Source organism: Pan troglodytes, chromosome X (genome assembly GCF_028858775.2).
Source record: "Pan troglodytes isolate AG18354 chromosome X, NHGRI_mPanTro3-v2.0_pri, whole genome shotgun sequence".
Lineage (NCBI taxonomy): Eukaryota > Metazoa > Chordata > Mammalia > Primates > Hominidae > Pan > Pan troglodytes.
This window is the reverse complement of record NC_072421.2, coordinates 49,962,982-50,251,339: the sequence shown is the minus strand read 5'-3', so window position 1 is coordinate 50,251,339 and position 288,358 is coordinate 49,962,982. Positions and strand designations below refer to the sequence as shown.

General features: G+C 40.2%; 2 protein-coding genes and 9 non-coding genes across 13 annotated transcripts; 1 reads left to right on the top strand and 10 right to left on the bottom strand.

The window, feature by feature from the left end:
- Positions 1–73,681: 73,681 nt before the first annotated feature.
- CLCN5 (chloride voltage-gated channel 5) lies at positions 73,682–235,695 on the bottom strand. Of its 3 annotated transcripts, none has more exons than XM_016943447.3 (15): positions 235,445–235,695; positions 234,755–234,830; positions 232,921–233,064; positions 124,319–124,465; positions 102,838–102,989; positions 100,281–100,380; positions 96,881–97,068; positions 92,185–92,307; positions 91,051–91,257; positions 86,847–86,927; positions 86,037–86,579; positions 84,023–84,209; positions 82,402–82,800; positions 82,030–82,246; positions 73,682–80,787 (listed from the first exon to the last, which is right to left on the bottom strand). In XM_016943447.3, exons 3-15 carry the CDS (start codon positions 232,934–232,936, stop codon positions 80,697–80,699), a joined length of 2,451 nt encoding a protein of 816 aa, XP_016798936.1. In that variant the 5' UTR covers positions 232,937–233,064; positions 234,755–234,830; positions 235,445–235,695; the 3' UTR covers positions 73,682–80,696. The 3 variants fall into 3 exon arrangements, with proteins under 3 accessions (XP_016798936.1, XP_016798935.1, XP_016798938.1); XM_016943446.4 differs by having other exon boundaries at positions 234,496–234,830; positions 235,445–235,688; XM_016943449.4 differs by lacking the exons at positions 124,319–124,465; positions 232,921–233,064; positions 234,755–234,830; positions 235,445–235,695 and adding an exon at positions 105,109–105,544.
- On the bottom strand, positions 145,790–145,874 carry MIR502 (microRNA mir-502). Its single transcript, NR_035829.1, has one exon. It is a non-coding gene; the product is annotated as a microRNA mir-502 (primary transcript).
- MIR660 (microRNA mir-660) lies at positions 147,136–147,231 on the bottom strand. Its single transcript, NR_035975.1, has one exon. It is a non-coding gene; the product is annotated as a microRNA mir-660 (primary transcript).
- Positions 149,717–149,795, bottom strand: MIR500-2 (microRNA mir-500-2). The gene has a single exon (NR_036021.1). It is a non-coding gene; the product is annotated as a microRNA mir-500-2 (primary transcript).
- Positions 150,669–150,751, bottom strand: MIR501 (microRNA mir-501). Its single transcript, NR_035828.1, has one exon. It is a non-coding gene; the product is annotated as a microRNA mir-501 (primary transcript).
- Positions 151,448–151,511, bottom strand: MIR362 (microRNA mir-362). Its single transcript, NR_035767.1, has one exon. It is a non-coding gene; the product is annotated as a microRNA mir-362 (primary transcript).
- On the bottom strand, positions 151,962–152,044 carry MIR500-1 (microRNA mir-500-1). The gene has a single exon (NR_035827.1). It is a non-coding gene; the product is annotated as a microRNA mir-500-1 (primary transcript).
- Positions 156,904–156,989, bottom strand: MIR188 (microRNA mir-188). The gene is given in 1 exon segment (NR_031989.1): positions 156,904–156,989. It is a non-coding gene; the product is annotated as a microRNA mir-188 (primary transcript).
- On the bottom strand, positions 157,254–157,343 carry MIR532 (microRNA mir-532). The gene has a single exon (NR_035873.1). It is a non-coding gene; the product is annotated as a microRNA mir-532 (primary transcript).
- LOC112207149 (U6 spliceosomal RNA) lies at positions 212,787–212,893 on the top strand. Its single transcript, XR_002941617.1, has one exon. It is a non-coding gene; the product is annotated as a U6 spliceosomal RNA (small nuclear RNA).
- Positions 235,696–276,153: 40,458 nt separating the features above from the next.
- On the bottom strand, positions 276,154–278,439 carry USP27X (ubiquitin specific peptidase 27 X-linked). Its single transcript, XM_016947576.4, has one exon. It carries the CDS (start codon positions 278,184–278,186, stop codon positions 276,870–276,872), a length of 1,317 nt encoding a protein of 438 aa, XP_016803065.2. The 5' UTR covers positions 278,187–278,439; the 3' UTR covers positions 276,154–276,869.
- Between the last annotated feature and the right edge of the window lie 9,919 nt (positions 278,440–288,358).

Below are 288,358 nucleotides of genomic sequence, written 5' to 3'. Positions count from 1 at the left end.
TGTTTTAAAAATTAGCCAGGCATGGTGGTACGCAGCTGTGGTCCCAGCTATTCAGGAGGCTGAGGTGGGAGGATCGCTTGAGCCTAGGAGGTCAAGGCTGCAGTGAGCCATGATCCTGCCACTGCACTCTAGTGTGGGAGACAGAGTGAGTCCTGTCTCAAAATAATAATAATAATAATTGGTGGTGGGGAGTAGAATTTATTGAAGATGGAGAGACTGAAGGAAGGGTCATACTTTCTCCTCTCTCTCTTACTGTTTCTCTCCTGAGCTATATGCTCTGGCCGCCCCAAGCTCCAAATTCTTCTCTCTCTCTCTCATCAGAATTGCCCCTGACCCCCGCCTTTAGTTTTACAGCCTCTGGAGAGTCTTTTTCTTTTCTCTAGATAATTATGCTAAAACGAACACAGCCTCATTTGCTTCTTTCCCCTGTCCCATTTTCCCTACCCCCACCAGAGGCAAATATTATTATGCATTTGGGATGTAACGATTTGATTCAAGATTGTGGGCTTCCTGAGGAAAAGGACTCAACTCTTTCACCCTCCACATCCCACAGCCCAAGCACAGGGCTCAGTCAGTATTTGACGAATGATTGGAAGAGTGGACTTTCTGTTTTCCCTTGCATACTCTTAGTTGGTTCCCCTCTCACAGGGGCAGGGGAAGGTGAGCTCATTCCTGCGAGGGACACAAGAGCAGTGCCTGCCCATGAGGTACTTATGATTAATTGAGGAGAGAAGAGAAATGCACAAGGCAGTGTATTCTAAGGGCCACATGAAGGGACCAAGTACTGTTGGAGTTCAGAGGAAAGACTGGGATAGGCCCATGAGGCCTCAGAGCTGAGGTGGGATCTAAGTTGGGTGTTAAAGGAAGGGAAGATCTTAATTCATCATCAGGTAAATAAGGAGAGTATTAGAGGACAAAAGCAACTCAAGCAAATATGCGGAGGAAGGAATAGAAATACTTCCTTGGACACAATGGTGTCTGGTAGGTTTCTCTCTGATATATCATCATCTACAATTAACTGCTGATCTATGCCTGGGGTCCCCAAGGCAGCCTGTTATTCAAAAGTAGCTCCTCTAATCACCACTTGGGGATTCTACAGGCTAGCTCACAGGTCGCTAGTTTCATAAGTAGCCCTAAATTGTATTCTGGATCTGTTGTATGAGTCCAGTGGATGTGTACTGAGGTATATGATGGGCTGCTGCACAGGCAGTGCCTATCCAGGAGTGTTTGTAGCAGTATGACTTGATATTTTATTTAACAAACAATTATATATTTATCTATAATATAAAAATACAAACACATGGCATTTACTAGTGCTAGGCATTGTTTTAAGTACTGTATTATATTAACTCATTAACAAATATCAATCTTGGCCAAGCATAGTGGCTCACGCCTGTAATCCCAGTACTTTCAGAGGCTGAGGTGGGAGGATCACTTGAGGCCAGGAGTTTGAGACCAGCCTGGGCAACATAGTGAGCCCTCTTCTCTGCAGAAAATACAAAAATTAGACAGGTGTGGTGGCGCACACCTGTATGTCCAGCTACTTGGGAGGCTGAGGTGGTTGGATCACTTGAGGCCAAGACTTTCAGACCAACCTGGGTAATATTGTGAGACTTCATCTCTACAACAAATAAAACAAATTAGCCAGGCATGGTGGCGGCTTCCTGTGGTCCCAGTTACTCAGGAAGCTGAAGTGGGAGGATTGCTTGAGCCCAGGTGTTCCAGGCTACAGTGAGCTGTGGTCACGCCATTGTACTCCAGCCTGGATGACAAAGCAAGACCTTGCCTCAAAAACAAAAAATTAAAATTAAAAAAAAATCAGGCTGCTCCAAGTGCAGTGGTGTTTACAGCTAATGACCACAACCAGTGATAGATTTCTTTGTTGCTTCTGTACTCCCACTGCTTCACTTGACTAGCCAAAAAAACAAAAAAAATTGAACCTTGTATTGGGCCATGAGGTAGTTGCTATTATTATCCTCATTTTAGAGATGGGTAAACTGAGGCATGGGGGGTTAAGTTACTTACTCGTGGTCACACAGGTAGCAAGCGGTAGAGCGGTATAACAGTCAATTCTTAACTGTTATACCATAGTGCCTGTCTCTACAAATACCTTTGATGAATGGTTGTATTAAGGTCTTTAAATCCTGTTAAAGGAATCTTGAGACTATTCCTTTTCTTTTCTGTCTTCCTTCTTCTTCTTTTTTTCATCAACTTACTGACCAGTGTTTGTTTCTTTAAATAAACTTCTTGTTTTGAAATAATTTTAGATTTACATAGAAGTTGCAAAGACAGTACTGAGTATTCACGTATACCCATCACCCAGTTTCTGCTTTCTTAACCTGTTACATAACCATGGTCCTTTCGTCAAAATTTAGAGATCAGCATTTGTGGATTACTTTAACTAACTACAGACTTTATTCATATTTTACTTGTTTTGCCACTAATGTCCTTTTTCTGCTTGAGAATTCAATCCAGGATACCACATTTCATTTAGTCACTGTCTTCTTACTCTCCTCTGGTCTGTTAGTTTGTCAGTTTTTCCTTGGTACTCACGACCTTCACAGTTTTTAAACATATTGGCCAGGTATTTTGGGGAACGTCCCTCAAATTTGGTTTGTCCGATGTTTTCCTCATAATTAGACCAGTGTTATGGGTTTGAGGGCAGAATACCACAGAGGTGAAATGCCCTTCTCATCGAATCATGTCAGTGGGTACATAATATCCACATGACTTATCACTAGTAAGTTAACCTTGATCACCTGGCCAAGGTAGTGTTTGTAGGGTTTCTCTACCATAAAGTTACTATGTTTCCATTTCTATATATATTTCTACTTTATGGATGCATTAGTTTGAAGTGAGTTATTAAGTCCAGCCCACACTCAAGCAGAAGGGTATCAAGCTCCACCTCTTGGAGGAAGGGATTATCTACATATATTATTTGGAATCATTCTATAAGGAAAATTTGCCCTTTCTCCCCCATTTATTTATTTGTTCAAGCATTTATTTATATCATCATGGACTCATGTATTTCATACTTTGGGTTATAATCCAATACTATGTTATTTCTTCCTTTTTGTCCTTTCTGCACTTTTGAAAGGTTATCGACTTGCAAATCCACAATTCCTTATTTGTGGGTTTGTTTAAAGCAGAAACTATCTGAATTACCTTCTGGTAGACAGTTTGGGGAGGATGTGCATGCATGCACCCACTTTACAGATAAGGAAGTTGAAATTGGTAATGTTAAATGAGTCAAGCATGCTTATACAGGATGTGATGGAATCTTATACAGGAATCGTCTCTCCAAAAATCTCAATAAGTAGACTTCCATCGTCCTCCTTCACACCTCTGGTGACATGAAGCTGATTAGCTCACAAGGCAGCTTTTTTGCTGTAGGGTCTGCTCAATTCCTAGTGGAACTGTGGGCATCCAGGTAGTAGGATTGGGAGAGGGAAAGGGAGATGGTGGCCTTGGGGGAGCAGACTGTGATGGAGCAGCTGACAAGAAAAGGGATTTGACTAAAGAGGAAGCAGCAACTGAATCTAGAGAGGTACAACTGAAAACTGGTGTGTTTCCCAGGATTTCAGGGAACCAGTTCTCTGCCAGGCTGACAAAATGCATGCAGAGAGAGGACCTGTAGTGACCACCCCCCACCACAGCCCACGCCCATCTAGCTGTCCACTGTTCCCCTCAGCAGACAACTTTCAGTTATTTTATTACTCTGTTGGCCCACCCCCTCTATATCCATTCTTAGATATAAAATATATTCACCAATGTAACAAATATTTCTTAAGCACCCACTATATATGCTGTTGCCATGGGTGAGTTGGAAGGACTGTGTGTGTGTGTGTGTGTGTGTGTGTGTTTAGGAAGTGTGTAGGAGGTGACAAAAGACTTTCTGTTGCTCATATACACTTGGAATAAATTTTTAAGTATTTCCCCATCATTTTATACTTGATTTTTAAATTAAGTATAGCTTTATTGAGACATGATTCACACAGCATATAATTTGCTCATTAAAAGTGTACAGTTCAGTGGTTTTGGCGTATTCACATATGTGCATAACAATTGCCACAGTCAATTTTAGAACATTTTCATTACCTCAAAAAGAAACCATTTAGCTATCATTTCCCTACCCATCCACCCCCTTCCCCAAGCCCTAAGTAATCACTAATCTACTCTCTGTCTCTATACATATCCCTATTCTAGGCTTTCATATGAATAGAATCATATAGTGTGTGGTCTTTTGTGACTGGCTTTTTTCACTTAGTATGTGTTCAAGGTTCATCCATTTGAGAGTGTATGTATCAGTGCTTTATTCCTTTGATAGCTGGATAATATTCCATTGTATGGGTATATCACATTTTGTTTATCCATTCTTCTGTTGATGAACGTTTGGTTCATTTCCACCTTTTCACTCTTGTGACTAATGCTGCTATATATATTCATGAACAAATGTCTGCACAGGCTTATGTTTTCAATATTCTTGGGTATATATCTAGGAGTAGAATTGCTGAGTCATACAGTAACCGTATATTTAATTTTGGGGGAACCACCAGACTGTTTTCTAAAGAAGCTGGACCATTTTGTGTTTCCATCAACAGGTTATGAGGGCTTCCATTTCTCCACATCTTCACCGATACTTGTTATCTGCCTCGATTCTAGCCATCCCAGGCGGTATGCAGTGGTACGTCTTTGTGATTTTGATTTGCAGCATCCTTGATGACTCATGATGTCTGAGCATGTTTTCATGTGCTTATTCACCATTCTTGCATCTCATTTGGAGAACTGTCCGTTCAGATTCTTTGCCTGTTTTTGAATTGGGTTATTTGTTATTTTATTATTGAGTTGTAAGAGCCCCTTGTGTATTCTAGGCACAAGTCCCTTATTCTTTTTTCCATCACTTGGCTGAGATCCATGTCTGGTGGTAAACCTTACAAAACCTACCTTGCTTTCAAGATGATAGTGTAGAGAGGAAACAGCCTCAAACACAGAGAGCAGGAGATGTGGGGAAAGGATTTTTAAGAAGTCTGGCAGCCCATTAAGGGGTTCCCAGGCCAAGGGGAGGCTATATCTAACTAGCTGGCTAGCAATGCTACTGTACGTAGTTAAAAATCATTTGACCTGCCGGGCGCGGTCGCTCACGCCTGTAATCCCAGCACTTTGGGAGGCTGAGGCGGGCAGATCATGAGGTCAGGAAATCGAGACCATCCTGACCAACATGGTGAAACCCCGTCTCTACTAAAAATACAGAAATTAGCTGGGCGTGGTGGCACGTGCCTGTAGTCCCAGCTACTCAGGAGGCTGAGGCAGGAGAATCACTTGAACCAGGCAGTCAGAGATTGCAGTGAGCGTAGATCACCCCACTGCACTCCAGCCTGATGACAGAGCGAGACTCCATCTAAAAAAAAAAAATCATTTAGCCATGTCCAGACTTTATTAAGTGGTGCTCTGTATGAGGAAAACCTCACTCTTAATAGTGCTCAGTAGTCTCAGCTCCTCATCTTGGAACAATCGTGCCAATGCCCTCCCTCCTCCACCCTCCAGATTTATCTTCTCCTAGACTAATTTTCCATGCCAACTTCCGTGTGGGTAGAAGAGTGTGTAAGCCAAGAGAGAGGATAAACACTCTGCTAAACCAGGGTTCGATTTGAGGGTTTCGAGGAGGGCCCCGGAACTCCATTCATTCTCTCACCCCTCACTCCTACCCCCACCCCAATCCTCAGCTCAGGCCAAGCTGTCAGTGGTATTACGGGTCCCACAGCAAAGACTTATCTGCCTGCGGGCTGGATACTGGCAAGGGCCAGGAAGAGGCAGCTAGGGGGCCTTCTGGGGGAGGGAGAGCTAAGTCGAGCAACTCCTCAGGGTTCACCACTTCAACCAAAGCTATTTGGGTGCTGCAGGTCACCTGCACCACCTGCCTCTTTGTCTGTTTCAGTGCCCATTTCCTGCTGAGGAGAGCTGGAACCCTGGAGGATGGACCCCTGGTGCTTCAGGGAGGGTCTGGCACTGACAGGGGTTAATCTTCTCATTCTTGTGGGTCTCATTAGCCCCAGCCATAACCTCACTTCCTCCACACTTTTCTCCAGAAGGATCTGGGTTTCTGAGTTTCCCTCCTTATGGCCCAAATGCAAATTCAGGCAGGCCAGGGTCTCAAAATGGGCTAAAGTGTAACCTAGTGGATGGCTTGTGGTGGGAATGGGACTACGGTTGTTTGTTTGGCCCAGAAAGGACCAGTGCAGCAAAGTGTGGCCTCTGGGCAGTCTGTATGCTTCCACCCTGCAGGTGGGGACATCACATACTGCCACATCCTGGGATTAAACTCTGTACATATGGGCAAGAGCTGAGGATGCATTCAGCATCCCAGAGAACAAACACTTCAGCCAGACCACCTGGGTTCACATAGCAACTCCATCACTTACTAGTTGTTCGACTGTAGGAAGGTTACTTCAACTCTCTGTCTCAACTTTGATTTCCAAGGAGTAAAAATCTCTCACTCCACTTCTGACTTGTTGAATAAAAATCTAGTGATTCCCAAAGCAGAAGAAATATTATTTGAGGAGGAAGAGATCAAGAGCAAAGGAGAGTGGCCCCATCCCTATATTCCCAAACATTTCTGAGCCCTTACCATTCTCATAGGGAAGTAGGAATCTGCCTTTGACTAGTGTAGAAATGGGTTCCCTGTAAATGGGGACAATATTTCCCAATTCATAAGACTATTGAGAAGGTTAAAATGTGTTAATATATATAAAGTGGTACGTGTCAACTGGTATTTTCATTGTGGATGGAAAGGAGGGCAAAGGTCTTGGCATTCGAAGGCCTGGTCCTGGCAATGGTTGAGTCCCATACAGCCGACAGGCATTGAGCATCTGGTGTGTGGATACTTCATAAACTAGCAGGGAATCCTCTCAACATCTTGGTGAGGTCTGCATCATCGCCCCATTTTGCAGATCTACCTCTTAGCAAAGCAGGCAGAAAGGTAGGGCAGCGGTAAGTGGGGAGTGTTGGAAGGAAAAGCTCAGCCTCCTGCCTTCCCTGCTAGTGCCCTTTCCACTTCACAGTCTGCCACAGAGGGCTGAGGGAAGAACAATACTTGGGCAGGAGGGCATCCAAGGTATTCATTTTCACCTTTCTATGGAGTCAAAGTACAACATCGAGGAGGGAAGCACTGGCAGCAAGGAAGGGCTTCCTGGTTAGATGCGCAGCTGTGTTTTTGGCTCCTGGTTCTAAAGGGTTGTGAATTTCCTCCGAAGTTGGAGTGTATTTCCTTCCCATAGACAGAATCCAGGAAACGAAGCTACTCTCTTGTTAGCTAACCTGAGTCCTCTGCAGGAAGAAACTAGAACCTTGTTAATCACCTACTCCAGCTCCCTTGTCCCTACTGCCCCTTGCAGGCAAACCTACACAAACTTATGGCCCTTTATACGATGAGAACTTTGATTTCCAAGGAGTAAAAATCTCTCGCCGCACTCCAGACTTGTTGTATAAAAAATTCTAGTGATCCTCAAAGCAGAAGAAATATTATTTGAGGAGAAAGAGATAAACAGCAAGGGGTAGTGGCCCCATCCCTATATTCCCAAACATTTCTGAGCCCTTACCACTGTCAGAGGGAAGTAGGAATCTGCCTTTGACTAGTACAGGAATGGGGCCCACAAAAGTTCAGAGATAGCTCAAATGGGGAATAGCGGAACTCAAGGCTACATGTATTGATTCCCAGATTCTGGTTTTTCCCTCACAATTAGGACATTCCCTAGAGAGAGGAATAGACATGCCTCCTGAGATGACAAGCCAGACAAATTTCAATGTGCATTTCACCCTTCACTATCACACCCTAAACCAAAGCTAAATTAAGCCTATTTATGCCTAGTATTCCATTATTGGAACGCTAAGCATGGGGAGTTATTTATATCAATGTCATCGCCAAGGTCCGATTGCAAAAATTCAAAAAATTGTAACCTAAGGCATAAATGGGTTAAGACTATATATTAATATTATAGTGGGAGTAGTTAGTGGTGGTTGTGGTGTGGTTTGGATGACCAACTTTTTACAAAGCAAACTAGAACACAGTCACATCAGACAAAAGAAAACCATAATGATATAATACGTAATAAATAATTATACATGTGTTATAACCTTAACATAAAAATATTAAAATAGGTGTTTATTTAGAATTATACATTATTTATTATTTTCTTTTCTGTGTATCAATTCTGTTATTTAAATGAAACACTAGTAGGACTAGTTAACAGTGGCAATTAGTAGTAATTAATAGTAAGACTAATTAAACCAATAATATGGGGAACAAAAATATACCAATGTTTTTATAATGTTTCTGTCCGATACGGCTACTTAACTCTTTTTTTAGCTTCTTACTAGATATTTAAATTTTGTAGCCTATAATATTCTGTATTCTTCAGGTACTTAAATATAAGACTTATTAAAAAGGAAAATATAAATGCAAGAGGACTAATTGAACAGATATTGCCTATATTTGATGTTTCAAAATAGTAATGACATGTTTCTTTTGGTCCATGATATAGTAGGATATATTTATTCTTTCTGGTTTTTTTCTGATAATAATTAATTCAGAACTGCCTGTGACCATTAGGACATTAAAAAAAATTTTTTTCTTTCATATAGTAGTAAAATTTCATACAATCAAATATAAAAGTCATTTTGACCTGCAGTTCTGCACTGATTTTTGGTGTTTGCCAGGCTGCATAGCCTTTCAACAACAACAACAAAAATGTGAGCATTGAATACTTAGAATTTTACTTACTAGCAGCAGCAGGTTTTTAGATTTATAGAAATGTCCCACCACTTTCTGTCTACAGGATTGTTTTGGTAGGTCAGCTGTTTGTCAGTCGGGCCTGTTACATCTATAAATACATCATATACATGAGGCTATCCATGTTTTAATATGCTTACCATTTTTAAATGCTCTCGTGGTGTTATGATATATATTGGTTTTTGTCCACGGTTCCTGGCTCGTAACTCCCATAGCCCTTGTTACAGTCTTTTGTGAAAATGTTGGGTGTGTTAGGCTTCAGTAACAGGCCTCTGACCTCCTGTCCTCTTTTTACTCTAATGTTCCCCCACCTTTCTGACTGTGGGTCTTAAGACCTCCCATGAGAACGTCCTACCCTACACCTTGGGAGAAGAAATGCTAATGTCATGAAGTTTCCATAAAAACCCAAGAGTGAGAGGTGACAGCGTGCTGGCAGTCCTCAGAGCCCTCGCTTGCTCTCGGCACCTCCTCTGCCTGGGCTCCCACTTTGGCAGCATTTGAGGAGCCCTTCAGCCCACCACTGCACTGTGGGAGCCCCTTTCTGGGCTGGCCAAGGCTGGAGCCCACCCCTCAGCTTGCAGGGAGGTGTGGAGGGAGAGGTGCGAGCGGGAACCGGCGCTGCGTGCGGCGCTTGCTGGCCAGCTGGAGTTCCGGGTGGGCGTGGGCTTGGCGGCCTGGCCCTCGGAGCAGCCGGCCAGCTGCAATGAGGCAATGCAGCCGGCCGGGCAATGAGGGACTTAGCACCCGGGCCAGCGGCTGCGGAGGGTGTACTGGGTCCCCCAGCAGTGCCGGCCCACCCGCGCTGTGCTCGATTTCTCGCCGGGCCTTAGCTGCCTTCCCGCGAGGCAGGGCTCAGGACCTGCAGCCCGCCATGCCTGAGCCTCCCACCCACTCTGTCGGTTCCTGTGCAGCCCGAGCCTCCCCAACGAGCACTGCCCCCCTGCTCCACGGCACCCAGTCCCATTGACCACCCAAGGGCTGAGGAGTGCACGCACGGCACCGGGACTGGCAGGCAGCTCCACCTGCAGCCCCGGTGCAGGATCCACTGGGTGAAGCCAGCTGGGCTCCTGAGTCTGGTGGGGCCTTGGAGGACCTTTATGTCTAGCTCAGGGATTGTAAATACACCAATTGGCACTCTGTATCTAGCTCAAGGTTTGTAAACACACCAATCAGCACCCTGTGTTTAGCTCAAGGTTTGTGAGTGCACCAATCGACACTCTGTATCTAGCTACTCTGGTGGGGCCTTGGAGAACCTTTATGTCTAGCTCAGGGATTGTAAATACACCAATCGGCACTCTGTATCTAGCTCAAGGTTTGTAAACATACCAATCAACAACCTGTGTTTAGCTCAAGGTTTGTGAATGCACCAATCAACACTCTGTATCTAGCTGCTCTGGTGGGGCCTTGGAGAACCTGTGTGTCCAAACTCTGTATCTAACTAATCTGATGGGGACGTGGAGAACCTTTGTATCTAGCTCCGGGATTGTAAACGCACCAATCAGCGCCCTGTCAAAACAGGCCACTCAGCTCTACCAATCAGCAGGATGTGGGTGGGGCCAGATAAGAGAATAAAAGCAGGCTGCCGGAGCCAGCAGTGGCAACCCGCTGGGGTCCCCTTCCACACTGTAGAGGCTTTGTTCTTTTGCTCTTTGCAGTAAATCTTGCTGCTGCTCACTCTTTGGGTCCACACTGCTTTTATGAGCTGTAACACTCACCGCAAAAGTCTGCAGCTTCACTCCTGAAGCCAGCGAGACCACGAGCCCACCGGGAAGAACGAACAACTCCAGATGTGCTGCCTTAAGAGCTGTAACACTCACCGCGAAGGTCTGCAGCTTCACTCCTGAGCCAGCGAGACCACAAACCCACCAGAAGGAAGAAACTCCGAACGCATCCGAACATCAGAAGGAACAAACTCTAGACGTGCCACCTTAAGAGCTGTAACACTCACCGCGAGGGTCCACGGCTTCATTCTTGAAGTCAGTCAGACCAAGAACCCACCAATTCCGGACACAAGAGGACGGTGTTCAGTGAGCTTCCAGAGGGCTGAACACATGGAGGTTCCTGGAGGGTGGCATGTCTAGGGAGGGGAGGGAAGCTCCACACCCTTTCTTCCATAGCTCACCCTGTACTCTCTTCATCTGTATCCTTTGCAATATCTTTTATAATAAACCGGTAAATGTGTTTCCCTAAGTTTTATGAGCCACTCCAGCAAATTAATCAAATGAAAGAGGGGATCATGGGAACCCCAACTTGAAGCCGGTAGGTAGGCCAGAAGTTCCGGAGGCCCAGACTTGCAACTGGTGTGGGGAGGGCAGTCTTGGGGACTGATCCCCCAACCTGTAGGATCTGACACTATCTTCTTGGAGAATCAGAGGATACCCAGCTGGTGTCCACTGTTGGTGTGTGGGGAAACCTCCCTCTACATTTGGTCACAGAAGTTTTCTGTGTTGTTGATTTTGGTGGTGGTGAGAGTAGAGGAAGAACACAGTTTGTGGAGAGTTTTTCCTTACGTAACTCCCAATAAATAGATGTTACCACAAGCTAAACTTCTCTTTCAAAGGGAAAATGGTCCCAAGGGGCAGAAGTAATTTGAACTTTTTGATTGCTATAGGAATCCAGTTGGATTCCAAATAAGTTACAGTTTTATTAGAGAAATTGATGAAGTCTTATTTCATGTTGTTGCCTTTTCCTGGTAACTTTTTTTGTTGTTGTTCTGAAGCAGTCTTACGATGTCTGCATGAATGAGTCATTTTTTGCCATGTGGTTTTTTGTTGAGATCTACTCATAACATGGAACAGCTCAGCTGTAATGAGTCCATTCTTTCCGAGGCTCCATATGACCTCTTCAATGGTCTTCAAACAGTTTTAGAGGAACAGCTGATAAATTTCTGTTTTATTGTCATCCTTTTCTCCATTTTTATTCTCAATGTATTTCCAAATTACAGAAGGACATTCTTCTCATACCGCACTTTGAAATTATGGTTTTATGGCAGGCTGACATTTTAACATTTTTTTTCCTATGGCTGGCAACAATGATAGATATTGTAGGCACCTGTTAAGGAGGCTATCTCCTCCCATTTCTATAAAGTAAAAAAAAACTCACTACATACTTCTGCATATTTTGAAGAAATTAAAAAGTCATCAAAAACTTTCATTATAAAACCTTTAATTTTATAGATAAGCAGAATGTATCTGTGTTTAGCAGGATTGTGTACAAGGTGTGCATGACATTTAGCAGGTAAGGTCTTTTCATTTATTTCAATAAAAAGTTTATAGACTGAATGGAATTCCACACAATTGACATTTATGCTGTCTGCTAAACATACAGATAAATGAGAAAAGTCTCGTTTGTATTTTTTCATATTTTCTGTGGTTTTATTAATATCTTCATTGAAATCAAGAAGATAATATGAAACTTCACTTTTTTTTTGAGATAGGGTCTCACCCTGTCACCCAGGCTGGGGGTGCAGTGGAGTATTCTCGGCTCACTGCAGCTTCTACCTTCCAGGCTCAATTGATCCTTCCCCTTTCACCTCTGTAGCTGGGACTACAGGCATGCGCCACCACGCCTGGTTAATTTTTCTATTTTTTGTTGAGACAGTGTCTCACTGTGTTGGGTAGGCTGATCTCGAACTCGAACTCTCGGTCTCGAACTCCTGGGCTCAAGCAATTTTCCCACCTGTTATCTGCATTCTTACAAAACATGGTGTTATGGTTGAATTGTGTCCCCCAAAAAGTCATATCTGAAACCTTAGCCCCAAATATCTCAGAATGTGACAGTATTCAGAAATAGGGCCTTTAAAGAGGTGATTACGTTAAAATGTGGCTATTAGGGTGGGCCCTAATTTAATCTGTCCAGTGTCCTTATACAAAGAGGAAATTTCCACACACAGAGACACAAGGGATTCACAAGCACAAAGGAAAGACCTGTGAGGACACAGAAGGAAGGTTGCCATCTGCAAGCCAAGGAGAGAAGCCTCAGAAAAAAACAAACCTGCTGGCACCTTGATCTTGGATTGTCAGCTTCCAGAACTGTGAGAAAATACATTTCTGTTGTTTAAGCCACCTAGTCTGTGGTATTCTGTTATGGTATTCCTAGCAAACTAATGCACATGGTCACAATATTCATGATGTGAAAGGTTAAACAACCTTGATACAAATTACAACAGTTGATCCACAGGCAAATACAAAGGCGAGCTTGTTAATGCTCACAATTTCAATGCACTTAAGTTGCATGCTAAAGTGGCATCAGTCACCGTGATGCAACAATGGATGATCATTATTGTGAGCTGCAAATCATGGTTGTCAATATCAGCAGTTGGGGAAAAAAATGGCCACAGCAACTACAGAAGGCAGAGAATCTATGCCATATCCATTTCACATTACAAACTGCTGTTTTCACTCCCTATTTGGGCGGGGGGGCGGGTCACCATATGGGTTTTGTGCTTTTCCCCCAATCTTCTGTACCCATCACAGAAAATTGAGACTTTTCACATCCCAGGGAGGAGTTTCCTTGGGATTTGAGCCTTTCTGTGCTAAAAGTGGAACAGTCCAAGGCAAACCAAGACACCTGGCCGTCTGCAGTGGTGCTCCTGGGATGCTGCAGACAATGTTCTATTTCTTGCCTGGGTGATGGTTACATAGTGTTTACTTTATAACAACTTTTAGTTGTACATTTATACTTTATGCAATTTTGTGTATGTGTATTGTTTTTCAGAATATGGATACTTTTTAAACATTTTTTAAAAATCTTTTGTAGAAATGGGGTCTCACCATGTTGCCCAGGCTCAAGTAACTCCTGGGCTCAAGTGATCCTCCTGCCTCAGTCTCCCAAAGGGCTGGAATTACAGACATGAGCCACCACACCTGGCCAGAATACGTATACTTTAGAAAAAGTTATGCCCACCTCTTCCTACCCCATATGTAATTCAGAATAAAATGATACTGCACCATAAAATAGATGGAACAAAATTTAACCAACTTCTTATTTTCTCTTGTTTTATATATAATGTATAGTTGATTTACATTTTTGTTTTACCCCAGCTTTGCTAATGCCCTAGGCATCTGACTATTTAGGCAACCCAGTACTGCCCTAGGTAAATGACACATTGAGTTACCAGATGCAACATTGGCAGTCCTTCTGGTGCCAGGCCCATGTGTCCTCTTCTTTTTTATGACGCTTCCAGGTAGAGTTAGTGGTTCCTTGCCACTGAACTGTGACCTAGTGCTGAACACAATGAATTGGAATTAGATGTTTATTGTGTGTCTCCCAACATCAGACAACTTTTTGTGAGAAAAATTGTACCTTGTTCCTTTCTGCACCATCAGCACTTTGTGGTTGGGACTTGGTAAACATTTGTTGAATGAATGATGGGCTTTTATTGGGGCTATCTATCAAAGTCATCACTCCCTCACGACTTCCTTCTTACAACTGCATTTTAAGCCTGGTTATGTTGGCTAAATCCTGAGAAAATAAATTTCTGTTGTTTAAGCCACCTAGTCTGTGGTATTCTGTTACGGTAGCCCAACAGAATGGGTCCAACTGACACCATTTGTTTTCTGAGCAGACCTGTTATCCTAGAATGTAGAGCTGGTACAAAATTCATTTCTTTAGGATGTATTTATTGACTGTCCACTGCACGCCCTGACCTATCCCTGGAGTACAAAGAGGCAAAAATCTAAATTGAAAGCATAATCAAATGCTGAATTTCTGGCAGGGAAAATTGGTCTAGGCGAGTTATTTACTAAACTGTCTGCATTTGATTGTTCCTGATAATTGTTGTTTGGCATCATCTTTTCTAGTTAAACATAGCTGAAATTTGAGAGTCTGGACAATGCCTGGGAACATTCGCATTCCAGAGGCATCTTACTGGGTCCTCTTACCGCCATAATTCTCTTTGCTGGTAATAATAATGGATGACCTTCCACAGAAAAGCCTGTTACACCATTGAAGGTAGAGGTTGAGGGAAAAGTACAAGCAAAAGCAGGGTGACACTAGAACTGTACAGAGGCTATTCTTGGGTCACCAGACCAGCTTAGGACTTGTATAGACAGGACATTTTTAAAAATCCTAGTTTTAAGTGGTGAGGATAGAGATAATTGCAAATGTCTAGAAACAAGTATGCTTTTATTTAGCTCTGGTTTATTTTTGCTACATAGACTGGCTCTTGGCCAAGCAGTGAGTCACGCCTGTAATCCCAGCACTTTGGGAGGCCAAGGCAGGAGGATTGCTCCAAGACCAGCCTGGGAAACACAGTGAAACCCTATCTCTACAAAAAATACAAAAATAGCCAGGTGTCGTGGTGCATGCCTGTAGTCCCAGCTGCTTGAGAGGCTGAGGCAAGAGGATCAATTGAGCCTGGCAGGTCGAGGCTGCAGTGAGCTGTGATCACACCACTGCACTCCAACCTGGGCAACAGAGTGAGACCCTGTCTTTAAAAAGAGAAAAAATTTAGACTGGCTCCCACAGCCCTGAGTGTAGTGTCAAAGGCTCAAAGAATCCTGTATGATCTGGGTTTATTTTCAAAGAGCAGAATCTTTTCTAGCTAATGTCAGCAGAAAGTAATTTATAGTATTTAACTGGCTTACAGAATCGTGGGTAGGGATGAAGAAAAAGGATCTAGGTAGAGCTTCCAGGAGTGCTTCCAAATCCATACCACAGAACTGAACTACCTTAGGTAGCTGCTACTCCTGCTATGATCAGGAAGCTGGAAAGCCACCATCAATAGCAGCTGATTCCCAGACTGCACAATCTTTGCTATGATCTGCACCAGTAAATGTTTGGCCTTGAGTATTGTTTCTCTCTGCTTAACTCACATCCAAATTCAAGTCTTGAGCTAGTTCTGATTAGTAGAACTTAAGTCACATCCAGAATCCCAGCTGCAAGGAATTGTGAGAAATAGAGTTTTCAGCTTTCCAGACTCTGAAATACAGGAAGGCATGCAATAAGGGGATTGGAAAGGGTATTGAGTGAGTCAGTTCATAGGATCTGTCACAGGCCTTGATAACTGAGATTGGTGAAGGATTATTGTGTCAGTCAACATACTTCCAATTGCAAGTAACAGAAAAACTCAAACTGGTTTAAAGAAAATAGGAACTTGAATGGCTCATGTGACTGACAAGACCAGAGGCAGGGCTGACTTCAGACAAGGCTTGGTATGTCAGTGTTTCCTTAGTGTTGGCCCCATTCTCAGGCAGGTTATTCCCTCGTGGTCCTAAAATAGTTGTTAGCAGATCCCAAGTACATGTTTCCTTCTTCATGGCCAGAAGAGAGAGTCTGTGTCCCACCCAGCATTTCCAATAAAAGTGCTAAAATTGGACCAGTTTATGTCATACGTCCACTCCTGAATCAATCACTGTGGCCAAGTGACTTTTAGTTGCTGAATGACTTAGGCCAGGGCTGAGATCATATTCCTGAACTTATCACTGTGGCCAGAAGGGGTGTTTGGAGGAAGCGAGAAGAATGGGTTCGTTATTTTAAATATTGTTCCTACATGTAATGCATAAATGCATTATTTTCTTTTCCTGTGGAATTTGCTCTTTATTTTGGGACCAGGGAAGGACCATACACAGCCCTCCAGCCCAGGGGGAGGGGGTACCGAGATGCGGGTGGAAGTCCCCACCTGAATCCTGCCCAGACCCTGATGGCCAGGTGGGGAATCCGTGTTTCCCCGGTAGGAAGTGGATATGCAAATCAGGTGGGTGCGGTTAGCAGATCCCCAAGGAGACCTCAGGGGTCCTCACCACATGTCTGCACCCTCCCACCACTGTCTGGTGACCACGTTGAGGTAGTGGCACAGGGAAGCATAATAGTGGCTCAGCTCCTCCAGGGACTCGTCTTCGCCAGGAGCCTCGGGTTTGATGGGGTAGGTGTCGACCAGCGCCCCCAGGCAGACCAGCAGAGCCAGAAGTGCTATGGCCACAGCAGGCCACGGCCTGCACACTGACACCATAGGGATAGCTAGTGAAGCAGATGAGCAGGAGGTGGAAGGCGAGGGAACCCCCAAGGGCTGGACTGCCACAGGTCGACCTGAAGCCTCCTCTGCATAAATACATTCTTATAAAATGTAATACTTCCTGCGAAGTTGCCCTTCGGAGTGGCTCAAATGTACATACTCCCCATCAGTGTGTGAGAGTATCCTTTACCCTTGCCAATACTTGATATTAGCAAATGTATTGAAAATCTAGTTATTTTGATTTGACTTTCACTGATTAGTACTGAGATTCAACAACTTTTCATATTCCTTGTGATCATTTTTATTTTCTATTTTATGAATTTTCTATTCATATCTTTTGTTCATTTTTCGATTAGGATGTGTACAGGCTAAAGTAACTCCATCTTGGATGCCAATCTGCCATGCTGACTTTTGATTAGCCCCAGTTCCAGGAATGCCTCTGAGATTTCCAGTTTATCTATTATTCCTTGTGTATGAAAGAGCACATCCTTACCAAAAATCCTGCCTTTAGAGCAAATCAACCTTGATAAATTCATACTTACTGTCAATCCTGCCCTTAGACCAAACTCCAACCGATTCCCTCTGAAGCACATGTACCCTTCCCTACGGTATATAATCCCTGGGTCTGGGGAGTAATGGCACAAAGATCTACCTGTCTTCTGGCCACCCAAGACCACGCTTCTGTCACTATATTCCCCAATAAAATCACCCTGTGATGACGAGCTGGACTTGTCTGCCTCCTTTGGTTTCTCAGCTCCTTCTGCATTTGGGGATTGCTTTGCATATACAGCTCTTTCAAAAAAGAGGTTATTGGTCTTTTCCTTATTGATTTTTAGATGTTCTTTTTAGCATAGTAAAACATTTAATATGGACAGTGAAACATTTTCAACCTTTTACAAACTCTAAAACTAAAGACAAGTTCTAAAACTGAATACATATAGAATTCTTTGCTAAGTCAGGTATGCCATGTGCATGCACACACAAATATTTCATATAGGCTCACATTTTTGATTTTCTGAAAGACTTCCTTACAGCGAGGTCCAGAGATCATGGGTAAACTAAATTCATACAAGTGATTTCTATTATTGCATAGAAATATTTGAAAAATAAAAACAAAACATGAGTTGCTACAATTGGCATTACTTATACCATATTCCAAAATATGCTTTATATTTCATGTTAATTTGCCCCAATTTTAAAAACTTAACAGCCATTCACTGTCCATACTGCACAACCTCATTGGAGCCTTCCTTTCTACTGGCCCACAAGGTTTTCTTCCCTCATGTCCCATAGGAAAAAAGGAAAACAAAACAACAACAAAAAGCAGGGCAAATTATTTCTTTCTATCTATCCCTACCCCACACTAACTGGCTTCCTCAAGGGCTAGTCATATGGGTGTTCCTACTAGTGCTATATCTGTTCTATAAATGCTACCCCCAATGTAAATGTGAAACTGTCTTTGCAAAAATGATAACAGTAGGAAAAGTATGACTGTGACAGAGATCGGACTTTGACTCCATCCTGCTTCTAAACAAGCTGCCCTTGTTCAGTCCTGGGCATAGGCTGAACTAACTGTGGGAGAAACTTAGTTTACAGTTTAACTTTGAAACAAGGATGATAACAGTACTTTGCTGAAACAAACCTCCTTTGCTGGTGACAAGACTGGTATTATAGGACTAATAAATTAGCCACAAGATTTTCAACTTCTCCAATTACTCCTGTAGACAACACCACTATTGTAGAACCTAAGATTGGCCTTTTGAGATGTCTTTTCAGGTTTTTGCATTTCTGACTGCAGATGGCTCCACCCTGAACCACCAACTGGTCCTGTGGCCACACCCAGCAATAGACTTAGTGTGCACTTGAGAACCATTTTCCACATCTTCATGATTACATCCACAACCAATCAGCAGCACTTATTCCCAAGCCATTCCTCCTTCCCACAAACTACCCTTGAAAAACCCTAGTCCCCAGATTTTCAGAGACTGATTTGAGTAACATATCTCTGGTCTCCTGTTTAACAAGTTCTGTATAAATTAAGTTCTTTCTCTATTGCAATTCCCCCTCTTGATAAATTGGCTCTATCTGGGCAGTGGGCAAGGATAACCCGTTAGGAGGTTACAAATTCTGTGAGAGATACAATGGTTTTCCTGTAAGGGATCCACATTCAAAGACAAGGGGAGTGGCCTCTGACATTGTGATAGAATTGTAAATATATATTGGTTCTTTATCCTTGGTTCTTGGCACAGAGTTTCTAAAACCCTTGGAATTTCCTGAGTGATTTGGAGTGAGAAGAGCATCTTTTTTTTTTTTATTCACAATAAGCTCATTTCAGCCATACCTGAGTTTATGCTAGTGAGGTGACTCTTGGGAGGATGGGGGCTGGATGCCACAGGAACCAGTCATATGATCAGAGGGTGGGAACTTTCAGCCCCATCCCCAACCTCTGGGGAGGGAAGAGGGAATGGGGATTGACTTAATTGCCAGTGGCCAATGATTTAATTAATCATGACTACATGGTAATGAAGCCTCCATAAAAACTTTAAACAATGAGGTTCAGACAGGTTCTGAATTGATGAACACATCCACGTGCCAGAAGAGTGGTGGACTCTAACTGCATGGAGACAGAAGCTTCTGCACTAAGCATCCTTCTGGACCTTGTCCTCTGTACCTCTTCATCTGGCTACTATCTGTATCCTTTGTAATATCCTAGGATAAACTGATAAATGTAAGTAAATGCTTCCCTGAATTTTGTGAGCCATTCTAGCAAATTATCAAACATGAGGAGTGGCTTGTGGAAACCCCTGATTTATAGGTCAAAAGTACAGGTGACAACCTGGAACTTGTAACTGGCACCTAATGTGAGGGCAGTCTTGTGGGATTGAGTCCTTAACCTGTGGAGTCTGAGCTCACAGGGGATAATTAGTGTCAGAAATGAATTGTAGGATACCCAGTTGGTGTGCGGAAAGTTGAAGAATTGGTTGGTGTGGGGAAAATTCCCACATATTCAGCATCAGAAGTGTTGTGAGTAAAAGAAAAATTTTTTCTTTTACATGAGTGGACGCAATTGGCATCATTTATATCGTTTTCCAAAAATTGTTTTATATTTTATGTTAATTTGCATCAATTTTAAAAACTTAACCATTCATCCTTTGTACCACACGACCTCAATGGAGCCTTCCTTTTGAGGCTTCACGGCATTTTCCCCTCATGTTCCATGGTAGAAAAGAAAACCAAAACAAAACATGCTGCTCGTTTCACCATCTATTCCTCAAAGGACAAAAGAATGCAGGATTTTTGTCAAACTGAAATCCTACACTAATAAGAAATTTAGTGAAAGGAAGAGTTTCCCAGACTCAACTTAATTGAATCCATAGTACCAAAGTTCATTTTCTCTTCTCAAATTAATATCCAACTCTGATCTGGGCACTCATTCCCAAAGGATTTATGATCTAAATTCTTGTAGCATTGTGTCAGGAAGAGAGCGAAAGGAAACAGTGACCGAACTAGAAACAAAACTGAGGCAAGCAGTGATCAACTTTGAAGTTAGATATCAGGACTTACATACTCAAATGCCTAACTGCAGCCATGTGGGTCACCTAAATAAATGAAGCTTATAGGGTGGAGCTGGCTTGTGCTGAACTACAGGGCTCAGGCCCTGTCTCAACAAGGCAGGGACTTTTCACCTCCAGCCAGTTCTTCCTAGGTGGTAATATGGGCCAATGATGCCATGTCTGCCAGTTTTTCAAGGGAAGCCATGAATTTCGACATGCATGTGAAATCCTCTGATATTTAGATATAGGCTGTTATTTTTTATTTAATTTTTTTGGTTTTTTGTATGAGCTGGTTCTCACTATATTGCCCATGCTGGTCTTGAACTCCTAAGCTCATGCAATCCTCCCACCTTGGCCTCCCAAGACAGCTAATTTTTAAAAAATGTTTTAACATACTTTGCAGGCTAAACAAAAAATGTCTACTAGGCCTTTGTGGTACATGAACAGCCAATTTCTGAATGGTGGTATAGAGCAGAGTAGTTCAGGGTATGAATTAACTACAAGAAAGACCAGAGTTCAAGGCTGTATTGTTTTCTATTGCTGCATAACAAATGACCACAAACTTAGCAGGTCAAAACAACACCCATTCCTGTGTCCATCTGTTCTTTTTGTTCAATTCCAGATATACCTAATGCTAAATGACGAGTTAATGGGTGCAGCACACCAACATGGCACATGTATACATATGTAACTAACCTGCATGTTGTGCACATGTACCCTAAAACTTAAAGTATGATAATAATAATTTTTTAAAAAACACCCATTTATTATCTCACAGTTTCTGTGGCCAAGACTCTGGGTATAGGTTAGCTGAGTATCTCAGTCAGATCAGGTTGCTATAACAAATTACCATAGATTTGAGGCCTTAAACAACAGAAATTTCCTGCTTACAGTTCTGGAGGCTGGGAAGCCTGACCACAGGGTGCCAGCATGGTCAGCTTCTGGGGAGGACCCTCTTCCAGGTTACAGACTTGCTGCCTTCTCAGTATATTCTCACATGGCAGAAAGAAGGTAAGAGAGTTTTCTGGGGTTTCTTTTATAAGGGCACAAATCCCATTCATGAAGGCTCTACCCTCATGACCAATTACCTTCCAACAATCCCACCTTCTTATACCATCACATTGGGATTAGGGTTTCAACATATGAATTTCCAGGGGGACACAAACACAACATCCAGTCCATCAACCTGGGTCTCTGCTCAGGGTCTCACCAGGCTGAAGTCAAAGCATTGGCTGGAGCTGTGATCTCAGCTGAGGCTTGAAATCTTCTTCCGTGCTCACCAGTTGTTGGCACAATTTACTTCCTGGCAGTTGTAGGACTGATAGCCCTGTTTTCTTACTAGCTGTCTACCAGGGACTGCCCTCAGCTCTTAGAGGCCATCCCCAACAGGGGCTCTAGCCATGTGGCTCCCTCCATAGGCCCTCTCACAAATGGTAGCTTACTTCTTCAACACGAGACACTCTTTTTTAAGGACTCACCTGACTGGGCCAGGCCTGCCCAGGATGATCTTCCCTTTTATTAGCCCAAAGTCAATTGATTAGAAATCTTAATTATAGTGGCAGAATTCCTTCACCTTTGCCATACAGAGTAACCTAATTATGGGAGTAACTTCCCATCATGTTCACAGGTTCTGCCTACAGTCAAGAGGAGGAAACTCTACAAGAAGTGTATACCAGGAACAGGAATATTGGGGACCATCTTAGGATTCTGAGAACCACAGAGGCCTAGCTCTGACATTTGATTTCATTAATTTATGGAATTATTGCTATGGATGCATTTACATCTGCAGTTTTGCTATTCCTCCCAAGTAGCTGGGGTTATAGATGCCCACCACTATGCCCAGCTAATTTTTGTATTTTTAGTAAAGATGGGGTTTTGCCATATTGGCCAGGCTGGTCTCAAACTCCTGACCTCAGGTGATCCACCCACCTCGGCCTCCCAAAGTGCTAGGATTACAGGCGTGAGCCACCATGCCCGCCCAAGTTGCATACTCTTTAACGATCTATCTTTGAGTTCACTGATTCTTTCTCCTGCCATCTCAAATCTATTCATGAGCCCCTCTGGTGAAATTTCATTCCAAATATTATACTTTTCAACACTAGCTCGTTATATATATAATTAAGCACAACTTCCAATTAATCATAGGCTGATCATTAAGCTATGCTGACTCAGTGGCAACTCCTAGAAACCTTGGCTTCAATTTAAAAATGTTTAAATTTCTAGGGTTCAAATACGTTTAAAATAGTAGAAACTATGTTTAAAGAATTAAAGTATTATGACATATATATATAGACTCTGCAAAATGAGTCCAAGTAAGCCACTATATTAGTCAGGGTTCTCTAGAGGGACAGAACTAATATATATGTAATATTGTACAGATTATTATATATGGGGGGGAGTTTATTATTAATTTACACAATCACAAGTTCCCACAATAGGCTCTCTGCAAGCTTGAGGAGCAAGGAGAGGCAGTCTGAGCCTCAAAACTGAAGAAATTGGAATCTGATGTTCAAGGGCAGGAAGCATCCAGCACAGGAGAAAGATGTAGGCTGGGAGGCTAGGCCAGTCTCGCCTTTCACATTTTTCGACCTGCTTTATATTCACTGGCAGCTGATTAGAGTGTGCCCACCAGATTAAGGGTGGGTCTGCCTTCCCCAGCCCACTGACTCAAATGTTTATCTCCTTTGGCAACACCCTCACAGACACGCCCAGGATCAATACTTTGCTTTCTTCAATCCAATCAAGTTGCCACTCAGTATTCACCATCATAGCCACTAAAAGGACAAACAGAAATGATAACAACCACTGGGGACAGAAATCAGAATCTAGAGTTTGTACAATATATTATCTAAAATATCCCATTTTCAACAAAAATATGAGATTTACAAAGAAATAGGAGAGTGCTAACTATACACTATGTCATCATACTTTTCTTTAATTCTTTAATATTGTTTTTGGGTAGGATAATATTTTCCATGCTCCTCACTCAGCCATTCTGAAAATCCCCACAATGTTTATTAAGAAGTAGAAATTTTATATATATAAAAAGCATAATTATACAGTATAAAGAAGTAGAAATTTTATGTATAAAATATAATTATGTATATAAATTATAAAACAGTAGACATTTTATATACAAAATTTCTTCTTTTTAATTTCTTCACTTTATAATTTCTTTACAATTATATATAATTTCTATAATTTCTTAAGAAATTATAAAGAAGTAGAAATTTCATATCTAAATAAATTACGTATATATTTATATATTTATATAATAATATATATAAAATTTCTATTTCTTTATAATTTCTACTTCTTTTTTTTTATACTTTAAGTTCTAGGGTACATGTGCACAACGTGCGGGTTTGTTACATATGTATACATGTGCCGTGTTGATGTGCTGCACCCATTAACTCGTCATTTACATTAGGTATATCTCCTAATGCTATCCCTCCCCCCTCCCCCCACCCCACAACAGGCCCCTGTGTGTGATGTTCCCCTTCCTGTGTCCAAGTGTTTTCATTGTTCAATTATATAACAATATATATAAAATTTATATTTCCTTATAATTTCTACTTCTTTATTGATATTCTCTATTTGATGAAACATTGTCATCATACTTTAATTCTTTAAAAGTAGTTTCTACTAGTTTTTAAAACATATTTTAAAAAGCTGCTTTGAAATCTGTCTCCTAAGTCAACATCTGGGTCCTCCCAAGAAAGATTCTATTACTGCTTTTTCCCTGTGTACAGTTAGCACTTTACTATTTCTTTCATTTTTTTTTTTGAGATAGAGTCTGGCTCTTCTCACCCAGACTGGAGTGCAATGGCGCGATCTCGGCTCACTGCAACCTCTGCCTCCTGGGTTCAAGCGATTCTCCTGCCTCAGCCTCCTTAGTAGCTGGGACTACAGCTACTACACCCGCCACCACACTCAGCTAATGTCTGTATTTTTAGTAGAGAGGGGGTTTCACCATGTTGGCCAGGCTGGTCTCAAACTCCTGACCCCGGGTGATCCGCCCACCTCAGCCTCCCAAAGTGCTGGGATTACAGGCGTGAGCCACCGCGCCTGGCTGCACTTTCCTATTTCTTTGTAAATCTCACATTTGGTTGAAAATTGGATATTTTAGATAATATATTGTACAAACTCTGGATTCTGATTTCTGTCCCCAGTGGTTATCATTTCTGTTTGTTCATTTAGTGGCTTGCTTAGACTCATTTTGTAGAGGCTATCTTGTCTGCAGTATGTAGCTACTGATGTCCGCTCATTTTTTTAAAAAAAATTGTATTCTTAAGCCTGGCTTTCTAGAGGTTACCACCGAGTCAGCATAGCTTAATGGTCAGCCTAGGATTAGTCAGAAGTTGTGCTTAAGCGTTTTTAGCTGCTAGGACTTCCACCATTTGCCGATTACTTCGTGTGTGGTTTGGTAAACGTGTTCAAAGTTCAGGCGGTTTACAAAACTGCCCAAGCTTTTGTTTTCTTTGTGTGCAAGACCTCATGTTCAGCATGGAATCAGTAGATGCTAGAGCCCTCTCTGTCTCCCCTGAGCAAGTGTGCTATGCTACCTTGTGCAAGCACACAGATTTACAGACCACCAGGGATATGTGAAAGCCCGCTATGCCTGTCTTGTTCCCCAGATCTCCTTGTTAAATTTCTGAATAGTCTGCTAGTCTGTTGCTTTCCCCAACCTGTAGAGAAACCTCAGATCAGCTGTGATGTTTGCCAGACTCCCACTGTTCTAATCAAGACTTCATGGTTTTTCTTAAATAACTGCTTCTCAATTTGTTGTATGCATTTGGTAACATTTCTAATGTTGTGCTTGATCATGTTCCCTGGTTTTACTGTTGTTTTTTGGAGGGAAAATATTTTCCAAGCTCCTTACTAAGCCATTCTGAAAATCCCCACAATTATTTATGAATTGTTGATCAAGATTCTGTCTTCATGAACACAGATATTGAAATTTTCAAGTAGCCCCCAAAAATAGAGGCATTGCTATCTAAAATCATAAGGCAATATGAGAAATCTCTGTACCTTCCACTCAATTTTGCTGTGAACCTAAAACTGCTCTAAAAATTAAAGTCTGCTAAAAAAAATAAGATAAAGGTTGTTTCTTCATTTCTTAAAAGCACAAAACAAAAAAAAATCTGTCAAAATCATTCTTTAATATTCAACTTATAAAAGACAAATATTAGGAGGCCAGGCACGGTGGCTCACGCCTGTAATTGCAGCAGTTTGGGAGGCCAAGGTAGGCGGTTGCTTGTGCACAGGAGTTCAAGACCAGCTGGGGCAACATGGCAAAACCCCATCTCTACAAAAAAATGCAAAAATTCACTGGGTGTGGTGGCGCGTGCCTGTAGTCCCAGCTACCTGGGAGGCTGAGGTGGGAGGATCTCTCGAGCACAGGAGGCAGAGGTTGCAGTGAGCCAAGATCGTGCCACTGCACTCCAGCCAGGTCAACAGAGTGAAACCCTGTCTCAAAAAACAAAAGCAAAAGCAAAAACAAAAACAAATTAGGTAATCTGATGGTTCTTGGCCACTGTGAGATACCTTTGTTTTCATGTTTTTGTCTTATAGATGCCTTTTGTTGTTGTTGTTTGTTTTTTGTTTTTTTGAGACAGAGTTTTTGCTCTGTTGCCCAGGCTGGAGTACAATGGCACGATCTCAGCTCATTGCAACCTCTGCCTCCAGGGTTCAAGCGATTCCCCTGCCTCAGCCTCCCGAGTAGCTGGGATTACGCGTGCCTGCCACCACAACTGGCTAATTTTTTGTATTTTTAGTAGAGACAAGGTTTCACCATGTCGGCCAGGTGGGTCTCAAACTCTTGACCTCAGTTGATCCACCTGCCTTGGCCTCCCAAAGTGCTAGGATTACAGGCATGAGCCACCGTGCCTAGCTGTCTTGATTTTTTGATGCAGTCAAAATTATTTAGCACTCCACCCTGGGCAACAGAGTGAAACCCTGTCTCAAAAAACAAAAACAAAAACAAACATTAGGTAATTTGAAGGTTCTTGGCCACCATGAGATACTTTTGTTTTCATGTTTTTGTCTTATAGATGCCTTGTTTTTTGGATGCAGTCAATATTATTTATCTGTATCTGTATGTTTTATGCTTACCCTACCTCATGGCTTACAGCCCTCTCCTGTATTTTCTTTTTTACTTATACAATTTCATATTATATGTTCAGGCCTTTAATCTATCTAAAATTTACTTTTATGAAAATTGTGAGATGAAGATCTAACTTTACTTTTCCTAAACGGATAACCAGTTTTCCTAATATCATTTATTGAATACTTCATCCTTTTTCCTTTGTCGAAAACTGGACTCCTGTACATATTTGGATCTATTTCGGACTCCATTCTGATCCACTTATTTATTTGTAAAGCTTGTTCCATTATCACATCATTTTAATTACTAAACTTTTTTTTTTTTTTTTTTTTGAGATAGAGTTTCACTCTTGTTGCCCAAGCTGGAGTGCAATGGCACGGTCTCGGCTCACTGCAACCTCTGCCTCCCGGGTTCAAGCAACTCTCCTGCCTCAGCCTCCCGAGTAGCTGAGATTACAGGTGCATGCCACAACGCCTGGCTAATTTTTTTTTTTTTTTTTTTTGTATTTTTAGTAGAGACGGGATTTCACCATGTTGGTCAGGCTGGTGTTGAACTCCTGACCTCAGGTGATCCGCCCACCTCAGCCTCCCAAAGTGCTGGATTACAGGGGTGAGCCACCATGCCCAGCCTCATTCTAATTACTGCCCTTCTATTCTAGGTTTTGAAATCTGGTAGGGTGAGTTTCCTCCCACTGTTCTTTTCTCAAAATCATCTCAGCTATTTTTGAATATTTTCTCTTCCAGGTGGTTTTTAGAATTACTCTGTTGGGTTCTATTTTAAAAAATCATTAGAATTTTTACTGGGATGAAATTTACAGATTTTTAAGGTAGTTGACATTTTTACAAAAGTGAGTTAAATTACCGTGTTGAATTATAACACGGCTTTCACTTCATTCAGATACTATTTTTATGACCTTCAGTAAAGTTTTATATTTTTCTGCATCTAGATTTTGTACATTTACTGCTAGGTTCTTTCCCTAAGCATTTTAGAGTTCTGGAAGTTATTGTGACTGAGATTTTCATCTATTACATTTTTCTGGTATATTATTGCTGATGTATAATATAAAAACATTTCTTTGTATGTTGCTCTTGTATTTTGCCACTTTGTTGAATTATATTTATTGGTTCTAATGGCTTCTACGTTAATTGCCTTGAATTTTTAACGTGAATAATGATATTTTTAACAAATAATGACGATTTCATATTTTTCTTTTTAATATTGATATCTCTTTGGCCAAAGGTAATTTACTCATTCATTTGATATTTATTGGGTAGCTGCTGTGTGCCAGGCATTGTTCTACACTCTGGGGATACAAAACAGACAAGCTTTCCACCCTCTAGAGCTTATATTCTATTCAGGAGAAACTGACAATCTAGGAAAAGTATAAAAAGATAAAAAGGTCAATCACCTTTGGCAAAATATTCCAAAACTTAGTGGCTTAAAATAGCAACAAGGATTTATTATTGGCTGGGAACCATGGTTCACGTCTATAATCCCAACACTTTGGGAGGTGGAGGCAGGAGGATTGCTTGAGACCAGGAGTTCAAGAGCAGCCTGGGCAACAAAGACAGACTTCATCTCTAAAAAAAAAAAAAAAGAAAAAAAAAAACCCACGAAACTAACCTGTGCGTGGTGGCGCACACCAACTGAGGTGGGAGGATCACTTAAGCCCGGGAGTTTGAGACTGCAAGAAGCAGTGATCATGCCACTGCCCTCGAGCCCAGGCAACAGAGCGATACCCTGTCATAAAAAATATATATATATATATTTATTATCATACACAATTTATGCTGGCCAGAAATCTGGGGAAAGCTTAACTAGGTGATTCTGGCTCTGTTTCTTATGAGATTACAGTCAAGATGTCAATGGCATTTGCCATCCTCTGAAGGCATGTCTGGAGCTGAAGGATATATTGCCAAGGTAGCTCCCTCATATAGCTGGCAAATTGGTGCTGTACATTGGCAGGAGGCCTCAGTTCCTCATAACATGGACCTCTCCACAGGGTTGCTTAAGCGTCCCCATCACATAGCAGCAGACTTTCCGCAGAAAGAGTAGTCCGAGAGGGAAATACAGAAGCCATAATGTCTTTTATGATCTAGCCTTAGAAGTCACACTCCATCACTTCCACAATATACTATTGGTTACACAGGTCAATCCTATGCAGTGTGGAATGGGGCTACACAATAGTATGAATACCAGGAGGGAGGAATTATTGGGGGCCATCCTGGAGGCTAGTGACATGGTTTGGATTTGTGTCCCCACCCAAATCTCATATTGAATTGTAATCCCCAGTGTTGAAGGAGGGGCCTGGTGGGAGGTGACTGGATCATGAGGGTGGATTTCCTCCTTGCTGTTCTTGTGATAGTGAGTTCTCATTAGATCTGGTTGTTTAAAAGTGTGTAGCACCTCCCCCTTCACTCTCTCTTCCTCTGTCTCATGTAAGATGTGCCTGCTTCTCCTTCACTTTCTATGATTGTATGTTTCCTGAGGCCTCCCTAGCCGTGCTTCCTGAACAACCTGCAGAACTGTGAGTCAACTAAATCTCTTTTCTTTATAAGTTACCCAGTCTGAGGTGCTTCTTTATAGCAATGTGAGAACAAACTAATACAACTGGCTACCACAAACTATCCATACATTTTTAGGGAAACGTAAGCCATAAAATAGAGAGTGTCAGCAGTGAAATGCAGAGAAATAGAGGCCAGGACATAGCCTCATGAAGAAGAAGGGAGGATTGTAAAGGAAGGAAACTCTAAGATAGTGATCCTTAAACACTATCCAACTTTTGATGGATAGTGATCCACCAAACTCAATGTGTTTTTATAGCAAATAATTTGTAACACCCTTTTGTTACCTTGAAGTGAAATTTGTGGATAAATAACCTACCTATCCATATAATTTGAAAAGATGAATGCTTGAGGGACAGTGAGGAGGCCAGTGTGGCTGGAGGGAAGTGAATGAGGGAAAGAACAGTAATGGAAAAAACAAGGCTAACAATGGGGATCAGCAGGTGGGAGAGCACCAGATCAGTGAGGGTCACCAGATCAGTGAGGGTCACCAGATCAGTGAGGATCTTGGAATCCAGAGTTAGCACTTCAGCTTTTCTAATAAATGAAACAGGAAGCCATCAGAGGGTTCTGAGTAGAGGAGTGATGTTACTTGTCAACTTATGTGACATATGCTTTAAAAGGAACATTCTGGCTGCTCTATGGAGAGACACACTAAAAGGAGTCAAGAGTGGAACAAGGAGTGCAGCTGGCAGGCTCTTGCAGTCATCCAGTTAAAGGTGATTCATGGTGGCTTGCAGCAGAGCAATGGCCATGGGCATGGTCAAAGTGGGTTGAGTCTGGATAAATATTTTGAAGGTAGAACATTAGGACTCGCTGACAGACCAGATACAGAGTGTGAAGGAGAGAGCAAGCACTTACAAATATATGGCCTGTTCTATAAGTTCACAAAATCCCAGATCTCTGTCCCTTTAGATGCCCTGACAGCACTATGCATGTGACATATTTTAGTGGTAGGATTAAGGCAACCATCATGCAGTAGCCTCTGAACACTGGACTGCTTGGGAAACTTAAGCTAAGAGAAATCTGTCCAGTAGGCTGGTTAAATCCTTGTAGTCTATGCATATACATGTGTAGTGCCCATATAATATTTCTAGCCAATCCACATGTCTTGAACATCATCAGTTGAACATCATTCATTTCACCAAGGAAAAATCACTTGCGATTTTCCTTATGCTATTTCATAGCCTCTGGTGTCAATTGGAAATATCTTAAGTATTTGTGGCAGCCCACTGAAGTATGGGCTTCTTCAAAGAAACAACACATGGAGTGTGTATTCCTAATTAAGATCTTTTGGATGTTAACCAGATATCTGGTTAGTATTAACATCCTAGAAGCCTTGGATAACAAGGCTTAGCTATAACAAGGATATAAATATAAGTAGTTAGTGTATATATAATATATATTCTGTATAATATTATATCCTATTATCTATAATAGATTATAGATATTCTATAATATATTATGTAATTAATATATAATCAATATATTGTAATATTTATGTATTATATATTATAAATAATATAATAAGCTATCATATTATACTAGACTATATTAATATAATATAATATGTTATAATATTTATATATAATATAATTTTCTATAATTATATATCACATATAATACATTATAATATCATATTATATTTATATATTACATTATATATTATATAATATATATTACCTTAATATATTAAATACTATATAATATAATCTTATTATGTAATATAAAGGTATGTTTATATATACATATAAGACAGAACATGTGTGTGTGTGTGTGTGTGTGTGTGTGTGTGTGCATCCCATTAAATTCTCTTTCTTGAAGTATTTAAAAGCAGGCTTCTGTAAAATTTAACTCCATTTGGCCTCACCTCTAAGGTACGGAAGCTCTCCATTTCTATGGACCTTGATGCTGTCACAAGTTGGGCTCTGAGAACTTACATTCTTGTTGGGAGGGTATGGGCCCGTTAACTGAACAAGGCTGCAATCCCTTCCCACTTTGTGTTAGTCTAAGGTCCAAGAGTTCTCAGAAAAAAATCCCAGTGATGTTTTTCTGCACCACTATCCCACCTCTGCTCCATGCCCATCTCCATCAGGGCTTGTTTTTCCACTTCCTTTGCAAGAGCCAGGATGAACTCTGCAATGCATCCAAGGGGCAGCTGGCTGCCATTCCTCACTGCTCTCTGCTCACCTCCCTCTGGTGCCCTGCAGCTCTGCCTCTGGGCGGGAGGGAATGTGAAGGATGGGATGGATTTGCTTAGGTAAAGAGGAGAAAGAGCAATTTAAACTGGGGAAGAGCATGATCGAAGGCACAGAAGTGGAACCGTGAATGGGCCGGGAGAGGAAACAATCCCACAGGATTGGAGCTGAAAGCCCCAACAGAGAAGTGGGAGATAAGGCTGAAACAGAGGGGACGGCCATGTCATGGAGGGACCTGAAAGCTTAGCTAAGGTATTCGGCCTTCCTTTCAGTAATAATAGTAGTAATCTGCTTGTTGAATGTCTCCGGTGTGCCAATCTCCGTCCTGGGCCCTTTTCCTGCACTTTCTCATGTAATCTCCATATTAAGGTAGAGATTATTTTCCCAGTTTTACATTTTAAGGAAACTGAGGCCCAGAGAAGTTAAAATTCCTTGCTCAAGGTTACCTAGCTAGTGAGTGGTACAGCCCAGACTTGAACCTAGGCTGTCTGGTTCTTGTCATAATTTAAACGAGTCACTCTCCTGGTTAAGAACCTTTGAGACTTTGGAAAGCTGAGGCAAAAACTTGAATTGAATCTGAAGGTTCAGTGGGATGCTAGGTTGATGATCTCCCTCATCCTTAACAGCCACCTGCTTCTCTTCCTTCCCCTCCAGAAACTCTGGTCCATCCTGAGGAGCTACCCCAGTCCTAGCATTATTTCTGCATAACTGGGAGCCCTGAGACCTGCTGTCTCACCTGCACAACCTCACCTACCGGGGAGAGGCATTTCTGCCCAGCCAGGGTGGCAAGTACTATGTGTATTCCTAGGTCCACTTTACTTCAGTAGCAGGGATGAGGACAAGGAGCCCTTCCTGATGGACCAGCAGCTGATACAAGGCATCAATCACCGCACTGATTACCTCCATCCCATTCTACCTCTCAAGGGTATGGCCACAAAGCATTTGTCACTCAAGATTGGCCTACATGCTATAGTACAGTCGGACATCTTTGAGCTCAGGACTAGGGGGAGTTCTTTGTGTCTTTCTCATCTCCCTCTTTAGAGTTCCCGCACAGGACACTCAATCATTTGGGGGCTTTCCATCTGGCCATGTGATCAAGCTCATGGCCTGGAGGCGGGGAGTAGCCAGACTGGATCACACACCCTTCCTGCACTGTGAGCCCCCAGCATGAGAACTAAAAGATGTCCAGATGCTCAGATGCCAGCATCCAGGCCCACCAACTGGGGCTGGCCTGTGGATCCCCTTCTCAAGACCTCTCCCTCAGGAATCCAATCTATGAGGTCCTGAAAGCCCAGCATTGTCTGGTCTGCCTATGTAGAGCTTCAAGTCCAGAGGGAACAAGGCTGAGGAGAGAGATGAGGATGAAGAGAGGCAGGAGGCCTGTCCCAGAGGAAGACAGCAGTTCTCACCTGCATCCCCACTCCCAGGGCAGCAGAGCACAGCTGGGAGCTGACAGCTACATTCTCTGGGAGTGGCCTATAAGATTGAGACCTCACTGGGTACCTCCTGTTGGCCCATGTCATGACAAGCCTACGTACCCTGTCCTTTTCTCCAGGGTACGAAGGGCATGGAAGTGGCAAAGTGAAGGGCAAGATAGCTATTTCATAGCAGGCAGTAGCACATAGATTCTGTAGAACAGGTAGATGCTGTTTGCTGAGGGAAGAGGACAAGTAGGTTCTTGCTGGCTCTCAGCTTGAGACTTGTGCAGCCCCTTGTGCACAAGATACAAACTTGTGCAACAGTTTGTATCTGTTACTCTTGATTATTTATATTAAATCAATATGTAAGGCTACTGAAAAGACTTTTGTTGGCGGTGGTCTTATTTGTTTGTTTGTTTTTTTGAGACAAGGTCTGGCTCTGTTGCCCCGACTGGAGTGCAGTGGCAGGATCTTGGCTCACTACAACCTATGCCTCCTGGGCTCAAGCCATCCTTCCACCTCAGCCTCTCAAGTAGCTGGGATTAGAGGTGCACACCACCATGTCCGGCTAATTTTTGTATTTTTTGTACAGACTGGGTTTTCCATGTTGCCCAGGCTGGTCTCGAACTTGTGAGCTCAAACGATCTGCCCGCCTTGGCCTCCAAAGTACTGGGATTACAGGCGTGAGCCACTGCACCCTGCCTAAAAAGACTGTTTGTCATTCCTTGACTCCTTCTTCTTACTTCACTATTTCCTAGTAAAATTGACACTGGCCTCCAGATTGTAAGCATTCCCATTGCCTTCATTGCTTCTGTAATTCTCTTCAGACCCCAGGTATCAACTTGCTACAAAGGCCCAGTCTTTTGCCTTGGTTTTTCCACTCAATACTTGAGCAACATGCTGGAACTGGGACCCTCTTGCAACTTTACTCCGGTCCCTGAGTTGATCCCCGATCCTCTGCCTGGCTCTCACCAAATTCTTCCCAAGTGGGGAGAATCCTGCTGCCATTTTTCCAGGGCTCTCCCGTGAGTGGGCCAATTATTAAAAACCCCAAGTCTAGCACCTACTTACCTTAGAAAGGAGATGGAATGAGGTCAGGCGCTGTGGCTCACACCTGTAATCCCAGCACTTTGGGAGGCTGAGGCGGGTGGATCATGAGGTCAGGAGATCGAGACCATCCTGGCCAACATGGTGAAACTCCATCTGTACTAAAAATACAAAAATTAGCCAGGTGTGATGGTGCGTGCCTGTTATCCCAGCTACTCAAGAGGCTGAAGCAGCAGAATTGCTTGAACCAGGGAGCTGGAGGTTGCCGTGAGCCAAGGTCGCGCCACAGCACTCCAGCCTGGTGACAGAGCGAGACTCCGCCTCAAAAAAAAAAAAAAAAAAAGAAAGGAGATGGAATGAATATCAGGGTAGTTGTTTAATGGGATTTCCATGCAAGAAAACCATGATAAGAGGCATCTGAGAGAAGAAGACTGAAAAGATGGTTCATGACTTGGGCACAAAGTCTTAAGGCCATATTCCAGTGATAGAAAGTCCCTCTGACATTTGTCATGGAGGTGAGGATTAAGTTCCTTGAGATTTTACGTAAAGTAACTGACAGTCGCAGGTGCCTAACAAATGCTAGCTTCCTTCTTCCTATCTTCCCTATGCCTTCAGGTCAGGTCCACTATTTCCACCATCTATCCTAGCTTCAGCCTTGCTCTGCACAGTAGGACACTGTGTCTCAAAATGCCCAACCAGCTTGTAGCCTAATAACTCTTTTTTTTTTTTTTTTTTTTGGAGAGGGAGTCTTGCTCTATTGCACAGGCTAGAGGCTAGAGTGCAGTGGTGCGATCTCAGCTCACTGCAACCTCTGCCTCCCAGGTTCAAGCAATTCTCCTGCCTCAGCCTCCAGAGTAGCTGGGACTACAGGCATAAAACCACACTCGGCTAATTTTTATGGTTTTAGTAGAGACAGGGTTTTGCCATGTTGGCCAGGCTGGTCTCAAACTCCTGACTTCAAGTGATCTGCCTGCCTCAACCTCCCAAAGTTGTGGGATTACAGGCATGAGCCACCTCGCCCAGTCTGCAGTCTGGTAACTCTTGACCCAGTCCTACCCATTCAAAAAGTTCAGTGGTTAGCATCCTCAGCCCTCTTTGGCTTAGCTAAATTCAAAGAATCTGAACCTAATTATCATTATATTCTCTATCCCTATATGCTTTCAGTTTTGCAAAATATTTTCCCATCCATCATTTCATCACTTTTTCCTAGGAATGCTGTGAAATACCAGCTGAGGCTTTTCCCTGCTTGAGTGTAGTCTAAGAGGTATAGTGACTAGTCTACACTGTAGTTGTGCTGACAGGCAGTAGCAGGTAGATTCTTTCTGATAGTTTCAAATGTCCCAACTTAAGACCTTTCTTGAGTTTCATGTTTATGTGAGGGTTTGAATATTGATTTTTAATGAGATATCTTGTGTTACATTCTGATTGTTTAAAGCAGTACATGCTCATTGTAGGACATTTGCATACAGAACAGTATAAGGAAGAAAAATTTTTAAATCCCCCAGCATCCACCATTTGGACACAAGTATTGTTTCTTTCCAGACTTTTCCAGTAGCATGAGTAATAGTTACTGTAATAAGTAGTGATATTTAGTGAGTACTTACTATATGCAGCACTATACTAAGGGTTTTGCATTTATTATCTCATTTTAATCTTTACAAAAACCCTATGAGGTACATACATAGTATTATTATCCTTGCTAAAACTGATGAATTAGGCCAGGTTCGGTGGCTCACGCCTGTAATCCCAGCATTTTGGGAGGCTAAGGTGGGAGGATTGCTCGATCTCAGGAGTTCGAGACCAGCCTGGGTTACATGGTGAAACCCTGTCTCTACAAAAAAAAAAAAAAAAATAGCATGCCTTGGTGGCACACAGTTGTAGTCCCAGCTACTTGAGGAACTGAGGTGGGAAGATAGCTTGAGCCCAGGAAGTCGATGCTGCAGTGAAACAGGATCTTAACACTGCATTCCAGCCTGGGTGAAAAAGTGAGACCCTGTCTCAAAAAAAAAAACAACTGATGAATTGAGGCACAGAGAGTTTAAGTTACTTGACCTAAGTTACCACAACTATTGACACTAGAGTCGGAATGCAGGAGATCTGCCCCAGGAGCCCTGCTCCTACCCTATGCTATGTGGCCATGTGTGTCAGACAGATACTACCTAGTTCTTCTTGCAATAAGGTAAGAAGGTCATGCAAAAAAGAGACTTGAAAGTATTCATTTACCCTTCTTTGCTACACCCATTCCTTTTCACCAGAGCCGCAGGGTCTCAGACATGTTCCCCTTCTAGAGAATAGGCTAGAAGCCATGAATTGCCCTGAAGCATGCAAGCATGCAATGGGAGGAGGACAGAGGAAGGAAATTAGGGGCTGCATGAGAAGGCCTGCAAGTTGAAGGAAACTGATAGCAGACAGAGTAAACCACAAGTAGCCCATATCTTCCTAGAGGTCACAGTCTGGAACAGACACTTTTGGCAAGCATTCTTCTTTCTCTCTTTTTTTTCTTTTTTTTGAGAGAGAGTCTCGCTCGGTCGCCCAGGCTGGAGTGTAGTGCCACAATCTTGGTTCACTGCAATCTTCGCCTCCTGGGTTCAAGTGAGCACGTTTGGCTAATTTTTGTATTTTTAGTAGAGATGAGGTTTCACCATGTTGGCGAGGCTGGTTTCAAACTCCTGACCTCAAGTGATCTGCCCACCTCAGCCTCCCAAAGTGCTGGGATTACAGGTGTGAGCCACCATGCCTGGCCAATTTTATTCTTCTATCTTCTTGCTAATAGCAGCCCAACATTGATCAAGTGTTTGACAGAGATCTCTTGATCTCAGGAGGTGAGTCAGCACTAGATGAGCCATAATCAGTTTACAACAGTTACAGCAGTGCTCTTCCCCCTCACCAGTGATTGGTCTCAGTTCTGGCCAGTGAAGTATAAAAGGAGGTCAGCTACGGAACTTCTGGGAAAGGTTTATGTCCCCACCTGGTGACCCAGTTGACTCCTAGAAGACTTTCCTATATATCTCATTAGGGACACGAGGCTCAAAGTCAGCAGAGAACATAAAATCCTTGCAACTGTGTGAGACAGACTATAAACACTACTGAACCTGAGGTAAAGCCTCAAAGGGTGGGAGGAGTTAAATGGCCAGATTATGGAGAGGGAGAAGGATTCCAAAATGATGCTAAATGGAACAAGCATACTGAGCTTAGCCAGGGTATGAGGTACTATGATCAATCCAACTTGGATCATGTGTCCACCACTCAGAGCCCAAAGAATAAAAACTATTACCAGAAAAAAAGAACAGGTAGCAGGCAGGCAGGAAAAATAGATGGCCATTATTGGGATCCTCCACTATTTCTGTCGTCATGCCTTCTCATACATTATCTGCTTTGGGGGGGTCTGCCAAGCCCCTAATCCCCCTTCTCTAAGAACCAGATCTCTCCCAGCCACCAGCCACAGGGGTGGGTTCCTGGCAGCTGTGTCGCAACCCTGACTCCTGGGTGGAACTGATTGAACCACACAGCATCCCTGATCTAAACTGGGACAAGCAGATTCTACCCTGAAAATTTAGAATTGGATTCAGAGATGCCAGTCAGCCACTTTTGGTCACTTAAACCCAAGACTTATAAATCCAATTGCTGTGGAGAAGCTATATTTAGTCAAGGTCATGGAAAAGCAGAGAAATCAGGATCATGAAGAGACTGGAGTGGATATGGATAGACAAAAGAACACACAGACTGAGAGGGACAGAACTGCCTTGATTCCTGGTGAGTTTCCAGTTCATGGCTTTAGTCCCTCCTGACACATGGCTACACTTACTGACCTTGTGTTCCATGAAACTCCTTATATCCTATAATAAGCCTTCCTATTAACTAAGCTAGCTCAAGTAGGTTTCTGTTGCTAGCAACCAGAAGAGCCTTGATTGAAGATACTATATTGTTTGGTCCTCAGATCAAATGAAATCAAAGTAGTCATCATCCTCATTGTACAGATGAAGAAACTGAGGACCCCCAGAAGTCAGCCATACAACAGAATATGGTTTCCAATGAGGTATGCCTCATGGAGGCTGTGCAACATTGGGCAACTTCCAGAACGTCATCGGACCTATGTCTGAAAATGCCTGTGAGTAATCTTTACATTGCTTAAGCACCTGAAATTAAAAACCCATGTAAAATCTCAGGAATATGCTATTCAGGTTTTTGTCTGATGGAAAACCTCCCATAACAAGAGTTTGACGCCATTGGATCCTACTCTGTGTACCCAGGGCCACCTATGCTTCTCTATTATAGCACTTCTAACATTGTATAGAAATTGCCTGTTTACTTGTCTGTTTCACCCCCCAGAGAGTGATTTCTGGAGATCATTGTGTAGCTGTTCCTGGCACAAATCAGGTGCTCAAGAAATTTATGTTGAATGAATAAAAGAACAAATATCAGCTTTTGTTTGGTTTCCTTCCTGACTACATCCTGTCTGAATATTGCACATGACACAGTTGGACACTTGGGAAACAATGCTTGTTGGTAGAAAGAGCATCGAAGGGACACATGGCTTCCAGGGTCAGCTCTGTCACAAATGAGAGAGCTGTATGACATTAGGAAAGTCAGTCCCCATCTGAGAAACCAGGGGGTTGGATTTTATGGTCTCTGGAGTGGAAATTTATCATTTTGTGACATCCTTGAGCCCTCTTCCTTTGTCTGAGCCCTCTGCTACTTTATGAGCTCACAATTTCCCAAAGCAGGAACCAGACATCTGCATTCCTGCTTCCCTTGCCAACAGGTTACAAGCATATGACTTAGAGCCTACTGAACCCAATAGAGATTTGGAAGAGAATTCAATTTGGAAGAGCATGCCATGAAAGAGGCACTGCTCAGAGTCCACTGTGGAGGATGTGGAGGAGAGACAGCCAGCTTTCACAGGCAGTGGTGCTAAATTGTGTTGCAGTGATACATCAGGCCTGCATTAGTGTTGAAGCTACACCAAGCCTACCTACAGAGAGCAATAGTGCCTCTCCCAGAGGAGCTCAACTGGGCTATTGTTTTTGGAGACAAAATTTATTTGGTTCTGTGGACAATTCAAATTTTCTGAGTTACTTAATGTACTTAAATTCTTATTTTTCTACTAAAACTAGCTAGAGTGAGTTCTATTGTTTGTTTGTCACCAAGAACCCTGACCAATAGAGTCTTTGAGACTCCTACTAGCACTAAGATTTTTTCCTAGGCCCTCTCTCTTCAGAAATGACCCTACAAGGCCGGGCATGGTGGCTCACATCTGTAATCCCAGCACTTTGGGAGGCTGAGGCAAGAGGATTGCTTGAGCCCAGGAGTTTGAGACCAGCCTGGGCAACATAGCAAGACCCCATCTCTACATAAATAAATAAATTAATTAATTAATTAATTAATAACCCTACAAGTCCCCAGTGTTTGGCCCAAGAGGTAGAGACAGTTGTACTAGTTAGGGAAACTGTAAGCAGTTCTGTATAACTAGACTGGAAACTTCTAGAGGGCAGTGGTAAGGCCAATGAGTAGGCAGGCATCAGATCAGAAAAACCTTAGTAAGCCTTGGTGCTTAAGGATTTTGGAGTTTATTTTTCAGAACAGCAGTTTTCAAACGTTTTGTCTTTAGGACCCTTTCACAGTAAATGCCTAAAAATTATTGAGGACCCCCAGAAGCTTTTGTTTATATGGGCTGTATCTAGTGATTTTTACTACATTAGAAATTAAACTGAAAAAATTTTTAAGTATTTACTTATTCATTTTAAAATAACAACAATGGGCCAGGCATGGTGGCTCACACCTGTAATCCCAGCACTTTGGGAGGCCGAGGCGGGTAGATCACTTGAGGTTAGGAGTTCGAGACCAGCCTGGCCAACATGGTAAAATCCCGTCTGTACTAAAAATACAAAAATTAGCTGGGTGTGGTGGCATGCCTCTGTAATCCCAGCTACTTGGGAGGCTGAGACAGGAGAATTGCTTGAACCCAGGAGGCGGAGGTTGCAGTGAGCCTAGATTGTGCCACTGCACTCCAGCCTGGGCAACAGAGTGAGACACTATCTCAAAAATAAAATAACAACAATAAACTATATATTAGCTATATTTTAGCATGAATAGCATTTTGTGAAAAATAACAATATTTTCTGTTTTCCAAAACTGAAAAGTAAGTGAGAAAAGTGGTATTGTTTTACATATTTCCAGATCTCTTTAATAGATGACAGTTGGATTCCTATATCTGCTTCTAAATTCAGGCCAGGTATGGCGGCTTATGCCTGTAATCTCAGCACTTTTGGAGGCTGAGACTGAGACGGGTGGATCACTTGAGTTCAGGAGTTCAACACCAGCCTGGCCCAACATGTTGAAACCCTGTCTCTACTAAAAATACAAAAATTAGCTGGGTTTGGTGGCACATGCCTGTAATCCAAGCTACTGGGAAAACTGAAGCAGGAAAATCGCTTGAATCTGGGAGGCGGAGGTTGCAGTGAGCCGAGATTGTGCCACTGCACTCCAGCCTAGGCAATAGAGCAAGACTCCATCTCAAAAAAAAAAAAAAAAGAGAGAAAGGAAAATAAATAAATAAATTCAATCTGTTGCATTATGTTGTTTTCGTTAAAGTATATGAAAAAGAATCTGGCTTCACACAGATAGGTGGTTAGAAAAAGGAGGACCTTGTGGACCTGCTTAATGAATCTCAAGGACTCTTGGACCCTATTTTGGGAACCCTTGGTTCAGAGTTATAGGAATTCAATAAAAGCTTCTAAAAGAGAGTGGCAAGAGTGGATTTGTTTTAGGAAAGTGATTCTGGCCGCAGGGTTGCCGGGACAGCACACATTGTATTCTATGTGAATGGTACCCCCTAGTAAGATCATAGCCTTGACGTAAGAGAATTAGAGGGAAGTCAAGAAGGACAATTAAGAGGTCATTGTGTTAGTCCAGGAAGGAGATGATCTTGCCTTGTTTGGCTGTGGATATAGAGAGTAGGGGACAGAAGTTGAATTCAGATCCCTCTGACTTCAATACCCATGCTCTTCTCTCAATACCAGTGACCTCCAAGCACAATCAGTTAAACAATATTGAGAAACAAATTGAGAATATCTCAATTTGAAATTCTAAAATAAGATAAAAATGAAATAAATATTATTTTTAGAGGTCTTAACTATCATGATAGCTTCTTACTGTCAGTAACTGATAATCTTGAGTTACAAAATCCAAGCACTTAGGGCAAGATTTCTTTCTAATGATCATGAGTGTATATCCAGATTTCAAAACATCTTAGAAGTGCTGAATGTATGCCAAGATTTCATAATGACAAAAAAAAAAAAGGCTGAATGTTGGGGTCAATGTCTTGTCAGATCTCAGTAGATTATCAATGCCCTTAACTTGTACTGTGACTGATAAAGTTCTCTTAGTAGGAGTTTAAGTGCCAGCTCTTTGACCTGATTGGTTGTTTTGGGTTTTCTTTGTTTTCTTTTGTCTTGCATGAGTTTACATTATTATCATTATTGTTATTATTATTATTATTATTATTATTATTATTATTTTGAGATAGAATTTCACTCTTCTTGCCCAGACTGGAGTGCAATGGCACGATCTCGGCTCACCAAAACTTCCACCTCCTGGGTTCCAGCGATTCTCCTGCCTCAGCCTCCCAAGTAGCTGGAATTATGGGCATGCGCCATCACGCCAGGCTAATTTTTGTATTTTTAGTAGAGATGCGGTTTCTCCATGTTGGTCAGGCTGGTCATGAACTCCCGACCTCAGGTGATTCGCCTGTCTTGGCCTCCCAAAGTGCTGGGATTACAGGTGTGAGCCACCACGCCCGGCCACATTATTTTATCTTTAATCCATAGTTTCTTTGCAGGTCTCTTCTGAAGCAATTTGTCCATTTTGTGAGCATTAGTTTTAAAAAACCAAAGTAAATAAATAAATCCATAATTCCACTTACCTGAGCTCATGTGAATAGAAAAATGTTCCCAAAAAATCAGAGAGAGTATGGCACTCTTAATCCCTACCCCCGTTGGAACTCCCACTCTTTTCTGAAGATACCTCACCTATAGTACATAACAGGTCACCATCCTGCATAAGGGCTGAGTAAAAGTGCTACTATCAATCCTTATATTAAATATTAATAATGTATAGTTTCTTTTTTATTTTTTTACTATATTTTAAGTTTTAGGGTACATGTGCACAACGTGCAGGTTAGTTACATATGTATACATGTGCCATGTTGGTGTGCTGCACCCATTAACTCATCACTTAACATTAGGTATATCTCCTAATGCTATCCCTCCCCCCTCCCCCCACCCCACGACAGGCCCCAGTGTGTGATGTTCCCCTTCCTGTGTCCATGTGTTCTCATTGTTCAATTCCCACCTATGAGTGAGAACATGCAGTGTTTGGTTTTTTGTCCTTGTGATAGTTTGCTGAGAATGATGGTTTCCAGCTTCATCCATGTCCCTACAAAGGACATGAACTCATCCTTTTTTATGGCTGCATAATATTCCATCGTGTATATGTGCCACATTTTCTTAATCCAGTCTATCATTATTGGACATTTGGGTTGGTTCCAAGTCTTTGCTATTGTGAATAGTGCCGCAATAAACATATGTATGCATGTGTCTTTATAGCAGCATGATTTATAATCCTTTGGGTATATACCCAGTAATGGGATGGCTGGGTCAAATGGTATTTCTAGTTCTAGATCCCTGAGGAATCGCCACACTGACTTCCACAATGGTTGAACTAGTTTCCAGTCCCACCAACAGTGTAAAAGTGTTCCTATTTCTCCACATCCTCTCCAGCACCTGTTGTTTCCTGACTTTTTAATGATCGCCATTCTAACTGGATAGTTTCTTGTACTTTATTATTTATTTCTTATTCTTTATAGATTCAAGTTAAAACTGAATATTAAACAAATTCTAATATTTACTCACTACAATTCAATGAATTGCCTTGAACTCCTCAATTTGGAACCCTCTGTTATGTGCTATTGTAAACTAAAAGTAACATCCTAAGCCCCTCAACTGACTGAACAGACCTCCTCTTGGCCAAGGGAGCCCCAGAGAAAAACAAAAACTGAGTTCCTGGCCATGATAGGATGGGAGGTCAGACTTGCCGCATTACACCCCCTCCCTTTTATGGTTTAGACACAACAGCTGACCAGCATTAATGTTAAAATAGAGATCATAAGACTGACAGGACAGGCTCTTTGTGACAATAAGATACCAAATTATAAACAGGACCTAAGGCCATGCCAGGCAAGGGTGAAGTCATGTACTCCTCACACTTAAAGAATAAACTCTGTTCTCACTGCTGCAAGGTTTTTCTTTTTCTCTAGCAACTAAACAAGCACTGGCTTCAAATTAAGCAATATTAAAACAATTGCAGCTAATCCACCACCAGACACTGACTGACCCCTTCTTCCACAAACCATAATTACAGCTTATTGAACAACAGACTGATTTCAGTAACTTTCTCCTGATAAGAGACCATTAGCCATAGACTGGTTCTGGCTGGTTTACAGAGGCTGCACACTTGAGCACCTCCATGTCCCTGGTTCACCTTTTCAAGTATGGGGCCTAATTATAATACATTTAAATGTTAAGTCTCCACTCCAAAGTGACCATGGATTATATGTTATATACATGGTTTGTTCAATACACATGCATCAGGACCACCTTCATGAATATTCATAGCTCTTCATGTAACCTGCTAAATATGTATACTTGGCCAACTTGTTCACCTTAAATTCCTGTACAAACCCTTCTCCTTTGAGGTGCCTGCCTCTGGTCTTTTCCACAGGCTATGTTTCCCAGCCTGTGTAATGACCACTTTGCAGGCTGTAATCCCTTATAAAAAATAGTCTCCTTTTCTGGCCAGGCGCAGTGGCTCACGCCTGTAATCCCAGTACTTTGGGAGGCCTAGGCAGGTAGATCATTTGAGGCCAGGAGTTCGAGACCAGCCTGGGCAAAATAGCGAAACCCCATCTACAAAAAATACATATATACAAAAAGTAGTCGGGTGTGGTGGCACATACCTGCAGCCCCATCCACTTGGGAGGCTGAGGCACAAGAATCACTTGAGCCCAGGTGGTGGAGGTTGCAGTGAGCTGAGATCACACCATTGCACTCCAGCCTGGGCAACAGAGGGAAACTCTATCAAAAGGGAAGAAAGAAAAGAAAAGAAAAAAAGAAAGAGAGAGAAAGAAAGAAAGAGAAAGGGAAAAAAAGAGAAAGAAAGAAAGAAAAAAGAAAGAAAGAAAGAAAGAGAAGAAGGAAGGGAGGGAGGGAAGAAAGAAAGAAAGGGAAAGAAAAGAAAAGAAAAGAAAAGAAAGAAAAGAAAAGAAAAGAAATGGATCTATCGTGCCTAGAATTAGCATTAGCTCTGATGCTTATTTGTTCTACTACAAGTGCCTCTCTCACCAGAGATTTTGTTTTTCAGACCTACAGGTATTCTCCCCCACTGACACTGATACTGAATTCAGAAATTAACAATCTTTTCAGAGGTACCTGCTTATCTTTGAGAACCAAAAGCAGCAAAAGTCAATGTGGGATTCCGAATAAAACACATACGTACTTGTTCTGTGCTTATCATTTGCTCTAGGCATTTTCACACACATTAGCTTTAATCACACACCTTTAATCTTTGCAACAGGTCTGTGCGGTAGATGTTCATAGCACATACAGAGTACAACACAGTTCTCCTAGCACAATGCCTGGCACAGGTGAGTTCTCAACAAATATTTGTTGACTTAATCTTTCATTCAAATGTAAAGTTACCCTGCATGAGTAAGAATTGGAAGAATCAAACAAAATGCATGAGATCAGTAATCTGCAGAAATAAACTCTTTCTCAGAAAGTGGTACAATGTTAGTTAGTAGCTTCTACAATGGAAAGATCCAAAATAATGGTGGCTTCAATAAGATGGGAGTTTATTTTTCCCACACATAAAGGTCTAAGCCATTACGGTGGCTCTACTCTTTAAAATTGTCAGGGATCCAACCTGCTTCTGTCTTCTTGCTCCATCCACTCTCTGACATTACTCTCATCTTCATGGTCAGATTGGCTCACCACTTACCTTCATTCTAGTCAATGAGAAGGGTGAAAGCTGACATGTATAAATTGTGGGAAGAAACACCCTTAGAGTGGAGATGGCTGCATCAGGATTGTAGAACTTGATAATAATCTCAGATCTTGTTACACAGCTCCCTTTGTTTACTACTGTGGAACAGAAGCAGCATTTGAGATTTCCGAAGTAATCTTTCTTTTTGAGGAGAGAATACACTGAACATTCAATCCGTATGTTCCACTGACTTCGCAGGTGTGTTCCCCAATATTGCACCTTGCTCTGTTGGGCAGTCTGTTGGGATTTTACCCAGTGCAAGTCAGGCTCCCAGATCTCTTTTCTCATTCATTCATCCATTCATTCAACCAATATTTAATAAGCATCACCTATGGGCCAGGTGTTGTAGCAGTCACTGGACCACTCTGGGATTGAATGAGAGCATTGAATTCTTAACCCACCTAGCTGAAGATGGAGCTCAGCTTTTAGTGATCACTGAAAGCATGGAATTTTTTGGGATTTGGTGCAGAAAGAAAGATCCATCAAGCTGGTGGCATTGACTAATTGTCACATCCACAAAGCACAGCACTTAATCCACTTCTAGTGGAATCCTTGTGAAGGGTTCTAAGCATCACCTTCTTCATACCTCCCGAAATCTGAAAGGTTTTAATACCTTCCTCATGTTATGTTTAAATAAATAAATCTGTGGCTCATCCTGTAGTCCCAGCACTTTGGGAGGCTGAATGGCCAGGATCACTTTAGCCTAGGAGTTCAAGGCGGCAGTGAGCCATGATTGCAGCACTGCACTCCAGCCTGGGTGACAGAGCAAGACCCTGTCTCAAATAAATAAATACATTTGTGAAAGCCATTTAAAAATGATACACAGTTGCATCCCAGATAACTTAAGGTGGCACTTTATAGTATCAATTTTAGGAGATTTATTTGATGCATGTAATACAACTGGTAACTGCAAAATCTATTTTGTCTGTGTAAGTGAAAAATACAAGTAGTTATCTGGTTAACTCTATGAAACTCTATGCACATATTTAGTGTATAATCTATCTTCATTACATCTGGCAAGATATTCTGCCTTAGCACTCAATTATATTCTTTTCCTCTCCTTTTCTATTTGCTATGCTTTAATTCTAAGGACCATATGAGAGTGGAATATATTACCTTTTTGAAATGACAAAAATCTGTGTAGGCAAATTATTTCCTTAAATTGATGACCAAATGTTTTTTATTAAATATCATTTATAATCTTGTCACAGTCCACTTAGCAAAGTTTGGTTGGATTTTAGTAAGGATTATCTTCCAGAGTAGACCTATGTTTCCTCTCACCCTTGGATAGGTGAGGAGTAACCATATTGGTACAGAATTTCATGCACATGAGATGTGCCAAACAGTGAGATAATTTAAGATTTTGTAAACAAATGCACAAACATACTCCTGGTTAGATCAAGACAGCCTCTAGGATCCAGTTTCTTTTACTAATTTACTGATTAGTAAATTTTACCAATCTTTTGTTACACGGGAGGAAGTCCTGACTTCGCCACTTATTAAGAGCAAAAATTGCCTACTTACCACAGGCAAGTAACTTAACTATACTTTGCCTCAATTTCCTTATCTGTAAAATGGGGATAATAGTAGTGTCTCTTGTTAAAAATAAATGAGATAATGCATGTAAAGTGCTTTGCACAGTACATGATAATGAGTAAGTACTTAATAGATATTAGTTATTATTATTATTGAGTTTTCAGCAAAGGGAATCTAGTTGATTGCCAGATTCGAAACAGTGTGGAGCTGTTGGTCATATATAATAGGACGAGGCAGACTATCCCTATAGACCACTGGGAATGACAACTAAATTAACAAATGATTTTAGCACTCTAAGGAAAGGATGTGTCAACAGAAGATGAGGGGCCAGCATAGAAAAATGAGGGTTCCAAAAGATAAAATAGATTGGGTGTTTATCCAGTACTATCCTAGGGAAAAGAGATGCTGGATATAGGACATAAATGTTTCAATCAGTGTGCTGGTTTCTCAAGAGCCTGAGTGACAGAGCCTCTCCAAATGACTCCTTTTCTCTTGTTTTGACTCCACATTCACCAAGCAAACTTCTGATTTTACTTCCCAAGTAGCTTGATTCTAGTTTGGGGAATGGCCCTGGCTAGGGCCACAAACACTGTGGTAACTACAAGTGGATCTTCACAACTGTGGAGTAATAAGTGGGTATTCAGGTTTAAATAACCTGTCTAGTGTTAACAGAAGCCATCACCAAAAGTATAAGAATCTGTGAATGTACTGAAAATATATTTGGGGGTGGAGGAGTGATGAGAGATAAAAGACAAGACCCTTGGTTGATAACAAAATTGGGGTGCTGCCCTTGGGTGTCCCAGATTAAGTGACCATCCTCCCCCTTGAAAAACAATAAGATGATCTGTACTAGGAAATGTCTGCCTCTTAAGCACCTGAATAATGAGGGCTACCTATGAACAACACTGTATTCTGATTCATTTCAGGTCAACAAATATTTTCTGAGTGCCTACTCTATGCCAGGCTGGATACTTAAACACTAGGAATACAAAATTCTTGAAGGGTGACCAAGAATTTCCCAGGCAATAAAGGGCTGTAAAGGTGTTCCAGGCAAAGGAACAACATAGGCAAAAGCATGGAAGCATGAAACATCATGCAGGGTGCTAGGGAATTACAAGCATTCTAGTACCTGCACTTATAGGGTCCATTCAGTTACTCACACATTGGGAGCCAGTGTGGTGCAGCAAAAGGAGTATAAAATGCACCTGCATCAATGAATGATGTTGGCAAGAACCTGCCCCTTTTGTGAGCCCGTTTTCCTTATAAGTGAAATGAAGTTGAAAATCCCTCCCTTAAAGGATTGCTGTGGGTGTGCACTAGAGGTAATGTATGCCCAACACGTGCCACATAGGGGGCACTCAATAAATATCAATGATACTGGTTTTTTAAACTTGTCCTGACTTTTTTATATTTGAGCTTTACTTTTTTATTGTAAATAAGGAACAAATCTACTTTACAAGCACTTAAAGGGCAGTTTTGGCCACTCTATTAATCATTATTATTATTTTTTATTATTAGAGACGAGGTCTCCCTATGTTGCCCAAGCTGGTCTCAAACTCCTGGGCTCAAGCGATCCGCCCACCTCAGCCTCCCAAAGTGTTGGGATTACACCATGCCCGGTCAGCCACTCTAAATTAAATATAAAGGCACTGATGAAGGAGATCTTTGAGTTATAATGGGATAGTTCTGAAAGTGGTTGCTCAGTTCTGAAGAGGTCTCTTAGATACAGTAAGTCCCACTATAATGGGACATATACAGTCCTCAAAATCATAATGCTATGCAGATTTGTGCAATACAAACCACAGGGCTTATGGGGGAAAATAGGGTTAGGGGTACAGCGCTCAAAGCCTTCATCCATGATATGCACGAAAAGATAAGAACCTAATAAAAATGGTAGCCCAGTTTCACATAGGTTAAATACTTGAGAAATAAGGAAGTATTGCTAGTAGCCTCGAAAGTTTGCTTGTGGAAGCAGTTGTTGAAGGGGTGCAGTTTGTGAGCTGTGAAATGGAAAAAGAAAAAAGGTCATCTGAAATGAGAAGGAAAGTTGTAATACCAGGTGTAGGTGTTATCTTCCCTCCCTCCCCTGTACAGTATCTTTGTATAGTTTTTGGTTTTGAACTGTTTTGTTTTTGTTTGTTTTAACTTATTGCTCTAGGGATCACAGTATATACGTAACTTGTTACATCCTCCTAGTATTGATATTTTACCTCTTCAAGTGAAATATACGTCCATATAGGTTCTTTTCTGCTCCTACTTTATCATTCACTTATCCTAAATATTTCCTTTTCCTACATTGTGAACCACATCAGACAACCTAATTTTGCTTTCAATAATCTAACATAGTCTTTAAAGCTCAAGAGGAGATGGCTAGTCTATGGTATTTACATGTATTTTTGCCCGTTCTGTTTATCTTTCTTCATTCTCAATGTTTCAAGCTTTCTTTCATTGTCATATCCTTTCTATATGAAGGACTTCTTTTGGTCATTCTTTTAAGGCAGTTCTGCTGGTGAAAAATTCTGCTGATTTTCCTTTATCTGAGAATGTCTTTATTTCACTTTCATTCCTGAAGAAAACTTTTGATAGATAAAGAATTTTAGGCAGCTGGAGGCCATCATCCTAAGCAAATCAACGCAGGAACAGAAAACCAAATACTGCAGGTTCTCACTTATAAGTGGGAGCCAAACATTGGGTACTTATGGATGTAAAAATGGAAACAATAGACACTGGGGACTACTAGACAGGGGCAAGGGTAGAAAAACGACCTATTGAGTACTGTGCTCACTACCTGGGTGACAGGATCATTCATACCCCAAACCTCAGCATCATGCAATATACCCTTGTTACAAACCTGCACGTTTTACCCCCTGAACCTAAAAGTTGAAATTTTTTTAAAAAAAGAATTCTGGGTTGACAGTTCTTTGCTTACAGCACTTGAAAAGTTTCGCGCCACATCCTTCTGGTTTCCATGATTTCTGATAAGAACTCCACTGTCATTCGAATCTGTGTTCTTGTGTAGGGCTGTTTTTCAAGATTTCTTTTGTCTTTAATTTTCATAAGTTTTAGTATGATGTGTCTGGAATTGATTTGAGTTCAACCTGTTTGATTTTCTCTTGGCTTCTTGAATCTTCTCTTCTTCTTGAATCTTCTTTACAATTTTGCCAAAATTGTAAAAATTTCAGCCATCATTCTTTGAATATTTTTGAGCCCGATTTTTAGCTTTTCCTTTGGGACTCCAATGATGTGAACGTTAAATCTTTTATTATTGTTCCACAGTTCTCTAGGCTCTGTTCATTTTTTAAAAAATCTGTCTTCTGTCTGTTAGTTTAACTGGATGATTTCAATTGATCTAGGATATTGACTCTTGCCTTTATTGTCGCCATTCTGCTATTCAGTCATTACAGTGAGTTTTAAATATTTTGGTTATCGTATTTTTCAGTTCCAATATTTCCATTTTGTTCTTTATATCTCATGTTTCTTTGCTTGAGACTTTCTATTTTGTCATTTGTTTTAAGACTATTTGCTGGCTGGACACAGTGGCTCATGCCTGTAGTCCTGGCACTTTGGGAGACTGAGGCAGGTGGATCACTTGAGGTCAGGAGTTCCAGACCAGCCTGGGCAGCATGGTGAAACCTCGTCTCTACAAAAAATACAAAAATTGGCCAGGTGTGGTGGTGTGTGCCTGAAGTCCCAGCTACTTGGGAGGCTGAGATGGGAGGATCGCTCAAGCCCAGGAGGTGGAGGTTGCAGTGAGCCCTGATGGTACCACTGCACTCCAGCCTGGGTGACAGAGCAAGACCCTGTGTCACAAAAAAGATACTATTTTCTGTCTACAAAAAAAGTCATTCCAAATCTAATCATAGGAGTAGGTTAGAAATAAATATATGGAAAAAGATTCACCAATCAAAAGAAAGCTGGCATTGCTATATATACTAAATGTCAGATAACATAGACTTCATAATGGACAAGTCCCTTGAAAAACACAAACTACCAAAACTCACCTGAGACAAAACAGATAATCTTAATAGTTCTATAACTATTAAAGAAATGGAATCAGTAATTTTTAAATCTTCAGAAAAAGAAAGATTCAGGCCCAGATGGTTTTTCCAGAGACTCCAACCAATCATTTACAGAAGAAGTGCATTAATTCTCTACATTCTCTCCAAGGGGAAGAGTTCTTATTCATGACATCAAAAGCACAATCCATAAAGAAAAAATGAATCAAATAAACATTTTTAAAATTAAAAACTTTTGCTCTGTGAAGAATCTTAAGTGGATGACAAACAAACCATCGACTAGGAGAAAATATTTGCAAATCCCAGATCTGACAAATAATTCATAATTACAGAATATATAAAGAACTCTTTAAATTAAACAAGAAAACAAAGGATGCAATTAGAAGATTGGCAGAAGGCTTGAACAGACATCTCACCAAACAAGATGATAAGGTTCGAAAAACACATGAAAAGATGTTCAGCATTACTAGTCATTAGTGAAATGCAAATTAAAACTACAATGAGATATAACTACATACTTAGAATGGCTAATATGAAATATACTGACAATACTAAGTGCTGACCAGGATATGGAGTAACTGGAATTCTCATACATTTCCATTGGAAATGAAAAACGAGAACGCTACTGTAGAAAACAGTCTGATGATTTCTTACCATATGACCCAGCAATTATGCTCCTAGAAAAATTTATCCTAGAGAAATGCAAACTTGTATTCAGACACAAAAAAACTTGCACACAAATACTCATAGCAGCTTTATGTGTAATAGCCAAAAAACTAGAAACAATGCAATGTCCTTCAGCAGGTGGATGGTTAAACAAACTGTACATCCATACAATGAATTACAACACGGCAATAAAAAGGACCAAACTGTTGATGCAGGCAACAACTTGGGTGAATCTCCAGAGAATTACGCTGAGTGAAAGAACGATAATCTGAAAAGATTACATACTCTGTGATTCATTCATACAACATTCTCAAAATGACAGAATTAAAGAGATGGAGAACATCTAAAAATAGATAGAGAAGGAGCGGGAGTACGTGTATAAACAGCACAGGGAGTTCCTTTGTGGTGACAAAACACTTCTGTGTCTTGATTGTGATGGGAGCTAGAGCCATCTGTACATGTCGTAAAATGTAATGCAGTTATACACAAAGACATATAAAAATGAATGCATGCAAAAAATGTAAAATCTGAGTAAGGGCTGTGGTACATAATTGTATTGAGTCACTTCATTTCCTAGTTTTGAAATGCACTTTAATTTCATAAGATATCACCCTTGGGGCCAGGTGTGGTGGCTCATGCCTATAATCCCAGCACTTTGGGAGGCCAGCGAAGGGGGATCTCTTGAGCCCAGGAGTTCAAGATCAGCCTAGGCATCGTGGCAAAACCCTGTCCCTATAAAAAAATTTAAAAAAATTATCTAGATATGGTGGCACATGCCTCCGGTCTCAACTACTAGGGAGGCTGAGGTGGGAGGATCGCTTGAGCCTGGGAGGTTGAGATTGCAGTGAGCTGTGATTGTGCCACTGCACTCCAGCCTGGGTGACAGAGCAAGACCCTGTCTCAAAAAGTATATATATCCCCACTGGGGAAACTGGGTAAGGGGGCACAGCTCTATGCTAATTCTGCAATTTCTCATGAGTCTATAATAATTAAGAAATAAAAAGTTATCTTATTGTGGTTTTTGATTTACATTTTTCTGATGATTAGTGATGCTGAGCGTCTTTCCATATACCTATTGGCCATTTGTATTTCATCTTTGGGAAAATGTCCATTCAGATCCTTTGCCCACTTTTTGTTTGTTTGTTAGCTTTGTATTTCCTATTGAGTTGTATGTGTTCCTTATATATTTTGGATATTAACCCCTTATTGGATATATGGCTTACAAATATTTTCTCCTGTACTGTAGGTTGTCTTTTATTTTGTTGATTTTTTTCTTTGCCATGCAGAAGCTTTTTAGTTTGATGTAATCCCACTTGTTTATTTTTACTTTTGTTGCCTGTGCTTTTGGTGTCAAATCCAAAAAGTCATTGCCAAGACCAATGTTAAGGAGCTTTTTCCGTAAGTTTTCTTCTAAGAGTTTTACAGTTTCAGGTCTTATAATTAAGTATCTAATCAATTTTGAGTTGATTTTTGTGTATGGTCTAAGATCCAATTTCATTTTTATTGCATGTGGATATCCAGTTTTCCCAACATCATTTATTAAAGAGACTATCCTTTCCCCATTGTGTATTCTTGGTGCCTTTGTCTAAAATTAGCTAACTATATATATGTGGGTTTATTTCTGGGCTCTTTGTTCTATTCCCTTGGTCTATGTGTCTGTTTTTATGCCAGTACCATGCTGTTTTGATTACTATAGCACTGTAATATCATTTGAAATCAAGAAGTGTGATGCTTCCCGCTTTGTTCTTGCTCAAGACTGCTTTAGCTATTCAGGATCTTTGTGGTTTCATACAAATTTTAGAATTGTTTTTCCTATTTCTGTGAAAAATTCCATTAAATTTTTGATAGGGATTGCAATGAGATATCACCTGACACCTCTTCAGACGGCTATTATCAAAACAAAACAAAACAAAAGGTAAGTGTTAGCAACGATAGAGTACAGAGAACCTTTGTACACTGTTAGTGGGAATGTAAATTAGTACAATCTTTATGGAAAACAGTATGGAAGTTCCTCAAAAAATTAAAAATAGAATTACTGTGTGATCCAGCAACCCCACTTCTGGGTATATATCCAAAGGAAGTGAAATCAGTATGTCAAAGTGGTAGCTGCACTCCCATGCAGCATTATCCGTAACAGCCAACATATGGAAACAACCTAAGTGTCCATTAACAGATGAGTGGATAAAGATAACGTGGTGTGTATATATACACAAGAGTATTATTCAGCCTTAAAAAAGAAGGAAATCCTGCCATTTGAGGCAACATATATGAACTCTGAGGACATTATGCTAAGTGAAATAAGCCAGACACAGAAAGACAAATGCTGTTATGATCTCATTCATATGTGGAATCTAAAAAAAAGTCAAACTCATAGTAACAGAGAGTAGAATGATGATTACCAGGGATTTGAAAGTGGTTGAAGGTGGAGAGACTGGTCAAAGGGTGCAAGATTAATATGTACTAGAGACTTAATTAATGTACAGCATGTTGACTATACTTAATAATAATGTACTGTATATTTGAAAGTTACAAAGAGAGTAGATCTCAAGTGTTCTCACCACACAAAAAGAAAAGGTAACTCTGTGAGGTGATGGATATATCAATTAGCTTGATTGTAGTAATCATTTCACAATGTATACATATATCAAAACGTCATGTTTTACACTCTAAACATATACAATTTTTATTTGTCATTCATTCCTCAGTAAAGCAGGAAAAAAATGTTAAAAAAAAGAGAAGAAATCTACAGCTGGCTAGTTAAAGCTATCTCCTAGTGTTCTAATACTCACTTGGCCCTTGTTTCCCAAAGAGTATTAGCCCAAGGGTGGCGTTCAAGGGCATTAACCTTCCACCAGTGTCTCAGTGTCCCTAGAGAACCTTTGATCTTGAGGCACTACCAGACTGAAGAAATTGAATATTGAATATTTGGGCAGGTTCTTCCCCCTAAGATAAGGGTTCTTAACATTTAGTCCATAAACCAGGCTTTTCAAGTCTGTCGATGACTCATTTGATGTTTTAGAACGGTGTTTTGGTGTTTATTTAAAAGTTATTCAGGCACATGATAAAATATTTGCAAAGTACGGGAAGTTAAAATTTAAAATTAAAAGCTCCCTGGTCCCAGAACTCTAGTCCTTCTACTCAAATATAATGTTACTTTTGACAGTTTTTGTGTATTCTTCCAGGAAAAAAAAAAAAAAGACACAAATGGTAGTATGTTATATTCAGTTTTTTGCAGTTACACTTAACAGTGCATCATTGAGATCATTCTACTTCAGCACTACACTCTGCCTCTTGCTTTTAAATAGTCCTTAATGTTCTTAATATTAATGGATGAACTGTGTTTTATTTAACCAAACATTTTATTTTTTTTTGAGACAGGGTGTTGCTCTGTTACCCAGGCTGGAGTGCAGTGGCACAATCATGGCTCACTGCAGCCTCGATCTCTCAGGCTCAAGTGATCCTCCTACCTCAGCCTCTCAAGTAGCTAGGACTATAGGCATGCACCATGATGCTGGACTAATTTTTAAAAATATTTTGTAAAGACAGGGTCCCACCATGTTGGCCAGGCTGGTCTCAGACTCCTGGGCTCAAGCGATCCTCCCACCTCAGCCTCCCAAAGTGCTGGGATTACAGGCATGAGCCACCAAGCCTGGCTTAACCAAACTTTAATGATGGACATTTAGTTTTTGCCATTATGAAAAAATTCTGCAGTAAACATCCTCACATGCTTACATCATGACATGCTTTTGAGCATATATCCATACAGTAAATTCCTAGCAGTAGTATTGTTGAGTCAAAGATAAATACATGGTAAGTTCTGATGCACACTGCAAAATTGTCCCCAAAGAACCTATACCAAGATGAGCTTCTTCCAACAGTAGAGGATAGCATCTATTCCTCCTCATGCTTTGTCAAACACAAGCATTACTCAACTTTTTTGTTTTTTACCATTCTGGTAGGTAACAAATGGCATCTCCTTGCTTATTGCTGGAGATAACTAGCTTTGCATGATTATGATTCTTCTGTAGCTCCTCTCTAATCTTTCCTATTTGTTGTCTTTTATTTTAAAAGAAATAATTGTATTGCTTTTTCTTACACAAGTAATAAATAACATTCATTGTAAAAAGAAAAGTGATATCGAAGTATAAAAAGTCAAAAAGGGAAAGCCCTTTATCTCCCCAACCCTACAGTCTCACTTCCCTCCTTAGAGCTGCAGAGACACTGCTGTGTGCCCGAGTGTCACTCTGCTAGAAACACAAGCACCAGGCACTCATTCTGCTTCCTCTGAGTCATGATTGGGATGCTTGTGACAGGGGCATGGCTAAGGTTCAGCTTTTACAATATCCAGGAAGGAAGGGTTTGCCGAGCAAATCAGCAGTAATAAAGACTGCAAAGACCTATTTACAGTAGCAAAGACATGGAATCAACCTAGGTGCCCATCAACAGTGGAATGGATAAAGGAAGTCTGGTACCTACACACCATGGAATACTTTGCAGCCATAAAAAAATGAAATCATGTCCTTTGCAGCAACATGGATGCAGCCGGAGGCCATAAGCCTAAGCAAATTAACGCAGGAACAGGAAACCAAATATTGCATGTTCTCACTTGTAAGTGGGAGCTAAACATTGGGTACACATGGACATAAAGATGGCAACAATAGACACTGAAGACTGTTAGAGGTAGGAGAGAGGGAGGGGGTAAGGGTTGAAACTATCTATTGGGTACTATGTTCACTACCTGGGTGATGGGATCATTGTGCCCCAAACCTCAGCATCATGCAATATACCCATGTAACAAACCTGCACATGTAACCTTTAAATCTAAAATAGTAATTGAAGAAAAAGACTGCAAAGAAAATGACTAAGCAATTTATATGAACAAAATGGCTTAAAAGTCCTTCAAAAGCTTTAAAGGTACCATTTCCCTACAATCAACATGCAAACTATAAATAATGTGTTTATGAAATCAGAATCCAGAAACACTTCAAAGAATCAAAGCTTAGTTAATGTATTTCCTATATGCTTTGAAAGTAGTAAGATGGTATTTAAATAGGGAGAAGGAGAAGGAATCAGTAATAAAAGACAAGGGCAGAGTCCACATATCTAGAAACATACTGGGATAAATTATTTGAGCCTTAGTTTCCTCACATCAATGGGAATAATTATAAGATATCTAGCTTATAGGGCTACTGTAATAAATACTTATCTATGCAAGTGCTTAACACAGAGCTAGGCATGGAATAAGTACTCAATAAATAGTAGTTACTCTTAGCTATTGTTAAAACTCTTTCCTGGAAGAGAGAAGGTACTGTGGGTGGGAAGCTCAGAATGAATCAAAGTGTCAATTGTGAATTGTAACGGCCCAATGAGTTTATTTTGCCTGCTGCCCAGATACAGCGGATTTATCAAGACAGGAGAATTGCAATAGAGAAAGAGTTTAATTCACACAGAGCTGACTGAATGGGAGACTAGAGTTTTATTATTACTCAAATCAAAAATTTGGAGACTAGGGTTTTTCAAGGACAAAGGCAGGGGGCTACAGAGTGGGGAGTGCTGCTTGGTCAGGTCAAAGATGAAATCACAGGGAGTTGAAGTTGTCCTCTTGCACTGAGTTGTTTCCTGAGTGGGGCCACAGGACCAGTTGCCAAATCCAGGTGGAGCGGTCAGCTGTCAGAAATGCAAAAACCTGAAAAGACATCTCAAAAGGCCAATCTTAGATTCTACAATAGTGATGTAATCTGCAAGAGTAATTGGGGAAGTTGCAAATATTGTGGCTAATTTGTTAGTCCTACAAAGGTAGTCTGGTCCCCAGGCAAGAAAGAGGTTTGTTTCAGGGAGGGGTTGTTATTGTCTTTGTTTCAAAATTAAACTATAAATTAGGCAAGACACAGTGGCTCATGCCTGTAATACCAGCACTTTGGGAGGCTGGCGGGTGGATCACTTGAGGTCAAGAGTTCCAGACCAGCCTGGCCAACATGGTGAAACTAATAATAAATAAATCTCGACTAATAATAAATAAATCTCTATAATAAATAAATCTCTACTAAAAATACAAAAATTAGCCAGGCGTGATGGCACATGCCTGTAATCCCAGCTACTTGGGAGGCTGGGGCATGAGAATTGCTTGAACCCAGGAGGCGGAGGTTGCAGTGAGCCAAGATTACACCACTAAACTCCAGCCCGGGCAAGATGGAGTCAGTTAGGTCAGATCTCTGTCACTGTCATCATTTTCTCACTTACAATTTCTGCAAGGGTAGCTTCAGAATGAGGATGGTGTACTTAGAAGGACAACAGTAAGATGGGACTAGAAGTGGAAGATTCATTCACGCAGTAAATGGCGAATGCAATGATTGTGGAAAGATACTAAAGCAGTGTGGGAAATGGAGATGTTTTAGGCAAAAATTAATGTGAACATTGGGCAGAACAGTGTAGGGTGGGGAAATTGTTGGGGTAGGGGGCAGTAGGAGGCTGTTGCGGTACAGGAGAGAGCTAGAGGCTATACTAACAAAGGAGGAACCAGATCACAAAAACGTTATGAATTAACAGTCCCCAGGCCTTGATGCCTGTCTGTATGAAGTAGGAGAACAGAAGGAAGTAGAAAAACCTGTATTTGTTTGTTGAATGGATAGAGTTGGTCGGAGGGGCTGGTTTTACTCTTACTCTAGGTGGAGGTCTGAGACTGTGTTACCCGTGGAGGGTGTCCAGGTTCTTGTTGTTTTGAACAAAGAATTGGACAAAATGCACAAACAAAGCAAGGAAAGAATGAAGCAACAAAAGCAGAGATTTACTGAAAACAAAAGTACACTACACAGGGTGGGAATGGCCCGAGCATAGGGCCATTACAGACTTTTCTGGGATTTAAATACTCTCTAGAGGTTTCCCATTGGTTGCTTGATATACACCCTATGTAAATGAAGTAGTGGCCCATGATCAGTCTGATTGGTTGTGGAAAGCAACTATCAGAGGCTGAAATGAAGTTACAAAGTTACACACCTATGCAAACGTCTGATTGGTTGCAGAAAGCAACCAATCAGAGATATTTTCAATTTTCCATCTGCCAGGCAGAATACTCGGAGAGGGGGATAGGGTGGGGCGGTGCGTGGAGTAGGGGGAGGTTGCAAAAGGAGTAGCCTCGCATCCTTTTGTTACTTAGGTGCGGAAAGTTGGGGTTTTCCTTTTGATTTAGTTCTAGGAAGTCAGCATTAATTGGCCTTAGGTTCCCTGCTTCCAGGCCCTATTCTCCTGCCTCAACTGGAAGTCTGTCCCCTACACATTGAGTATGTGTGGGGTGACTGCAGAAGATTCCAATTAGTAAGGCTTGACTAGAGGTAAACCAACAAGGCCAAGGTCTCTGGATCTCCTTTTCAGAACTCCTGGAATCAAAACAGTTCCAATTCAGAATGGCTGACATGGCTGTTACATGAGACGTCCCATTAAACTCTCTTTTGTTATGAAGTAATCACAGATGCTAATTTGGGAACACTCACTACCTCCCAGTAAACCACAAATAAAATTCTAAGGTCCCCCAACCATCTGAATGGACTTTCTCCTCAGCCAGGGCGCTCTTTTAAAATTTAACCTGAGAGACTGGTTCAGGCCATGACAGAAAGTGAGGGGGTTGGACATGCCTTATTATACCTCTCCAGCGTTAACATCAACAGGGACCTTTAAGTCTGATAAGAAGCATTTACAATCTATTCTCTCTGAAGCAGGCCATCTGGAGACTTCATTTACATGATTAAACTTTGGTCTCCACAACTTCTTATCTTAACTCTGACATTCCTTTCTATTGATCCCAGGTCTTTAGATAAACTCAGCCAATTGTCAACCAGAAAATTTTTAAGTCTACCTAGAAGCCCACCTCCCCCACCCCAGCTTTGAGTTGTCCCGCCTTTCTGGACCAAACCAATGTATTTCTTAAATGTATTCGATTGAAGTCTCATGTCTCCCTAAAATGTGTAAAACCAAACTGCACCCTAGCCACCTTGGGCACATGTTCTCTGGATCTCCTGAGGTCTGCGTCATGGGCCATGGTCACTCATATTTGTCTCAGAATAAATCTTTTCAAATATTTTACAGAGTTTGACTCTTTTCATCAACATTGTTTTTTTTTTTTTTTTTTTTTTTTTTTTTTTACCTAAAGAGTCAGACAATTTTTTTTTTAACCTACAGATTCAGCACTGTTCTAAATCCTCAGTCCCATGCCTATTGGAACGGGAGCTTGCTACATCAAGAAGGCTGCTTCAAGGGCCTGACTCCAATATGGCTACTATTCCAACCTATGGCCTCTGGCTCAGACTAGTTACAGTTCAGAGAGCTAGACCCTTGCTGCCCAGAGTGTGGTCCAAGGACCAGCAGCACTGGCATTACCTGGGAGCTCATTAGAACTGCAGAATCTTAGGCTCTACCCTAGACCCACTGAATCAGAATCTGCATTTTAACAAATCCCCACATTAAAGTCTAGAAATACCAACCTAGAGCATGGTTTTGAATTAGTTTTTAATTTTTTTCTTTTTTTTTTTTAGTGAGGAAGAAAAACAACTTTAAATGTAAATGTAAAATGATGGTATGATGAGTCCCAGTTTCAGAAATTAGAAAAATAGTAAATCATAGAATTGAGGAAACATGGTAGTTATATATTCAATAAATCAATTCAATAAATCTATTACTTTTAGGCTGGGCATGGTGGCTCACACCTGTAATCACTGCACTTTGGGAGCCATGGCAGGAGGATCACTTGTGTCTGTAAGTTTGAGACCACCCTGTCTCTACAAAAAATAAAATAAAAAATTAGCCAGGTGTGGTGGTACAGGTGCATGCCCATGGTCCCAGCTACTTGGGAGGCTGAGATGGGAGGATCACTTGAGCCTGGGAGGTTGAGGCCACCGCGCGCCATGATCACGCCACTGCACTCAAGCCTGGGTGACACGACGACACCCTGTCTCAAAAAAAAAAAAAAAATTCTATTACTTTTGTAACACAGGTAGTGATGATGATGATAGTTACCATTAACATTGATTGAGCACTTAACTTTGTCTCAGGTACTATACTAATTGCTTTCCAGATATTATTTCATGCAACCTTCAGAAATATCTATAGCCTAACAACAAGCCTATAAAGCAGGTACTATTATCATCCCCATTTAATAGGTGAGGAAACTGAGGCATGGATGCTTAATTGACTTGCCCAAGTTCACAAAGCTATTAAGTATTGGAGCCATGTTGTCAGTGCAGTATATCTGACTTCAGAGGCCACAGGCTATAATCACTATGTTGTATGGCCAGCTGAGATCTCACTGATCTTCAGAGAGTTTGGTAAAATCAGATCAAACACCCTCTTTACATGCCCTTACAATTCCTGCCCCACTCCCCTATCATTGGTGTTTTAAAGTGCCCTCACCCTCAGGTCCCTTCATGTAGCTCAGGCTTAAAATACACCCTCCACCACTTGAAGCTCCAATTGCATTATTTCTTTGAGATGTTCTATATATTTTCTGTCATTCTTAATGTGAAAAGCAGGCTGTCTCTTAAAAGCTATTCTGTTTTTTAAAAAGTAATTCTTTCAAAGAATATTTAATGAGATGGAAAACACAATGGAATGTTAATGTAACCATTCCTCAAGAAGTTTAGAGCACTACAGTCCCACTTTTGTGTAACCCACGCATATTTTTGCTGAAGTTGAAATCACAGCTAGGGTATAATTTGGTGCCTCACTTTTGGCATTTCTCATTGGATCATTATTAATCTCAGACGTTTGTCATCATCCCAGAGTCCATTTGCATTCCCTTGCTCCTTCCACGCACATCATATAGCCTATGGTTTGGGTTCTATTGCTGTGCTTTAGTAAAGGAGAACTTGACTCTGTGATTTGTGGCAGTCACAGGTTCTAGTTCACTTCTTCTACCTGCTCCCCAGAGCCATCATTTCCTCTTACCTTCCTGAGGGAGTTTGCAGGTGAAAACAGAGTTGCTGAGAAAGTCACATGGCCTGGGGAACGTCTACAAGGACAGAGCTCCTTTGGGCTTAGAGCCAGGCCCTGAAACAGGCTGGAGCTGGTTCAAAATAGGCTGGAGATCAGGAAGTCAAAAGCCTAGGGGAGAAATCATTCTGAAGGAAAAGACATCTGTGGAAAGCAATTCGCTCCAAGAAATGTTAAATGAGAGGAAAAAAGAATATAAGGCACTATGGTTCAGCATTATTCCAATTCTATTTATGTGTGTATATACACTGTCATATATAGAAAAATAATAAAAATAAATTTACCCAAATATGAACCATGGTATCTCTGAGTGAAGGAACTGCAGGTAATTTTACTTTCTGCGTTATGATTTTGAAACCTTTTAGAACTTTTCTTTAAAAATTTCTAATTTTTTCTTACAATAAACCTACTTTTTATTTTTTTTGAGATAGGGTCTCACTTTGTTGCCCAGGCTGGAGTGCTGTGGCGTGATCATGGCTCCCTGCAGCCTTGACCTCCCAGGCTCAAGTGATCCTCCTGCCTCAGCCTCCTGAGTAGCTGGGACTACCAGTGTGCACCACCACACTCGGCTAATTTTTTTTATTTTTAGTAGAGACAAAGTCTCACTGTGTTACCCAGGCTGGTCTCAAACTCCTGAGCTCAAACAGTCCTTCCACTTTGGTCTCCCAAAGAGAGGCAGAAGAACAGGGCCTGGAGGTAAGGAACCTATGGACTTCCTAGAACTAAATTAAATGGAAACACTTTACCTATGACAGGAAATATCCTCTTCATTTACACAGGGCGTACACCAAGTAACCAATGGAAACCTCTAAAGGGTATCTAAACCCCAGAAAATTCTGTACCGGGGCTCTTGAGTCTCTATGCTCAGACCCGCCCCCACCCTATGGAATGTACTTTCATTTTCGATAAATCTCTGCTTTTGTTGCTTCATTTTTTCCTTGCTTTGTTTGTGCGTTTTTTCCAATTCTTTGCTCAAGACGCCAAGAACATGGACACCCTCCGCCCGTAAAAAAAAGTGCTGGAATTATAGGCATGAGCCACCATGCCTGGCCCAATATGTTTATTTTATAATCAGAGAAAAATGAACACAATTGTTTTTAAATTCAGGTTCTTTCCACGTGTCCCAATGTTACCTGTTGAGCAGCTGCAAACTGAGAAGAGTGGGTTTTGATCTGTAGATTATAATGGCTTCACCCAACAAAGATTTCTTAGCCTGTTCATGCTGCCAAAACCAAATATCATAGGCTAGGTGACCTAAATCACTGGAATTTATTTTCTTAGAGTCCTGGAGGCTTGAAGTCTGAGACCAAGGTGCCAGCAAAGTTTATTTCTGATGAGGGCTCTCTTCTTGGCTTACAGATGGCTATCTTCTCACTATAGAAACCACCTTTGCAAAAATTATAACAGTAAGAAAATTATGACGGTGAAAGAGATCCGATCTAACCAACTCCATCTTACCTCTAACCTCCAAACTGCCCTTGGTTATTCCTAGGCATGGGCCAATCTAACTTTGGAAGAAATTTATAGTTTAAATGATAACAGCCCTTCCCACAAACCAAACCACTTTTGTAAAACAAATGAAAGACAACCAGATTTCTGGAGGTCACAAGATTTGCAACTTCCTCAATTACTCCTGTAATTAACATTACTATTGTGGAACCTAAAACTGGCCTTTTGAAATGTCTCTTCAGGCTTTTGCATTTCTGATAACTGGATGGCCCCACCCTGACCCTCAACCAGGCCTGTGGCCCTCACCCAGAAGCAGACTCTACACACAAGGACCATTTTTCACACCCCTGCCCTCCAAACTGCCTTTGAAAAACCGTAGCCTCCAAATTTTTGAGGAGGCTTATTTGAGTAATAATAAAACTCTGGTCTTCCATTTAGCTGGCTCTACTTGTATTAAATGCTTTCTCTATTGTAATTCCCCTGTCTTGATAAATTGACTCTATCTTCTATCTGAGTAGCAGGCAAGAAGAACCCACTGGGCAGTTGCACCACGTCCTCATGTGGCCTTTCTCAGTGCCTCCATGGGGGTGGGGAGGGGGAGGGAGAGAGAGAGAGAGAGAGAACACAAGAGTGAGGAGTGAGCATGTACTCTGATGTCTCTTCTTATAGGAACACTAATCCTATTACATCAATGACCCCATCCTATGATCCCATTTAACCTTAATTCTTTCTTTACTCCAAATACAGCCACACTGGAGGTTAGGGCTTCGTCATATAAATTTTGGTGAGGCACAAACATTCAGCTCATGACAGAAGGAAAGGGAAGGGATATGCATACTGTAAACCAAAAAGTTTACACCGGAGACAAGTCTCAATCAACTTAGAAGTTTATTTTGCCAAAGTTAAGGACATATCCATGACACACCCTCAGGAGATCCTGACAACATGTGCTCAAGGTGGTAGGGCTACAACTTGGTTCTATATATTTATGGAGACATAAGACATCAATCAATACATGTAAGATGTACATTGGTTCAGTCCAGAAAGGTAGGACAACTGGAAGCAGGAGCTTCCAGGTAATAGGTGAATTCAAAGATTTTCTGATTGGTAATTGGTTATAATCTAAAGACCTGGAATCAATAGAAAGGAATGTCTAGGTTATGATAGGGGGTTGAAGAGATCAAGGTTTTGTCTTGCAGATGAAGCTTCCAGGTAGCAGGCTTCAGAGAGAATAGATTGTAAATGTTTCTTATCAGACTTAAAGAGTCTGTTCTATCAGACTTAAGGTCTCTGTGTTGATGTTAGTGCTGGTCAGCTGTGCCTGAATTCCAAAAGGAAGGAGGGAATAATAAGGCATATCCAACTTCCCCTTCCCATCATGGCCTGAAGTAGTTTTTCAGGTTAATTTTGGAATGCCCTTGGCTGAGAGAAGGGGTCCATTCAAATGGTTGGGGGGGCTTAGAATTTTATTTTTGGTTTACAGTACCTATTATATTTCAGGCAGCTTCACACATAATCTCATGAAATTCTCACAGCCATCTCATAAGATAGGTGTTACTGTTTCCCATTGTGTATGTTGTAATAGCAATAGTAAAATTTATTAAGCACGTACCATGTGGCAGGCACAGGGCTATGGGGGATCCTTGTTAAGTAGTGGAAAAACACTTACTGAAACTGTTGCCTGCGATTATGTGGAAAGTAGAGTGTAGGTGATGAATGTGGTTATTTAGTTAACAAGATTTCCAAGCAAAGTGTTGAAGCTGTGGGCTGGTTTTTTCTTGATGCTTATAGTAAAATGTGAGAGGAGAGACATAAATTGAGGGAAGCACTTTTAAACCCAAAAGAAATCAGTACTTGATTCTTAGTCTCTCCAGATGGCAAAAGATGCTAAAATTAAGAAATGGCTTCCAAGCACTGCTAGGAAAGCATGGCATAGAGAAAAAGCCAACAGCAACTGGACAATCTGTTGTTAAAATCTCAGAAAGATCAAAGGATCAGAGTGGTATTCAGTCACACAAAGGGCCCTTTCAAGAGATTAAAGGTGTGGCTCCAAGAACCTCTCTAACAATAGGGCCTCTTAGGAAACATAAGAGTTGTGTACCTAAGCCATCACAGAAGGAGTCCAAGGTAAAGAAGGGCTTATCTCAAACAGATCTGTGGGTATGTCTTTTTCTAATGGAGCAAACTCCAGTTAAATCCACTGAAGATTCGAAAGTTTTGGAGGAAGTTATTTAAGCAGAAACACTGTTAGCTTGGATGGAGACAGACAGCATACAAAATTAAAGATAGCTGCTGGACCCCTAAAATTCTACTGGCAGGGAGCAGTCTGATAAACTACTTAGCTGCACACATGTGCTACCTTTCGTGGAAAAGGAAGGACAATTCAGAAGGCAGAACCAAGAGACCAAACAGGACTTAAGAACTAATGAAGGAACATCCAACATTTGCCCAGCTGGATTTCAGAATTGTCATGGACCAGTGCATGCCTCCCATTTCCCCCCTCCTTTTCAAATGGAAATGTCTATAGCAGTTATCTTAAGCCTTCCCAACATTTTATGTTGGTTTTATGGGAGGTAGATTACATGTCTCTTTCATTTTACAGATCAACAAATTGAGAAGAATTTTGCCTAAAACATTGCATCTTCACCTGGACCTGATTTAGATCATGAGATTCTAGACTTTAAGCAGATGCTACAATGGGATGAGATTTTGAGGAATATTGAGAAAGAAATGAATGTATTTTGCGTGTGAGAGAGACATGAATCATTGGAAGTCAAGGAGTAGACTGTGGCAGAAAGACTCTAACATGGCCTGTGTGATTTCTGCCTCCTGGAATTCATGTTCTTGTGTAATCCTCCTCCCCTTGAGTGTGGGCAAGATGCTGTGATTATGTTACATAATCTTGCAAGGTGTCTCTTGTTAGGAGACTCACTTCCTTGCTTCATCTTCCTTTGATGAAGCAAGTGGTCATGTTGGGGAGGTTCACTATGACAAGCATGTTGGTAAATTTTTTTTTTTAGTTTCCCACATTACACTGATGTAATGATGGTTAATTTTATGTCAATGTGGCTATGTTTTGGTACCCAGATATTTGATCAAAGTTTATTCTGGATGTTTCTGTGAGGGTGGTTTTAGATGAGACTAACATTTAAATCAATGTGCTTTGAGTAAAGCAGATTTCTTAATGAGGGTGGACTTCCTCCAAACAGTTGAAAGCCTGAATAGAACAAAATCCTGACTTCCCCAGAGCAAGAGTGAATTCTGCCAGTTCATGGCCTTTGAACTTGAACTGCAACACCAGTTCTTCTCTGGGTCTTCAGCCTGCCAGACCACCATGAAGATTTTGAACTTGCCAACTTCCATAATTACATGAGCCAATTCCTTAAAATAAATCTCTCAATATACACATGCATATGCATACACACATACACACACACACACACACACACACACACACACACACACACATCCTAGGGGTTCTTTTTCTCTGGAAAACTCCGACTAATACAGCAAGAAACTGAGTGGCAACAGGTCAACAGCAAGCTAGGAACTGAGGCCTTTGGTCTGATAGCCCACAAGGAATTTAATGCCACCAACAATCGTATGAGCTTAGAAGTGGATTCTTGCCCAGTTGAGCCTCTGATGAGAGACCGGCCCTGACCAACACCTTGACTGCAGCCTTGTGGAGGACCCAGCTAAGCCATGCCAAGACTCCTGACCCACAGAAACTGTGAAGTAATAATTATGTGTTGTTTAAAGCTGCTAAGTTTCTGGTAATAGTGTTACCCAGTAACAAATAACTAATACAAGAAGATATGGAAACTTGAGGATTCCTGTCTATAAACTGAGTTTGATTGGCCTTTACTTTTTCTTTCAAGGGCTCTCCTAGGTTCCAGCAAGTCAGCCCTGTGTAATGCTTCCTTTGCAGAAATATCCTGTGGCAATATTTGAAACATTGTGGTATTGTAGAAAACAACTCAGGAGTCATACAGCTCTGGACTTGAATGCCATCTCACCGCTTACTATCTGTGTGACCCAGAGCAAGTCACTTCACCTACCCACTGGCATACACTTCCCTTTCTTTATCTAACATAAACGGGTTTAATAACAGTATCTACTTCTCAAGGTTGTTGTGGGGGATTAAGCAAAACCATGGAAGTGAAGCATGAAGTCTAGTGCTTGAAACAGAGCACCCAACACACAGAACTTTTAAGAATAACTTGCAGAGGATTCCTAAGCCTGTAAAACTCCAAGGACAAACATTGTTCTCTCTGCCTGCGCCAGATCCAGGGCCACTTGGTCATCTGGGGCAACGGCTGGTAGTGGTATGATAAAAGTCTGGTTGCCATAGTCACCATTTTCTCAAGCTAGAGAAAGCCTAGAATCGCCAGGCCCAGTAAATATTTGCTGGAGGCATACAGGGAAAACAAATCAACAAAAACTTCACTAGACTGCAAGTACTGTGAAGACAAGGCCCGTGTCTGTGTTGCTATTTGCTGCTATATTCCCAGCACTCAGCACAGTGCCTAGAACATAATATACGTTCAATAAATAGCTGCTGAATAAGTGAACAAATGAATGAATGAATGGCTACCTCATATATGGAGCATGAAGAGAAGTACACTGGATGTTTATTTCCAACAAGGGGCACCTCCACCTGAATGGCTCCTCAGAGATCCTTGATAAGAGAGCACTGCAGTAAGCGGGGGGCTCCCCTCAGGCCAAATTATTTCTACTGCTGTCCTGGAGAACTGCTAATTTCCCCCAAAGAGAGGCAGACAGCTGTGAGAAGAGGGGCTTTGGTTATCTCACTAGAGTGAAGTAGAAAGGGAAATTCCCTTTTTTGAGAACCTACTGGGTACCAACCAGGCACTGCTAAGCTTTTCACACACATTACGTGTCTTATTTATTTCTTACCACAGTTCTGTGGGTTAGGTATTAGTATCTCCATTTGGCAGAAGAGATAATTGAGAGACAGAGAGGTTGGGTGCTTTGCCCAGACCACACAGCAAGTAAGTGGCAGAGCTAGGATATGAACTTAGGTCTGTCAGACTCCAAAGCCCATGCTCTTTCTACTACACCAGTATTGGAACCTAGCAGGAGCCACAGCCTTTTAGGAAGTCAAAGGGCAGGAAGCCTATCTTATTAGACTTTGTGCGTCAATTTCTATCACAGTAGCTGTTCAAATAGCAGAGACTCAATAAATGTTTAATGAATGAGCCCATCAGTGAAGAATTCTTCCCATTCACTCAATACATATTTATAATGTTTATAGTGTGTCTGGTAAGTCTAAGTAGAATCTGGGGATACAAGGGTGAAAAAAACCTATGGAACTAGCAGGGTGTGGTGGCTCACTCCTACAGTCCAGTCCCAGCTACTTGGAGGTTGAGGTGGGAGGATCGCTTGAGCCCAGGAGTTGGAGGCTGCAGTGAGCTATGACACCACTGTACTCCAGCTTGGTGACAGAGTAAGACCCCATTTCTAAAACAAACAAACAAACAAAAAGCCTATGGAACTTACATTGTAATTGGGGGAAGATATACTATAAACAAACAAGAAAATATCAGATAATGATGACTTCTCCAAAGAAAAAAATGAGCATGATGCAATTAAAAATGGCTGGGGGGTCAGGGAAGTCCTCTGTAAGAAAAGACATTTAAATTGATGGACAAGAAGGAGCCAGTCATGTGAAGGTCTGGGGGAAGTACATTTGAGAAAGCTAAAACATACAGTGCAAAGATCCTGGGGTGGAATACATTTGGTGTGTGTGTGTAACTGAAAAAAAAAAAAGATACTGTGCTGGGGGCAAGTGAGAGAAGAGGGTGAGTGGTAAGAGAGGAGGCGTGTTAGTTTGCTGGGGCTGCTATAACAAAGTACCATAAACTGGGGGCTTCAACAAGAGAAATGTACTGTCTCACAGTTCTGGAGGCTACAAGTCCAAGATCAAGGTGTCAGCAGAGTCGGTTCCTTCTGGGGGGCTAGGAGGGAGAATCTGTCTCACGCCTCTCCCCCAGCATCTGGTGGATTTTTGGTGATCTTTGCTGTTCTTTGGCTTGTAGAAGCATCACCCCATCTCTGCCTTCATCTTCACATGATGTTCTCCGTGCATCCAAATTTCCCCTTCTTATCAGGACAACAGTCATATTGAATTAGGGGCCCACCCTATGCCAGTATGACCTCATTCTAACTTAATTACATCTGCAACAACCTTGTTTCCAAATAAGGTCACATTTAGAGATAATGAGGACTTCAACATGAATTTTTGGAGGACACACTTCAACACGTCAAGTTAGCAAGCCATACCACATGAAGGACGTGGAAAACCTGAGAGACCAGGGGAAGGGGTTGGATTTGCCTTGGATATAATGGGAAGTCACCAAAAGGTTTCAAATCCAGCAAGTGACATGATCTGATTAATGTTTTAAAAGGATAATTCTGGCTGCTGTGTTAGATTATGAGAGAAAACAGCCCCCGATGCCAGCATGAGTCATATGGCCCCCCTGCTAGGGATGGAAATTCTCGTCATAACATCCACTTACCGGACCTGAGGCTTTAGTTTTCATTGTTCATCATTAGTTCATAGGAAAAACAAATTTAGCTTCCAATTGATGAGATGAACACATCCTTATAATCACATATAAAAATATTATTTTCTTTCCTGGATCTTTCCTTCTAAAAAAATAATAAAAGTAATACAAGCTCTTGGTAAAACTCCAAATAATACTAAGGGAGGCAAATTAATAAATACAGGACTCCACACACTGCTCCTCAACCCCCACCCATTTCCACTTCTCAATTTCTTCACATTCACATTTTAAAAGAAATCTCTTTGGAGATCCCCTTCCTAGAATTGTTTCTAATCATCTATATGTCTCTATACAGATTCTTACCCACAGTAAATTTTTAACACCAGGCCAACTGCCCAACTTCACCAGGCAAGCTTCTGTTACCTTCTTCCCATAAATTGGCCTGAAAATGTTCAGGATGAACAGGAGCACTGAGCCACAAAATTAGTAGTAGATCATTGGGCTTGGGGTCAAAGACATTGAGTTCCAGTTTCTGTTACATCACTTCCTGCCTCTGAGTTACTGAGCAAATCACAACCAAGTCTTGGGTTCTTCATATTTTGCCTATATCACAGGGTTGTAGTAAAGTTCAAGGATGTTTGTGTAATAAAGCACTTCTGGTATATTATTGCTAATGAAGACAACCCTCATTTCCACATACACACAGTCATATCTGTTGGTATCCACTTATAGACAAGGGAGTTTTTATTTTGTAACTAGAACTAGCAAGAGGCATCATGCTTGAGGACAACGTGAGGGCGGATGGGGTACGAGGAACTTTGTCAGGCTGGGTGATCTCTGGGGCAAGGGTTTTCTGAGTGTCTTTGCAGGCTCAGATGTGGCCAAATGGGAGTTGGAACAGGGAGGAATAAAGTGAGTGTGTCCCTCTTGAAAACCATAAATGACAAGACTGGTTTGAGTGTACCTGGGATGCCCTGATTTAGTGACATATTCAGAGTCTCAAAGGGAAAAATAGTCAGGAAACATTGTGGTGGGAGAGGTTCCAAGATTCTGTTAATATAAAGGAGAGGCTGCCAAGCCCGCAAACATTGGACTTGAAGGGGTAAAAATATCTTATCACTAGAAAAGACTGCTGGCCATCACTTTGGGAGACCAAGTCAGGTGGAGCTCTCGAGCTCAGAAGTCTGAGACCAGCCTGGGCAACATGGTGAAACCCCATCTCTACAAAAAATACAAAACTTAGCTGGGTGTGGTGGGGCATGCCTGTAGTGCCAGCTACTCAGGAGGCTGAGGTGGGAGGATTGCTTGAGCCCAGGAGGTTGAGGTTTCAGCAAGCTATGATCAGCCACTGCATTCCAGCCTGGGCAACAGAGCAAGACCCTGTCTCAACAACAAAAAGACTGCTGGTTTATGCCATTCAAAATGGACTATTTTGGATTGTCATGCAGGGAATGGATCTGTTTTTTCCTTTTATTGTATCCCTAGTACTTAGTATAGTACATGGCACCGAGTAGGAGCTCATTAAATATTGGTTGAATGAAGTGACTATTCCTCATACATTAGCTCTTTTAGCTCACAGGACCAAATGAATAACAATGATGTTCATATAGCCAATTTGTAAAGCCCAGTGAGTACCTACTTTCAATTTATCATCTTGATGGTCCAATGAGGCAGGTTTTATCATCATTCTTAATTTGCAGATGAGGTTACTGAGGTCCAGAAAGGTCAAGTCATGTGCCTAAAATCACTTGGTGAAGAAGTAAAAGAGCCTGAAATAAGCATGCCCTCCATCACTCACACAGGGTTGTACTTCAATGGTGATGATCAGGTTGTGACTTGTAATGTAAGAGCCAGAACCCCCTGTGGCCGGGTAAGTGTAGTGTGCCCAGAAGGTGGTATACAACCAGGTAAGAGACATATCTCCAGGCAGGAAACAGGAACTAAGCAGTCCAGCTTTGCACCACCAGCCAGTGTTCAGCAAGCACTGTATTCTCTGAGGTCCTGCTCTGTGCTAGGCACTACACTTGATGCTTGGGATACAATAGTGAACAAGCAGAAGGACAAGGAGTTCTCTCAGGTGGTGGCAGGTGTTAAGATGGTGCCCACACACAGGAGGCTGATATGACTTTAGGGTGAGATGAAGCCTGGAATGCTCTTCCAGGGTTTTCCAAATACTAGCTCAAGGTCTGGAGCCAAACTGTCCAGGAATCTCTTTTTTAATACCCAGATGATTCTGATGTACAGCTAGGTTTGGGAGCCACCAATATGGGTGAGCTAGGCTGATTTCATGGTACATCACGATGGCTCTCTCCCATTTTTCCCAAACTTTTAGATGAAAAGTTCTACTTTCAGCTCAGCTGGGCTCTGGAGGCACACTTGAGCCAGAATATTAAAAAGGGGATGATCTCCACCACACCCCTAGGCCAGTGAGGTAACTAGGAAAACTGCCTCCAAGGCAAGGAGAATCTTGTGGAACACAAAGCCATACTGTGAGATGCAGAAGCCCCTTTTCAAGAGGAGACTGTTCATCCAAGGCCAAACATAGAGATCCTGAGTTTTGTTTCATCAAGGAAGGTAGCTGGTCACAGTGGTTCATGCCTGTAATCCCAGCACTTTGGGAGGCTGAGGTGGGAGGATCGCTTGAGCCCAGGACTTTATAGATCAACCTGGGCAACACAGTGAGACTCTGTCTTCAAAAAAAATAATAAAAGAAAGGTAGCCAATTCCTCAAGGTAGTAAACCTTGAGTCCAGGTCCTCTGGCATCAAATCCTATGCTTATTCCCTCTTCTCTACCTTCTCTTCTATCTGCAACCTCTGGAATGAAGATGCTCAAATGGTCGATTTAGAGACACTAGCAGTGGGCAACATATAGGTATAGAAAATCCTCAACCTGGCAGCTTGAGGAGGCCCCAGTGAACATCTTACCCTGAATGTTGCTCTCTTCTCAGAGCTCTATTTTTGTTTTTGATATATGAATTTTTTACTTGAGGTTGTTTGAGCATTTCTCTTATCCCACAACCCAGTGGCAGTTGAGAGTGCTTATTATGAGGGAGGAAAGAGAGTCCAGGGGAGGGGCCTTGGGAGCTCAAGGGGAGGGCAGAGCCTGAGATGCTAGGAAAAGAGCTTGGGAGGCCTGGAGCTAGACTCCAAAGGACAGGAGCTGAAGATCCCTGAGGAACAGAACCACCGCACTTCTTGGTTGCCCTGGGAGAGTCCTAGTTTATGCCTGTTGTCCCTCCCGCTGTCAAAAGTGCCCCAGTCATACAGCAAATGATATGGCCACCCCTACTGAGGGAGGAATTAGAGCCCTTCTTTCCTCAATGTTTTCACCTGGGACATTGCTTAGAAAAAGAAACTACAACTTTCAGCTACCAGGACAGTAAGCTCCTTACAGGCAGGGACTGCCTTGTGATTGATTTCTTTAAAAACAATAAGAAAAGCATAAAGTGTATTATATACATTAAGAGAATGTCTGATAAAGGAAGAAATACTCATGTGATTGAATTTTGCATTCCCAGCACCGAGCTACATGTATGAATTAATGCTTCCTGCCCTGCCTACCCCTCACAGTTCCCCTCCGGCCAGACCTCAGCCACATCAGTATTTTAATGATTGCACTGACATCTGGTGGTTATTTCCAGCTTTTTCTCTGGGCTGCTCCTGTAAGAGATGATGGATAGGTCTGTACTTCATACTCCATCAAAGCACCTTTTATCTGAGCTCTACAGTGACTAGACATGACACTCTGATTCACAGCAAGTTGTTGATAGCTGGTAACAGATGTAATGCTATTTCTTAAAAGGTATAGAGATTAGAGGCAGGAATGACGGTAGTGTGGAAGGGGTACGGTAAAATGATAAATAACATCAATAACTGAAATCTTGTGGGATTTTAGGCTTATGAGGGAGTCATTTTCACACAGAGGTGTCCTTCCTGAAATGATACCAACTAGGCCAAAAGCATTAAAGTTCTCAGTAGCAACAAGAAATCAAGTCAACACCAGTGCAGGTGTGATCAAATGTCAACTAGGGAAATTCTTAAAGTAAAACTTGGACACATGGTACACTGTCTTCCTAGTACTGCCTGGCTAACAGAGAGCAGGAGTGAGTGGGGGAGTGAGACACAGGAAAAATAGAGTGAGAAAGTAGGAAAGCTGTACTTCAAAGTGTAGCTTTCCGTGTTCCAGCAAGGCATGAAAATGTCCACAGATACAGCAACCTCCCCATACCTCACCCCACTTTAATCTACAGGGTAACTTCAGAGGATTTCGTACAGAAGACATTTTAATCCCAATACACCATAAAGAGGGTACTAAGAATCCTAGTATTCATGGGAGGACCGTTTTGATTACCCATCCTCCTCCTTGTACAAAGTAGCTGTAGGCAAGAGGCCTGTCAAAGCCCACGACCTTACATCATTAAGAGCTCAAAGAGAGAGAAAAATACAGCTCCCAGCCAATTCTCACATCATCAGAAAAGTATCACCAATGTATGAGACAGGAACATTTAAGTAGCCATAATGAATGAGGTATCCAGGTATCTGGAACATCTCCAAAAACGCAAGCTGCCTCTCATTTGCCTCCTTATGGTAAAGAGTATTACTGAGTCTGTAAATGTGAAAATAACTATTTAATAAATCTTTTTAAGCAGTGGGCCTGCCAGTAGGGATTTGCAGTTGTGTTTTGTGCTACCCTCCCCTGAGCCTTCCACTCTGCCCCTGTGGTTTTCTGATCAGAAATCAATAGCTACCAAGTTTAGGGTCTTTAGAAACACACCAGACACCAGGGTGGATAAGGCTGTGCTTTATTACATGCATAATTACAAATCTGTGCTAAGTGAAAATGTATAAAGCAATGGCGACCTGGGTTTAAGCCACACAGAGAAAGGGCTGGACAATCCATTAACCCTTCTGCCAATGTCCATTCCATTGCCTTTAACATGATTGTTTCCATTTCTTACAATTTGCATAGCACTTACTTGTCAACTTGCTTTGAATTCATTGTCTCAGTTTATCCTCACAACAACCCTGTGAGGTAGGTAGGGCAATTAACACTATCCCCATTTTGCAGATGGGAACACTGAGGCACAGAGTGGTTAAGATCTCGAGGCTAGTTAGTAGAAGCATAGGGAATAGAAATCAGGTCTCCTAACTCCCCAGTCCACATCTTCCTTTTTAGACTATGTTGTTCCGCATGACTAGGGAGTAGAATAAAGCGAGCAGTGAGCCATAGCTCTGGTTCAGGCTATGCCTAGGAACAGGCGAGAATAAAGCTAAGAAAGCATGGCTAAGGGCTAGCAACACTCAGATAAACAACTGCTCTGGACAGCTCAGCACCAAACTTCCTGCGGAAACTTGGGCTCTATTAGCTTTGGTTGAAGCTACTTTCTGGATGCCTAGTTACTGCTGATGTCTAGACATTAGCTTCAGCTGAACTTTCACCAACTCTCAGGCATTAAAATGTCGAGTCAGACAGGTTTTCTTTGGCTACTGCAGTTGGAGCCAGCCCTACAAAGAGCTTACTACAGAGAAATTCAAATAGTGGCCCATGGGCCGGAACCCAGCCCCTCTGATCTTCCTGGCCTCATTGGCTCACTCAACAGGTGGTAGTTTTCCCATAGCCAGAAATGAATGGGCAGAGGTAAGAACAGGAGGCTGGCCTTGGTCAAATGAAGAAGAGTCACCCACATGACATCACTGTCCCCCTTAGCTGACGTGAGCAAGGTACTGACTGGGCCACCTCCTTTCTGGCCTATACCTGGTTAGCAGCATAGCTTCAAAAGACAGTTTAAGAGAACAAAATATTAAACACATCATTTTAAAATCCTGAATGGAATAAATTCTTAATCATCACAAAGTCCCAAAGGACCAAATATATAATAAAAAGTAAATACATACTTATAAAAAAAAGCTGAGTGCTAAAAAGCCAGGACAATGGGAGAGAAAGGAAGAAGAGGGGACAAAGTGAAATGGAGGAAGGAAAAGGAACACACTGGAAGGACCATGTATTTTGAGGTACCCTTAATGTGACAGTGAGGCTGAACATTCCCCTCTCAGGCCACACCCTCTTCTCGATTTTGCCAGATGGCATTTCACTCACCAAATCTTAGACTGCCCCTGAATTCCAACAGATTTGTACTAGTAAGTAATATAGTTTAGCAGTAAATACTTCATATGTCTGCCTTGAGATGCTAAAGCCCTCATCACCCCCGACAAGTATCAATGGCTTTGGCCCTCACAGAGGAGGAAAGCCCTGTTGGTCCCATCAACTCAGACGTATCTTCCAGTTTCTGTTCTCAGAACAATCCTCTCCCTCCCACAAAGTCCACATTCAAAACAACATGCCTATAATAAAAGAAAGAGAAATCTGAATTCAGCGCATGGTGAGGGGAGAGAAAGACAATGAGACAGACAGCAAGGTGGGACGAGGCAGAGAGAGGAGAGGCAGAGATCTTTTTTTTTTTTAAACTCTCATATTTTTATATTATCACATGCTGTTTTTCTTCAAAAGGCCAAACTTTAGGCAAAGCATTCATTCAATAAGTGTGCACACAGAGGCTGAAGGCCCTTTGGCAGGAACTAAGAGGTAGGAATTTATGACTGTAAGACTGGGCTGGGTGACCCGATAGGTCCCATCCAAGAAATGCAAACTCCACACGTCATATACTTTCTTTCTTGGGTGATTTGGCAAAATTAGACTACACCATGGAAAAACCAATTTTGTTCCCTACATCTATTCAAACCTTTACCCAGATCCAGATGTTTAGAAATGAGAATGTGGCCAGCAAACGTTTGGGGAGTAACTTAAAGTTGCTAACACCCATTGTTCTCAGAAATTCTCTCCTTGGAGCAAGCAACTGAAATATGAAACAGAGCAGAGTCAGCGATCACCCCAGGACAACTACACTGATTGAACTTCAAATTGACACAGCTCCTGAGCTCTGATCTGAGGAACTCTTACTTTTTTTTCCATATATAAGGATGTACGAGGAGGCAAAAATATAAATTTAAAAAAATTTGCTATCAAAATTCAAGACAATCTATCTAAACCTTATAGTTTAGGAAATGGCAACAGATGCCACATTTCTTCATGAGCAGATGTCTTGGGTCGGCCCTATCCATAAAACCAGACTGCCCTTGAGCCAAACACTGCTTTGAACCACTCATTTGCTTAGAAAGCCTGGCCTTTGAAGCATTGCTTGACTTTTTCTCCCCTTGAGGCACACGATCAAGCAGTTTATAAATGCCAGAACATATGTTGTAGGGGTGTGGGATGGCTTTCCTTCCACCATCTTACACCATTCAAATATTTTCTTACCAGGGCTTTTTCTATGGCCATAACTTTTAGTTTCTTCTCCAAAGGGAACCCAGGCAATCCCAGAGGTGGCTAAAAAAATCAAGGTTTGGCTGGGTGCGGTGGCTCACACCTATAATCCCAGCACTTTGGGAGGCCGAGATGGGTGGATCACGAGGTCAAGAGATCGAGACCATCCTGGCCAACATGGTGAAACCCCGTCTCTACTAAAAATACAAAAGTTAGCTGGGCATGGTGGTGTGCGCCTGTAGTCCCACCTACTTGGGAGACTGAGGCAGGGGAATTGCTTGGACCCGGGAGGCAGGAGGCAGAGGTTACAGTGAGCCGAGATTGTGCCACTGCACTCCCGCCTGGTGATAGAGCAAGATGACTCCTCAAAAAAAAAAAAAAAAAAACACACAAGGTTTTAGGACACTTAAGTTCAGACCACATATTTAGACATCAATTCTTTTTTTTTAAAAAGGACTCAATATTCTACCTCCCACTTACTTTCTAAATTCCTAATTTTTCTCAGGGTTTTTAAGAGCTCAATGTTCTATGCACCACCCAAAAGATGTTTTCCTGCTTCCTCTGAACTGATGGGTGGCTTGCATTTGGCTCTGATCCAGTGCAGGGGACCCAGTTCCTCACAAGACAGTGTGGTCAGTCATCAGTAAGTACTTTGGCAATATAAAATATGCTGGCTGTTTCAGGTTCTCACCATTGTCTTTGCTATCATTATTAAAAACTCAAGTTCAAAGATTGCACTGTTCATTATTTAAAAACAAAACAAAACAAAACAAGAGATAGTGTGGGATAACAAGTGCATCTTCCTACTTATCACCTAACAAAATAAACGAAAATCAAGACTGAACCACAACAGGTGATTGAACTACTTAAAACATATAGCAGTGGTTAATTTCTATAATGGACTCTATTGCACACTAAGTTTTTGAAAACATATTTGCCCCCCTCACATCTGAATGCGTTCATAAGATCTTGGTTGTGAATTACTTCACGGCCTTAGATCTCACTAAACCCTGGTTACTTCATCATGTTCAAACAGAATTGAAGATCTGCTAAGAAATGTATAGTATGCTCTGCTCTTCCTGTAAAGGGTTTAGATTCAGCCTCTGGTGTCAAAACAATTCAACTGCTTTTCAGTTCAATCACAAATTAATCGTTTGCTTCACCAGCTGGCAAATTCAAAGTATCATCAATGTCAGCTTATCTACCAGAGGATATCTGTTCTGTGGATCTTACCACCTCTACTCCACAGCTGGGCTGAGCCAGGATGCTGTGGCCAGAGAAAGAGGAGAGCATTGGAATATGTTTCTAACCAAACATCCACGTAGAAATGATCTTTAAAGTTGCCATTATTTTGTATTATCAGTCCCCTGCTTTTTCCCTCCAATATAACGAATCATGCATTAACTGTTTCAGGTTCTTTAAATTCTTTATATTGAAGATTTGAAGATACAAAATATAGCAGTTTCACTTTTACAAATCTATAGACTCTCGTTCCTTTTATGGCTGGATGGCTACCAGCTACTCTTACTTGGAAAATCCTAACTCCGTTGAAACACTAATTGGCATTCTTTTGTAAACCCTTCCCTTGTGTTAGGCAATTTTCTCATTTAATACCAAAATAGTCTCATCTCGACTCATTAATTTTTAAATCACAAACCATCTAGTCTTTTGCCATTGAGGTATGTGGCCATTTGATGCTACTGACAGTCCTCCCTATACTGGCTGTATTTGTTGCTTAAGCATGTCCAACTGTTAAAGTGGCAATGGCAGAAAGAACATTTTCCTTCTCCTCAAGACAAGAAACTTCAAATGTCAAGGTGCTGAGCTAGCAGTTGAGAGCTCTAGCTGCAATTAGCCAACCTTTGAGCCAAACCATAGGATTGGACATATAGTGGATACCATATACCATAGCTACTTCTAGCATACAAGCTACAAGGATTCCTGAGAAGCTGAGGTTAATGAATGAGATTGATCAGGAGTGAGGTATCAAAGGGATATTGTCATTCTCTGGAGGGCCAATCGGTGCTTAGCATCTACAAAGTATACCTTGGCACAGTGTTATCTGATTTCTCTAATTTATTCTCTGAAGTAGCACCTTAACACTGGCTCATCTGTCTAAAATCAAGAACAAAGCCTAGAAGAAACACAAAAGCAAACTTGAGACACCCTCCTTATCGCTACTGCACTATGAAATATGACCAAACCTTTCATTGTCATTAAATACCAGAAATAGTAACATTTTCTGTTTTGCAAACTTTAGTGGGGAAGGACAACTAATAAGACAGGTATTGGACCAGAAATGTACAGATAAGAACTTTGATTTCTACACAATATACAGGGTAGTCAGCCAAATAGTCTCATATGAAGGAATCAGTGGCATGGAAAGGACAAAATATGTGGTTACTGAGCCATTACTATGATACAACATACCCCAGAAAGATTTTTTTCTTTTTCATTAAAATGCTAGAGTGATCTATTCACAAGGAGAAACTCTAGCGACTGCCTTGATTATTTTAAAGATAAAAATAAAATAACCCTTGGCTACCCAGTTCTGAGCAAAAAAAAGAATTTCAGATTTTGGAAAGACAAGAACTATGGGTAAAAACGTCCTAGAATCAGGGATCAGCAACTCCTAAAATGAGGTACACTGAAGTGTTTGGGGGTAGAGGGTTGGTGGGAATATGCAGAATGACCGCTGATTCTGGGCTGGAAGGATGATGAGAAGTGCTAGGAACAGAGCTATAAAATGATCCAGGCTGAACTCTTACCCCGGCAGTGAGATCTCACTGCCGTAGGCATCCAGTGTGGAAATGGAGGCACAGCAGCAGCAACTGGGCCACATGGCAAAGAAAATGGCTGTGTGTCACCTCTGGTCCATGTGTTGTGAGACTGCTGAGCCTTGGTTTACAATTTAACTAGCCCTGGGAGTTATTTTTTTTTGTAGTAGGAATGATTAACCAGGAGCAGCGCTCAATCCCAAACAGAGGATTTGGTACTAAGGAGTAAGAAGTGGAACAGAATGGAGGGGGAGTAATTGCACACAGGTAAAACTACAGAAAATGAAATAGTGGTTGGAATGATGATGGTGGCTCTGTAATTCCACCAAGTGTCCCCAGAGTGTGATTTTTTTTTAACTGCAATAAAGGTGGTATGAAATTGAGACAGGCACCTTTTCAATTGGATACAAGCACCTTTGGTGTCACCAGGCCTTGTCCATACCCCTGTGTCTTAGGATGGCTCTGCATTTTATTTAGAATTCTAAGGACTCTTGAGGGAGTCACAGCTGCCTATCCTGTTCCAACACCTTGAATATATTTGGAAGCATCCCAAGCCTAATTCATGATCATGGGGACAATACACTGGCCTGTTACACATACTTATCGCTGGGAGGTACAATGAGTGTCCAGTTATTTTAGTACTGGTGGTCTTTACAAAGGAATGCATGAGGATGCATATGCAGTTCTGAGTCTTCCCTGGTTTACCAGTATGCAGTCTAGACTTGGTTCCCTTTGCTGTTTTTACATATTCCAGAAGCCTAAAGCACCATCATTCATGGAGGTGGCATCTGGGTAAGAGAATTAGTTAGGACCTCACAAACATGTGAAACTCCTAGTCATTGACTTTGCTTAGAAGTTTACTAATTATTCATTTCAAGGAAGCTGGAAGAAATCATTCCTTGCTACTAACAAATTCACGGCAAAGTCCTTGTCTACCAGTTAACAAATGCCACCTGGAAAATTACCGTTTTTGCAGACAAGGAGAAAGCTCTATAACTTATCTTTGTGCACTTCAAAAGAGTACCAGCAACAAGCAAGCTATAAAAGTCAATCTCTCTAAATTCATTTAGAAGAGATTAACCAAAGCAGCATTGTCTTATAATCAGAAATTAAAATTAACATAAACATACACACATAACAAACTAATAATGCTAAATATTGTAACAGGAACAAGGATAACATTTGAACTGAATCTTCACAGTCTAGAAAATACCATTACTCTTTTCCTTCTGGCTTTCCTTTCTCTGGTTTGAAAAGCAAAGCCCCTTAGTTTACACTTCGTCTTCCAGTAACAACAGTTAGATCCCAAAAGAGTGACTTTTTCGTCGGTTTCCTACAGGTTATAGGTCAGGACGGTGGGAATTTCTCTTGCATAGTTTTCAGTGATTGCATATTGGCTAACTACTTTTTAAGTTAAAAAAATCTTTTAAAAAACAAATATAATTAAACCATAGCAATCTTATTTATTCTTTCATGATATCTTCCTAATGTAACATCACGGAAGCCTAACTATAATTTCTCCTAAAGAGAAAATTAATTTCCAGAGATTATGTAGTGCAACTGGTTAACTTGTAGGAAAGAGACAACACACTAATGTGACTTCACCATCCAAATATGGAAAATGTGTTTTGGGTACCCAGTTAATAAAACATATCCATGGTCTGTAATGTCCTTCCCGCTTTACATCCAGAACTCTATGATTCTAGTTGAAGAGAATGGAATCAGGATCTTGGTTCGCCATCTGTGCTATATGCTTTAACACATCCTTTTTGGTAATGATTCCAAGCAATCGCCTAAAAGACAAACACAATACAAAAAAACAAAAATAAATCTGTAGTTAAAATAGCATTCCCAAAGGTGATACTTGTCCTCCTCAGTCCTTTTCAACTTTGTCTTTGATCACTAGCTGCCCTTTCAGTATGAGATCACAGGAGTAGGACATGTGCCCCAGGCAAATAGGATGATGTGTGGATTCCTAAATGTATGCAAGTGTTTCTACCTCTAGGTCTCAGACTCTGCGATTTCCTCTGGTTTAAATACTCTTCGCTACATACCTGAATCTTATCTACTGCAGCCCAGTTCAAACGCCCCTATTCCAGAGCACCTTCCCTGATTCTATGAGCCAGCAGGAACTCTGCCCTCCTCACAGCAACAGCATGCACATTCTTTGCAGGCCTCCTCAGTGGCACTTGTCCTCTTTGCTATTGTACTATAACCACTGCTAGGTTCTTGCCTTCCTTAAAACACTGTCTGCTCCTTGAGGGCACAGAAGGGTCTTATTCATTTTTGTGTCTCCCTGGAATCCAGTGGAGTACCTTCTTACATGGAGCAGGGATTCAGTAGATGTTGAATGAACCAGTTAGGGAACTCCCCTTACTGATTTAAATCCTGCAAGGCATCTGTTACACCATTTAGAAATTTCAGATGTGAAATTCTTATATAATTGCTGGATTAACATAGCATGTTTGGGAAAAAAATCCACCCCTCTCCTCAACCTCCTTTCTTTTCCAATAAAAATAGAAGGGTTCCCTTTACTGGATAAGAACTATACCAGGAAGGAAAGAGCCATGGGCTTGGGAGTCAGAAGACTTGTGTTTAAAGCCTTTCTCTACTATTTATTAGCTGGGGAACTTTGTATAAATCTCACCTCACTGAAACTTGGTTTTCTCATCCTCAAGTAATAATAAGGAGATTGTAGGGAACAAACACCCAGCAAATGCACTATTACCTGATGCTACTGTAATTTCAGTGCTGCCTATGCACAAAACACAGGTGTTTCCTTTGTCAGGGAGGAACTGGGTTATTTATAATACGCAACCAGCAGTTCACATCTCTCAAACACATGTTCTTTCCCAAACTCCCTTTACATTAATTATGATTTAAAAAAACCTATCCACTTTCATCTCAGAGCTTCAAGAAGTCCTAAAAGTGCTGCTAATGTTCATTTAAACTGGGTTCTACTTCTTTCTACTTCTTTCTCTCTCTGCATTCTCTTTCTCCCACAATCCAATTTGACTTCACTCAAGACTTCTTACCCGTTGTGTGTAACCAGGCACTGCCGCAGTCCCAGCTTTCGGAAAATATCCACTACGATCTCCATGGGTGTAAGGTCAGTCACAGTGAAGGGGCTGAGATCGAGGATGTTCCGAAGCTTTAGAGTGGGTGGAGTGTACGGTGGCAATGGAGGAGAATGCTCCGTGAAATAAATGATGGAAGTGCTAACAACCCCATCCTGTTTCTTTCGAGCATTTTCTATTCAAACAGAAGGAAAAAACAAATTGAAGACGGACGTGCTAGCTCTATCCTTCTGGCTCCTAACCAGTCCCCCCTTCCCTGTCTTCCCCCATTTCATGCATATTTATTGAGTTCCACAGTGGATTCCACTATCCCCTTTCTGAAATCCTTACCAATTGAAATAATGAGATCTCTTCGAAGGACAAAGCCCACAAGTCTTTGGGACTCCCGGGATACCACCACTGGGAAGCCACTGTAAGTGGTTTCACTGATTATGGTCTCTACATCTTCCACAGTCATACTGTCCTGAGTAAGGACAGTCAACAAAGGATCATTTCTCCGGGGTTTCATCACATCCATTGCCAGGGTCTTATGAGCAAACTCTTCTTTGGCTTCAAGAAAGGGGTATCCATTGAGACGGATGTGGGCATCATAGATGCCCTCCCGCCCAAGAGCATCTGCCACCCACTTGCTTGTCATGGCTGCAGCCATCAGAGGCACGATGTATTCTAAGCCACCAGTCAGTTCAAACATTATGACAACAAGAGAAACAGTCATCCGAGTCACCCCACCTGCAAAGAAATAGACACAGTCTACTCAGGTAGGCAAAATACAGGATTCTTACAATTATGGGCGTTTCCAGGAAAAGCTGACCTACCAAAAACAATGAGGTCTCACCTACAACTGTGCAGACCCCAGAGATTGCAAGAAAGCAAGGTCACAATGGAGACGATTCAGAGTTCTCAAAATAACATCTACAAGAAGCCTTCTGTTTTTCTTTTTTCTCTCTCTTTCTTTTTTTGAGACGGGTTTTGTGCTCTGTCACCCAGGCTAGAGTGCACTGGCATTATCACTACTAGCTGCAACTGCCATCTTCCAGGCTTAAGTGATCCTCCCACCTCAACCTCCTGAGTAGCTGAGACTACAGGCATGTGCCACCACACCTAACTAACTTTTTATTTTTTGTCGAATTGGGGTTTCACTATGTTGCCCAGGCTGGTCTCAAACTCCTAACCTCAAGTGATCCTCCCACCTCTGCCTCCTAAGTAGCTAGGATTACAGGTGTGAGCTACCATGTCCAGTCCAAGATGCCTTCTTGTTTCTTTGTTCTTTCATTTTTCTGTTGCTTCTTTTCCCTAATTAGAAAATACATGCCATTGTGGAAAATCCAGAAAATATAAAAGAAAGTCATTATCTATTAGCTGACTGCCAATAAATAAGCAGAGTAAAAATTCTGAATGACTTTTTCAAGTTTTTTTCTATGCAAAAACATATGTTTTTAAATGAGTGAACTCACATTATATGTTTAATTTTCTGCCATGTTTCCCCCTCTACTTTATGTTGGGAACATTCTGCATATTATTACAAATTTATATAACATCATATTTTAAGATGTTAAACATATTAACATCACATTTAAAGGCTGCATTGTATAACATCATATGGATGTACCATAATTCATTTAACCAGTCCCTCAAGTGCAAATTTAGGTTGATTCTAATTTTTTGCTCTTATACTATGATACATATTCTTGTGCAGATATCTTTGTCTAAATTTCTGATTATTTCCCCAGTATGAGAGAGTAGAATTCCTTTTCTTATTATGATTTTTATTTTTAATTTTTTTAGTTTCCTCATCGGTATACCAGATGCTTTCTTAATGTGCTTGGAAAATGGCAAACCTAACTGGAAAGGGATGGGCATTTAAATTCTCCTACAGTCAACTGTGTTTAATAAACTCTTCTGTTGTATGTCACCTGGGTAGCAACTTGAAATTAATGCAAACACTACTCACCTAAGCAGGCTGCAGCCCCAACCATTGCATAAAGGCCGGGGGTGATGCAATCAGCTCCCTGACTACACCAGCTATTGAAGACGGTCCATTCCTGGTGGTAATAAGCCAGCTGTTCCATTCCTACTCCTAGAAGTCGACCTGCTATAGCACCAACAGCCATGCTAGGGATAAAGAGGCCAGAAGGGATCTGCAAAGAGAAAGCAATAGATGGTTAGTGAGAAATGATGTGATTGCTTGGCACATGGTAAGGGCTGGAGGACTGACCCTCTGCAAAGCAAACAGGCCGATGACAATTTAACTATGCACTATGCTAGCAAGTGGCTGTAAAGATTTGTGTAACACTACAGGGACTAGAGGTTCTCTGGGACGTGCAGGCAAGGACGACTGCAAAGAAGCTTACCCTGATTCGGGGTCCATCAGGCAAGAGCCTGAACTCTCCAGACCAACACAGAACTGGAGGCAGAAATTGGGCCTTTCCCAAAGAAAAAGGAAAATAGATGGAGTTTCTCATATATGCAGACATTTCCACCAATTTTGAATTCTTATCAACAATGACTACCCTTTATTGAGTACCTACCATGTTCTATGCTGGACGCTCTACATGCAAGATTCATGGGTTCTTTATAACCCCAGGAGGCAGGCATTATTATTCCCAAATGCCAAAGAACCTAAGGTTCAGAGAGGTTAAGTAACCCACCCAAGGTCAAGATTTAGTAAAGACTGGTGCTGGGATTTAAATGGAATGCTCATAACCATGCTCATATATTGAATCTTAGCCCATTGCTCACACAAAAAGGATATAGCACATGAGGTTTCAGTCTATTTTGTAACAGTATCAAGAAAGATTAAACAATTAAAAAATTGTAATGAGATCATGACTATGGTTACAAGATTAACCAAAAAAGGAAAGCTCATCTATCTCCCCACTCTTTTTCTTGACTCCTAGGATACTATAGTAAATTCTTAATATTCTGTACTGAGAGAGGGAAATGATGATAAGGATAACCAAAACAGCAGATTCTTTTAAAATAGCCTGTGTTTGATTTTGGAATGCATTTGAATCTGGTGTTCTGATGGTTTACAAATTCCCTTTAAGTGAAAGAATGCAGGCATGAGGTGAAAATTAACTCAAGAAGCGCTGCAAAATTTCTCAGGGTCTCCATCCCTTCCCTGTATTGAGGGGATGGATGGCGTCATCTTAGAGATTACAATAATGCCTAAACTGAGTTGCTATCTCTTCTGGCTTGAATCTCCATTTCTCTAGAGAATAGAGGAAAATAACTTGGTAGTTAGGGTGCTAAAGAAAAGAAAGAAACAAACAAAAACCTAGAAAGGAGGAGGAAAATACCTTAACAAATTTTCTTTTCTGGCTTCTTCTGAAACGTGGAAATGGTAACAGGTACCTAAAGTAAAACGTGCCAGCCTGATGTCCACTTTTGATAGCTTAAATATTAACTAAGGATCACCTGTGAAGTGGATCCCACTTCTTGACAACTGAACATTGATACCACTGTAAAAAACTATATTTAGCTATATATTGGGTTGAACCACAGGAAATTGCCATTTTAGCAGTCAAAATGGTCGAATCCCAGCAACTTCTTTGGTTCAATCAATATTGTGCTTTATTGGTAAACTCTAAAGCCACCCTATAAGGAGTAACACTGTGCTGGTCAGATATCATTTTAATATGAAATGTACTGGAATAAATACTTCACCATCGTTTTTGAGGGGCAAAATATGTTTTCCACAGAAAAGGAGCAAACATTCTTCCTAAAATTTCATCACTGAGGCTGGCATTTGGACAACTCAAGGCTTGGACAATTTGAGATAGAGGTACAAGTGTCTAGCAAATTATGAGAACGTGTGGGGTAAAAGAGGCTTTGGGGGTGGGGGAATAATGTGAGGGGGATTTGAAAGCACCATATGAGCTATCAGGATTGTATGATACCTGGGCTCTGCCCTCCAAAACCCACAGCTACGCATGCAGCCACTGAGTCCCAAAAGAATTCCTCACCTTCATGCCAAAGGTGAATATAGTAATGACAATTTTCAGTATGAGTGTTAAAGCCAGCTGCCACATTGCACTGTAGACTCCCACGCCAGCCGGTCTGTCAGGCAGTTCACCCCCCTTGCTTGTGTTGAAACGGTTCTCATAATCACAGAGCTTGGAGGAGTCCAGAAGGCCACAGTCATTAAACAGCTCAGAAATGAGCTCACTTGTGCTCATCCGAGTGTATTCATTGGGGAAAGCCAGGATGGCAGTGATGGCTGTCACGACGAGTACCTCTATAACAGGATACTTGCCCAACTGGGTGGTCTTTCGCTTCCGACACCAGGCAATGTTTGTGCGGATAAACAGTGCTCCCCACAGACCACCAAATATGCCCAGCAGAATGAATGGCACGAGCTCAAAGAGATGCCATGGGGTGTGAAACTCCACATAAAATAGTACCAGGCGGCTGTTCCCAAATGGATTGATGGAGCGTAGAGTGAATGCTGCCACCAAGGCAGCAAAGAATGAACGCCACAATGTTTTGAGGGGAAAATAGTAGCTGACCTAGAAGAAAGAAGGTGAGAAAGCAAACTCAGTCAATACGCAGAAACTATTTCAGGTGAAATGTTGTGCTGCAGGCATGAGAGTCAACTAATGGATGAAAACTGCTGACTGGATTTCTAGTCACATGGTAAAGCACCAAGTTGGGGAGAGCACTCAGGGACTGGGATATACACAGATATTGTACATTATGTACAAAATTATTGCGCTGCAATGTACAAAATTCCTGACACAAAAGCATGTACATGCTGTACAATGAAAAGTTGTTACCTCTTCAAGGCTGAATAATACTCCACCTATAGGTGCTCCAAAGGCTACAGATACACCAGCTGCTGCTGCAGCCGACAAGACCTACAATCCAAAACTCAGAATTAGTGACAGAATAATGCTGCTTTCCTCAATCACTCAATCACATTTTTAGAAGAAATGTTAGTAGTTACTGAACATTTAAAAATACCTCTAGATGTTCCATATCATCAAAAACAAAATTCAAACACTGTATGCTGAATTTTGAATACACATGCATAGTTCACATGCTTGACCAGGTAAGAGGACCTTTCCTTTGTAATTCATTTAGCCATGTGTTTTATTCTAAATTATGCACCGCCTCCACCCCCCCGCATCTCCCATACTCCCAATTCAGTAACTGCATTTGAATTTCTAGGCCTATTTGTTCACCATCTAAATGATGTACTTACAGTGATGTATTTATTTATATGGAACTTTGCAAAGGAATGCTTTTTAAATGAGATGTTCAAGAAGGCTCTAATGACATAAAACTGAAGTCACAATTGGTTCACAGTTATTCAGCAGCTGCAAGTATTCATGCAATAGGTATTTAGAGTCTCTCGTACCCTGTGTCCTACTCCATGCCCAATAACCTATGGACACAGAAATAGGGAGGTGACTAGATTTTTAAGGGAAGACTTAAGATATGGCAAGGAAAGGGACTAGGAGAGAGTGGGAGAGGAAGAAGGAGCCAAAGGGAAAAAGTGATAAAGAGAGAAAGAATAGTGATACTTAGAGACCTCCACCTCTGTGTAGGTGTGTGTGTACATGTAAAATGTACATGACAAACACTAATAATGGCAAACAAACCAAAATTAATAGATGGACCAAGTCCTTTCATTGGATTCTGGTTGCTATGGAGAGAGATGATTTGAAGAAGTAAAGAAATATTTTAGAGAAAGTTGAACAAAATTACGAGTTTTGAAGAATAAAAAGGTCCTTGGCAAAATAAGCATATAGGATTATCTGGAAGAGTAGGATGGCTCAGGAAAATGATGGGGAGGAAAGAATGGAATCTCTGGCGCTAGCTGGAAGGGCTTTGAAATTCCTAGCTACAATGGCTTTCATTTAAGAAAGATGAGGACAGCCAACATGCAACTTGAGAAAGGGGATTTCAGTGACTATGTTTAGGATGAATCAAGAGACAGAAAGAATCGGGGTGGCTAGTTTGCTTTAATTTTATATTGTAGAGTGGAGTCTGTCTACACCCTTCTTTCTCAAGTCTGTTTTACTCTCAACCATCTGCCCACTTTGACAAGGCCATAAGACAAAAAAGGTTGCCGCTGATGATGAAAGCAACAGGAAAAAATAACTGGAAAGTCTAAATAAGTGGTAGAAAGTAAATTTAAGATTCAAATACTAGCCGGTTGTGGTGGCTCATGCCTGTAATCCCAGCACTTTGGGAGGCTGAGGCAGGAGGATCACTTGAGCCCAGGAATTCAACACTGGCCTGGGCAACATGGCAAAACCCAGTCTCTACAAAAAAATTCACAAAATCAGCTGGGTATAATGGCATGTGCCTGTAGTCTTAGCTACTGGAGAGTCTGAGGTGGGAGAATTGCTCAAGCCCAGGTGATGGAGGTTGCAGTGAACTGAGATCACACTACTGCATTCTAGCCTGGCCAAAAGACTGAGACCCTGTCTCCAAAAAAAAAAACAAAAAAAAAACAATTCAAATACTGTCACGCACCACGTAACAACGTTTCAGTCAATGATGGACCACATACAACATGGTGGCCCCATAAAATTATATTATATTTTTACTGTGCTTTTTCTATGTTTAGATGCACAAATATTTACCATTGTGTTACAATTGCTCACAGTATTCAGTATAGTCGCATGCTGTACATGTTTGTAGCCTAGGAGCCATAGGCTATATCATAAAGCCTAGGTGTGTAGTAGGCTAGACCATCTAAGTTTGTGTAACTTCAATCTATAATGCTTGCACAGTGACGAAATCTCCTAACAATGCATTTTTCATAACATATCCCTGTCATTGAGACATGACTGTATTCATATGAGTCTAGCTGGAGAAATATATGGCATCTGTACAGAGAAACAGCCAAATCAAATTCCCCTCTTATTTTATTACAAACTATTTGAACAAAAATGCCAATTTTTAGAATGAAAGTCCCCAGCAATCTGTAGTTTCAAATTCACCTTCATCCATGCAAAACCAGCAACAGTCACCACTTCACTCTTAACCATTATAATATTTTTTTAAAAAAATTTCAAACACAGAAAAGGTGAAAGAATAGCACAAAGAAGTCCTATATATCTTCATGTAGCTTCTGTAATTGCTACCATTACTGCATTTGTTTTATGATTCTATTTTTTTCTGAAGAATTGGAATTTCACTCAGAAAAGTCAGTTGCACATATAAGGCTCATGTACCCTGAAATGCTTCAGTGCATGTAGGATATAAATGCTTTTATGTCCTAAAAGCAAAGACAGTCTCTTCCATAATCACAGTTCAATGATCAAAATAGGAAATTTACACTAATAACTGTTATTTGATCTATAAATCTCATTCAAATTTCATAACTGTTCTAATAAAGCCCTTCTAGAAAAAAAATGTTTTCTCAACTCTTCCCTTCTGTTGAATGTCATTCCCATTTAACAACCTCACCAATTTAACACTACCTTTAAGTCCCTCTACTGCATGACAGGTAGTTAAACAATCTACTCATATTTCCCCATCTTCTCTCCTGCTAGCTTTCCTCTCCTTTCTAACAGTGCCAGGACCTTTCTCCCTTGAACCAACAAAATTTATTCTATATTTGAAATCTCAATATCTTTGAGTTTCCTTCTGGGTCTTGTGGTTAATTTTTTTTTTTTTTTTGGTTTTCATAAGAAATCATTAGGTTCCTGTTTTGTGAAAAATCCTTTTAAGTGAAATGACCTTAGTCTTGACCCATTCCATATGTGACTTCTTTGTAATTCAAAGAAAATAAAGCAAGAGCCATTATTCTCTTAGGCCCTTAATTATAGCAAGAAAAAAGTAAACCAATGACTTGGAACTTTTTTTAAAAAAAGTCCTTCCTCCTCAAAACAGCATACATTAACAACTGCATAAACATGACAGCCACTACAGAGGTGCCATGGCGGGACTAATTTAGCTGGGCTGAAACAAAAGGTAGAGAGAGGTCCAATACAGAGAGAAACTAATTCAAGTATAGTGTTAGATAGAAATAGAAAGTGAAAAAACCGACATCTGAAACATACACTGCACTTATATGTACTATTCCATAGCAATAAACAACTTCTTTTAAAATCTATTCTTTCTGTAACTTATTTTGTAAGAGAAGCAATATATACTTGAATAGAATTACATACAATAAAAAGTTAAAATCCTTACTTCTCCTTCACTACCCCTCACTCTCCCACTCACCATAGATAAACATTTTTAACAGTTTGGCGTGAGCCAGGCATCGTGTCTCATGCCTGTAATCCCAGCACTTTGGGAGACTGAGGGAGGAGGATTGCTTGAGCGCAGGAGTTCGAGACTAGCCTGGGCAACATAGTGAAACCCCGTCTCTACAAAAAATACAAAAATTAGCTGGGTTTGGTGGTGCGTGCCTGTAGTTTCAGCTACTTGGGAGGCTGAGGTGGGAGGATCATCTGAGCCAGGGAGGTCGAGGCTGCAGTGAGCCGTCATCATGCCACTGCACTGCAGTCTAGGTGACAGAGTGAGACCCTGTCTCAAAAAAAAAAAAAGTAAAACCAGTTTGGGGTAAAACCACTTTCCAGACATTTTCTATCAATAAGTGCATGTACACTTTTTAAAAATATGAATTATATTATATACATTACTCAGAAACTGGCTTTTAAAATCTAATGGTGTTTCATAGCCAGAATTCCAAGTCAATATATAAAAGGTTATCTCATTTAATGGTTGCAAAGTATTCTACAGTATGAACAGAATAGTATTTATTAGATCAGTTCCCTATTGATGGACATTTTTGTTGCTTCAGTTTTTTACTATGTTGACAGACGCTGCACTATCCTTATACACCTTTGTGCACACACATGCTAGGATATCTGTAGGATAAATTCCTACAAGTGGAATTGCTAGGTCAAAGGGTGTTTGCATTAACATTGGTAGAACTCTCAAATTCTCACCCCCTAAGATTGTATCATTTATGCTCACAACCAAAAAGAGACTATTAAGGCCATTCATTATTACCTCTCTGCGCTTGGCTTCATTCTTCCTGTATTTGTTGAAGCAGTGGCACAGGATGTTCCCACAGCAGCAAGCCACGTGCACTAGAGGGCCCTCTTTGCCCAGGCTCAAGCCAGACGACACTGCCAGCACCAAGGTGATGGTTTTGATAACCAGAGTCCACTTACCCAAATAGCCCCTAATAATGAAACCACTCAAGATAGTTTTTATCTGCAGGTTAAACACAGAAAGATTGAATATAGACTAAGGAAGTCAACAAGGCTAAGAAGCAAAAATCTGGACCTCATTATAGAAACTGCACCTTTTGAATAAGTGACATATAAATGCTTGACCTACAGTGATCCCTGTTTGGAAGGGAGCCCAGGAGCCCAAGAAAGCAAGAACTGTTCTTTAAGCTTTCATGTTCCCCCTCTTTTTAGGGGGAGGGGAGTGATAGCTGGGCAAGGATGTATTGTAAGTATGAGAGTGTGCATATATGAAGGAGGAGCTGGAGAGGGAGGGATAGGTGTTTTCCTCATGTTACAACGTGGTAGCCCAAGAGGCATGTTTTGAGAGGACAAGGCTAATGTCCCTGAAACAACCTTAAAGGTTAGGTATAGTCTTGATTCCCTGGCTTAAAAAAAAAAAAAAATTGTGACTTATTACCTGGTCAGGAAACAGGGAAGGGCAAAGTCATCCTGGTAACCTAAGTCTCAGTGTCTTTAGTCACTGTCAAGCAATCTAAGCCAAAAGTAGTTAGAAACAGGGTTTTAACCATCCCATGTAGCCAAAATCATATTGTGGGAAAGGTGCCAAATGATTTTCTTTCTTTTGCCCTGAAAAAGCTGACAATAACACTGCTTTTTCAGGTCAGAATCTTGGGATATACTCTGGAAGCTTTTTGGATAGGGAACAGGGGAAGTTTTCCAGAGCCTGGCTCAACAGGAACCCTCAGGAGGCTAAGAATCAACTCCCTTTAATTTCCTGGTAGCCCAGGCTGAGAGGGACTTGTGGAAAGACCTAGGTCTTAGATGGCCTCAGGATCTGATCCTGTTTAACATTCATCAAATTGTGGTATGTGCTGGAATACATATTAAGAGATTTTAACCAAAAAGTATTCATACTGTAACCATTTATAAACCATTTTAAGAGACTCACCTCAGGGATTCCAGAGCCACAGGCATAAGGCGCAAACACCTTGACAAGAGATACGGCAAGGAAGGCAAATAGGAGAGCCCAGAGGACGTACATGAAATAATTGACTATGTAGGCAAAGGCTCCCTGGAACAGGGGGAAAAAGAAGCTTGTTTTAGCCTAGACAGCTTCAGTGAGACATGCAGCTCTTCTGAGTAATGTTTTTTCAGGAAAAAAAGTCCAAAAAAAAAAAAAACCACCGAGATTAAATTGTTCAAGACTTTTCTTTCTGAATTGTCAACTACTGAAACACTGTCAGGCCACTTAGTACTGAAAATGAGATGCTTTGCTACACCCAAAGGAAATTTACCATGGATTCTAAGGATGAACAAGGAAAAGAGCAAACGGAAAACCATGAAACAAAATTCTCTTTCTATATGAGTGCTTTGATGGGTTTTGTAGTCAAATATATATGATTCCATGTCATTTTACCAAGAGTCTTAAGAGCACCCCCCAGCTTCTTTGGAATGGCTGAACCTTGGCTTCACATCTGAAGTGAAGAGCAGATCTAAAGTTCCACTAAATTCACCTTTGGCTACCTACCTTGGTGTCAAATTCTCATAGTTTATAGTAACAAAATTTTGGGTGTTTGGCTTTTTTCTTTGCTTTTAAAAATTTTTTTATTGTATGTATTTAAGGTGTACAACATGATGTTTTATATATATACATATAGCGAAATTGTTACTACATTGAAATAAACTTACATGCATATCACCTTCCATAGTTACCTTTCTTTGTATGTGTGGTAAGAGCATCTAAAATATACTCTTAGCAAATTTTTAGTATACAGCATTATTAACTCTACTGTACATTACCTCTCTAGACTTATTCACCCTACCTCACTGCAAATTTGTACCCTTTGGTCCACTTCTCCCCATTTCCTCCTCCTCCATGCCCCAGGTAACCACCATTCTGCTCTCTGGTTCTGTTTACTCAATTTTCTTTTTTAGAGTCCACATATAACTACATCTTCAAGAAAATTTTGGTACCACAGACTCAGGAACAACCATATAAGTAGAAAGTTTTGGACCCTGGTGGTACCAGATATAAACAAATAAAATGGAAACAACTATTTTTTAAAATAGAAAGAATATACTTTTTGAGACTATTCCCCTGTGATAAATGAAGCATGCCACAAAAGAAATCTAGCTTTGACCAGCAGGAAAGATTCATCCATATTAAAGGGCCTGCAAACAGTCATGTCTTACAAAAAAAGCAATTTTGATTAGGAAGTTATGCTTGCTGGTAGAAATATTAGGAATTGCAACTCACTCAGTAAATACAAAACCCAATGGACTTTTGACTTCATAACACAAAACACTATTAAAGTAACTCACTGACCTAGACAAAGAGAACCAGAATGCTCAGGTTTTTTCTGAGTTGTAAATTTGACACAGGTTTTCCATTATCTTAGGCCCTCAGAGGAACACATGATTGCTATTTCTTTGCCTTTCCAATGTAGCTAAGGAGGAAGAAGACTGCAGAGGTAGGAAACGAAGAGGGTAAGGGAGTGAAAGGAAAAGTAACTCAAACTGGCCAGAGGCAGAGACCAGGGGGGCAATTTCCTGGCATTTGGAGAAGGCTTCTTAAAACCTAGAGGAGGCCGAGGCGGGCGGATCACGAGGTCAGGAGATCAAGACCATCCTGGCTAACATGGTGAAACCCCGTCTCTACTAAAAATACAAAAAAATTAGCCGGGCGTGGTAGCGGGTGCCTGTAGTCCCAGCTACTTGGGAGGCTGAGGCAGGAGAATGGCGTGAACCCGGGAGGCGGAGCTTGCAGTGAGCCGAGATCGCACCACTGCACTCCAGCCTGGGTGACAGAGTGAGACTCCGTCTCAAAAAACAAACAAAAACCAAAACCTAGAGGACTCTTTCCCCAGGGAAGGATTTCGTTCATAAAAAGAAGAGCCAGAGAAATCTGTCACTAGAGCAAATCTCAAGCTCCAGTTTGAAAGTAACTGTTGGAATGCTTACACACATACAACTATAAAGGGGCAGCATGAGGCAGCCCTGCAGTGATAGAACAGTTCTAAATCTTGACTGTGGTGGTGGTTAAACAAATGTCCACATAGGACAAAATGGCAATGAACTACATGCGTGCGTGCACACACACACACAAATACATACATAAATCAATGTGTGTAAACTAAATGGTGAACTAAAGTCTGTGGATTGTACCTATGTCAATTTCCTGGTTTTGCTATGGTACTACATTTATGCAAGCTGTTGCCATTGAGGGAGGGAAGGCTGGGGGAAGGGTACTGAGGACCTCCTTGTACATTGTTTTGCAACTTCCTATGAATCTGTAATTACTTTTGTGTGTGTGTGTGTGTGACAGGATCTCACTCCATTGCCCAGGTTGGAGTGCAGTGGCACTATCATTGCTCACTACAGCCTGGATCTCCTGGGTTCAGGGAATCCTCCCACCTCACCTTCTGAGTAGCTGGGACTATAGGTGGTTGCTACCACGCCCAGTTTTTTTATTTTTAGACACAGGGGTCTCGATATATTGCCCAGGCTGGCCTCAAACTCCTGGCCCCGAGGGATCCTCCCTCCTCAGCCTCCCAAAGTGCTGGGATTACAGGCATGAGGCACACCTCACTCAGTCCTTGGAGGAGAGGATTTTTTTTTTTTTTTTTGAGATAGAGTCTTGCTCTGTCGCCCAGGCTGGAGTGCAGTGGTGCGATCACGGCTCACTGCAACCTCTGCCTCCCAGGTACAAGTGATTCTCCTGCCTCAGCCTCCTGAGTAGCTGGCATTACAGGTGCTCACCACCATGCCTGGCTAATTTTATATATATATATATGTGTGTATATACATGTTTTTTTTTTTTTTTTTTTTTTTTTTTGTAGAGACAGGGTTTCACCATGTTGGCCAGGCTGGTTTCAAACTCTTGACCTCAGGTGATCCACCCACCTTGGCCTCCCAAAGTGCTGGGATTACAGGCCACCGCGCCTGGCCAATTACATTTAAAATAAAAGAATCCCCCCAAAAGCAAGGGAAATACACACACACACACACACACACACACACTCTCTCTCTCTCTTTCACACCCATCCTAAGTTGTAGGACTTCTCAAACTTTTCTACCTAAGTTCTCCTAATCTAGGAGAGAGTAAACAAAGGCATCAGAGTATGGGACAGGGTACCCGGGAGCAGAGCTGAAAGATTTTTTTTTTTCTTAACAAGTATGAAATTTTGCATTCCATTTTTAAATGATTATTTACATATAATTTTTGAAAGAAAATTCCAAATATTCAGGAAAAAGTAATGCTCCGGGAAGGCAAATAATGTTTGTCCTATAGTTTCACCTACCCTCTGGCACACTGACCTTAACCTAGTTTGAGAAGCATAGACCTAAACTCTCTCAAACATACGGCATGTATCTATCCCTTTTATTGAACCCTTTACCTAAGCCAATATGCATAGTCATACATGTATATAAACACTCCTATTTCTATCTTTATTCTTTTTCTATCCTCCTTTTCCCTGGACTGTTTGTATTTGTGTATGTGTGTGCACATGCCACCTCAAATTGTTTGTAGACCAAGGAGGGTAATATAAATGTTTAAAAGTACAAACATACATCCTAGTCTTGTTTCCCTCACTAACAAAATAGATGAGTAGTGAACTAAGATGGTACCTGTCTTTGTTGGTGGAAGCCAGGGTGGAATTGGGAGTTGAGAGTTTTTTGCTTTGTGTGCTTTTGTTTTCAGTGGGAGAGATCAAACATATAACTGAGTGGTAAAATAAAGGTAAGGAACTGAAAAATAAGCAAAGTTACCTTGGCATCAAAAAACATATGGTAGGCCAAGCACAGTGGCTCATGCCTGTAATCTCAGCATTTTGGAAGGCCAAGGCAGGAGGGTCACTTGAGGCAAAGAGTTCGAGACCAGCCTAGGCAACATAGTAAGACTCCATTTTTACAAAATAAATAAATAAATAAATTATCTAGGTGTGGTGGTGCACGCCTTTAGTCCCAGCTACTCCTGAGGAGGACTGGTGGGAGGACTGCTTGAGGCTAGGAGGTTGAGGCTGCAGTGGTGAGCTATGGTCATGTCACTGTACTCCAGCCTGGGTGACAGAGAAAGACCCTGTCTCAAGAAAAAAAACAAAAACGTATGCTAGAAGACAAGGACAAATGAAAATATTGATTTGATTACAAAATGGGATGATAGGCAATTTTATTCCTGGGTTTCTGTTATTTTGACATGGAATGCATTGTACTTTTTTCAATGTTCTAATGCAATGCTCAGGGAAAATCACTTTTCAAATCCATATACATAAACACATTTTTAACTCACTCTGTCCTTCATTAGAAATTATAGCTCACCTGTTGGCTGCCTCTGACACTTCTTTTGAAATGATTAGAAAAAGAGAAATTCAGTCACACTATGTACTAGTACCTAAGAAGAAACACCAGGCTTAGTAAAGCAAACAAAAAACCATTTTAAACATAAGCGTCAAATGACTCTACACATCAGCAGAGATGGAAATAGAGCTGCACTTAAACCACAGAGAAAGGCAGCTGGTACTGGTTCCCCTTTCTGTGGAAAGGAAAATAAAGGAAGATTCCGCAATTGCTGTGAGCACAGTATAAGAAATAAAATAAATGTAAGAAGAAAAGTCAATGGCTCATAAAACATCACTACATGTTACCTCATCTGTGCTGATGATAAGCTGGGACCAACTATTCCACTCTGGACATTTGTCTCTCTCTTCAAAGGTGACATGCTCAGAGTTCCAGCAACAATGTTCATGGTTAAACCAGAATCCCCCTGTGCATATACCTTCTTTTAAGTCTGTCATCCAATGAGCAGAGATGTCTATCAAACCAGCTAACGAACCTGATTTGTGGGGAGGGAGGGAAAGGCCAAAGTTAAACTGAATCTCGGAAACTGTTCTTTGGTCATCAGAATAAGCTTTGTCAGAGAAAATGAGGGGAAAGGAAGCAAAGTAACAGATAAGCACATACTTCCTCATTCCACCTGTAACCTCTTTCTCATTGTGTGTTTGCTTGATTTTCACTTATTATCTCTGCACTAAACACTGCCATCTGTGGAATTTCTACATAGAAGGGACTTAGGGAAAGCAAAATGGTTAAGTGGGAGCAAGGGGCTAGTGGGCCTGTCTTTAAGCTGAACTAACAGGGCAAAAACACTATTTTGACTTCAACTTTATGAATACTGATCCATAAAGAGTCAAGTTTATTAAAGATTCTTTTATTCTCATATATATATATATACATATACATATATACATATATACAAGATTCAGAATATGTGAATTGCCCAACATTGAGGAACATTCTATGATGTTTATTTGAGATTGCTTAGAGAGGAGAGCTGACGAAGATTATGGGGAGAAGGGCTAAGCCTTAATAGCAGGATTGTGCTCCATGGACAAGGGAATTTGAGCAATGGCAGGAAGGCATTCTAGGCTAAAGGAGCTGAATCTATCAAAGCACAAACTGTGATGTGCATGGAAGGTGAGATGAAGCTATAGACATGTTGAGGCCTCCTGAACCTAGGACATGAACATCCTGAAGTTTTCTTACTGAGAAAGAGCAAACAGTATTATACACAGAACATTCACCAAAGAAAATGATGGGAAATGGAATCGTGAACTGGGGACTTAGGATGCACTGTGGCTAATAGACTGATAGGGTTAAGACAGTTATAGTAATTTAGATTCTGGCCTTCTCATCATTTCTGTCATCCAGATGAAGAAACTCTGGCATAAAGAAATTAAATGGCCCAGAATCATGCTTTAGGGAAATAGTAAAGCCATCACAAAATTCACAGCCCTTGAATTCCCAGACTGTTCCAGCATTCAGACACACTGCTTCTATTGTTGCTCTCCAATGCTTAAAAACAAAATACCCTGTGTGTACAAGGGAAAGAAAAATATTCACTGACCACCTAGTGACAAGAAATACATTAAAAAGTTGAGGATATTATGCCTACATTCCAACGGGCGGGAAGCCATGTCATGTGTATGTTTTGGTAGGTGCTAAAAGTGTTAACATAGGTTACTTACATACTTGAAGAATCTAGTCAAATCTAACACATTGTTTGACACCTACTCTTGGCCACTCCGGTCCACAATCTTCTCGGCCTTCTATCTGTTACTGCCTGGATTCGGAAAATTACCATGATGTTATACAGTTTGGCTTATTCTCTGGTTGTCTCACGTGTGCATGTCTTATTTCACCTAACACTGGTACCCTCAATCCTGTCTTCTCCTTCTACCTCTCCTCCTCCCCAGAGTCAGTTCTTTCTTCTCTGGTTACAAATTGTATTAGGTTTCCCCTACCCTGAAGAATAAAATGCTGTCCCTTGTCCTTGTTATCATTTCAAGCCTTTACCCTTCCTCTCTCTCCTATGACTACCAAAACTTCTACAGTGGTTGCCTTCCCTTGAAATCTATTAGGTTGGTGCAAAAGCAATTGCGGTTTTCGCCATTAAAAGTAATGCAATTACTTTTGCACAAACCGAATAGATTTAGCTTCTAATATTTTTCTGAGATGGCTTTTCAAGGTAATTGCTGTGTTCCTAACTGCTAGGTCATATAATCTTTTCTCAGCCATCTTCCTTGTCCTCAGCCTCTCTGCAATACTTAGCATTACAGACCACCCAGTCTATTATTAGGCAGCTCCAAAGAGCCAGACCATGTTCTCTCTCCTGTAAGAGCCAGAAGGGGCAGAGTTAACACCCTAGGCCATGGGTTGGCAAACTATAGCCCAAGGACCAAATCCTGTCTGTCTCCTATTTTTGCAAATAAAGTTTTTCTGGTCACAGCTGGGCTTGTTTGTTTACCTATTGTCTATGGCTGCTTTCGTGCCACATCAGCAGAATGGAGTGGGTGCTAGAGAGAACACTTGGCCCACAAATCCTAAAATATTTACTATCTGGCTCCTTTACAGCAGAAGTTTGCCAATCCCTGCCCTAGACAATTTTTTAAAACCCAGCTATAGATAAGCCATTCTTCATTTGCTACAGTCACATTCTACTCCATGGCTCATGAATTATTCTCTCTTGGTAACGGCAGCAGCAGCAGCATTAACAACTGTCTGCTGTGCTTAATAAGTGCTATTATGTGCTATATCTCATTTAATCCTCACAGCAAACTTCTAACATAGGGACTTTGATTATCACCATTTTACAGATCAGTAAACTAAGGCTTCCAGGGGTTAAGAAACTTGCTGAAAGCCACAAAACTAGCAAGTGGTGGGGCTTGGATTCAAATCCAGGCAGCCTAAAACTAGAGCCTCTACTTGCTGTTAACTACCACTGTATACCTTCCACCTCCAGGTTTCCACCTAACTTCTCTTTCAGCTCAAGATTACAGATTTGCCTAGGCCCTATCCTTTAATGCCATAAGGACACACCTCTTACCATCTCTACCTAGTGTCCTTGGCCCTCTCCTCCCCCCACCGGGTGAGAAACCTTCTTGGGAACTTGGTTGAAAGCTGTATTTGTACAGTAAGTATACCATTTTTAGTGAGACTGTATATTATATGGAGTGGCAGGGGAGGTTGATGGAGTTTATAGGGCAAGGTGGCACCATTCCACCCCCAGCCACTATGAAAGAATGAGATCATAAGCTTCTTAGGAGTAGGAGCCATATCTTACATGCTTTTCTGCATCACCAAATGAGAGAGTAGATGTTTAAGAAACACCCACAAAATGTCTCAGGAAGTCCTCTTCCACATCTTATCTCCTAAAACCCATGCAGTATGTATTAAAAAAAAAACTGTCTCCAACAGAAGGGCTCTTCCTCAAAACAAGCACCAAAGGGCTAACATCACCTTAAAATGGATACAGTATTTTATAGTGTACAAAATGCATTTAAATGCATTTCCTCATTTATTCAAGGTAAGAATTGCAGGTATTAGTACCCTTTACAGATGGGGACATTGAGCTTCTATAAGGTTCAACAGCAATTCATTTAAGGTAGAAAAACAGGAAAACACAGTACGTGACTCAGCTCAGGACTTACGGGAGAGACATACCACAATTTTAGGAGATTTGTTTTGAAAACTAACAGTTTACCATACCTGATAAAAGCCCAATAAGGAGCATCAACAACCAGCCAGAAAAAGCATCACTCACACTGTGAATTAAGGCCCATGTTGACTCTTTGCTTTTATTGGTAATCTAGGGGAAAATGAGAAAACATTGGTACACTCTACACACACCATTTTTTCACTTAAAAACTGTTCAACAAAGAAATACAAAGACAAATCACTGGAGAATAGAGACCAATTTAGAGCTACTTTTCACATAATCTTTAGCTGAACCAGTTTCACTAACAACTTTGAGGTTTACCGAAACCCCACCTTCATCTACAGTATTGTAATGCCCACAAGTCCCTTATTCAGAGCTTCCTCCCAAGCCATCATTTCTTATAGCATCAACTTGTTTTGCTTATTGCAGTGGTATCTTTCTGTCCTGGACATCAGATATTCCAAGGGCAATCTCTTGACTCACAGCAAATAGTTTCAATGTTTTTCAAAGAATAAATAAACACAGGCTTATTTGAGTGATAAAAGTACAAATTGAGGCTTACTACCTGGGGGCTGTGGTTCAGGTCAGGCAAATTCCCAGACTTCATCCCACAAACCCCTAATTGTACAGTGGTCACCGATACTAAGTGATAGCAATGATGTATCTCTTTTCATTTTCAACAACCTGCTGGTAACATCAAGGCTATCAGGAGGTGCAGAAAGTTTTATCTTTTAAGTCCTAGACTTGACAATTTAACCCTTCAGGGCCTACATTTTAAAAATTAACATTCTGACAGTTTTGTCACTGGTACCTCCCCTTTCTCTGTACCTCTATTTCTTATCTCTGAAATGGCAACTTAGTTACCCCACCTTATCTACAGTAACGTCACAAACAATAAATTATTCTGAGAATTTCAAAAGCATTTTTTTAAATAGTTTTGACCTATGACTCTAAGTTTCCAATTTCAGTGCTGAAAAGGAACAAAGTTACATTTTTCCCTGTGACAGTGTTTCCCTTCTGATAATGAACAGTTAATGCTATAAAACAAAAAGCCCCCTTGGGCTATTTGATAAACACACTTTAACTGGTTTTGGATTACTAATTGGCATAATTTGCCTCAGATGCAACCATTAATATAAAAGGAAGTGTGCACTTGTCATATCACAGGTGACTCTCATAATCTGGATAACATGTTGAATATGCAACTGATGACAAACTGGTAAATTACAGATGGCAGAAATTCTAAAGCCCGCCTGATGAATTGATACATACGATAGAAAGAATATGTGTATATGTTCCCAAATGGCAGAAATCTTATGAAAAAACATGAAATGCTTTATAGTGATCAATTTTTCGAGTTGTGACAAGAAAACTCGGTGGAATCACCAAATATCCATGGATTAAGAAGGAATTTCTCAAAACCTGTACTTGGGACAACCTGACTCCTGGGTTCAGGTGGTCGTGAGAAAACCAGTCAGGAGCTGGAAAGGCTTAAGAACGAAAGTCAATCTCGACCTGACTACTCAAGAGATTTGCTTGGTTCTAAGAGGAGGAAATCATGAACTTGGGAGAGAATGGGGCAGCTTAAAAAATCACATTTCAAATCTGGAGTCCAAGCAGAAATAGTAAGAAAGAAAAAAAAATAATACCTATTGTGGGTTGAAGAAGTGACTCACCAGAGGACCACCTACGAGAATCTCTGGGGTTGGACAACTATTTTTTTAATAAGCTCTCCACGTGGCCCTTATACAAACCAGAAATTGTGATTCCCTAATTTAAATGATACACAGCAACAAGTTAAAGGCAAATGACCTTGGCAAGTCTCTCTGAGAAGTTTTCATGGTACTTCAAAAAGAGAAAAGTGGGGAAATTCTCTTGCTAAATTCAAAAGAACCTGTGCCATAGCCATAAGTACCATCTATTACCTATCACATTAAGTTAATGTCCCCAGTTTGAATTTAACTGGTCTTGTGGTTTTGTTGGAGTTGAAAGCATAAGTTTACTTTGGTTTTATGGTTGTACAAGATCAATAATCACAAGGAGTTTACTTTGTATGCTTCAATAAACACTAGGGCTCTGAGATTTTTTTCTTTTATTCCTTTAACAGAAAACCATTTACTTTTCTTAGTTATGAATATCCTGCATTAAGGAAAAAACCATAAAAGAGAGATTATATGGGAAAGGAAGATCTTTGACATTTATTTTGCCACCTTCCTCCAAGTTTGTTTTCACCTCTCTTCAGAGGCATTTATATCCCTTTTAGCTGTGAGGATCCTTTTCGACTATTTACTATAGTAAGATAAATCATTAAATACAATTTTTTAAATTTAGGATAAAAATTATGTGCAAGCACCAACATGGCACATGTATACATATGTAACAAACCTGCACGTTGTGCACATGTACCCTAGAACTTAAAGTATAATTAAAAAATTATGTGCAAGATGTCTTCAAAAATAAATTTAAAAATGAAACTCTATATTGCCAACAGAAACCAGATTCAGTCACATCCAGGGCTGAAGAAAGGAAAGAATAGAAAGAATATGTATCTTCAATTTCTTCCCCTGTATTTCCTAACACTTACCCATGTGCCATCTTTTGTCTTACCTCTCGGTGCCTATCCCGGTCTCGAGACTTCTCTCTCACCCAATCAATTGTATTGAAATCATCATAGGTCCCTACACCAGGGATTGGCTCCTCCAAGAAGTCCATGATCCTATTTGAAGAACCTATTCCTCCACCATTGTACGACTTGTCCTCTGTATTGAACAAGAAACAGACATTAGTACTTCAGAAACTCTTAACATTTTTAATACATTCTTTTTGGTTCCAAAAGGCGGGCCCTTAAACTATCAGATGACTACAGTTGGGGTTGATAAAGAAATACAGTCACCTGGTAGGAACATCCATTACATTCAGAGGTTTCTGTGGTGTAGGCACAAAATGATGAGTGGCTAAAGGCAGTGTGAATGGAAAGCAACAGATGAGAGTGACAGTACAAAGAGAGACAGGAGTTGGTGTGCAATGGGAAAGGATTTATGAAACAAAAGACAAAAAGGAGGTTGGAGCAGCTTAGGTATTTCAGTTTATGGAAGGGAGACAAAAGGGTCAAAGTCACTTGCAGCCATATCACATCAAGAACCATTTTACATTTATAAGGCAATAATTAAATCCTATGAAGTGGTTTTTGCCTGACTGGGGACTCCAAATAAAGCATGTGGGCCTCTTCACGAGTTAAGTTGGCTGGAATGTACAAATTTCCCTTCAATAGGTATAAGACTTGATCTCTGATGTAACAGGCTTGTAGGAACTCTAAGTATGTCAGCACAGTCTAAGATTTACAAGCAGAGATTTAAAGAACAGTGTATGATTCAGTGATGAAATGTCCCTCCCTGATCCTTCAACTGCAAGAAACATATCCACCTGCCCACCCATCATCGTCCCTTATCTACTTTGCTTTGGGTACTTCTATTACAATTACTTTTGTGCATGCTTTATCTTCCTTTCTAGACTACAAGCTCTTTGCTGGTAGCCTGATGTCTGATTCATCGTTCCCTTCTCTACAGTGTCTAGCACATATCCAAGAATCAGTATATATCAGCTGAACCAAAATTTGTTTGATGAACGGTGGGAATGGGGGAGAAAGTTTTAAACTCACAAGCTATACTCACACAAGGCTTAAACTTGATTCAAAATATTTCAGCAACATCATCTGATGGAATAAGATTTTGCTATTAAACACAAAATACAAAACAGTACTGAGGAATCTATGCAAATGCACACTGGGGAAAAGTGCAGAGTAATGCCATCATTTAATTCACCCAGCCAAAGCTCACATTTGCAGCACCAACCTTGGCAGGGACAAGGCTTCCTCCAGACTGTTTGGTAATGAATCCCTCTGCAGAGGAGGCCCAAGTGGGCCTGAGCTGACTCCCTCTCCTCCCATCTGCATCCCCATCTTCACTGTAAACTCCAAACAGACAACTTTAGCAATCTCATGGGGAAAGTTTGAAGGAACACCCCAAGCTGTACTTACAATTGGTTTACCAATTGTAAGTCTTCTGAATACCTAAGTCAGCATGCCTTTCACAGGCAAGGTGCACATTTGAAAGAAAAAGCTCTGCAGAGTCCAAATCATCTGTAGGGTGGGGGCGGGGTAGGGGTGGAGTGGAAAAGGTGAACAAGTTAATCTTAAAACCCCAACCAAAGTCCTTTCCATATCTTCATTCGTACCTGACTGTAAAATGGATGGCTGCTGAATCACCAGCCCAGCATTTCCTATCATGTCAGTGTCATACTGATAAAGATGAAAGCTGATGTGTTTCTTGAGAGCTTAGAGGGAAAAAGCCAGCTAGGAAATGAGGGCAGAAAGAGGATAAAGTATGTGTGTGTGGAGGTGGGGGAGGGCAAGCTGTTTCAATTCTCAAGTCCAATGCTGACATGAACACATGACACCAAACAACCAGATATTTACTTTTTAAGGCAGGTTAATGCTCCAGTTGAATTTGCTCTGGTTTAAGAGTTCTCCTTTCAGAAGGGGAAAAATAGGATTTTGTGAAACTGATTTTAAAAATCATCTGATAGCTATCTAATGATACACTATATATCAAATGAGGCCCCCACCTTTAAGGATATTAAGGCAAAATGAAGATCTGCAACAGCTTCTAGCAGGAAAGAAAGAATCCTATTACATCACTAGGTAACATGAGCACCGCATCATCCTCCTTTGTAGTCCGGTTTCCTTAGAAACGCAATTGTCAGGCCCCTCTCAAAGAGCAGGCAGTGATTAGAATCCTACAACAGACTGCTTGCAATTCTCCAGACCCCCTGCTCCCGGGGGTCATGCTTCAGTCCTTGGTCAGGCTCAAGTCTGCTTACCTTCAATCACAGTTTTCTTTTTTTCTGCCTCAAGGAAGAAATAACCTTGGCAGCCCGCATTTGGTCATTCAGGTTGGGGAGCTTTTACAAAAGAAGCCCCAGTCTGAAGTGCTTTAGAAGGGCACTTGCTGCATTCTCTGCCTTTCACAGCAACAAACGCCACCTAAAGAACTACCAGTGTTCCCTGGCGGTCAGAATGTGATGTCACTGTTGGAGTCATGTGACCAGACCTTTGGACCAGCCTGGGAGAAAGGAAGATTTTTAACCGGGCACAGAAGCCTTAAAGATGTAGTCTCATCTAAACAAATGCCATCAAACTGCGGGCAGTCGGGTCAGCTCAGGAAACCTGGGTCCAGACAAGTCTTAGTCTTCATTTAGCAGAAAGTCCAAGAAGGCAAAGTAGAAATATCCAAAAGAATTTAGAGTTACAGGGGTCCTAAGTATAAAAGGGAGAAAGGCAAATATAAAAAAGGTTTTTTAAAAAATACACTAGATAGCAGCAACGTGGGTAGTCTCACAAACCTAATGCTGAGTGAAAGATACCAGACACAAAAATGCACAAAACATTCATTACGATTCTATGCCTCTAAGTTCAAAAACAGGCAAGCAAGTTATATCATTTTAGAATACAAATGTAAGTGATTACATTTCAAAGAGAAGCAAGGAAATGGCAAAAGTAAAGACAGAAGCTACCCAGAGTAGAGGGCTGCCATGTGGGAGGGGCACATGGCAAGGGCAGGGCTTCTGGAATGCTGGTCATTTTTCTTGATCTGGGAGGTGGTTTACCTGAGTGTTCACTTAATAATTATTCTTTAAACTGTACACATGTTTTATGCTTCTTTATGTACAAATCATAATTAAAGCAAAACGTGAAAAACTAAACTTCATATGAACTTACTATACAAGGTCAGTTCTTTAACAGCACCTCATCACTTTGAAAACCCAGAGTATAGTCAAGAAAATGAGTTGTTTCTGAGTAGTAATGCTCTACGCAGAAAGCAACAACAACTCTGATACTCATTAATCCAACCTGGATGAAAGTAGCTATTTTAGCCTGACAATAAATTCACTATGATGTTTCCATGGTTTTAAAGGGTTGTGAAGGCTATTTTAAAGCAGGTCTTAATTAATTGTGCAATAAGGTCAGTCCGGTAAAGAAAAATAAAATTGCTATCTCCCAACTCCCTAAATTGGGAGGATTCCCTAAGGGAACCCAAAGGACAGCCACTGTTAAACATTAACCCAGTCACAGTGTGCTGTAATAACTGGACCCTATGTGTAGAGCTTTGAAATAGTATTACTTGCATCAATTCTTAAGGTTCGATACACCCTGAAATGTTAATACAACAAAACCTTATGAAATGTGAGGCACTGCATGGGACCTGTATGCTTTCAGTTCATCATTGTTATATTATCTCACTCACTTGATGAACTAATCTAGCATTAAGGAGGAGGATTGAAAATGAAGTGGCAACTGACTGTATTAAGTGGCCATGAGCTACATTGCTGTAAAAAGCAAAAGCCATTTGTGGCCCAACTATGACTGTCTTATTCGATTAAACTTTTAGAAAAGTATGTCTATCTCATTCAAAGAGGGTAATGTGCCTAACCTCTAAAGCCTCCTTCCAAGTTGTTCGTTAGTAAACACAATTTTACCTGTAACAGTATCTGAAGACCACTAAAGAATTCACTTATATTATCTAGTATGATTTATATTATCTATAAGATTATTTCACACTTTAGCAGCTATAGTATTTAGCAGTCGATTTAGCAAAGATACTATCTTTTTTGGTACATAAAAATATATAGTTCCTATGGATTGCATAGCTGGTGCCACGTTATTGACTTTTAATGAAAGTTCATGTGTTTTTCAAATGCTTTATCAGCACTTCCAAGGAAGGGACTTTTTTTTTTATTCCATGTACAGTTACTTCCTTTGAGAACTAGAGGGCTGGTGGCTATGATTCAGTCCTCATACTAAAACAAGATTTAATTACAATTTAGATTAAGAAATGAGGCACCAGTATCAGAGTTTGACATGCTTTATTTCTTTTATTCTTTTCTACTCTCCATTCCTTCTCTGGCAAACTTACCATCTTTAGTGTGTGTTCATTATACAGACTGCCCAGTGTAGGTCAATTGATATTATTGTGAAAATAAGATAAAGAAATTCTTACCAACTTTTAATGCATCCTATGATAAAAACACAATAATAGACTATTTTGAGATAAGCAGAATTCTTTCTGAAACACTGATCTGACCAGATCATTTCCCAATTTTTACAATGCCAGTGGCCCCTACAGCAATATTTTGAAAACTTTTAGCACATGAAGACCTCTAAATGGTTAACTGACACAAGTGCGGACTGTGAATTTAAAAATATTCATCATATTTTTAGAATAAGAAAAACAATATATTTTAAAATGTATAACAATGATGATGATGACAGCCATTGCTACTATTTTAGGTTTCATCAGTGAAAAGGTTTAACTTGTTCACACACTTTCATCAAGATATCTATAGCTGACTTGATGACAAACAGCTTAAGTCATTGGTCATATTCCACATCTAGCTGGTTTCTTTTCTTAGCATTTTTTAAACTTAGTAGAAAGAAAATAAATTTTTAAAAATTAACTGTCAAGAATGGCAACAGAAATGATCTACCCATTAACTAATGATGCACAAAGTAACAAAATGCAAAAGGCTTTTCAAAAAAACAATGCATTAAGAGCTAAGCTTCTGGCATGTAAATATGCTGCCAAGGAAGGCAGAGAAAAATTAAACAATGAGCCTACACATCAGGTTGGGGTACTTAGGTGAGTCTAGATTTTTGTCTCTATAAGAAAAAAAAAAGTAAAACTTATCTCAAATTTTGAAGGCATAGTGAATGTTATACATAAAATAACTTAATGTTCTAACAAAAATTATTCAAGTTAAAGTACAATTAGATCTCAACTTGAATGATAGAACAAAAAGCCCCCAAAAGGCTAATTTGCATTGCCTGAGTCCAGGAAAAACATACAGTAAACCAGTCAGAGAAAAAAGTCAACATTGAAACAGCTTTCCCGTTAGGGTTATACTCGGATCTAAAGACTTAACAACAGGTCTCTAGAAACACACTGCTTGAATGAGGAGGCATATAAATGAATGTATTTAACTCAGTTCTCATTATGGAAATCACTGTCTAATTTTTTTTTCTAAAAATCACATGATGCTTTAAACTGGAAAACCCCTTAAAATACAAGAAAAAAAAATCTGTTGAGAATAATGTTTATTTAAATCCCTAACCAATATGCCATTAGAAATTTACCTAGGGGGCTGAACAGTAACTGATTAAGTGAACTAGTTAAACACTAACAAAAACACAAGAGGAAAAAGAATAGGAAGAAATCTCATGCGCAGACCCTGAAGTACTGCTTTAGTAATATCACAGCTGCATTAGGGCTCACTAATTGGCAACAACCTAAAGAAATAAATAAGCATTCAAAGAAATGGGGCAGGGCTATTGGTATATATCACAGGACTTGAAAATAGTCCCTTTAAAAAATGTATTTCAGTTTTACAGGGATATATTGTATTTTTGCAAGGCTGGAACCAAATGTACAAAAAATTCAACATTATGCCTAACACACATCATCAGATATTCATCCTGTGGTCATTTAAACTTTACTTGCATTCAACAGCAAATACTAAGACCCTATTATATGCCACTTCTTACTTCCATACCCGCATCCTGCTTCCCTTCTTGTACTGGTTCATCCATTCTAGATCTGCCAATAAGTCACATAAACTCTTTCACATCCCATTTCACCTATTTGTCTGATAGTACATTACAGCGGAAGCCCTGATAATTAATCAACATTTGTAGGAACTTTCTATCCAGCAACTTGTGCCTTCATTTTGCTTCTATTTTGTTTTCCCACTCAACTAAGTCCAGTGGCCGAAAAGCAAATGTAGTTGGAGTAGCCCTCCCATCTAAGTCCGGGATAGAAACTATCCAGGAGAGTCCGGGATAGAAACTATCCAGGAGAGTCCGGGATAGAAACTATCCAGGAGAGTCCGGGATAGAAACTATCCAGGAGAGTCCGGGATAGAAACTATCCAGGAGAGTCCGGGATAGAAACTATCCAGGAGAGTCCGGGATAGAAACTATCCAGGAGAGTCCGGGATAGAAACTATCCAGGAGAGTCCGGGATAGAAACTATCCAGGAGAGTCCGGGATAGAAACTATCCAGGAGAGTCCGGGATAGAAACTACCCAGGAGAGTCCGGGATGGTATCTATCCAGGACCACATTATGCTTTAGTATACTCTTAGTTTGACCCCTGGGACACTTATTCAGGGCAGCTATTCTGTTGATATGCATCTGTATGCCATACCAGTTTGCTAAATACTGAAATACTTCAGTAGCTACAGATAAATAACCACTTTTTCCTTAGGACTCTCCTCCCCCACCTCACCCTACCCTAGAAACTCCTGAACTTACCCATGATCCAGCGGCTGGAATACCAGGAGGCTCCAGGACACTGCCCCAGTGCTATGTCTGACAGCCAATATCACTGGGCAGTGCCTGCATTGTTTTGAATCTCATCCCTGCACTCATTTCATTTAGTGATCCACTGCTTTGGTTCCTGTTCACAGCAGGTTAAAACTTGAAGGTGTCTAACACGCAGGAAGGACAACAAAGAAGAAACTCTATCCCGACTCTGCTGAGAGCTAGACAATAAAAGGGGTGGTGAAGGATGTGGGAAATGGAACTGCAAGAACCCCAACAAATCTATGATATTGAAATGAAGTTTGAGAGTTATGAGAAAAATACAGGAAGGTTGGGCATGGCAGAAAGGCATAGGGAAAGCTGTGGAGACAAGCATGAATTCAGATTCTAACACCTCCTTCTGACTCTTTATTCCCAGTGGATACAGCTCCATCTTTACTGGGTTGTGGCTATTTTCTTGGGGTGTATCTCTTGTAGTCCTCTTATTCCCAGCATCTGCTCAAATCTGGAAGTTCCTGACTCAACTCACTTTCATGACCAGTGGAACCAGGGTGCTAACTGACAGAGTTATCAAAGTAACCAAAACAGCATGAGGATTTTGGCTTGGTATCTGCAGGCTCCCACTGGACTAAGATGCCACAGAAAGCAATGTAGCAATGAAGTAAAGGGGCTAGATTTGACAAAGTTGCTGAGAGGGCTCCCCACAAAAAGTAAACAGCGCCCCACTCCCTTACTTGTTCTTCATTCCTTCCTTCTCAATTGTACACATTTATGGGACTGACAAGAGAATGGGGAATGTGATGGGTAGGGAGACACTGCCCTAAAATGCATATTACATACCACAGGGTTGGGAAATCCTTTGGGTAGCATGATCCTGCCTAATAACTTGTAATTATTGTTTTAGAAGCAGCAATTCTCCAGTTCTTCTGTCCTAAGTCTACATTGGTTTCTATTAATTTCCAAAAGGAAACTGGGCACACAAGACTAGCAATTATTCTTTAGCGGGGGGAAAATTTCAAGACAGAAAATACCAATTGTGAGATTCTCCTTGGATTCATAGGAATTGTGTGATGTCATGGACAGAAAAATAAGTTTCAAAAAAGCATATATATATATATCTATATATATATATATCTCATGTGGGAATTAAAGACACAGTTGCACCTGTGCACACCAGTGTATGTGTGTTATTCATTGCAGCACTGTTTGTAGTAGCAAAAACCCAGAAACAATGAAAGTATCTAGTAATAGGGAAATAGTGCAAGCAAAGAAGTAGACTGATGTGTACTGAAATAGAAATGTATTCCAGACATATTATATGAAAAAAGCAAGTCACAAAATAAGCAGAATATGTCTTTTTTTAAATGTGTGTCTGTATATGTGACTGGATAGAGAAAGAACTGGAAGGATCACACTGAATTCTTTTTGGTGGTTGTCTCTGGAGTGGGAAGAACAAGGGAGACTTTCACATTTTAAAAACCTGTGTATTGTTTGAATCTTTTATAGTGAGACATATTTATGTGTTATATAAGTGATTTTGAAAAGAAAAAATACTAGCAATGCAACTGGAAGAACAGAGACAGGACATTGCAAGGAGCAGACTTATGTTCTGGGAGGCAGATTACTGGGATACTTGTGGACAAAGTAGGTGATAGTTTCTGGTCAACACTAAGAGGGAAAGCCCTGAGAGGAAGAACGCTTATTCAGTTTTTAAATAAGAACAAAGTGTGATCAGACCTATTATCCTGCAGTGAGAAGATGTGGATTCCAATCCTAGCTCCATAACTCACTAGTTGTGTCACCTTGGGCAACTGCCTTAATCTCTGTGGGTTTACAGGTTTTCCATCTGTAACATGAAGGGGTATTAGTAAATATAATGTTAAGGTCCCTTCCAAATTCATACTGTATCATTTTAGCGATGATTTTTTGTTTGGTCACTCATATATTGGATTGAATGACCTCTGAGAGGCCCTTATCTTTGAAGAATTCCAAATGATATTTTGATTGCACAGCTAACTGAGAATGTTCTACTGGCAAGATCATAAAATGGTGCTACCAATCCTTAGAAAAGCTCATCAGTGAGGTACAGGACAATCTAGTATCTCACTGAGACCCAACATTTCTGGCATGTGGTTAACTACACAGAGCTATACCCATACGGCTACAGTATCTCTGGATTACCTGTTAGCCCCAGATCTTAGAAATATATGGCACATACCCCCTGAAGCATTACAGCAACTGCTTCCTCTACCACGTGTCATGAATTGGAACAAAGTGGAGCCGAAAATATATTTCCTTCAAGAAAGGACCAAAGTGGTTTTATTAAATGAAAATGGGGAACCTCTGGATTCAGCTCCTGCAAGCAAAGAACTTAGAAGTTATTGCTCTCACCCTTACAATAAAAGGTTGGATAAACCAAAAAAAATCAATGATCTTTCTTGGACTCATTGGAGAACTGAGGTTGCAGAGGAAACTGCCACCCCAAAATCTGAGAGAGAAGCTTATTTAAAGAGACACAGCTGAGATCTGCTTACCTGGAGTAGAAATGGCTGGAGCTGGTAGAAACACAAATGGCAACTTGAACAAGCTGCTGAAGGCTGAGTGCGGACTAGCGTGAGTACAAGAAACTCGTGGGGACCACGGTCTTAGGGGAGCTCCCACACCAAAGCTCTGCCTCCAGGAACCCCACCAAGTTCTCACAGTGAAGATCTAAGAATCCCTCCTGGCTCTGACAAGGGGAGGGAAAGAGAAATCATTGTGAAACTTGCCAGATATTTCTCCATAACAGAGGCCTCAGGGGAAAATACTTTGCCTGAGCCTTATCCCATTTGGGAGAAGGACATTCCTCCCACTCCCATGCCATCTAGCCTTCTTATCTCACCTAAAGCAGGGGAACATACTCAACAAGGTGCAGGGCTTCAAGTAAACACATTGGGAATGCTGCAGTCAAAGAAGAGAGTAGAGGGCAGGGAGGACAAAAAGCTATACTACTGGAGAAAAATGTATGAAGGTCACAGCCACAAAACACAGTTCCATCAAACAGTGACATTTAATCAGAGGATTATAAAATTACCACCTCCCCCATACTTCACTACCACCTCATCAGGGCTCCAGTATAATAATAGTGGATCACAGTTGAAAGAGCTGCAAGACACAGACTCTAGAGGAGTTGTCCTCAGGGAAACTCACAATCAAGAGGAGAGACAAAAACAAGCACACTAGAGGAATTTGAAGCCTCTGGCACCTAGATACACCAAACATGAAATACAGCCCAAGTCCTAGCCAGTTTGCTGTAAATCCTAACACAATGGAATTGAGCTATTAATAGAAGCCAATAACAGAAAAATAGCTGGAAAATCCTCAAATACCTGGAAATTAAACAACATATTTCCAAATAAACTTGTAAGTCAAAATGTCTCAAGACAAATTTTAAAATATTTTGAAATAAATGAAAATATAATATATGTGAGAAGTAACATTGAGGGATGCAGCAAAATCAGTGCTTAGAGGGAAATTTATAGGATTAAATGTATATATTAGGAAAGAAGATCTAAAATCAATAACCTAAGCTTCCATCTTAGGGAACTAGGAGAAGAAGAGAACAATATAAGCCTAAAGCAAACCAAAGACAATAAGAAATTTAGAACAGAAATCAATAAAATTGAAAAAATAGAGAAAAATCAACAAAAGCAGGTTCTTTGGAAGGATCCACAAAATTGATAGACTACTATCCAAGCTAACCAAGAAAAAAAAGAGCGGAGACACAAATTACCATATCAGAAATGAAGAAGAGGTCATGACTCCCGGTCTCTCAGACATTAAAAGGATAATAAAGAAATACTATGAACACAAATTTACTAACAGGTGAAATGGACCAACTACTTGAAAGACACAAACTACCAAAACGTACACAGGAGAAACAGAAAAATCTGAAGAGCCCCACATCTATTATTATTATTTTTTCACTGATTAACTGAATATAATTGACATTTATCAACTTCTTCATCCAACAACAGCAGAATACACAGTCTTCTCAAGTTTACACATATTTTGTAAGATACACCACATCCTGGGCCACAAAACACACTTTAAAAAGATTAAAAATCATACAAAGTTTGCTCTCTTACCAAACTGGAATTAAACTAGAGATTAATTAATTAAACAAAGAGAGCCAGAAATCCCAAAATACACGAAGCTTAAACAACCCACTTCTATTTTTCCTCCACCTCTATGAAGGTACAACTGACAAATAAGGTGTACACGTTTTTATATACGTATACACTGTAAATTATTAAATCAAACTAAATACATTCATTATCTCACATGCTTATTTTTTGTGGTGAGAACATTTAAAATACATTCACTTAGCAATTTTCAGGCATACAATACCTTATTATTAACTATCATCGTGTTGTAAAATAGACCTGCAGAACTTAAATGTATTCCCTATTATTATTATTGAATCAAAAATTAATAACCTTGCCAAAAGGAAAGCACCAGGTCCACATGGCTTCACTGGTAAGTTCTACCAAACATTTAAGGATAAAATGATACCAATTTTCCCCAGTCTCTTCCAGAAAACTGTAGCGGAGAGAACACTTCCTAAGTTACGCTATGAGGCCAACATTAAACGATATGAAAACCAAACAGAGACATTACAAGAAAGGAAAACTACAGATTAATACCTTTCATGAACACAGATGTAAAAATCCTTTTAAAATATTAGAAAATTGAATTCAACATTGCATAATATCAGTTATCTCCAACCAAGTGGAATCCCAACCAAGTGGAATTTATTCCAGGTATGCAAAGCTGGAGCAACATTTCAAAAATCAATGTAATCTACCATAACAATAGGCTAAAGAAGAAAAGTCATATGATATCCATTGACAACAAAAAAGCATTTGACATAATTCATAATTTAATATCCATTCATGATTAACTCTCAGGAAAGTAGGAATAAAGTATAATTTCCTCAACTTAATAAAGAACATCTACCAAAAAAGGCCCTACAGCTAATATCACAGTTAATAGTGAGAAACTAGACTCTTTTCCCCTAAGAGCAGGAACAAGGCAAGGATGTCTTCTCTTACCATTCATCTATTCAACATCTTAGCTAGTAAAGTAAGACAACAAAAGGTAATAAAAAGTATACAGGTTGGAAAGAGAGAAATAAAACTGTCTTTATTTGCAGATGACATAACTGTCTATGTAGAAAATCCCAAAGAATCCTAAAAAAAATCCTGAAGGCGAAAAAACCCAACCTCTTAGAACTAATAAAGACAACATAGTAAGACTCCAGCATATAAAGTCAATATACAAAAGTCAATTGCTTTCCTTATACCAGTAATGAACTAGAATTGCAAATTTTAAAAAGCAATACTATTTACAATAGTCACCTCACCCCACCCCACTCCAAATTAAATACTTAGAGGTCGAAATCTAAGAAAATATATACAAGATCTATATGCAGAAAACTACAAAATACTGATTAAAGAAACTAAAGATCTGAATAAATAGTCAATGTTCATGGGATGTAAAACTCAGTATTATCGAGATTTCAATTCTTCCCAGCTTGATCTATAGATTCAACACAATCCCAACAGAAACCCAAGCAAGTCATTTTGCAGCTACAATAAACTGATTCTAAAGCTTCTGTGGAAAAGCAAAACATCTAGAGTATCCAACACAATGTTGAAGCTGAACAGTTGGAAGGCTCACACTACCTCATTTCAAGATTTACCATAAAGCCATAGTAATCAGGACAGCATGGTATTGTCAAAAGAAAAGATGCATAGACGAAGAGAACAGAATAGAGAGCCCCAAAATAGACCCACACAAATACAGTCAATTAATCTTTAAAGAAGGCGCAAAGGCAAATCAGTGGAGAAAGGACAGTGTTTTTAACAACCAGTGCTGCAATGACTAGGCATAAGTATGTTAAAAAGATAATCTAAACAAAGACTTTCCTCCTTTTATAAAAATTTACACAAAAGGTACCATTGACCTAAATGTAAAATGCAAAACTATAAAACTTCTGGAAGATATCATAGGAGAAAATCTACATGATTTTAGATTCAGTGATGACTTTTTATATACAATACAAATAGCATGATCCAGGAAAGAAAAAAAATTAATAAGTTAGACTTCACTAAAATTAAAAATTTCTGGTTTGCAAAAACTACTGTAAAGAGTATAAAAAGACAAGCCACGGCCAGGCGCAGTGGCTCACGCCTGTAATCCCCGCACTTTGGGAGGCCGAGGCGGGCGGATCACGAGGTCAGGAGATCGAGACCATCCTGGCTAACATGGTGAAACCTCGTCTCTACTAAAATACAAAAAATTAGCCAGGCGTGGTGGCAGGCACCTGTAGTCCCAGCTACTCAGGAGGCTGAGGCAGGAGAATGGCGTGAACCCAGGAGGCGGAGCTTGCAGTGAGCCAAGCGAGATCGCACCACTGCACTCCAGCCTAGTCAACAGAGCGAGACTCCATCTCAAAAAAAAAAAAAAAAAAAGCCAAGAAGACAAGCCACAGACTAGGATAAGACATTTACAAAACATATATCTGATAAAGGACTGGTATCCAAAATACAAAGAACTAAAACTCAACAATAAAAAAAATCCCAATTTAAAAATGGGCAAAAAACCTGAACCTCACCAAAGAAAGATGTACATATGGCAAATAGCATGTGAAAAGATGCTCAACATCATTTGTCATTAGAGAAATGCAAATTAAAACAATGAGATACCACTACATATCTATTAGAATGGCTAAAATCCAAAACACTGACAATACCAAGGATGCAAACTAACAGGAACTCTCATTCATAGCTGGTAGGAATGCAAAACGGTATAGACACTTTGGCACTTTGGCAGACAGTTTGGTGGCACTTTTTTTTATGAAACAATACAAAACAAAACATAGTGTTACCATATGATCCAACAATCACACCCCTAAATACTTACTTACTTGATTTGAAAATTTATATCCACATAAAAACCTGCACACAGGTGTTTGTTGCAACTTCATTCATAATTGCCCCCAACAGTAAGCAACCAAGATGTCCTTCAGTAGGTGAATGGATAAACAAACAGTAGTATATACAGACAATGGAATACTATTCAGCAATAAGAAGGAATGAGCAATAAATCCACACAAAGACATGGATGAATCTTAAATGCATATTGGTAAGTGAAAGAAGCTAATCTAAAAAGGTTATATTCTGTATGAGTCCTTTTACATGATATTATGGTAAAGGCAAATTTATGGAGACAATAAACAGGTCAGTGGTTGCCATGGACTCAAGAGAAGAAGGGATTGAATAGGTAATGCACAGGGGACTTGTTAAGGCAGTGAAACTATTCTACATGATACTGTAATAGTGGATACACTATATATTTGTCAAAACTTATAGAACTTCACAGCACAAAGAATGAACATAATGTATGCAAATTAAAAAAATCATTTAGGAGACTGAAGATCCCAGGATAGAATGCAGCATGTGAAAAAAGAATCTAACTGCATCACAAATTTATAAAACAGCCTCAATGAAAGGGATAAAGGCGAAAAGTGCTGACCCAGGTAACTGTGAAAATGAATAAAATTTGTAAGATTAAAGCAAAAGGAATGATGCTGCACTCTTGATAAAGTTGTCTCTTATGGAGGGTATGGGTTAACAATTCTGAAACCACTATACATGTACAGTCATGCATTACTTAATGATGGGGATACATTCTGAGAAATGTGTGGTTAGGTAATTTCATCATCGTGCAAACATCATAGAGTGTACTTACATAAACCTAGATGGTCTAGCCTACTACACACCTAGACTGTATGGTATAGCCTATTGCTCTTAGGCTACAAACCTGTATAGCATGTTACTCTACTGAATACTGTAGTCAACTGTAACATAATGGTAAGTATGTGTCTAAACATAGAAAAGTACAGTAAAAATTTGGTACTATTTATACCACAAACTATTAAAACATGGTATCATATATGCAGTCTGTAGCTGACCAAAATGTCATTATGTAGCATATGACTATATACCAGAAGTAAACAGTTAAGTAACAGATTGTGAGTGGTAGGAACCAGGTTTCTCACTGTTGGAGTAGGAGGTTATAGACAAGCAAAGGGAGGAGGCTAGAGTGATCCATGTGGTAATAGATTAGAATTAGAGACATGAGTATGATCTCATGTTTAGCTTACTGTAGATACAGGTGGTTACATATACATATATTCATAGATATATGTATATGTGTGTATATATGTATGGGTCAGAATACACATATTTCCTTACTGCATTGGCTAACAGGGCCTAGAAGCAACAAATGCCTCAGTAGAAAGGAGCATACCTAGTATCCATGTATCCATATCATGGCTTCTAATACCATTTTCCAATAAAAGGAACCAGGGTTCCTTGGAGAAATGGCTGATTCTAGCACTGGGGCAGGAAATATATAATATGAGCCTAGAGCATGTTGTAGTGCCAAAAAATAAGGATATGCTCAAAAAAGACCCCACAATGATAGGAGTTTGTCAAAGGGAAATGGAGCCAATTGAAAGAGTTCCCAGTAGCCAAAGCTGGAACAATTTGACCAACAAAATGTAGTAATGGATTATAACTCAAAGCACAAAATAAATGAGTCCATACTGATATAAATGATTTAATAGATAAATAAATGGGAAAGAAAAAGACAAGTCTCCCATGTAAAACAATTCCAAATAATTTCTGTAGATATTTCACCCTCATGGAGGTGAAACCTAACTTCCTAGTCCTACGTGTGAACTAAACCAGGGGGTCCCCATCCACGGGGCCATGGACTGATACCAGTCAGTGGCCTGTTAGGAACCAGTCCGCATAGCAGGAGGTGAGCAGAGGGCGAGCAAGCATTACAGCCTGAGCTCCACCTCCTGTCAGATCAGTGGCAGCATTAGATTCTCAGAGGAGCACGAACCCTATTTGTGAACTGCGCATGCGAGGGATGTAGGTTGTGCACTCCTTATGAGAATCTAACTAATGCCTGATGATCTGAGGTGGAACAGTTTCATCTCAAAACCATCCTCACCCCCCACCGCTGGTTTCGTTGAAGATGAAATTGTCTTCCATGAAACTGGTCCCTGTCCCTGGTGCCAAAAATGTTGTGGACCGCTGTTCTACGCAGTGACTTCCTTCCGAAGAGTACAGTATGGAAAGAAGAAAAAATAGTTTTACAGTGGATAAACCTGGCAAACATTACACCTCAGCCAGGTGATCAAGGTCAACATCAACAGTGATAAGTCATATTGATGGTATGTGCTCCTTAATAAGACATAATGAGAAAGACACTCCACCTCTGCGGTCTTCATCTCCAAAATTCCATTGTAATCATGAGAAAAACATCAGATAAATCCCAATTGAGAGACATTCTACAAAATACCTGACCAGTACTCTTCAAAACTGTTAAGGTCATCAAAAACAAGGAAAGTCTGAGAAACTGTCACAGCCAAGAGGAGCCCTTAGCTCCTTAGAGACATGAAGAATATGTAATATAGTATCCTGGATGAGACACTTAGGTAAAAACTAAGTAAATCTGAAGAAATTATGTACTTTAGCTAATTAAAAAAAAAGTAAGTGGGGGAAAAATTAGAGGACATCAATTCTAAAATTTGGCCGTTTTCCTAATTAAGTAACCTAAATGAACCCTTTAAAGCCTGTGGACATCATCATAGGTTTCATTTTAAAGATCCAGCATATTACATTGATGTGGTTTATAGCCCTGCAGAGCTTTCCATATGGGCCACTTTTTTTTTAAGTTCAAAAGGCAACAGTAATGTTTGCCATTCTTCCAGGCTAAGTGTTTAGGGACGTTCAAGTGTTATAAGAATGATTAATTTCAAAATACCTTTTCTTTTCGTTCCCACACAATCCACACAGTTGCTCTAGTCAGATAGCTTGAGGGAAGCCTAACTGAAGTGATAATAGTAGATTTCTCCATGAGCTGGAACCCAAGATATTTTACTTTGTTTTCAGTTTCTCTCTGGAGAAAAACTATGACACATTTTTACAGTGTGGCAAAACAAATAGAAATGTTTCGCAATTTACTTGGTAAATTTCAAGTACCCTCAGGTTTTTTATTCTATCACATTTGAGTATTAAGATTTTTTTTCTTCTCCTGGATTTTGGTAGGTTATGTTGAAACTCAGCAGGCGGTATGGGGGAACACAGCCTACCCAATAATATGCTTAGGCTCTGAAGTCATCCCTGACTCTTTTCTATTTTATTTCCCATATCTAATTGGTCCTATCAGTTCCCCCTCTGAAATTTGTCCAGAACTTATTTCTTCCTCTACATTCCTGCTGTCTTCATTCAGGCCTTTTGATCTTTTGCCTAGATTACAAAAAAACAAGTTTCACTCACTGGTCTTCTCGTCTCCAACCTACACTACTCAAGCCACCCTCCACACTGCCAAAAATTCTCTAAAACTCAAATGTGATCATATCATTCCTCTGCTTTTAGGTCATTTGATGGTGCTTTGGTTACAAATGAGGTCGAAAAGTGTACACAATCTGGACCCCACCTAGATTTCTAACTAGATCTCCTCCTACCCTAGCCCCTGCAGTCTTCCTTCTTGCTCCAACTGCCACCACCCTTCCCACCCCAGGGGGCCTCAGACCTCAAACCCGCAGACGCAGACGCTGTTTCTTGAATATAAAAGGCTCTCTCATGCTGCTGGACCTTTATCTGTGTTGCTCTCCCTGCCAGGAATGTCTCTTCATTCAACAGTTAGGGAGTAGCAAGGCACACTAGGTAGAAAGACAGGGAGGTGAGGAAAAAAGGGGAATCGAAGAGCATTACTAAACCAGCACAGTGCTAGGCTCATATCTGGGTGTTCCATAAGTATCAAATGAGTAAATGAATGAATGAATGAATGAATGCACTGCTGACCATAAGGTGCAGGCTGCAGAGGCAGGCAAGTGAGAACAGATGGACTATGAGAACAGTCCTCCGTGTTTTTCTGTTACTCAAACTCTTTTTCTATTCCCTCCACCTTCTTTCACATCTCTATGTTTATGTTTCTTCTAATTTACAAACTACTATAACACTACCTCAGATGCATTTAACCATGCCATGCATAATTTATTTATTCATTCCTCATAAATCAAGCCCTCTAGCCATCTGGAAAACAAGAACCACTTTTATTGCCTTTCAAGCCCCTTCTCACTAATCTTTTTAGTACGTGCTATTGTGCCTGGTACAAAATGTAGTATTTTATGCAGTTTCACCTCTGAATATCAAGGACATTGTGACCTTTTTGTTGTCGTTGTCTTTATTAGGAAATCCCATGTGAAAACATTAAATAAAGTAAGAGCAATTAGAAAGCAAAGCAAGAAAGTTATATCACTACAGAGTGGTCTATAAGTGGGCTGATTTTCGTGTTTGTCTCATGAAAAGCAGCCTCATTATTTTATGGTTAGACCTTGTAAACTAGAAGCAGTAGTTCTCCTCTAAAGGCTAATGAAAAGTGATGAAGGACTATTCATGTGAAAACACATTCTACAATCATAGGTAATGTCAAAATCTCATTCTGCTTCAGTTTTCTAGTCTATGAAATGAGAATAATACATAGTCACTTGCCCCAATCATCTACTGAGAGCAACATGAACACACAAAGTACTTTGCAGTTATAGATGATGGATACCATTTTCTATTAGAAGTAACAATGATTAACCACTCTGGTTTAACCAGAAGACTTTAAGTAGAGGTAGCCAATGTAAGCTTATGAATCCCCCTAACTGACCACTTCACTAAAGTCAGTGATTGGTGTAACTGACTCAGTATGGTTATAACTACACATAAGCAGAAGCAATATGCTAACACAGTTCTCTTTGGCAGAAGTAGGCAGATGACCACTAAATACTATACCATGAGTACCCTTCCTTTATGAACTTTAAATTCAGGGGCCCTCTCCTACTGTCGCTTTCCTGACATATCTTCCCAAGGCAAATTCCTTGTTATTCTTTTTAACCCGTGGCTTTTATACCGGTATGTTCACCCCAAATTAGTCACCTCCTCAGAGAAACCTTCCCTGACCTTCCTAACTAAAGTATTATTCCCCAGTTATAATCTATTGTCATTCAGTTTATTTCCATCCTAGTACTTATCATGATGGGTAATTAACTAAGTAATCTTTTTACTCGTTTACTGCCCTCCCCAGCTAGCTCTAAGTTCTAGGTCAATATTTGTCTTAATCCCACCACTGTATCCCCAGTGCCTACAATAGAGCCTGGTTCACAGCAGGTGCTCTAAAACTATTTGTTGAATGAATTGATGAAGGAGTTTCATCCTTACAGTGACAATAAGGTTAATTAAAACTTATTAGCATGACATTCAAGGTCCGACTGTAAGATCCTTTGAGGTGGCCGCACAATGGTCAAGCCATTGTGACATTCCCCTACCCTTGTGATAATGTACTTTGTGATATTCCCCATCCTTGTGAATGTACTTTGTAACATCCTCCCTGCTCTTGAGAATGTACTTTGTAACATCCATCCCCTGCCCGCAAAAAATTGCTCCTGACTCCACCGCCTATCCCAAACCTATAAGAACCAATGATAATCCCACCACCCTTCACTGACTCCTTTCTCGGACTCAGCCCACTTGCACCCAAGTGAATAAACAGCCTTGTTGCTCACACTAAGCCTGCTCAGGTGGTCTCTTATACGGACGCACATAACACCAACTATCTGGACTTACATTCTGCCTTTTTATATCTCCATATATTCTGCCTGTTGATATCTCTGTAAAAGCATACTTTCTGCCTGAAGTGTTCTTCCTACCAAATAACTAATCTTTCAAGACCTCGCTCCAAAACATCTTTTCTATGAAATCTCCAGTCCTTCGCAGAAACACACCCACACATGAAATGCTTATTCTGCTAAATTCCTATAAAAGCTATAGAACTTATAATACAGGGTTGTAGCAATAATAATAATAAAATAATGATACTGAACATGTTATTGAGCACTTAACTGTATGCCAGGTATAGTTATAAGCACTATATATGTATTATCTCATTTAATCCTGAAAATAACTCTAAGGGGTAGGAACTATCATAAGTATTTATGTGGCTATTTAGCTAGCTATAATCAACTTTATGAAGGCAGGGATGGTATCTTCAAGCCTTGCTAATTCCCAGAACTCAGCAAAGTGTCTACAATGTCTTATGTACTTAATATGAATTTGCTGCATAATGAATTTGACAGCAGTTCCTTGTCCTCTGTCTACTTTTACAATGGCAATCCCAGTTAAAGAACCAGACAGAGTTTTAAAGTAATTATACAAATGTAATCTTAAAGTGATACTGTCCTTTCTAAGTACAATAAGGAATTCAGAAGTCATAAAGGAAAGGGGCAATATTCATGGCTATATAAACATTTTAAATATCTGTAAATTTAAAAAAAAGTTAAAAGAGACAAACTAGAAGTGGATAAAATACATTTAACCTACATCAGACAAAAGAGTAATAATAGTATATGAAGGGCTCTGGTAAAGAAATAAGAACAAATAATCAGCCTATTAGAAAAATAGGAACATCACATGAACAGGAAACTTTCAGAGAAAGAAATTGAAACGGTTTGTAAACATATAAAAATATGCTCAACCTCATTAATTAAAAAAATGAAAATTAAAATGAGATTTATTTATCCTATCATATTGTAAAGATGAAAAAAGAATGTAATGTCAGCACTGGTAAGATTGTGGGGAAATAGGCATTCTCATACACTTATGCGACAAAAATACTCTCATATGCCTAGAAGACATAGATGCAAGGTTGTTTGTTGCAGCATTGTTTGTAACAGGAAAAGATCAGAAACAACTGAAATGTGCATCAATAGAAGCTTGGTTAAATAAGCCACGGCACAAACATACCATGAAATTGTATGCAGCCATTGAAAAGAATATGCAGCTAGGTAACCAGATAACCAAGGAGGGGGATTTTAATTTTACGAATGCATTCCAGTTAATAAAAAATCCAATTATAGAAAGAGGAAACGATTTCAACATACACTTCATCAAACAGTATATGAGGTGGGCAGATATGCACATGAAATGCTATTCAACGTCATTAGCCATTAAGGAAATTAAATTGAGACAATGATGAGATAACACTACATACGTATTATACTAGGATGGCCAAAATACCAAGTGCTGTTAAGGGTGCAGAGCAAGTAGAACTCTCATACATAGCTAGTTCAGATGCAAAATGGTACCGGCACTCTGGTTTGTCAGTTTCTTATAAAGTTAAACACATTTACCATATGACTAAGTGATCCTACTCCTGGGTATACTACTCAGCAAGAAGAAGAAATGAACAACTTAGATATATCTCCAAGGCATTAATCTGAGTGAAAGCAGTCTCAAGGAGTGACATACTATGTGATTCCATGTACATGACATCATTGAAAAGAAAAGAAACTATAAGGACAGAGAAAAGATCACTGGTACCAGGGGTTAGGGAGGAAGGAGGTCTGACTGCAAAGGAGTGGCAAGAGGGAATTCTTTAGGGAGTTGAACTGTTCTGTATCCTGTCAGTGGTGGTAGTTACAAGAATCTAGCCATTTGTTAAAAACTCACAGGACTGTGTGCTAGAAAATAAAATTACAAAAAAATAAAATTTTATTGTACATAAATTTTAAAAAATTAAGATAAATTATCATCACCAATAATGATACCTCCTACTTCTCGGTCTAAGGGAGGAACATCATCTCTCATGGAGAAATCCATAGCGGTTGCTGGAATGTCCATCAGGTCTTCATCACTGGAGCTGTTCTGGAAGCTACTAAAACTCCCCTGCTGAAAGCCTCTGTTATCCATGGCACCTGTGCAGAAAGAAAAATAGGAGGCTTATAACAATGATCTTCAAGTCCCTTACATGTAACATTTGCCATTTGAACCATTTTGAAGTATACAATTCAGTAGCATTGAGTACACTTACTATGTGCAACTATCACGACTATCCATTTCCAGAACTATTTCATCATCCCAAACAGAAACTCTGTACCCAACAAACAGTAACTCCCCATCCCCCAGGCCCTGGTAACCTCTATTATACTTTTTGTCTCTATAGATTTGCTGATTCTGGATATTTCATATAAATGAAATCACACAATATGTGACACTTTGTGTCTGGTTTCTTTCACTTAGCATAATATTTTCAACATCCATCCATGTTACAGCATGTATCAGCACTTCATCAATTTTTATGGCTGAATATTATTTCACTGTATGGATAGACCACATTTTGTTTATCTATTCATCAGCTGATGGACATCTGGGTAATCTTCACCTTTTGGGTTGGCACTTAGTCTTAGGTCTTCTTTCATGCTCTTGCATGAATATATTCATGCAAACTAAATATATTCAGTTACCCTCTAGATATAATGTACCTCTAGCATTACCACGTAGTTGATGGCAATATTTGAGAACCCTTCAAATGAGTATAAAACCAAATGAGGGCATGTGTACAAACATAACAGTAGTTCACAAGTAATCAACTGAAATAAAAACTAGACATCAGTATTGAGAAATGTGCTGGCCATTTGAGAATGGGGAAAAAAAATTATCTTATTCTTCTGACTCTCCCAGACGTCTTAATACAGTGTATATGCACAGAAATACTAGATGACTGACATGGGGAAAAGAAACATAGTGTGCCATTCAATGCTGTTCTTAAGAATTTAATATTAAAGATGAAAAATATTCTTCATCCCAAGTGTAATTTTTCAGATTGTAAATTTTACTTAAAAAATATTAGTATACTGATTTATTTAGTTTTTAAAAGCATTATGGCCAACTTTATGTAGGCCCACCCTCCCTATTTCTTAAAGAAAATCTTAGTCAAAAATCATACCCAGAAAAGTTCTACTGAATTACACAAATATTATTTGTTTTAAACTTTCCAACTCTTTAAAGAAACTTCTTGTCCTAGGTTGTCAGAACTAAGAGTGATGAATGTGGTAAAAAACAAATAGGATAAATCAAGTAAGAGGCCTAAAAAGCAGGCCTTAAATATTCAGCAAAAAGGAGAAAGAACCAACATTTACCAGGTACATGTCAATTTCTAGGCACTGGGCTATGTGCTTAAAATGAATTATTTCCTTTAATTTTTCCTACATTCCTATGCTATGGCATTATCACTCCTAGTGTAGATAAGGAAACTGAAAGCTGCAAAAGGCTAACTTGCCCAGTTAGTGTTGTTGTTGTTGTTGTTTTTAAAGTTAAGGTCCAAATCATGTGTTCAATTTCACAATACCTCATTTGTGATAAAGAGACCAGCTTAACTGAAGTGTGAGTGACATTTATGAACACCTACTATGCATGAATCATTGTGGCATAGTGGGCCAGATACAAAAATGATGCTGGATAGGCCAGATGAGATGAAGATTGATTGGCAAAGACTTGGGAGTTAACAACATCAAGGTGATGATTGAAACTAAGAGAACAGATACCCCAAGGCAAATTTCCTATATAAATGTTTGAGGTAATGGATATGCTAATTACTTTGATTTGATCATTACACAAAGTATACATGTATTGAAACATCACACTGTACCGCATACATATGTACAATTATATGTCAATTTAAAATAAAATTTAAAAAGAAATGCAATCTCAATGTTCTTTAGCATGCACAAGTAACTTGAAATCTGTGCAAATGTGAACTAAATAATAGGTTATTCTGGAACACTACCATGCATACATGATGATATATGGTCAGGTAGGGAAGGATACAAAGTTACCCCAAGGTACTAATAACGTACAAAATTATTGACCATAAAACAACTTCCTCAGCTACAAAAGTTAACCTTGATGTGTGGATCAAATGGGTGCTGGGATACTAAGAAGCCATGTTTTATAGCCTCAGCCAAGCTCCCTTGCTGCTCACCAATCCAACCTTGCTGGACTTTTCTGCCGTTCATTATCCTGCTTTCTTCAATCCCTTTCTCCGGAGAGGACTCCCTCAGTAAAGGACTCACACAAAATCCTGTCTCTGCTTCTGCTTCTAGGGAACCAGGCCTAATACAGGATTGTTAGCAGGTTTTTCCTATTACCAACAACAGACGAGAAATTGACTCTGTCTGTCTTCCCTCCTGTCATTCAGGAAGAAGTGCCTTTACTTTTTATTTAAGAAAAAAGAAAATCAGCCGGGCATGGTGGATCACACCTGTAATCCCAGCACTTTGGGAGGCCGAGGTGGGTGGATCACCTGAGGTCAGGAGTTCGAGACCAGCTTGACTAACATGGTGAAACCTCGCCTCTACTAAAAATACAAAAATTAGCCAGGCGTGGTGGTGTGTGCCTGTAATCCCAGCTACTCAGGAGGCTGAAGCAGGAGAATCGCTTGAAACCGGGAGGCGGAGGTTGCAGTGAGCCGAGATTGTGCCACTGCACTGCAGCCTGGTTGACAGAGCAAGACTCCGTCCCAAAAAAAAAAGAAAAAAAAATTCATTCTGTGTTGACGTTGGTCAGATTAAGAGTGCATCCAAAGCATCTTTACTTGAGCTTTTGGGCACATGCTGGCTCATAGAAGTTTATTTTGTTTTTTAATGATGAAACTATTTTGTCTGCTTTACAAATAACTGTACCTTACAGTGAACATTGCAACACACAACATGTATAAGATCAGGAAACATTGTTGGGTAATATTTAAACATTTGGATCTCCTAAGCAAGGTTAAACAACACCACACAGAATCACATGACAAAACTGCCAATATAAGGGCCTATTTCACTTCTGAGGCTTGTTATTTCTTGGAACACCACTCAGGATCTATATAAAGTATGCTATGCATATAAACGTATTACTATTTATCTTTCGTGGGTTTTTTGTTTGTTTGTTTTTGAGACAGAGTCTTGCTCTGTCACCCAGGCTGGAGTGTGGTGGTGCCACTACTGCTCACTGCAGCCTTGGCCTCCCAGGCTCAAGCAATCCTGCCACCTCAGCGTCCCAAGTAGCTGGGACTACAGGCGTGCGTCACTGTGCCCAGTTAATGTTTTTTTGTTTGTTTGTTTGTTTTCTTTTTTGTACAGATAGGGTCTCACTATTTTGGCCAGGCTGGTCTTGAACTCCTGGGCTCAAGCAATCCTCCCACCTCAGCCTCCCAAAGTGTTGGGATTACAAGCGTAAGCCACAGCACCCTGCCTACTATTGATCTCATTGGTAGAATGACTCACTGTTAGCAGCAGACAAGACCATGGACATAAACATACAACATGTAACAGCTATAATCAAGGTTAACTAATTAAATCATGACTTTCTCTCTTATAAGCCCCTGGACCTCTTCCTGGAAATGTTGACCTCAACCTTTGACTCTATGCGTCAATGTTTTCTGTTCTTGCTTTGAATGTAACATCAGCAGATTCCTTCAAACCAGTAACATTTCTATGTTGATTGCTAATTTGCTCCCACTTTCCAAATTTCTCAACTGACTTTTGGGGAGAATCAAAATTTGGAAAAACATAAACTTCCTGAAAAGTGCTGGAAGGAATACCCATATGTAATTGCTACTTGGAACAGATCCTGTTCCGGGATTATGAGGTTCATGATCTTGACACTCTTGAAGATTACAGGCTAATTATTTTGTAGACAATATCTCAATTTTGGTTTGTTTGATGTTTCCTCACAAATAGACTCAGGTTATACATCTTTGACAATAATATCAGAGAAGTGACATTGTGTTCTTCTATTTGCATCCTGTTAGAGGGCACATACTTTTTATTTGCCCCACTAATGATGATACTTATTTGATCACTTGATAAAAGTGATATCTTCCAGGTCTTTACATTGTTAATATATCATTTGTCTCTTTGTAACAGTGATTATTTTATGATGAGGTACTTTGACACTAAGTAAAAAAACCATTTCTTATAAAAACATTTTCATTCAATCAATTGAATTCATTTCATTCAATAAAATTATATTCAATTTATATATAAATAAATCCTAATTTTTTCAATGGGTTATAATCTATTGCTATTGTTTTCATACTCAAATTTTCCAAACTTCTCCAGTGGGAACTTTTTCAAGCTGGCTTCTATGTTCTTTTGACATATCCCCATTATGCTTTGAGAATTAACTTAATTTCTGTCACAAAAGACATTCCAGACTCATCTTGTATTTTCATGCTCCATCTCCAATATCAGCCATTTCTTCCAGGAACTCTGAGTCCTTTTAGTTGGGGGTGGTATTTAAAAGACATGATCTGGGTGCTCATTGTTATTCGGGTTGCTGCTCCCCAATGGACATAGGTAGGGAACACACACACACTTTCACATATATTTTCACATCCACCTATATATATAGACAACATGTATGTTTTACATATATCAATATTTACACATGTAAAAAACATAAGTTTTCACTTATATCTGATTCCAATCCAACATAACAAGGCTCAATCTAGTCTTTTCTCTTCCTATATATGTACCTTCCCCTTCATTAACAATGAAAAATCTTTTAATTTTTTTACTTTCTTGAACAATCCTCCTGTATATAACCAGTCTCCTATCTTTTCCTCAACTCTTCTCTGCACAGATGATCTCCTCATACCTGTCAGGTTGACTCACACAACTGAACTACTACTCCATGTAGATTCCTTCTTTACCCTGCTCAGCCTCTGACACCCACAGCAAGCCATATATCCATGTGGAAGTCCAGATGTCATCTTCAATGTGTTTAAGTTCTAGTATTCAAGCCAACCACCTGAGTGGGTGCCCTTCTCATATCACTTGGGCTCTGACTCCCTAAGCAAGGCCACCTACATGCACAGATGTCCTCTTTAAACAAACAAAATAAATACAAAGAAAAAAGAAAACAAACAGCCCCTCCACTTTGCTCTGGATCTTAGCTCCTATGTAACTCAGATAAGATATTTCCCAGATTTAATCTGATTTATTAAGGAAACTTACTATTTCTAGCTCTCATTTCTCCCTCAAGCTACAGTCCTGAATTACCAAGAACTCCAATAGACACTTTTATTGCTACTTTAACCTTAATAGCAGGACAAGGGAAAAAACAGTGAAAATAATATTAACCTAAACACAAATAATAAAATCCAAACAAGACAAATCATCTTTCCTTTATAAATGTAGGCAGCATCAGAGTCAATATTTATGGTTAATGTTTGTCTCACTCTGAGATTTACATTTGACAAACCTACAAAAAGCACTCAACCTCGCAAGTAGGCACTCAAGGTTTCTAGAAATCTTAGCTAAAAACAAGAACCATTTTAGCTGATGAGAAGAACTGAGGCTAAGAGAGTAGCACAATTCAGTAAGTTTCCTTTTAGTGTAAATTTATTAAATGTCCATGAGTCCCATATGGTGACTAGCACAGAAAGAAAAAGCAAGAAAATTTGCAAAGTAATGCAGAATTCCTTTCCCTCTCTCTCCCCTCGCTGGTTATGTTTCACTCAGGAAGTGATTTAAAATACATGGTTCCAGCAACTCTACATTAGCCAAACAAATCATAGGAAGTAAAGGTACAGGGAGTCCAAAAATAACTTATCTCTGGCTTTGGAATGTGTCCTGTAGTCATAGTTTCAGATGGGTGTACCTATTGTTCTGGGAATTCATTAAAACTAAATAATGACACTATAAGATGAAGACCCAACAAAGGAGAAGCTGGAAAACTTTTTAGTTTCCTCATAGGCACCTTACGAACTTCTTCCTGTAACCCACTGACAGAACAATCCAGCTAAATTGAGCTGCCTCATTTCAAACATTTCCTGCAGCAGCTATCTGGTTCACTGTTTGGGTTATAAAGCGTCCTTTTAGTAAAATGCATAGAAAGAAAGGGTCAACAAAAGAAAATTGGAAGAAGCAAGTAAATCAAGCAAAACAGATGTTATGAATATAATCAGTAAAAGTGAAAGTGGTACTTACCCATGGTGCAAGTGATATTGCCCATTTTGATACAGTCTTTAGAATGTTCAAGAGAAAAAATTAAAGCTGCAGAGTAATGAGAAACCAATTCAATGTTCCTTAGAGTTGAGATTTGAATCCATATATAGTTGAACTCCAAGCCCAGTGCTCTTTCCATAACACACTGGGGCTTCACAACGACATGTCAGTCTAGAGAATGGCACATCTGGAAGAAATTAAACTTCTAGATGGCCACAAGCCTGAGGTCAGCCAGAATTTGGGGTAGGCCAGGAACAAATGTAATGGGATTTGATTTATTTTCCCAACTAGAGGATTACAGATAGGACTTGCCATGCAATTGAGAGCTAAGAAGGACAGCAAACAGGGGAAATTGTTGTTTGGCTGATATTTGTGTTACAAAGCTTGTATGCCCTTTGTCACTTTCTTGCTTAAAATTATAAGCTGGTTCCCCATGCGTAGAGAGTTAAGTTTAAAACTTCTTTGTATGGCATTCAGTGCCCTATCAAATCTGGATCCCATCTACACCAACAGACTTATCTCTTGCCACAAATTTGTTATACCCTACCTAGGCCACGTACTTTCAGACCTCCACGCCTGTGCTCAGGCAAGCCGCCCTATGTGGAATCCCACCCACCCCCACCTCCATTCTTTTTTCAGTATGGTAAAACCCCATTCAACATACCTAGGGCCAGCTCAAATAGGCTTTCCTCTCAACATTCCCTTTGTTCACATATCTATGTTGACTGCATAATCTCTTCTACTTGAGTCTTGTGACTACACCATGTCCTTCTCACTTCCATTGTTCTGGCAACTCCAGTGTTGTCTCAGAGTAGGTGTTCAATAAATGCTTACTGAGGAGTATTCCAGTTGGGGAGGAAGGGTTAAGAGGTAATCAACATATTTATATGGCTGACACTCAATAAATCTTTACCTTGCCCTATGAGGGAAGGAAATTAGGGAGATAAAAAGAGTTTATTACTTCATCATTACTCTCAAGGAATTTATGATCTAGTTGGGAAGAAAACCTTCACACCATGCAATTACACAGCAGCTAGGTGTTAAATTGTTACAATTGGCATTCAGAAAATGGAATGGGAGATTGTAAGCTAGAGACTTCAGGGAGGAGAGAGGGTATTCCAGGACCAAGAAACAAAATGGCCAAAGACTTGAAGATGAGAATGAAGGTGGCATTCGTGCTTGGCTAGAAGACAAGGAAGGTGTCTATGAACAAATGGATAGAGACAGGTCATGAAGGACCTGGGAAGTCAATGGAGTCACTGAGGTTTTTGAGGAGCAACATGATAAAAACATCATTTTAGGAGGTAAGTGTGGAAGCAGTAGTCTGGAAGAGAAGAGGAGGAAAGGGCTGGTAAGGCAGTTTGCCATTTCCAATTTCAATGTAGGTGATTTAGGTTGGAGGAGAAAGAAGGAAAAGGGAAGGAAGAGTACACACTCCCAATAATTGTACTAAGATCAAGGCAAGGGCCCTTGGTGGGGGTGGACAGGATGGTGCGAGTTTGTGGTATGGCTTACTGGCATCCTGTTTTACTAGTGACATTGACATGTGTTGGTTCAAATAAATTAATACCATCTCAACTAACCCATTTGGCAAAAACAAATGTATAAAACAACAGGTGGGCTGACACACACGACCCCACAAATGAAAATACAAAGCATGTCACATATTTCACTGCTAGCAAGCACAGAGAAACAATAAACTTTTCTATTTCTTTCTTATTTTTGCTCCACAAAAGTATCTGTTGACCTATACATGGCATTCTGGGTAAGTAATATATGCCGGATACTGCAAACACAGAAAAAGGAGAATGCAAGAGGAAGAAGGGGATTAGAGATGCATTATACAATTAACGAACATACAAGTATTGTCATATCATTTAAAATAAAACATTAAGACAATCCGAAGTAAAGCAGTGAAAGCAATAGGAGCTGACACACACATAAAATCACCTTCTGTCTACCCACTATACTTCGAGCTACTCAAGGACAGAGTTACTGAAATCTGTGCTCCCAAGTGCCTGACACAAAGCAAGGGCTCAGAAAATAATCTAGCTTATACTCCATTTCCAGTTTTAGTTACTTTATTTTGAGAAATGGAAATCAAATGCAAATCTTGCATGTTAATCTCTGAGTGCCATAGAACGTGCTTATTTCAGAGGCTTGGACTAATTCTTAACCCATAGCACTTTCTCCACCTGTTAGAATTTCAGACATTTCAGGCTAGAATTCCAGGAGGAAATAGTAGTGCTTCTTTTTACAGAGTAGTCTTCATCTGGGAGTTATCCCTACAGATGAGTAGGGGTTATGAGAAAAAGGTGAGGACTCTGAACAGACAATACCAGAGCAGCAGTTCTCAAACTTTTTGCTCTCAGGATCCCTTTAGTCATCAAAATTACTGAGGACCCTTAAAGAGCTTTTATTTATATCGATAACATCTATAGATATATATTGTATTTGAAATTAAAATGTTTGAAGTCAGGTAGCGTGATGCCTCCAGCTTTGTTCTTTTGGCTTAGGATTGACTTGGCGATGTGGGCTCTTTTTTGGTTCCATATGAACTTTAAAGTAGTTTTTTCCAATTCTGTGAAGAAAGTCATTGGTAGCTTGATGGGGATGGCATTGAATCTATAAATTACCTTGGGCAGTATGGCCATTTTCACAATATTGATTCTTCCTACCCATGGGCATGGAATGTTCTTCCGTTTCTTTGTATCCTCTTTTATTTCATTGAGCAGTGGTTTGTAGTTCTCCTTGAAGAGGTCCTTCACGTCCCTTGTAAGTTGGATTCCTAGGTATTTTATTCTCTTTGAAGTAATTGTGAATGGGAGTTCACTCATGATTTGGCTCTCTGTTTGTCTGTTATTGGTGTATAAGAATGCTTGTGATTTTTGTACATTGATTTTGTATCTTGAGACTTTGCTGAAGTTGCTTATCAGCTTGAGATTTTGGGCTGAGACAATGGGGTTTTCTAGATATACAATCATGTCATCTGCAAACAGGGACAATTTGACTTCCTCTTTTCCTAATTGAATACCCTTTATTTCCTTCTCCTGCCTAATTGCCCTGGCCAGAACTTCCAACACTATGTTGAATAGGAGTGGTGAGAGAGGGCATCCCCAAAACAGCATGGTACTGGTACCAAAACAGAGATATAGATCAATGGAACAGAACAGAGCCCTCAGAAATAACGCCGCATATCTACAACTATCTGATCTTTGACAAACCTGACAAAAACAAGCAATGGGGAAAGGATTCCCTAGTTAATAAATGGTGCTGGGAAAACTGGCTAGCCATATGTAGAAAGCTGAAACTGGATCCCTTCCTTACACCTTATACAAAAATTCATTCAAGATGGATTAAAGACTTAAACGTTAGACCTAAAACCATAAAAACCCTAGAAGAAAACCTAGGCAATACCATTCAGGACATAGGCATGGGCAAGGACTTCATGTCTGAAACACCAAAAGCAATGGCAACAAAAGCCAAAATTGACAAATGGGATCTAATTAAACTCAAGAGCTTCCGCACAGCAAAAGAAACTACCATCAGAGTGAACAGGCAACCTACAAAATGGGAGAAAATTTTTGCAACCTACTCATCTGACAAAGGGCTAATATCCAGAATCTACAATGAACTCAAACAAATTTACAAGAAAAAAACAAACAACCCCATCAAAAAGTGGGCGAAGGACATGAACAGGCACTTCTCAAAAGAAGACATTTATGCAGCCAAAAAACACATGAAAAAATGCTCACCATCACCGGCCATCAGAGAAATGCAAATCAAAACCACAATGAGATACCATCTCACACCAGTTAGAATGGCAATCATTAAAAAGTCAGGAAACAACAGGTGCTGGAGAGGATGTGGAGAAACAGGAACACTTTTTCACTGTTGGTGGGACTGTAAACTAGTTCAACCCTTGTGGAAGTCAGTGTGGCGATTCCTCAGGGATCTAGAACGAGAAATACCATTTGACCCAGCCATCCCATTACTGGGTATATACCCAAAGGACTATAAATCATGCTGCTATAAAGACACATGCACACGTATGTTTATTGCGGCACTATTCACAATAGCAAAGACTTGGAACCAACCCAGATGTCCAACAATGATAGACTGGATTAAGAAAATGTGGCACATATACACCATGGAATACTATGCAGCCATAAAAAATGATGAGTTCATGTTCTTTGTAGGGACATGGATGAAATTGGAAATCATCATTCTCAGTAAACTATCGCAAGAACAAAAAACCAAACACCACATATTCTCACTCATAGGTGGGAATTGAACAATGAGAACACATGGACACAGCAAGGGGAACATCACACTCTGGGGACTGTTGTGGGGTGGGGGGAGGGGGGAGGGATAGCATTAGGAAATATACCTAATGCTAAATGACAAGTTAATGGGTGCAGCACACCAGCATGGCACATGTATACATATGTAACTAACCTGCACATTGTGCACATGTACCCTAAAACTTAAAGTATAATAATAATAATAATAAAGAAATTAAAATGGAAAAATGTTTAAAATATACAATGATTTATTTAAATGTCACAATACTCAAATGTCTGGGTTAATAGAGGATTACTGGATTCTGCTTAACATATTCTACTAGTTCTCAGAGGAATGACATCTTCACCCATACTACAGTCTGCAGAAAATTCCACTGTATATTCATGAGAAAATGAGTAAAAAAGGCAAATAATATCTTAATATGAAAATAGTTTTGACCTTAAAGACCCCCTAAAAGGGTCTCAATAACTCACAGACTATACTGTGAGAATGTCTGAAGTAAAGAAAGAACTCAGCATGGACAAATTGTACTTGGGCAACACCCACAGTTGATGAGAAAGAGGAAGAGGACAAACCAGTCAGAAGAGACCATGTGGACAGCTGGGAAAGTGAAGCAAATAACAAACTAATATTTTCTGTAAATTCGCCCAAAGGAGTAACAGCCTATAGAGAGAGATTGTTTGAATCATTAGAATTGGATTCTAATAGATGAATAGGCAAAATACATTGGTAGATAATTTGTTTTTTAATGGCTTTAAAAATTCAGGTAAATTAAAATTAAAACAATAATATGCTATGTTCCCTTAGCTAATCAGCTTTTCTTCGGTGCTATCTCAGAGATTCTTCAGATATGATAAGAAATACCCTGTTATACAGGCTTTCAAGAGTGTCATAAATGTGAAGTGTAGAGAAGCACCCTGGAGGATCAAGGACAAGGGTCTACCAGGCCTGACGAAGACAACACTAGAAATGTAAAGATCACTTTCACTTTGGAACATACATGTAAAACTCCTAAATAAAACTTTAACAAACTAAATATAGCATCACCTTGAAAGATTTGCCTGCTATATATAAGAAGGAATTATTCCAGGAATGCAAGACCGGTATCACATGGGAAACTACCAACATAAGTTATCAGATTAACAGATAAAAATTTTAAATCCATAATTATCTTATCTCAACAGATGTCAGGAATTGATTTTTAAATTTACAGTCATTCTGTATTTAAAAGTTTAAAATGTTCCATGTAGAGGATTTCTTTCTTGACATGATGTAGAATATCTAAATTAAAAAACCAAGAAGCAAATACCATTCCCCTTAATACAGGAAGGCATGATACTTCTTGTTGCCAATTATATTTAACACGGTACAAGAAAAGCTTTAAAAGGACAAAAATGAGGAATGCGTATAGAAAAGGAAGATATATGGTATTCCAGTTTGGATTACATGAATGCATACCTATACAACTCCAAAAATACCAACTAAAAATAGCCAAAAGTAATATATGAACTCATAAATTAGGAGGTAAATCTACTAAAAACTGCATTGCTACATATAACCATAGAACTAGAAAATATAATGATAAAAGAATTCATATATGATGGAGACATACTGAAACACAGTATTACTTTAAAATTTATAAAAAGACAAATAGGAATGAAAAAAGGAAGATATAAATCAACAGAGATGTATTATGCTCTTGATTGGAAAGTCTAAATATAGCAAGAATGAAATAGACTCTAATTTGAATTATGTTACATCTATATATTAATCTAAAGTCCCCATGGCATCCTTTATATAACTTGACAGACTGGTAGAGATATTCATCTAGAAGAATAAGTAGACACAGATACTAGTATATGTATTTCCTTAAATGTAAATATGGCAAATTTATCTGTAGATTTTGGTCTTCTACAAAGAAGCAATCATCAAAACCTTATGGCACTGGGGTAAGAATAGAAAGTTATTGTGAATAGTGCCGCAATAAACATACGTGTGCATGTGTCTTTATAGCAGCATGATTTATAATCCTTTGGGTATATACCCAGTAATGGGATGGCTGGGTCAAATGGTATTTCTAGTTCTAGATCCCTGAGGAATCGCCACACCAACTTCCACAACGGTTGAACTACTTTACAGTCCCACCAACAGTGTAAAAGTGTTCCTATTTCTCCACATCCTCTCCAGCACCTGTTGTTTCCTGACTTTTTAATGATTGCCATTCTAACTGGTGTGAGATGGTATCTCATTGTGGTTTTGATTTGCATTTCTCTGATGGCCAGTGATGGTGAGCTTTTTTCATGTGTTTTTTGGCTGCATATAAATGTCTTCTTTTGAGAAGTGTCTGTTCATTGGAACCAACCCAAATGTCCAACAATGACAGACTGGATTAAGAAAATGTGGCACATATACACCATGGAATACTATGCAGCCATAAAAAATGATGAGTTCATGTCCTTTGTAGGGACATGGATGAAGCTGGAAACCATCGTTCTCGGCAAACTATTGCAAGGACAAACAACCAAACACCGCATGTTCTCACTCATAGGTAGGAATTGAACAAAGAGAACACATGGACACAGGAAGGGGAACATCACACACCGGGGACTGTTGTGGGGTCGGGGGAGGGGGGAGAGATAGCATTAGGAGATATACCTAATGCTAAATGACAAGTTAATGGGTGCAGCACACCAACATGACACATGTATACATATGTAACAAACCTGCACGTTGTGCACATGTACCCTAAAACTTAAATAAAAAAAAAAGAATAGAAAGTTTAGCAATGGATCCAAACTATTTGAACTTAATAGTTGCTAAATCAGAAGCAACACAAATATAAGGAAAGACTCACTTTTTAGTAAATAGTTGAGGAATCGCTCGGTATCGAAATGGGGAATATAGAATTACAACATGTACCACAGTGCAAACATTCCAGATGGGTTTTTTAAAAGTTGATTTTTTAAAAAACATAGAATAGTATATTTGTCCCAGATGTGAACAGACAAAATTAGTTCTGATCCAGAAAGACAAAAAATTGATTAATTCATATATACTAAAATAAAGAAATAACTTCTTGCATCAGGGAATGTATGCAATAAAATGAAGTGAAAGAAACAGAAAAAGGACATATCTGCATCATCACTGATAAAGGCTAAGGAAAAGGTGGATGCAAATATCCAAGTAAAAATCAAAGTATGACTTCCAGTTTCAAGTCCACTGTATAAGAAGCTTGGAAGTCATCACTCCCATCCCCACAATACAAACTGGAAATCAACAACTCTTCTCAGCTCCATCAGAGAACTGAGATCACAGGGCAAACTGCTTCCCCCAAAATTAGAGAAAGAGACAGACCGATACAGACTCATAGCTTACATGAACAGAAACCTCCATAGGAACACAAACAGAAACTTACAGTTTAGGTTCTCTGGGGTAGGAAAACCTAACTATAACTGAGGAGGCTGAGTGTGGATAAGCTCAAAAGCTTAAAAACTCCAGGGAGCCCAGTCTTAGGGGGACCTCACACTTTGAAGAGTTTTACCTCCAGGAGTCCTAAAACATTCTTGTTCTTACAGTGAAGATCAGAGAAAAATCTCTTTCTGCTTCCAGCAGGGGGAGGGGAAACAGTCATTTTACAATTATAACCAGAGCATTTGGTTTTTCTTATAAGGCATACCTTCATGAAAAACTATTTTACCAGGGCCTAATCAACTTGGGAAAAAGTCAGTATCTAATTCTATCTCCCACCAGCCTTTCTATCTTACCTAAGTGGGGAAAAAACAAAACGAAAGGGAGAAGCACTTTTCAAAGTCATAACTGAGGGCACAGGCTCACTAAAAAACTGAAACCTAATCATATGACTACAGAATGCTTCCATTCTCTCAACATTTTATCACTACTTCTATAGAGATCCTGTATAATAACAGGGGAATATGACTGAAAGAATTGTACCTTTTAAATTTAGTTAAGAAGTCTCTAGGGAAATGGAAACCCAAATACAAAACAGTCAAAAACAGACACTAGTGGAAATCTTAGCCTCTGACACATTTAGTTACAACAAATGTAAACACAGCCTAACTCCTATCCAGATAAACATAAACCTTATACTAAAGGTCTATTTACCTCAGTCACTTTTACCTAGTATATCATGTCTAGCTTTCAACAAAAAAATACAAGGTATACTAAAGGACAAAAAAAAAAAAAACACTGCATGAAGATAAAGAGTCAGACATGGAAGGGATGTTGGAATTACTATAACAGCAATTTAAAATATGTTTAATATGCTAAAGGCCCTAATGGAAAAAGTGGACAACACGCAAGAGCAGATGAGTAATGTAAGCAGAGAGATGGAAATCTTAAGAAAGAATCAAAAGGAAATGCTAGAAATCAAAAACACCATAACAGAAATAAAGAATGCCTTTGATTGATTCATTAATAAATTGGACACAGCAGAGAAAGAATGAGCAAGCTGGAAGAAACAGCAACAGAAACTTCTGAAACTGAAATTCAAAGAGAAAGAAAATGGAAAAGGAACAGAATGTCCAAGGACTGTGGAACAATTACAAAAGACATATAACTGGAATACCAGAAGGAGAAGAAAGAAATACAAGAAGCCAGGCGTGGTTGGTTGCTCACCCCTGTAATCCTAGCACTTTGGGAGGCCTAGGTGGGCGGATCACGAGGTCAGGAGTTCAAAACCAGCCTGGCCAACATGGTGAAATCCCGTCTCTCCTAAAGATACAAAAAATTAGCCAGGCATGGTGGTGCGCACCTGTACTCCCAGCTACTCAGGAGGCTGAGGCAGGAGAATCACTTGAACCCAGGAGGCAGAGGTTGCAGTGAGCCGAGATTAAGCCATTGTACGCCATTGTACTCCAGCCTGGGCAACAGGCCAAGACTTCGTCTCAAAAAAAAAAAAAAAAAGAAAGAAAGAAAGAAAGAAATAGAAGAAATACATAAAGTAATAATGACTAAGAATTGTTCCAAATTAATGACAGATACCAAACCACAGGTCCAGGCAGGAAGCTCACAGAACACTAAGGAGGATGAATACAAAAAAATCTATACCTACGCATATCATATCCAAACTGCAGAAAATCAAAGGAAAAAAATCTTCAAAGTTGCCGGGGTAAAACAAATACCTTACCTTTTACCTATGGAGGAGCAAGGACAGAATTACAGCAGACATCTTCAGAAATCTCTTCAAGAATACAGAGATAGACATAACATGCTACTACTAGTCAAAACAAATGTGGAGTAGGTATATTAATTTCAGACAGAGCAGACTTCACAGCAGGGAAAATTATCAGCAATAAAGAGGGGTACTGCATAATGATAAAGGGGTCAATACTCTAAAAACACATAATAATCTCTAATAAATAAGCACCTAACAACAGTGTCAACATATGAGGCAAAAACTGATAGAGATACAAGGAGAAATAGATGAATGTACTATTATAGTTGGAGACTTCACCACCCCTCTATTAGTAATTGACAGATACAGCAGACAGAAGATCAGTAAAGACATAGGTAAACTGAACAGCATCATCCATCAACTAGATCAAGTTGATGTCTATAAAACACTTCATTTAACAACAGCAGAATACATATTCTTCTCAAGCTCACACAGAACATTCACTAAGACAGAAAACATTTGGGCCATAAAACATACTTTAACAAATTTAAAAGAACAGAAATCATGCAAAGTATGCTCTCAGAGGACAATGGAATTAGACTAGAAATCAGTAAGATAAAGCTTGAAAACTCAAATACTTGGAGATTAAACACTCTTCTAAATATCACATGGGTTAAAGAAGTCTAAAGAAAAATTAAAAAACATTTTGAACTAAATGAAAATGAAGAAACCACTTATCAAAATTTGTGGGATGCAGTGAAACCAGTGCTTAGAGGGATATTTATAGTATTGAATGCATATATTAATAAAGAAGAAAGATCTATAATCAATAATCTAAGCCTCCACCTTAGGTAACTAAAAAAATTAAAAGAATTGAATCCAAAGTAAGCAGAAGAGAAGAAGTAATAAAACTTAGAGCAGAAATCAATGAAACTGAAAACAGGACATCAACAGAGAAAGTCAACAAAACCAAAAGCTGGTTCGTTGAAAAGATCAATAAAATTGATAAACCTCTAGCCCGGTTAAGTAAGCATGAAAGACAGAAGGCACAAATTACTTTTTGTATTTTGGTATTACAAAATAATACCGTGATCTGATTGTGATACATTGTATGTATTAAAATGTCACTGTGTACCCCACAAATATGTATAAATTACATGTCAATGTAAAAATAATTAAGGAAAAAATAAAATAGAGACCATCACTATCGATCATATGGTCATTAAAAAGATAATAAAGGAATATTAACAATTTGATGCCCACAAATTTGATTAATTCAGATGAAATGGATCAATTCTCCTTGAAATACACAATCTACCAAAACTCATGCAAGGAGAAACAGATCATGTGAAAAGACATGTATCTATTAAATAAACTAAACTACTAATAAATAAACTTCCAAGACAGAAAGCCCTAGACCCAGATGGATTCACTAGTGTATTCTACCAAACATTTAAAGACAAAATTGTACCAGTTTTCTATAATCTCTTTCAGAAGATAGAAGCAAAGGGAACACTTCTTAATTCATTACCCTAATACCAAAACTAAATGGAGAGATTACAAGAAAGCTAAACTACAGACCAATATCTCCCATGAACATAGATGCAAAAATCCTGAACATATTAGCAAATTGAGCACGAGAATACATAAAAAGAATTATATGTACATCATGACCAAGTGGGATTTATCCCAGTTATGGAAGGCTAGTTCAACATTCAAAAATAAATTAGCGTAATCTAGCATATTAACAGGCTTAAGAAGAAAAATCACATGATCATATAAATCGACATAGAAAATACATTTGACAATACACAACACCCAGTCACGATAAAAACTCTAATTAAACTAGGAATAGAGGGGAACTTCTTCAACTTGATAAAGAACATCTACAAAAACCTACAGCTAACATTTAATTGTACAAGACTCAAGACTTTTCCAGCAACATTAGCAAAAAGCAAGGATATCCCTTCTCACCAACCCATTTCAACATCATACTGAAAGACCTAGCTAATGCAAAAAAGACAAGGAAGGGAAGTAAAAGATACACAGAGTGGGAGAAAGAAATAAAAACTTTTTTTTCACTGATGACATGATTGTCGATGTAGAAAATCCAAAGAGTCAACAACTCCTGAAACAAATGAGTAACTATAGCAAGGTTGCAGAATATAAGGTTAATATACAAAAATCAACTGCTTTCTCATACACTAGCAATGACAAACTGGAATTTGAAAAATCAGAACACAATGCTATTTACATTAGTTCTAAAAATCAAATAATTAAGTATAAAACTAACCAAAATATGTACAAGACCTACATGAGGAAAACTACAAAACTCAGATGAAACAAATCAAAGATCTAAATAAATAGATATTCCATGAACTTGGATAGGAAGACTCAATATTGTCAAGAAGTAAGTTTTTCCCAACTTGATCTACAGGTTCAGTGCAGTTCCAATCAAAATTCCAGCAAGTTATTTTGTGGGTATCAACAAACTGATTCTAAAGTTTAGCCAGAGAGACAAATGACCGGGAATAGCCAACACAATTTTGAAAGAGAAGAACAAACGTGGAAGACTGACACTATCCAACTTCAAGGCTTACTATAAAGCTACAATAATCAAGACAGTGTGATAATGGCATAAGAATACAGATCAATAGAACAGAACAAATCCAGAAATATACCCACAAAAATATAGTCAATGGATCTTCGACAAATGAGCAAAGGCAATACAATGACACAAATATATTCTTTTCAATAAATGGTACTGAAACAACTGGACATGAACATGCAAAAAAAAATGAATCTAGAGGTAGGTCTTCAACTTTCACAAAAATTAACTCAAAATAGATGACTGACCTAAATGTAAAACACACAACTATAAAACTCCTAGAAAATAATGTAGGCTAAAATCTAAGTGATCTTAGGTTTGGTGGTGACCTTTTAGATACAACACCAAAAGCATGATCCATGAAAGAAAAAATTGATAGACTGGACTTCATTATAATTTAAAACTTCTGCTCTGCAAAAGCCACTGTTAACTGAATGAAAAAGCAAATCACACATGGGAAAAATATTTGCAAAAGACATATCTTAGAAAGGGATTGTATCTAAAATAAGTAAGAAACTCTTTAAGCTCAAGGATAAGAAAACATTCCTATTAGAATGCCTAAAATCCAAAACACTAACAAAACCAAATGTTGATGAGGATATGGAGTAACAGGAACTCTCGTTCACTGCTGATGGAAATGTAAAATGGTACAGCCACTTTGGAGGACAGTTTGGTGGTTTCTTACAAAATTAAACATAGTCTTACCATATGATCCAGCAACACTTCCTGGTATTTTACTTAAGTGAGTTGAGAACTTATGTCCATACAAGATCCTGCACACAAACGTTTATAGCAGCTTTATTCATAATTGCCAAAATGTGGAAGGAACCAAGCTGCCCTTCAGTGGTTGAAAGGATAAATAAACTTTGTGCCTCCAGACAATGGAATACTATGCAGTGATAAAAAGAAATAAGCTGGTTACTGTATGGGATAAATGGGGAAAAAAATGAAAGAAAAGAAATGAGCTATCAAGTCATGAAAAGATATGAGGAGCCTTAAATGCATAGTGCTAAGTAAAATAAGCCATTCTGAAAAGGCTGCATAATGTATGATTCTAACTATATGACATTCTGGAAAAGGCAAAACTATGGAGACAGTAAAATGATCAGCGGTTGCCAGGGGTTTAGGGTGGGGGAGGGGGGATAAATAGGCAGAACTCAGAGGAATTTTAGGGCAGTGAAACTATTCTGTATGATACTATAATGGTCATGCATGTCATTATACACTTGTCAAAACCCATAGAGTATATAACACAAAGAGGGAACTCTAATGTAAACTATGGTTTACATTAATAATTATATTTAAACTATTATTTAATAATAGTTATAATACATTATAATTATACTATTATTTAATAATAATGTCTCAACATTAGCCCATCAATTTTAACAAGTGTACAACACTCATGCAAGATGTTAATAGCGGAAACTGGGGTGTCTCGAGAATATATGACAACTCTATACTTTCCATTCAGTCTTTTTGTAAACCTAAAACTGCTCAAAAAAGTCTATGAATTTTTAAAATATGAAAAGAAACTAAAAGAGCCGTTTACACATAAGGAAATTTTGATGCTAAAAATCATCCTGTGTAACACAGAAATCCCCCTAGTAATGACAGAATAGAAATTTTAAGTCATTTAAACCAATGGTTCTCAAACTTCAGTGTGCATCAGAATCACCTGGAGGGCTGTTAAAACACAGATTGCTGGGCCCCACCCCTGACTTTCTGATTACCTAGGTCTGAGGTGAGGCCTGAGAGTTTATTTCTAACAAGTTCCTGGAGGATGCTGATGCTGCTAGTCTTGGGCATCAAGAGAGATATAAAGTCTGATAAAATAAGACTAAGGCTGAGCAGTAACCAAAATGAGATTTTAGAGTATACAAAAGATAAGGAGCACATATTAAATAACCTGAATCTTTACTGCAGGTTAGATCGGGAGAATCTGGGAGAGAAGAAGGACCAAGGATCAGAATCTATAAGTCCCAAATGTTTAAGAACTTGAGGACTGAAATGGAGTGTCTGTCTCTTTCTGTCTCTGTCACCACTATTTATAATACTGTATTGCTACGCTGACCTGAACGCTACAAATTTGCAATGGGCAATGAGCAAAAATGATAAGATGGGTAGGAATGAATAGATCAGCTTAGCTAAGAAGAGAGTAACAACTGAAGAATACTGCTGAGGTCACAGTAGAAAGCACTCAGGCTCAGGCGCTAAGGATGGGAGGAGGGGAGTGAATCAGATCATGGGCACCTGTACTCCCTAGGTGAGAGAGAGAGAGATGGAGAGACGGACAGAGAGAGCGATAGACTGAAACAGAGACATGTATAGTCCATCTCTATTTGACTAAAGTAAGGTAATATAAAGATATAGGCTGTTCTCATTTCCATATTGTGTGGTGTGCATACAAGATCAGCAATAAGAAGGGTCCCTTGCTCTTCACCCCCTCTAATTCAAGAAGAGTCTGTAATAGACATCTAAAGGCAGCTCATAGTTCTACTCAGGATGTCCTGGAAGATAAAGGGCAGCTTATAAGCTCAAACTCCTATACATTCTGTAAGTGTAAATCTTCATGAATGTGTGCATCTCCCTGTCCTCAGAGGGGACAGAGTGGGGGGAATAGGAAGACTCTCTCTTTGGCCCCCATCATTTGTGCCCACCTGTCTGAATGTCATTCTTCTAAAGCTGCCCATCAGAGAGCACATCCAGTGATTTTGACTCTCGTTTGTCACTGCATCCTTAACACTAAAAAGAGTATCTGTCACACTCTAGAAACTCAAGACATAGGAAGGCAAGAAAAGAGACATATATGCACTCAGTCCATATATATACATATAGGTAGGCAAGGCTCCATCTCATTGAATCCTTGGCTTAATACTTGAGACAGCACTCACATCTAGGTTGGAAGGAAGTGAGGGAGCAAATCAGAAGGCTCTGGTTCCCGCCCACCACCCTGTGTGTGGACAGCAGGTGGGGAACACAGAGAAAGCTCACTGTCTCACTCTGGATACCTGCATACATGGACATTATTTAATAAGGACATTTATTCTAATACACAGTCAAGCCCACCAGAGCACCTGAAGTCCCTAACTATTCTGTTCTGTGCTTCCCCAACACACACCCATCACTCAAAAACTATGACAGGGGAGGGTGGGAGGGGTGATGTCTAGGCTCTCTGTCCTTCTTGGTACAGTTGAGCTCCCCCTCTCTGAATCCTTGCCCAGGTGCATTGCATTGAGCCAGCACTAGCACCCAGATAGCAAGGATTAGAGAGGGGGAGCAGGGCAGAAGGCTTGGGCACCTGCCGTGCTCGAAGCAGAGAAGGTTCTCTGTTACACAGGTCTGTGTGAGAACAGGAATGAGAGTCTTGCATTGTGTATATGTTGGGAGAGGGTGTCAATAAGAAGTCCCATTTTGTGGCCCACACTAACTCAGCATGTGCAGGAATATTAGGTGACAAAAAGTCAAGTCTCCTACACATATTCTTTGAGGCAAGAACCAAGTCCATCTTGTGTGATACCATATGCCCACTGCCCTGGCAGCACAGTGTTAGCATGTACTAAGTGCTCAATACTTGTGAAAGGGAGGTAGAGGGGAAGGAGAGGGAGGAGGAAGTGTGACTCACAGGCACTTTGTCTGTCTATGGGCAGAAAAAGGCCCCTCTGAGAGTCCTGGAATAGGTGCTGCACTGAGACAGCATGCACATTTAGGTGGCAAGGATACAAGGGGAAGCAGAGCAGCAGGCTCAGGATGTGCACAGCACATATATTTGCACAGGTATCCATGTCTGTGGGAGGGAATAAAGAAAAGCCTGATTTCTGGCACCCTGAGCCCATGTATTCACAGGAAGTTGGATGACATGAGGATGCTTATTCTCCATGAGCCTGCTAGACAGTAAGGTCGGCATCTCTGACAGGTTAGTTTACTGTGGCATTCCCAAACAGCAGGAATTCAGTAAATTTGTTAAAGGGATGAATAAATGAATGGACCAAAAACATGCACACACAAATGACTGACTGAAAGAATGAACAAAGGAAAGAGAAGGGATGGACAGGCTCTGTCCTACACATAGGCAAGGCTCACAAGCTGGTATCCTTGCACAAGCCCATTGCACTGCTAAGACAGCACTTGTGCCTAGGCTGCAAGGCTAGGAGAGGGCAAGCAAAAATCAAAGTCCAGGCACCTGCACACCAGGCATGCATCTGAGTGTGTGTGGCAAGGAAACTTGCAGGCAAGTTTAGATAATAAGGCTCCTTCCTTTCAGCTTTGTACAGAAATGTTTCTACACTTACACATGTGTGTGTGCACATGCATGCACAATGTGAGCATGTGCATTCATAAGAGAATGAGAAGGCTCAATTCCTGACACACTTGTGTCTGTTGCCTAGGCCTGGGGAAGTCTAGGCACCTAATACCTCCACTAGATAGGAAGTCCTGGAGAGAGAGACTGTCCATTATTTAGCAGGGTACTCCCAGCACAGCTCATGGCACATCAAAAGTGCGCAATTAACACGGGCTGCTTGAATTGTTCAGCAGAAGATTCACGATGACAAGGCTCACCCTCCTGTAATCCATGCACACAGGAGGTGTTTTGAGAATTCACAACTCCGATATGCAATGGGTATGGGAGAAGGAGCAGTTCATTCTTCTGCACATGGGAGGGGGGTGGGGGAGGAGAGAGAAAGAAAGACAGAGAGAAAGAGAGAGAGAGGAGAGAGATTGATTGATTGATTGAGAGAGAGACAGATTGAGATTAAAGTGTCAGGTGCACGCCTGGAGAAGCAGTGCCAAGGCTATTCCCTAATAAAGTACTTGTTGTGTGTTCACTTAGCCTCATGTGCTCACTGTGTGGTTATGGAGGAGGTGGAGACAGTAATGAAATGATGGCTTCCCTGCCACAGTCTGCATGGACTCGGCATTGGGAACGTACATGAGCAATGCAGGAGCTCATTCTCTTCCACCCTTCACCTGACTAGCTTATCACTGCCCCTAGCTAGCACTTACACTAAATCAGTGATTCTCAAACTTAAGTGAGCATCAGAATCAGTTGAGAGCCTTGGTATAGTACAGATTTCCATGGTTTATGGTGTAGTAGGTCAGGGATGAGCCCAAGAATTGGCATTTTTAACAAGCTCCTAGGTGATACACATGCTGCTGGCCCAGGGACCACACTGAGAACCACTGCTCTATACATAACTTAAAGAAATGAAATAATGGGACATAGAGGGGTGATGCAAAGACTCTACACTTTTAAACATGGATGAGATTCCCTCTCTGAATTTTTGTACAAGGCAATGGACTGGAATAGCATTTGTACCCAACTAACAAGAATGAAAGAGAGGGACAACCTGAATAGAAGGCTCGAGCATCTTCAAATCCATTGTGTTTGTGTGTATGTACAAAAGAAACAGCACTCTCTGGCTCACAGGTGATTTTCCTATGACCATACAAAGGTGAAGTGTCTTTTCTTCATATGCATGTGTGAGATGACTGACAAGTAGGGCCACTTTCCTTCAAGCTCTGGCGGCATAAGCAGCAAGTAGAAAGCCTACTGCCTTGCACACCAGACATGAGTGAGAAGATGCTGCTAATGACACTCATTATCCTATGCACACTGTGGCTGCAGCTCTGTGTAAGGGGGGACACACCTTTTGTAGTTCTCTAGCTGAGCACCGTTGGGGGGTTGGAGAGGGGATGATGGGAAGACTCACTCTCTGCTACATACGTATGCATGAACAATGTGGGCAACGGAAGTTCCTTCTCTTAAACATACTCACTAGGCATGTGAGTATGAGTTCTGTGTCTTTCTTGACCACCCTGTCTCTCCATGTCTGGTGCATGACAGGAGCTCCACCCCTGCTTGTTAAAGGTGGGAATGAATGAAGGATGGGGATTATAAACAGGTGTTCTTCGCTGTATGCAGAAAAGGCTCAGCCATGGAATGCTTGCCTGGGTGCACCGCATTGACACAGCACTTGCATCCAGGTACCAGGATTCAAGAGGGGGAACAGGACTGAAGGCCCAAGCAGCCATACAGAGTATGTGTGTGTGCACGTGTGCGTGTGTGCACATGTGCTCACATGGGTTTACAGGGAAGGCTCACAGCATATAGTGTGTTCATCTGTGACTGTACAGAAAAGTAATGAAAAGGATCTCTCCTATACAGAGCAGCAAGAAGGAAAGTAGCAGTAAGAAGACTTCCCTCATTTAATCCCCATCTATAAGGGAGTTAAGGAAGCTCACTGGCTTGCATGCTGAGAATGGGAGAGAGGAGAGCACAACAGGCTCCATCTCCTACCCTTTCAGTAGGTGGGGTTCTCTGCATGCAGGGCCATGTCTCTGAGTGTGTCTGGTGTACAAGGATTGGGGACATTTGAGAATTTCACTTGAGCAGAACCTGCACATGCTCGTGCATGCAGACTGGGTAACAAGGAACATATAGATCTACTTCGTTCTTTTGAACAGTGGCCTATTCATCCACAACATTTATGTACAGTGTGTTTATGAGTCCCTACCAGAATGTAGGGTAGCAACCTGTCTATTTTGATCCCTGCTATATCCTTGGTGATGAACATAATACCTGTTGTCTAATAGACACTTGAATATCTGTGGAAGGAAGAGGAGGGAGAGTTGATGTGCAAAAGCTCTGTCCCTTTAAGTGTAGACAAGGCTTCTTCCCTTGGAATTCTTGAAAAGGGACAGTGAGTCAAGGCAGTACTGGCACACAGGCTGAAAGAATGTGAGTGATGCACCAGGTCAGAGGGACCACTCTGTGAGGACATGTCTCTGTGGATGTAACCAAGTCAGGCCCTTTCTCTTGCACACAGCATATTTATGTGTGATTGTACTGAGGTTTAGTAGATTCTCCAACATGTATCTGTACCCCACCCACCCTGTACCCCACCCACCCTCAGGACATGCAGATATAATGAATGAGAAGGAGTCCATTCTCCTCCCTGAACTGTACACTCCATGAAGGTAGGGAACCAGATATGGCTCATTCTCCTGTGGGCCAACTGCCCAGGACAGCATCTGCAATAGAGTAGGTAGGTACTCAACAAATAGTCATAGAAAGGATGGAAGGAGGAGGTAGAAGTGTTCTGTCCTATGCGAAGATGTCACTCCCCCTTGCAGAATCCTTGCCTGGGTGCACTGCATTCAGAAAGCACTCTCACCCAGGTAGCAAGGATTAGAGAGGGGGAACCAGGACAGAAGATTCCAGTACCTGTACACCTCACATGTGCATCTAACAAGAAGGCTTGCTGTTCTTGCCTAGTGCACTAACCTTGCATTGAACTAAAGTAGAGAGAAGTTGCTTCGACAAGTATCAGGCTGGGTGCAGTGGCTCACACCTATAATCCCAACACTTTGGGAGGCTAAGGCTGGTGGACTGCTTGAGCCTAGGAGTTTGAGACCAGCTTGGGCAACATAGTGAGACCCCATCTCTACAAAAAATAAACACAAATTAGCCAGGCATGGTGGCACAAGCCTGTGGTCCCAGCTACTTGAGAGGCTGAGGTGGGAGGATCGCTTGAGCCCAGGTGGTTGAGGCTGCAGTGAACTGTGATGGTGCCAGTGCACTCCAGCCTGAGCAACAGAGCAATACTCCATCAAAAAAGAAAGAAAAGAAAAGAGAGAAGAAAAGAAAGGAAAGGAAAGGAAGGAAAGAAAGGAAAGAAAGAAAAGAAAGAAAAAGAAAGAAAAGAAGGAAGGAAGGAAAGAAGGAAAAAACAAGAAACAAGTATCAATGTGACAGCAGGAATGAGAAGACTCACACTTATGGGTGGGTTAAGGTGGGAAGAGGGTAGATAAGAAGTTCCCTATGTGGCCCACTCACCCTCAGTATATGCAGGGGCAATGAGTGGTGACAAAGTCCATTCTCCTCTCAGGCTATAATATCCAGGAAGGCAGGGGCGAAGTCTGCCTTGTTCATTTCTCTGTGTCCAATGCCCATCATGGTGCCCAATACATATTATTTGTGGAAGGAAAGAATGAATGAGGGTCAGAGAGCAGGCAGGCAAGCAGCAAGCAGCTGAGAGGTGACATACAGATCTTCTGTTCTCCACGCAGAGGGGGCTCACCCTCTCAGAATCCTTGCCCGGGTGCATTGCATTCAGAAAGCACTCTCACCCAGGGACAAAGGATTAGAGAGGAAGAGCAGAGCAGAAGACTCAGGCACCTGCACCCTGCATGTATATCTCCATATATATTTGACTTTCATGGTCCCATTCCTGCAAAGTATCTCTGTGTGCATTTGCTAAGACAGATGCCTCTCCTCAGGGATAGCATATGTATTCATCCCCCTGCACAAGGCCACATGGACATGCCCTCTCAGACAAAACCTCAGACTAGAATGAAAGATATGAGTGGCATCTTTTTCAGATCACACTTGAGGGTCTGCAGGTGCTGGATGTATTTGGGGCCTAGCAAGGAGGTTGGGACAAACTGTGTATGTGGGCACACATGTACATGCACATGTTGGAAGATGGTACAGAAAATTGGGATACTTTATTCTCTTCTGTTTCTCTGGTAAACTATAAGCTCACTGAGAGCAAAGACTGGCTGTGCAAGTCTCATCACCCAATGTGTGTTTCCCCATTACAGTATCTGACACATAGTAAGCTGGGAGTAAACAGAAAGCTCATGCTCTCAAAGAGGTGTAAGCTTGTCCAGGGCAATGATGAAGTTCATTCTCCCACAGGTGCCCTCTACAGAGCCCAGGGACCTTAGCTGTCTTATTTACCATTGTATCTCCACCACCCAGTGCAGGATCTGGCACCACATAGCAAACACAAACATGTGAAAGAAGGGGACAGGTTGTTGGTCCTTCTACATGCAGACAAGGCTCAGCCTCTTTGAATCCTTGAATAGGTGTGTTGCACTGAAATAGCACTCACACCTAGGTTCCAAGGATTCAAGAGGGGGAGCAGACAAGAAGGCTCTGACACCTGCCCTTTTTGTGTGTTTGTATGTGTGCATGTGTAGCTATAACCAAGTCTCACTCTCATGTATATACAGTGTCATTTACTAGGGACTTTACAGAAAGGCAGATAATCTTTTCTCCTGCAGAGTTCCATGTGAGATCAGAGAAGATTCATGCTTTTGTGTATGTTTGTGGGTGACAGTGGTAATGAGAAGTCCACTCTGTGGCCCACCCACTCTCAGGGCATGTAGGTGTAATGGCTGATGAGGAATTCCATTCTTCTTCCTCAACTGTAGCTCCATGAGGGTAGGGACCAAGCATGTCTTGTTAGCAACTGTATGCTCATTACTCAACTTAGTATCATATACAGAAAAGGTGGTCAATAAATACTTGTGGAATGGATGATAGGAGGACAGAAAGACGCTCTGTCCTACACGAAGATGAAGCTCTCGCGCTCAGAATCCTTGCCCAGGTGCATTGCATTCAGACAGCACTCTCACCCAGGTAGCAAGGATTAGAGAGGGGGAGCAGAACACAAAGCCCTGTGAGTGTTCAGTGAGAGGGCTCATTCTTCTTCACACAAGGTACTTACTTGTGATGATATAGAAGTAAAGAGAACGGTTCTTGAGCTTTGCATTAAAGATGTCTAGTTAAACACACATTTTGTCTGTTCTCTCAGATAGTAACAACAAAAAAGTATAAACCTATAAAGATAAAGAGACTGGGAGGAGAGAGGAGTGTGAAAGGGAGGAAAGAGAGAATGAATATAACGCCAAAGCTCATGATCCCGCAAATGCTTTGTGTGGCTATGCAACAAGAAGGCAGTACGGTTTAGCACAGTTGTTCTCTAACATGCACCAGAATCATCTGAAGACCTGGGTAATATACAGGTTACAGAGGTTTCTGACTTGGTGAGTCTGGGGTGAGACCCAAGAATTTGCATTTCTAACAAGTTCTCAGGTGATACTGATGCTACTGGTCCAGGGACTACACTGGGAGAATCACTAATGTAGTGGAAAAACCAGGCACTTTGGTATCTACGAACCTTGGTTCAAATGCACGCTCTACCACATATTAGCCTAGAGAATCGACCTGATTTTCCCAAGGTCAAGTTAAACACTTTTGAAGAATGAGGACAATTTAAAGCCTACCTCTTAAATGGTGTCAAGAAAATGAAATAAAGTATAGTACCTGGCACACAGCTGTCAATATTTTTACCTCTTACTCTCTATTTTTATGTATATATGTGTTTGAATGAATGTGCATTTTTAAGGGGGATGGTGAAACTCCTGCATGCAAGGGACAGGTGAGAGAGAAGAGGTCCGAGTATCTGTGAGTGTGAGTGCCTGCACAAGGGGATACACAGATTCATCCTCTTAAATTCCTCACGTGTGAGTTGATGAGGTTCTCCTTCAATCTCCCTAGGTCAACAAAGTTCACGCCCCTTCACATAAGGGATATGAAGGAAAACATCAGAAGTTCCACTCTGTGTGTGTGTGTGTGTGTGTGTGTGTGTGTGTGTGTGTGACAGAGAGAGAGAGAAAGAGAGAAAGAGAGAGAGAGAGAGAGAAAGAGAGAGAGAGAGAGACAGAAAATGAGTAAAGATGGGGGCATCTGGCCCTGTGAGTATAAATCAAAAAGGCTCCTTTCTCTCCTGTCCCTGTATGCTCACATGTCTGCATATGCTGGGCACCCAGCCACATGTGGGCCTCCCTTGCATGCTCATTCTCCTGTATGCCTTGCTTGTGCACATGTGCATATACGAGTATTTGTGTATCTGTGATTGTGAGAGAGAACATTAACAAGGAAGTGCATCTTCATTCAACAGCTACCTAAGGGAAGAATGCCGAGACAGCTCACTGCCCTTTCTGGGAGGGCAAAGAGAGTAGAGTTAGGGCAGGAAGGAACCACCCACTGCTTACCTGATCAGTGGGACTCCGTGTATACAGGTCTACATCCCTAGATGCCTGACCATCCTGGGGGACAAGGTGGGGTGCTTGGGGGGTGGGAACTAAAGTAAATTCATTCTCCAGTATCCCCAGCATGTGTGCAAACCTGCACAGTGAGTACAAATGAGCTTTATCCTCCTATATGTGCTAGCTAGGCAGTACACTCAGGGGACCGTGGCTGTCCTGTTCTCTTCTGGCTCCCTACAGGAGTAAATAATACTGGCAGGCAGCAGGAGAGGTAGGCGATATACAAGGGCTCTGTCCTTCCATCTGCAGCTAAGGCTCACCCCATCTGAATCCCTGCCAAGGTGCATTGCACGTGGAGAGCACTAGTACCAGTATCAAGGATTAAAGAGAAGGAGCAAATGAGAAGGCTCAGGCACCTGTACCCCAAGGATAGCATGGGAGTTAGGAAAGAAAAAGCTCCCCTTTTCCAGCCCCTTGAACACATGAAGGCAGGCTGAATGGGAATGATGAACTGTGTTCTCTGGCACAAGCTCACCCCACAGTAAAACCAGGGTCCCTGATGCTCTTGCCACTATTGGATCCCCAAATCCAACAGGCATTCAAAAAGCTCTCTGAAAGGAACTAGGAGAGGTGACAGGCACTCTCTGCTCTGTGCATAACATACCATCTGTGAGTCCTAGCCCAGGTGTACTGCACTGGGACAGCACTTGCATGCGGATGCTACAGATTAAAGAGGCAGTGTCAGCATATGTACCCAACTCATATGTGACAAAGAGGGAAGAGAGGGCTCAGTCTCCTACTCCTCTTTCTCTCACACTTCACATGCAATGTATCAGTAAACTCAACTGGCTGTAACTTTAAAATATATCCATATCTAACCACTTTTTACTACCTTCACCACGATCACCCTGATGTAGGCCTCCATCCATCTCTCAACTGAATTATTTCAATGGCCTCCTAACTGGTCTCCCAGTTTCTGCACTTTCTCCTCCTATTTGCCATACAACAGTCAGAACCATACTTGTGAAGCAAAGACACAGAAAACTGTAATCCTGATTTTGAATCAGAAGTATAATGGAATCATGATGTATTTATCTAGAAACAAGAAAACACAAAAACAAAACATTTTTCTGTTCTGATCATTGTAGAAGCCTAAATACAATGACCAATCCAGAGGCAAATATGGTCTTTAAATATCATGTCTGACTAAAAGAAACCAGGGCTTCTTGAAGACATGGCAGATTCCAGGCCTGGGGAAGGTATCTGCGATGAGCTTTGTACATTTTTTTCATCTCTGAAAGCGGAGAAGCTATCAGATAACTACAGAGGCATGTCAAAAGGACTGAGGAACCAATTTGAAGAAGCTCCTACTGGCTAAAGATGGGGCACTGGAGCTTCACTGAAGGCAAGAACTGCAATGGATTAAAAGTCCAAATATATTTAAATCTATGAGTTTATTATAATAGTTTTTTTAAAAAATCCTCTTTAGAGTAAGCTAGTGAACCAACTCATTATTCTGAGTACTGATAAATAAAGAGAACCAAACATTTATCCTATCTTGCCTATAAAGACGGCAACAGTGGGTGATCAAATAGCAGATGAAGGGAAGTTTTTCTTTATAGAAGTATTCCAGCTAATAAATCAAGAGAATAATGGGATTAGAATAAAATCATTTTGCAACCCCTAATGAAATAACGGCTCTAAGAATTGAGCATCGGTGGCAACTAACATCACAGAAACATGATCATCAGTTATTTTGTGCCTCTTAATGGAAGTAGTTCTGCTCCCCCTTCCTCAAAATTAAGCCTGAATTTGATCAGGCTTCCAGATGCAACTATCAGTTTACAGGAAATACAAACAAGGAGAAGGAACATGTAAACTACATCACAGGGATGTGATCACAAAAATCCAGACTATGCAAAACTGTATAGGATGAATGGCCCACTTTCTTCCAACAAATAAATTATAAGGAAAGAAAAAATATAGATGGAAGGGAAAGATATAATTCAAAGGGACTTAAGATACATATCAACCAAATGCAATGCATGGACCTTATCTGGATCCTAATTTATGATATTTCTGAGACAAGTGGAAATGGGAACAACAGATATGTGATGATATTAAAAAATTGTTGGCAATTTTTTTTCTTTTTGAGATGAAGCCTCGCTCTTGTCACCCAGGCTGGAGTGCAGTGGCGCGATCTTGGCTCACTGCAACCTCCGCCTCCCGGGTTCAAGCGATTCTCCTGCCTCAGCCTCCCGAGTAGCTGGGATTACAGGCACCTGCCACCAGGCCTGACTAATTTTTGTATTTTTAGTAGAGACGGGGTTTCACCATGTTGGCCAGGCTGGTCTTGAATTCCTAACCTCAGGTGATCTGCCTACCTTAGCCTCCCACAAAGTGCTGAGATTACAGGCATGAGCCCCTGTGCCTGGATGGTAATTATTTTTAAATGTGATAATGGTATGATTTTTTTTTAAAGAGGCCTTAGATTTTAGAGATACATAGTAATTATCAGCTTTCCCCTTTTTCCATTGTAACGTACTACTTCCCAGCCCTATGCTTCTGCCACAATGGCTCTTTGTTGTTCCTAGAACACAGTAGGCCTTTCCTGACTACCCTATTTGATATCGAAACTTCTCCACCACCATCTATGCTGTAACTACCCCCACCCACTCCTTGTCCCCTTTTCCTGCCTTATTATTCTCCAGAGCACTTATCACCAATTGGCACACTATGTATTACTTACTTATTTTGTTCACTACCTGCCTCCCCTCACTAGGGCAGGGATTCTTGTCTTTTGGTCACTGGTGTATCCCTGGTGCATAGGGGAGTACCCAACACACAGTAGCTGCTCGATAAATATTTGCTGAATGAATGAGTGGCTCACCAAATGAATCGGCTGCAAATCCTGGGTCTGGGGAGATAACAGAGAAAACTCACACTCTGACTCATATCTACATGAGTGTCTAAGAAGACAGATCTTCACACACCCTCTTGAGCAAACAAGTGTGCATATGGAAAGGCATGGCACAGTGAGTGGATTCTACTTTCTGAACCCAAAATGTGTGTGCATATTACATCTTTGCATATGGTTATGATATAGACACAATTTTCCTCACAAACTGGGTTTGTGAGAATTAGCTAGAAGACTCCCTTTTCATCATGCCCCATGTACAGGAGTCCGGAGAAGGTTCTCTCTCCTCCTCTAGGTGCCGCTAAGACAGAACCAGGTCAAAAGACCCCCCTTCCTTCTAGGCTGTGCCTATCCCTGAGTATGAGGGGCTGCACCATGTACAAGAGAAAGCTAAGAGAAGTCTCCCTCTCCTGCAGGATCCATGTAAGACTGAGATGGGAGAAAGGACACGGCTGAGAGTCATTCTCCTTCCCACCACCTGGGTGTGTGTTTTTCTTTTGGTGAAGGAGTGCGTATGTGTATGTACACATGCACAAGAGAGCAAGGAAAGCTGAGGCTCGCCATCCTGCAAACCCTGCATGTGGGAGGGGTTTTCAGAAAGCTCACCCTCCACCATGCAAGGGATGTGAGAGAGGGAGCAGGGAAGGGCTTGCTCTCTTGGCACGACATATGGGTATGCTCTAGGAGGCAAGAGGCACTGGCCTGGAGGGTGCAAGTGGGCAGCAAGATAGCCACAGGAGTGCTGATGGGTAAACTAGGAGCAGTGGCCATGGAAGCAGGACAGTCATCCAGATGGGATGGTTGGTAACAGTGTACCCCACATACAGAGCACGTAAGAGAGGGTCTACCTCCCTTTGGTGTACCTGTCCATGTGCTCATGCCTATGCACTGGAGAGGGAAGAGAAGGCTCGCTCTTCTGCAAGCCTTGGGTGTGGGAGGGTAATTAAGATGCCAACGGTCCTACACTCAAGGCATGGAGGAGAGAAAGCAAGTCGGGAGGTCTGCTCTCCTGTATACTGTGTGCATGCGTATCCCAGATGCCTTGGACTTCTATGACTGTGCCCCAGACATGCTGTAATGAGAAGGTGTGCTTGTGTACATTCACATATGTACCTTCAGAAATGTTCACTATCTACAACATATTTGTTTTCCTTCCTTCTTTCTTTTCCTTTATTTTTATTCCTAACACCAGTATAGTATTTACATTTGCAGAGCACTGTTTTAAGTGCTTTTCACACATAGCTCATTTATTCTCATAAAATATCCATGAGGTGATCATTATCCCTATTTTACAGATGAAATAACACACATACAAGAACAGATGGTAAGAAAGCTTAGAATCTGGCATGCAGGTCATTAGAAAGAGGACTCAAAAAAGAAGGCTCAAGCTCTCAGCCACCAACCACTTTGTGTCCACACACACACCACACACACACACACACACACACAGAGAGAGAGAGAGAGAGAGACAGAGACAGAGACAGAGACAGAGAGACAGACAGACAGACAGACGCAAGAGAACTTGCACTTGTCAGCCCAGGGAAAAGCTGGATTAGTGTGGAAATAATAGAGGAAGTGAGAAGTATGAGAAGTGGCTGTGTGGTCAGATTAGACATGTATTTTGAAAGTAGAGCCAACAAGATTTGACAGCAGTTTGTATTTGGAGAATGGAGGGGAAAAAGTGTCAAAGATGAATCCAAAACCTTTAGCCTATTAAAATTCTCCATATCCTTGGCATATGCAATTGGGAAATGCTGTTTGCTGAGTTGGAGAACACAGAGGGAGGAGTAGGCCTTTTGAGAGAGGGGGAGGAAAACCAGGACCTCAGCTTTGGATGTGTTAAAGTTTTGAGATATTTATTAGACATCCGGGGCAGATGTCCAGTACATAGTTGGACATAGGCATCTGGAATTCAGGAGAGAAGTCCAGGCTGGAAATACAAACACAGAAATCATCCACATAAAATGGTACTTAGAGTTGCAAGACAAGATGAGAACAGCTGAGGACTAATGAGAAGTTAAAAAAAAAAAGAAGTCTGAAGACTAAGCCCTATATCTCTTTAATACTTAGAATTCAGGAAGAGGAGGAGAAACCATCAAGAGACTGAGAAAGAGAGGCTTGTGAGGTAAGAAGACAACCTCATGAGTGTGGAATCCTGGAAAGCAGGTAGAGTCTCAAGGCAGAGGGAGTGATCAACTGTGTGTTGATCTGTCAAGTAAGATGACAACATTGCCCAGTAAATTGGGAAATGTGAAGGACACTGGGGACCTTGACCAGGGTCATTTAAGTGCTGCAGGTTACAGTTTTACATGGAGGGTTTTCAAGAGTAAATGGGACTAACATTTAAGTCTTTAATCCATCTTGAATTAATTTTTGTATAAGGTGTAAGGAAGGGATCCAAGGACAGAAAACCAAACACCGCATGTTCTCACTCATAGGTGGGAATTGAACAATGAGAACACTTGGACACAGGAAGGGAAACATCACACATCGGGGCCTGTCATGGGGTGGGGGGAGGGGGGAGGGATAGCATTAGGAGATATACCTAATGTAAATGACAAGTTAACGGGTGCAGCACACCAACATGGCACATGTATGCATATGTAACAAACCTGCATGTTGTGCACATGTACCCTAGAACTTAAAGTATACATTTTAAAAAAAGAGTAAATGGGAGAAATAGAAGTAGAGATGGAGTACAATCAGCTCCTTCAAAAAAAATTTTTTTTTTCTGTAAAGAGGAACAGAGAAATGAGTAGAAACTGGAGGAGCTTTTTGGGTAGAGAAGGTAGTGCTTTTTAATTTTTAAAATTATTTTTAGACAGGATATGTGGCAGCACATCTAGATATTGGTACAAACACTCCAGTATACAAAGAACAGTTGATGATGCAGTAAGGAGAGGGGGATCAATTGCAGGAGCAGTGTCACTGAATAGGTGACAGGGGTTGAAATCTAGTATACAAGTGGAGGAACTGGTCCTGGCTACATGTGCCAGTAATTCATCTACCATAATGGGGAGGAGCTGACACTTAGGGACATGTGCAGGTAATGGAGGAGAGGTCAGAGGAACTTCGGAGGGTCCCTTCTGATGGCTTCCATTTTCTCAAGGAAGAAGAAAGCAAAGTCAGCAGCTGAGAGTGAGGAGGAAGGAAGGGAGGTGACACTGCAGATTTGAGGAAAGGAAAGAATTATGAAACAGTCATCCAAGGCAGTACTTCCCAAACATTTTCAAATAATGGGACCAAGCAGCTTAGGTGTGAGTTTTCTTCTATGGAGAATCAGTTGCTCCAGGCAAAGCATACGGATTAAGGAAGTTTATTACATGTTAATCCCAATACATGCGTCGCCTCCTTCAGAGCTTATTACAAACCTATATGGTTGGCACAATTAGTTATCTCATTTTCATGTTGTGGAAATTGAGACACAAGATAAGTCACTTGTCTAGGATCACAAAGCTCATTACAGATCACGCCAGGATTCTACCACAGGTAATCTGACTACCAAGACAGTGGGCCTAACCACTGAACCCTAAAGCTGTGTGTACCCACATGTGTATGAGAACTGAAAATGATAAGGACCCACTTTCTGGCACATCCTTGGCACACACATGTGAGATGAGGGAGGAAAAGGAAGAGAGAAAGAGCAAGGATGGAGAATAAGGAGGCTCAAGCTCCTATCATAAATGTGTGTGGGGGCATGCACAGAAAAGGAGTAATAAGGTAGCTGACACAGTGGTTCACACGCCACTGTGGCCCAGCCAGTGTGTGCATTGGGAGGTTGTAATAACCTCCCATTTGGGAGGTCAGTTTTATTTTAGGTTAAGCCATGCGTGGGGTAGGAGAGTGGCAGCAATAGAAGGCTCACAGTCCTGCGATGCTGGATGCAATGGGGCAACTCAGGTGTCTCCCTTACATGCATACCATGAGTGTGTGCACATGAGAGAAAGAAAGAGAAAAGCAGGATTAGAGAGAGAGGCTGCAAGCAGGAGGCGGATGGGGAAACCCACAGTCCAACAGGTTTGGGGAAGCATATTTAAAATAAAAAGCTCACTGTAGTTCTGTGTGGTCAAGGTGGGATGGGATAGCTTGAGAGGCTTGCACCCCTGCATGGGGCAGGAGAGCTGGGGGAGTGGAGAGCAGAGACAGGGCAGATATAGGAAGAATGCTCACTGATGAATCCTAGCAAATTTGTAAAATATCATAAATTTCATACTATTTTTACAATGTAAATAATTGTCATTCAAACAATGCTCCACAACCTTTAAAACAAGTAAAAAAAAAGGGGGGGGCTTTTAATGTACAGACTAAGAAAGCAAATGTATTCGTTGTAGCACAATTCTCATATTCTATTCCACAGGTATCAGCTGCTTGACAACACCAACTATAGTGAAAAGAGCCAAATATGTGTTCACATTGACACTTTTTCTTTAGTCTTTAAACTTGCTGGCCAACAGAGTATAGCTTAGAAACTGCCCACCATCCTTAATGGATCAACTGCCATTTCTGAACTTATTTTTCCCCTCAGCTAAAAGGGGCAGATTATTTTTTTTATTCCTCAACACATCTACCATACAAAGCAAACACTAACAGGCCGAAGGATTCATCTCCCTCGTGGTGTACATGTGTGTACACATGTGAAGGCACATGTGCCTGTGCCAGAGCCAGTTTTTTTAGGCCCACTATCCTTCAAATACTTCAACTCAGCAAGTTAAAAAAAAAAAAAAGCAAAGTCCACTCTCCAATAATGCATGCTTGTGGGAAGAGCACTAAGAAGGCATGCTGGGTTTAAGAGGCAGGGCACAGTTCAGAAAGCTTGCACATCTGTAAACCTCATGTGTGGGAGGGAACTGAGACAGCTCACACCCCAATGTGTGAGGCATGTGAGACAAACAGGTAAGGAGTCACCTCCTCTCTCCCTCACAGACAGAGGATGTACACAGACGTAGGTCTAAGGAGGCGTGGGGTGATCAGGAGCCTCATCCTCTTGTACTCCTGTGTGCATCATCTGTGTCGGGGGTGGGGAGGGTGTCCCATAATAATGCTCACTCTTGCCAACAAGGCCTGTAAGAAGGGCAGTAAACAATCTCGACTCTGGATGCTGGGTGAAAAAAAGCAAGGGGGCACATAGCCTATGGCGGGGGGGTGGCACTAGAAAATTCACTCTCCTGTAAGTTGTGTATATAAGAGTGGAATTAAAAAACACACACACTACCATTCAAGGCAAATGGGAGGGTGAACACATCAGATGTCTCAGACTGTGTGTGTGTGTGTGTCTGTGTGTGTGTGTGTAAAAGACTCAAGCCAGCAAACCCTTTGCAGTGTCATGCATGGGTGAAGGAGAGAAATAACAAGAAGGCAAGACAGCTTGCTCTCCCACAGACCCCACAAATAGGAATGGGATCAGGAAAGCTCTCTCTCCTACAGTCAAGACATATAGACGAGTGGTGGAGTCAGCAGGTTCTTCTTTCTGGCACTCTGAGTGTGAGAGGGAAGGAGGGAGGGAGAGAAGTAGAGAAGGCACATTAAGGTTCATTTGCCTGCAAACTTAAAATGTGGGAGGGGGATTGTGAAAATCCACACTCTGACACTTTGGGCCCGAAACGTACCAAGCAGGTCAGAAAGCAGGCGTGCTGCAGGCCTGAGGTAGAAGGCTTGTTTATCTGCACATTTTGTGTGGATCTGCTCAAAAGGAGGCTCACTTTGCAGCACTACGTCTATGTGGGTGCCCACAAAATGGCAGGAGCAGAGGGGGTGGTGAGAGAGTAAGTGAGAAGGGTCCAGTGACCGTACCCCATTAAGTATATATTCCTGTGCATGTATGAGCAGGAATATGCAAACAGGAAATGGGGCTCAGGCTGCCATACACCTTCTACACCTGTGTCGTTTGAGCAGTACAGTATAGTCTCAGCTTTGGAATGCCTGGTTCTGCCATTAACAGCTGTGCCTAATCTCCCTATGCCTGCATTTCATCATCTGTAAAATGGGGAGGGCGGGAGTCCCTGATTCTTAGGGTTGTTGCAAGGATTAACCAGGACACTATGACCAGTGCTGAGCTCAGTGTCTGGACACTGCCAGTGCCAAATGTTTACTATCTTTGTTAGCATCAGCAACAGCAAAATGGGCCTCTCTAGGGAAATATCACTCAAAGATCCTCATGAATGCCCCTGACCCCAACTGTTTAGCTTCTCCCTTGTCTGGGGCCAGAAAGGAACTGCTAAAGAGTAGTGAGTTCCAGACTTTATGTTCAACAACTTGGGGCTAAGGGTAAAAGAAAGAGAGAACTAGGGAGATAGACACAGATGGGATCTTCAACAAAAAAATGTTTATTATTGGCCAGGCATGGTGGCTCATGCCTGTAATCCCAGCACTTTGGGAGGCTGAGGCAAGATGATCACTTGAGCCAGGAGTTTGAGCCCAGTCTGGGTAACATAGTGAGACCCCATCTCTACAAAAAAAAAAAAAAAAGGCCGGGCATAGTAGCACACATCTGTAGTGTCAGCTACTCAGGAGGCTGAGGTAGGAGGATTGCTTGGGCCCAGGAGATCAAGACTGCAGTGAGCTATGACTGCACCACTGCACTCCAGCCTGGGCAATGGAGTGAGACCCTGTCTCAAAAAAACAAGAGTTTATTATTATTTGGAAGTAAAGAAGAAGGTAACAAAATGGATTGAAAACTGGGAAGACTGAATGTATGAGGTCAGGAGGTGAGGAGGTATTGAGGTAAGGTGTGAAGGGTGGGAACTTACAACAGGGACAAGTGGGGGGCAAGATAATAAAGGTATGACTTTGACATCTCTGGTGGAAACACTGCTGATCAGCAGAATGAGCTAGATAAATAACTCCTGAAAAATCCTGAAATAATGGTGTATTCAATGACTTCTGGAGTCAGAAAAACCCTAAAAGAGAGACACACATTTGGGGCTTGATAGGAATAATGTGATTGCTGTCCTCAAGGAGCTTCAAGGGTCTACATCAAGTAAGAGTCCTATGAAAAGTTCTCTGAGATACATCTTAACTCTGACACTGTATGATACAATGAGGACAGAATTAAGCCAGATAAAATGAAAATGCTGAACTACTGATACAAGGCAGTGATGCAAAATGCAAGAATTTAGAGAGGGGGAGGCACTGCTATAGATAAGATGGGTTGGAGTGAAGAGTGACCAAAGGGGATGGAAAAGACAAACACAGATCAGGAGGAGGAGGAGGTAGAGAAAGGTATTTCAGAAGCTAAGGAGAATATGTAAAGTTACTACCTAAGGAGGCCACAAAGAAACCAGTTTGGCTGGAGTGGAGAGTTCTGACAGAGAGAAGAGGGTGAATAAGGTCAAGGCCATGCTTTGGTCCTTAAATGCTGCAATAATAATAATGAGGTGGACTATCAGTGTGGTGAGCAACCTCTTAGGAGAGGGAATTTTAGGTGGCCCACCAATGTTGTTCCTCTTACTTAATGTGTCCATTTGACTGTGAAGAGGAATACATTAAAACTAACCCTGACTCATGTTTGCATGGAGTTTATTGCTTGCAGTGAGGCTACATGTTTTAAAATACATGTTTTAATATTTAAAATGAGCTGATTTAAAAGAAGATAACAAGTCCAGATGGACATGAAGACTGTGAAGACAGTAACGCATATCATGGGGTTCGATGCTGCAAAACAGAGCTACAGGCAATGGGCAGTTACCAAAGTTTTATAAGTTGGAAAGTAAAATGCTTCTTCAGGAAGTTTAGTCTAGCAGCAAGTGGAAATATGGATTTGCACCAGGGAAATCAATTTAAAAGCTCAGCTCTCACAACTGACAGATGAGAGAGTTCAGGAGGGCCTGAACTAGGCTGAGTAGAGGTGAGAACAGAAAGGAAGTGATGGGGTGTGGAGTGAGGAGTGATTCAATAGATTTCAAGAGCAGAAACTGGTAATTCATCCTATGTGGTGTTTTATGAAGATGAATCTTACACAGTCTTCGGCACAAGGGTTGAATGAGTATGACAGCTGAGCTGATAGATGAGATAAGCACAAGGGACACTTTGAACAATCTACAGAACTTGGGTAATCAAGCTTGGGCATGATTATGTCAGAAAATGCCAAGGATTCCAGCATTAACACAGAGATAGATAATGGCTTAGGCCAAGACTTAGGTATCTGGAGTCTTAGCACCCTTCACTGAAATGGCCACACTGTATTGCAAAGCACTAAACAACAGAATGCCATATGCCACGTGGATAACAAGGCATTTATTATGCTACTCTTCATCCTGGGCAAGCTACCTATCCTGTGCTGGTGCTCCTAATATGAAACTCTCATATTTCCCAACCCCTCCAGCTCTAAAGCCAGTACATAACACATGATAAAACTGGCAGTTGAATGAATTTTACTTTATTGCTCAAGGGAAATTTAAACAAAAATGACAACTTGGAAGGACTTTACTTATGAGCTCAAGTCCCCTGTAAAAATAGACACAGTTACACTATTCATTTGCTACATAAACTTATTACGTCTTACCATTTGGTAGATTGGCAGAATGAATAGGTTCATTATCTCTTCATTGATGCTTTTCTTAGGAGCTGTCAAGCCTTTACACTCTACATTTCCTCCAAGAACCCACTCTAAGAATGTCTCTGCTATGACTCGCTCACATAGCACTTAGACACATCCTGCCTTGCATTCCAGTTACTTGCACTGTGCTTTATCTCTCCCAGAGGGAAGGGACTGACTTTACCCTTGCTCGGAAGCCTCAGCTACAAGGTAGAAACTCTGTAACTATTTTCGAAAGAATTCTGTTTGCTTGGTTTAGTACAGCTACTCCCATTCTGTTTGAAGTATTGCCATTTCACGGGCCCAAAAATGTCTTATCAGCAGCTATCCAAATTACTTCCCCTTCGCCATTATTGTGCAAGAATATATGGATAAAGTGACTTACTAATTCAGGAAGATTTCAGGGCGTGTCGGGTTTAGGGACACACACTCCATCCTTCAGTCACTGTTCTGCCCAACCACCCACCTAAGGTGTGGTGACTACTAGAATGACAAATGCCACCTACACCTTACTCTGTAATTCTAAAATGTAAGCTTAGGAATATGTCTTGATCTGAATTTAGGTCCAGGAGGCAAGATATATTGAGTTGAAGGTTAATCTTTATTTTCTCAATGGGTTAGAGAAGAAAAAAACAAATTAGACAATCTGGGGAACTGGATTATAGTTCCAACCCCATTTCACTGACTTGAGTTGAGCCTCAAGAGCGAGAGGCTAATGTTTCTGCATCTTAGTTGCATCATACCAAAGTTGATATGAATATTTGTTTGGAGGGGTAAAAAGCCTGCTGAAACTTGGTGGAAGAATTCACCCAATCGTGTTTAACTGCTGTGACCTGCTGTATATCTGTTAAGAGAATATGCATAAACTTCTATCTTATGCTGTCCCTAGGGTTTATGCAGCAGAAGAGTCATGGATAAGATGCTTCCAGGGATATCTATCCTCTTGGAATAGAGCACAAAACTGAATAGGAGTGTATCAAATTCTGTACTATTGCAGGTTGTGTTATAATGAGATTTTAACTTTGCATGGCAAATGGGCTTAATATATACTAGACTTTAAAACAGCTAAAAGGATTTTTAACTTCCTACTCTCCTCAATTTCTTCTTTTGGCATCTGACATAAGATGACTCCCTAATTCCTGAAATGCCCTTTTTAGCTTATATTATATGGTACAGTATTCTGGTTCTCCTACTACCTCTCTGATCCTTCCTTCAATATTTGTTGCCACTTCTTCCTTCCTCAAGGTTCCTACTGTGGCTAGCCCCCCACCACCACTCCACCTTGCCCCACCATACATCTGTCTAATCACCTTTCTCTGAATTCTATTATGGGTTACAGACATCATTATTCTCAAATAACTTCCAAATTCTAAAAATCTATTCCTGCTCTCCCATTCAAGCCACAGCATATTTTAAATTACCACCAAATAAAAAGTTTGACACTTGAAAAACATACCTAAAGCTAAACTCATTACTGCTCCCCAAAGCAGATTTCTTTCTCCCCAAATTCTCTGCTATCACAATTGCTATTTTGATGTCACCTACTTACAATGTTGATTCTCTTTTGCTCCCTCCTCTTTTAACCCCGGTATTTAATTTGGTACCAAGTCCAAACTTTCTTGTTTGCAGTATTTTGTATTTATTCCTTTACTTTCTATCCCTATTTTTCTCACTGATGTCCTGGCCTTTTCCTTAGGTTATTACTCTCCAAGGCCATTCCCTGTGGTTGGCCACATTCCATCTCTAACTCCCCTGCCCTGCTTCCCAGCTGCCCCACAGATCTCTTCTCAAGTCAAGCCAATTTCCTCATGGTCAGCCCCCACACCCACCTCTAACCAGACTTGTGTTACTGGGCCAGACTGGCCCAAATATTAACTGTCTTTAAAGGCTAGCTCAAGTCTCACTTCTTTCATGATATTTTCCCTTTCCTAAACTCCCTTAGGACAATGCCACTCACTACTTTATTGTGTTCTCATTGAATAATAAGCACAACAGAACCAGGATTCAGGCAAATTTACTCAGACCCTCCTTCACAATGCTAGATACACAATAGTTGCTCAAGAAATGCTTTTGGATTATATGATGATTACCATTCAAACTATATTATTTACTGTAAAACCTCTGCTCTTATTTCTCTCCCTAGTGATTACATATTGAATCTGGAAGAGCCAACGAAAGGACACTCTGGACCCCCTCCCTACTCCTGTCCTGGCTTTGGAATTTAGCACATGAAAAACACATATCACAGGATACTAAAAGTCCACAATTTTAGAACTTTAGTAACAAAAGACTACAAAATCCAGCTAGATACTTCCCTTATATGTGGAAAAACTGCTTTTTCCCCCTTGAATTCAGGTTTAAACAAAGCCCTTAAATTAAAAAGCAAGGACAACCGGAAACCCTTCCTCTCCAGGTCTCTTAGGAGATGCTGCTCTGAGGTTGACCTTGGTGGTGGAGAAGGTGGGTGTGGGGAGGAAACCTTAAATGCCTAGAATCCACAGCTCAAGCCAAGGAAGGAAGAGACCCAAATCCACTGGGGCCAGCACATCTCCCTCTAATGCCAGAAGTTCACAGGAGTCTCACTTCCTAACTTGTCCTGCTGGATTCTTAAATCTGCTTAAACTATTGTATTGCTTAACCCATCACCCAGCCACCAAATAACAAGTTCTCCCTAGTTAGCTCAAGGAAATGACAGCACACCAGTTACACACCCTACTGTACTCTGCCTAACAGTAACTGCAACAGTTAGATTTTTGTGGGTCAGCAGAACTTTATAAACTACTTTATAAACCAAGGAAAAATTATAGCTCTACATATATGCAAACCTTTATAATGGCAGTATATCCCTTAATTAATCATATGGGTAAGTAAATTACTTGCATTAAAAGCATCCTAAAAAAGTTCTTGGCTTGCCTCAAGGTTAATGGAACACTGAGTTAAGAAATTATTGCTAGGGGGAAAAAATAAAGAAAACAACATGCCGAACACTCAGCATATTGTCCTAGCGAAGTGTTAGTTAAGCTGCAATAGACTTTAGCAGTGTAAGCATTTTTCTCCTCAACACAAACTGTAAGTACAATATTTAAGTATTTCTTCTCTTCTTCCTTTTTATTCCTAAACTTTGGTTTGGAGATTCTGCCAGTGATGCACCTGGACAGTCACTGGGAATTTTAACAGGGGTAATGATTAAAATGTCAGCCCTACAAACCACATAGGGCTTTTAAGGAGAAAACAGGCAGATTTTCTAGCCATGGGTACTTTATGAGAGTTGTGTATAATCCTAGGGTAGGACATGAAACTGCATGTCAGAATTCATCCCTTAAAAGCTGAAAGAAAGCAGTAATGGTGGGAAAATGGGGAGCTGGGAACATTTTTGTTATTTTTCCAAGCTGAAATTTGGAAGGCAAAAAAAAAAAAAAGAAAAAAAGAGAGAGAGAGACCCCAAGAGAGAGACCCCGGGACCGTTTTGCAGATTCTATGGCACAACTCAAGAAGATGTAGCCAGCCAGCTCATAAATTTACCACTAACCACAACTAAATATAATTCAAAACACCTGGAAAGCTTTTTTAAAAAATAAATGAACTGAAAGACCCTATAGATTTGGGCTGTTGTCAGAATTTGTGCTGCCAGACAGATGGCGTCAATGCTCTCAGGACAATGAGACAAGTCAAAGGCTTAATTCATTCAACTGAGCAGCACCTCTGCACATGGATTACTATTTACACTTCATAACATACACACCCACTAACGCCATATGTTTAAGAAGACATCGCTGGGGCTGTGAAAGAAAGGAAAGAAAGTTCCCAGTGAAATTCTCACCACCCTTGGATACACGGGTGTCTTCACTTTCTGGTAAATCATGGAGCTGTAACTGGATTTGCACACTGTTTTGTAGGTGTGTTATATGTTAACAGGAAAGTTTTAAAAACCCCTGACATCCTTTGGCTAAACTTGTAGCATTATTAAACACCTTGCCAGAAAAACTCTTCTAGACATTGGCTTAGGCAAAGAGTTCATGACCAAGAACCCAAAAGCAAATGCAAGAAGAACAAAGATAAATAGATGGGACTTAATTAAACTAAAAAGCTTCTGCACAGCAAAAGAAATAATCAGCAGAGTAAACAGACAACCCACAGAATGGGAGAAAATTTTCACTAACTATGCATCTGACAAAGAACTAATATACAAAATCTGCATAGAACTCGAACAAATCAAGAAAAAATAATAATCCCCTCAAAAAGTGGGCTAAGGACATGAATAGACAATTCTCAAAAGAAGATATACAAATGGCCAACAAACATATGAAAAAATGCTCACCACTAATTATCAGGAAAATGCAAATCAAAACCACAATGTGATACATCTTACCTCAGCAAGAATGGCCATAATTAAAAAATCAAAAAATAATAGATGTTGGCATGGATATGGTGACAAGGGAACACTTCTACACTGCTGGTGGGAATGTAGACTAGTACAACCACTATGGAAAACAGTATGGAGATTCCTTAAAGAACTAAAAGTAGATCTACCATTTGATCCAGCAATCCCACTACTGAGTATCTACCCAGAGGAAAAGAAGTCATTATATGAAAAAGACACTTGCACACACGTTTATAGCAGTACAATTTGCAATTGCAAAAATATGGAACCAGCCCAAATGCCCATCCATCAACAAGTGGATAAAGAAAATGTGGCATATACATATATGCCATGGAATATTACTCAGCCATAAAAAGGAACGAAATAATGGCATTTGCAGCAACTTGGATGGAGTTGGAGACCATTATTCTAAGTAAAGTTACTAGGAATGGAAAGCCAAACATCATATAGTCTCACTTATAAATGAGAGCTTAGCAATGAGGATACAAAGGCATAAGAATGATATAATGGCTGGGTGTGGTGGCTCATGCCTGTAATCCCAGCATTTTGAGAGGCCGAGGCAGGCAGAACACTTAAGGTCAGGAGTTTGAGACCAGCCTGGCCAAAATGGTGAAATCTCATGTCTACTAAAAATACAAAAATTAGCTGTGTGTGGTGGCGGGTGCCTGTAAGCCCAGCTACTTGGGAGGCCAAGCCAGGAGAATTGCTTGAACCTGGGAGGTGGAGGTTGCAGTGAGCCAAGAATGCATCACTGCACTCTGGCCTGGGTGACAGAGCCAAGACGAAGACTAAGATGAAGAAGAAGGATACAATGGACTTTGGTGACTTGTGGGGAAGGGTGGGAGGGGAGTGAGGGATAAAAGACTACACATTGGGTACAGTGTACACTGCTCAGGTGATGGGTATACCAAAATCTCAGAAATCACCATTAAAGAACTTATCAAGCCCAGCTACTTGGGAGGCTAAACCAGGAGAATTGCTTGGACCCGGGAGGCGGAGGTTGCAGTGAGCCAAGATCGTGCCACTGCACTCCAGCCTGGGCGACAGAGCGAGACTCTGTTAAAAAAAAAAAAATTATCCATATTACCAAATGCCACCTGTTCCCCCAAAACTATTGAAAAACAATTATAAATAAATAAATAAATGAAAGGGGAAAATACCCACCTTGCCATACAAATGCTTATTCCAGGAATTTGGAATAAACTCACTGGTTGAGATGGAAATGCCACTGCTTATTAATTACCGACCCTGAAACTAAGTACATAACGGAGAAATGATTCATTGATCAAGGAGTGTGCAGACTGAACCACTTAACCTGAAACAGGTTAATTCAGCAATTTCCAAATTTTGGGCAACTGTAATACTCTCTTAAAGGTTCCTCTAACCTCTAAAGAGAAAAAAACATTGCATGGCATGTGAATATGAATGTTAATGGAAATTGGGTAAACAGAAAACAATTTTTAAAGTTTCACATTCTCAACATGTGACACTCCATGGAACCATAAAATCAGATCCGGCAATAAGTGGTCTGAATAAGCAGAAAAATGACTATGAAAGGCACTAAACCAAAACCTGTGCCATAGTCAGCACCATACAGTAGCCAAAAGGTTATGTCACAGGGCAATGTTGGAAAGTAGGTGCTCTGTATGTTCCCAGACTATAACCAATCAACTTAATATACTTTTTAAATAAATGTTTTAATGAAGTGCCTACTATGTATTATAGAAGACACATCTTTTGGAGGAGAGAAAAATATTTTTATTTGGATAGAAGATTCGTTTATTCATTTAACCAATATGTATCAAGGGACTTAAAAGGCTAGGTGCTAGGATATAATACGTTTTTTGTGGGAAGGACACACACTTTATACCCTTTAGTATCTCAGGCTACTTGCAAAGGCATTGAGTGGGTAGGACTAACAGAGATGGAACAATTATAGAAAAATAAAAATATGAGCCTGGGCAACATAGGGAGGCCCCGTCCCTACGAACATGTTTTTAAAAAAATTAGCCACATGTGGTGGTGCACACCTGTGGTCCCAGCTTCTCAGGAGGCCAAGGCAGGAGGACTGCTTGAGCCCAGGAGTTCCAGGCTGCAGTGAGCCACAATCATGCCACTGCACTCCAGCCTGGGCGACAGAGAGAGAACCTGTCTCCAAAAAAAAAAAAAAACCATGTATAATCAGGCACTAAGAGGTATGATATTAAGTGTAAGTAGAGCAGCAGGAGTTCAAGGAAGGGGTCTATTAAGTATAGCCTTGTATAGTTGCAGCGTGAACCCACCTGGGGCTCTCTAGCATGGGCAGGTGAGGTTGCTAAAAAAGACAGGGCATTCCAAGCTAGGACAGGGAGAGTCCAAGCAAAAGGCAAGGCAGTGTGAACGAACAGGCGGCAAAGCTGTGCTACTCCTAGTATGGCACAAGGACAGGTGCCAGCCCCCACACTCCGTATTATCAGTGTTTACAGAGATAAGAAAGGAAACTAATAAGCATTTAGGGACTTTTATACCAATTTGACAGAGTAATTTTATGTTCATTAATCTAATAAAAATGAAGCTTATATTTTATATGGCTTTATAATTTTCTTCTTCTAATGATTTTTATTGTACTTTGAAAAAGTATCTGTCTATGACAGTTTACAAGTTAAAAAAAATTAAAAGAGCAGGTCTTTCAGCACAGCTGCCTTGAGAAAGAGTGGTGGTACTGTCATTCGAGGGGCTAGGGTGTGTATAGAGAGCCGGGGGAGGTAAGGATGGATAAATGAGGTGAGGCAAGATTACCAAGGACTTGAAATCCAAGCACACAGAAGAATTTATACTGGAGCCAATAAGCACTGGAAAGTCACCCTAGGTTCATAAATAAGGAAGTCACATAAAGAATGCAGTTATTTTATAGGGCAGAGTCTGGCAGCAGTTTCTTGGGTTTGATTGGAAGGGAGAACAATCTCTCAGGAACTAAAGGGATTAGAGTAACTTGGAAATAGTGGTGAGGAGGCTGAACCAGAACCACCCCTGGCCTGGGTGATGGATAATATAGCACTGGAGAACAAGGGGCAAAGCTTAGATATGCTAACTTTCTGGGGGTAAAAAAGGAAAAACAGGACTCTGAGGTTTCTTGCTGGAGGCCAGACATAAAAAGGCCTTGCTTCTCTAAAAGAGAAACTTAAGCCTTGACAGAGAATGACAAGAAAAGACAGACTACTGAGGAATGCAGGGGACTCAAAACACTGAATTATTTGGAGGATGGAGGAGTTTTTCGGCAGTGTCAGGGGGCCTAGGGGTATAACCATAGAAAGCAGGAAAGGGTGTAAAAGCATCACTTTAAATGCCAAAACTCAAGTCTGTATAATCTGCAAATGAATCTATCACATTTCTACCCTGGGATTCCTTTGCACTGTAGTGAGCATATTAAAATAGCCGCTTGCACAGGACCATGGTTGAGGGGAGGGCCATTCTGTAAAGGTCTAAACAGCAATGCTTCCCTGGGCTTCCCTTTCACAGGCACAGGCAACAGAAATGTTACCCAAGATTTAATAGAGCCTAATTAAGATGCCCCCTCTGTTTAGGGGACTTCCAGGAAGAATGTTTTATTATGCCTTGAAAACACCATCATATAAAGTTTACAATTACAACACCAGTGGTCTGTGAACATTCAGTTTGTGGCACATAAGTACTTCCAAGGGTATCTTATAGGAAGGAATATGGTTTTTCCCCCTTGCCATACTTGTACCTGTCAGAGGTTGATTCTTAGGGATTTAATAAGCAGTATTTAATAGACTTTTTATACAAGTGTGTTGCTATTAGTAATTTTCTAAAAGAACATACAGATAAACTTCTCCCCAAATCTGATTGAGAGACGGTCTTACTGGATAAGATACCATCCACCTTCTATGAGAAATGTACTGTTTACTCTCCAAAGGGGTTATCTTGACCTAAAGGTGGGGGGACTACCAACAACTTTGGACAAGTTTAGAAGATAGCAAAAAACTATGTGGCTGCAGTCTCCTAAAAAGAGGTCATACTTCTAGAAATTTCAATAAACAGGTGATGTCAATGGACTTTGGCCAATGAAATATTTTAGGAATATAAGGTGGGATGGGAGTACCTATGAGAATAAGAATATGTCATTTCAAAAAATGTGTTGGGCAATATAAGCTAATTCCCTCATCAGCATTCTGATGCTTTGGGCTTTTGGCTTATTCTACACCTGCGTTAACTGTTCCTGAACATGCCATGCAATTTTCCTTATTACATAATCTTCTGTTTTTGAAGATTATCAAGTTCAGCAGCCTCTTCTAAATAAAAGCAAGTATATATACCTTACACCAGCATTTTCTAAACTGTGAATTATGTAACACTTGGTTCTATAAGAGGTTTCTATGTGTTCCTTAAAAAATGAAGTATGATTGTCCCATGATCAAGAAAAAATTGGGGAAACATACAAATGGATTAAAAGCCATGAGAAGTCCCACAGTAAAGAAACATTAAATTTTTCATTTAACTCATCATTTTGGAAATAATCTGCTAGTGGAAAGAGGAAGGTAGATTCCTAAGAATTTTCTTCAATAACTGACATTTTTTGTAAATTATAAATGAGAAATGATGGAAAATTAAGCCATACATACAAAGGAAACTCTTAATCATCTGAAAGTTATACAGCATATGAATGTGCTAAATATCATATCTGCTAACATAAAGATTGAAAGACCCAAAAGATTTTAGAAACTTAGACAAATAAATCTTTATATATGTTCAGCTAAGGAAAAAACAATTTATTTTCATGTCACTGAAAGAAAATTTCATGTAGGCGTTTTTAAAACATGTTAATTGTTACTAAATAAAGAAAATGACTTAAAAAAGTAGTACAAGAAGCCAGACATCTGGGCAGATGGCAAACCAACAGCGCCTTTGAAATTAAATACACCATTTTTTAAAATCTGGAAGAATAACAAGGATTATTAATAAAAAATAATCACGATAGGACTCAATTACTGTAATTGTTTAAGAAGTAAGCCAGGTCCAATTTTAAAAGCTTTACAATACTAGAAGTAGATAAGCAAAGTCACCATGATAGGGTGAAGAGAGCATCAATTAAGATAACATAGGAAAGACCACAAGAAAAACAAATAGAATAAGATGGACGGCCTAACAACTACCTAAGAAAGACTACAGTTCTATGGCAAATAACCAATACATTATTACAAATAAAAGAAAGTGTTGCACACAGCACTAAAAGGAATCAAAGCCACAAGATAAATTAAGAAATTAAGGTTATCTTTTCATATCATTAAATCATTCCTCAAATTTACTAGAGTATGAATTTAAAAAGAAAAGTTCACTGCTAAGTTAAAAATGTAAGATAATTATAATGCTAAATTTTATGTATTAAATATTAATTAGAAATTGGATTAATAAAATCTGACTCTAGTTATAAAAATACATGTTTAAAATGGTTACTCTCTCCTTGAACTCTAGGTATTTGAAAAGTAAACAAATTAATTAATTAAATGGTTACTCCCTTTAAGTTTGTTAATGCAAATAAAAAGAGCAAGATATTAGTCACAGAATCTGAAAAAAAGTACATCTTAAACCAAAGCACAAGGACACTATAAAATGATAAAGGAAACAGGAAATGATTTTTTAAATATCCAGTAAATTTTTAAAGATCTAATGATTTTTTATAAAACAAAAAACTGATCAATTCAATACGACAGAGACAAACACAATCCTAGAGATTATTCCATTAGCTGAATGAGGAATCAAATTAGCAACAAAAACAACAATGAAAGAATTCAGTATATCTAAACCAGACAATACAATATAATCATCAGGTTTATATGATTTGATTCATGTAAAAATATTTGGGAAAATGTTCTTTCTCACAATAATTTGTCATATAGTCAAACACAAAGACATTCTCAATATGAAATGGCAGGATTTCTACACAGCACAAGGCAGTAAGATAGGAAATGGGATATAAGAACACAATCCAACCACATAGAAATCATAAAAATATCTTTCTTAAATGGCAACTGAATAAAGAACTAATTAAAATACAATCAAGGAATCAAAATGTATCCATAGCTCTACACGCCTGTATTAAGAAGTTTGAAAAAACGAATAAAATTGATAAACTGCCAGTACAATTAAATAAAGGAGAAAAGTAGACAAATTATTCACCTTAAAGATGTATTTTAGTTATACTTACTAAAAAACTATTTAAATCATTAGGGAATTCCATATGTAAATATGCCACAAATCACAAAAAGGAGTAAGTTTCTCAAACAACAACAGCAAAAAAAAAACAGCCCAAGTACTCAAAATGAGAGAAAGAATCTAAATATACCAAAGAAATAAGCAATATTGCGAGGCACGGTGGCTCACCCCTCTAATCCCAGCACTTTGGGAAGTCAAGGTGTGAGGATATTCGAGCCCAAGAGTTTGAAACCAGCTGGGCAACATAGTGAGATCCCGTCTCTACAAAAAAAATTTTTTTAAATAGTTGAGTGTGGTGGTGCATGCCTATTGTCCTAGCTGCTCAGGAGGCTGAGGTAGGAGGATCACTTGAGCCCCAACGTTTGAGACTACAGCGAGTTATGATTATGTCACTGCCCACCACACTCCAGTCTGGGCAACAGAGTGAGACCCTGTAGAAATAAAAGAAAAAAAACAAAAAAGAAAAGAAGAGAAGGAACGAAAGAGAAAGAGAGAGAAAGAAAGAAAAGAAATAAGCAATATTATCAACAAACTTCAAAAGAAACAAAAAAGACACAAGCAGTTCAAATATTAAATAAATAATAATCTTACAGTACAAATGGTTCCTAAAAGTGTTCTATCAAACTTATTTTCATGAAACTAAGGTCAGCTTGATTACTAAACCTGATCTATGGCTAAAATCTCACAAGGAAAATTATAGATTGTTCCTATTTCTGGACATTGATGCAAAATTCCAAATACAATATTAGCAAGCTATACATCAACACTTTAAAAGAATTGTTTGTCATGATCAGTTGGATTTTAGTCTGAGGTTGCATGGCTGATTTTAAATAAAGACAACAATTCATAAGAAAAATAGTAAAAACAATTAAGTGAATAAATAGGGTAAAAAATCTAAAAATTCAACATTTGTTTCTAATTTTAAAAGTAGGATTTTTTATTATCACAAATATGATATGTCTGAAAGAAGTCAACGTTATTAAGAGAGACACATTAGAAGTAGTCATCTAAAATAAAGAAGAAAAACCCCAAAAAGATATCCAATCATCATTCCTAATTAACTGTGTTAGAAAATGTTGACCATTGTAAGCAAGTAGGAAAAATAAATGAGTAATGTAAGAAGATAAAATAAAAACAACACCATTTGCACAACATATAAGTAATTACATAACCTAAAAGGCCAAGATGTTTGATAAACAAAGTTAAAAATAATGAGTTCAACAAAGGCGCAAATTATAAAACCACAAAAATCTATTGCATTCCCACTCCAACAATAAATATCTACTGAATACAATTAGAAGGGCAGAAATCCCTTTTACCACAGCAGCAACCACCAAAGTTTTATATTTTTAATATATATTATATTATGTATATTAATATATTTTATATTATTTTATAATACATTATGTATATTAATATATTTTAATATATCTCATATATATTTTACCCTGTATACATATACACTGTGGAGACTAAGCATGGCAAAGAGGACAACAGGTTAGGCCTTCCTTTCCACCTGGACACTTGCTGAATCCTGTCAATGTTACCTCTGTAGTATGACAATATGACACACAAAAAGCTTCCCATCTAAATACAAAGTTAATGCCAGTTCCTCAGAACAAGAGGTTAGAAGCAGATGGTTTGTATAAAAGGAATGAATAAAATGAAGCACAAGTAAATGAGTATGAAGTACCATATTCACTCATCGTGTTAGTAAAAAAATAAAGAGAAAACCAAATAACTGTGGGGCTATGTGGATAATGAAGACACTCAAACTGTTTATACTACAGCATATACCAACTGTATTGTTCTGAGCCAATACTCCCAGTTCAGAGAACAGTTGTCCCCCCAAATAGACCTCTCATCTTCCATCTTGTACAAAAGATGTTCCTCACAGCTGTATTCATGATTTATTTTTAAAATCCCAGAGATGTGATTGAACCAACTCTGATGTAGCATTTATTCTCCTCACTCACTGATCATTTGTTTTGAGTGATATGCACGTGAACAAAACATGCAGTCTCTGCACCAAATTGTAATGTTAATTACGTGCAGTCTTTTGTATACCAGTTATACTACAATAAAGCTGGGGGAAAAACATCCAGTCTCTGATCTCAAGGAATCTATGTGATATTATTTAATTTAGCTATTAAAATAAGTATTTGTAGCACACTAATACATGGAAATGAATGTACAAAATAACATTAGTTGGAAAAGTCTATGATAACAAAAAACCGTATCCCAGTGATAAAAGCAATGTGAAAATATTTTCTCTCTACACACACACAAACAGAAACCAAGGAGAAAGACAAGAATTTGTAAGAGATGGACAATAATATATATAGTTGCCATTTTAAACGTGTAAAATAGTTTTCCATACATGCACACAAGCTTGCACTGCATCTTTTAGAATGCTTTCAATAGCAACGTTTGGCATTATTTAGTTGCTTCTATTCTAGAGCCGTACCTCTTAAGAGGGGGCTAGCCTTTATGTGTATGTAACTCAGTATACTCCTCTTTTTCTCTCTCCTGTGTTTCTCTTTTAATTGCCAATAACATAAAACTGAAGTACTTCTTGTAAATTACTTGCTGCATTTACTGAAAAGGGGGGTTTATGTTCTCTTTTCCTAATTTTAAAACCAGATGAATTGAACAAGTTCTATTTCTTTACTTTGTAACAGTTGCTTTTTTCCCCCTCAGCACCCTTAATTGAATTTTTTTCAGCGGGTCAGTGGCCCTTGATTGAATTTAAAAAAAAAAAAAGAGTTCTTCAGTCTGGTTTTATATGATGCTATTTGTTGGAATATAAAAAGAAATCCTGAAAGAAGACATTACAAGTCTCCCATCAGGGGCAGAAGGCTCCTCTACATTTATGCTACCCTGGGCCCTTCAAGTCATTCAAAGGGATTTTATAATGTTTATTCTTAAAACTTCCAACTGTTTTTTTTTTTTTCCCCTAAATGCCACCTGCATTAAAAGCAATGTTTTGTCTCTGTTGCTGCTTTGCAAAACAGCATAAAATTAGCAGGGCAAAACAGAGGACAAAATGAGCAGGGTTGATAATGGCAGTAAAAGGGAAAAGAGTAACTGCCACTAAAGCCAGGATAATCGCCCCCAGATCCCCTCCAATACAGACTGACTGGCTGTAGTCAGAAGCATTACAAAGTCCTAAGACTCAGAGGCAAAAGTACACTGGGTGTGAAGACTTAAACTGATTTCCTTAATGATGCCACTAACAGTCTGATGAATTGAATCTTGAGAACCTTTATTATATTGGTTTCAGCTTCATATTTAGCTTATACACAATTAATTGTAGTCCAAATACATTATTCTGAGTTCTTTTGCTTTTCTCTCTCTCAAAAAAAAAAAAAAAGGTTCAATGGCTGCTGAGCCTGGCTGCTAGTAGTAGAAAGGAATAAATTTAGTAATATTTAGATTTAAAGGCTGAATCTTGAAAGACTTGACTTTAATACTTTAAAACTTCACTTAAAAATAAGTAAATAAATATAATTAAAAACCTGCTAAGACTGAGATGCTAAAGCTGAGGCATGGAAAAATGAAAGAAAATATCCATAGTATTTTCTGATGCAATTTCAACATGTAGTTTTGTTTGTTTGATCATCATTTTGTGGTTGGGGTGTAGCATAAGGGTTGGATTTCCAGATTAAAAAGTAAAGAAAGACATGTGTAAGGCTCAGAGACAGGGGAATGCATTAACCATGAAATCAGAAATTAGAATAAGATTCAAGCAACTTCAGCTGTGTGGGAGAATGGACACTGGAAAAAGAATTCACATAACCTTTTTGGATTATAGTGTAGAGAAATAACGGCTCATTGGGGGAAAAAACTTTTAATAAATGTTATTGGGGAAACAATTAAAATTCATTCCAGATGAGTCAAGGATTCAAGCTTTTTTTAATTATGAAAAACTGTAAGAAAATGCAATGTTGCATTTACACTCAATGTGTGAGAGAAATTCATTAATACCAAAGCAAAAAATGAAATGGTCACCTATGCGTGATGAATATGACTACATAAAGTACATTTTGCAATTATAGAGGCAGTACAATAAAAGTACATTTAAAAATTAAAAAGTTTAAAAGGAAAGCAATATAGATAGAAGTAGCCATGATTTTGATGGAGAAATAACTTAATATAGAAAATAATAAAGTTCTGATACACCCTTATGGTTAATACTACTTTCCCCTAGATAAGTGGTTAAAGATATAAAAACATTACACCAACAAGAAAGGAACACTAGAAAATGTTCAGCCTTATCAGCAATGAAAACCCTGTACACCTATTAGCTTCCTAATAAAACTAAATGGTATATCATATTTTATTTTCCTGAAAAGCAATACCAGTTATTAAGGATACAGTACTCTATTGGCTCTAGATGAATTGGTCAAAGAAACAAATACTGGAGAGAAAACTCCGTATTTTCAGTCATTGGCATTTTATATACTGGTCATTTCCATGCACCACTAGGACTGCTTTGTAACTTTCAATGCATATTTTCAGCAGTTCAGTTTCTTTCAGATTTTTTTAAAATTTCAGATTCATTTTTAGTCATTTATGCCTAATCTATTTGTTAGGCAATCTTTCATACATTTTTCTCCATTTTATTTCAGCCATTAAGTGAAACTGCTTTTGGAAATTTGGCTGATATTAATGTTTCCAATCACAAGTCCATTTATCCATAAATAGTTTTTGTATACTTCCTTGTTATTTTACAGTATTTAAAATATACTTTTAAAAAAGCATTTTGGGCTGTTTTAAATTATTTTGCTTCACTAAAGCCAATATAGGCTTTAGTGAGAAACAGAGCTTTCAACAGAGTTGAGGGAATGGCTGAATTTTTTGTTAGGTATTCCTAAAAGTAGCATTAGATTTAGATACTATTTTAACACTGTAGCGTAAAATTAAGGGAGACATATATAGACATATAATTCAGCATTCCAATAATCATAGGTATATTTATATCTTTAACCCTAAATACATTAGACAGTACTAGACTTTTAATATGACTAGTTAGTATTTATAAAAGTAAAGTTGCTTCAATATGCAGGAATTATAGAAAAAATAAAGCAGAGAAAGCAGAGCTTAAGGTAAAGCCAGCAAGGCAGCAGAATTTTTTTTTTAAATCATGTTGGTCAAAGGATACAAAATTTCAGTTAGATAGGGGAAACAGGTTCAAGACTCTATTGTACAATAATGGTGAATGTTCTCATCACAAAAAAGCATATGTGAAGTGATACATATGTTAGTTAGCTTGATTTAGCCATTCCATAATGTACACCTTTCAAAGCATCATGTAATACATGTGAAGTGATACATATGTTAGTTAGCTTGATTTAGCCATTCCATGATGTATACCTTTCAAAGCATCATGTAATACATGATAAATATATATAATTTTTATTTCTCATTTAAAATGAATCACCTGAAAGTTTACCTAATATTGGAGGAAAATTTTAAATTCCGGGAAGACACTGACAAACAAATTGAGTTGGCTGTCAGAAAATGAATTATATTTTGTTAAGTAGGAAGAATGGAAAGAAATTATTCAAAGCAGGTAAAAAGCTTCAGAACTACCCTGTGATACACAGAAATGAGCAATATACGAGACTTATAGACAAGTTCATTCTTTCAAACAAATCATCTTTTTCTCAAATGTTTTCTCATTGATCAGTGATCAAATAAACTCTGGTGTATTTGTGAAGGACTAAACTCTAGCCATCAAAAGTGAAAAATGATCAATGTGTGGCATATGGTGGGGAGTGTGGGAGAGGTGGGCTGTAAGCAAGACTTTACTAAAATAAAGGGAGAAAAGAAACATCTTTTTTGGTAAAAACAACAAGGATACAAAGAGATTACAGAGTTGTATAAATAGTAGGTACTTTGTAGGGAAGGTATTCCCTTCTTTCTTTTAAGGTATTTCAGCATACAATTAAAAAATCATGGTATCTTCAAGCTATTTTTGCTTATTTCAGAGGATGACATTCCCTTTATCCTCTCCAAAGTTGGCCCCCATCCTGTGTTTTGATTATCTTCTTCCTCACCTTTGTGGAGGTTGTGCTTCAACTGTCCCCACCAGACCTCCACATGTCCAGTGATGTATTTAAAACAAGACCACAACACCCCTTTAATCATGCTATCCCCTCCGGCAATCCCCCACCCTTCCACACATACTTTGTTCCTACCTTTATCTTCCACATTGGTTTTTAAAAAGTCCACCCTCTTGAGAGAGTCTACAGGCCAAACCTACCCTCTCTCAACATTACATTCACTAAATAAAAGGCACACTTAAAATAGGTTAAATAGAGGTTAAAATCATTCTGTAAGAATTTTCAAAAAGAGATTTTAAGACTAGCAGGCAGCAGCTACAAGAGAGACAATTAACATGGACATGTTTTTTAAAAAAATCAAAACTGTATAAGAAAGGAAATGAAGCCTTACATTATGTTTTCCAAAGTGTTTTCCTATTGGTTAGGGTCAAGGAAATCTTGTAAGTACGTTGTATTTGTAGAAGAAATCTTAGACATGCTCTAATATAACACTTTTATTTTTATAGATGAAGACACTGATGCCCAGGGCTGTGTTAATGCTGGCTACTGAGCCCATGCTCTGTGCCAAGCAAGTGCTTTACATGCATCCTCTCATATAAGTCTCAGGACAATCGCCATTCAATGGTTGAGGAAACTGACTCAGAGCAGTTAAGTAATTTCCCAAAGGCAGTATGGGACAAGCTACATAATCTGTGGGGCCCAGTGCAAAATGAAACTGTAAGGTCCCTTACTCAAAAACTATTAAGAATTTCAAGACAGCGAGAGCAGAGGATTAAACCCTGCACACACAGGCCCTTCCAAGTGCCCGGCCCTGTGAGACTGCACAGGTTGCATGTCCATGAAGTCCACCCTGGGTATATCATTAGTAAATGTGGTAGAGCTGGAGCTTAAACCTACTTCCCTCAGATCTCAGCGTCCTTACCTGTACTCACTACTTTATTCTGCCTCCTGGGGAATTTAAGGGATCCGCTTACCCAAGGTCATACCGTTGGTTTGCAACAGAGATAAAATCTGAACGCAGGCAGCTTGACTCCAGTTTGCCTGTGGCCACAAAAGACCCTTTTGCGCCCTGTCTCTCTCCCAGGTGATTGAGATCAGCTAGTTATGGGCAGCTGGGTAGGAGCAGCTGTCACCATCACAGCTGAATCGGCTTGCTGCTGCTGGCTAGCCCAGCCCTGCCCACCACCTGCTCTACAACTCTAAAATCGGCCTGTGTACAGCCTGGGCTTCTGGAGGGGGGAAAGAAAAGACACTAGGAGATGAGAGGGTGAGTGCTCTTTTATTCTTTTTCTCACTCCAGAGGTCCTCTATGGGAGGAGTCTGAACACAGATATTTCGAAAAAGTCCCCTTATGGTCCTCATATACAACCTTGGGTAATGACTACATATTATTCTGATAAGAGAAATGAAGGAGTCTCAGATACCTCTAAGAATGTGACAACATATGGCAACTGTGTCACTGTGGAAATTACACTAGATTTGGAGGGAAACATACCAGGGTTTAGAATTCCCCTCCAGACACTTATTTGATGTCAGACTTTGGCCACATTGTTTCACTTCTTTGAGCCTCAATTTCCTCATTTATAAATTGCATATACACCATCGATTTCCCTGGGCTGTGAAGTGCGCACTATATTCACTGCACTGTGCTTGACACATATATATTCACAAATTTTGAAAAGACTGAGAAAAAGTCCCCTATGCACAATAACTTTTTTTAAAGGGTATATTCAATGTTAGGGAGCACTGCCCTAATATATTCATTTTATAAGGGAAACAAATCCCTAACCTCAGCGCCTGTTTCAATTCCCCCTCCCTCAAAATAGATAGACTCTAAAATCCCTCCCTGCTCTTCAACTCCACTCAATAAACAGCTTCTTTAGCAAATAATCCAACCCAAAGGAACAATCCAGATAAAATCTAGGGAACCACAGGGTGGCTCTGAGATACCACTTTGGATATCTGCTATTTATGATGCAAGCTTATTTCGCTAAAAGAGACCTTTTCTTCCACATTGTCTTATCTGTGTCCTTGCTTCCTTAATGAGGCTTAAGAAACATTTCTGTACCGGAGGGGTTTTTATTGCTTTCTTCTCAAGTAACCAAAATTAGCCTAAGTGCATCTGCCTTGCTTTTCCTAGAAATTCCACCAAACAACCCTCCCCTCAAGCAGAACAAACTTACAATGGGATCAAGTTTATCTTTGCTGCCATGTCAAAATGCTGTCTCCTGCTGTCGTAACCTTTGAAAACGCCTTGGTATTTATTGTGACAGCAGAACACTCCACTGTAAAAATAGTTATGTACATAGACAAAGCCTGGAAGAAAACACAAAAATAATGAGAGCTGCTGTTTTAGAGGGATGATAGTCCTGGCATGCTATTCCCACATGCCTGACATTAAATAGAAATTTTAAAAGCAGTTCTTTTGCATAGATGAGTACAAATTAAAAGTTTTCAGCACCCCCTCCTTGCACAAACCCATCACTTTGTAACAACATCATCCTTACCTCCTTCCATTTCAGGAGTCTTAACTATTAGTGGCAGTCTCCCCCATCTTTGCCTGTTCTCATATCTAGCAGTATTTGATACCAATGATCACTTCACCCTGGAAACCATCACCTCCTGTGGATTTTTTCTGACATTATCCCTCAACCATTTCTGTGCTGGCTCCTCTCAGAGTTCTGGTGCTGGCCTTGTTACGAACCAGATTTTTCACTTTAGGAGCAGTTCTCAAACTTTAACCTGCATCATAATCCCCTGGAGGGTTTGTTAAAATAAAGTGTTGGGCCCCATTCCCAGAGTTTCTCCTTCAGGGATTTGGGGGTAGGACCCTAGAATTTTCCTAACAATTCCCAGGTAATGCTGCCACGGCTGGGGGCCACACTTTGAGAATAACTGCTTTAGGTAAGAGAGAGCTAAACAAGATTAGGCCAGGATTTCTAGGACCTCGACACTACTAACTTTGTTGTGGGGGGCTGTCCTGTGCACTGTAGGATGGTTAGTGTCATCCTTGGGCCTCCACCCACTAGATGCCAGTAGATACCCTAGCCAATTTTGACAATGAAAAACATCTCCAGACATTATCAAGTGTTCTTTGGAAAAGCAAAATCACCACTGGTTAAGAACCACCAAGTTAGACTAATGACCAAGCTCTCTTTCCATGAAGCGATGAAGCCTCTTCCACTTGTTCAAAGGATGCAGGTCTTTCTCATTATTTGGTCCTTTTTGTTTAATCATTCATACATCCATCTCACTATGTGTCAGGCACTGTGGGGATACTTGGATTGATGAACACGTCCCAACTCTTAGAATACTCACAATTAATAGATGAGACCGTGTGATCAAGTAGGCCCAAGAGACTATGGGGACATGGAACAGGGGGTCATGGTAAGCTTTCTGAAAAATGATAATAAAGATAGGAAGGAGTTGGCTAGACAAAAGGGATGGGAGATCAGAACTCCAGGAAGAGGGCAGGGCATATGCAAAGATGATAAGAGGATGAGAGTCAGAAAACTGCCAGCTGTTCCATGTGGCTGCAGGCAATCCTATTTTCCTCCCTTATAGGAAGAGGGTAAATGGAGGAAAAAAATATTATCAACTCTTTACTTTCCTATGAATGACTTTTAAATCTTTTTATCTCCTATATCCATCTCTGGTAATTCTATGTCCCATTTGTACTGTAAGCTATGGCTACTTTGATTTTCTTTCTACTAGCCTCAGACCCTTAAAGAATCACTTTCACTAGATGCTTCAATTAACCCATTTATGCCTAGTGTTCCATTATTGGAACGCTAAGGATGTAGGAGTTATTTATATCCTACTACTCAAGGTCATTGCCAAGGTCTGATTTTTCACCCATGCAAAAATTTAAAAAAATTGCAAACTCTGGTAATGGGTTAAATCCTCCTCCTCTCCTATCATGGCACCCATTACACTTGATTACCATTGTTTTGTCTCTCTGCCTTACTAAGACCACAGGTTCCATTAGGGTAGTGACCATGGCTATCTTGTTCTTCAGTGTATCTCCAGCATCCTGTACTGTGCCTTGTATAAAGAAGCCAATGAAATATCAGCTGAATGAATTATGTCCTCAAATTCCATTTGTCCAAAACTGAAACTCACCAACTCCTTCCTTCCCCAAACCAGGTTCTAACTTTGTATTCAGTATCTCAGTTATGGTACCTACCATCCTTCCACCTCTTGCACAACCCACTCCTACAGGCTCATCAAAATCTTGGCATCATCTTTCACTTCGTTTTCTCCCTTCACACCTCCATCTTTGATGTCTCAAGTGAGAAGCAAGGTATGTCCTCTGAACTTCAATAAGCACTTCATCTGGGAGACAGCCTATGGAAAGAGCTTTGGAATCAGGTAGAGATGGGCTTATCTCACTTCTGCCTCTTAAGGGCTGGGTGACTTTGAATAAGTTAGTTACACTCTCAGAGCCTTATTTTCCTCATCTTTAAATGGGTTTCATAGCACCAACCTCATACGGTTGTTACAGAGCTAAATGTGCACTTCAATATTAGTCAATAAATGTTTCCTTTCCCCAGAGCATCCCTGGCAGGAGTAAGAAGTGGACAGGAAAATAGGCAAAAAAAAAAAAAGGCCAGTAAAGAGCTAAATAGGAAGGTCAATAAAATGGAGCAGAGTGAGAGGAATAACATGGAAGGTGAAGAATTCCATCCCCTCCAAGAGCCACACTTACTTTTCTATTGTTTTTCTCTCAAAATTTAACACATGGCATTTATACTAATCTAGGAACATAGTTCTACCCAAGAGAAATGAAAGCATATGTCCACCAAAAGACTCGTACACAAATGTTCATACCAAATAATAGCAAAAGAGTGGAAACACAAATGTCCATCAACTGGTGAATGGATAAACAAAATGCTGTCTATCCATACAATGGAATATTATTAGGCAATAAAAAGGAATGAAGTACTGATACATGCTATGACATAGATGAACCATGAAGATGCTATGCTCAGTGAAAGAAGTGAGACACAAAAGAACACATGGTTTATGATTCCATTTGTATGAAATATCCAAAATAGTCAAATCTATAGAAAGAGAAAGTAAACTGATGGTTGGGAGGGCTGGGGGGTGACTACTGATGGGAAGGGAGTTTATTTTTGGTAAGATACAAATGTTCTGAAATTAGTGTGAATCAGATGCTCCTCAACTTATGATGGGGTTACATCCCAACAAACCCATAGTAAGCTGACAATATCGTAAGTTAAAAATGCATGGCTGACTAGAAGCTGCACCTGGCTGCCACCAGCCAGCACTGCAAGAAGAGTACTGTTTCTACTGATTGCTATTGCTTTCGCACCATCATAAAGTCAAAAAAAAAAAAAGTAAGTTGAGCCATCATAGGTCAGGGACCATCTGTATACTTAAGATCATTGAATTGTACACTTTAAATGGGTGGGTTGTATAATACGTGAATTATATCTCAATAAAGCTGTTAAGAAAGAAAGATACCAGGGACTGTTGTGGGGTGGGGGGAGGCGGGAGGGATAGCATTAGGAGATATGCTAAATGACGAGTTAATGGGTGCAGCACACCAACATGGCACATGTATACATATGTAACAAACCTGCACGTTGTGCACATGTACCGTAAAACTTAAAGTATAATAATAATAAAATTTTAAAAAAATACATTAAAACTAAAAAAAAGATACAGAGAATAAAAAACAGAGAAATGGCAAAAAATACTAATTATTTTCTTCCTATATTCCATTATCTTGTATATTCCACCCTGAAGACTGCTGATTTCATCCACAGAAAAATCATCTGGTATAAAGTCTCTCTGACACTAGCCATGACAAGAATTCATGACCATTGCCAGAGAGATGGGTGAGGGGACAATCAGAGCCAGGTTTGTGCAGAAGTGAAGAGGAGGTGCTCTAGAGGAGTGCTTCGCCAACTTTAGTGCATATTCATTACCTTGGGGTCTTGTTTTCACCAGGTTATTGTGGCTCTAAAATGAAAGAATGAATTACAATGCACTGTAATCAGTAAAGCACCATATAAAGGTTGCTAAGCAGACAAGTCAAACATTTCTGAGGATGTATGGGGGGTATGATTTTGAGTGAAGGAAGAGAAATGACAGTAAGGTTTCCTTTTTCCTACTTTGCTTAAGGGAGGGTTTAAGAATGATGATCACTTAACCTCACTGAACCACGATGTCTTCAACTCTGTATGTTGGAAGCATCTGGCACAGTTTTTAGAATTATATGATCTTAAATTGCCTTAAAACTCATAAAGTAGAAAAGTCACATGTAGACAGCTGAGAGCTTACTCAGCAAGGTAATTTGGTATGGAAAGAGTACAGACTCTGGGGTCAAAAATCCTGGGGTTGAGGCCCATATCCAACACTTGTTAATCAAAGCTTTATATCTTTAGTAAATTCCTTAGTGTTTCTTCATATGTGATAGGAGTATGGAAAATAACTCTTGCCTGTGTCATGAGGTGATGGCAGGATCAGCTGAGCTGATACAGCGAAAGCATTTTGTCAACCTCTGGACCGGTTGCTTCATAACTTTTTATCGCACATGTCTGTCAGTAGAAAAACATTTCAACATTTACTCCCATGTATGTACCATTGTACTAATATTACGTACAATATAAAACTTACACAAAAACAGAGGGAGGAAGGATAAAAATAATTTGAAGATTAGAATTTCTATGGTAGAGGAGATAAATAATCAATGTTAAATTTACTGAAATTGATAACTGTACTATAGTTGTGTAAGAGAATGTCTCTATTCCCAATAAATACATACTCAATTATTTGGGGGTAAAGGGCCATGAGGTATGTACCTTTATCCCCAAGTGTCTCAGAAATATGTACACACACACACACACAGACACACACCAGAGAATGCATATGATAAAGCAAATAGGGTAAAATGCTAAAAACAGGTAAATCTGAAATCTGAGTAAAGGGTGTAAGAGTGTTCTTTGTACTTTTTTGGGCAAATTTTTTATAAGTTTGAAATTATTTCCAAATACATTTTTAAAAATTAGTCCTAATAATTGACTGAGAGTTCCAGAATGGAAGAGTAAGGAACCTGGCAGATTCTCTCCCTCGTAAAGCAACAATTTAACTGGCAAAAAATACTTGTTAAAGCAATCATTTAAAGTTTCTGGAAATTATCCTAAGGGCATACAGCAAACATACATTCAACAAAATCTACTAAATCTTAGCACGAACAGTAGAGCAGGTGGTATCTGAGCATTGAACTACTTCCTTACCACTTTCCCCAGCTCTGGGTTACAGAGGCTCCTCCATGGGTAGCCAAGAAAATGGGAGCTCCTCCCCCCAGTCTCCACTCCAGGTGCAGCAGGCCAAGGACACTGGGTCCTGATCACCCTCATCCCAGTTCACTCCCAGGGCAGAGGCTGCAATATCCTTTCATGATAAAATCACTCAGTAAAGTAGGAATAGAAGAGAACTTCTTCAAACTGATTAAAGACCGTCTCTGAAAAACCCAGAGCTAACATAATAATTAATGGTGAAAAATTGAATGCTTTCCACCTAAAATCAGGAAAAAGACAAAGTGTACAATCTCACACCTTCTATTCAATATTGTTCCAGCCAGGGTAATTAGGCAGGAAAAAGAAAGAAAAGGCATCCAGATTGGAAAGTAAGTGAAACTATTTCTAAATACATATAACATGATTATTTATATATATAAAAATATATAAATATATATGTAAATAAATATATATTTTTATATATATATATATATATATATTCCTAAGGCATTCACCAAAAAACTACCAGAACTAATAAATAAGTTCAGCAAGGTTGGAGGATACAAGGTCAGTATACCAAAAAATCCATGCATTTTTATATACTAGGAATGAATAATCTAAAATTATGTTAAGAAAACAATTGTGTTTATAAATAGTACCACCAAAATAGTATCATACTTAGCAATAAATTTAACAGAAGTACAAAATATGTACTGCAAAAACTCCAGAACACTGTTAAAAGAAATTAAAGACCTAAATCAATGGAAAGATATCTCATGACAGACAATAACAAGTGTTGGCAAGGACACAGAGAAATTGGAACCTTCACGCATTGCTGGTGGAAATGTAAAATGCTGCAGCTGCTTTAGAAAGCAGTTTGGCAGTTTCTCAAAATACTAAACACAGAGTTATCATATGACCCAGAAATTCCAGTCCTAGGTATATAGCCAAGAGAAATGAAAATATATGTCCACCCAAAAACATATGTGTGAATGTTCATAGTAGCATTATTTGTAATAGCCAAAAAGTGGAAGCAACCCAGATATCCATCAACTGATGAATGGATTTTTTTAAATGTAGCATATATCCACACAGAGGAGTATTATTCAGCTATAAAACAAATGAAGTAATGAAGTACTGTTTGCTACCTGCTACAACATAGATGAACTTTGAAAAAAATTATGCAGAGACCACATACTGTATGATTTCATTTATAAGAAATTTCCAGAACAGGCAAATCCACAGAGATAAGAAGTAGATTAGTGGTGGTAGAGTGCTCAGGTGCGGGTAGGGGGAGTAGGGATTGACTACTAATGGGTATAGTGTTTCGAGGTGATAGAAATGTTTTAAAATTAGATTGTGGTGATGGTTGCCCAATTCTAAATATAATAAAAACCATTAAATTGTACACTTTAAATGGGTGAATTGTATGGTATGCAAATTATATCTAAATAAAGCTGCTTTGAAGTATAAATGGTGTAAAAAACCAATTAATGGCAGAAATTTGTAGACTAGATTTAGAAAGCAAGAACCTACTAACTACATGTTGCCTACAAAACACCTGATTTAAATATAATGATATAAATAGGTTAAAAGTAAAAAGCTAGGAAAGGATATAGCACACTAACACCAATCAAAAGAAAGCTGAAATGTCTTTATAACATCAGAGAAAGAAGATTTTAGACCAAAGACTGTTACCATGAATAAAAAAGGTCATTTCATGATATTAGAAGGAGCAATTCATCAAAAGTACACAGTAATCCTAAACATGCATGCACCTAACAACCAAGCTTCAAATATGTGAAGCAAAAACAGAACTACAAGCAGAAATAGATAAATCCATAATCACAGACAGATTTCAACACCACTCTCTCAATAATTGATAGAAGAAAATCAGGATATAGAAGACTTTAAAAAATACTGGCAAACAATTTGACCCTACTGACATTTCTAGAACACACCACCCAACAACAGCAGAAGCCACATTACTTTCAAGTGCACACAGAACAGTTTACTAAGATATACCATATTCTGGGCCATAAAACAAGTCTGAACGAATTTAAAAGAACCCAAACTATACATAGTCTGTTCTCAGGTGAAACTCAATGAAATTAAATAAACCAGTAACAGAAAGATAGCTGCAAAAGCCACTAAATATTTGGAAGCCATTAACATGCTTCTTAATAACCCATGAATCAAATAAGTAATCAAAAGGAAAATTAGAAACTATTTTGCATTGAAAGAAAATGAAAACATACCATATCAAAAATAGGGATGCTACTTAAGCAGGACTTGAAGGGAAATTTACACCATTATTGAAAAGAAGAAAGGTCTCAGGCCAAGTGCAGGGGCTCATGCCTGTAATCCTAGCACTTTGGGAGGCTGAGGCAGGCAGATCACCTGCGGTCAGGAGTTCGAGACCAGCCTGGCCAACATGGCAAAACCCTGTCTCTACTAAAAGTACAAAAATTAGTTGGATGTGGTGGCATGCACCTGTAATCCCAGCTACTTGGGAGGCTGAAGCACGAGAATTGCTTGAACCTGGGAGGCGGAGGTTGCAGTGAGCTGAGATCATGCCACTGCACTCCAACCTGGGCAACAGAGCAAGACTCTGTCTCAAAAAAAAAAAGAAAGAAAGAAAGAAAGAAAGGTTTCAAATCAATGCCTCAGCTTGCACCTGAAGAAATTTAAGAGATGAAAAGCAAAATAAACCCAAAGTAAGAAAAAAAAATAAAATATTAAAGATCAGAGATATAAAAATCAATGAGATAGAAAACATTTAAAAAGGAAACATAAAAATGAAAGAAAAATCAAGGAAATGCTTAGCTAGTTCTTTGAGAAGATCCATAAAATTGATCAACCCCTAACCAGACAGAACAGACTGAAAAGAGAGACAACACAAGTTATCACTATCAGGAATGAGAGGGGACATCTCTACAGATTCTACAAATTTTAAACATGTAAGAAAATACCATGAAGAATTTTATCACAAATTTTAAAACATAGATGAAATGGACAAATTATGTGAAACACACAGATTACCAAAGTATACTGAAGAAGTAGATATCCTGAATATACTACATCTATTAAAAAATTGAATTTGTAGTTAAAAACATTCCCCTAAATAAAACTCCAAGTCCAGATGGCTTCACTAGAATTCTACCAAACATTGAAGGAAGAAATAATACTAGTTCTAGTGACAGAGTTGTTCTCCACCCATTCTATGAGACCAATATTATTCTGATACCAAAACCAGGCAAAGATGTCTTGAGAAAAAAAAACTGAAGTCCAATATCACTAATAAACATACATGTAAACATTTTTAACAGAATTTTAGCAAATCCAACAATATATAAAGCCGATAATCAAGACCCAGTGGGGTTCATCTCAGGAAGGCAAGGTTGATTTAACATTTGAAAACCAATGTAATTAGCCATATTAAAAGACTATTAAACCATATGATCACCGCAATAGATACAGAAAAACCATTTGAGAAAATCTAACATTTGTTTCTAATTTTAAAATACCTCTCAGTAAACTAGGAATTGAAGGGAACTTCCTCCAGCGGATAAAGGGCAACTACAAAAAAAACCTTCAGCAAATATCATTCTCGAAGATGAAAGACTGGATGCTTTCCCTCTAAAATCAGGAACAAGGCAAGGTTCTCACAACTTCTTTTCAACATTATATCGGAGGTTCTAGCCAGTGGGATTAGGCAAGACAAAGAAATAAAAGCATCCAGATTGGAAAGGAGCACCTAAATCTCGTATTAACAGGAGACATGCTCATCTATGTATTAAACCTGCAAAAACCATTACTAAAATTGATAAGTGAGTTTAGCACATTGCAAAATATAAGGTTAATGTAAAAAATGAATTCTATTTCTATATACTAGCAACAATCAAAAATTGAAACAAAAAATCCCATTTTAAATAGCATCAAAACCATGAAATACTTAGGGATAAATCTCAGAGAAGATATGCAAGACCTGTATGTACACTGAAAACTACAAAATATTGCTGAGATAAATGGAATACAACCTACATAAAGATATCTTGGTATATTGTATATAATTATATCTCAATAGAGCTGAAAAAATTGATAAAAATCACATGTTCTCAAGGTGGAACAGAATCTCACAAATCATCAGACCCACCTTCAGCCCCTTTGTTACTCTGATGCTCCTGATTTTAAGCTGAGGAGGAGTAAGCTGAAGTGACACCATCTGTTCACCTTCCAAATGGAATGAGCTATACAAAACTGTTGACTGACTTATTTCAATCCTGCTGGGTGCCCTAGAGAGTACATATATTTTGTTGTACATGACACAATTTTCAGTCATTGTACATACTGATATAGTTCAAGAAAGGTTTTCCCCTGAACTTTGGAGACTTGGTCACTAACAAATTGAGGCAGAATAAAGGTATCCTATGTGCGGTCTGTAGGATTCTGCTGTTGAGGGAGCAATGGAAAAGAGAGGGCTTGTGGAACTGAACAGTGTGATGGCCGAAAGAATGAGCCTTGGAGACAAGTGCCTGGTACATAGTAAGTGCTCTAAAAAATTAGCTTAAAATAATATATAAAAAAATACTTGGGAGGCCGAGGCGGGCGGATCACGAGGTCAGGAGCGAGACTCCGTCTCAAAAAAAAAAAAAAAAAAAATACATAGAATTCAGAATTTGTCATAATCTTGATTATAGCTGGGTAGAAAAAGATCTTTATATAGGGATAAATGAGTTTGATAAACAGATTAATAGCATAAACAAGACTTCAGAGGGCATGATAAATCCACTTAATTAACTTCATGGGCCACTCAGTAAGAACCTATTTGCAGCTTAGTATAGATCCCACAGATTGTGGAAATAGAGTCCATTCAAATCCTAACATCACAACTTAATAGCCACATAATCCTGGGCAAGACACTAAATCTCTGTGTGACTCAGTTTCTTCATCTATACAATGGGGTGAAAACAGTATCCACCTCATAAGGTGGTTGCGAGGATTTATGAGTTAATATTTGTAAGGTGCGTAGAATAAAGCCTGGCACACAGTTCATCCTATTTAAGTAAAATATAAATAATTAAATTGCTACTTGTTCATTACAGCTGTAACTGACAAAAATCTATTTCAAGCTACACTTTTCACTAACATGCAGTGACTTTACTTACAATTGGATAGAATTCATGAAGTTTCTTTACAAAAAGTAATCTCTTACCTACTGCTCCTGTGACAACTATTTCTGAAGAACATATCTTAGAAGTAGTTTACTGCTTTGATTTGAACAAAAGCAGCTCAATTTTTCTCGACATCGTTTGACATTTTCTGGCACATTGTTGGTGCTCAATAAATGGTTGCTGGACAAACATCCTTCCAGGCCAAAGCAACTGTACCATACTTAATATTGTTATTTATATAGTCAGAGTTAAAAATGCAACATGCATTACATCCAAATAAGGAATAAAGAGGTAGAGTTACCACCTAACTGGTTAACAAGCTTCAGTGAATTTGCCCAAGATAAGAAAGGTGCTAGTTTACTTCAAAAACAGCAGAATTAAAGTTTTGGTTTCTGTCAAAATGATGATGCAGGCATTCCTTAGCTCTTCTTAGTGATAACAAGAAAAAAAGACAGACTTAAACCTGGTCCACAAACAGGAAGAACATATACTTACTATATCCTAAATGGCCTCACTAGAAAACAGCACAGGTCTTCAGAATAACTCTGACACGGAATTCACTGGTTGTCCCTCTTTTGCAGGGAAGGCTGATTTGTAATATTTGTCCTGAGATGGCCTTCTAAGGATGGAAATCAAATTCCCTTTTTCCAAATGTAAGGCCAGAATTAAGAAGGAGGAAATATCTTCTTGCTCTGAGTGGTCAAGGTGAGCAGAAGTTAAAAACATCTTCTCTCCAGATAACAAGTAAAGTACCTTCAAAAGAAGCTGCCTGGTTTATGTACACATATGTACACACATATGGATTGGGGTTTTTCAGCACAGAGCATGCTATAAGTTATATATGGTTACCACCCTGTCCTGGATACTGCTAGATATATCTGTTCCTCCTCTTTGCTAGACTAGACTGGTTTTCCATTACTATGATGGCCACCTGTTTTAATAGTATCTTCTGAAATCCTAATCAGCTTCTCCCTGGCCCTTAAACCACATACTTCCCAAAAAAGAGAGAACAAATGTAAAATTTCTTCCTCTTCGCCTCTCCAGTCTCAAAGGAAGGGCTCTTGTTTTAACATGACTTGTTCATTCTCGCACCCATCCTTTTACACAAGTCATCCTAATCTGCCCAGAGTCACTTGTTCTTACCTCTCTACCCTACCTCAATTCAAGCACTTCCTTAAAAATATGTTTCAAGCCAATTTATGTCTCTCACTTCTTTCACCTCTCAGCTCCTTCTGGAGTCACTGGCTGCTCATTAAGTCTGTACCCCTTTTACCACCATGTATAGGACTGACCCAGGTATGTCAATTCCCTATTATCATTCTAATACTGGATTGTTAGCTCATGCTACGGCCCCTAGGCTTAAGATGGCACCAGATCAGTCTGTTATTAGCACTATACCTGGACTGAGCCAAGAAGAGTGTGGGGGCTTTCATTTTCATGGCAGAAAAGATGGGACCGGGCCAGGCTTGAAATTAAATAGTTCAAATTTTCATTTGAGGGAAGCTCAAGGTGAGAATGACATTTAAAGCCTAATCAACTAAAGACCACCAAGGACAAGCCTGTAGTCTGATAAAGTCCGATCTGTTCACTCTTTCATAAGGACAACACTCCAGAGGATTCATGGAATGCGCTCAACAAGAAGGGGGAAAAAGCTTCTTGTGGGTTCCTGGTGAAGGATTCTGAGGAAGGCCTAAGAAAAGCAGGGATCAGTTCTGGACTGGTTATGATTTATGAGGCAGGAACAGGAGAAGCAGGAATAAATTAGGGATTCGCCGCTGCTATGGGCAATTGCAGCTCAGCAATTGGGAATCTCCAGTAATATATGGGAAGAGCCAAGTGGGTCTTGAAGCATCATTGATAAGAAAGCAGTAGCCATTGAAAGAGGGTGTCTTCATGGCATTTTCCAGCTGCTGCGTGACGTTGGGAGAAGCGGTGTTTCCTGTTAACCTTGCAATTGTCTCAGCCCCATTAACAGCAGAAGCTGCCTTTTTATTTATCAGTCCCAGTTGGATCCTTATGTCACGTACCTTTTTGACTCTTTCAATAAAATAGACATGGATGTTATGCATCTTTTAGTTTATTTTTATTCATGCAAATGTTTAGATCTGGGAACAAATTATATAACCAAGAGGGACCTGTACTATATCTCTACTGACTTTGAAAGCTTAGGTAGAAAACTGAAGACTTAAAGGGCTCATGGAAGCTTTTCACTGCTTCTTCCTGTTGAAGGTCATGACTTTTCACTAGGAGAGAAGATATGAGAAATGAATATCTTGCTACTTAGATGATGTCAAATAATAGGATGTAGTTTTTCTGGAGAATCACTTAAAATCTCAGAATGATGGACTTCTGGCCAGGGATGGAGAAAATTTCACAAAGAGCAGGAAGAAATGATTTCGCTGGAGATTCACTAACATGATAAATATGGACTGAAAGGGAAATGTCAAGAGAAGGAAAAAATACCACCAACTGTGACAAAGAAAAACCATATTGGAAGGGATATTCACTGCTTCTCAAGAGAAAACAAGGCAAAAAAGCCAGAAATCATACCTAGGGCTAGAGGAGTCTACATACCGATTTAGTAGGACTGGTAACAAAGTTATTAGGATGCTTGAAACAGCAAAAAGCAAAAATAATCTCACAGTTATGATCATCAAGAGCTGGTGAGATGGCATCTGGCACTCGATTATAGAAGGCAATAGTGTAATAGTTAAGGAAGGTGCTTTCAAGCCAGGCTGACCAGGGTTCAACCCTCTGTGTTGCCTCTTACTTGTCATGTGATCTTGGTCAAGACATTTGCCCTCTCTGAACCTTAAGTGGCCCATGGATCAATTGGGTATTAGAATACTTATTTCACTAAGCTGTTAATGAAGATTAAAGTTTAGAATGTATTTAAATATCTATCACAGTGTATGTCACACAGTAGGTGGCCACTATCATCATCATCATCATCTCATCTGTAATAAAAAGGTAGCACTTCCTTATGGAATTTAACAAACCAGAAGGTAAAAACATTTGTCAATAATAAAAGCAGAGAAAGAAGTAATGTGTTACTGGATCACACTATGAACTACCCTGGAATAGAAGAAAGATGTAGCATCGAACTCTGTTCCTCCTGCTTCATACTTCTTTTCTCATCTAAACAGGCATGGGCAACCTGGTGTGCGTGGACACACACGTCTTCCCTCCTCTGTTTTGCGTGTCTTGGGACACATAATCCCACCTAATCTGAATCTGGAAGTCATGCTGACCTGTGAGAGGTCAGTTTTTAGTAGAGGGAAGGGTACAGAAGCCAGATTTCATGAGCTGAAGACTGAAAGATAAGGAAGTATAGATGGCTCTTTAAACATACTTTGAAATAAAGTATGAGAAAAAGATATCCCATTAGCCTATGGGGATAGTATGATTAAAAAGAAGATTTTGGGGTAGGAAATGAAAGGGGGATTCTTGGATATGTCTGCAGGCAGAATAAAAAGCTCTTTAAGAAAAACACTGAAGATACAAGAGAGAGAAGGGAGATGATTAATGGAACAGAATATCTTAAAAGATGCATCAGGGGATAGGTAAAAAGAAAAATGAGGTTAGCCTTGGAAAAGATGATATTAAAAGAATGAAGATGAAAGTACCCATGGAAATAAATGTTTGGATGGGAAAGAGAAAGTTTGTGACCAATGGGCTCTCTCTTTTCTCCAGCTCCCCTCAGCAGGTAATCTATAACTAGATTACCTGCTGAGGGGAAGCTGGGGATAGAGAGGACTAAGTTAGGAGGCCTGAGGGGTGTGGTAAGAAAATGGAACAGTTGCTGTGGGAATTTGGAAAATAAACCAACCAGGAATGTGTAAAAAAGGATTAGTGAACAGCCGTTGAGGATCCAGCTGTGGTTAGAAATCACAGTTTGGTCATGGATATAATCAGCATGGTGAGACAATTTTCCCTAGTACTTACTCAGCAGCCTGGGAACAGAACAGAAAAAAACAGATGCTGAAGTCCATCTAGGTCTGGAGATTGGCAGGGCAGGTGCAGTGGAACAAGAGGGACATGAGGGAATTGAGGATACTGTGGGAATTAATATCAAATGGTTGGCAGGGTCAAGTGGGGGTTAGAAATGCTTGCTGGGTGGGAAAGAACATAGAAGCAGGAGAAGGCTAGAAAACTTCCTGGGAGAAAGGGGAAGGAACTAGAAGTGATGATGATGTCAAAGAGGTTCTGTGAAAGTCAGGGAACAGGAGATGTGAAAGGCTGGAGGTTTTAGTCAAAAAGCTGAATTTCAGAGTTTAAGTATCAGAAGTAGAACAGTTCCAGATGGTTACATGATTAATAAGTGTGCCCCCCACATGAAGAGGTTGCTGAAGCAGAGTGAAAATGGAGGTCATATTATCGTAGGGCAAGGAAATATCATGCTGGGACATCTGATGATGCATCAGGGAGGCTACTGGCATGGTCTGGGATGATGCAAGGAGTCAGAGGAGCATAGAAGACTAAGCTAGGTTCCAGAGGTCTCATAGAATGAGAGCAAGTAACCTAAAGATAGGTCTGTGCCAATGAAAAGAATAGACATAATAACTGATAGCATGCACGTCAAAGAATAAGGGAAAAGGAAAGTTGTTGAACAACATTCTGGCACCAGAAGCTAGCTTAAGATTGAGGAATTATCGGCAAATGAGCAGGCTCCATTTAAGATGACTGTGGAGAAAACAGTGTCATCAAGGGAAAGAGTTCTGGGAAAAAAAATGGCTGCGAATATATGGACATGCTTGACCAAGGAACAAGAGTTCTGGGAGGGCACAGGAGATCTGAGAAGGGAATGTCAGCCAGGAAATAACATGCTTATGAAAGGGGAAGGTCTGTGTTGCACTTATAAAAGGAAAATTCCATCCTTTAGGATGCTGAGAAAGCAATGAGAGGAACTACAAACTTTGTAACTAAGTTTGACCAAGAAAGAAGAACTGATTGGTAAAAGTAGAAGTGAAAGAAACTTTAGGAAATATGGCCATGTCATTTTAAGTATTGTTGGGTAATAACCACAAACAAACAAACAAAAACAACAGGGAATGAAGGTATTCCCCAGATACTGAGAATGAGAATTTCTACAAGAGACCACAGTGACCCTTAAGTGGACTAATGTGTAAGAGGAATAAAATATTTGGGAGGATAGGTCTCAAAATATTATCAATCCCCCATGATCTTGAAGAAAAAAAAAAGGAGAAGTGACTAAAGAACTCAACATAAGCTGCACAGAAAACAAGCTTTTAGGCTACAGGAACTACTGTAGCTATAGCAGGTGCAGATTTTTCAAAGTAAGATCATCTACCCTAAGTAGAAGATATATGTGAACAGGTGACAGAGAGAGAGCGAGCGAGCAAGCAAGTAGAATGACTCAGTTCCTATTTCTATTTCATCTTAAATGATAAGAATAATTTTTCAAACTGGAAACAGTAGCACAAATGTGAATAAGAGTTCATCACAGCCCAACTGATGTAGAGATAGTGAGAGTAGCAAGCAGTTTCAAATGAACTTGGACCTGTAGGCCCAGATAAAGTGTATCTTATAGTATTGAGATAACCTACTTTCCTGATTGAGAGGCCACTGCTGGTAATCTCTGAAAAAAATCATAGCAGACTAGAAAAATTTGGCTGTTACTTGTAAAACTAAAAAGCTGGGGTATTTCTGAAATGGCTCTGAAAACAAAGACTGCTAATCTTGATGGGAAAAAAATCAGTTTATAATGAACTAGTAAACAGATGGTTATGAACAATGATCAGGTCATGAGAATCATAGACTGAGGTAATGGAACGACGTGTTTTTGAGTTTCAGTAAGTCACTGAAGACATTTTTTCCCTATAGAATATGTTCATATGAGACAGGTATGTCCTGAACAAGTAGGATGATTTATGATTGATCAAATAACCTTACTCAACAAGAATGTCACTGGAACAAACTATTGCTAAATGCAACAACTGGGATGAATCTCAAATAAATTATGCTGAGTGAAAAAAAAACTAATCTCAAAAGGATATATACTGCACAATTCCATTTATGTGACATTTGTAAAATAATATAATTATAGAGATGGAGAACAGATTAGTGTTTGCCAGGGATTAGAAACGAGGAGGAGGAAGGGATGTGGCTATATAAAGGGACAGCAAAAGGAAGTCTTGTAGTGATAGTAAAGTCTCTTGATCATAGTGGGGATGGTTACACAAAGCTGCATGTGATAAAGTTGCATGGAGCCTCTCTCATTTCTTTCTCTCTCCCTCCCTCCCCCCATTCCCTTTCTCTCTCCCTCTCCACCTCTCTATCAATAAGCCCTGCGGATTGTATCAATGTCAGTTTCTTGGTTTCAATATTGTACTATAGTTTGTAACATGCTATCACTGGAGGAATCTGGAGGAAGGGTAGGGTACATGAGACTTCCCTGTACATTTGTTTGCAGTAACCATAATTATCTGAATCAATAATTGTTTTTAAAATAAAAAGAGTTTTTAAAGAATACCAATTAATGGATCAATGTCAGCCTCACAGAAGATCAACTTGAATGCTTCAGGGCTCTGTACTTGGCACTACTGAAATACCACCAAGTTAGAAAAGACAACGGAAACATGATCATAAAATTCATGAATGATATAAAACATGGAGACACAGCCAATGTGTTTCAAATAGAGCTAGAATCCAAAAATACCAACAGGCGAGGCTAGGAACTGAAAGGTAATGGAGATAAAGGTAGAACTCACCATTGTATCCCCAGAATGCAACATAGTGCCTGGCACAAAGAAGACTCAAAAATTATCTAGTGAAAAAATAAGTGGATGCAAGTTTTAAAATGGTTAAAACAGTTTAATGGGACTTCATCTAAAAAGCTCTTCAGTCAACAGAATGATAATATTCCCTCAAACTGGCAGAATATTCCACTTCATTAACAAGGTATGTATTTTTTTTTCTTTTATAGAGACAGAGTCTCACTCTGTCGCCCAGGCTGGAGTGCAGTGGTGCAATCTTGGCTCACTGCAGCCTCCACCTCCGGGGTTCAAGCAATTCTCATACCTCAGCCTCCCGAGTAGCTGGGATTACAGGAGCATGCCACCACGCCCAGCTAATTTTTTGTATTTTTAGTAGAGATGGGGTTTCCCCATGTTAGCCAGGCTAGTCTTGAACTCCTGACCTCAAGTGATCCACCCGCCTCGGCCTCCCAAAGTGCTGGGATTACAGGCATGAGCCACCACGCCCGGCCACAAGGTATGTATTTTTTAAGAGAGGGGAGAGGTAAATATTATATTATTGTTGTGCTCTGTACTAGCTCAATTGCCTATACAGGACCAAGTCAATTCCTGAGGGCCAAATTTTAATGGAGACATGAATGAACCTGAGTATATCCCAAATAAGGCAACTAAGATGGTTAAATATCTGGAAATCATGTCATATAAAGAATGCTAGAAGGAACGCAAAGTATGCAGTTTTTAAAAGATAAGATGTGGCAGATAGAAAGGACAAGTTAGATAATAATTATAATGTAGGTTAAAATATAATGATAATATTAAATACCTTGTTGTAGGTAACACATCACTTTACAGCTTACAATGTGCTTTCATACATGTGTCCTTACCTGTCCCGTATCTGAAAGGCTAGCAAATGAGGAAAGGGTTATACTTTCCTCTGTGCAGCCACAGTGGTTAGAGATAACAGAGATAGGTTTCAGCTGAATATAAGGAAGGATTTTCAAGCATTTCAATCTCCATGACAACGGAATAACAACAGCAAAAGCAACAACAATAGGCTAGTAGACATTAGTACTATACATTTATTAGCTGATTTAATGATCCCAACACTCCTGTGAGGCAGATACTATTATCCCCATCTTACAGATGAGAAAACTAAAGCACAGAGGAGTAAAATGTGGCTATAACCACAGCTAGTCAAGTGTCAGAGCTAGAATTCAAATCCAGGCAGACCCACTCCAGAGTCACTGCTTGTGGGGTAGCTGGAACAATCACCTGCTAAGGCCACTGCAGGGTGAGTGGCATGCCAGCCTTAGTCAGAGGCTGCACTAGATCAAAGGTAAGACAATAGGATTTTAAGAATCTTGGAAGATTAGGCCTGTTTGGATTCAAAACCCAGTGTGGAACCCTTCTGGAAGTGGCATGGCTCCAGTCTAAGGCTAATATTAGCTCTAATGTCCTAAAGCAGATTGGTCCTAAAGCAGAGTGAAGGCAAGAGAATCAGGCTCAAAGAATTAAGACAGACCTTTGGAATAGTGGTACAGTTCTATACAGATTGGGATTGGTTTTTGGCTTTCCCAGAATTTGTCAATTTGAAGATCCATTAGAAGATCAGTCTCATCATAACCAAATCACAAAAGTATCTGTGTACTATTTACTATTCCAACCCCTGCCCCCATCAACTGATGAAACATATATTAAAATAGCAAAATTCACTACAGTTTGACAGTTTTAATTAACAAGTTCTCCCAGCTCAAACAACATAAATTGAGATTTCTACCTCTGGGGAAATAGAGCAGTAGGGTTTTCCTTCATTAAATATTAAAAAAAGAAAGAAACCTGCCATGTTGAAAGTCAGTTTAATAGTTGCTAGGTTGAACTGTCTTTGGAGTACACAGTAAGTACATCATTAAAAGTAAAGACAGAATGTAAAGATACTGAGTCAAATCTAGATGAATGTCTGAAAAATAAATTGAACAGTGGAAAGCACACGAAAGTCATTATAATAAACAAGGAGTATTCAAAAGCAGTCAAATTATCTGAGACTTTTACAGTGGCTATGCTTATGGTACCTCATGGGGGACTCATGGGCTGGGGGGTGACTAAACAGCTAATCGGAAGCTGTTAAAAAAAAAAACATGCCAACTCTGTAAAACCAAATACTTTGTTGGGTGTCTACAGATATGTGTATTCCCATCCTCAGGGTTCTGGTTGGAGCTTAAAGGGTACAGGTTTCAACTAAGGGCCATAGAGCTTTGACTGTTTTAGAAACAGAGGCAACAGTCAGTCCACAAGACGAGGCAAGAGGCTGAGGTCGACACTGCCTACAAGGGGCATAACCTAGAAAATGCAGCTAGTTGGGTGGAATGGTGGTGGCACAGGGATAGGTGGTGGGTAGGATTCTCTTATTTACTTAATTAGAGACTCTGAGAGGTTAAGTGACCTGTCCTGCATAACACATGAAAGGTGAGTTAGTAACAGATCCCAGAGTTAAACCCAGGTCTATCTGTCTAAAAAAAAATCAGCACTAGTCTATCAGTCATAAGAAACAGCTCTGCCACTAACCAGCCCAGTGACTCTGGACCAATTACAGCCTAAGGCTCAGTTTCCCCATCTACAAAAGAAAGGGGTGGCATTTGGGGGAAAAGTTAGTTTTTTGATCTCATCTTATCCCAAAGGAAATGCCACAAAGATTCAATCTTTAACTGTAACTAAAATTATAACTATTACTATGAGAAATAGGTCCATCCCTAATATTTACAAGGCCAGGGGCAAGAATGTAAGTATAGGCTCTTAATTCTCCTTCCTTCTCTCCACTACCCCACTCCTTCCTACACAGCTAGGAGCCTTGGCCACCTGTGTGTAGACCACTCAGTCCACACAGCCAAGCTCCATCCATACACTTCTCCCACCAAACAAGCACCCCCTTAGACCCCTTAGACCTAGAAGAGCTCACACATATGGCACAGTCTCTCCTTGAGAGGACAGATCCAGGGCAGAGGCCCTCGCAAGCCCTGGAAGCACATTGAATAGAGATTCCTCAGCTTCCAAGTACCTAGAGTATGGTCTAGAACAGGGGTGTCCAATCTTTTGGCTTCCCTGGGCCACACTGGAAGAAGAATTATCTTGGGCCAGACATAAAATATATTAGCGATAGCTGACGACCAAAAAAAAAAAAATCTTAAAATCTCATAATGTTTCAAGAAAGTTTATGAATTTGTGTTGGGCCACATTCAAAGCTGTACTGGACTGCATGTGACCCACAGGCCGCGGGTTGCACAAGCTTGGTCTAGAAGAAACAGGCAGGAGTTATGGGTAGGCACATCTCCTTGGCCCTTAGAATTCCTTGCTCTGTGGTGAGATATGTGTAAAGTACAAACCATAGAGGAAAAGGCTGATACATTTGACTGTATAAAAGTGGAAAACTCATGGACATTAAAAATCTATTACAAAGCAAATATCAAAACTGAGAAGCAATCTGTGCAACATTATGAGAGTCACTATCCTTAAAAATAACTTATAAATAAATTTAAAAGTGCCCAATAAAGAACTGTCAATAATATAAGCATATGAAGAAAGTCCAACATCGTCGTAATTAAAGGAATACACTACAACAAAAAGCCCTTTTTGAATTACCAAATTGACAAGCATTTTCTGAACGAGAATACACAGGATTGGCAAGAGTTCAGTTGACTACTGGGGATAGTATACATTGATCAATCTTCACCCTCCTACCTATCCAATTCTACTTTTTAGAATTTATACTAAAGAAACATTAAGTATATACAGAAAGATTTAAGTATGAGGACATTCACTGTAGCACATGTAATGACAGGGAACACTGGAAACAACTTAAATATCCAATAACAGTGGATTAATTAAATAACTCGTGGTACATCAATAAAATGGAGTAGTCAAGTGTTATTGTAGGCTGGGCACGGTGGCTCACACTTATAACCCCAATGCTTTGAGAGGCCGAGGCAGGAAGATGGCTTAAGTTCAGGAGTTCAAGACCAGCCTGGGCAACATAGTGAGAAACCATATCTACAAATAATTAAAAAATTAGCTGGCCATGGTGGCCTGCACCTATGGTCTCAGCTATTTGGGAGTCTGAGGTAAGAGGATGGCCTGAGCCCAGGTGGTCAAGATTGCAATGAGCTGTGATCGCGCCACTACACTCCAGCTTGGGCGACAGAGTGAGACCTCGTCTCAAACAAAACAAAACAAAAACACAAAAAAGTTATTGTAGATGAAGAGGTGTCAATATAGAAACATATCTACAATGTAAAGATGAAAAAGATACTTTACAAAATGATGTGATCCATTTTTTATTAAAGTTACACACACATGGCCGGGCACAGTGGCTCACGCCTGTAATCCCAGTACTTTGGGAGGCCGAGGCAGGCTGATCACCTGTGATCTGGGAGTTCAAGACCAGCCTGACCAACATGGAGAAACCCTGTCTCTACTACAAATACAAAATTAGCTGGGCGTGGTGGTGCATGCCTGTAATCCCAGCTACTCGGGAGGCTGAGGCAGGAGAATCGCTTGAACCCAGGAGGCGGAGGTTGCAGTGAGCCGAGATTGTGCCATTGCACTCCAGCCTGGGCGAGAGTGAAACTCCGTCTCAAAAAAAAAAAAAAAGTTACACGCACACATCTAGAAGTCTATATGCATGGGTGTTAACAATGGTTCTCTCTCTTTTTAAATCTGGGATGTTAAAATTTGTTGTTTCTTATTTATGTTTTCTAATTTTTAAAACTGGTTAAATACATATTACAATAACATATTACATTTATTTTTAATTTTTTAAAGAGAAGAGCTACATTACCATTTTTAACTAAGGGATTTGGCTACTGTAACATTCTATAAGAGTATCCATTTGTAGCTTTAACATTTTAGAATTCTAAAAAGGAAAAGCCAATTAACTGTACAGGTGTCCTCTGGAGAGCAGGAAGGAGTCACTGAATCATATTCTATGTTAATGGGGCAAAACTCTATTAGCATAAAACAAACAACTGGAAAAAAAAAACCCACCTGGAAGACAAAGTCAGCCCGTCTGCAAATATAGACTGGAGAGTCCTTCCTACTTAAGGGTATAGGTTCTTTTCTTTCCAGGTTTTATCTTGAAAATAATAGTCTTTTATTTCCCTTTTTTTTTGTAAAGCCAAATGACCTCCATACAAAACCAAACCAATCCATTTGACAAATAATTGGTAGCTGAAAGGAAAGGCCAGACTTGAACATAGTGGTACTGGTGGAGTGAGGACAGTATTTTTTCCCCCACTGTTCCCACTTCAAGGTAGAGATACTTCTGTTAGAGTAACATTCCCAGCCTCTTTCTGCCCCTTTCTTTATTCTTCCCCATGGTAGGAGCTACAATTATTTTCCCAAGAGATTAGACAAGAGAAATTCAAGTTAAATCTAAATTTCAAGATGGGGCCATTTTAACTACAGTTTAAAAACAATTTATCTGCCTGCCCATTCATCTATGCATAACTAGAAACATATGCACAGGCATATGTGTGTTTCATCACTTGCTGCCTGGCTGATCCAGGATGTCAGAAACCAAAAGACTTAGATAAGCAGTGTATTCTATGATTGGAAATTTCTATGTATATGCAAGACAGGGGTCTGATGAGGAAGGCATATCAACACAAATGGGCCCTTAAAAAACCCACATGTCAAGGTATCTGAACTCTCTCCATTTTGTGCCACACAGAGTTTCCGTTTGGTGAAGAGAAAAGCATGTCAGCTCAGTGACCTGTCACCTAGTTCTGCATGTTCCTTTGAGTATAGAGGGGACCTCTACTGAAATCCTATCCATCTTTCTCCAACCAGCTCAAATGTCACCTCCTTCCTAAACCTTCCACCCTCATGCTAGCTGCAAATAACCTCTTGTACTCTTAAGATTCTAAGCCCTTTGTTTCTACCACTCCATTATATATGATTTTATGTACAGTTGTGTGTGTACATGTTCTTTTACCACATTATAAGCTCCTTGATGGCAAAGTCTAAGTCATGATTTTTATATGAGCCACAGTATCAACACCATGCCTTACACAGTTATTCAATAGATGTGTATGGGACTAAAACTCTAGAATGTACCTAAGTTTAAAAGCTTCCTTGTTCCTTACCCCTTAATAATGCAAACATTAGAGAATAGGCCTAATGTCACCTTAGAGACTTAATGGCTACAACAGCAAACTTTAATCCAATGTATTTAATTTTTTGGCTTCCTCAGCCTTTAGTCTCATGTACATGATATAAGGATGATATATCACCCACCTCTAGAGCAGTGCTGTCTAACAGAAATATAAAAATGTGAGCCACATATGTAATTTGAAATTTTCTGGATGCCACCTTAAGAAAAGCACAAAGAAATGGGTCAAATTAACTTTAACGCTCTAATTTATTTGACCCAATATATCCAAAATATTACTTCAATGGACATAGAGAGTAAAAGGGTGGTTACCAGAGAATGGGAAGGGTAGTGGGGGACTATGGGAAAGGTAGGGATGGTTAATAGGTACCAAAAATAACTAGAATGAATAAGGCCTACTATTTGATAGCACAACAGGGTGACTATAGTCAATAATAATTTAACTATACATTTTTAAAGAACTAAAAGAGTATAATTGGATTGTTTGTAACACAAAGGATAAATGCTTGAAGGGACAGATACCCCATTCTCCATGATGTGATTACTATGCATTACATGCCTGTATCAAAATATTTCATGTACCAAAATATTTCATGTATCAAAATATTTCAAGTGTATATAAATATATACACTTACTATGTACCCACAAAAACTAAGAATTAAAAAAAGCAAAATATTATCATTTTAACATGTAATCAATACAGAACATTGTTGAGATATTCTACATTTTTTTATCATGCTGTCTTTGAAATCTGGTGTGTATTTTACACTTACAGTATATCTCAATTCATACCAGGAACTACTTATTAGCTGTGAAAGCTAGTTACTTAATTTCTCTTTGCCTCAGTTTCTCAACTTTAAAAGGGGGGTAATAATGGTATTTACCTTATAGAACTATATTGAGGTTTAATAATATGTGGAAGGGCTTAGTACCTGATAAATTGTAAGGATTCAATAAATATTAACTACCATAATCCTCCACCATATCATCTACCTATGAAAAAACTTGAGCTTAAAAAACCAAGTGTATTTCCCAATTTCATAAAGCAAATCAAATGCTGGTTCTACTCCCTGTCTTTTACATAGTTGTCTATTAAACCATGCAGGGCAGCTGGGAGCAATGGAAAATCATATTTTTTACCCATTTAAAATTCCAAAGTGCTAGCCAGATGGAGTTTGGGAGTCAGTCCAAAGAGCAACATTCTTCAAAATGGTAGCTTAGAGAAATGCCATCCAGCTGTGTTATACTAACGGTCCTTTCACCCTACCACTTCCTTTAAGCTCTGTCCCCATTTGCTGTAATATTTCATCCATGTCACCAAGTGAAAAAGTAACATAACTTCTTGTGTTTTACTCAGCATTATTTTGGGTTATTTTGTTGCTTTTTTAAGATGACTGGTAACATTGAATATTCTTGCATAAATGTGCAAAACATCCAGCACCTAAGATCATTCAATTTTCGACATACTTGATTCTGCTCTTCAGGAGACTCAAAGCAGAAAAGATGTTATACAGAAGCCATAGCCAAATCGAAGGAATAATGGTCTGGGAATCAAGGAATCTGATTTCTGGCCTTGGGTCTATGAATAAATCACTACATTACCTAAGGCAACTCATTTACACCACTGAGCTATATCACAGTTTAAGATACATTCACATACAGTATTTAGGACTAAGTATTAATATGCAATAACTCAACATAAAATTTATCAAGTCTCAACATTTTTGTCTGTCGCTCTTTAAATGTTCTGGCGGTAAGTTCCCCTTGAAAAAAAATCAGCACTGAAAAAGTCTGGGGATAATTTACTTTAATAGTCAAATAACCAGAACACCTAGAAAAGAAAATAAATGGTCCATCTATCTGATATGTATGCTGTTATTAAAAGCCAAACAATTGTCATATCCTCTAGCTTTCAACTAGGTAGCAAGGTTAAGAATTACAGGACATCAGCATTAATACAAAGGGGCATCAATGGTCACCGCCATGGATCTCCTGCCCTACCCAAAATTCCCTTCATCAAGGTTCCTCAACTTCAGCATTACTGATATCTTGGGTCAGATAATTCTTCATGGTAGGGAGTTGGCCTGTGCATTGTAGGATGTTTATCAGCTTACCTGGCCTGTTCCCACTAGATGCCAGTAACGCCTCCCCACAATTGTGACAAACAAAAATGTCTCCAGACATTGCTAAATGTCCCCAGGGGGTAAAATTGCCCCTAGTTGAGAACCACTACTATGGATCCTGTCCATGATTATCCTAAATTTCTTTGGAATTAAGCTTTTACAGAGACTGGCAATTTTCAGTGTGTAACTGCTTATGCAACACAGCCTCATTAATACAACATGCAATGATACACTCTCATTGGCAATCTTTCCAATTAATTTGCATTTAATACACATATAGTAGAATATACTTTTGCAAAATGACCCATTACACTGCAGAGATTATCCATGTATCTTTTTCAGAGCCAAAACAATGTTTTCACATGAACAGTGATTTTGGTAGCAAATATTTTAGATTAAGATATTTATATTTTACAACCCATGATATATTTAATGTTAGCACCCTGGCTTTAATTTACTGACAAAAGTTTTCAATATACTACCCATCTACCACCCCATTCTCCTTAAGCCCCCATACTTACTGTTACCCGCTGAATTGCTCATGTTTTCTGGTTCCCAGTGATTAAGCCCTATACTCAGCCACCCACCTTTTCATCTAAAGTACTGACAGAGGGTTATTCTATTTCCTTGGGTCTATGCATATAAGCAAATTGGGAAGGAGTACTAATGAGAGGTTATCAGCTGCAAAATAACAGAATCAACCAAACATGTAAGGAATATCTACCGTTTAATGCTATGGAGACACAAAAAGAAATAAATATAAGACATGAAAGAACCACAGAATTAAAAAAAAAAAACACATCAACCATATGCCCAAAGTCATTCAGCTAGCTGATTTTATATGCTGATAGTGGAGCATCCAAGTAAGGGTATCCTGATTGCAGCTATCTAGAGTTTAGAGCTACCTTTATAGATTTGGGACTCAACACCTGGAGAAAGAACACCAATCCGATAATGGTGGTTACGTCTGAGGATGAGGTTGAAGGGGCATTTTCACTTTTTACTCTAGATGCATCTATATTATTTTTTAATAGGAACATGTAATTGTGTGTTACTTCTATAATTAAAAACCAAAAAAAAAAAAAAGGTAAAGCCAGGAGTGTAGATGAAATCTCTGAGGCAGTGAGTATAAAGAGAGAAAAGGTAAAGAACTTTACACCCCTGAATATGGACATAATTAGGAGGCAGGAGGAAACAAAAGTAATGGAGAAGCAGTGACAGAGGCAGGCAGAAAGGGAACTAGAGGAGTACAACTCTGTGGCCAAGGGAGGGAAGTTTCAAAAAGGAACTGAACAGTCAACACAACCCAAAACGGGAAAAGGTAGAGAAATAAGATGGCAGAACAGAATTTAGGTCAGAAAGAGGCTTCTTAAAAATCATAACCTCCTCCCTACATCATGTCCCTCAATCTCTGAGGAAATTGAGGCCCAGAAAAATTAAGTGGCTGACTACATAGGTATTGGTAGCTAGAAGATACAGCAAACGAAGACCAGAACATGTTTATGGACGACAGCGAATGGGTCCAGTGGAAAGGAAGAGAAGAAGAAACCAGAAGAAAAGAGGTATAATTGAATAAGTAGTATCTACAATAAACAGAGAAGGGACTGAAGCAGAAGTAGACAAAATAATACAGCTTTTCCTCTGAGGCTGGATAACTTGTTTCCTTTTTGTTTGGGTTGCTATATAAGGAGGTAAGGGAAATCCCTCAAACTGAGTACGTGGATTTCCCCCAGAATTCTACCCTTGGCACCTTTTCCCTCTCAAAGTATACTCATATCCTAGGCTTCATATATCATCTATACATGAAGGATCCCCAAATCTCTACTCGAGCCCAGACCCTCTCTATACCCCAGGCCATGGGGAAATGAACATCTCTAGGTGGATATCTGATAGGCACCCAAATTCAAATCATCTCAACTTTGCTCCCACTCCAGCACTCTGTCTCAGTGGAAGGCCCCACACAATGAATGACTTCAGGCAAACTACTGAACATCATCTCTCATTTTATCTTTGTAAGTAGATGAAAAAACATTTGGTGGATGACAGTAAAGTTAGAGTCACAGCTGTTAGAGCAGCCTTACCCAAGTGAGTGTTTGTTGATGGATAACAGTAAGTTAAAAAGTCTTGGCCAGGCGCGGTGGCTCATGCCTCTAATCCCAGCATTTTGGGAGGCCAAGACGGGCAGATCACCTGAGGTCAGGAGTTCAAGACCAGCCTGACCAACACAGAGAAACCCCATCTCTACTAAAAATACAAAATCACATGGTGGCACATGACTGTAATCCCAGCTACTCGGGAGGCTGAGGCAGGAGAATCGCTTGAACCCAGGAAGCGGAGGTTGTGGTGAGCCGAGATCATGCCATTGCACTCCAGCCTGGGTAACAAGAGCGAAACTCCATCTCAAAAAATAAAAATAAAAAAAAGAAAAAGAAAAAAAGAAAGTCTTCAATTAGCCTGATTCAGAGCTATGCCAAATATAGCAGACAGACCATAAGGTGACCCCCAATGACGCCCACCTCCTGGTATTCATGTCCTTGTTTAATCACCTTTCCCTGAGTATGAGTGGGACATGTGAGTAGGTTCTAACCAATAGAATATGGCAAGGGTAATGAGAAGCCACTCCCATGACTAGGTATATATGTGTATATTATTGATTCCTTCTCGCCATTGTGAGAGACAAACTGAGACTTTATCCCTCGCTGGCCTTGAAAAAGCAAGGTGCTGTTATATGAACTGCCTATGGAAAGACCATGTGACAGGGAATTGCAGGCAGCCCCTAGGATCTGAGGGCCTCAATCCCACAACCACAAAGAACTAAATTCTGCCAACAATCACATGAGCTTGGAAGAGAACCCCGAGCCTGAGATGAGACCACCGGCTCTGCCAACACCTTGATTGCAGCCTGTGAGACCCTGAGCAGAGGACCAAGTTGAACCACGACCATCTCCTGACCCATGGAAACTGCAAGATAATAAATGGTTGTTGTTCTGAGCAATTAAGTTTGTGGTAATTCATTATGCAGCAATGGAAAACAAATATAGCAAACAATGTTTTATTAATTACTTGGATAAAGATATTTCTGAAAAATATGTGATAATAAAGCTAAAACTAACAAGAGGAACAATAAATAAAAATTTAATTACATTAATATTTAAGTAAAGGCATAGAAGGGTTCTTGTTTAAAAAACTAGGCTGAGCACAGTGGTTCATGCCTGTAGTCCTAGCACTTTGGGAGGCCGAGGTGGGTGGATTGCTTGAGCTCAGGAGTTCAAGACCAGCCTGGGCAACACAGTGAAACCCCGTCTCTACTAAAATACAAAAAATTAGCCAGGCGTGGCAGCGTGTGCCTGTAGTCCCAGCTACTCAGGAGGCTGAGGCAGGAGAATTGCTTGAACCCAGGAGGCGGAGGTTGCAGTAAGTGGAGATCGTGCCACTGCACTCCAGCCTGGGAGACAGAGCAAGACTCTGTCTCCAAAAAAAAAAATTGAAAGGGCGGCCGGGCACGGTGGCTCATGCCTGTAATGCCAGCACCTTGGGAGGCCAGGGCGGGCAGATCATGAGGTCAGGAGATCGAGACCATCCTGGCCAACATGGTGAAACCCCGTCTCTACTAAAAATACAAAAAAAAAAAAAAAAAAAACTAGCTGGGCGTGGTGGCGCGAGCCCATAAATGCAGCTACTGGAGAGGCAGGAGAATCGCTTGAACCAGGGAGTCAGAGGTTGCAGCAAGCTTAGATCACGCCACTGCACTCCAGCCTGGTGACAGAGTAAGACTCCATCTTAAAAAAAAAATCGAAAGGGCGCTTATTTCAGCAGCACATATACTAAAATTAGAATGATACAGAGAAGATTAGCATGGTCCCTGCACAGGGATGACATGCACATTTTTGAAAAAATTAGAAGAGAAAGGGACAGACAGAAACTTGGAGGAAAAAGTGGGTTCTGGGCTCATTATGAGTTCATAGTAAGAAATAATTATCCAAAACCCAATACTATTTGCGACCATATTAACAGGGTATAATGTACAAAACAAAAAGTCTCATTGTGCCACATGAACTGGTTAAATCAGATCAATAAATACTTCCTGGGTGACTCTACTTAAGGAATTAGGAGGAATAGAGGGATGTATAAACTATGTTCCTATCCCTAAAGTATCTTCCACTCTACTGGGGAGCTAACATAAACATATAAGAAAGTTAAACCATAATAAAGAAGTTAAATAACAGTTTAAGACAATGGCAGAAAAGATGTAAAGCTGGCATTACAATTTATCTAGCAACTAGTTAAAGGTAATAACAGACGCAGGAGTTCAGAAGAGGGTGATAACATATCACATGATAAATATTATGACTACTTTGCAATATGATATAAAAGTGGGTATATTTTAGACCAATATCCCTGATGAACATCGATGCAAAACTCCTCAATAAAATACTGGCAAACTGAATCCAGCAGCACATCAAAAAGCTTATCCACCACGATCAAGTTGGCTTCATCCCTGGGATGCAAGGCTGGTTCAACATATGCAAATCAATAAATGTAATCCAGCATATAAACAGAACCAAAGACAAAAACCACATGATTATCTCAATAGATGCAGAAAAGGCCTTTGACAAAATTCAACAACCCTTCATGCTAAAAACTCTCAATAAATTCGGTATTGACGGGACGTATCTCAAAATAATAAGAGCTATTTATGAGAAACCCACAGCCAATATCATACTGAATGGGCAAAAACTGGAAGCATTCCCTTTGAAAACTGCCACAAGACAGGGATGCCCTCTCTCACCACTCCTATTCAACATAGTGTTGGAAGTTCTGGCCAGGGCAATCAGGGAGGAGAAGGAAATAAAGGGTATTCAATTAGGAAAAGAGGAAGTCATATTGTCCCTGTTTGCAGATGATATGATTGTATATCTAGAAAACCCCATCATCTCAGCCCAAAATCTCCTTAAGCTGATAGGCAACTTCAGCAAAGTCTCAGGATACAAAATCAATGTGCAAAAATCACAAGCATTCTTACACACCAATAACAGACCAACAGAGAGCCAAATCATGAGTGAATTTCCATTCACAATTGCTACAAAGAGAATAAAATACCTAGTAATCCAACTTACAAGGGATGTGAAGGACCTCTTCAAGGAGAACTACAAACTAATGCTCAAGGAAATAAAAGAGGATACAAACAAATGGAAGAACATTCCATGCTCATGGATAGGAAGAATCAATAATGTGAAAATGGCCATACTGCCCAAGGTTAATTTATAGATTCAATGCCATCCCCATCCAGCTACCAATGACTTTCTTCACAGAATTGGAAAAAACTACTTTAAAGTTCATATGGAACCAAAAAAGAGCCCACATTGCCAAGTCAATCCTAAGCCAAAAGAACAAAGCTGGAGACATCACGCTACCTGACTTCAAACTATACTACAAGGCTACAGTAACCAAAACAGTATGGTACTGGTACCAAAACAGAGATATAGACCAATGGAACAGAACAGAGCCCTCAGAAATAATGCCACATATCTACAACTATCTGATCTTTGACAAACCTGACAAAAACAAGCAATGGGGAAAGGATTCCCTAGTTAATAAATGGTGCTGGGAAAACTGGCTAGCCATATGTAGAAAGCTGAAACTGGATCCCTTCCTTACACCTTATACAAAAATTAATTCAAGATGGATTAAAGACTTACATGTTAGACCTAAAACCATAAAAACCCTAGAAGAAAACCTAGGCAATACCATTCAGGACATAGGCATGGGCAAGGACTTCATGTCTAAAACACCAAAAGCAATGGCAACAAAAGCCAAAATTGACAAATGGGATCTAATTAAACTAAAGAGCTTCTGCACAGCAAAAGAAACCCCCATCAGAGTGAACAGGCAACCTACAAAATGGGAGAAAATTTTTGCAACCTACTCATCTGACAAAGGGCTAATATCCAGAATCTACAATGAACTCAAACAAATTTACAAGAAAACAAGCAACCCCATCAAAAAGTGAGCGAAGGATATGAACAGACACTTCTCAAAAGAAAACATTTATGCAGCCAAGAAACACATGAAAAAATGCTCATCATCACTGGCCATCAGAGAAATGCAAATCAAAACCACAATGAGATACCACCTCACACCAGTTAGAATGGCAATCATTAAAAAGTCAGGAAACAACAGGTGCTGGAAAGGATGTGGAGAAATAGGAACACTTTTACACTGTTGGTGGGACTGTAAACTAGTTCAACCCTTGTGGAAGTCAGTGTGGCGATTCCTTAGGGATCTAGAACTAGAAATACCATTTGACCCAGCCATCCCATTACTGGGTATATACCCAAAGGATTATAAATCATGCTGCTATAAAGACACATGTACACGTATGTTTATTGCGGCACTATTCACAATAGCAAAGACTTGGAACCAACCCAAGTGTCCAACAATGATAGACCGGATTAAGAAAATGTGGCACATATACACCATGGAATACTATGCAGCCATGAAAAAGGATGAGTTCATGTCCTTTGTAGGGACATGGATGAAGCTGGAAACCATCATTCTCAGCAAACTATCGCAAGGACAAAAAACCAAACACCACAAGTTCTCACTCATAGGTGGGAATTGAACAATGAGAACACTTGGACGCAGGAAGGGGAACATCACACACCGGGGCCTGTCGTGGGGTAGGGGGTAGGGGGGAGGGATAGCATTAGGAGGTATACCTAATGTAAATGATGAGTTAATAGGTGCAGCACACCAACATGGCACATGTATACATATGTAACAAACCTGCACATTGTGCACATGTACCCTAAACCTTAAAGTATAATAATAATTTTTAAAAATTTGCCTAGATAAGACCATCAAAGGAAAACATACTCAGAAAGTCAGGACAAGCCTTTATTAGCTGGAAGAGTTCACAGTATTAAGTGGATATCAATTGATGTGGGGAAGAGTCTATACTCATTGCCCTACATTATCCATCAAAATTTCTTTGCTTTACTTCCTGGAGTACTAGATATGAATTTGAAAGGACATTTTAATTCAAACAAGTATTCCAGATAAATTAGAATGAATTCGAGTGGCATTCTTGTTGAATTAAACATTAATCAAGATTAAAAAAAGAATAAATGGTGTTCAATTTATTGAGTTCAAAACTGGGGTGGGGGATACAGAGGCAGAGAGACTCCAGAAATGCCCTGACTACTGTGCCACCTTGAGTGCCCAGAGAAGTGCAGGTGGCAGTGGTTGTGAATGTGTGTATTGGGTGGGGCAGGGAAACACACAGCCCCATTCTCCTGCAAAAAAAAAAAAAAAGATACTGATTGAGAAAGATCTATCATCGGGCAGGTAAAAAAAAGATATTGATTGAGAAAGACATAATAGGGCAGGTGGTAGAGACTGGAGTAATGGGAACAATTGTGAGAAAGGAAAAGGCTATGTAATTTCAGGCTGTAGAAAGACTGGAATCGGGTAGAAAGACTGGAATCATAAATAATGCAACTTTTGAGATATTTTTTCTGGTTGTGGGAACCAGAATATGAGGAGCTGCCTGGAGTTTGGTTTGCAGTTGAACCTGGAACTGGAGGTTATGTCTAGAGAACGAGGCAGAAAGATTCTTATCTTTGCTGGTGATCACAGAAGCTGTTAGAACTGGCCTCAGCTTGGACTGGGCATGAAGGAGGGAAGAATTGGGAGAAGAAACCAGACATCCTAGAAAGACAGACAGAGAAGATGCTGAGCTCTGATTGGGCTGGACTTTGTATGTGATCAAAGCCTGTACTTGACTGCCCGGCATGGAGGATGTTGCTTACATTTCTCATTCCATAATAAAGTATTCTGAGTTGACTGAGGTCAAGAAAGAGAAAAGAACCAATAATAATAGCTATCATTTATGAGTACTCACCATGTGCTTTTTTTTGAGACAGAGTCTTGCTCTGTCACCTAGGCTGGAGTGCAGTGGCATGATCTGGGCTACTGCAACTTCTGCCTCCTGGGTTCAAGCAATTCTCACGCCTCAGCTTCCCAAGCAGCTGGGACTACAGGCATGCACCACCACGCCTGGCTAGTTTTTGTATTTTTATACAGATGGAGTTTCACCATGTTGGCCAGGCTGGTCTCAAACTGGTCTCAAGTGATCACCCGCCTTGACCTCCCAAAGTGCCGGGATTACAGGTGTGAGCCACCACACCCAGCCTACCATGTGCTTTTAAAAGTGCTTTACATGGATTATCTCATTTAATCTTTCCAGTAACGGTATAGCAGATAGGAACTGAGGCATAAAGTGGTTGGGTAGTATTCTGAAATTGTAACTGGTAGAGCCTGAGTCTGAGGCAGTCTGGCTCTAGAACCTGTGCTTTTAGTTATTCTGTATTTCTAGGACCATAGCTCCCAGAATCCCTTCTTCACTGCCACCCCCAATCAATCAAGGTAATGGCCAGCTGTGAAAGAAATTTCCTATTAGAGTACTCTTGCTGTGGCCCTAACGAGCAAGTGAAATCATTTCAAGGGAGTGAGAAAGCAGAGGCTTGAATAAAGCCCCTGGGTAAGTGAAATACAATCCTGTAGCCAAAATGCTGTATTCTTTCTAAATTTAAATAAGTGATTTTGTATCCTCTGTGTGGAAGACACTATTAGGTATTATGGGTGGGACTATGAAGATTCAGAAGCAGATACCGTCCTTCCAAAAGCTAGTCTCTGAGGAAGTTAAAACATGTGCACTAATAACCATAACCCAAACTTATGTTAGAGACATGGTTAGAGAGTTGTGGACTACCACAGAAGTTAGACAAAGGTGAGGAGGTAGCATCTGAGGAAGACCATGCAGTATGGGTAGGTTCTTCTGTAGCTGGAGATGTCAGAGATATGATTTCAGTCAGCAAAGTACCAGGTACATTTGAGGGAACATGAAAGTGTCATGCTAGGCCTGTTATATTTATATACATTGTCTCATTAACTCTTCGTAACAACCCTTTATTGACCAAATGATTTAATTGTCAAAACCAGGACACTTTGGAGAGTGGAGTATGAATCAGATGGAATAGGAATAAACAGGGGCCCAGGAAAACCAGGACCTATGAGGCAGTTGTTATTATTCCCATTTAACACGTTACAAAATGACGCCTCACATCACATAGCTAGGAGTTGGTGGAGCTAGGATTTGAATCCAATTCTGGCTTCAAAACTAAAAGATTCATACTTCATTCCATATACAGTGGGATGCAATTGAAGGGCTTTGGGCAGAGAGCTGTCATGGTCAGAACTATGCAGGACAGATGGAAAAAAGAGACTGGAATTGGGGTGATGAGTTAAGAGATTGCTGAATAAGATTCATGTAGAACATTCTAAGTACCTGTATATAAGATGCTAACTTTGGAATTTAAAGGAAGTGATAAATGTAAGAGATACCACAAAGCACAAAGGAATAAATGACAAAGTTAGACTACTGGGCAACTTTTTTTTAATTTAAGTTTTAGGGTACATGTGCACAACGTGCAGGTTTGTTACATATGTATACATGTGCCATGTTGGTGTGCTGCACCTATTAACTCATCATTTACATTAGGTATACCTCCTAATGCTATCCCTCCCCCCTACCCCCTACCCCACGACAGGCCCCGGTGTGTGATGTTCCCCTTCCTGCGTCCAAGTGTTCTCATTGTTCAATTCCCACCTATGAGTGAGAACTTGTGGTGTTTGGTTTTTTGTCCTTGCGATAGTTTGCTGAGAATGATGGTTTCCAGCTTCATCCATGTCCCTACAAAGGATATGAACTCATCCTTTTTTATGGCTGCATAGTATCCCATCGTGTATATGTGTCACATTTTCTTAATCCGGTCTATCATTGTTGGACGCTTGGGTTGGTTCCAAGTCTTTGCTATTGTGAATAGTGCCGCAATAAACATACGTGTACACGTGTCTTTATAGCAGCATGATTTATAATCCTTTGGGTATATACCCAGTAATGGGATGGCTGGGTCAAATGGTATTTCTAGTTCTAGATCCCTAAGGAATCGCCACACTGACTTCCACAAGGGTTGAACTAGTTTACAGTCCCACCAACAGTGTAAAAGTGTTCCTATTTCTCCACATCCTTTCCAGCACCTGTTGTTTCCTGACTTTTTAATGATTGCCATTCTAACTGGTGTGAGGTGGTATCTCATTGTGGTTTTGATTTGCATTTCTCTGATGGCCAGTGATGATGAGCATTTTTTCATGTGTTTCTTGGCTGCATAAATGTTTTCTTTTGAGAAGTGTCTGTTCATATCCTTCGCTCACTTTTTGATGGGGTTGCTTGTTTTCTTGTAAATTTGTTTGAGTTCATTGTAGATTCTGGATATTAGCCCTTTGTCAGATGAGTAGGTTGCAAAAATTTTCTCCCATTCTGTAGGTTGCCTGTTCACTCTGATGGGGGTTTCTTTTGCTGTGCAGAAGCTCTTTAGTTTAATTAGATCCCATTTGTCAATTTTGGCTTTTGTTGCCATTGCTTTTGGTGTTTTAGACATGAAGTCCTTGCCCATGCCTATGTCCTGAATGGTATTGCCTAGGTTTTCTTCTAGGGTTTTTATGGTTTTAGGTCTAACATGTAAGTCTTTAATCCATCTTGAATTAATTTTTGTATAAGGTGTAAGGAAGGGATCCAGTTTCAGCTTTCTACATATGGCTAGCCAGTTTTCCCAGCACCATTTATTAACTAGGGAATCCTTTCCCCATTGCTTGTTTTTGTCAGGTTTGTCAAAGATCAGATGGTTGTAGATATGCGGCATTATTTCTGAGGGCTCTGTTCTGTTCCATTGATCTATATCTCTGTTTTGGTACCAGTACCATGCTGTTTTGGTTACTGTAGCCTTGTAGTATAGTTTGAAGTCAGGTAGCGTGATGTCTCCAGCTTTGTTCTTTTGGCTTAGGATTGACTTGGCAATGTGGGCTCTTTTTTGGTTCCATATGAACTTTAAAGTAGTTTTTTCCAATTCTGTGAAGAAAGTCATTGGTAGCTTGATGGGGATGGCATTGAATCTGTAAATTACCTTGGGCAGTATGGCCATTTTCACGATACTCAATCAATATCTTAAAGTAAAACCTGTCTTGTGTTCTACCACCTATCTCCTGGCTAAAACCCCAAATATTAGAGAAGCAGGGTCACTTAACACAGGATAGTGACTCTTGTCTCTGAACATCCACAACTGGGTGAAGGAACTCTCTTCATTATGCCAAACCAAGAGGACATTCTGACAGACAACCCTTTGACTTCTTGTATCTCAGACAAAAACCCTCTTTTTGGGGGAGACTGAGCTAGAAGGGGCCTTAAGAATTTGAAGATTTAACTTAATCCAAACATTATCAGGTAAATATTAGGTAATTTATATCTTCTCTACTTCAAGCATAAGATTATACTTGCATTTTTCCTCAGGTCCTTAAGTAAAAAGCTCAAGAAATTGTAGCTTAGCATTCACTTGCAACATTTAAACAAATCAAACAAGAAAAACAGCTATTATTCTACACATTGAAACATTTAATTTTTAAATTGTAGTCTGGAATACAATTACTATGCTGTTTAGGTATTAATATACCCAGAGATCAAAACTAATGATATGATTACAACTGGTTCATCAAAAAACTAATAAAGCAATTTTTACCCAATTTAATCTTACTTGTTTTCTTAGCATTACGCTTTAACAAAGCAACATCTCTCCTAAGCCCTCTGGCCACAGAGGTAGCTTTTAGAGGCCCTTGGTTTTATCAGAGTCAGCCTCCTTTGCTTCAGACCTGATCTCTCACCTCAACCACTAATATTCCTTTTATTTCTTAGTATAAATTGTCGAGGAAATAATCTAGTGAGGTAAAGTTTTTATTTAAATTTTAGTATTTAAAGGTTTTACAGGTTGTTGTAAACAAGTCGAGCAGTGTACAGAAAGGTGTCAAGTGAAAACTAAAATCCCTAGCCTTGCCACCTCTAATCTCCAAGTTAACTGACAACTGTTTCTTGTGCGTCATCCTAGAAATTTTCTAAGCATATGCAAGAACACATACACACGAATTCTTAAATAATACCTCCCTTCTTTGTGTTGAACAAGTGGGATCCTATAATATATACCATTCTGCACCCCTTTTTTCACTTAAAAATTTATCTTGGACACCATTCCCTGTCACTATATGTACATCTACTTTACTGTCTTACTCTATCACCCAGGCTGGAGTGCAGTGGCACAATCACTGCAGCCTCAAACTCCTGATCCCAAGTGATCTTTCCACCTAAGCCTCCTAAATTGCTGGGATTACAGGCGTGAACCACCACGTCCAGGCTACTTTACTCTTTTAAATGAAATGAACAGCATTCCATAGTATGTAAATATCATAATTAACATGACTGGTCTCTCATGCTGTACATTAATAAGACTGTTGATAGTAAAAAGATGGCAACTAGAAGGCAACCAAGATCCTTGTAACAAGTGACCTTTATGCAGTTCCTTTTGAGAATAGATTCATTGGGACAAAAGTTGTACAAGTTACATTTTGAAAAAGTCTTTCAAAGTGCGCTCTAATGGATTCTACCAACTTATATGCCTACCAACAGTGCACGGAGCTGGACTTTTCAGTCAATCATCTGAAGTTCTTGCAGTTTAAATAGGGAACAGATATTTAACATAAAAATAGCAAAACACTGATCATTTTGTTATGTCTTTTAACAGTCTAGAAAACCAAGTGCCATAATTGGTAGCAACCACATCCTGATATGATTAGCCTTGCCCCTATCCAAACGCAAATTCAAAGAATGCTATTCCTCAGTATTAACCCAGCTCCTAAATAATGAATTATTATAGGTTGAGAGATTTAGAAGTAGATTTAGCATAGAAGAGAAAGCTATACTGCTCCTGGCACCACTACCCATAATTATCTCTAACACCAGGAGTGCCACAAAATGGTGTGATATAAGGTAGTTTCCACTCACCCATAATTAGTTAAAGGCATTGATCAAAGAGACACATTGAATATGTAAGAACACAGTACATCAGCATGTTCATGGCATGGGATGAACTAATTGAAAGATTTTGCTAGTTTAAGAGAGAATGGGGTTGGAGGGATGTGGTTCCTAGTGACAGTGAAGACCTATAAGCATCACTACATAGAATCTAGTGAATTATTTTGCAAAGCACCTTAGCATACTTTATCTCATTTAATCTCCATGGCAATCCTGATAGGAAGGCAAGGCAGTTATTACTCATTAAACAAAGATTCAATGAGCACATACTATGTGCTGGGCACTCTCTGCCAGGTATTTGGTATGAGAAGATGAATGAGACACTCCCCATTCATTCACTGGTCACTCTGCCATATCCAATCTATCTCCAAGGCCTTCATGTTACCAAGTTAGGGTACTTGGTAACATGGCCTATAAAACCCTGTGTGACCTGTCCCCTGCCCACCTTTCCAATTTTATCATGTGTCCCTTTATGCCTCATTCACTATGGTCCAGCTGCAATGGACCATGCTGGGAAAGGACCCAGGGATTCTTCCCACCTCAGGGATTTCTACCTTGTCTCCTCTGCCTGGGATGCTGTTCCCCCAACTCTTTGCGTGGATAACTCCTCCTCATCTTTCAGGTCTCAGATGAACTTGTCACTTCCTCCCATTCCCTTCTTCTCTCTATAAATTCAGTCTCTACTATTCTTTTTCATAGGACTTGACTTTTCTAGTACTCACAACACTTTATAAGAAAATATCTGTGTATTTATTTGCACTCCAACTCCCCCATGAGACTGCAAGGCTTAAGAGGGCAGGGATCATGACTTTTGTATTCACTGCTATAACCCCAGCATCCACCCAACACAGTGCCTGCCTGGCACACAGCGGATGTGAGAACAAAAATATTGAACAAGTGCAGTCAATGCCCTCAAGGACCATACAATAGAGCCAGAAGCCAATTTTACCAGAGGATCGGGGAGGCTTCAGGAAAAGCTCATGGCTGAAAGATAAGCAGGTAGTTGCTAGGAATGTTACCAACTGAAATGATCTAGGCCAGCAGGGGTGGACTGCAGGTAAGGGGGAGCAAGAAATGCATGGTGTCTCTTAGAATTTGGGCTTTGACATCTGGGTCCATGGTGGTACAATTATTCAATACAGAGGAATGTAAGATAAGGAAACTCTGTTATTATTGTATATTACTGGGGTACAGGACCCAAGGAAAAGAATAGCTTGACAGAGTTGAGAATTTGGATGGCAGGAACTCTCTTGCCTACCTGTCTCTCACCATTCTCAAAGCTAAACAGGAAAGATCATGATTTCAACCTGGGAATATTCAGTGCTGAGTCACAGGTGGCCACAGGTAAGGCCAGACCAAAGGGAGGGCAGTGGAAGGACCAGAAGATTTAGCATAGACAGAGCCAGGGTTTTCTTTTGCATCTGAACACGTTTTTTGGCCAGAAGATGTCAACGATGTAACTTATTGTGCTTGTCTTTGGGAAGGAGGGACACAGAAGAAAAGAAAGAGAAAACTTAGTGTCTAGTATCTCACATGCCTAGTAATATCGATTTCATTTCCACTGGATGGTCCCTGTCCTGCATTTATTTCTAATTGCTCTATGTTTTAATTTCTGTGTTGTTCTATGTTCCTCCTGGATGTAGTCAGGGCAGAAATCCTAAATAAATATAATAAATTGCCACCTAATGCCAGAATGGTATTGGGTTGAAAATCATCAAAATATGACATTACTAAGGGAGACACTTCATACTATTAACTCCTCAACAGCTTCTTTGGCCTGACCATGGGTCTATAAATACTGGGTAGTTAACAGAAGGTAGGAAGGAGAAGAAGAAGAATCTGGCATTCGTAGCCACCAATAATGAAACTTTCTAGTCCCGCCTCCCCCAACCCTTGACACACAGAACAGCATTACATGAAACAGGAAGCTGAATCATAATTCTGGTTAAATAATAAGAATTTATAGTTTATTTCATAAGCTAACATAGTGAGAAGAAGGGGAAAAAAAACATCCTGGAAGCCTCAATGGAAAACCTATTTTTGAGGGGAGAAAAAAAACTAAACGTTTCACGGTAGCAGTAAAGCATAGTAGGAAAAGACTAAGATTCAACAGAAAACTGTAAGATACCCAAGCCTGGGGAAGGCAGTGCAATGCAGTAGGACCAAATAGGTAGACAGACTGACAGAGAAAGAGCGGGCTGGGCAGCACTGATTATCAGGAGCCCCAGGGTCTAGTCCTGGCTTTGGGTACGATGTGACAGCTGTGTGGCCTAAAATAAGTCTCACTGGGCCTCAGTTTCTTCCTTTGCAAGATTATACATCTGAAACAGATCACCTCTGAAGACCCCTTCCAGTTTAAAAATCTCTTTAATAATATACCTAATTTTATTTTTCATGCCAAAACTTATAATCCAATCAGAACAGCTATAATGGACCAGGCATTTTGATGACTGACTCTCATCTAGAAGCACGTGCAGTAAATATTATCATAACCTTTCACATATTATAAAGGCCAGCATGTGCAAGTGCTTTGCTGCATTTGTATTCACTCACTACACTACATCCTCCCAAGAATCCTGAGTAGGTATTAGTGTTAACCCCATTTTACAGATGAAGAAGGTAAGGCACAAAGAGATTAAATAACCTGCCCAAAGTCACATGGCTAATAGTGACAGAGCCAGGATGCAAATCCAGGGAGTCTGTCTCCAGACATGACACTTGACCCCGGATGTGACAATAGAGGCTTCTGGAGTTTAAATAACCTTGGCTACCAAATGGCAGACCTGGGTTCAGATTCAGGTTATCGCACTCCAAGACCTGTGCTCCCTCCACAACTGTGTGCTTGGGAAAGAATAACTGACTCTTAGAGAATAATTTTTTGAAAGGTTGTTTTCGTTTACCCTCTATGCAATGACTTCCATCAGAATCCATTCCCCACCAATTTCTCCCCACTGAAGAGTTATGGAAAGGCAAAAGGCGAAGAGAGACAAGGAACTCATTTCTTTTTAAATTTTTAAAATTTATTTCTTTATTATTTTAATTGACAAAGAATTCGCTTCTTGAGTACCTGCTGTAGGTGAGGCACTGTGCCAGATAGAGGAAAAGGGGCTGGGGGTAGGGGCTGCCTGCTTCTTTATTCCTGCTCTAACAATCTGACTTTCTTTCAAGAGTTACCTACTTTTGTTTCGGTCAACAGGCAGGACCAGATGGCTTCTCTTAGGTGATAGTGGTCTAATTAGCAAGCCACATGGCTACCCAGATTTCACACTAAAGCTTTCTCGTCAATTCACCGACTGCTTTGTGAGGCTCCCTCTTGCTCCCCACCCCCCATGTGTTGGCTAAATCACCAGAGTGTTTACAAATACACTGCAATGTGCCAAAAAAAAATCTGCACAGTCAAAACATATACTTCCTTTCAATTTGAAGAACAGTTTCTCATTGCAACTATTTTATTGTGATTTTCCTCTGCCTTATTTTCACACTTAGCCTGACGTATATTTTGCCACCTCACCTTATTCTGCAACCTCTACATTAGATACAGTGTAATTTGCCATCTTTTGCACATCTTCCAAGAGTTTTTTGTAGTCAATGGGAGAGACAGCCAAAAATTACAAGAGTACTTGAGGAAGTATTAATAGCAAAAAACCTGTTCTAACCAAACCCTCAGGGGCCTGGTTTCTTCTCTTTTGCTCTTTTGCTGGAACGTAGAAGGGGACACAGAGTGGCTAAGCAGTTGTCCAGGGGGCCACACATGCTGCGCTCCTTGCTGCCAGGTACTTGTTGAGAGTCTACTGACTCTTATATCTCATTTTCAAATCACTTGTTTTCTGGTTATAAAAGTTATACACATTATTGCATAAAAGTTGAAAGTAAATAAAAGTATAAAAAAAGGAAGATAAAAGTAACTGTATCCTATCATCTGGAGACAGCCAGTGCAACAACTTTGGATCATTTCCTTTCTTTCTGTACTTATCTTCACTTCATAGGTGTATATGTAACATGTCAACACAGAGAGATACATAAACCCACACTTGAGTTAAAAAGAGAGAGATGGGTCCAGGCATGATGGCTCATGCCTGTAATCCCTGCACTTTGGGAGGCCAAGGCAGGTGGATCACTTGAGCTTAGGAGTTCGAGACCAGCCTGGGCAACAAGGCAAAACCCTGTCTCTACAAACACTACAAAAATTAGCCAAGTATAGTGGTGCGTGCCTGTAGACCCGACTACTCAGGAGGCTGAGGTGGGAGGACTGCTTGAGCCTGGGAGTTTGAGGTTACAGTGAGCCAAGATCCTACCACTGCACTCCAGGCTGGGTGACAGAGGGAGTCCCCACAGCATCAGTCTTTTTTTTTTTTTTTTTGAGACAGGGTCTCAATCTGTTGCCCAGGCTGGGGTGCAGTGGCGAGATCATAGCTCACTACAGCCTCAGTCTCCTGGGGTCCAGTGATCCCATGTCAGCCACCCGAGTAGCTGGGACGACAGGTGTGCACCACCATGCCTGGCTAGTTAGCAAAACTCTGTCTCAAAAAAAAAAAAATTTTCTTTTAGTAGAGATGGAATCTATGTTGCCCAGGCTAGTCTTGAACTCCTGAACTCAAGCAATCCTCCTGCCTTGGCCTCCGAAAGTCCTGGGATTACAGGTGTAAGCCACCACACCCAGCTAGTCTTTATTTTTAATAGCCAGATATTATACTGTTTGGAACTATCATAATATACTTACATTCCCCTAGTATGAAAACTATGTCTTCAGTTTTTTCACTATAAATACCTTAGCATATAAAGCTGGGTACATATATCTGATATTTCCTTCAGAAATTATACTTTTTAAAATTAACAATCCATGATATTTACAGAAAAGTGGAAAGATACACGTAAGCAAAAATAAAGTCAACTATAATTTCTTTTTAAAAATACTTTTGCATATATCCTCTCAGACTTTTTTTTATACTATCCATACATGGACACAAACACAAATTAAAATGGGATCATACTATTAATAATTTTTAAATAGCAACAATAATAATAATAGTTACCATGTATTGAGTACTTACCACATGACAGGCACTGTGATTTTCTCATTTAATCCCTTCAACAATCACCTCAACAACTGCTCGGCTTTCTCAAACTTGTTTGCACATTAGAATCACCTGGCGAACTTCAAAAATACTGTTCTCTGTCCCGTCCCCAGAGATTCAGATTTAATTGGCTGAGTGAGGCCTAGGCTTGGGAAGTTTGGAAAGATTACCAGGTGATCTTTGGGCATACTAGCTAGGAACTATTAGGTTAGCTACTATTTTATCCCTATTTTACTGATGGGGAAATCAAGGAACACTAAGACAAGTAATATACCCAACAGCACACAGCTGATAAAGGTGTAGCTGGGATTTGAATTCAGGTTTAAGCCCAGAGTCCATACTTTTAATGACAGTTGACCCTTGAACAATACGGGTTTGAACTGCACAGGTTCACTTACACGCAGATGTTTTTCAACCAAATGCACAGATGGAAAATACGGTAATCTCAGAATATGACACCCATGAATATGGAAGGCCAAATTTTCCTATATGCAGGTTCTGTAAGGCCAACTGCAGGACTTGAGTATGCTAGGATTTTAGTATACTTGGGGTCTTCAAATCCCCCGAGCACATGGAGGGATGACTGTATCAACAGTTTGGAATCTGCTTTTCCCTGCTCCCCCACTCCCTGACCCCTGGGTTTAACATTATGTCATGAACCTATTTCTATGTTACTAAATAGAACTCTACATTATCATTTTTGGTAATTACCATATTCCATTGTATGGATGCATCAAAATGCAAGTGTTTTCAATTTTTCCCATTATAGAAAATGCTGCAATTAATATCCTTATTGATACATCTTTGTGCATACCCTTAATTACTTCCTTAGGATAAATTCCAAGAAAATGAATTGCTGGGTCAGAAGGTAAACATATTTTTTAAAGCTTTTAATAAATATTGCCAAACTGACATTCCCACCACAAGTGTATGAGAACATCTGCTTCCTTGAGTCCTTGCCAACAGTGAGTTCTGTCATTCCTTTTTAATCTTTGCAAATTATACTGGAGAAAATGGTATGCCATTCTAATTCCCCTTTATTTGACTACTACTGAGATACATGTTTACTGGCCATTTGCATTTCTTCTTTGATGTATTTTCCTTTGCACATTTTCCCTCGTCCTTTGTACATTTTTCTAGTAAAATACTTGTTTTTTTCTTATCCCCCTGTTAAGTCTTTGTGTTACAGATAATAAATCTTGCTGCAATTGTTTCTAGTTTTCTCATTAACTTTATTTATGGTTTGTGCAGAAATTTTAAATTTTCATATAACTGATTATATTAATCTTTTTCCTTATTATTCTACCTTTGATATTATGCACACAAATATCTTCCCTATCCCCAAGATTATATACATAGTCTTCCATATTTTTTGAGTTCCTTTATCATTGCCTTCTCTAAAAAAAAAAAAAAACAAAAAAAAAACCTATATTTATTGCAGCAGTTCCAAAACAGGATTGTAATGCTCAGGTCTTAAGACTGAATCACAATTTGGGGGAATGGGGACCTGAGTAGGAATATTTTTTAAAGCACTACAGGTAATTCTGATGCCCCCTCCTTTATTAAGAAACATTATATTAACCCTTCTAAATTTATGCTGTCATTTTTTCCAAATTACTTCAGCACATGTGTTAAATAAATCATTTCATTAATTTGAAGTGCTACCTTTATCCTGGTTCATAAGTTCCATTACAGTAGAGACCATACCTGTTTCCACTGACCATTGCATCTCTAGGGCCCAGCAGAGTGCCTGCTGCACAAGTAGTGTTCAATAAATGTTAATGGAATAAATAAACAACACCTGACAACACAAGTCTCCAACCTCAAACTGGCTGGAGGTTATTAATGATAACCCTGAGTTATCAAAAATATTAAATTATGCTCAGTACACTGTTTAAAGTGGCCAGAAAATATATTAGAGGGCTCCATTAAGTGAAGTCAAAATAATGTTGGCCCCATTGAAGAGGTATGGGAATTCAGATCAAATTCTCCATGGAGGAACCAGACAGCAATGAGCCAAGAACCTAAGGAGATTTGGGCTCCTGTAGCCCTTAGGGTTCCTCAACAAGCTCTAGAGACTGACTCAGAAGCTTCCTTGAGCTGAGAACAGACTCACACATTGCCTCTTCCATGAGCCCACGGAAAGAATACTGGAATAGGGAATTAGGTGACCTGGATTTTAATACTAGCTCTAGGATCAACTACTACCTGTTTGACGTTGGGCATATCACTTAACCTCTAGGAATTGAGCTAGATGTTTGTTGTTGTTTTTTGAGATGGAGTCTGGCTCTGTCGCCCAGGCTGGAGGGCAGTGGCACGATCTCGGCTCACTGCAAGCTCCGCCTCCTGGGTTCACGCCATTCTCCTGCCTCAGCCTCCCGAGTAGCTGGGACTACAGGCACCCGCCACCATGCCCGGCTAACTTTTTGTATATTTAGTAGAGGCGGGGTTTCACCGTGTTAGCCAGGATGGTCTCGATCTCCTGACCTCGTGATCCGCCCGCCTCGGCCTCACAAAGTGCTGGGATTACAGGCGTAAGGCACCGCGCCCGGCTGCTAGATGTTTTCTAAGAATCTTTTCAAGTCTAAACTTCTACTTAAAGACCCAAACAGACAACCACAGGACAGGGCTTCCAAGGACAAACTAAAATTACCTCCACAGAACAAGGTCCCAGTCCCACCCCAGGTTATAAGAAAATAATAGTGATAGTAGTAATAACGGCTATTGCTAAATTTTACTGAGCACTTATTATAAGCTACACAATATTCTAAATGTCTTACTATTATAATAATGGCACACACTTATATGGCATTTACTATGTTCCAAGTGCTCTGCATATATTAGCTTAATTTCTCTTCACACCAAGCCTATCAGGTGTTCTACTTTTCTCCCTTTTCAAAAATTGATATATAATAGCTGTACATATTTGGGGGGTATATGTGATATTTTGATACACGTATACAATGTGTAACGATCAAATCAGGGTAACTGGGATATTCATCACCTCTAACATTTATCTTTTCTTTGTGTTAGAAACATTCCAATTTTTTACTTCAAGCCATTTTGAAATATATAATTATTAACTGTAGCCTCCCTACTGTACTATTGAATACTAAAACTTTTTCCTTCTCTCTAGCTGTATGTTTATACCCATTAACCCACTTCTCTTCATTCCCCAAACTCCTTCCCTTCCCAGCCTCTGGAAACCACCATTCGACTTTCTACCTTCATGAGATTCACATTTTTTAGCTCCCACATATGAGTGAGAATATGCAGTATTTATCTTTCTGTGCCTGGCTTATTTTACTTAACATAATGACTTCCAGTTCCATCCATGTTGCTGCAAATGACAGGATTTCATTCTTTTTATGGCTGAATAATATTTTGTTGAATATATGTAACACATGTTTTTTATCCATTCATCCAGTGATGGACACTTAAGTTGATTTCCTATCTTGGCTATTGTGAGTAGTGCTGCAATATACATGGGAGTGCAGCTCTCTCTTCAATACTGATTTCCTTTCTTTTGGCTATATACTCAGCAATGGGATGAGTTATATTACTATCTCCATTTTGTAAAGGAGAAAACTTCCACACAGAGAGATTAAGTGACTTGCCCAAGGCCTCGTAGCTACCAAGTGACAGAACCAATGGAGTAGAACTCAGACCCACACATTTAACTATCATACCACACTGCTTCCAAACTATCATCGTACTTTGCTGGTTACTTCAGAGGATAGCCAAAACAAAGGATAAGCTGCAGTTATCCAAAGAGCTTACTTATATAGAACACTCCCCTCTTCACTAATGCTGGAAAAATGAGGTTTCACTTCAATGTAATTTTAAGCACATCTGATTTCAGGGCCTGGGCTTGCAAAATACATTATTTACTATGAAAATATGACATTTTGATTAAGAGTTGTTAAACATTAAAATGTTTTATTGTAAAATAAATCATTAACTAGTAATGACATTTCCATTAACTACAGAGAAAAAAATACAAGCTCTTTATGCATCATTAGGAACAAAACTTTAGATCCCCATCTGTGCCAATATCAGTTCTGTACTTTCAAAACTGTCTTTGAAACATTGACCTGACAGTACATAGGTGTCTCAACCCAAACAGGTCATCCAAATCCAGTGCACCACCCCCATGCCCATCAGCTGCCTCCCATGCTCCCCATCTCAGAGAATGGCACCAGTGGCCCCCAGGCACCCAAGCTGGTAGTTAATCCAGGCCCATTTCTTGCCACATCCAGTCACAGAACATTCTAGAATCCCATTCTCTCTAACCTTACTGCCCCTGCTTCTGCTCAGACACTTACCATCTCTCCCCTAAACTATTCCAGAAACCTCCTGACTGACTCCCAGTTTTCATCATTTCCAGCTCAGCACTGCTGCCAAAGTAATCTTTCTAAAACAAAATCTGATTATGTTACTTCCCTGTTTAGAATCTTTGTCTTCAGGATAAAGTGTAAAATCCTTCCTAGAACATACAAGGCTCTTTATTATCTGGCCTCCAACTACCTTCCCTGCTTCGTCTGAGGTCGCGCCCCTACACATCTCACATGAGGCAAACAGAGCAACTTGGAACTTCCCAAACAGTGCTGCTCTGTCTGCCCAGAATGCAATTCTCTCATTTGCTCCTACTCATTTTTTTAGACCAGCTCAAAACTCAGACTTCATCAAGCTTTTCTCGGGGCTTCCCTTGCTTTTTGTACCTCTCTATTCTAACACTTATTCAACATGGCAAAATTATTTGTTTGTATGTCTGTCTTTAGATGACAAGGAATCTTCTAGCATCCTGCAACTTATTCATCTCTGTATTTCGTTTGTTGAATGAAATAATGTCTCAGGATTTAAGCAAGAATATCCAAACTGCTCTTGATAAATGCCCATTGTGTGAGTCAAAGGAAGCATACAGGCCAAATCCCGTTTCCATAAATGTCTTCTCATTGATAATCTTTATACATGGAAACTACTTGTTACATTTGTGTGCCTACATAAAGTCACAACCAACACAATGAAACATTTTTAAAAGATACATTAGACCACCAACTAACCAACCTGCTGAATATTTCTAGATATTCAAGCTATTTCATTCTACTCCATTTAAGTGGTCTTTAACTTTTTGTGGGTCACAGGCCAATTTTGGTAGTGTTTGTCTATCATTTCTTAAACCCACACTCACTTTTGATAACAATAAAAATCCCACATACCCATGGAGATTCCTAAACCCTCCAAAGGGCACAAACCGCAACTCCGCTCAAAATAAAACATAACTTTGTATGTGGTAGGAATTCATAAGTTCATGAGAGATGTAATACATCAGCTAAGATACTACTGAGCTTTGCTCTCAGGTAGTTCATATTATTAAAACAGGCGTTTTCCTTCTCAATGTTTATATTGTATCAAATATAAACACTGTAACATTAAATATGCTCTTTCAAACTGCATACATCACAAAGTTTTTATTGGGAAGATGAAGCTGGAGAGGCAGTGACATCTGTCTCCCCAACCTTATGCTGGGGAATCTTATCATAGAAATTTGCCAGAAACAAATGAAAAACACAAATGGGAAAAAATATCCTGTCTCCTGGCATATAACCCCCAATGATCACTTATTTAAATGAAGGGAGTTCTTTTAAATGCTGCTGGCATGGCATTTTCCTACTTCTCCTACAACCCCACTTTTAAATAATTTAAACTTATAGCTAGCAGCAGCTTCTTTTTAAACTAATGTGTTTTTTCCCTGCAAAGACAAAGGGTTAAATTAAAGAACAGCTGGCTGCCTGCCATTGGCTGGGTGGGGAACGGTTGGGTGAGGGTAGAGAATAGAGTAGGAGGAAAAACCAGTTAGAAGAATAAGTGCTAATTTCTTACCCTGCCACATGGCCATCTTGATCCTATCTTCACCCACGCTGGGGTCACAGGCTGAGTTTCCCAGAGCCTCTCAGTTTTGTAGGGAAACTTGATAGAAAGGCAGCTATGTGGCCCTGTTTTCTCCAAGGTGCTAAAGCCCCAAACCTGAAAATGTGAACAGAAAAATGAATACCTAAAAGAAACTATACACCTCAAATGCTTGAAAATTATCTCCTGCTCCTCTCTGAACCTCTCTTTCAAAGATATGCAGGCATGGGTAGTGTCAAGTTTCCCTCTAAGCAGCAAGGTATCTCTGAAGAGAGAGAGATCTGGAGTGAGTTAATGTTGCCACTCAGTGCTATACATTTCTGCATGAATCATTAGAGCTTCAGTAAATGAGGTCTGAGTCTCAGTTGATGAGTTGCTGGATGAAATCACCGTTAAGCACCTTTCCTACCTTGAAGTTTCATGCTTTGGAGACTGAAGAGCAACATTAATATCCAGTGCCCTAACCAACCCCCAAAATACCCAACTTTACATTTAAAAATCAGTAGAAGGAGCGGAAAGTTTATGAATAAAGTTTGGAAACAGATCTTGTATAGGGGAAAAAAAAGGAAGCAGAATAAAAAGTGAAGAGTGATGATACCCTTTGAGTGGTAGTTCTCTCTCCTTGTGTCATTATACTTTCCCACCCTTTGCAAATTTCCTATAGTGAGCGTATATTGCTTTTATAATCAGGGGGAAAATGAACCAAAGAAGAAGAAAAATGTAAAAATGGAATACCAGTTTAAAGAAAACCAAATTAATTCAGCTAATTCCTGTTGTTAAAACTTCAAATCCAGTCCCAGGACAATAATATTTGCAAAGATATTAAAGGAGTTAGGGGCCGGGTGCGGTGTAATCCCAGCACTTTGGGAGGCCGAAGCAGGCGGATCACCTGAGGTCAGGAGTTCGAGACCAGCCTGGCCAACATGGTGAAACCCCGTCTCTACTAAAAATACAAAAATTAGCCAGGTATGGCGGTGCACTATAATTACAAGTGACGCCTGTAATCCCAGCTACTCGGGAGGCTGAGGCAGGAGAATCGCTTGAACCCGGGAGGGAGGCGGAGGTTGCAGTGAGCCAAGATTGTGCCACTGCACTCCAGCCTGGGCGACAGAACGAGAGCCGGCTCAAACCAAAAAAAAAAAAAATAGGAGCTAGGAATGGAAGAAAAAATGAGAGGTCTGACGACTCAGTTTGACTTAGAGGCTTAACACTCTGCTTGCCCATTTAAACAAGATCTCAGTTATAAACTGGTCTTCCCTACTTAGCATACAAGCCAATCTGTTTTTTCTAAAAGTCTTCACCTTTTTGACCTGGTGAACATCAAAGTAGATTGTTATTTCCATATCTTTTATACAACCAACACCTCCACCTCCTAAGTGAAAGTGCTAAAGCACAAACACTGAAGGCTAATACTAACTTGAGAATCGTGTTGGCCTTCTTTAATGACAAAAGGGTTAATGTGTACACCAGTCCCAAAACACCAACAGAGAAAAGACAGTGCTTTGGACAAGGAAAAGTTCGCGAAGTCCAAGAAAACTAGGAACTCACAAACTCCTAGGGTGAATTCAGCAGGAAAAAGCGCTCCGATGACTTCTCTGAGACCTGGGACAGTCTGTTTTGATTTGCCTTTTTTCTTCTCCTATTTCGCGTGCAGTTAAGAAGTAATGATCATCGTCCCGTGGGACTAGGCGAAATTTAACATCTCTGAAGTTAAACCCGAGCAGTTGCTAATAAATGTATGAAGTTTATGTAAAGTTGATTCGTGCTCGTTTTTTATGCTCCAAACTTCTAGATTTCCCTCACTTACTCGGGGCAGCTTCCACTGACGTTATCGCACGGGCACAGGTACAACTTCACTGGGAACTCCAGGCAACTGATTTGCTCTGAAATGTTAATCAAAGGAAACGTGCGTCAATGTAAAGGCAAAGCTTTTCTCGTGTGGATCAAGGCGCTCAAGAGCAAGGCTCGAAAGTCTGGAGAGAACCAGCTACGCGCGTTAAGTGGCAAAAGGAAAACAGCGCAGCAACTACTTTTCCGAGAGTTTCTCCACTTTGCTAAGACCCATACAAAACCAGCGGCAAGTCCAGAGCCGGAGGGAGAAGAGCCGGGCCTTGGCTGAGCTTTGCCAGCCTAAGTCACCCTACCCCAGTCCGGGAAAGGGGACGCAGGCGGCTAAACACTCCGATTCAAAAGCGGGGCGGGCTTGGCGCCGCTCCGCAAGGAAACTTCGCTCGGGCAGCCCAGGGACCATAACTCGGAGAACAGGGCTGGGCTCCCGGGAAGACGCCGCTCAGCACTGGCTGGAACTAGCCTGTCTACCTCCTCTAAGCGCCGGGCTGCCGCCGCCGGGCGCGGGGAAGCCCCATCTCCGGGGGTCCAAGCCAGCGGGATTGCGCTTCCCCTGTGTCGCTGCGCTTAGTGGGTGCCCCGGGGGTGGGCCGGGGGCCAGCGGCCCGCCAAGGACCTGTTGGGGAAGGGACAGCCCGTTTGCCTTTACCTGTCGCCGAGGTCCGGAGCGGCGGAGCCCGTGTCCGCCGCCGGTGGGCAGCGCGCTCGGTCGGCTCTGGCGTCCAGGACACCAAGTTGAGTGAGCGCCCCACGTAGCCGGCAGAGCTTCATTCACACAGCCCAGCCGGGGAGGAGGGGGAGCGAAGCGGGCGCGCGGCTCATGTGACAGGGCGCCTCGCGAGTATCGGCTCAGCCCAGCCAGCGTCTGCGCGTGCGCGCCACGCCGAGCTCACACCCGGCACCTCTACCCAGCCGAGGTGAGGGGAGGCCCGCCGGGGAGGAGCTGCCAGGAGGAGTTTCAACTTGCGCAGCCGCAGTACGTCGGCCCCGCTCGCTGCCATATTTAATGAGGACTGGGCGGGCGGGTCCTATCCCAGTGCTGGGCGTGTCAGTTGCCTTTGAAAACGCAATGCCCCATTGTGTTTCACTATTTCCAGCTTGCAGTGCCTTTTTTTGCTGGGGAGAAGGTTTGTCCTTAGAATGAAACTGTCTATCCTGAGCTTTCGGCCCACAGAGTAATTAGTAGTAGAAATCTAATACTAATAACATTAGATCACATAATTTGAGCTGCTTCTTATGTGCCAGGCACTCTCCTAACCCCTTTACTTTTTTCGTCTCATTTGGTGTTCACAATAACCCCGAGGGTTATTTCTCCATTTTTACTCATAAAATACACAGGCACAGAAAGGTTAAGTAACTTGTCTAAACTCATATAATAGTAGGAATAGGAATAGTGATCAAACGTAGTGATACTTTTAACAGCCAACTTGATGTTTCCAGCAACGCTGCAAAAACTATACTGCAGTTGTTAGTACTGTATTATCTCCATATTAATCATTACAAAACAGAGGCTCAGAAAAGCTGAAGTCACAGGACTAGTATGTGGTAGAACTGGGAATCCAACCTAGGTCTAACTTACTCCAAAGCCCTTACCCTAGGTTTGAAAGAAACAGCACACCGTTTTGCAGAAGAGAAAACTTAGGCCAAATGGGGTGCACTGACTCACTTAAGATGATCCAGCTAATTAGTTCTTGGCAGACCTGAGACTGGAATCCATATAATCCAAGTAATCTAACTAGAACCCGGGTACTCTACTGCAGTGAACAATTTGGAATGCCTACTTTGGACAAGCTAAGTGGTCAGGGATTTAAAAACCCCTATCCTAGCCCAATCAGCATAAGGCTACCAGGGACAAATTTGTAATCCGACATAGTCAGGCTTTGACCCATTGCAATATGAGAGACTGCACACGGTAGGCATTTCATCAAACAGAAAAACATGGAGTCATTATAGGATTGGAGAGAAGAGTGGAGTTTAGGTGAATTTTAAACAAAGCAGTGTTTTTGGTAAGCTCAAAGCAAAGCAGTACTGTCATTTGGGGTCACCATCAAGTCTGAACTGCAAAGTGAACCCAGAGTTGTGTTTCCTTGGGAACCACAAAATAAAGATAGATGTGGAATGTTGTGTCCAGATACCCCTTATCTGAAGCTCTGCACCTGGATTGGAAATTGAGGCTGCTTCTCTGTGTTAAAGAAACTTATGTCCTCCAGATGCATGTGGGATGTTTCATTCTTATATGATTTCAAGCAGAAAAGTTTCTGATAATCTACGATTTTAGAGAACAAAGTCTCTCAGTGAATAAAAAAGTGGTGGTCACTGAAATAAAAACATCATTACCACTTTACAGCTGCAATATGTCCGCCAAAGAAATATTGTTCTCTGTTAAATTTGCATCTGGTTTTATCTGTGTGTTATTCCGGCCTGATGAATGGCCGGATTTTTATTTTTTCAGTCCAAAATTTTTTTGCTTTCTGAGCTGGTAACATTCAGTCCCTTCCTTCAGGCACTCATGGTGTATGGGATAGCCACAAATAACTAGAAAATATCGGTACAGGCCTCTAATAAAGGTAAATCCAAGTGGAGGTAACACCGTTGGCAAAGGTGAGCAGGCAGGAAGTTATATGTGAGGACCCGTGAGTAGTCCTATGTGGTTGAAGTTTAGGGTAAGGAAGTACAGGGGAATTGTGGAAGATAACACCCAGAAGGTAAATTGGGGCCCAATTTTGGAGCATCCTGAATATTGGACTAAGACTTATACCTAATTCAAAAAGTGACTGAGAAAGAATTGAGGTTTCTGAGCAAGGCAATCCTCTTTTGGAATTCATCTTTTAAAAGGTGAATCTAGAGTAATTGTTCAAAGAAAGGTTTGATTGTTTGCTTGATTTTTTTTCTGTCATTGAAGTAGAAGAAACTGGAGCTTATATGTAGGTCGAGCAGAAAAACTACTGGTGAAATCAATAATAAAGAGGCAAGAGGCCGGGTGCAGTGGCTCACGCCTGTAATCCCAGCACTTTGGGAGGCCAAGGCAGGTGGATCACTTGAGGTCAGGAGTTCAAGACCAGCCTGGCCAACATGATGAAACCCCATCTCTACTAAAAATACATGGCTAGGCATGGTGGCTGGCGCCTGTAATCCCAGCTACTCAGGAGGCTGAGGCAGGAGAATAACTTGAACCCAGGAGGCAGAATTTGCAGTGAGCCGAGATCGCACCACGGCACTCCAGCCTGGGAAACAAGAGCGAAACTCTGTCTCACATACACACACAAAAGAGTCAAGAAAAGGAGGGAATAACTAATGGAGTAAAATAATTGAGAGGCGAGAAATGAGATTCAAAACACAAACTAACCTCGGACACCTCTTCCTCTGATACAGGAAAAAACGGTTTGAAGGATGGCAGTCTGGTTGGAAGGAGACATGTCACGAAACTGCCTCTGCAGAGCAAACATATTGGCTCTACTTAAAGTACATACAGGTTTATTTGGGAGAGCTGGGGAGCGAGTAGGAGGGGGTGGGAGGGAGCAAGGAATTGGGGGGAATTGGGAGTTATAAAAGGGCTGCAGTACACCCAGGTTACCACTTGGTGTCGCCACTGACCGATGACAGCTTGGAGGGCTCCAGTTGGGGGACGAAATCTCCCCCTCCCCCCAAAAAATGTGCATTTCAAAAAAAGAACATTTTATCTTTTGCGAATTGCAAAACAAAACAGAGTGAGCTCCAGAGCCAGACTGCCTGGGCTCAAAGCCAACCATACTCAGACGCTTACTAGCTGTGTCACCTTGTTCAAGTTATCTAACTTCACTGTTTCGGGTTTCTTACCTATAAAATGGGATAATAGGAGTAAATGTATTAACAGGTGTAGAACAATTAGAACAGATTAAGCACTCAATAAATGGTAGCTTGTATTACTATTGATAATGATAATGATGATAATGAACAAGGCTCCTTCAGCCTTCGGATCCCCAAGTTTTTCAGAAGCTATTTGTGTGGTGAGTATAAATGCCTGTACAATACCTTCCCAAGCGAAGTGGTGAGAGTGTGGTGCTAATGTGGCAAAATTAACAGTTCAATCAAGAGGTACAGATTCTGACTGTTAACTTGTTTTCTTTCCCATGGCTCAGACCACTCTCTACAGAAATCCAGCCAGGTGTCCCATGTGTTTGTGCCCATGGTCGTGAGTGGGTTTGGCCAAGAGAGTGAAGATAGATCAACATAATGAGTCCTCTGCTCTCCTCCCCCTACCCTGGACAAAATTGAAAAGATGTTCCCACCCCACCTCCCATGATGGTCAACAAACTGTTAACAGGTCAAGAGCCATTTCAGGTCTTACAGAGCAAAGAGTAAATACATTGTGATCTTAAAGCTTATTTAAAAAAAAAACAGGGAATTTCTCTGTATAATAAAAGGTAGCACTTCGGACTTAATATTGCAAAAGAAAAAGCTTTAGAACAATAGACCACAGTGACATCTAAACTATCATGTCTAAATGCAGCTTTAACTTTCATTTTCAAATTGGCATTGCAAATAGAGACAGTTAGATGAGTACGTAGCCATGTAGAGTAGTAAGTGAATGTTTCTTGTATGGTTCTTATTTATTTGTTTCACATTTTTTGAGCCCTTACTATTATGCTAGCCATTGTGCTAGCCGCTAGAAATACTGATTTTAAAGTAAAATTTCCCGAGTGCCTAAGAAATGCCTGGGATAGTTCTAGAACAAAAAATGGGGCAGAATAAAAGAAAATGAACAAAGTTCTCTAGCTCAGGGGATCTATCAAAACAGTAGGTTAGGAAATCCTGATAATAAAGTGATCTGAAGTCATTTGTAATTGCCCTGTGCCTGGAGAGCAGGGTATCAAAATTAACAAATGGCTTCTATACCAAAAATGGGTAGCCAACCTCATAACTGGAGAAATGCTAATGAAAGCTACCATGAGATACCACTGGCAAAGTTTTAAATGTTTATAATAGATTGTGTTGGCCGGGCACAGTGGCTCATGCCTGTAATCCCAGCACTTTGAGAGGCCAAGGTGGGCAGATCACTTGAGCCCAGGAGTTTGAAGCCAGCCTGGCCAACATGAAGAAACCCTATCTCTACTGAAAATACAAAAATTAGGTGGGTGTGGTGGTGCATGCCTATAATCCTAGCTACTCCGGTGGCTGAGGCAGGAGAATCACCTGAACCCAGGAGGCGGAGGTTGCAGTGAGCCAAGATCGCACCACTGCACTCCAGCCTGGGCGACAGAATGAGACTGCTTCAAATAATAATAATAATGATAGTAGTAATAATAATACACTGTGTTGACAAAGCAGGGGTGGGAGGGTAAGTCCTCTCATAAATTGTTGGTGGGAGTGCAATTAGTCAATTGAGGGCAATTTTGCAATAACTATAAAAATTAAGAATATATGAGACTTTGATCCCAAAATTTAATTTCCAGAAATATCTCCTTCAGTTATGTTTGCATGGGTGTAAAATGTTATATGAACGAGGTTATTCACTGTAGCATTGTTTGTAATAATAAAAACTGGGAAGCAACCAGATGTCCCTCAATAGGGCACTGATCAAATAAATAATGGTGCATCTCTCCAGTGGGAAAAAAAAAAAGAAAAAGAATGAAAGGCCGGGTGCAGTGGCTCACACCAATAGTCACAGCACTTTGGGAGGCCAAGGTGGGAGGATCGCTTGAGCCCAGGTGTTCAAGACCAGCCTGGGCAACGTAGTGAGAACTTGTCTCTAGAAATAATACAAACATTAGTCAGGTGTGGCATCACACCTGTGGTCCCAGTTACTCAGGAAGCTGAGATGGGAGGATCACTTGAATCTGGGAGTTCAAAGCTGCAGTGAGCCTTGATTGCACCACTGCACTCCTTCCTGAGCAACAAAGTGAGACCTCATCTCAAAAAAAAAAAATGAGAAAACTTTTTTATGTACTTATATGCAAAATTCTCTACAATACAGTATGTGGATGTAGAGCTATGCACCTTCTCAATTTTGTGCCATGGATGTGTATTACCCATTCAATTATATATCTTTAAAAGTAATATAGAAAAACAAGAATAGTGTTTGATTGAAGGATAATTTTTGACAAGTGACCTTCATGAGAAATTTTACTTTTTAAAAATTCCACGTCAGGCCAGGTGTGATGGCTCATGCCTATAATCCCAGCATTTAGGGAGGCCGAGGCAGGTGGATCATTTGAAGTCAGGAGTTCGAGACCAGCCAGGCCAACATGGTGAAACCCCCGTCTCTACTAAAAATACAAAAAAATTAGCCAGGCATGGTGGTGCACGCCTGTAGTCCCAGCTACTTGGGAGGCTGAGGCAGAAGAACCGCTTGAACCCAGGAGTCGGAGGTTGCAGTGAGCCGAGATCACACCACTGCACTCCAGCCTGGGCAGTAGAGTGAGACTCTGTCTCAAAAAAAAAAAAAAATCCCATGTCAGGCTGCCCTCCATGTGAGAGAAGTCCAAGTCTAGCTAGAGTTGCTACTATTCTATGGCAGCAGATATGAGGGTTTGTTTAGGGAATGTTTTTGAGGATTTGAAGATCTTTCACTTGTAAGTTCCTCAGCTCTGTATAGACTTCTGTTCCATAGAGGAGTTAAAGCACAGTGGAATAGTGGTAGTGGCGTCTCTGAACCACTCTGCTACCTGTTCACCAACTAGCCTGCAAGCTCCTTGATGGCAGGCCCATGTCCTATATTTTACTTTATATTCCTTACAGCAGTGCTTTTCAAACTATTCATAGGAAAAACTCATTTTCCCTAAAATATATCGTGTATCAATACTTTTATAAAATACAATACCAATAAATTACTAGAAAAATGAAATAAAAACAAAAACACAAAATACAAGTGCAACTCTTTCATGATTATATTCAACAGACATAAAATTACTCTGACAAATTGTTAAGGTTTTGGAACACTTTCTTACCATTTTATCCCATTCGATTCAAACCAACAACAAACAGTTTGTGGACCAGCAGTGGGCCATGGACCACACTTTGAATAATACCACCTGACAGGACTACCTCAGCACCCAGCTCATTGTAGGAATTCTATAAATCTTGGGTTTAATACAGCATTCCTATAGAATGTTTTCTACTTTGTGTTTTCACATCTATTTCCCTCTGCTATCCTCACACCACTTCCAGAGTTAAGTGGAGCAGATTTTGTCATTCCCATTTGGCAGAAGAGGAAGTTGAGTCACGCGGATTAAACGATTTCCCTGATCTGAAACAGCTACTTTATGTCAGAACCCCAAATTCGCCTCCGACTCTTACTGCATCTTGTGGCAGTGGCACTAAGAAAGCCTCCCAGTCAAAGAGTCCCACCAATTAGAGTAAAACCTGCCTTAGGTTTTCCAAATAATAGCAAGTTGCCTGCCTGGTGCAATAGAAAGAGTAGAGACTCAAATCTGGGCTTGAGCCAGTTTTACCTGTAATCCTGTCTCCTTATCTTTAAAGGAGATAATAGCAAATTCTCCCAAAGCTGCACTAAGAACTATATGGTGAATTAAATAGCCAGGCACGTAGTTCAGAAAGAATGATTGATATTAATTTTAGGCTCAGTTTAGAAGCCCTGCCTTGAAGAGTTTGCTCCTTAATCCTCATCACATGGAATGTGCGCCATCTACTGGTAGAGCAGGGAACATGGCTCTAGGAAGAGGCTTTGCTCTCCGTAGGAATCATGCCCTTTATTTCTTTTTTTGCATTGGCTGCTAGAAAGCTTGGAGCCAAATATTTGGTATTCCCCACCCCCGGCAAGTGAACAGGATTTTACAGATTGCATTTTATATTAAACTCACCTCTAGTTTCATTTTATTTTTCCTATCTGAAACCCTCCCGTGGCTCCCAAGCCATGGCTCAAGCAAGAGCAAAAGTCAAAGTCCTTACCTTAAGACTTCCATGTACACAGCTATGCATGATCGGGCCCCCTGTTAGTTCTCTGACCTCATCACCAACTACTCTCTTCCTTGCTCATACTGTTCCATTTTATTTTTTTCTTGACCAGATTATCTCATTTTTAAATCTATTTTGTAGTCACTTTGAATACCCTTTAGATTATGTAGAATAGTGATTTACTAAACTGGATAAAGTTTGACAAGAATATATTCTATTTTTTGTTATTGTTGGTCTGTTATCCTGGCAACCTCTGTAATCTAACAATGGATACAAGAGTAGATAAGTTAACTCTAAAATATAATGCAGATAAAATAATTAAAATTTAAAATAAATCTTTATGACTCCAAGCCTATGTAGATTTAAGTGGCCACTGCCAATAGTACTGGGACACCATAACCTGAGTTAAGTGATATATGCATTTATTTATGTGCTGAACACTTACTGTGTGCCATTCACTGTTCCAGGTACAGAAAACTCTGTATCTTGGCCTGGGTTTCTTGGGGTTTATTCTGCTAGGGGTTTGGTCAGTTATTGAATCTGTAAGTTGTCTTTTCTCAAATTTTGGAAAATTTTTGTCATGATTTCTTCAAATACATTTTCAGCACCACACTTTTTTTCTTCTCTCCTTCTGGGTCTCCTGTAACATGAATGCTATATCTGTTGTTATAGTTCCACAGGCTCTGTTCATCTTTTTTTTTTTCCCAGTCTATTTCTGTCTGTTGTTCAAACTAGGTCATTTCTACTGTCTTATCATCTAGTTCTATCATTGTTTCCTCCATATTCTCCATTCTGCTGTTGAGCCCATCCAATGAGTTTTCAAAGTTTAGTTATTGCATGTTTTGGTTATAAACTTTCCGATTGGTTCTCCTTTATATCACTTCTTTGCTGAAATTTTCTATTTTTTCACTCATTTTTCTATTTATTTCACTCATCATTCTATTTTTTCACTCAAGTCTGGTCATAATTGCTCTTTGAAGCGTTTTTATGTTGGATGCTTTAAAATCCTTGTAATATAATCCCAACATCTGTGTCACATAGGTTTTGATGGCTGTTGATTTTTTTAAATTTGAGATTCTTCTGGTTCTTGTTATGACAAGTGATTTTTGTTTGTATCCTGGACATATTAGGTGTTATGCAATGAGACTCTGGATCTTATTTAAATCTTCTCTTTTAACTGGCCTTCTCAGATACCCTGCCAGGAAGGGGACCATCATGTTATTTCCACTTGGAGATGGAAGACCATGTATTTACCATGGGACAGGAGAGGCACCTCATTCCTATTGGGAAAGGGTGAAAATCCAAACTCTCCATTAGGCCTCCACTGATAGCACTCAAGCACTGTGCCATTCCTCAGGTTCCAAGGTCCCTGGTTGGTCTGCCTTCTCTTCATCATTCAGAATCATCTTGTTTGTTTTACATATAATCTCCAGGGTTTTTCTTAGCAGGAGGAATAGGGATGAGTGCATTCATTCCATCTTGTACACAATCAGAAGTTCCCTCTTTTCCATTTTCTTTTAAATGCACTCTTATCAAGCTTTCATCTTCCATGACTCTACCAAAATGGATCTCGTCAAAGACACCAGTGACTTCCACATTGCCAAATGTAATATTGTTCTCATTTTATTTAACCCATCAGTAGAATTTAACTCAGCTGATCTCTCTCTTCTTCTTGAAACATTTTTCTTCACTTGTTTCCAGGACACTGTTCTGGATTTTCTCCTATCTCATGGCTACTTTCTTAGTTTTCTTATGAGTTCCTCCGTGGATTCCTGATCTCCTAAGGTGGGAGTGCTCGAGGAATCAGTCTTGTCTTCATCTCTCCTCTCTCCCTTGGTCATTTCATCTGATCTGATGGCTTTAAACACCATCTGCTATCAACTCTCAAATTTATATCTCTGGCCAAACCTCTTCTCTAAATTACAACTTGTACATCTAGTTGCCTATTTAATATCTCTACACTTGTATACCTAGTACATATTTCAAATTTTAATATGTTAAAAATGACACTTCTTATCTCTACCCTCCCCAGACTCGCTTGTCCTTCATTATTCCCAGTTTCTAAGGCCACAAGAGAGGTCATTCTTGACTTTTCTGACACCTTTTTCCAATCCATCAGCAAATCCCGATGTGCTACTTTGAAAATAAATGCACAATATGACTCCTTCTGATCACTGTCATTGTTATCACCTTGGTCCAAGCTACCATGCTCTCATCTGCCTGCATTGCTGAAATCACCTCCTAACTGCTGTTTCTCCTTCCATCTTTGCCTTCCTGCTTAACATAGTAACCTGGGCAATCCTTTTACAAGAGGAGTCAGATTCTACCACCCTTTTTATGAAACCCTCCCATGGCTCTCAAGCCATGGCTCAAGCAGGAGCAAAAGTCAAAGTCCTTCCACTGGCTGTACATGATCGGGCCCCTGTTAGTTCCCTGACCTCATCATCAACTGCTAGCTTCCTCGCTCATACTGTTTCCACCACACCAGCTGTTTCCAGTCACGCCAGCATGCTTCCATCCAAGAGCTCTCCCACTTGCTTTCCCTTGACCTGGAATCCTCTTCCTCCAGGTACCTCCAGGAACTTTCACTTCCTGCAAGTGCTTTCTCATAGGTCACATTTTCAAGTGTCACTTTCCCTCAAGGCCTTCTCTGAATACACTATTTTAATTTATAACTCTCCAGATCTCCTTATATACATCTTCACAGCTTATTTTTTTCATAGCATGTACCTCCTACATATACCATGTAATATTCTTATTTATCTTATTTCTCATCTGTCTGTACTTCCACCCTTCCCTAGTGTAAGCTTGGTGAGGGCCTGAACTTTTGTCTTTTTGTTTACTGATGAATTTACTTTTCTTTTTTCTTTTTTCTTTTTTTTTTTTTGATGATGGAGTCTCACTCTGTTGCCCAGGCTGGAGTACAGTGCTGCAATCTTGGCTCACTGCAACCTCCACCTCCCAGGTTCAGGCAATTCTCCTACCTCAGCCTCCAGAGCAGCTGGGATTACAGGCATGCGCCACCACACCTGGCTAAGTTTTGTATTTTTATTAGAGATGGGGTTTCACCTTTTGGCCAGGCTGGTACTGAACTGTTATGGAAAGTAGTGTTGCAGTTTCTTAATAAACTAAACATACATTTACTATATGGTCAGGAACAAGTTCCAGATTCTGTATGGGAAGAAATTGAGGGGGCCCATGACTGTCCTGTGCCCTGCAATGGCCACCTGGTGTCAGTCATCAGCCGGAAGAGCTTCCTGTGGATCCTGAGGGCCAGTGAGCCGACAGGCATGGCCTTGGTGGGCACCAGCTATACATCCACCAGATGAGTAGCGTGAAGAACTTCATCTGGCTGCAGATGTCACTACCAAGAGGAGAGCAAGATACTGAGCCACATGTCCCAGGACGCCAAGTTCCTCGAGGTGTACACCATGGACTTCATGGCAGGCAGTGCCTAGCCAGTATCCTGGGGTCCAGCAGAGACCGCAACCTTATGGTGTACATGTACCCATCAGAAACTGCTAAGCTGGGCAGACTTCCATGTAGCCACCTGCGTGTACACATTCTGGAGGACCCTATGCCAGGTAGTCCCCCAGAGGCCCAGCAAACAGTCGGTGCGGGGGTGGGGAGAACACACTGGTTGGTGGTATTGGGCGTCTGCTGCTGGTGAAGAAAACCTCCCAGGGGCTGCTGATGCTACAGAATGCTCCAACCACCATGCTGCCCCACCTTGCGGGCCTCAACCTCCTATGCCTTTCGGATGCTGCACATGGACCATTGCATCCTAGAGAATACCAAGTAGAGTGTCCTCAACCAAGAACTGCTCAACCTTTGCCTTTGCCTCAGCACCATGGGGTGTGTGTGATTAGCTGACGGAAAAAATCCACGCCACGCCTGACATTGTCCTGAATGACTGTAGGAGGCATACAGTGTCACTGCCTCTTCTAGCCCATGGATGCCGCTGCTGCCCCTGTACACTGCTTCCCAACCCCTTATTGTACAAAACACAAGGAAAGTGGGAGAAAGAAAACAAATGATAGACACATACATTAACAAATGGATGTCAAGGATATTACAGTGAGTGCAAAAAGGCAATCTCGAAAGGTCACATATTATAGGATTCCATTTATATCATATTTTCTATTTGAGAAAATTACAGAGATGGAGAGCAGATTAGTGGTTGCCAGGGAATAGGGAAGGTGGGTGAGAGGGGAGTAGGTGTGGCTATAAAGGGGTAGCAGGAAGGAGTTCTTTGTGGTAATGGATCAGTTCTGTATCTTGATTGCTATGGTTGTTACACAAACCCACATATATGATAAAATGGCATAGAATTATTCACACACATTGTACCAATATCAATTTCCTGGATTTGAAATACTGTAGTTTGTAGGATGTGACTATTGGGGAAATCTGGGTAAAGTTTACAAAGGGCCTCTCTGTACTATTTTTGCAACTTCATGTGGTTTATAATTATTTCAAAATAAAACGTTCAAAAAATGGGCAAAGAGAAATGGCAGAGATTGAATATAGAAAATTCTAGCGAGTAATTTTGCTGTAAAGGGGAGCGGAGATAAGGGCTAAATAGTGAGCAAGGGATGGTAGCTCAAAAGATGTTTTAAATTTTTGAATGGGAGCAATAATAGCATGGTTAAATCTGATGAGAAATAACCTGTTCGTGGCCAGGGTTGGAGGGGTGGGGGTGGGATTTATACTACAAGGGCAAGAGAGGAGGGGACTGCCAGAAGGGGATAGGATCTAGTGAACAAGTAGTGGGGTTGACCTAGCTAGGAGCAGAGACGGTTCATCCATCATAATGGGAGAAAGGGTAGAGTACACACACAGATTTAGGTAGGTGAAAAGATATGGTGGTAGAAATTTGTGGGCTTTGTTTTCTGATTGCCTCTGTTTTCTCAGTGAAACCAGAAGCAAGGTCATGGGCTGAGAATGAGGATGTGTGCTGAGGCATTAGAGGCTTGAAGGGAGAGGAGCAGGTATAAAATAGTTGTCTAGGAAACCAGCAGAGTAAATGGACTAGGATAATATTATGTGATTTCCTGGCAACATTAAGTGCCCACTTGAGGTTTGTGGGCTTGAATTTAAAGTGAGAGTATCATTTTGTGTTTTTCCCCAGCCATATTCAGCTCTGGGGTTGGAGGAGAGGAGAAGGAGTTATTAATAAGGACAAGAGAGAGGCAAGGAGCTGCGACTAGGTGGAGGATGAAACTGGAAGCGGGGAGTTTCAAGGAATTGAGAGGATGAGATGTTGGAAGGATCAGGTATTGAGATATTAGGATCATAAAGAATTAAGACAAGATTAATTGGAGAGAGTGACAGTGAGACAGAAGCCAAAACTTTTGAGAAACTGGAGGGGCACTGATGTTCTATAAATAACAGCAAGGTAGGATGGTGGGTAATATACTCCGTGACAGGGAATTCAAAGATTGGGGATTTTTAGGGAGGAGAAAGGGAGAATGATCTGGAAGCAGCAATGAGGGGCCTCAGGATATGGGAGAAAAAAAAACACTGCTTGAAAGGGCTGTAAAGTCCTTGGGGGGATCCAGATTTCAGTTAACTCAAGAAGGTGAGGGGAGCATTCAGCAAACAGGGAATGGATACAGGGGATTTTGCTGATGACTTTGGGTTCTAGATGAGGGGACTGTATAATTTATCATCCAATCTGGGACACTCTAGAGAATGACAGATGCAGGACAGTGGTACATCATGTGTAAACTGAAATTGTCCTGGGCAAACCAGGACTGTGGTTTTAGAGGACACAATAGAAGGATTTCAGGATCTGGAGAGGGCTAAGAGGTAATAATAGGAAAATATACAAAGTTGTATGAGGATTAGAACATGAGACACACAGGTAGTGGCCAAGGAGTTCCAGGGTTCTTGTCATGACTGACATAAACAAAGTTGAAAGGTATAAAGGACTTAGTTCTGTGATCTTAAGGCAGATAGTCATGGCACCTCTGTGATTGTTGATGGGGAGGAAATGGGTGGGTGATCAAGGCTTGCTCTTCACTTCTGTTAATGGAAATGCAGAGTCCTGGAGAGGGGAGCTCTATTCCTAGCCAATAAAGACAGCAATGTGATCCTAAGCCCTGCTGAAGAAGATCTAGATATTTATGAAATTCTTCATGCTTCCAATATGAATTGTTTTAAAAACTGGGACTGGACTGACTACAGGTGAGGAAATTAACTGACCTAGTTGTGAGAAGCTAAGGATGGCAGAAACAAGAGACTTAGTGGTGTTTCCCACATAAACTATAGGAAAACACACTGACATTGGCAAATGTAGAAAATACCAAGCTTAAGAGGAGAAAGAACAGGATCCATCACTTAGATCCAAAAAAACTAAGTGATCAAGAACAAAATGGTTCACATGCTGTTTAACTAACTACTCAGGGTGCTCAGTCCTTATTTGTCTTTTCTTTTCTATGTTCATTCCTAAGATTACTTTATCCAGTCTCCTGGTTTTAATTACCATCAAGAAGCTGATGGCTTCTAAATTTACCTGTTTAGACCTAATTTCTCCCCTAAATTCTAGATCATATATCTAACTGCTTTCTTGACATCTCAACTTGGATGTCTAACAGATGCCTCAAACTTAACATGTTGAAAACTGAATCCCTAACTTTTCCTTAAAAACTTGTTCCACCCCTAGCATGCTCCATCTCAGTTGATGGAAAACTATCCTTGCAATCACTCAAGCCAGAATACCTTGAAACTACAGTCAGCCCTTATCCGCAAATTAACCAACCTCAGATTGAAAATATTCAAGGGGGAAAAGAACAATTAAAATACAAATAAAATAAAAAACACAGTACAACAACTATTACATGGCATTTACATAGTATTAGATATTATAGTCTAGAGATGATTTAAAGTATACGGGAGGACGTGTGTATGTTACATACAAATACTACGCCATTAAGACTGGAGCTTCCACAGATTTTGATGAGGGGAGAGCTGGAACGAATCCCCCATAGCAGATATAGAGGGACGACTGTATCAGCAAATCCCTTTGCTTTCTCCTCGGAACATATTCAGAACTGAACCACTTCTCACCTTCTCTACCACTGCCACACTGTTCCCAGACACCATGATCTCTCACTTTGTTGCTGCAATATTGTCCTAACTGGCCTCCCTGAGTCTACGTAGCCTTACCACCCTATATTCTATTCACAACACAAAAGTCAAAATGATCCTTTTGTAACACAAATCAAATTGTGTTACTCCTCTGTTCAGAACCCTCCAGTGGCATTCCCATCTTACTCAAATGAAAATCTATACTCCTTATGTCCTTATGATAGCTTACAAGGAAGGCCCTATAATCTGTTCCATGCATAACTCTGTAACCTCATCTTCCACCATTCTCCACCTCACTCACTCCTCTAGCCACAGTGACTTCATGTTGCTGTTTTTAGACCTGCCATGCTCTCTCCACCTCAGGGCCTTTGCCCTTGCTGCTTTCTCTGCCTGAAAAGCTATCCCCCCCTTACCCCCACCTTTGCAAGCTCCCCCACTTCACTTGGGTCTCTATTATATGTCTTCTCCTTTCCTTCTACCACTTATTCTAAAATACCACCCCCCTTTGTCCTCCATTTTTAAACTTGATTTATTTTTCTACAATGCTGTATATTTTTCTCATTTTATTTCTTATCCCCTTCTCTCACTAGAATATAAGTTTCATGAGGGTGGGAACTTTGTCTCATTTATCACTACATCTCCTAACAACAGTACTTGGCACCTGGTGTGAACTCAAAATTTTGATTGAATGGAGATTAAAGTATAAATAATTAAATAGATCAAATACATTTTAGATGAGATCATTTTAATATATTAAGTAAAATATTACTTTTAGACTTATTCCTAGATACCTTATAGAGTTTTATTCTACTGCAAATGAGATCCTTCTTTAACAATTACATTTTATGTGCTAATTGCTACTATGTAGGAATTCTAATGATACTATATGAAATTCTTGTATCTAGCAACCTTGTTGAATTCTCTTATTCTAATAGTTTGTTTATAGATTCTCATAGATTTTATACATAAACATATTATCTGTGAATTATATTTTTATATTCTTTTTCTTTTTGTTTTCTTTTTGTCATTTTAGTGCATTCGTTAGAACTTTCAGTATCATGTTGGAAAATAATGGCACTGTTTGCTGTGGGTTTGGAGTAGCTATCCTTTTTCACTTTTGTGTCTGTTTTGTTGTTTGTTTTTAAATTATGAATGAATGTTGAATTGTAGTTGCTTTTCTACAGCTAACATAATCATATGGTTTCTCTCCTTTTTATCTATTAATGTGGTGAATTACATTAGCAGATTCTCTAATTAAGCCACTCTTGAAATAAACCTTACTTGCTTATATATTTTAAAAAACATTCATTAGGGAATAAATCTGCTTGTATTTTAGCTAGGATTTTTCACTTATGCTTACAATCAAGATTGGCCCATAAACTTTTCATGTGCTGTCTCAGTCAGGTTTGGGCATCAAGATCATTTTAGCCTCAAAAATATGTAACATTTTCCTATTCACCAAGAAAGTTGAGGTTAGATATTTTTTGAAGATTTGCTAAAAATAAATAAATAAATAAATAAATAACAAAACAAACAAACAAAAAACTATGATGAAGTCGTTTCGGCCTTCTTCGAGGGGATTTTTATTTTCTAACAATCTGACTTATTTAATGGTTACTAGTCTATTCAAATTTGAAAGTTCTTTATATAGTTTGGATACAAATCCTTTATATTAAGTATAGATTTTTAAATATTTTATACTAGCCAGTGGCTTGTATTTTCATTCTCTTAACTGTGTCTTTCTAAAAACGGAAGATTTAATCTAATTTATTAGTTTATTCTTTTATGGACTCTGCTTTTGGTGTTACATATAAGAAATATGTGCCTAACCCAAAGTTAAAAAAAATCTTCTACTATGTTTTCTTCCAGCGGTTTTATAGCTTTTGTTTTTTTCATTTAAGCCTATGACCATTTTGAGGTTTTTTTTTTATTTTTTTAATTTTGTTATTTATTTATTTATTTATTTATTTATTGAGACAGAATTTCACTCTTGTTGCCCAGGCTGGAGTGCAATGGCACAATCTCGGCTCACCGCAACCTCCGCCCCCCAGGTTCAAGCGATTCTCCTGCCTCAGCCTGCCCAGTAGCTAGGACTACAGGCATGCACCACCATGCTCAGCTAATTTTGTATTTTTACTAGAGACAGGGTTTCTCCATGTTGGTCAGGCTGGTCTCGAACTCCCAACCTCAGGTGATCCGCCTGCCTCAGCCTCCCAAAGTGCTGGTATTACAGGCATGAGCCACCATGCCTGGCCTGAGTTAATTTTTTAATATGGAAAAAGGCATGCATCAAAATTTACTTTTTTCCATATGAATATTTAATCAGTTGAGCACCATTTGTTGAAAACATTATCACTTATCTAATAAATTGCCTTTCCATTCTTGTAAAAAATCAATTCTGTGGGCCTATATTTGAACTCTCTATTCTATTCCATTGATCTGTTTACCTATATTCATGCCAGTACCACACTGTCTTGATCACTGTAGCTTTATAACAAGTCTTGAAGTCAATTAGAAGTATTCCAGTGTTATTCTCCTTTTTCAAAATTATATTTGACTATTCTAAGTTCCTGGAATTGGTGTATGGACTCTAAAATCAGCTTGTCAATTTCTACAAACAAATTTGATGGGATTTTGGTTAGAATTGCATTGAATCTATAGACCTATCTGGGGACAATTGACATGCTAACAATATTCAGTCTTCAGCTCCATGATCATGGTACACCTCTCAATTTATTTAGGTCTTCTGTAATTTCTTTCAGCAATGTTTTGTAGTTTTCAGTGCATAGATATTACACACATTTTGTTAGATTTTTATCTATAGGTTTTTATATATTTTAAGCTATAGTAAATGGCATAGATTTTTTAATGGAATCTGATAATTCATAACTAGTATATAAAAATGCAATTGATCTTTGTGTATTGATCTTGTTTACTACAATATTGCTAAACTCCTTTAAGAGTCCTAGCAGCTTCTTTTGTGAATTCCTTAGGATTCTTTACATACACTGTCATGTCATGTGACTATAAAGAGAGTTTTACTTCTTCCTTTCCACTCTGTATACCTTTTATTTCTTTGTCTTGCTTTATTGCACTAGCTAGAGCCTCTAGTAGAATAATGAATATAAGTGGAGAGCCCATATTCTTCCTTTGTTCCTGATCTTGGGAGCAGAGCAAAAATATGCTTTCACCATAAATATGATACTACGTGTAGATTTTTCCTGGATGTTCTATAATGGGTTGAAGAAGTTCTCATTTTTGTTTCCTAGTTTGCTGAGATGTTTTTTATTATGAAGGATGTTGGATGTCGTGAAATGCTTTTCCTGAATCTGTTGAAATGCCATATGGCTTGTTTTTTTTTAATCTTTTAATATGGTGAATTATGTTGATTGGTTTTTTAATGTCACACCCTCCTGGTATGCTTGGATTAAATCATTTGTTCATAATGTATTTGATGATTTACTCAAATTTTGTTAAGAATTTTTGCATCTATGTTCATGAAGGATAGTGATCCATAGTTTTTGTTTTTAAATTTTTTGTCTCATTTGGGTATTAGAGTAATGCTGGCCACATACCATTAGTTAGGAAGTGCTCACTTCATTCCATCCTCTTTTATGTTCTGGAAGCATTTATGTAGAATTTGTGGGGTTTTTTCATAAATGTTTGGTAGAATTTATTAGTGAAGCCATCTGTGACATGAGTTTGAGAAGGTTTGTAAATAAAAATTCAATTTCTTTTTTAGTATTGGGGCTGTTCAGATTATCTGTTTCCTCAGAGTGAGCTTTTGTAGTTTAGATCTTTCAGATTATTTGTTCATTTTATCCATGTTGCTGGATTTATTGACAGCATGTTATTCATAATATGCCTTCATTTTCCTTTTAGCATCTCTAGGATCTATAGTGATGTTCCCCTATTTCATTACTGAATACCAGTAAATTGCACTTTACTCTTTTTTTCTGATTAGTCTGAATAGATATATATGAATTGTATTGAATTTTTCAAAGAATCTACTTTTGGTTTCAATGATTTTTTTTCCTTGTTGTTTTTCTATTTCATATTATAGTGATTTCTGCCCTACTGTTTGTTTCTATCCTTCCGTTTAATGTATGTTTGACTTGCTTCTTTTTTTCTGGTTTCCTAAGATGGAAGCTTAGGTCATTTATTTGAGACCTTTCTTCTTTTCTGATGTAAGTGTTTAATGCTATAAGATTTCCTCTAAGGGATGTGAAGAAATAGGAATGCTTTTACACTGTTGGTGGGAGTGTAAATTAGTTCAACCATTGTGGAAGATAGTGTGGCGATTCCTCAAGGATCTAGAACTAGAAATACCATTTGACCCAGCCATCCCATAACTGGGTATATACCCAAAGGATTATAAATCATGCTGCTATAAAGACACATGCACACGTATGTTTATTGTGGCACTATTCACAATAGCAAAGACTTGGAACCAACCCAAATGTCCATCAGTGATAGACTGGATAAAGAAAATGTGGCACATATACACCATGGAATACTATGCAGCCATAAAAAAGGATGAGTTCATGTCCTTTGCAGGGACATGGATGAAGCTGGAAACCATCATTGTCAGCAAACTATCACAAGGACAGAAAACCAAACACCGCATGTTCTCACTCTTAGGTGGGAATTGAACAATGAGAACACTTGGACACAGGGCAGGGAACATCACACACTGGGGCTTGTCGTGGGGTGGGGGGTTGGGGGAGGAATAGCATTAGGAGATATACCTAATGTAAATGACCAGTTGATTGGTGTAGCAAACCAAAATGGCACATGTATACCTGTGTAACAAATCTGCACGTTGTGCACATGTACCCTAGAACTTAAAGTATAATAATAATTTAAAAAATAAAGTACTATTGACCATAAAAAAATTTCCTCTAAGCACTGCTTTAGTTGTCACCCTCAATTTTTGATATGTCATAGTTTCATTTTCATTCAGCCCAAAATGCTTTCTAATCTCCTTTATGATTTCTTTATTTTAAAATCAAGAGGATTTTTTTAATTAAGATACAACAGGAAATATAAAGGAAAAATATGAAATAATCTTATTTTCACTGAAGATAATTAGTATCTGAAATATAAGTTCATAGATATCAAGATTCATATATTTTCATATTTGTACTCTTGGTATCTAGCATAGATTATGGCATGTGGCAAATATTTATGTTTAATGAATTAAAACTTTAAAATAGAAATGAGTTTATGCTTTACATATTAAACTCCACTCCTAAATTTTGCATGAGTTTAAATGACTAATGACTTTCCCCCTCGTTTTTATTATTTAATAAACATGCTGACCAGGCACGATGGCTCACGCCTGTAATCCCAGCACTTTGGGAGGCCGAGGCAGGTGGATCACAAGGTCAGGAGTTCGAGACCAGCCTGGCCAACATAGTGAAACCCCGTCTCTACTAAAAATACAAAAAATTAGCTGGGCCTGGTGGCAGGCGCCTGTAATCCCAGCTACTCGGGAGGCTGAGGCAGGAGAATCACTTAAGGTTGCAGTGAGCCGAGATCACGCCATTGCTCTCCAGCCTGGGGGACAGTGCGAGACTCATCTCAAAAAAAAAAAAAACAAAAAAGCTAAATTAATGTGAGTTCTAAAAGAAATCAAGATTTTTTAAATAAGAAAAAATATATATTTATCTAAGTAATTACCTTTTTCTGTCCCTTTATTTCTTTAGGTAGATTCATTGCTTTAAGTAGGTATTTATCTATTTTTTTTTTTTTGTAGACCTGGTATTTTCCTTCTACCTGAAAGACTTCCTTTAGCATTTCTTGTGCTGGTCCACTGGTGATGATTGTTTCAGCCTCTGTGTGCCTGCAAAGGTCTCCATTTTTCCTTCTTTTTGAAAGTATTTTGGCTAGGTAGATAATTCTAGGCGGACAGTACTTTCTTTCATTCTTTTAAATATACCACTTCATTGTTTTCTAGCTTACATGGTTTCTGATGAAAAATATACTATCATTTTTATCTTTGTTCCTCTGTACATAATGTGTATTTTTTTCTGACGCCTTTTAGGATTTTTTCATTATTACTATTTTTTGAGCAACTTGATTTTGACATCTTTATATTTCTTGTGCTCAGAGTCTGTTGAGTTTCTTATATTTGTGGGTTTCTATATTTATCATATTTGGGGAAATTTTGGCCATCACTTATCCTAGTAATTTTTCTTCGCCCTCCTCTTTCTCCTCTCCTGGGAATTACACACATATAAGGCTGTTTGCAGTCATCTTACAGCTCACTAATGTCCTGTTCATTTATTTTCAGACTTTTTCCTGTTAATGTTCTTTTTTGGATGATTTTTATTGCCATGTCCTCAAGCTCACTAATCTTTTTTTATTGCAGTGTCTAATCTGCTGTTAATCCCATCCAGTGTATTTTATATCATAGACATTATATTTTCATCTTTACAAATTCAATGTGGATCTTTTTTATATCTTCCATTTCTCTTCTTAACATGCTTATGCTTTCCTCTACATATCTGAAATATATTTACAAGTTGTTTCAATGTCCTTGTCTATGAATTATATCATCTGTGCAATTTCGGGGTCTGCTGCTATTGATTTTTTTTTCCTTATTATGGGTCATTTTCCTGTGTCTTTGCATACCTGATCATTTTTTGTTGGATAGTAGATATTGTGAATTTTATATTGTTTGGTACTAAATTTTTTATATTTCTTTTAATAATTATTAGCTTTTTCTGAGAAGCAGTTAAGTTACTTGGAAAGAATTTGATCCTTTTGAAGCTTGCTTTTGATCTTTGTAAGATGAAATCTGGAAGAGTAAACAAAAATAAAATTGAACTTTTCTTGTTGCCAAAAGAGAAAGAGACCTTTTCTCTCTCCCTTTTTGGTAATATTTCCTTGAGAAACTTCTCATTTGTGAATCCTTCTTCTGTCCCTTTGATATGTATGTAAATCTCTTTAAAGACTAAATAAGCCTCTTGCCAGCCTTATAACTCAGGAATGTTTTTCTTAAGGGACTGGAAGCCATCTCTTTGAAATGTAAACATCAAGGAAGATAGCAGCCCTATATCTCCCTGTCATCCTGGGAGTTTAGCCTAGGTGCCTTGCTCTAAGCTGTAAGCACCTGCTTGTCATAGAGATATGAGAAGTTTCATATTTCCTTCAGATAAAGGCAATTAACTACCACAGATGGCTACTCCAATTACCAGGTGAACTTAGGATGAACTATAAAAGAATGTATAGCAAACAGTGCTGTCAAGTTCTCTTACATAAGAACAATTTATCATTTATCTTAAGAACATGTTTATAATGGATACATTGCATACATAAGAATGGGGTTATTTTTGTTTTTGCAATCTCATTAGCAGATTGCCTGTGATGCAAAAGAGTCTGGTTTAATGCTCATTCAATATAACAAAACTGTTTTCTTTCTTTTCTACCATTCATGGAGAGAATTTCATGGGTTGGCAGGAAATTTTACTTTTAATTTTTCCGTAACAGATTAAAGCAGCAGTTTAAGGCTAATATTGCCATCCACTGAAGCAGTACTTCTTTGAGTACTCAACCCAAAGCCCCAGCCCTATTTGAGCTCCAAAACGTGTCCTCCATGCTCGTCTTTTATGATCCGTTCCCTGGCCTTGGGTAATTTTCCCACATGCATGTGCTGACTGGCAATCAGCTAACGACTCAAGGGGACTCTGTGCATATTTCCAGAGTGCTCTCCTTCACCCCCTTTCTTTCTCTTCACCACCCACATCCTATCCTGTGAATCTCATCACTTTGTCCACTTTCTTGAATTTGCTTTTTTTCTTGCTTTTCCCCCAGCTTTATTGAAATATGACTGACAAATAAAAATTGTATATATTTAGCATGTACAACATGATGTTTTGGTTTTTGTTGCTGTTGTTGTTATTCTTTTTTTAAATTTGTGTTTTAATTTTTCCCTGCCCCCTCCCATGCACCTCCTCGCTGCGGGCAGGGAGGGAGTGGGAGAGTGGTCACACCATGGGAACAACATGATGTTTTGATATGCGTGTATGTTATAAAATGATTGCTGTAATAAAGTCGGTTAACATATTCATCACCTCACCGTGTGTGTGTGTGTGTGTGTGTGTGTGTTTAGAACACTTAAGATCCACTCTCTTAGTAAATTTCAAGTAAACATTACTAACTATTGTCACTATGCTGTACGTGAAGTCTCCAGTACTTGCTCACTTGTGTCTCCTTGACTCAGGGAGTCCGCCAGATTCTAGTTAGATTCCCCATGCCTGTGCTGTGACCTGAAAGTGAGCTGAGATGATCATAGGGCTTACTTTGTTTCCATTCTTTCAAGGATCAGTGTCCTTTGCTGCCTGATGTCCAATGCCTGATAACCATTGTTTTATATATTTCATCCATCGTTTTTAGTTGTTTAAGACAAAAAGATAAACTCAGTTCCTTTTGCTTCATCATGAGCAGAGGAGAATGTTCTTGTGTTTTATTTTAACCATATTTTATTCTCCCACCACCCTTTCTTGACTCTCTTGGTTTAATCACATTTTCAAAATCCCTGCCTATTTCCCTAATGATTTTGAAATGATTAATTATATGCCCTTTCTTTTAGACATGACTATTTTTCCATTTATTGTCCTAAACAAATGGTGAGCTTTCTTGCTATATTTCTGGCCCTGTGGGTGAAACTTTACCAGTTTTCTTTGTATAAAAGGGTGGCTCATGGCTTAATGGATGGAACTCAGTTCCTGCTTTATGGCCTCATTGTTTGTCTCTGCGAGCATATTAAAACTTCAGCCCCTAAAATGTAATCGTTCTCAAACTTAAAAATTACTGGGTTTTGTTCTGGGTAAAATGAAGTGAGCAAACTGCACAGTGTCTCCCTCACTAAATACAGCTATAAAACATAGACAGAACACATGGAGCAGCTATTTGAGTACTTTGAAAATAAATAAAGAAGACTTAATTTATTTGGAGAAGACTGGATTTGGAGAAGACTAGATTTCATAATACTCTAAATTATCAGTGAGTTTACCACTTTATTTTTTCATGAGTTCTTTTGAACTCATGGCAGTCCCAAATCCAAAAGTGTATAATAAAAACTACAAAATGCTGATGGAAGAAATCAGTGAATACCTAAATAAATGGAGGGACATATCAGGTTCATGAACTGGTAAATTTAACATAGTAAAGATGTCAATTCTCCCCCAAGTTAATGTATATACTTAATGCAATTCCTGTCAAAATCCAAGCAATATTTTGGTCACTATTAACAAGGTATATTAGTCTGTTTTCACATTGCTATAAAGAACTTCCCTGAGACTGGGTAATTTATCAAGAAAAGAGGTTTAAGTGACATACAGGTCCGCATGGCTGGGGACACCTCAGGAAACTTACAATCATGGCAGATGGGGAAGTAGGCATCTTCTTCAAAAAGCAGCAGGAGAGAGTGTGAACATGTGAAGGAGTAACTGTCAAACACTTATAAAACCATCAGATCTTGTGAGAACTCACTCACTATCATGAGAACAGCATGAGGGAAACCGCCCTCATGATCCAATCACTTCCCTTCCTCAATGCATGGGTATTACAGGTCCTTCCCTCCACACATGGGGATTACAATTTGAGATGAGATTTTGGTAGGAACTCAGAGCCAAACCATATAATTCCAGCCCTGGCTCCTCCCAAATCTCATGTCCTCACATTTCAAAACCAATCATGCCTTCCCAACAGTCCTCCAAAGTATTAACTCATTTCCGCACTAACCCAAAAGTCCAAGTTCAAAGTCTCATCTGAGACAAGCCCCTTCCACCTAGGATCCTGTAAAATCAAAAGCAAAATAGTTACTTCCAAGATACAATGGGGGTACAGGCATTGGATAAATGCTCCCATTCCAAATGGGAGAAATCGGCCAAAACAAAGGGGCCCCATGCAAGTCTGAAATCCAGGTGGGCAGTCATTAAATCTTAAAACTCCAGGATAATCCCCTTTGACTCCATGTCTCACATCCAGGGCATGCTGGTGCAAGGGGGGGGCTCCCATGGCCTTGGGCAGCTCCTTCACCAGCTGGTGTTGAGTGCCTGTGTCTTTTCCAGACACACATTACAAGCTGTTGGTGGATCTACCATTCTGGGGTCAGGAGGATGGTGACCCTCTTCTCACAGCTCCACTAGGTAGTGCCCCAGTGGGGACTCTGTGTGTGGGCTCCAACCCCATATTTCCTTTCCACACTGCCCTAGCAGAGGTTCTCCATGAGCACTCCACCCCTGCAGCAGACTTCTGCCTGGACATCCGAGCAGAAGGTGCCAAGTCTTGGGGCTTGCACCCTCTGAAGCAATGGCTCAAGCTGTACCTTGGCCCCTTTTAGCTAGATCTGAGCATCTGGGATGCAGGCTACGAAGTCCCAAGGCTGCACAGAGCAGCAGGGGCCCTGGGCCCTGCCCAGGAAACCATTTTTCCCTCCCAGGCCTCTGGGTCTGTGATGGAAGGAGCTGCCACGAAGGTCTCTGACATGCCCTGGAAACATTTTCCCCATTGCCTTGGTGATTAACATTTGGTTCCTCATTACTTATGCAAATTTCTGCAGCTGGCTTGAATTTCTTCCCGGAAAATGGGTTTCACTTTTCTACTACATCATCGGGCTGCAAGTTTTCCAAACTTTTATACTCTGCTTCCCTTTTAAACATAAGTTCCAATTTCAAATTACCTCTTTGTGAACACATAAGACTGAATGCTTTCAGAATACTCCAAGTCACATCTTGAATGCTCTGCTGCTTAGAAATTTCTGCTGTCAGATACCTTAAATAATCTCTCTCAAGTTCAAAGTTCCACAGATCTCTAGGGCAGGGGCAAAATGCTGCCAGCCTCTTTGCTAAAGCATAGCATGAGTGACCTTTACTCCTGTTCCCAATAAGTTCCCCATTTCCATCTAAGACCACCTCAGCCTGGACGTCATTGTCTTCATCACTATCAGCATTTTGGTCAAAACCATTCAACAAGTCTCTAGGAAGCTCCAAATTTTCCCACATCTTCCTGTCCTCTTCTAAGCCCTCCAAACTGTTCCAACCTCTGCCTGTTACCCAGTTCCAAAGTTGCTTCCACAATTTAAAGTATCTTTATGCAGTACCCCACTCTCTGTGGTATCAATGTACTGTATTAGTCTGTTTTCACCTTGCTATAAAGAACTTCCCTTAGACTGGGTAATTTATAAAGGAAAGAGGTTTCATTGACTCACAGTTCCATATAGCTGGGGAAGCCTCAGGAAGCTTACAATCATGGTGGAAGGGGAAGCAAGCCCTTCTTCACAAGACGGTAGGATAGAGTGTGAGAGTGTGAAGGAAGAGCTGTCAAACACTTGTAAAACCATCAGATCTTGTGAGAACTCACTCACTATCATGAGAACAGCATGGGGGAAACCGCCCCCATGATCCAGTCACCTCCCTCCCTTGACACGTGGGTATTACAGGTTGCTCCCTTGACATGTGAGAATTAAATTTGAGATGATATTTGGGTGGGGACACAAACCCAAACCATATCACAAGGTGATACCAAAATTTATATGAAAAGACAAAAGAATGAGAATAGCTAAAACAATTTTTAAAAGAATAAAGCTGAAGTAATGAGACTACCTGACTGTAACTTACTCTGAAGTTATAGAGTCCAGAGAGTGTGGTGTTAGTGAAGGCACACACATGTAGATCAATGCAGAACAGAGAGTTCAGAAATAGCCCCACACCAGTATGGCCATTTGATTTTTGATAAAAGTGCAAAGGCAATTCAATGAAGAGAGGATTATATTTTCAACAAATGAATGAATGGTATTGGAACAACTGCACTTTCATATACAAAAAAAAGAACCTCAACCTTAACTTTACACCTTATGCAAACATTAATTCAAAATCAACAACATATATAAATGTAAAATATAATAGTGTGAAACTTTTAGCAGAAAACAGGAGAAATATCTCTATAATCTGGGATTAGGTAAAATTTTTTGACATGACGCGAAAAGCATGATCTATAAAAGAAAAAAGCTTATAATTTGGACTTCATCAAAACCAAAACCTTTTGTTCTGTGAAAGACACTGTTCAGAGAAGGATATGAGAAGCTACAGATCAGGAGAATATACTTTCAAATCACATATCTGACAGAGGACTTCTATCCAGCATGTATAAAGAACTCTTACAACTCAGCAGTTAGAAAATTTAAGCACCATTTAAAAATGGCCAAAAGACTTCAACAATCACATCAACAAAGAGTGTATATGGATGAAAATAAGCACATGAGGCCGGACACAATGGCTCACGCCTGTAATCCCAACACTTTGGGAGGCTGAGGCAGGAGGATCGCTTGAACTCAGGAGTTTGAGACCAGTCTGGGCAACATGATGAAACATCATCCCTCCAATAAAAATATACAAAAATTAGCTGGGCATGGTGGCACATGCCTGTAGTCCCAGCTACTCAGAAGGCTGAGGCAGGAGAATCACCAAATCCCAGGAGGCAGAGATTTCAGTGAGCCAAGATGGCACTGCTGCACTCCAGCTTGAATGACAGACTGAGACCCTGTCTCAAAAAAAAAAAGAAAGAAAGAAAGAAAAGAAAAAGAAAAAAAGAAAAGCACACAAAATGATTATCAATATCAATAGCCATTAAGAAAATACATATTAAAACCATGATGAGATACTACTACACACCTATTTAAATGCCTAAATTAGAAATACTGACAAAACCAGGCCAGGTGTGCCTGTAATCCCAGCACTTTGGCAGGCTGAGGTGGGTGGATCACTTGAGGCCAGGAGTTTGAGATCAGCCTGGCCAACGCGGTGAAACCCCATCTCTGTAAAACAAACAAACAAACAAAAATACAAAAATTAGCCAGGTGTGGTGGCAGACGCCTCTAGTCCCAGCTACTCAGGAGGCTGAGGCAGGAGGATCACTTGAACCCAGGAGGCAGAGGTTGCAGTGAGCCAAGATCATGCCACTGCACTCCAGCCTGGGTGACAGAGCAAGACTCTGTCTCAAAAAAAAAAGAAAAGAAAAGAAAAGGAAGGAAGGAAGGAAGGGAGGAAAGCAGGAAAGCAGGAAAGAAAGGAAGAAAGAAAGAAAGAAAGAAAGAAAGAAAGAAAGAAAGAAAGAAAGAAGAAGGAAGGAAGGAAGGAAAGAAAGAAAGAAAGAAAGAAAGAAAGAAAGAAAGAAGAAGGAAGGAAGGAAGGAAGGAAAGAAAGAAAGAAAGAAAGAAAGAAAGAAAGAAAGAAAGAAAGAAACAGAAAGAAAGAAAGAAAGACAAAACCATTGTTAGCAGGGATGCAGAGCAGCTGGAACTCTTACAATGCTCTTCAGAATGCAAAATGGCACAGCCACTTTGGAAAGAAATTTGGAGTTTCTTAGGAAATTAAACATACACTTACCATATGATCTGGCAATCCCACTCCTGTGTATTCACCTTGGAAAAATGTTCAAATGAAACCTGTACATGAATGTTCATAGTAGTTTTATTTGTAATAGCCCCAAAGTGGAAATAACCCAAATATTCTTCAATGGGTGAATGGATAAATAAACTGTAGTAGCACTCAGAAATAAAAAGGAACTATGGATTCACCCTACAACTTGATTGGATCTCAAAGGCATCATGCTAAGGGAAAGAAGAAAGTCTCAAAAGGTGACATATTGTATAATTCCATTTATATGACATTCTCAAAAAGTTGTAACTATAGTGATAGAGAGCAAATCAGTTGTCAGGGCTTAGGGTTGGGGTAAGGTGTGACAATGGAACAGCACAAAGGATTTTGAGTGTAATAGAACTGTTCTTTATTCTGTTTGTGGTGGTGGTTACATGAACATATGCAAGTGCTAAAATTCTTCAAACTGCATGCCAACAAACTCAGTTTTACTATATGTTAATTTTAACATAAAAATAAATTATTTTGAACATCCTAAAGAACTTTTGTTTAGGTGGGTTATATCTATCAATATTTGCCATAATAGAACTTAAAAGTGATAAAATTTTTAAATATTAATTTGTTAATTCATTTAAAATAATACTGAAAACATGTTACATGTTACAAAAATAACATACTTTTAGTGAAAAATAAGTATATATTCAAATATGCAAAACATTTAATTGCATTGTTTTACATTTTTACAAATCTGGCTGGATTCTCATATCTCCTTCTATATTCAACGTGTTGTAATATCATAGCCCCAGGAAAACTGCACTATGTACTTAATAAAGAAATCAATAAATTCAAATAAAATCTCGGTATTATTGTGAAAATAGTTTTGACTTTGTGAACCCCCAAAAGATTCCCCCCCGGGGTCCCCAGACCTCCCTTTCATTATTACTGCTAGTATATACCGAAGTGCCATACCCTCCTTAGGTGGTTCAGCTTCAGCTCAGGGTCATTGATCTAAATTTGCCTTCCCTTTTTGTCCCTGGTACTCATGATCTCCTTTCTTGACTGAATGTTGCTATACCTATCTTATTTCTGTTACATTTTATACAGAATTTATTTATTTGGGTGAGATGAAGGGTTTCTATTTGGGGTGAGATGAAGGATTTCTTTATTTGGGGTGAGATGAAGGATTTCTCACACCAGCTTTACCTACCTTATAGGCTGTAGTTCTCTCTATAATTACGGTGCTATTTGCTCTCTTCCATTTTGTTTGGTGTGATTTTCTTGAGCTTTTTCACAGTGTATCTATTTTTTTAGCTGTGAGGTTTGTTTGTTTGTTTGCTTCTCATGTGGCTTTGTAATTTATTTTTCTTTTCTATTTTGTTCTGAGATTTACAAACTTGGTTAAAATATTATCTTAATTGTCTTCTTTGAGCTCTTATATTTCTTCATTATGCCCTCTGACCCATTATGATAGTATGATATCTATACACCATCATGATATTTATAATACTTCCAGTGTTTCCTTGGGTAAACTTTGTCATTTGCTCTTTGATTATGTTCCTTTCTCTTTTCGTCATTTTCTCCCAGTTTCTACGCATAGGTATTGAACTGGTCCTTTTCCAATTCCCACTCATAATTTGATGGGCTGGCTACCTGTTGAAAAATACTATAAACTGTCATTGTTGGACATTTGGGTTGGTTCCAAGTCTTTGCTATTGTGAATAATGCCGCAATAAACATACCTGCACAATGTGCACATGTACCCTAAAACTTAAAGTATAATAAAAAAAAAATACTATAAACTGGTCCACATCCTCAACATAAGTTTCTTATATCAAGGCTGGGCACAGTGGCTTGTGCCTATAATCCCAGCACTTTGGGAGGCCAAGGTGGGCAGATCACTTGAGCCCAGGAGTTTGAGACTAGCCTGGGCAAAATGCCAAAACCCTACCTCTACAAAAAGTACAAAAATCAGCCGAGCATGGTGGCGCATGCCTGTAGCTCTAGCTACTTGGGAGGCTGAAGCAGGAGGATCGCTTAAGCCCAGGAGTTCGAAGCTGCAGTGAGCTGTGATGGCACCACTGCACTTCAGCCTGGGTAATAAAGTGAGACCCTGTCTCAAAAAAAAGTTTCTTGTATCAAATACTCTGTCCACAAACTGTGTGAAATAATTCATTTCACCAGTAATAGTATTTCAGACCTAACCCAGTCTTCCACAAAGATGGTGCCACAATCCTAATATCTTAGTGCCAGGATATGAGAGATTGGGTAGGGTGTGGGGGAAGGGAATCAATCTATAATCTTCTGATTAATTATCAGTCTTTGAGTGTGCCTGGGTCTCGGGGGTTGTAGCCTACACAAATGGTTCCATCCTTCCTTCAGGAGCCTAACTCCTCTCCCTACTCCCCTTCCTGATTGCAGCATTTCCAATCTATTTCCCTTAAGCCTGTTCCCTATTTACTGTTTTTTTCCCTTTAGGTGATACGGAAAGCCTGGAGCGGAGTGGAAATCCCTTCTCCAGGTGGGATAAAGTTTCAGTACTACCTTATGATGAAGGATCCCGGAACCCAAGGATAGACTTTTGTTATGAAGAAGTATCTAGGGGTTACGCAATAGCTACACTTCCCCCTACATCAGCCAGATCCTCAGGGGGATTTTTCTCAGATCCTTATCATGAGAACTTGGTGAAGTTATTGGAGGGAAAGCCCTCAAAAGTGTGAACTTCTCCTATAAGTGTGGCCTTCAGGTATTTCTCAGTCTCATGCTAGTCCTCACTCAGTTTCCAGCAACTTGTCAAAACCACTAGTCAAGTAAGTGGTCCTACCACTTATGGCTGTCACCAGCTTTTATTCTAGGTAAGCACATCTCAAGTGCTGAATCTCTTTGGATCTCCCTGTCTCTCCAGATTTCAGGGTAGTAATTTGCCCTGTGACTTCAATTCTCTGATGGGTCTAGGAAAAATAATCTATTTTTAGTTTACACTACCTTCTTACTGTAAGGACAGGCATGATGATTTCCAAGTTTTTTACATGTTGGAGCTGAAACCAGAGTTGGTTCTAGACCCCCTAATTTTATTGTTGCTGTATACAAACTCATTCTTCCTGTCTCTGTGGATTTGTTCCATTTTAAAGTCCCTTTACTAGCAAATTAGTGAGGTATTGAGAGAGAGAAAAAGCTAATGTGAGATTCAGCCCTCCATCTTTAACCAAAAGTTTTAATAAACTTTCTAACATTAAGCCATCCTTGTATCCCTGAGATAAATATAATTTGGTCATGATATAGCTTTTTCATATACATTGGTAATTCAGTTTGCAAGTATTTTTAGGGTTTTTGTATCCAGGTTTGTGAGACTGGTTGAAAATATTCTTGTCTTGTACTATTCTCACCAGTTTTGATGTAAAGATTATATACTAATTGCATAAAATGATGTGGAAGTATTTCCTTGTTTTACATTTCCTAGAACAGTTTGTATCAGGTAGCTTTGGTAGATCTCACCTTAGAAACCTTTTTAAAATTTTTCTGGGGGAGAGTAGATTTTTAGCTATTGATTCAATTTTTAAAAATATACATCTCTCAGTCTTTCTAATTTTTCTTAAATAAGTTTTGCAATATATATATATATATATATTTTTTTTTTTTTTTTTTTTTTTTGAGATGGAGTCTTACTCTGTCGCCCAGGCCGGAGTGCAATGGCATGATGTCAGCTCACTGCAACCTCTGCCTTCCAGGTTCAAGCAATTCTCCCACCTCCGCCTCCTGAGTAGCTGAGATTACAGGTGCACACCACCACGTCCAGCTAATTTTGTATTTTTAGTAGAGACAGGGTTTCAACATGTTGGCCAGGCTGGTCTTGAACACCTGACATCAAGTGATCTGCACGCCTCGGCCTCCCAAAGTGCTGGGATTACAGATGTGAGCCACTGCGCATGGTCCCCTCTATTCATTCTTAATATTATTCACTTGAGCCTTTTAAAAAAATTTTCTTCTTCAGTTCTCACAGAATTTTGTCTTCAAAAAACCAAGTTTTAGTTGTATTGATATTCTCTGTTTTTTTCTTTCTTTCTTTCTTTCTTTCCTTCTTTCTTTCTTTCTTTCCTTTTCTTTCTTTCCTTCTTTTTTTATTATTAAACAGAGTCTCCCTCTGTCATCCAGGCTGGAGTGCAGTGGTGCGATCTCGGCTCACTGCTACCTCCACCTCCCAGTTTCAAGCAATTCTCCTGCCTCAGCCTCCCGAGCTGGGATTACAGGTGCCCACCACCATACCTGGCTAATTTTTTTTGTATGTGTATTTTTAGTAGAGATGAGGTTTTGCCATGTTGGCCAGGCTGGTCTCAAACTCCTGACCCCGAGTGAGGCGTCAGCCTCTCAAAGTGCTGGGCCTCACCTTCTGTTTTCTATTTTATCAATTTATGATCTTATGTAGATTATACCTACTTTCATTAGGCTTAATTTGTTGTTGGTTTTCTAACTTCTTTAATTAGATGTTTAAATCATTAAATTTTAACTTGCTTTTTAATAAAAAAAAATTCAAGGCCATACTGCTCCCTTTAAGTTCTGCTTTAGTTCTATCTCACAACTTTTATAGCTATATTACTATCATTCAGTTCTAAGTATTTTCTAATTTACATTATGACTTTTCTTCAACCCTTGAGTTACTCCAATTTTTCAATGCTTCTTTATTTTTCCTCTTCTTTCCTGCCTTCAATTTGATTGATGGAGTTTAACCCCATTGTATCCTTTGGTGGCTTGGAAGTTATATATCTCTTTTTATCATTCCGTTGCCCCCCTCTGCTAGTGTGTAAGTTAGGACACTGTGCCCTCTGTTTCTATTTTTTAATGGCTACTTCAGAAATAACAATATGCATAATTTACTTACAAAAGTCTAAAATTTGAAAAAAAACTTCCTTTACCCTTCTTTTAGATAACTCAATAACTTAAAACTCATATGCTAATGTTGTCTTGTATTTCAAGTCTCCATTGCTTTTTCAAATCCCACTAGCAATGATTGTGATTGTTTTATACTTCAGTGTTTATTTGCATTTGTCCACATGTTTACTATCATCTTTACTTTTCATTCTTTCACCCATCACAGACCTTCTACTTGGGATAATTTTCCTTCTGCTTTTTACTGAATTTCCCTTAGTGAGGACCTGCTGATGAAGAATTATCTCAATGTTTGCCTGAAAATGTCTCTATTTTACTCTCATCCTTTATAAATATTTTTGCCGAGTATAGAATGCTAAGTTAACAATAATCAAATTGAAGATCATTTCATTATTTTCTGATTGTTGAGAAGTCAGCTGTCAGTCTAATTGCTATTCCCATGAAATGAGCTGTCATATTTCCCCTGGCTCCATTTTCTCTTTCTCTTTGTTTTTCTGCAGTATCTGGGTGTAGATTTCTTTTTATTTATCCCACTTGGGATTTGTTGGGCTTCTTAAATGTGTGGATTGATTTCTTTCATTGGGTCTATTAAAATTCTCAACCATTATTATTATTTAATATTAACATTGTCAACTTTTGAATTATTGAATATTAAGTATATGAATAGTAACAGTATTTCGTAGTCATATTATCTTCCTCTCATATTGTAATCAATGTATGCTAGATTTCCTAATTACATCCTCCACATCTCTCCTCTCTATCCCATATTTTCATTTCTTCACTTTTAGAAGTTTTTCCCCCTCTTTTCCCCACAATATGCCATGTCACTTTTTATGGGTTCCTCTTCTCTGCAGATATTTTCAGATTAATAATCTATTTCTTTAAACATAGAACACATGGTCATTTTAAAATGTGTCTAATAACTCTGTGATATGAAGCCTGCGCAAGTTTGTTTCTATTGTTTCCTTTCCCTGCTGGTTCTAAGTCAAGTTACCTTGTTTCATTATGCAACTGACTATTTTAGCCTGCTTTCTGATCATTGCCTGTGACAATTTATTTGTGGCGGTTTCCTGAGGCCTGAGATGGATTTATTCTCCTCCAGAGATTTTGTATTTGTTTCTACTGAGCACCTTGGAGTGCTACCTGTCTGGCAGCCACCCACAACTAAGTTCATGGTTTGAAGTTCTGTAGCTGACCCAGGCCATGGATAATAGGGGAGTCAATCTGTCTGAGGGCTGGAGTGTGGCCTCATCTTCTCAGGAATAGATTTTGTAGCCTTCTTTTTAACCCTTTCTTTTTTAGCAAGAGAGCTCTACTTAGCACCAAGGCAGACTTCTGTATAGTTCTCAGGGAGTATTGGGAACAGAAGCTCCTACTATAACTAAATCTATAATAGGCTTAGTTCTGGATGGCCCTCAGGCTGCAGAGATAGTCCCTTGGGGTCTCAGGTTAATGTGGAGAGGGTTCCCTATTAAACTCCTACCTTGGGTTGATCCTGAGCCTTGCCTTCTTTCCCCCAATCCTGTGTGGCCATTGAATCAAAGCTCAGGTGGGCAGTGTAGGCAAATTCCCTTAAATCAAATTGGCTTTGATGCCTCTATATTCTGTTTACCTGTTTGGTTGCAGCTGTCATCCAAAAGTTGGCCTGGAAGTTTTCCTTTGTCCTCTCAGCTCTTCAGTGCTTTTAAAGTAGTTTTGAAATATTTTATTCAGCATTTCTTCATTAATTCAATAATGAAGTCAAATCAAATAACTAATTCTGCCGTTGCCAGAACCTAGAAGTCCATACTCTTAAATGGTTAAACATTCATACTTGACTTAACAAGGTCTAAATTCAGGCAATATCCCTACTGTCTTTCCAAACAATACAACCACCTTAGAATGCTTTAAATATGAATAGTGCCCTGCTGTCTTACATGTTTATTTATTTTTCTTTTTATGAATACATAATAGTTGCACATATTTATGGGGTGTGTCCTACATGTTTTTGTGTGCTTCTGTGTTTTTAGTGCCAGCTTGTTTTTATACTCCCATACTCTTTAGCATTATTATTGCCTTATATAATTAATGCTCATTTAGATTTCCCCACGTTTACAATTTTTGTTCACTGCTCCTTGCCTCCTATTCACCCCTTCTCTCTACTTTCAAGTTCCTCCTTCGTGAAGTATCTCTTGTGGTAGTTATTCTTGTGAGAGGCTATTATTGCTAAATTTTCTTAGTTTAGTTTTGTTTTTTTTTCCCCTGAAAATTTCCTCATTTCACTCTCAAAAAAAGAGTAGCAGTTCTTCTCAGCAGTATTTCTTGGGGGTACTAATTCTCCTTATGGCAACTGGTGACTCTCCTTCATGGCGTATCATTTATATGCAAGGACTTGATTTTTATTGTTGCTTATTTCTGAGCCCATCTTCAGCAGATCCTTTCTTTTTCTGTGGGGTTCCATTACCCTGGATCATAAAAATGTATTGCATTTGCTTTTGCTGAGATTCTATAGGTTTCAATGGTTCTGTCCCAGCTTTTAATTTTTCAGCATGTGATTCCCATACCACACAGTAAATTTTGACCCCACATCCACATAGAACATAGGCCTGGGATTTTTATTTCTCCTTGTGGTTCCAGAGACAACATAAGCCCTTTCATTGTTTATTCTTCAACCCCCTTTTAATGGACAAGAGAAGTTACTAAAGGCTTTACCCAGAGGTTTCAGCTATAGCTCCTCTGCCTGTGGTGGACCTGAAGCTGTGTTGTCAGCACCTGGATGGGTATTGGACTCCCAGCTCCAAGTCCCTAGCCCTCAGGGCCTGATATCTGGAACCAATACCACACAGGACACTGCAGTGTCTGTTTACAACTACTACACTGCCTTTTGTTTTTCCTTGTGTTTCCCTAGAGATTCTGATTTTTATTTTTTAAAGCTCAGCTAGAAATGTAAATTTTTGTTCTAGTTGATCTAGTGTTAATCTATGTTTGTAGTGGGAACGAGGCACTAGTTATATCATCTTAGTGCGCTGTGTTGCCAGAAGAAACCATGTTTTATACACACAATTTGGCACCTTTTTATAATTAAGCATTCTTCCTTATCATTTCCATCCTCATAAATATCCACTTCTTTAAGTTCTAAAGAAATTAAGTCTCCCCTCAGGACCATCTAGATTGTGAGTGCACATGAGGCCAGGCCTCTGTAGCAGGCTGGATTACTTTCCAGACACACCACCATGTCGTTTAAGTATATCATTCCCCTGGGGTCTAAAATTTCTTACCACAGTAAGTTTCAACTTTAAAATATTTTAGTAGCAGAATCCTTTCTGCAAGTATTACCTGGAACCCCCAAATACCAAACAAATAAGAGGAGAGCTTCTCTGGTTGAAGTAGGGTTGAGAGTTCTGATCTCACCAACTTATTTTCCTTGCTCCCTGCAGTGCTCTCCAAGGTGCTCCCTGGGCCATCTTCATAGACTCCTTGGACTCCAGGAAGGTGAGATAACGAATAGATCAGTGGTTCTCAAAGTGTGGTCCCAGAACTAGGAGTATGGGCATCACCTGGGGATGTGTTAGAAATGCAAATTCTCAAGCCCCCATCCCAGATCTACTGAACCAGAAACTCTGGGGGTGGGACCCAGCAATCTGTGTGTTAATGAGCCCTCTTGGTACATGAGGACCTCTGATGCATATTAAAGTTTGAGAAATTACCAGAATATTGCATTCAGGAGCTACTGGAACAAGGCTGAAGTGTTGCCCAAGATTAACATTTCTTGGGTGCTTAAATTAACCCAAGCTTCTTTGGAAGGTTATTTTCCATCCACCATTTTCTTTTACCTGAGTGATATTACAGACACTCTTGAGACACTTTCTTGTACCTGAGTGAGATTATAGACATTCTCAAGGCAAAGACACAACTTTGCAATGGCCTGAGTCCCTCCGAATTGATTCAATATCAGGAGGCTGAGGTGGGAGGATTGTTTGAGCCCAGGAGGTCGACACTGCATGATTGCACCATTGCACTCCAGCCTGGGTGACAGAGTGAGACCCCATCTCAAAAGAAAATAAATAAATAAATAAAACAAACAAACAAATAAATCACAGGGACGAGTAGGGATTCCTACTCTTAGTTCATTAGACAGAAATAATGAAGTTCCTCCTAATTTTTCTTGACAAAAAGACTTCAGGCTGATCTCATTTCACAGAGGCCAGCCCACTCTCTCCTCTCTGAGAGGGTATTACTTTAAAAAAAAAAGACTCGAGGTCTGAAGTTCATAAAATGACTATCGAACAAAAGAAGCCAGACATAAAAGAGTACATGCTGAACAACTGCATTTAGAGAAGGTCTAAAGACAGACAACACTAATCTACAGTGAAAAGAAGTTAAGATAGGTGTCTTTGAGTTCTGGGGAATGTTTTGTTTCTTGATCTGGATGCTGTTTACAGGGATATGTTTACTTTGTAGAAATTCATCAAGTTATAAATGATATGTGCACTTTTCCTGTATATTTGATATACTTCAATATAAGAGTTTAAAAATGGCACTGGGTCTCACCTGCAGAGCAAGTGTGTAATGACACACTGTGGTGAGTGCTGGGCTACATACTTTCAGAGGATCTGGGCCTTCGTTTCTGGGTGTGAAACATACATTTGGAGGAAACACAGGTTTCTGGCACCAGGTCTACTGCATTTGAAAGTAAGAGTTGCGTGGGGGCCACTCTGTTTCTTGATCGGAAAAAGGCCTTTTGGTTGATGGCGTCCCTGATCAGAATTCCCTGTAGACAGTGAATAAGTGAGACAGTTACCAATGTGACCTGCAGGCCAGAGTCAGTTTTAGCATCTGGCTACTCCAAGAAATGGTAAATGGCAGGGTCCTGGATTTCTAATCAAATTATGCCACGAAATTGTGGGAAGAAATGTGTAATGGGTGACAGGGCAGTATCTCATTGTTTGGTACATGGTTCTGAACTCTATGGGTGGTTAATGCCCCCAGTTGTGAGCACCCATATTTCACCTGTGCCCCTCTGAGTCCAGATCACAAACCTACATACGAACCAAGTCTCCCAGTCCTAACAGTATGTGGATGTAAATGAAGTCTCTGCTAAAGAATTAGCTTAGCTGGGCGCAGTGGCTCACACCTGTAATCCCAGCACTTTGGGAGGCCAAGGCGGCTGGATCACCTGAAGTCAGGAGTTTGAGACCAGCCTGGCCAACATGGCAAAACCCTGTTTCTACTAAAAATACAAAAAATTAGCTGGGTGTGGTGGTGGGTGCCTGTAATCCCAGCTACTCGGTAGGCTGAGGCAGGAGAATTGCTTGAACCTAGGAGGCAGAGGTTGCGGTGAGCTGAGATCACGCCATTGCACTGCACTCCAGCCTGGGCGACAGAGCAAGACTCTGTCTCAAAAAAAAAAAAAAAAAAAAAAAAAGAATTAGCTTAAATTTCACTGGTTCTTGTCTCATCTGCTCATCTAGGAACTCCAGCCCACATGAAAAATAACCCAATTGTGTCTGCAAGTCCCCAGTAGGTTACAAACCAATCCGTTTTCACCATCTCCCATGTTCTTTCTTACTTATTCTGGGCCCCTATCTTTGTGTACTCTGACCATGAAGCTGTTTGAGAACTAGTTACCCCTTCCCTCCCCACCCCTGCCACTGCTGTATTTGTGCTCACCGTGGGAATGTTAGTGAAGGTGCCAAGGGTGCTACTTCCTGATACCCCTAAAGGCCCTAATCGTGGAGGTGCCTGACCATGTGCCAGACATTCTCAAACATGCCTGGATCTCAGTTTGAGCTCAAGGTTAACACATACCTGCTGAATACATGATGCCTTGGGTTCCACGATGGTATGATCTGAAGGCAGGCTCTGGCTGCTGTTACATTCCATTGCTCAATTTGGGGGTTAGTGACTCGTAGGGGAATAGGACTGGCCTTGAATGGCTGCCCTGTTGCTAAGGGACAATGCTGTTTTCCAGATATAGGAGGCATGAGGTTCAATTAGAAAGTGCCCAGCACAGCTGCTCCCCCTGGCGGTCTGTGCCTTCCACCAGCCGAGACAGGGAGGTCAGGTTCAGCATCTCTTGCCATTCATAGCTCTCAGTGAGTTCCTCTTAGAACTATGGTTGAGTGCAGGGTATTTAAAAGGGTTTTCTGTATCAGACAAACCCAAAATGAGGAATGTGCTATTAAAAATGTGAATGCCATACAAGATGAAGAAAGGTTGTGGAAATGTTCCAGATTAAAGGAGGCTAAAGAGAGATGACAACTAAATGCAATACTTCACCCTAAACCAGATCCTGCAATAGAGTGGGAAAATGCTATAAAGGACCTTACTGGGTCACCAGACAAAATTGGAATACAAATGGTAGATTAATGTATTCTATCAATGTTAAATTTTCTGAAGCTCTACTGTAGTGATGTGGGGAATATGCCTATTCTTAGGAAATGCACACTGACGTATTTAGGCATGGAGGGCCATGATATATGTAATTAATTTATCTTCATATCGTTCAAAAATACACACCCCCATTTATAAAAGAGTGCACATGTGCAAATGATAATACAAATGAGGTAAAATTTCCCAACAGGTAAATCTGGTAAAGAGCATACAGATGCTCTTTATACTATTTTTTATAACTTTTCTGTAAATTTGAAATGATTTCCAAATAAAAATGTTTAAAATTTTTAAAGGTCAGTTTCTGTGCAAGCAGTCAGGATCTGGTGGCACAGGCCTGCCTGGACTCTTCCCCTGGCAGAGATGAAGAATGAGGACATGGCTGTGTTCTTCCAGGTAGGGATACCAGACCCATCCCAAAAGGTAGTCAGACACCCTGCACGAAGTTGCCAAGTGCCATCCAAAGTCACCCATCTCTTGAGCTCCCCCATCCTACAAGACACCAAAAATAACAACTTTTTACATTTTCTCCTGAAAATTATGAGCCCTAGGTGTTAATGAAATCTCGGTTATGAAAGGAAGGTGTATTGGTTCATTAACTCATCCATCCATTCATTCATTCATTCAGTAAATGTTTTGAATACCTACTTACCATGTGACACGAGCTAAGGGAATGAGAATGCATCCCAAGGTACAAGAGGAGACACAACTCCTGTCCTAAAAAAGCCTATAAGCTAGTTGTGATGCACCCACAGCCACGTAAATAAACATATATTTCCAAATGAGTTGACCATGAAGTAGACTTGGGAAGCAATGGGGAGCCCAGCCTTTTACCAGAGCCAGTGGATCCAAGCCCCATGGATGTGATACGCGTTCAATTTCCCTCCAGGATTATCTAGGTAACAATTACTTTTGTACCTGATGCTGATGAGAGAAGGACTCATAGTGCTTACCCCATCCTGGGTTCATCCCATCTGTTTCGGCTTAGCTCTCTGCAGGCTGCTCTGCCCTCTGTCAGTATCAGGGAAGGGGCCAACAAGCCACTCTATCAATATCCCTGGGCTGATGGGCCAGCGAACTTTGGAAAACAGTCTTTCTACTGATCTGTGCCTGTGAGTAAACATAGCAACCGAACCCATAATGTTTTTAGAAGACGAAGACCACCAAATTCCCTCGTGTGCAAGCCTGGCAGCCTACTGGCCATGAGAGTCCCATCACTGGGATCTGAATCATGAAAGCAACATGACTGTCCTCCAAAAGGACAGAATAATGACCTTATGGGACAGCTGTGGTCCTTTCCACCCCCAATCCCAGGTGGCACCCACTGTGATGCCCTGCACACAAGGGACAAAAGTGGAGTTCATTGCCTTGGTACTCTAAATAGACAGCATCGGGGAGGGAGTTGTGGAGAATGTGTGTGTGACTGTATGTGACATGATGTGTGTCCCTTCTGTCCAGGGGTCTCAGGCGGGACTGACCCCCACCTCTGATGCATTCCGGGCCTGGTCCAAAGAAGTTTCAGTTTGGATCCAACAAACGTTTACTGAGTCCCTACAAAGTTCCAAGCCTTTTACTTTATACTTTGACACATTTTTATATCATTTTATCTTTAACAATAACCCTTTAAGGTAGGAATTATCTGCATTTTACAGATGATAAAACAATCGCAAAGAGGTTCATTGATTTGCTCAAGTATATCATACAGCTTTTTTTTTTCTTTTTTTTTTTTTTTAACACACACACACTATACTCTTAGCTGAGGCCTGTCTGCGTTGGTTGCTTATCTTACAGCATTTCTTGTCTTCTCTACTTTTGGAGCGACGGCTCCCCTTATACAAGCCCCCTTATTTCCTCTCCTTTCACTAGCCCAGGTGGGCTTTTCTTGTTTTAATACTGCATTTAATAGCACAAAAAATCACGAATACAAAGAAACTGGCAAAGGTGTTTGTCAATGATATCCCTGCCTCCTCCACTTTTCTGCTTTCATACCCATATATGTAATGGGCTACATTTTTTAGAAACTTTTCTTTTTCCCCCCAAACATATAACTGTTATGTGATTGGTCAATTGAAGCTGAAACACCCATGGAGAAAGATGTTTTACGGTTACAAGGGCACACCCCCCCCCCCCACCACCCCCCTCCCCCCCACACTTTCCCACACAATCTTTTGGAGGAATATAGGATATGTACCAGTGTCAGCATTTTCCTGCTCCTGCCTTCCTCACCCAGAGTATTTCTACCATTTAATTTCCCTTTCATCAACTGCTTAGACTAGAGCCTCTTCTCCCTCCCCTTCTATTTCTCTTCCAATCAGGACCTTTTGGACACTGGGTACTGTTCAATTCTTACTCTGTCAGGCCCATGGGCCATGGTCAAGTAGGTCCTTTAGATCTCGATGCCAGTTGTAGTATTGGTGTCGTCATCTTCCATTGCAGGTAGGTCTGTGTGTCACTTCAGTAGGCTTGTGTGTTCATTTCTTTCACTTTTTCTGACTCATGTTCTAGCACCTGTTTGTGATAGAACAGTAAATACCCTTCACTGTCCAGTACGTCCTTAATACTGGCCTTAGTGATGACGGCATCATCACACTTGAACCACTGGTCCTTGTGGTGCCGGATGAAGCTGGTATAGTGGCCACTCTCCAAGGTTCCTTGGTGATTAACCACAGCAAACAAGGAATACTTATTTTCGTTGTTTCCACTATTGGTTGGCAGCTGCAATTGTCCATTCATTCTGCTCTCTTTACTTGAGGCCATAAACGGCGTCATATCCAGCTCCAGAGGAAAGGAAATGTATGTAGTGATCTTGCGCCTCTGTTTCGCTGAATGTTCAAACCGTTTGAAATGAAAACAGGCAACGACAGGTAATTTATTCATTGTGAGCTGTTTGGTAGATTCCTGGTAGCTTTGGCAACTACCACATTTGATTTTGGCACTGCTTCCTAAGTGCTCTGGCCTCGTAAACCTCCGCAAGCAGTCCGTGAGGGTGGTGATTCCTGGTATGTGGCTTTCCCCGTTCACACTGCTCTCCCTCCCTGGGCTCATGGGCCAGAAGGAGGTGCAAGAGCCAGGCAAGTCCAAACTAATGTCCCAGCATGGGTCTATCGTGGTGGAGACGCCATGGCAGGCTTGACAGGTGACATCAGACTGCAGGCCACCTGTGAAGATTTGGTCTATGATGCAGTTACAGTGGTTGGGATTGTTGGCCGCCTTCCCGACATCATCACCTTTGCAGTGCCTGTGCAGGACATCTAACGCTGCAATGAGGAACTCGTGGGCATCCTGTTGCCTGTACCCTGCTAAATGGCGGGCATGTATCCACACCAGGTGCAGTAACTTATAGGGCACATGAGGAGACGGGTTTCCAGAATACAACTCCCGAAACAGCGACGACATCTCACAGACCAGACACAACTCGGGACTCGGCATCTCACATCGGTGCCTGTCAGAGAGAAAGAAATCTCTCAGTATCGGCGTGTGGGTGAGGGCCTGGACAATGCAGTTCATAAAGCACGTGTTGCCAAGATTGATGAGTCCTCTTAAACCGATCGTAAAGCTGGAGGTGATTCTTCTTCTCCTCGGGTTGTGCCCCAGCAGTTCTAATTCTGGTTTGGTTGTTTCCCAGGTTGGGAATTTCTCACCAAGGCCTGGCACTGAACACTGCTGGTGAGAAACCTCTGTTGAGGTGGAGGCTTGTAATTTCAAAGCTTCTCCTTGCTCTTCTTTGGCAATTTGCTCAATGTCTTTGTCATATACATAGTCCTTACACATAAAGCAGTATATACCTCCGTAATACAGGTCTACTGCTAAGTTGTGTTGTTTCGTCTCTGCGTGCTCGTGAATGTGTTTCTCCGTGAAGCAGCCAAAGAAGACACAGGAAAGGCAAGAGTGGAGTCTGTTCAGATGGGTGCCACACACATGGCAGATGCACGACTTTGCCTTGCTTTTCCTGGTCTCTGGGGTTCCACACCACACGAAGCACTGGTAGATAACCCGCAGTTCCTGCCTCCAGTTCTCTCCCACCTTAAAGCTGTTCACGTGAGAACAGCCTGGTGGCCCCACGGCAAAATCCACATCCAGGCATCCGCCCCCAGGGCCGCGCCGGGGCCGGGGCCGGGGCGGGGGCCGGGGCCTAGGCTGCGGCGGGGTACGGAGCCGGGTCTGGGGCCGGGGCCGGGGTCGGCGGCGCGGCGCACGACTGCGACGCGGAGAGGGATCGGGGGGCCGCGGTGGATCGGAGGGAAGGGTGGGGGGAGGAACCTCGTCGCTGTTGCCGCCACCGCCGCTCCGCGCTGGGTTCTCATCCTCCAGCTCCTGCTTCGGCTCCTGCTCCGCCTCCCGGACCGGCTCGGGTTCGGGCTCCAGCTTGAGCTCAGCCCGGCGGCCCGGACCCTCCGCCGTCTCCACCTTCCCGGCGGCGTCCACCTTCCCCGCCGTCTCCACCTTCTCGGTGGCGTCCACCTTCCCCGCCGCCTCCACCTTCCCCGCCGCCTCCGCCTTCCCCTCCACCTTCGCCTCCGCCTCCACCTTCCTCTCCGCCTTCTCCGCCGTCTCCGCCGTCTCCGCCTCCTCTACCTCCTCCGCCTCCACTGGCGGCGGCTCCTCCCCCTGCTCGCAGGGCTCGGGCGGCCACTGGGCGTGGCGGCGCGGGGGCCACGCAGACCTACGGTGTCCCCCGCCCGGCCTGAGGGAGCGCGGTGGCTGTGGCAGCTGGACCCAAAAGGGACTTTCACTGAAGGAGGCGGCGGCGGAAGCAGGCGACGCCCCCGGGAATCCTCCCGCCGAAGCCCCCTAGTGGAGGCTGCTTCTGCAGCCAGGCCCCGTTTCCTTTAATTCAGTATTTTCCAAACTTGCTTGTTCACGACAATCACGTGGGGAGCGTGTTAAAATTACAGATTCCTTGGCTCCACCCGCAGGCCTACTGAATCAGAATCTCGAAGGGAGGTACTCCGGAACCTGTATCTCTAACTAGGGCCCCAGAGGCTGCTTATGATCAGGCAAGTTTGGGAAACACAGCTCTAATTCATTGAGGCTGGCGGGAAGGGGGGCGGGGACCGCGCAGTCTCTTTAAGGCGCTTCCAGCTCTCGGCTCCAATCGCTGCTCTGACCCCCTTCATCGTCTCCTCCCCTCTCCTCGTCCTTCCCCTCGTCTATGCAGGCTTCCCTCGGCCACTGCGGGGCTGGGGGCCGAGCGGGTGCCAAGTCCAGAAATGTTTCTGAGGCTGTGAAATGTCCCCTCTGAGGGGGGTCCTAGGGAGCGCAGGCAGAAGCCGTGACAGGCCATCATTTCGGCGGCCGAGCCTGCCTCTAGCCTCGTCCCTGTCTCCCCTCCCACGCCAGGTCCTGCGCTTCCCGAAAAGGATGAAGCTCCAGCTGCAGTTCTGGGGAGGCCTGGACCCCAGCTCCGGGGGGGCCGGGCTACCAAGGCCGCTGGGCCTGGAGAGGCGCGTCCCTGGCCCATCTTATCAGCGCTCTGCAGGGTCTGGGCCTGCTGCTCGCGTCCTCCTGGGCTCCCAAGGCCACGGGTGGGTTGATGGCTTGACAGCCGGCCTCCTGGCCCAGCAGACGCTGAACAGCCCGAGGGCACAATCCACCTCTTCTCTCCAAGGCCAGCTGGAGGGACAAGGCACGACAAGGCCATCCCTACAGCTGGCACTTCCCCTACAGCTGAGAGGGGGCCTAAACTACAGGACACACTCCCAAGACCCTTAAGCCCTGGCAGCATCCGGGGGGGGGGGCAGCAGGTGGAAGTGGAAAGAAGCCCGTGGAGCTGCCAGCAGGGAGAGGGAGTCGGACATGAGGCTGAGAGGCCTCTGGGAACCCTTGTGCCAAGGGGCTGCTGGCACTGGGCAGCAGCACCCCAGAGCCCACGAGGAGTGTGCCCAGAGCAAGTGGCTCAGACCTGGGTCATGGCTCGAGGGTGTCGGGCTGTAGCTGCTGGTCCCAGAGAGTGCAGCCCAGGGCAGGCATCAGGACAGGAGTAGGAGGAGAAAGAGTGTTCTAGGAAGAGTCTCGTCCCCTAATCCTGGTGGTGGCTGGCTGTAGCCTAGTGCACGCTGTCTGGCTTGTGCGGCTGTGCTGCCTGAGTATACATACCCTAGCAACATTCTTCTTGCTCAGCACTGGACATCAGCTCTCCACCTGGCCCCTTCCTCTAGGGAGGGGATGGGGAGGCCTCCTAGGGTTGGCAGCAGGAGTTGGTCCTCAGGAATCAGGAGCCCTTGAAAGGAGGATGCGTGGTTCCCACAAAACTGAGGGTTGCCCTGGGCCCTACCCTTCCTGAGTCAGCTCTTGCTTCAATTCCTTGAAGCACCCCAGCATCCTTTCAATAAATGCCTGCCCTTTGTGGCCTGCAACCAGAGGAACTGCAACTAGCACACTCACTGAAGGAATCCTGCTGCTGCTGCTGCTGCTGCTGCTGCTGCTGCTGCTGCTGCTGCTGCTAAAAACAACCGAGGTCATGGATGAGGGGGTGGAGGATACTCTCATCCCACCTCCAGACTGACAACAAAAAGACCTAAAGATCTCTGTGTACCTGGGACTGTCTACCATTGAAGATTAGCCATGGTAACTTGTTGACTTAGTGATCAACTTCCTGCAGAAGCCCATAGGTCCACCTGGACTCTGCCCAGGCCAGCGTGTTCTGAAAATGGAGGGCTCTGTCACCATTCACTCAACAAATGTTTATTCTGCACTGACCGAGGGCCAGATGTACTAAGAGCTGTGGACACAGCACTCCAACTTACCCCAGGGCTACTGAAATCAGGGATGGCTTCCCCAAAAGGCACACTAAGGAAAGTCTATGTCACTAGCAGAGAAGAGGCACCAAAAACAAAAAATCAAAAAAGAAAAAATACCAGAAACAGTTTGACATTTGATTTTTTTTAAGTAGTCCTCGTGGGAAAAATCAGAACTTTGTTGTACTTCCTTACATTCATTTCCTGATTACATGATGCTTTTGTTTTGAATCACGTGTGGAGGGTGTCACCAAAATCTTTAGATGCTTTGTCCTTATGTGGATCTGGACCCAGATCCTAGCAAATGTTACCATTTCTGCCTCACAAAGATCTGACAGAATGCAGGCAGTTGGGGCTATCCTTAGGAGAGACAGCTCTCCTTCGCAGTAGATGCACCTGGGTGATAAATCCAACTCTGACCACAAGGTGGCAAAAGAGTAAATGACAATTCCTCATATGTGTTTTGTATGTTTATATAAAACTATTGGTTTATATAAAATGCTCTCTAAAAATATTAAGAAAAACGTGTGCTCCTTCACACATTTTTGGGTTGATGTCTGATATTTTGCATCATAAATGTCAATTGGCTACAAATAATGTAATTTGTGACAAATGTTAATATTCAAAAATAAAACTGTTATGTCACTATTTCACATGAATCCGGTGAAACCTAAATACCTTAGTGACTTGAGAGCCACCATCATCTGTTTTAAAAATGTATAACTGAGCTCTTCTTTGATACTTGGAAGTTGTACATTTTCCCTTTTCTCAGCTCTTAATTCCATTCTGTTTTTCCAACAGAATTTTGTCTCAATAATTGTCTATTTTTTCACTTGAAATGTTTTTGATTATCCTATCGTATTTCTCTGCAGCAAAAATGTGTATGTATTTTTCAATTTAAATGCTCTTTAAATGTTCCTCTGATTATAAGGCTCTAAGTGTTGTTTAAAATTTTGCTCTTGTTTGAATTATCATGACAATTAGTATTAGAATAAAATGGATCAAAACATTGTGAATATATTACAAATTTTGATAGGTAATTATTAAATGTAAAACAAAAGTTCATTGTAGATAGGGCTTTTTTAAAAAAATTAATGGGTGTATCCATGGATAAACATTGCTTTTTGCTAGAATGAGATAGGCTTCAGCATCAATTCTCTTCCTATTTTTTGTTTGGTTAAATGTTAGCACACAGAAACCTCATTTATATGAATAAGTGAATAGGAATGGACATTTTGTTTTAGCAATGCATGCAAGTCTTTGAATTCCTTTGGAGATATATGGGGGGAAATTACACAATGATTTATCCTCAAAATTATTTCTCATGATTTATCAGCTGATAACTTCATAGGTTTTTTCTTCAATTCTACTGGAAGCAAAGAATTGGAAACCATCTGAGTTGCAAAAGGATTTTTATCCCCATTCATTTGTTAGAGCAAGTTGTTTGTTTACCATCGTCAGCATTGTTTGGAATTGTCTCTCCTGTGCCCCAAGGATTTTACATCACAGGGCAGTGCACCCAGGTTAAGATTCAGGATAGGTAAAAGATATGCTTTTTCTTTTGTAAAGTGCAAAAAGGACCATTGTGAAAGGGGAGATAGAAAAAGAGAACCAGTTTGATTCCTACACTGCAAGTGTGTTCTCTGGCAGGTCAATTTTAAAAGACTACACAGGAAATTTGAGGATATAGAAATTGATCCCCTTAAAACTCCTGTACTCCAGGGTGATGCACATTCCACTTTAAAAGTTGCTAGTTTATATTTATTATTATAAAAGTAATATATACAATATTCGTGTTTTTTTAATAACAAGGTATACAAGGCATAACATGAAAAGTTAAAGCTCTTCCCTCCCCCGCCAATCACACCCATTTTTATTCCCCTGAGATAACTACTTGTTAGCACTTTCACATTTAGCCTTTAAGAAATTGTCTATGCAAATACAAGCATGTTTTATACATGCAGTTGTCCCTTGGTAATCCATGGGAGATTGGTTCCAGGACCCCTGTGGATACCAAAATCCATAGAGATTCAGGTCCCTGATATAAAATGTTGTGTAGTATTTGCATATAACCTATACACAGCCCCTCATATACTTTGAATCATCTCTAGGTTACTTTGAATCATCTCTAGGTTACTTTTTGTATCATACCTGATACAATGCAGATGCTATGTAAATAGTTGCCGTACTCTATTGTTTAGGGCAGCGATCCCTAACCTGTTTGGCACCACCAGGGACCCGTTTTGTGGAAGACTTTTTTTTTTTAACGGCGGTTGGGAAGGGATGGGGGGCTCCAGGGGCGGGGAGATGGTTTCCGGATGAAACTGTGCCACCTCAGATCACCAGGCATTAGATTCTCATAAGGCGCGTGCAACTTAGATCCCTCGCATGCACAGTTCACAATAGCGTTCGTGCTCCTATGAGAATCTAATGCCGCTGCTGATCTGACAAGAGGCGGAGCTCAGGCCATAATGCTGGACCGCCCGCTGCTCACCTCCTGCTGTGCGGCCCGGTTCCTAACAGGTGGCCCCCGGGTTGGAGACCCCTGGTTTAGGGAATAGTGACAAGAAAAAAAGTCTGTACCTGTTTGGTACAGATGCAACCATCCTTTTTTTTTCCTGAATATTTTCCATCTGTGTTTGGTTGAATCCCATGACTCGGAACCCACGGATATGGAGGTCCAGCTGTATTTTTTTTAATGAAATATAAATTAGACTGTAATATATAGAAGTTCTCTCCAAATTGATCTACACACCCAATGCAATGCCAGTAAAAACTTCCAATGAGTTTTTTGGGGTAGACTTTAAAAAGTGATCCTTAAATTACCATAAAAGACTAAAAGGCATTTTCCCCCTTCCTGATTTCTCTTTCTCCTTTCTGGAAATGAGGATTTAAAGGCTATAGCTGATAGCCATTTTGCAACCAATCATGATGGAAAGACCAAAAAGCTGATCACCTCTGGACCTATCCTTACATGAGAAAAAAATATATCATATTTTGTCAACTCTAAGAGGTACATCTTAAATGAAAATCATTTAAAGATTTTCAACATCCCTGAAATCTTTAAATGACAATTTATGATTATATTTGGCAGCATTTTTTTTTTCTTTCTTGGTGGCACATAATATACTGGAGTGTCTCACAGGCAATAGTGTCTTAAGATCAGTGTAATGCTCAAAATGTCATCCTATTTAAGTCTTTGTTATTTGGATCCTGGTTATATGTAGCTGAATACAATATTCCTAGGTGATAGCAGGCTTCTTATTTTCACTCCTGATGGAATTTCAAGTTCTTTTCCTGGCCTTTAAGGCCCTACTGATTCTGGCCTTAGACTCTTAGACCTCACTTTCTATCAACTTAGCATTGCCTCAAACAAACTCGATTTATTGCTGTTCCTTGAATAAGCTAAGCTGGCTTCTGCTTCCAGGCCTATGCCTTTATTGTTTCTTCTTCTTCTTCTTTTTTTTTTTTTTTTGGAAAGCTCTTCCCTTAAACACCATCACCACATGATATGTTAAATCACCACCACATGATATATTATATATTACGCACACACACACATAATCAATATAAACTCCATGAGAGTAAAATGTTTACTATTGTATTCCCAATGCCCCCTTGGGACTTAATACATATTTAAATATTTGTAAAATGAACAAATGTATGTTTTTCATTGTGCATGAAATCAACCATATTTTCTTATGTTTATTGATCATTTTGTATTACCTTTTTTGCAAACTGCCTATTGACATCCTTTGCCTATTTTTCTTGTGGCTTCTTATTAATCATTATCATAAGTAACACTTGTATGGTACTTGAAGTATGCCAAAAGCTGCTCTATTAAATTATTTAAACCTCACCACAATTTTGAGAAGTAGGTGCTGTTATCATCCCCATTTTACATGTGAAGGAACTGAGGCACAGAGAGATTGAGAGACACCCAAGAGGTTGGGCTGTTAGCTACTAGCCCATTGTGTGTCAGAGTCTAGTGTACATATGTGTTTTTCCCATTTATCATTGGCTGTTGTATTTTACTTTATTTTTTACCATATGATGTTTAAGATTATTATGTAAACAAGTTTCTGAAACTTTTGTTTGTGGATCCTGAATTTTGGTGTTGTATTTGTGAAAGTTTTTTTTTTCCTGATTATAAAAGTATAGAGCAAGGGAAAAGGGCCCGAGACAAAAAAAAAGGGTGGGGGCTTGATGATTTCAACAAACGAAAATAAGGCCAGAAGGGCTTGAGCTTAGTGACCAAGAAGGAGGAGAGTGGCATAAGTGGAGGATGAAGATAGAGGTGCAGGCAGGGGCCAGATTACCTGGAGCTTTGTAGACAATTATATAGAATTTGAATATTGTCTCAATTGCAATGAGAATCATTTGAAAGATTTTAAGCAAGGAAATGACATGAAATGATTTATGGTTTACATACAATAATTGTAATCAAATCATAATAATAGTAACTAACATTTATTAATTGCTTATGATATGCCAGGCAGTGTTTTATAAGTGTCTTATCACACCCTGATGGGGTAGGTACTAATATTATTCTCACTATACCGATGAGGAAACTGAGGCACAAAAACCTTAAGTACCTTCAATTTGCCTACGCTTACTTTTTGCTTCTATGCCTCTTCCTATTCAGAATATACCTAATTTCAACAATGAGATGTCTGATGCCTACTTTTTCCATGCCACTAATGTCTCACTAGTGGCCTGCAAGTCTTTACACAGGTAAAGAAAAGGGAAAGAGCAAATCCATTTAGCACCAGGGCCCCTAGGTCTAAGAGTTGATCAGGTAGGCTCCTCCCATCCATTTGGACCATGCCCAACTGCTTAGGAATAGCCATGCTGCTGGCCCATTCATGATTACCAAGGGAGTCAGCTCAGCAACCCCTGCTACCAATGCAGCAGGACTAGGCCTTGCATCCTGTACTCCTGTAGCCATACCAGCAATCAGGGAACTGAGGAATGGGGTCATCAGGATCTACCACAGGCTTCCAGGAGATTCCAGCCCTACAGAGGGAAGAAGCAAGGCTAGTGGTGTGGAAGGGGCAGGGAATGGAGGAGCCCAAGCCTTCCTTCAAGCACACATCTAGCCCTAGGTAGCCTGCACCCATGTGATTCCAATGGCCCAAGCCCTTCTCTGGCTGAAAGAAAGGAAAGGCTCAAAGAGACAGCAAAGTCAAGGTTATAAGAGATGACAGCAATGATGTAGATTATACTGCATCATACCATGACCAGCTATTTCCCCAGTTTTCACCATATAGTGCCCCCAGCTAGTCTGTTTCTTAGCATCCCTCAGTCTTCAGTACCTCTGACTGTACCCCTTCAGAATGATGCCCCATTTGACTTATACTTTTGATTCTCTACCTATCTGCATTACATGGGCTCTGTATCAGCCTCCTGCATGCTGGCACAACACCTGGCAAACTGCCTATCTATCTTGCCCCTGCCTTTTAGGAAAACCCTGGAATCCCCAAATCTGTGTCCAGTGCTGGAGTTAGCCCTGTGGGATATAGCTGGCCCTGGGCCTGAGCTTAGAGAGAAGCACCACGAATAACACATTCTGCAATTTTACTCACCGAAGTTTGGAATCTGACTTCTTGTGCTTGTCCTGAATGCCTCTTTCAAGCTTGAAGAGTAGGGAAGGGTATATTGCACCCAAATTGGCAGATAAAAATCTTAATCACACTTTTAATTCTTTTTCAAAATATTAATCCTTTTAAAACCACAAAAAGCAATACAAATGAAATTATATAACCTCAATAGAAGGAAATTCAGCAATGTCTCCACAATTACATGTGTATTCACTATTTGACTCAGTAATCCCACTTCTAGGAATCTGACCCAAAGATACAAAATGACATATGCACAAGGTCATTCATTGCAGCACTATGTGTAATAACAAAAGACTGGAGGAAAATAAATGTCCACCACTAAGGGAGTAGTTGAATAAATTGTAGTGGAGCCATGAAATGAAGTATTATGGAATGAGACAGATTTCTATATAGTGAGATTAGGATTAACAGCTGGAATATATTGTTAAGTGGACAAACCAAGTACAGATCATTGTATATAGTATGCTACCTTTTGGGTAAGAAAGTTGGGGAAATACAAATATTTACAGAAACATTTACTTACATCTTAGAAATAAATGGTACAATGGAATGTAAATTAACTTAAATGGTTACTTATGGGGGAAGGAGGAAATAGGGTGGAGGGAATAGGCAAGAAAATGAGATGTTTCTAAAGTCCCTTGTTTTACAGCTTTGACTTTAGAATCCTGTCAATTAAAAAGAAAAAAAAAATCTCTAAAAGCAAACTGAATCAAATGACCCTAACTGTGTAGCAAATTGATGGTATAACCACACAAAGAAATGTTTATTTCAAGTAACTTAGAAACAATGTTCTGACTATACATCTCCCATGGGATATACCCCAAAGAAAAAAGGAACTGTGTTCAGTAGTCTTTTTCTAGTAGTAGTATTGGTATTATTATTTTGAAACTGTTAAATGTATGTCGTAGGATAAAACAAATAAGTAATTATGATAATGTTGTCAGGAATCAAGATTTTTAACATAAAGTAAGGAAAATCATGCAGTTATAAAATTCAAAAAGAAAAAAACTCTGTAGTCTTACTTTTAGAATACAAATATCCACGTGAACTTATAATTTATTTTTCTTTTTCTAAAAAGTACATATTTTCTAGTTCTGTCCACTGAAAAGACATAGCAGAATGGTCTCTACATATCATTTCCTACCAAAAGGAGCCAATCCTCCTTGGAGAAATGATGTTTCCAGGTCTGTAACAGGAAAAATACAAAATGAATCTGGAACATCTTGGTTTGCTAGAAAGCAAATGAGATATCAAAGACTAATGGAGTTATGCCAAAAGAACACAGGAACCATTATGAAAGGGTTCTCACTTGCCTATATTGGGACAATTAAAGATGCTGCAGTTCATGAAGCATCAAATGTATAAAATACATGAGTTCATAATGACATTTAAAAACATTGGTCACCCCTGAGTGATACTAGGGCAACAAATCATTATTGCAAAAATAAAATAAAGAGAAAAATCAAGAATTTATGTCACCTTTCCAGTATGAACTGCATTTCAGGGTAACCAAATACTTAAAGACGTTCTTTTATATGCAACAATTTCAAACAGAAAATGCAGGAGAAATTGTAGAATTAGTATA

Bases quoted from the DNA above. Each gene is read 5' to 3' on its own strand.
- CLCN5 (XM_016943447.3), bottom strand. The intron at 86,928-91,050 runs GTAATAATGAAT...TTTGGATTGTAG, and splicing joins ATGAAGCCAAGCGCAGAGAG to GTCTTGTCGGCTGCAGCAGC. The intron at 82,801-84,022 runs GTGAGTAGTGTT...ATTTCTTTGCAG, and splicing joins TGGGGCTGCAGCCTGCTTAG to GTGGGGTGACTCGGATGACT.
- USP27X (XM_016947576.4), bottom strand. From the start codon at position 278,186: ATGTGTAAGGACTATGTATATGACAAAGACATTGAGCAAATTGCCAAA.